This window comes from Mauremys mutica, chromosome 11 (genome assembly GCF_020497125.1).
Source record: "Mauremys mutica isolate MM-2020 ecotype Southern chromosome 11, ASM2049712v1, whole genome shotgun sequence".
In the NCBI taxonomy this organism is placed as follows: domain Eukaryota; kingdom Metazoa; phylum Chordata; order Testudines; family Geoemydidae; genus Mauremys; species Mauremys mutica.
Genome location: NC_059082.1, coordinates 71,113,001 through 71,401,358, shown reverse-complemented (window position 1 = coordinate 71,401,358; position 288,358 = coordinate 71,113,001). Strand labels below are relative to the sequence as shown.

At 41.7% G+C, this 288,358-nt stretch overlaps 9 protein-coding genes and 1 pseudogene across 26 annotated transcripts; 7 read left to right on the top strand and 3 right to left on the bottom strand.

Moving 5' to 3' along the window:
- Positions 1–28,812: 28,812 nt before the first annotated feature.
- LOC123343946 (parvalbumin beta) lies at positions 28,813–53,733 on the top strand. Of its 3 annotated transcripts, XM_044979559.1 has the most exons (6): positions 37,989–38,250; positions 44,408–44,479; positions 50,765–50,832; positions 51,585–51,717; positions 52,095–52,204; positions 53,521–53,733. In XM_044979559.1, exons 3-6 carry the CDS (start codon positions 50,772–50,774, stop codon positions 53,544–53,546), a joined length of 330 nt encoding a protein of 109 aa, XP_044835494.1. In that variant the 5' UTR covers positions 37,989–38,250; positions 44,408–44,479; positions 50,765–50,771; the 3' UTR covers positions 53,547–53,733. The 3 variants fall into 3 exon arrangements, with proteins under 3 accessions (XP_044835493.1, XP_044835494.1, XP_044835495.1); XM_044979558.1 differs by lacking the exons at positions 37,989–38,250; positions 44,408–44,479 and adding an exon at positions 28,813–28,888; XM_044979560.1 differs by lacking the exon at positions 44,408–44,479.
- An 8,495-nt stretch (positions 53,734–62,228) lies between these two features.
- LOC123344654 lies at positions 62,229–65,449 on the top strand (annotated as a pseudogene).
- Positions 65,450–76,689: 11,240 nt separating this feature from the next.
- Positions 76,690–82,257, top strand: LOC123343948 (parvalbumin, thymic CPV3). Its single transcript, XM_044979561.1, has 5 exons — positions 76,690–76,806; positions 77,483–77,550; positions 77,997–78,129; positions 78,592–78,701; positions 82,145–82,257. The coding sequence occupies exons 2-5, from the start codon at positions 77,490–77,492 to the stop codon at positions 82,168–82,170; spliced, it is 330 nt and encodes a 109-aa protein (XP_044835496.1). The 5' UTR covers positions 76,690–76,806; positions 77,483–77,489; the 3' UTR covers positions 82,171–82,257.
- An 11,743-nt stretch (positions 82,258–94,000) lies between these two features.
- CCZ1 (CCZ1 homolog, vacuolar protein trafficking and biogenesis associated) lies at positions 94,001–122,389 on the top strand. The gene is made up of 15 exons (XM_044979624.1): positions 94,001–94,241; positions 96,899–96,996; positions 97,087–97,180; positions 97,273–97,350; positions 98,568–98,615; positions 99,096–99,179; positions 100,139–100,314; positions 103,685–103,766; positions 108,167–108,228; positions 109,462–109,573; positions 110,351–110,384; positions 110,841–110,958; positions 118,426–118,584; positions 119,969–120,096; positions 122,033–122,389. Exons 1-15 carry the CDS (start codon positions 94,140–94,142, stop codon positions 122,086–122,088), a joined length of 1,431 nt encoding a protein of 476 aa, XP_044835559.1. The 5' UTR covers positions 94,001–94,139; the 3' UTR covers positions 122,089–122,389.
- On the bottom strand, positions 101,772–162,424 carry LOC123343967 (radial spoke head 10 homolog B2-like). 5 transcript variants are annotated; one of them, XR_006572420.1, is made up of 23 exons: positions 162,009–162,165; positions 160,717–161,079; positions 159,799–159,874; positions 159,139–159,207; positions 158,466–158,639; positions 153,994–154,079; positions 152,713–152,833; positions 150,963–151,139; positions 150,070–150,211; positions 148,514–148,635; positions 147,136–147,325; positions 146,152–146,263; positions 144,634–144,713; positions 144,380–144,528; positions 143,267–143,374; positions 139,134–139,307; positions 137,659–137,790; positions 135,538–135,610; positions 134,762–134,824; positions 131,508–131,645; positions 128,242–128,431; positions 113,682–113,865; positions 101,772–101,980 (listed from the first exon to the last, which is right to left on the bottom strand). XR_006572420.1 is itself a non-coding variant. In XM_044979620.1 (22 exons), the coding sequence occupies exons 2-22, from the start codon at positions 160,971–160,973 to the stop codon at positions 123,783–123,785; spliced, it is 2,835 nt and encodes a 944-aa protein (XP_044835555.1). In that variant the 5' UTR covers positions 160,974–161,079; positions 162,211–162,424; the 3' UTR covers positions 123,416–123,782. The 5 variants fall into 5 exon arrangements, 4 of the variants coding, with proteins under 4 accessions (XP_044835555.1, XP_044835556.1, XP_044835554.1 ...); XM_044979620.1 differs by lacking the exons at positions 101,772–101,980; positions 113,682–113,865; positions 162,009–162,165 and adding exons at positions 123,416–123,984; positions 162,211–162,424; XM_044979621.1 differs by lacking the exons at positions 101,772–101,980; positions 113,682–113,865; positions 162,009–162,165 and adding exons at positions 123,416–123,984; positions 162,230–162,424.
- A 1,496-nt stretch (positions 162,425–163,920) lies between these two features.
- PMS2 (PMS1 homolog 2, mismatch repair system component) lies at positions 163,921–183,207 on the bottom strand. The gene is made up of 15 exons (XM_044979922.1): positions 183,044–183,207; positions 181,529–181,668; positions 180,577–180,663; positions 179,595–179,697; positions 176,968–177,151; positions 176,071–176,238; positions 174,406–174,503; positions 173,620–173,719; positions 172,561–172,645; positions 171,908–172,060; positions 170,221–171,127; positions 169,439–169,606; positions 166,397–166,497; positions 164,879–165,048; positions 163,921–164,515 (listed from the first exon to the last, which is right to left on the bottom strand). The coding sequence occupies exons 1-15, from the start codon at positions 183,061–183,063 to the stop codon at positions 164,372–164,374; spliced, it is 2,628 nt and encodes an 875-aa protein (XP_044835857.1). The 5' UTR covers positions 183,064–183,207; the 3' UTR covers positions 163,921–164,371.
- A 176-nt stretch (positions 183,208–183,383) lies between these two features.
- Positions 183,384–191,579, top strand: AIMP2 (aminoacyl tRNA synthetase complex interacting multifunctional protein 2). 3 transcript variants are annotated; one of them, XM_044979925.1, is made up of 4 exons: positions 183,384–183,513; positions 186,031–186,237; positions 186,821–187,052; positions 191,034–191,579. In XM_044979925.1, exons 1-4 carry the CDS (start codon positions 183,499–183,501, stop codon positions 191,417–191,419), a joined length of 840 nt encoding a protein of 279 aa, XP_044835860.1. In that variant the 5' UTR covers positions 183,384–183,498; the 3' UTR covers positions 191,420–191,579. The 3 variants fall into 3 exon arrangements, with proteins under 3 accessions (XP_044835860.1, XP_044835859.1, XP_044835861.1); XM_044979924.1 differs by having other exon boundaries at positions 183,433–183,627; XM_044979926.1 differs by lacking the exon at positions 183,384–183,513 and adding an exon at positions 183,980–184,194.
- A 1,030-nt stretch (positions 191,580–192,609) lies between these two features.
- On the bottom strand, positions 192,610–245,078 carry EIF2AK1 (eukaryotic translation initiation factor 2 alpha kinase 1). Of its 9 annotated transcripts, none has more exons than XM_044979004.1 (16): positions 245,002–245,078; positions 234,685–234,749; positions 222,085–222,240; positions 216,548–216,681; positions 216,086–216,117; positions 215,475–215,574; positions 214,044–214,124; positions 213,524–213,623; positions 211,792–211,849; positions 210,628–211,000; positions 207,871–207,982; positions 205,465–205,571; positions 195,159–195,279; positions 194,949–195,028; positions 193,993–194,226; positions 192,610–192,829 (listed from the first exon to the last, which is right to left on the bottom strand). In XM_044979004.1, the coding sequence occupies exons 4-16, from the start codon at positions 216,656–216,658 to the stop codon at positions 192,695–192,697; spliced, it is 1,644 nt and encodes a 547-aa protein (XP_044834939.1). In that variant the 5' UTR covers positions 216,659–216,681; positions 222,085–222,240; positions 234,685–234,749; positions 245,002–245,078; the 3' UTR covers positions 192,610–192,694. The 9 variants fall into 9 exon arrangements, with proteins under 9 accessions (XP_044834939.1, XP_044834938.1, XP_044834943.1 ...); XM_044979003.1 differs by having other exon boundaries at positions 234,647–234,749; positions 245,002–245,072; XM_044979008.1 differs by lacking the exons at positions 234,685–234,749; positions 245,002–245,078 and adding an exon at positions 243,979–244,051.
- Positions 196,477–203,479, top strand: ANKRD61 (ankyrin repeat domain 61). Of its 2 annotated transcripts, XM_044979011.1 has the most exons (4): positions 196,479–196,803; positions 201,432–201,526; positions 202,518–202,848; positions 203,169–203,336. In XM_044979011.1, the coding sequence occupies exons 1-4, from the start codon at positions 196,573–196,575 to the stop codon at positions 203,199–203,201; spliced, it is 690 nt and encodes a 229-aa protein (XP_044834946.1). In that variant the 5' UTR covers positions 196,479–196,572; the 3' UTR covers positions 203,202–203,336. The 2 variants fall into 2 exon arrangements, with proteins under 2 accessions (XP_044834945.1, XP_044834946.1); XM_044979010.1 differs by having other exon boundaries at positions 196,477–196,803; positions 202,518–203,479.
- On the top strand, positions 244,188–286,331 carry USP42 (ubiquitin specific peptidase 42). Its single transcript, XM_044978999.1, has 19 exons — positions 244,188–244,492; positions 250,923–251,169; positions 253,582–253,782; positions 254,207–254,317; positions 254,523–254,625; positions 254,778–254,845; positions 255,180–255,250; positions 256,150–256,232; positions 259,201–259,312; positions 260,111–260,251; positions 266,231–266,331; positions 266,913–267,066; positions 267,791–268,537; positions 269,646–269,737; positions 270,528–272,054; positions 275,452–275,783; positions 279,762–279,853; positions 281,360–281,403; positions 284,845–286,331. The coding sequence occupies exons 2-18, from the start codon at positions 250,932–250,934 to the stop codon at positions 281,372–281,374; spliced, it is 4,188 nt and encodes a 1,395-aa protein (XP_044834934.1). The 5' UTR covers positions 244,188–244,492; positions 250,923–250,931; the 3' UTR covers positions 281,375–281,403; positions 284,845–286,331.
- The last annotated feature ends 2,027 nt before the right edge of the window (positions 286,332–288,358 follow it).

The following is a 288,358-nucleotide window of genomic DNA, read 5'->3' as shown; positions in this document are numbered from 1 at the left end:
GAAAATTAGCTGAGAGGAAAAGTGACATTACCAGTTTTATATCCAAAGCAAGTACTGATAATGAAAATGCACTTGAAGTATCATACCGCGTGAGCTACCGAGTAGCAAAAGCATCAGAAGCCCATACCATAGCAGAGAGCTTGATTGGTCCATGTATAAAAGACGTAGTTCACTGCATGCTCGGAGAAAAGGCTGCAAAAAGGATTGACATGGTACCTTTGTCCAATAATATGTTGTCACAAAGAATTAATGATGTCAAATAATGTAGAGACCACAATTGTACAGAGAGTGAAAAATAGTCCATATTATGCTATACAGTTGGATGAATCAACTGATGTAGCTAATGCAGTGAAAATGGTGAATTTCATAAAATCACGGCCAACAAATTCCAGAATATTTCAAGTATTTTGTGAAGAAATGGGTAGTATACACAATTGTCTGTTGACCCATACTGAAGTTAGATGGCTCTCACGGGGCAAAATCCTTGTGCGCTTGTTTGAGCTTAGAACGGAAATCCTAGTTTTTTTCAACAGCCACCCTTTCCACCTTGCCAGCTGTATGGAAAATAATGTCTGGCTCCAGAGCCTACCTTATTTAGCAGATATTTTCTCAAGAATTAATGACCTAAATTTATCTCTTCAAGGTCTCAATATAACAGTTTTCAATGTGCAAGAGTGAGTTGAATCCATGATGGGAAAGTTGTTTGGAAAACAACCAAACTGAGTGTTTCAGTAATCTTCATGACTTCCTAGCAGAACATAAACTTCAGTTGGATCAGTGCACTAAAACCAATATAAATGCACACCTAAAAGGACTTAATGCTCTGCTCTTCGCAACCCTTTTGATGATACCAGTTTCTCAACACAGATATTGAACACTGAGGAAAAAGAGAAATTGATTGAGATCTGTGATTATGAACTGAAAAGGAGTTTCAAAGAAATCTGTCATTGATCAACTTTTGGATGAGTTTAAGAAACGAGTATCCCTTCTGGCAGAAAAAGCTGCTGCAGTTTTGTTACCATTTTCAACAACATACTCATGCAAGAAAGCATTTTCCTCGTATGTACATCTGAAAACCAAATACAGAAACAGACTTGATGCTGAACCAGACCTGAGACTTTAGCTTTCTCCAGAGGTTCCGGACTTCCAAGAGCTATGCAGAACAAAGCAAGTGCATCCATCACACTGAGGAAATTTAAACTTAAAACCCTGGAAATACTCATTTTTAGGAGGTGGTTCATGAGATTTCACAATTCAGAGAAAGGGGTTCGCGGGCTGTTAAAGTTTGGGAACCACTGGTATATTTGAAAATGTAGAAAACACCCAAAAATATTTAAATAAATGGTATTCTATTATTGTTTAACAGCATGATTAATCGTGCGATTAATCACAATTATTTTTTTAATTGCTTGACAGCCCTAATATAGACCAAATAATGCTTTAAAAAGAATGCAAAGAAACTATTACCATGTTGTAGGCCAGATCCTGAGACCTAACTCACACTAATAGACCCAGTGATGTCAATGGATCAGACAATGAAGTTTTTATTCAGTACTTACACAAGCAATACTCTCACTGAAGGCAATGGTTGTAGCATGTGGTCACGGGGTCTGTAGGAACTGGGTCACTGGGTCTGCTTAACTGAATAAGCATGACTGCATCAGGCCCTATGAATTTTTATCTGAATACACAGACTCAGCTGGGGTTTCCACCTTTCTAATGGCTGGTAACTGGACCCCCGAAGCTCCGCCCCCTGCTCTGCCTCTTCCCTCCAAGGCCATGCTTTGCTCCACCTCTTCCCTTGAGGCCCTGCCCCATTCTCCACCTCTTCCCCCAATGCCAGGCCCCTGCTCCACCTCTTCCTCTCCAGATTAAAAAAACCTGAACATCAACGGTTGTCAAATGGCACCCAGACACACAAGCTGAAAACTGGACTGTCCAGGTGAAAAGTGAACAGGTGGCAACCCTAGACTCAGCAGACTCCTCAATAGATTGCAGGATTAACCCATTCCAGGAAAAAGAAAGATCTATCTGCAAATTGCCATGGGTGGATTGCAATGTTAAATGCTAGTGGAACCAATTTTATATAAATTAACACCTTGTTGGTGTAAGCAAGTATCCAAGTAAGCAAGAGCTTCCAGCAAAGACAGCCTCTCAAGCTGTAATCCTGCAAGGAGGTCCATGTGAGTCCAGCTGTGCCTGAGACGTGGGTCTCTTGATCACAGAACTCACAAATCCAATCAACAGAGGAAGGCAAACTTTGAAAAGAGGGTATAATATGATTTGCAGATATTCTAACAAACTAATGCTATTGATATAAGTCGATAATAAACACACAGATCATAACCCGAATGTCTTGGCTGTTTGAAAGAGAGCAACAGTAAGAAGTAAGAAGTGTCTTACAAAAACATTGCTGCACCTGGGCCCTATCCAGCAGTACTTTCTTAATTGAAACTCCCACTGACTAACTATTTTCCATTTCTATATATCACCTTCAATCCACTGATCTCAACTTACTTGATAAACATTAAGGTTCATAACAGTATTATTATCTTCATTTTACAGGTAAGGAATCTGAAGCACAAAGACATTAAGGGACTTTCCCAAGGCTAAGCCAGAAATTGAGCCCAAATCACCTGAGTTCCAGGCCAGTGCCTTAACCATAAGACTATCCTTCTATCCCTCAAATTTCAATGAGAGTTTAGTATGAATAAAGGATTCAGGCTTAGACCCATTGCATATACTGTGCGTTCACATGGAAAATGGTCTCAAATTCAGAGGAGACCCAGAGGGAACAGTGAGTCAGAAGTTGAGAACAGCAGGCTGAGTTGCAGCAACACAGATGATTGCTGCCCACAAGCTATCTGAGCTTAGCTGCCACACTTGGGATTCAAGATTGGAAGGAATTCATTTGGGAGGAAAAGTGTTGTGGGAGATGGGTGAAGCCTTGAATTACTGGTGCCTTTGGATCTTGTTTATCCTTTCCCCACCCCTGAATGTTGCTCTCCATAGCATTCAAATTCCTGCATTGCCAACTAGCCAAGAGTATGAAGCAGAGGTGAATCAAGACAAAGGCAAACTATGCAGGACCAGAAGGAAATTTGCCAACTGTGGGGTTACATGGAAGTGGCAGGAAGGTGACCTCAGAATGAAGAGGACAGCAGACTACAAGCTGATATGTCCAAGGAGTGCATATCTAGGAGTGTATACCTTTGGGGGCTAGAGGCTTGTTTTATTTTGTTTTTTTTTTAAATAGTGTGAGTTTAAGCCACAAAATTCAGATCAGGACCCAGATTTTTAAAACCTCAAAGATGTGAAAGCATTTGGATTCAGGATTCTTGTTTGGGTTCATCTCTGAAGTCTTTAAATATCAATGCATAACACAGATGTATCTATCTAAGGTACCAATAGGGCACTATAATATCTCAAATGATGGCAGAAAATTAAAGCAGAATAAAAAAAGCCACGGGGATTTGTTAGTATAGACATAAAAAACAAGGAGCAAAGTCTAATGCCCTACCCAAAAAACAACTCTCTAGAGACAAGCTGCTGACTCCTTTAAAAGTCAGCTTGGCAATGATAGAAAATTTCTTATTTTAAAGGTTTATTTATTAATTTTAACTAGTTACTTTAAAAAAAATCCAAAACAAACAATGGTTCCTTTCCATCACCACAGCAGCCTTCAGAGTCTAAAGATCATCCAGGATCAAAAGACCTCCCTTCATGTATAGCCTCTTCACGTCCTTTTTAGTAATAATTAACTCTCTGAATGGGGCAGAAACAGTTCGCGGAGCAATCAAAATGTTTGAAGACTCTTTTGGATTAAGGTGCTCTGATACCATGGTGATGAGAAAGAAAGATCATGAGCAGGGCCGCCCAGAGGATTCCGGGGGCCTGGGGTCTTCGGCGGCGGGGGGCCCTTCCGTTCCGGGACCCGCCGCCGAAGTGCCCCGAAGACCCGCGGCGGCCCCCCCCACCGTCGAATTACCGCTGAAGCCGGACCCGCCGCCGAAGTGCAGCCCGGTCTTCGGTGGTAATTCGGCAGAGGGGGGTCCCCGCCGCGGGTCTTCAGGACACTTCGGCGGCGGGTCCCGGAAGGGAAGGGCCCCCCGCCGCCGAATTACCGCCGAAGACCGAGCTGAACTTCGGCGGCGGGTCCCACTCCGTCTTCGGCGGTAATTCGCCAGCGGAGGGTCCTTCCACCCCGGAGCGGAAGGACCCCCCGCCGGCAAAGACCGGGAGCAGAAGAAGCTCCTGCGCCCGGCCCCTCAAGAGTTTTCCAGGCCCCCCGGAGGGAGTGAAGGACCCCGCTCCGGGGGCCCCGAAAAACTCTGGTGGGGGCCCCTGTGGGGCTCGGGGCCTGGGGCAAATTGCCCCTCTTGCCCCCCCCCTGGGCGGCCCTGATCATGAGCACTGAAGACAGAACTATATTTGTGCAAGTGGCAGGGGCGGCTCTAGGAATTGCGCCGCCCCAAGCAGGGCGGCACACCGTGGGGGGCGCTCTGGCGGTCGCCGGTCCCGCGGCTCCAGTGGACCTCCTGCAGACGTGCCTGCGGAGGGTCCGCTGGTCCTGCGGCTCCGGTGGACCTCCCGCAGGCGTGCCTGCGGATGCTCCACCGGAGCCACGGGACCAGCGGACCCTCCGCAGGCACGCCTGTGGGAGGTCTACCGGAGCCGCCTGCCGCCCTCGCGTGGCACGCCGCCCCAAGCGTGCACTTGGCACGCTGGGGTCTGGAGCCAGCCCTGGCAAGTGGGTGCTGACACACACACTCCTGACATTTAGAGCTAACACAGTTCAGCACAACCTCACTGCAATTTTTTTTCCTGCCACAACGGAACTGCAATGGTATTTGCATGCCCACATATACCTGTCACAGGGCTGGCCCTTTAAAGGAGTCAGATGCCCAACCGACTTGAAGGGAATGAGCCAACCCAGGTCCACCAGGAAACAGTGAACTGCTTAAGTAGCTGGAAGACAGGTAATTAAAGAAGGGGCATCTGGGCCTAATAAAAGGCTTAGGAGAGCTCAGTTGAAAAAAAGAAAAAAGCCCCTATGGAGTAAAGAACAGCTCTAGAAAAGAAAGAAAGCTTTTCAGCCATGTCTATATTACCATCTCTGCCACTCAGGGATGTAAAAAAACCACACCCCTGAGCGATATAAGTTACACTGGCATAAGTGGAAATGTGCACAGCGCTATGTGGGTGGGAGAGCTTCTCCCGCTGATGTAGCTACCGCCACTCATAGGAGGAGATTTAATTATGTTGATGGAAGCGATCTCTCCTGTCAGCACAGAGTGGCTACGTGAGAGATCTTACAGCAGCGCAACGCCACCAGTACAGCTGTGCCACTGTAAGGTCTCCAGTGTAGACGTAGCCTTAGTGAGCTGAACTAGGCAAAAGTTTTCCAGGTGGGGAAGCCTGGGCGAGACTCTGAACAAGCAGGAGAAAGATTGCAAAAAGCTCTTCAGGTAGGGAGATGTGGCAGGGTGGCTTTACGCAGTGAGCAGTGGCAAGTCTCAGAGCCTGGGTCTGCAGACTCAGGCTTGTGGTATGGTGCTAAAAATAGCTGTGCAGACGTGGTTCAGCCTGGAGCTGCGAGCTGAGCTCCAACCCAACCTGCAACATTTACACAGCTATTTGCAGTGCCATAGTGCGAGCCTGACTCTGTTAACCCAGGCTATGAGACTTGCTACTGCTCACTGCACAGGTGCACCCAGAGAGACCCTGAACAAACAGGAGAAAGACTCCAGAGCTCTCCAGACAGCTGAGAAGCCTGAGGCCTTACAGCAGAAGCAGCGGGTCCTGGAAGCTCAAGACTTCTTTGGGGACTGTTATGTGGGCCTTATGTGTTAAAGGTAAGCAGGGCCAGCTCTAGGCCCAGCGTTCCAAGCATGTCCTTGGGGCGGCCGTTTCAAGGGGAGGCATTCCGGCTCTTTGGGGGCGGCACTTTTCAAGGGGCAGCACTCCGGCCTTTTTTTTTTTTTTTTTTTAGCTTGGGGCAGCAAAAAACCTGAAGGTAAGAGCCTTTAAACCAGTGATGGGCAACCGGTGGGCTGCATGCGGCCCATCAGGGTAATCTGATTTCGGGCCATGCCACATTTTGCTGATGTTGACCGTCCGCAGGCACGGCCCCCCGCAGCTCCCAGTGGCCCGGGCGGCCTCTGGGAGCTGCAGGGGGCCATGCCTGCGGACGGTCAATGTCAGCAAAATGTCTCATGGCCCTCAGATTACCCTGATGGGCCACATGTGGTCTGCGAGCTGCAGGTTGCTCACCACTGCTTTAAACCCATGTGAGTGCTCTTTTCAGAAGGCTTTGTTAAAGGGAGATACACAGCTGTAAAGTAGAGAGTTTTGCATCTCCTTGAGCAGGCTGCGTAAGTGACCTCATTGATACTTCATTCAGGAGAGGAAACTAAGCAGGGGTGCTGGAACAATTTGTATAGTGGCAGTGCTGAGAGCCATTGAACCAAACTGTAAACCCTGTATATGAGGGAAACCACTTCAAGCCAGGGGATGTGGCAGCACCCCCAGGACTTCTAGTTCCAGGCCCTATGCTGCACTGTCATGCAAACAGCCATGTAAGTGGGACTGCTCACATGATTTAAGTTACTCATATGTCCCACGTCTGCATCAGTGCATTCTGTGAAAATCTGGGCAATGAGCCCATGCTGCTTGAGCAGCTGCTCCTCAAGCGCAAGAAATTGAAGGTGTTTTTCAAGATGCTTATCTTTGCTCCCCTTGGTGGAGCCTGATTAGAAAGATCTGATTTTATTCAGTAAATATTGGTAACTGTCAATTTCCCTCCATTCAAGAACACACAAAAAATTGTCTATCACTAAAACTATGTGATGCACTTATAGAGAATTGCCGTCTTCTTTTGCTGTCAATTAGAACTGTCAGTTAATAAATGTATCTATCAAAGGAATGTATAGGATACCAATCACCATAGAATCTAAACACTAGTATGAACAGTATAGTATGTTATGATTATCAACTATTCTGATTTTATTTGAGTCTTAAGAATCTTAATTTCTACAGACAATAAATACGGAATTAGGAACAACAACTAGTTGACAAGTTATGTTTTTAAATCACACACACACACTTTGGAAAGAAATACCAGTCTAAAACCCCTGACCAAAACCCCACACTTCTTGGAGTATTCAGAAACTGGCTCCAACATTGAATCTTATGGCTCAAGTCCCTAATGTTATCTACTGAAATCCATTTTAAAAAAAATCAAACCCTTCCAACCCTAACTATACTCCTGTCCTTTGTAACTATCTGCCTTACCTGGCTGATTTTATTACGTTTCCTCTCCTGCCCCCCATTTCTGTAAATATTGGGAGAAAGAAGTGCTGTCAGAATTTAAAAATAAAGCCTTTTTACTTATAAGACAGATGGAGTGTCATCTTCAACCATGGTAGAGTTGCCAACCCTCCAGAATTGTCCTGGAGTCTCCAGGAATTAAAGATTAATTTTGGATGAAAGATTATATCAAGGGTGGCCAACCTGAGCCTGAGAATGAGCCAGAATTTACACACATTGCCAAAGAGAATGTACATTGCCAAGGAGCCACAGTAATATGTAATGATTATATATGTATATGTGTGTATCTATATGCACACACATAATCATTATGTATGTTGATAATGTATATTTATTATACATTTAAAATGTATATTTAACAATAACAACTTAATCTTTTACTTAGTGGGACTTCTGGCAATCCTTGCTTTCAACAATTCCCTTAAAGTTTGGTTTGTGTTCAGTTGTGCTCACGCGCAGCAGTTCTCTTAAGTGTCTGTCTGTCAAAATGGATCGGTGCTTGGATTTGACATGTTTGAGTGTTGAGAAAACAGACTGACAAAGATAAGTTGAGGCAAACATTGAGATTAATTTTAGAGCTGCACCTCTAATGTTGGGGTATTTATCCTTTGGTACAGATTTCCAGAAAGTAAGGGTCCACCTCTGTCTTCTGAACAGATTTTAATCTTTCATCTTCCAGAAGTTCTATTATTTCCATCTGGGATGTTGCTTCATCAGTGACTAAAGGGGGTTCAGACAATTGGCTTCAGCACTAAAATGATCAGATATCTGATCTGAGGTCTTTTCTGCTGTAAATCTTGGAATCTTTCCTCAAAACTGTCCTTAAGATCTTTAATCACGCTTGCATACATAGTTGTGCTCCATTTTAGGGGTTCTACTGCATCTTCTTTTGATCTGGCTTGAAGTTGTGACATTGAGGGAAAGGGGGTCAGCTCTCCCTCAAGCATTTGTCTGTGAAACAACTGCAGTTTGTTCATGAACGCAAATATGCCTTGCACTAGATCAGACAGACAGCGGAATTTTCCTTGTAAGTCCACGTTTAGTTTATCCAATGCAGCAGCACGTCTGCAAGAAATGCCAAGTCTAGAACCCACCCAGAATCTGTAAGTTCCGGGTGTATTCTGTGCTTCTCCTCCATAAACAATGTTGCTGGTTCCAGGAGCTCGAAAAAACAGGAAATAACTTTACCTCTCAAGAGCCGTTGAACTGCGCAGTGAAATGGCAAATCGGCAGGGTAGTCATCTTCATCCCGTTCTTCAATTAGATTTTGAAATTGTCTGTGATTGAGTGCATTTGAGAGAATAAAATTGAAAATGTGCAAGACAGGTTTCATGACATGATCAAATTTGAGATTTTTAGATACCAGTTGCTCCCGATAAATAATACAGTGAAATGTCCAAAATTCGGGAAAGCTCTCGTCAGACTTACAAAGCCCTATTAATCCATTCACAGATCCCCACATGGACGAAGCCCGTCCGTTGCAATGGCAGTGAGCTTCTGTAAAGGCAAGTAGCTTTTTGCAACTACAAAAATCAACGCCTCCTTTAGATGTGGTCCACAAGTTCTGTCCTTTAGCAACACGATATCGATGAGTTCTTCCCTTACAACACAGTCATCAAACACAGCACATGGTTATAAGCTCTCCTTCGGAGTAGAGCGTTTTCGCACGGGCTATGTGCCAGGCCACATAATAGGAGGCTAATGTTACAGTCTGCGATTGGTTGGCAAATCTGGTGAAGAACTGGGCTTCTACACCTGTTTGTTTTTTCAAAGTTTTCAGTTTTAAAGCGCGGAATTCAGAACCTTGTGGGAATTCTTGGTCCATATGTGCATGGCTAGAAGCGAAATGACGCTGCAAGTTTGAAGATTTGAACTGAGATACACACATCTGGAAAGAAGACACATGGCCTTACCATTATGTTCAACGAAGAAGTACTTATTCTCCCACTCCTGTTGGAAGCCTCGATTTTCATCTGTGTATTTTCTTTTCTTTTTGCAGTTGCCTTCCATTATTAGATAGTGTAAGAAAAATTTTGATTAAAAATTTCCACACCAGCTAGTCACCGTGTGCTTTATTCAAGGAGACAGTGGTGCCAGTCAGGGGGTGCTGGACCCCTGGCTCTGTTCCAGGCCTTGTCCCCCACTCCATCTCTTTTCCCAAGTCCCCACCCCCCCCGCCTCTTCCTGCTCCCTTCCCCAAGTGAGCTGTGTCCTCGCTCCCCCCCACCAGCAGCCAAGCTCCCCTCACTCCTCGCCCCACCTCCTCTTCCCCCTCCCCTGAGCATGCCGCATCCCTGCTCCTTCGCCTACCTCCCAGCACTTCCCTCCTGGCCGCTGCCAAACAGCTGTTTGGACACTCCCGGGGGGCGGGGGAGGAGCAGGAACGTGGCACGCTCAGGGGAGGAGGCGGGGCCGGGACGGGATTTGGGGAAGGAGTTGGAAGAGGGGCAGGGAGGGGGCAGAGTTGGGGCAGGGACTTTGGGGAAGGGGTTGGAATGGGGGCGGGGAAGGGGTGGGATGAGATGGGGCAGGGGTGGGGCCTCATGGAAGGGGTGGAGTGGGGGTGGAGGGTAGCGGGCCAGAGAGCACCCATGGAAAAGAGGGGAAGTTGGTGCCTATGCAATATATTCTACATGACAATCATTCTAAACTGACTACAAATTATCACAAGAGATTATACTGGATGAACACACTGTTAACAGTAACTTTGCTGAAATATTCATTCCCTGCCAAGTGCACATGAGCAGATACAAGTGATTTTGTACATCCAAACATTTTTTGCATTTAAGGATTCCCTGTAACTGGAGAAAGATGACCTATATATGCCAAGAAGTTGTATCAGAAAGGGTAAAAACACTTCCTCTTGAAACTTCCCTTTAGGCTAAATAAAGCAGAGGTGGATTAAGAGTGTCACCAGTAATTAAAAGCTGTTTTCAGTCTATTAAACCCTTGTGATGAAGTCATATCAAAATACGATATGATTTTTTGCTTGTGCTATGTATACATGCCTTCAGCAGGTGGCTCGAAACCTGCCCAATAAAATGACAACTTCTAACTCGACCTTGTGTAAAGAGGGGAGTGCTTATCTTAACAGTTTATAAAGTTATATCACAAGTGCAATCTATAGTGTGATGTTACAGGAAGCAGTTCGTAAAGAAAGACATTCTCATTTTAAGGCAACCAAGGTGCTCAATTGTGCCGGATCAGTCTTTTCAGCCATTGTTGTCAATTAGAAATCCAGGTACTCGGTTCTGGCACAGAGAGTGAATGGCAATTAACATTCCCATTTCCCAATGGCCACCGATGTATGGATTAAACATGGCTGGCTTCTGCTGCCCAGTTTACTGCTGAGCTGCTATTTTAGAAACAGGGATAACACCTGTCCCCTCTGCTTAGTAGAATCGTAGGTCTTAGCCATCCCACACATTGATGGCTGCCTTTTATTTTAGATCCAAATATAGTCTCCATCCCTCACAAACCTCCACACACTTTATTTTAGTCCGTGATGTGTCTCGGAAATGCTGAATCATTAAACGTACACTAACAGAAAATGTTATTTATGCCAAGGAAATTAACACTTCACTTCATGTTAAATTCCCATGTAGCTGTTAGCCTCGCAGCCTTCACCGATCTCCCACACTGACCTCTGTGCACAAGCAAGGCCACAGTGAATCTTGTTTTGAGTTCCCTCTGCCTGGCATTTGGACGTAGATGTTGCAGCTGTACCTGTGAGAATGGTTGCTAGAGCTGCCCTCCCTGTCGACAGTGCTCAACAGTAGCTGGTCCCATAACAGGGGGTGGGTTTATACAGATGTTCTCTGTTCAAAGTGCTTTACTCCAGCTGGTAAACACAGACCTGGCGGTAAGGAACCTGCATTCTGACCTATGCTGCACTCCAACCCAGATTCCTGGGATGGGCAGATCCACTGAGGAGGAAACAGACACAATAAGGGCCCCAGTTACTTGATCCCTCACCACAGCAGATGAGGATTCTGAGGCAGAGGCCATGGTAACATAGGGAGCCCTCCAGAACATCACAGATGAATGCCAAGGGCAGGAGGCGTAGGGGTCGACTCCGTGAGTACTCCAGGGCTGAAGCAGCCATGGAAAAAAAACAGTGGGTACTCAGCACCCACCAGCCACAGCTCTTTGGCGGCACCCCTGATCAGCTAATCTGGGTGCCACCAAACAGCGGATAGGTGGCTTGGAGGTGGGAAGAAGTGAAGTGAGAGTTGGGCCGTGGCAGAGGGGGCAGAGCAGGGGCAGGAAGAGGCAAAGCAAAGGCGGGGCCTTGGGGGAAGGGGCGGAGTGTGGGCGTGGCCTTGGGGCAGAGCGGGGGTGGAGCACCACCAGGGGAAAGTAAAAGTCGGCGCCTGTGACAGGAGGCACTGTCTGTACCCTACTGACTCCTGCCAAAGGCTGCCACAGAGCCCTGAGCTGCCTCAGCCAAAGACTGGTTCCATGTTTCCCATTTCCACAGGCTAGCTGGGGTGGAGGCTGCACAGAGGGTCCAGATAAACTGGACACTGCTGCTTGTGGCTGGAATAAGTGATGAGCGATGAGCATCTAGGAGTTCTGACATTTTGAGTGCTCAGCATGCAAAACTCTGGCTAATGGGCATGACATACCCACATTTCCTGTAACCAACCATGTCCTTTTTCTGTTCTATTTACCACTCCACTCCCTTCTGACTCATGGTTTTGTCCACCTCTGAGAACTGGAGCATGTCCCCAAAGAGTCATGGTTCTGAACATTTGCTCCTTTTACACACAGCTTCCCCCATTCCTTCTCCCATCCTCCCATTCCCCATTCCTTCTCCCATAAGCCAGAATGTGGGGGAGAAAGAATAGTGAGCATCTTGAACATGTTCAGTGTTGTACAAGTATAGGGGAAGACATAGTCCAGGCCCCGAAGATCTTAGACGCTAACTCAAACATAGAAATGAGGATCCGCATTTGAAATAGATTAGGTATATTATTGCATACCTAACTTATAGATGTATTTACTGACCCTGTATTACATGAGTTATGTATAAAAGACACAGCTGTAGGTATGTGAACACAAGTAGATAATATAAAAGGTTCAATATACTGGCACATAAAAATATATAATCTTGTTGATAAATTAGTAGGACCAATAAAGTTATTGATGTTATGCATAACAAATAGCTCCTGGATTACACAGCTCTTCACATAATGCCAGAAGTGAAAAAAGGTTTTGTATTTACTGCTATTGCACATGCTCACCAATTAAGGGGTGGAAGGCCTGGGGCTAGCCAACCTTGCTTACTAAAGAGGCATAGCTGTTTTTCTATTGAGAGCAGTAGGAAGAAACATACCATCAGATTAGGCCTGAATAAAGACTGGGAGTGGTTGGGTCATTACAAAACCTAAATTTAATTTCCCCAGTACTAATTTCTCCCTACTGTTACTCACACCTTTTTGTCAACTGTCTGTAATGGGCCATTCTCTTACCACTTCCAAAGTTATTTTTCCTCGCTTGGTATCCTGCTGTTAATTGATTTATCTCATTAGCCTGACCTCACACTTGGTAAAGCAATCCCCATCCTTTCATGTATTTATAACTGCTCCTGTATTTTTCACTTCATGCATCTGATGAAGTGGGTTCTAGCCCATGAAAGCTTATGCCCAAATAAATTTGTTAGTATCTAAGGTGCCAGAAGGACTCCTCATTGTTTTAGTTAGAGACTAAAATCCTGTCTCTGCAACACAGGCATCAAAATTATAAGATTTGCCACACCATTCCCTCACCCCTGCCAATGAGCCTCAAGCCAGACCTGGAATGAGGGCTGGAAAGGGTAGATCATTCACCATTCAGTCCTTGTTCTTTCTCTTAAGGCTTCCAGCAAGTGCTAGTTAGTGCCAATTGTGCTGGTGGGTTTTGAGGTGGAGACATTTTTCCACTAGAAACTAAACTGAAGCCCCAGTTTACACAACTCAGGTCTATCAATAATAATCAGAGCATAACAGAACTTGATCACGACTGACCTGAAAAAGTGCTGTAAATATCCAGTGAAAGCAGAAAATAATGCTGAGTGGGAAACGTTTTAATAACAAAATCCATATTGTAATGTTCACCCATTAAATAGATGAGGTGCACGAATATCCAAGATGTGGGTATTTAGAAGGTTTTTCAGGGTAATTTTAATCTGTGAGTTAAACCAATATTTTTTATCCACACCTCCAAAGAGCTAGGGTTTTAACAAACTGGCTCAGCAAGCCCAACTTTTAAGTACTTTTTCAAAGACTACCAGCTTTTCTTGATTTATGTTCTTTAACACAATGGACCCAATTGACTGCTTCCCTGCACCTAATGTAGTCAAGTACATGAACACAAAGCAACAGCAAAGAGGATGTAAAATGCCACTATTCTGATTAGATAGCACTTTAGATTGTAAGCTCTTTGGAACAAGGGCTGTCTCTTTGTTCTGTCTTTGTACAGCACCTAGCACACCAGCACACCAACATATCCTATCAGTCTTTTTGGAGGATGTGTACTAATGATCCACCCGTCTGATTCAGACATCTAAAAGTAATTTTGAGAAGGCCAAAAGCCCTCTTCACAGATCAGTCTTGTGAATCTAAGGACCCTGTTGTATTTGTGCTGTGCCTCTAAACCATACCCCTGACCACCTTCTTGCAGCGTTCAGTCCTCTGAGTGCTCAGAGGATGTGACTTTGACTAAACACCTGCTCTGAATTTCCTAGGCAGGCAGCCACACAGTAAGACCCAGACAGAGTGCACAAAAAGCCAGCTGAGACTTGAAAATCCCAGTACTAACCTTGCTGCCCCAGCTCCTCCCTTTGAGAAGTGGGAGGGTTGCCAATTTTCTACTGGCACAAAACTGAACACCCTTGCCCCGCCCTCTGCCTTGCCCCTCCTGCACCCCAACCCCCTCATTCCTGGCCTCACCCCTGCACCGCCCCTTCTTAGAGGCCCCACCCCGCTCACTCCATTCCCCCTCCCTCTGTCGCTCCCTCTCCCCACCCTCACTCACTTGCTCATTTTCATCAGGCTGGCTCAGAGGGTTGGGGTGCAGGAGGGGGTGAGGGCTTCAGCTGGGGTGCAGTCTCTGGGGTGAGGCCAGGAATGAGGGGTTTGGGGTGCAGGAGGGTGCTCCTGGCTGGGACCAAGGGGTTTGGAGAGTGGGAGGGGGATCAGGGCTGGAGCAGGGAGTTGGGGCATGTGGGGGGTGCGGGCTCTGGGGTGGGGCTGGAGATGAGGGGTTTGAGGTACAGGAGGATGCTCTGAGCTGGAGTTGAGGGGTTCAGAGGGCAGGAGAGGGATCAGGGCTGGGGCAGGGGGTTGGGGTGTGGGAGGGGATCAGGGGTGCAGGCTCCGGATGGCGCTTATCTCAGGCAGCTCCCAGAAGCAGTGGCCTGTCCCCACTCCGGCTCCTACACGGAGGCATGGCCAGGCAGCTCTGCGCGCTGCCCCGTCCATAGGTGCCACCCCCACAGCTCTCACTGGCCGCAGTTCCCAGCCAATGGGAGTTGCAGAGCTGGCACTTTGGGTGGGGGCAGTGGGCAAAGCCCCCTGGCTGCTCCTACGCCTAGGAGCCAGAGAGGGGACATGCTGCTACTTCTGGGAGCAGAGCATGGCCATGGCAGGCAGGGAGCCTGCCTTAGCTCCGCTGCACAGCTGACTGGACTTTTAATGGCCCAGCAACCCTAAGAAGTGGGGATAGTAATGATGTTTACAGGCCTCACCAGGGTGTTGTGAGATTTTATTCACTAGTTAACATAAAGCTTCTTATAGGTGTAAAGTGATAGATCAGGGCTAATCATTCTTGTAAATAACACACTAAAATGAAGAATGTGAGCACAGAGGCAGTAGAACACAGTCAACAATATGTATCAGCCAAACATTAGGAGCATCATCATCTCAGTCACACCTAATAATGTAGTCGCTTTCACACCACAAGCCTAAGCCCTTGCTATATGGAGAAATACAAAGCCTGGGGGATGCAGCGACTGCAAGTGAGCTGCTAAGTTGTAAACAACGTGAAATGGCTGAGGCACGTGTTGCTGGGAATATTATCTTCAGAGAGGAGTTGAGCTATTTTTGATGTGGTCGGGTGGGTCTGAAGATTAATCAGATACAAATGATCCTGCCTTTGAAAGCTAGGGCTGATTCACCAAACCTTCCCCTGCTCTCACCCTTCTGTCTAATGTAATTTTACATCCCTGAGAAACAGGGCACAATGCATTGCAGCCAGTGGTAAAAGACAAAGGAGAGAGTGTATTACCAGAGCAGCATGGCAGGAGTCTCATCCTGAATCAGGAAGAGACAAACATAACCCCTTCCTGTCGCCGCAGAACTCCTTCTCTGGGCTCCAGCCACACTATGTGGTCCCCTTCGCTAGCATAGAAAAGCATACTGTGAAATCAGTTTTTCCTGCAGCCCCCTCCCCCTGGGAGGCAGTCTTTCACTGTATAAACATTTGAAAATGTTTAGCACTATGCAGCTCGGTATGCAGAGCTGCTGTCTGCCAGTGGCAGCCGGGTGTGTTTGGCCAGGCCTGCCCAGGGGGAGTAGAACAATCAACTAGGTCATTTCTAAGGGCTTGGCTACACTTACAAGTTGCAGCGCTGGGAGTTACAGCGCTGGTCATGCAGCTGTGGAAGGGCCAGCGCTGGAGTGTGGCCACACTGACAGCTACCAGCGCTGCAGTGTGGCCACACTTGCAGCACTTTCCAGCGCTGTATTGAGAGGTGCATTGTGGGCAGCTATCCCACAGAGCACCTCGTCCCGTTTTGGCGCCGTTTTGGCGCTGAGTATTGTGGGAAGGGGAAGGAAGTGTGCGGGTCATTCCCGATTTCTGTGGCTGGAGTCCAGACAGCTAAGTTTGCAAGGCAATTAATCGCATCCTGCTAAGAAAGACCGTGACTCTGGGGAGCGTGCAGGACATTGTGGATGGCTTTGCACACATGGGTTTCCCTAACTGTGGAGGGGCGATAGATGGGACGCATATTCCTATTCTGGCCCCCCCCCACCTGGCATCAGAGTACGTTAATCGGAAGGGGTATTTCTCTATGGTTCTCCAGGCGCTTGTGGATCACCGCTGAGGGAAGAATTTGAGGCTGAAAGCCAACAATAATGTTTGCTGCCTTGCATTGCATAATAATAATATGATTTGTAGTGCCTCTTTCTTTACTGGGCTAAGGTATCTTTCACTATCTGCTATAATAAAGACTGTTTTCAAAGCCAAGAATTGTTTTATTGAAAAGAAAAAAACTTCCTTGACAGACAGACAGACACACAACATTTCATGAACACAAGAGGGCAGGGGTGGGTTGGTGAACTGTACAGTCACAAGTTTGCATATGCCCTGTCTGGATTGCTGTTTAATGAATCCTGCACTTCAGGGTTCATATACTGCATGGTGATGGGGGTTGAATGCAGAGGGTAAGGGTGGTGGTAGGTATCAGGGCTGGTTGGGGAACATACAGGTGTTGGAGGCAGCTGGTGGTAAGAACCTGGATGCTGGGGAAAGGTGGTTTGAGCTGACATTGGGGCACAAGGCACAAAGGACGGGGCGGGTGGGGGAGTAGCACGGTAGTGCTCTGCTTGCATGGCAACGAGTGACTCTATAGACTCCGCTTGGCGCTCCAGGATGCTTAGCAGCCGCTCCGTGGTTTTCCTCTTGGCCACTGCATTTCTCTTGCGTGTCCTGCTTTCTTTCTCTCGCCAATCCTTCAAGTCCTTACTCTCTCGAGCAGACTGATTAAGAACAGTTTTCAGCATGTCTTCTTTGCTCTTTCGGGGATTTTTTCTCAAATTTTGAAGCCTCTGTGATGTTGAACATCTGGGCAGTCCAGTAGTCAAGGTCACTGTAGAAACAGAAATGACAACATTTAACACGGGCAGCATTGTATCCACTATCTCCAGACATGAATTGTTACACTGAGGGAGTGAGTTCTTATTTAAGCATTCTTTTACCCACACGCATAACACTACAGAAGCCACGACATGGTGAGTGAGCAGTGCTTATATGGGGAGAAGTGGGGCTTGGGTGTAAGAGGGAGCTGGTTGCTTCGGGTAATCTGGAGTGCTAGAGGGGTTGAGTGAAATGCAGATGCAGGGGTGATCTTATCTCCCTATCTCTTCACTAAAGAGTCTCCCAACATTTTTCACAGGACTTAATCCTGGAAGATGTTTCCCTACTGCGAGTCACTAGGAACAGCGGGGGCTCTTTTAGAGCAATGTGGATTCCGCCCGGGACCCTATGCGGCTTGCCTGTGTTCAGAAATGGTCCCCCCACCACTGGCAGAAGAGTGGCGCGGACGCGTCACCGTCACTGGGACAAGGGACACAGTGGCTCTGCCTATAAACCTGCGCAGGCATATTGGCCACGCTCTGGATGAAGCTTTTGCTGAGATAACTGAGGCAGATTACCGCGACGTGATAGACCACATCAACGGGCTATTCCACATCTAGAGGCTGGCATGCATGCATCCATAACCCCCCCTCCTCTCCAGAAACATTTCACCCAGAAAATAAAAGCCGCTTACCGGTAACACGCTCCTCTGCTTGTCCTTCTGCAACTGCTGGCTGCTGCGATTGGGTGCTTTCCTCCTGGCTTGAGAAGAGCTCCTGGCTGCATGCCTCCAGGGAATCTGCGGTTTCTTCCCCCATGCCAGGAGCTTCACTCGCGGTTTCCTCCCCCCCCCACGCCTCCGCCGCCTCCTCCGCCTCCTCCTCCTGTCCCCCAGCCTGCTCAGAAGTGTCCATCGTTATCCTGGGATTGGCAGTGGGGTCACCCCCAAGTATCTCATCCATCTCCCTGTAAAAACGGCAGGTCGTGGGAGCAGCTCCGGATCGTCGATTCCCCTCTCGGGCTTTGTAATAGGCACTCCGCAGCTCTTTAATTTTCACCCTGCATTGTACTGCGTCCCGATCATGGCCCCGATCCAGCATGGCCCTTGATATCTGCTCAAAGATATCGTAATTCCTACGGCCGGAGCGCAGCTGTGCCTGAACAGATGCCTCACCCCAAACACTGATGAGGTCCTGCAATTCACCAGTGCTCCATGCTGGGGCTCGTTTGCCGCGTGGAGGCATGGTCACCTGTAACTGATTAAAACTGATTGCACTCCACACCTGGCTGCAGCAAACAGGAAGGAGATTTTTAAATTTCCCGGGGCATTTACAGGGCGGGTCACCTGAGCCAAGAGCAGTAGAGTGCAAACTGATGTGCAGAGTGGCTGAACAGGAATTCTGGGATACCTCCTTATTCCCTGGAGGACAGGTAAAGCGCTGGTGAGTGTCCACACCTGCTGGGCAGCGCTGGATCACCAGCGCTGCACTCCTTATACCCCTGCCGGGATGGGTTTTCAGCCAGCGCTGCAACCAGGGAGTTGCAGCGCTGGTTGTGCCCTGCAAGTGTGGACGGGGTGTTGTTGCAGCGCTGGAAAGCCTCCACCAGCGCTGCAACTTGTAAGTGTAGCCAAGCCCTAAGGCTTTGGCTACACTTGCATTTCAAAGCGCTGCCGCAGCAGCGCTTTGAAGCGCTAAGTGTAGTCAAAGCGCCAGCGCTGGGAGAGAGCTCTCCCAGCGCTGTCCGTACTTCACCTCCCTGTGGGGAATAACGGACAGCGCTGGGAGCGTGGCTCCCAGCGCTGGGGCTTTGACTACACTGGCGCTTTGTAGCGCCGCAATTTGCAGCGCTGCAGAGGGTGTGTTTTCACACCCTGCTGCAGCGCTGCAAATTTGTAAGTGTAGCCAAGCCCTAAGCAAATTATTTATTTTCCACCTGACATTTGCCCAGTACTAATTGTTGAAAAGCAAATTTCTGGTAATGGGACAGGTGACCCGGTGTCTGGTTTTCGACTAGAACACCCAGTCGAAAAGGGACCCCGGCGGCTCCGGTCAGCACTGCTGACCAGGCCGTTCAAAGTCCAGTCGGCGGTGCTGCAGAGCTGAGGCAGGCTAGTCCCTACCCATCCTGGCACCGCGCTGTGCCCCGGAAGTGGCCAGCAGGTCCTGCTCCTAGGCCGGGGGGGCCACAGGGCTCTGTGCACTGCCCCCACCCTGAGCACTGGCTCTGCACTCCCATAGACAGAGCTGCAGGGGCGGTGCCCGCGGGTGAGAGCAGCCTGCAGAGCCACCTGCCATGCCTCCGCCTAGGAGCTAGACCTGCTGGCTGCTTCCGGGACGCAGTGTGGAGTCAGGACAGGCAGGAACCCTGCTTTAGGCCCTCTGTTGCGCTGCTGATCGGGAGCCGCCGGAGGTAAGCCCATGCCCCAACCCCAGAGCCCCCTCCCGCACCCCAAACCTCTCATCCCCGGCCCCACCCCAGAGCCTGAACCCCCAGCCCAGAGTCCATACCCCCTCCTGCATCCCAACCCCCTGCCCCAGCCCAGAGCCCCTCCCACACCCTGTACCCCTCCACCCCACCCCTCAGTCTGGAGCCCTCTCCTGCACCTCAAACCCCTCATCCCTGGCCCCACCCTCGAGCCCGCACCCCCAAATGGAGCCCTCACCCCCTCCCGCACACTCACAGTGGAGAGGAACAGTTCTTTGCTGAGAGACTGTGAAATCCAGCGGGGTTGCCCATTGACTGCTGGCCCTACAGGGCCCTTGTTTGTATGTGTAGGAGTGAATCTACAATTCTATCTTCTGTGTACTGCACACTGACCTATGGAGAGGCTCTGCTTGTCTTCTAAGGGTGGTGCTGTGAGGCAACCTGAGATGGGTTTAGAAAATAACATACTGTGTTCTCTCTATCGTTTATTCTTTCATCGTTGCGTTCCTTGATCTCCAATAGAAGTTGATCAGACTAAAAATACATAATTTTGCTTTTTTGCCACTAGAAAGCTGAAAGGCCTCACCTTCTGCGTGCTCTGCCAGGACTCAAACCTCTCCCTCTATTGTTATTATAATGTGGTAGCAATGTATGTCTACATTGCAATAAAGTATCTGGCTGGCCTGAGCTCACTGGGGTTCATGCTGCAGGGCTCTAAAATTGCAGGGTAGACAGTAGGACTCAGGCTGGAGCCTGGGTCTCAGATCCTGTGGTCTGAGAGCAATTGTATAGCCCTGTAGCTTGAGCCCAGGTCTGCTGACCCAGGCCTGCTGTGAGTATTTTATTGCAGTATAGGCATACCCTAAGAGCCCCAGTCATGAACCTGGCCACCATTGTGCTAGGTGCTGTACAAACAGAGAACAAAAAGACAGCTTCTGTCCCAAGGAGCTTATAATTTAAGTATAAGACAGGAGACAACAGGTAGATACCACAGAGAGATGGGTGGGGATATCACAACAGGGACTTTGCCAGACTGACTTCACCGAGTTTGCTGCTGACATTTTCCTCTCCTGCTGATTTTTCCACTGCAAAGCAGGATGGGGTGGCCAGTCAGTACATGCTGATGAGCCTGCCCTTCTCCTTTGCTCCCATAAAACAGCTTAGTACAGTAGCAGACATAAGTTTTCCCAAATTATTTGATAGCAAGTGTGATGCAGATAGGAAGTGTGAAATATTGGGACGGGGCCTGGGGGGTAATAGGCGCCTATATCAGACAAAGCCCCGAATATTGGGACATCTGGTCACCCTATATGAAGGGGAATGTTATTATAGGCAGATAAAGTGCTGGAGCTCTCTTCTTGCCAGTTACACTCGTGTGCTGAGCCCCAGCAGCACCTTGCTAGGGTATTATGTTTTCATACACAAACGGAATCCACCTTTTTCACTGGGTTGCTGCAGAGAACGCCCACCACCCCCAAGCAACCACAGAAGCCACATCCAAAGAAGCCACATCCAAAGAAGCCACAAGGTGGCACTCACTAGCCTTCTTTGAAGCCTCTCTAACACAGAGAGCCTGTACACACAAATGGCAAGAGGTTGCGCAGGGATACAGATGGTTTGGTGGCTGGAAGCCAAGCTGGGTGAATGTTTCACAGAACTACATCTTAGTCCTTAGGCAAGTGTTTTCTAAATCAAAGTTGACAAATCACCTAGGTTTAGAGGGCTTGCATCTTAACAAGTCTTACTAAGCAAAACAATGTAATTGAAACTGAGGCACAGGAAAATATCAGCAAGGAGACACCATTACACATAGGTGTCAAGTCTATAAGAGCTTGTGGCTCAAGATTCCTTATATTTACAGACCTGCCACCCTTCAACTGTGCTCACTGGCGAAAGAGCCGAGATGATGGCTGTGAAGACAGGGCTATCCCAAAAGTGCAGTCCGATGTGCAGGCTCTTGTTTATTTTTTTCGCTCTCATTTTATATCTATATTCTGAAACATTTCATATTTCCCATACTTTTTTTCTTCATATTTTTCACTAGTTTCTCTTCAGTTATGATACAGTTCCCCAGGAATCACAGAAAGCAAGGCCAGGGGATAGTGTTAGGTCATGGAGTCCGATACCTTGCATTTACCAGGATCCCTCCCTACATTGTTTCCACTAGCGCCTCATCTATAGATCCCCATGCAGATAAAAAATTTGTGTCTGCATCTGATCCGTGTTCTGCAAACGTGGTCCACAGATATCAAGCAGATACCTGCAGCTTCGCAGGGCTCTATTTATCTAACTTTTTTTGAAGGTCAGCAGTGATTGTGCCTCATCACTCTGTCTGCCTTACTGGCTTTCAGTGGGCAAATGGAGTCAGCTATTGTTTAAGTTTGAGCATTGGCCTGCTAAACCCAGGGTTGTGAGTTCAATCCTTGAGGGGGCCACTTAGAGATCTGGGGCAAAAAAATTGGTCCTGCTAGTGAAGGCAGGGGGCTGGACTCAATGACCTTTCAAGGTCCCTTCCAGCTCTAGGAGATTGGTATATCTCCAATTCTTCTTCTTCTTCTACTGCCACTGCACTGGGAGGTGGATCTAGCCCTAAGGTAGGAGGAATATTACTCCTTGAGAACATGCATCTGTGCACTGCATTAGTCTAGCTAAAGCATCTAATTCCCTATTGTCTAAAATATGAATATGAGGTCACTCTCAGGAGTAAATGGATTGAGACTGTTTGAAAAGGCTCTGTTGTGGCTCAGAAGCAGTGCACTGGGGGAGAAGCAGAGCCACACTATACTGGGCAAGTCAGGGAGGGGAGGGTGACCAGATGTCCTGATTTTATAGGGACAGTCCCGATTTTGGGGTCTTTTTCTTATATAGGCTCCTATTACCTCCCACCCCCTGTCCCAATTTTTCACACTTGCTGTCTGGTCACCCTAAGGGAGGGACAGGCTGCTTTTATTGTAATGTCAAGTATTGGCATCTCCTTGATGAACAGATATTTCATTTCAACCTCCACAGGGAAAGCCAGCCAATTAAACACCGCTGATCTCTCCCTGAACATTTATTTTCTCAATTTCTGACCACTGCTCCTTGTCCAGCTGTCCGTTGAGAGGGTGAATTTGTATTGTTATCGTCAAAGGATGTGGGACCTGTTTCAAAGCCTATTGAAGTCAATAGAAAGGCTCTCATCAACTTCAATGGGATTTTAAATATATTGTGACCATGCCCACTGTGCGGTGTCTCTTGTCTCTAGAGCTGGCCAAGTTATAACTTGCTTTACTTACATAATCGAGTCAATTCCCCTAGAAGTCAATAGAACTACTTGGATGAGTATTAGATGAGCAGAATTAGGCCCTTTGCATTAACTTAGATTGCATTTTACCTCACAGCATGTGTCTCACATCTTATTGTTTAATTCTGTCCTCCTGCATTCATGCTACCATTCTGATCAACAGAACGTATGGAGCCTGGTCCTGCTCCCACTGAAGTCAATGGTTGCTGTACAGTAGCATTTCAGTCATCATGTGCCTTATCTTTATGTAATGCCAGCTAAAAATCAGATTGTGTTTATACATAAGAACCTCGCCTTATTTTGCATGCATCTAGCCTTTGTTCAGACAGCTCAGAAATGCTCTCTTCTTTCCTCCTTAATGCCTTGTCAGAATTTGATTAGTTGCATTTTTTTTAATCTTTCACAGTCATGCCCTTAGCAACTCGATTCACTCTCCTCTATTACAGTCTAGTTTTATGGCATTTGCTGTTAGGGGTACATCTTGCCTTCTCTATGACCACAGAGGGCCCTAGACACAGTCTAACCTGTGAGATTCCACTATCAGGTATGTCAGGATTTAAGGAATCCAAACGGTGCGGTCAGCACACCCTTGCAGAGCCCACTTCCATGGTCAGTGTCCTGCATGGACCCACGCAGTGGGAAGGGGTTTGAGAGTGAATCAAGGTTGCCCCACTGTGCAAATCCACTCCCTGTGGAGTGAGCCTGCAGGAGCAGCAGGTGTTACGGCAACTTCCAAGGTGCCCAAGGGGCTCTGGAGTGGCTCTGCTGAAATTCTATAGATGGGGAGGATTCTTTGCCTTGTAGCTTCTGTGGAACAGCTCTGTGCCAAGGCTGGCTACTTGTGCTTGGTCAGGGGGATGGGATTTATAGATTCCTCTTTACTTCACAGCCATCCTTGCCAACCTAGTTTATCACCTAGGTGAGTTCCTCTACTGTTCTAGCAGAGATTGCCTGATCTGCATCACTCCCTTTAATGATATTAAGAGGATCTTAATTCCAGCCAATCTCCAAGCTCATGTAACGCACCCCACCCATGAAGAAGTGCAATTTAAGCAAGGTGCTGAATGCTCTCAATCCCCCACTATGGGGAATGGAAGTTGCAGTTACTCAGGATCAGGCTTTAAATCATTAAATGCCATTCAGATATCATACAGATGCATTTCTAAATCTGTCATACAAGGAATTGCCAGTTAGTCTGTTCCATTCCCCATCTGTAAATGAAGTTAATGCAAGTAAGTAAGAAAACCCAAGGGTTTGTTGTAGGACAAAGCTACACACTGCATATCTGAGTAGCAATCAGTATGTACCACAACAGTTAAAGATCTGTTAGCTTTTCCATTACAAGCTCCATTTTTGATAGGTTTGTAACTCAGCCATAAAAAAAAGTTATTCTGAGCCAACATTTGGTATCAAAATCTTCACTCGAGGAGATTAAATGAATCAGCTGCATTTTTTTTTAAGGTTAGAGCACAGACATTTTAAAAAGTTTACAGAATTTTGATGTTTTCAGTGCATGATTTTAGCTTACTTTTCCAATAGGTTAGTCGGTGAGGTCACCTGCCCCCCACCTCGTTCTCCTGGAATAAACTGATTATCGTGTCCTAAATATACTATTGCACTGCTGCGTGTGGCAGTATCACTGCTACCTCAAGGATCACATGGTCTTAGGGAGAACTGGCCCCAAACAAACAGGAAATCCATTCGGGAATCTTAGCTCTCTCTCAATTACTGCTGTGTTTTTCCTTCATCCAAGCAATTGGTGGGCAAGTGTCTGCTAAAGCAAGATAGACCATCATTTTTTATCCAATGCATGATTTTTAAAAAAAAATATTTAAAAAACATAATTTCTTAGAAACTGCAGGGGCTAATTTCTTTCCACAAGAAAGGATCCTATTTCACTTCATTGATCCCTGGTATTTTGGTTTATTTTTAGAGTGCTTCAGGGTGAAAGGTGCAAGAGGAATATAAGGGATGATGCTTTTAAACTTAAAATAGTGGAAAGATAAATTTGCTACGGGCCAAGCCCTGCTCCTATTGAAGGCCATGGCAAAATTACTATTGGTTTTATTGGACATTTTGCCTGCATAAGAACTGCCATCATTTGTTCTTGACTATCTTCTCTTGGGGTGTGATTTGTTCCAACTCTCACTTTCCTGCTTGCCAGCAGCACTGCTGTGAACTTGAATTTCTAGTGGGCATATTTGGTGAACAGAACTCTATAGGATCACAGACCAAAACTCAGGCCCCCAGGTCCCAGCCTCTGGAAAAAGAGTGACTGAACTGGATGCTGAGTTTTGGTCATATGGTCATCTGAGGATCCAAATGGTAAAACAAAAGCAAGGCAGCTTTGCAGGCATCAAAGTCTAGTCAATTGAGTTTGGGAGAAAGTGTTAAGAGACCTGAGTTCTAATCCTGTATCTGGCATAGACTTGCTGGCTAGAATACTATGTTGGGTCACCCCTACTTTAACCACAGCTCCTGCTCAGCCAGCACTTGTACTACAGTGATGAGAGCCGTATCAGTACATAGACAGAAGTCAGTAAAGATCCTGGGTTAATCAAGCTCAGTGTCAGCATGTGGCTTGTTAACTTCAGTAAGCTCAGTATCTTGTGTCTGCATTAAAGAATGATTCATTTTAAAAGAATGTGGGTATCAAAGTGCATGCAGATCTCCAACTACTCACAAGTAGTACTGGAATATCTGTTTCCTGCTGATACAGATTTCCACCCACTGGGGGTGAAAGTGCCTATTTCATGCGTCGCTTTGCACTGGATTGTATCCAGTTACTTTACTTACCATTATGCAACTTAACCCAATGCAACCCAACACCATAAGACAAAATTAGAATTGCATAAATATATTTGTGCAGTTTCTTCACCATCCATAACAATATTCTTTTCACTCTCCAACCCAAGATGAACCTGAGGACATTAATTAAGTTACTGATGAAGACTAACAACGTTTATTTTTCTGAATTAAACCTAAACTCTTTGTTATCCTTATGGACTCAATTACTGGCTCAGAAGGGAGTGCTGCATTTCAAAATGCAGCATGTGTCATGCTGATAACTGGGAGAATCCACGATCTATACACACTGGGCCTAAGGTCATTAATCAGTCCTTACTCAGGTGTCACAGAGTTCACTCACTGCTGGTGGTGCCTCCTGCTGGCTGTCCTGGGGATTAACTCCAGCCAGGCATTGCGCTCTCCCCTGGGGGTGCCTCTGCCATTGTCCTCTCACCCTGTGGACCCCTCTCACTCGACGCCCTGCAGCCTCCTCTTCATGACTCAGCCCTCCAGCCGGGTCATCATACATGCTCCCCCATTCCAGGGTATTGAAGTCCTTTTTGACAAAAGGACTCAGGGAGTCTTCCTGCTCACTGCCTTGCCAGTGCCACTTTGTCAGCAACTGGCAGGGGGACCTGGGCCTGCTCTCTACTCCAGATCCCAGGTCAGGGGCCCTTTCATCAGCAGCCAAGGTTGGACCTACCCCATACCTCATTGCTTTTCCCCTGAGTCTTGCCTACCGCTCTGGCTCTCCTGCTTCTCTGGGCTTGCCAAGCCACAAGCCTTCCTCCCAGGGAGTAACTGTAGACTACTTGCCTCTAGTCCCCCACTTCTCCCAGGGAGACTGAAGACTCCTTCCCTCCAGCCACCTTCTGTTGCCAGCTTCTGGGCTTATATAGGGCCTGTTTCTATCCAGCTGAGACCGTTCTTCTTAAATTCCTGCTCCCTGTCTTTTTCTCCAGGTGCATTCTGGGCAGCTAACTGGCCCACTTAACTCTTCTAGCCTTGTGTGGGGTGAACACCCCCATCACATCAGGCAAAAGTCCAGTTAACTTCCACTGGGAGCTCTGCCTACCTAAAGAATGAGTAAAGACTTCCTTCAGGATTCATCCCAGTATTAATATGTGGCCAAATTCTGCCTTCATTGGGAATTACAGTTGAGTTAAAACAGAAGAATTTGGCTTATACTTAGCAATTACATAGCACTTTCATTTAATATTAACTAACAAATCCTTATAATAATATCTCTGTAATTAAGTACTGTTATCCTGATTTTACAAATGAGCAGCCAGAGCAGAGAGGTTAAATAACTTACGTGCGGCCAGACTGTGATATGCTTATTTGCACTGAACAATACCATACTCCATGAGTCCCATGAAAGTAAATAGGACTATTCTCTGTAGAGTAAGACTCTGTCTAACCTGAATGAGTATCACACAATCTGGCCCTTAGGTTGTAAGCTCCTTGGGCCACAGACTATCATTTTATTATGTGTGTGTGTTCAGCAACTAGCAAAACGCCAGCACTGACCTCCTGACAGGGACCTCATGCAGCTATCACAATACAAATAAATTATAATAATTGCCCAGGGCCATAGAAAGAGTTAGGGTCAGAGCCAAGGTTAGAACTCGGAATCTCCTATCCTCTGTTTAGCACTTGCCTTTCTCATTAGTATAAATAATCTGAATGCTTGTTAACTATGCTGGATAAAGATACATTGCAAGCTCTCTGGGGGCAAGGACTGGCTCTGTAACTGTCTGTACAGAGCCTAGCATAATGGGGCCCAAAGGCTGATGTGGGGTCTTTTGGCACAATCACAATATACACTTTCACTAATAACAATAATAAGATGGCTAATGTCATGGGAAGTGGGTAGGGTGAGTAGTTTGTAGAGCCTAAAAATAATGCAGACACCATTTAACCTTTAACTAGAAGCATGGACGGGATGACAGGGGATGAATAACTTGATAAATGGCCCTGTTCACTCCTCCTGAAGCATCTGGCAGTGGCCACTGTTGGAAGACAGGATACTGGGCTAGATGGACCATTGGTCTGACTCAGTATGGCCATTCTTGTGTTCATGTAAGTTAAATTAGTAGAGGAACAGGGAAGGATTGATGTTAATGATCGGCACCTTATGTTACTCTTGGATCCAGCTTCTCAAGCAGTTGCACAGCCCTAATTAGACCATATTATTAATAGGAAACATATCCATCAAGGATTATGGTCCAGATCCTGCTGCACTGAAGTCAACGGGAGTTTTGCTATTGACTTGAATGGAAATAAGAACAGTCTCTGTAGAGCAGGTATCTATAAATGTCATATGTTTGTGCCTATAAATCAGGAGTGGCCAAACTATGGCTCGCAAGCAAAAATGCAACTCGTTTACCATTAAAGTGTGGCTTGCAAGCCCCCCCTGCACACCCATTCTCCGCCTACCAGACTGGGGGGGAGGGAGCTCAGGCCCCCTGCCTTGCAATGGGGTGATGGGTATGAGCTTCTGTCCAGTGGAGATGGGGGTCTCGGAGCTTCAGCCCTGCAGAGCACACCTGCCGGGGCTCAGGGCTTCAGCAGGAGTGGGGCTGAAGCCCCGAGGCCGAGCTCCCGGCAGGTGTGCCCTAGCTCTTGAACTTCTAAAGATTGTCATATGTGGCTTGGAGGGCCAGTAAGTTTGGCCACCTCTGTTATAAATCCTAAATGTTTTCCCTGCTGGAAGATTAAATCTTGCTGCAGCCAGGGCTCTCTGCAAGTAGCAATGGAATTTCCCTGGCTCAGGTCTGGGAACACTCCAGACATTCCATAGGGGAAACACCATTTCACTCTGCAGTCTCATCTATTCTTTGGCCAATCCAGAAGTGATGGTCACTATGCCACATGATCCTGGAGGCGAGGGAATAAAGAGGGGTGAAAAAGGTGTACCAGGGAATCTCAGTTGGGCTATGGAGCTGCCCAGGGGTAAGCTCCATTTACACAGAGACGCCATGTCTGGTAAGATGGAGTAATTAATGTCAATGACAAATGACTGATTACTATAATTATACATTGCACTTCTATAGCAGCTTAAGTTTGGGGATCTCAGAGTACTTTATAAACATTAATTAACCCTTGTCACTAAGTATTACTGTGGATGCTTTCAGATGATTGCAGTGATGCACGAAGTGGGTACTGTGAAGAACTGCCCGTGGTTTCAGTGTAAATGGCTGAGGCAAAAACAGAATCCAGGTATGCTGACACTCGGCCCCCTGCTCTAACCATTCTTGTCCCCCGCCCCTCCATCTAAAAAAACAAAAGCCAAAATGAAAGATTTGACATGGCTATCAGATACCACTGAGCCTATCTGCCTTTCAGTGTACAAGGAGAAAATCCTTTCTAAGTGTCACTGACTTTAGAGGATAATATTTTGCATGTAGTTCAGCTAGGGGGATTTACATTTTAATATCTAATTAGAAGGCCACATTCTCAATGCAGAGCAACTAAAAAGCTTTACAAGACTAGAAAGTAAGAAGAATATTCTAATAAGGAACAGATTAGCTGTATGAGGATTCTAAATTCATTCTTGATAAGACATGTTTTTGCCTCACATATACATACTATGCTTCAGTGCTATGACAAATTAAGTGTCTAAAAAACCCAAAACACTAAAAGAATTTTGGAGCTATTTTTGTTTAAAAAATGGAAATTAAGAGATTGGTTCTACAGACCGTAGTGTTGCTAATGCAGACCTCATATTTTCTGCTCATATGGCTGCAGAACTGACAGATTCACTCCAGTGCAGAACTTGCCTGCAGAAGTTAAACTTTCATTTACAAAAATAAGTTCTGTCCCCATTGAAGTAAATGGCAAAACTCCTACTTACTTCAATGGGACCAGGGTTTCACCCTAAGTTGGCAGTCAGTCATGAATGTGGAGAAAGCTTTCTGAATGTGCACCCGCAGAACTGCCTTTCTGTGCCTGCAGCCTGAAATAAGAGCCCTATATTTCACCATTTTCAAAAGCAGCTACTGATTGGGTGCCCAACTTGAGACATGTTGGGCCTGATTTTCAGGAGAACTGAGCAACTCCAGCATGAACTAAAGTCAAAGATGGTGTGACGTTGCAGTCTATATGGTTTTATAAAAATATGCTAATGAGTGAATATAATGTAACTGGAATATGCTTCATGCAAAAGGTCTCTTGTAAGGTATCATTACAAAGCTTATAATCTACTGAGTGTGATCATCCTATATGTATAAATGTATCACTCTTGTATCTGAACCTAGAAATATGAAATATAACTCTGAGGACCTATTGTAATTATGCAAAGTGTGGGCCATTAATGGTGGTTTGGAATCTTGATGACTCCCATTATCCAGGACAATTGTCTGCAGCTGGCTGTGTTTACCTGTAAGTCTTCCTGTATACCTGTGTGCTGGCAAGTGGGCAATGAAGTCTTGCAGTGACATGTGATCATGTCACCTGAACTGGAATCCATCTTTAACCTGGTGTCTTTCCATTGAGAAAGAGGGTGTGGGAACCCAGAGAGGGACAAAGAATTCCCGCCTTATGCAAAAGATATATAAAGGGGTGGAACAGAACAAAGGGGAGAGAGGAGCCATCATGAAGACCCCCATAGCTACCACCTGAGCTGGAACAAGAGCTATACCAGGGGAAAGAATTGGGCCCACGCCTGGAAGGTGTCCAGTCTCAGGAAAAAACTTACTGAAGCATCTCTGAGGGTGAGATTGTCTGTATTCAGTTTGATTAGACATAGATTTGCATATTTTATTTTATTTTGTTTGGTGACTTACTTTGTTCTGTTACTACTTGGAACCATTTAAATCCTACTTTCTGTATTTAATAAAATCACTTTTTACTTATGAATTAACTTGGAGTATGTATTAAGACCTGGAGGAGCAAACAGCTGTGCATATCTCTCTATCAGTGTTATAGAGGGCGAACAATTTATACAGGGTAAAACAGATTTATTTGGGTTTAGACCCCATTGGGAGTTGGACATCTGAGTGTTAAAGACAGGAACACTTCTGTGAGCTGCTTTCAGGTAAACCTGCAGTTTTGGGGCAAGTAATTCAGCCCCTGGGTCTTTGTTGGAGCAGACGGGAGTGTCTGGCTCAGCAAGACAGGGTGCTGGGGCCACGAGCTGGCAGGGAAGGCAGGGGTAGAAGTAGTCTTGGCACATCGGGTGGCAGCTCCCAAGGGGGGTTCTGTGATCCAACCCATCACAGATGGGTACTGGGCTACCTATACTCATGGTCGTCTGTTAGGATGGCAGATTGCTCAATCAGAACAGGCAACCAGCAAAACAAGACTGAAATATGAAAAACATAGGTTGTGGTCCACTTGGTGCCTGCACATCTATGAAAACTATGTGGGGTGTCAAACCATTTTCACATCAGTGTATAGCCCGCGGGTGCTCAATATGAATGCAAGCCCATTGGACAAGCCCAGTCATAAAGGAGTCAACGTGATGGAGTCTAAGGTATCAATTGCGTATGCTTGGAAGTGGGCAAAATGCAGAGGATACATAATCCTATGATAGGAGAGTGGGCAGATTTTCAAGTGCTCAGAACCCATAATTCAGGCTGGGTTTTCCAAAGTGCTCAGCATGAAGTCACACTCATTGTGACACTTATGCACAGATTTTTAGAAGAGCTCAGCACTAAATACACTGAGGTCTTCTGAAAATCTGGACCCTGTTGTGTAATGCTACTTATCATGAGATAAAGACAAAAATAGGGTCTTGGTATCTATCAGGTCTGCATAAGAAACACCCTTCGTTGCATCTTGCATAGATGGGGTTAAAAATGCTGCTGATACATCACTCACTGTTAGACCACAGAAATGGGTGTGGCCTGTTTATATGGTTATAACACTTATATGCTGATCCGGCACTGCCTGGTAGCAGAGCTCAGACAGAAATGTGTGTGTTTCCCTTTAAGGGTAACTGACAGTGGAAAGGTTGCCATTTTGCCTTTTACCACGCCTTCCATCTGGTGTCAACATCATTTTTCTCTTGGCACTCGCTCAGTTGGTCATTTTAGTGCTACTTCATTACAGGCCAACTGCCCTATATGGACCAAATTTTGATGTCATCCTTGGAGGAGAGACAAGAAGTTGTAATGACCCCATGCCCCCCTTCCATAACTTGTGGCACTGTACCTGCAGAGTAAGCCCTGCCCTACACATGCTCATTCCTCTGAGGAGAAAGGAAATGCTGCTGCATTCATTGTCCGGACTAAGACGAGAGAATGAAGGCACTCTCTCCTGCTACCTGGAGGCTTAACAATTGGCTGTGATTAAATAAAATACCTTCAACGGGTTCACCTTGAGGCCACATCCCTTGCCTCAAACAAGTACAATCTGATGAAACAGCAGTCCTACTCAGAGCAACTCATGAGAAAGTGAAGCTACCGAGAATTTGTCAGTCTCAGGTTCTTAGACACACAGGCAAAAGCACATCACCAAAGCGCAGAACTCAGAGTTTTTGTTAAATATAGCCCTAAACTCTCACTATGCTTGAAAGCATGTGTCAGCCTTAACTGCACTGAGATGTTTGTAACATTACACCCCTGTCAGGGATCTATGAAGGCGTTCTAACATGAACTAGGTTTACTTAGCTTGCCTGAAAGTCTGTGCTTTCTGAAAGCCTCCACTGCTGTGGCAACATTCAGTTTTTTTGTCAAATTTTCCCACCATAGCAATAGCACCAAGGCAGGTCCCCTTCGATGCTAGCAGCAGCACAAGCTGGCACTGGAGTTTTTACCACTGTGTCATTCAACTCTGCTCAGAACCAGTACAGTGTAAATGAGGCATGTAATCCCCACAGCCTAAAAAGCCGATACGGCCATTTCAGAGATCCACACTGATTTCCTCTCATCAATGTGGTCCCATTTTTGTGAGTTAATTCTGAAAGTGTCCCAGAAACTGAAAGGGGGCCATTAATCTCCTTGTGATTTCTGCTCATTTCAATGCTATTAAAAAAATCACACTGGACAATAATGAGAAATATAAATGTTAACGTCTCCGTCCCTTTGAAATCCTCTGAGGTTTCTAATCCCTGTTACCTTTTTTAATGAAAGCTTGTGCTGTGAGCAGGTAAACAAGCATATTAGCCACCAAGTCTGCAAAGTTCCCTAGTGGTGCTAAAGCCAGCATGGGGGATTTGGGTCAACTGAGATGTAAGACATTTGATCCAGCAGATCCTGACTGGAATTTCCTTAGTAGCTGAAACAGTAGAGGACCAGCTGAATTGTCAAATTCATCAGACAACTTAAAATGGTCCTAAATTAAGAGGTAGAATGAAACCTACTGATTTGGGGGATGGGGGGAGAGGAGAGGGGCGAGGGGGAATCATGTCAGAAAAGCATCAGTTGACTCAAATCCATTTAATTCTAAATGGAGTCAGCAGCCCTTATGTAACCCATGCTCATTCCCCTCCCTGAAATAGCCTCTCAGAGAAAAATAAATCAGTAAGTTACATACATGCAAATTCCTTTTATAGCTTTAATAGTGAACATTTGCAATCATTTCTCAGCTGCACTACACGTACACTTTCTAAACCTTCCACATCTGCTCTACAGCGTAGGTGCGGTGCTGTTTGGTTTCATGATATAGATAATTACAGGGGAGCAAATATATTAGCTTACTTCTGAATTTCTTTCATCAATCCCGTGTGATTAGAGGCATTAAGTGGGAGCATTCAGCTGGCTAATGGATTGGTCAAGTACCATAGTAGGTTGGGTATTTAGTTTTATTCCTAATCTCCATTAGTGGGGCCTTAAAAAAAATAGTAGTATCAGTTGACCTACAATACACTGCTCTCCCTTAGTGGTCCACAAGATAAGGTCACTTGAGGAGAAACAAAACAGTGCTCTGTTTAAATTGTGCTTTCTCATTATTTTACGTAACTAAGAAAAAAAAAGTCAAACTTTCCTCAATGTTATTTAATGAGATGGTATCTCAGTAAAAAACAGATTCTGCTCTTTTGGGAAAGAAAAAAATAGAGAGCCAGAACCTCAGTGGTATCTGGGGAGCACGCAACACAGCTGAATTAACCAGCATAAAGATGCCCTTTGTGCTGCCCTGATCCTGAGCCAGCGCCAACCTGCACCATCTGGGTATGCTATGGCAGCTGGGGATCCCCAGGAAATTCTGGGGAGCCCAGGCCACACCTCCTTTGTCAGCATCTGCAGCTCTGTGTCACCTGAGGAATCCTCTATGCACAGGAGATCCTTGAGGGACCATATCCATCTGGTTTAAGGCTGCTTTGCAACAGTGGGGTGGTGCCAAGCAATGGGAGGATTGGTGCCAGACAGGGGCGGCGAGTTATATGGGCCCATGGGGCCCAGGCCCCACCAATAATCCAGGAGCTGGGCTCAGCCCCACCAATGTTTGGGCCCCAGGCCCTGTGCTGGGGGTCCCCGCTTTGCAACACCCGGCGCTCTCACTCACCGCAGCAGCAGCGGCAGCTCCCGGGAGGGGCCTCAGGAGCGACTGGACTCCCAGCCCATTGGCCGGGAACCCCAGCCAATGGGAGCTGCCGGGGGCGGTGCCGAGCTGCCTGGCCACGCCTCCACAGCAGGGAGGGGGAGCGAGCCACAGGCAGCGGCTGAGCCCTGGGCATTGTGAGCAGCAGACAGACACAGACGGTGAGCTGTGGGCAGCCAGACACACACAGCCGGGGAGGGGGGGTTGGTGGGGACAAACACACACAGCCAGGGGGTTGTGGGACAGACACACACGGGGGGGATGGACAGACAGACAGACAGACACAGCCTGTGAGCTGTGGGGGCAGCCAGACACACACACACAACTGGGGAGGGGGGGTTGGTGGGGACAAACACACACAGCTTGGGGGTTGTGGGACAGACACACACAGCGGGGAGCAGACAGACAGACACAGCCGGGGGGGGGGGTTGGTGGGGACAAACAGACACAGCCAGGGGGTTGTGGGACAGACACACACAGTGGGGGGCAGACAGACAGACAGACACAGCCGGGGGTTGTGGGACAGACAGACACAAGGACACAGCCAGGGGGTTGTGGGACAGACAGACGGACACAGCCGGGGGAGATGTGGGGACAGACAGATGGAGTCGTGGGTGGGGAAAGGAGCAGCAATGGGCACCCCGGGGCTGGTATAAAATACACAGGATGGGGGGGGCTTCCTGAGGGGACTATAGCAACACCCCCCGCAGAGCAGACCCAGGTTGCAGCTGGCTCCGCCCATCACAGCCCCCTGCCCCACAGAGACCCACACAACCCTCTGCTCCCTCGAGAGACTCCCAATGACCCCTGTGCCCCTGTCACTCCTCTCCAAAGAGCCCTCCCCTTTGTGCCAGCCCACTCCCCTCCCCTCCTCCAAAGCTCCCTACAATCTCCCCCTTTGCCTTCCGCCCCCCAGCCCAGCCCATTCCATTGGCCGGGAGGCTCCCAGTCTAGTAGCTAGCAGGGCCCATGGGAGCTGCACCTGAGGCAGGGTGCTTGCCTGCAGATGCAGACCTGCCTGGCTGTGCCTCCACAGCACAGGGAGGGGGAGCCACAGGTGAGCAAGCCCTGGTCATCATCATCATCACAGGCCCAGTAATTCTCTGGATATTTAATTTCACTGAGGCAAAATGTGTGCAATTTTATGGGTTGAATGATTGAATGACATAATACCCACCTGCCTGCATTGTCCGTCACTAAGTCCAGTAATTTTGTCAAGTGTTTGTTGCACGACATGGTGGTGCCTACCCCTACCTTGTGCTTCAGGGGTGATGGGGTCAGGGCAGCCAACATATCCAATTACTAATCAGGTAGTTCTATATGTTGGCTGGCATCTTTTTTTACGTGTTTGCTCCCCCTGATGTTAGAACCTGGCTACACCACTGGGGAGGGGAGCTTCCTAGACCTGTGCAGCTGGGGCTTAGGTGAATTTTGTGATACTGTGCCCCTTCCCAGCTACCACCCTGCAGTCCCCACTCCTGCACAATGCTGGGCCCAGTGAGGCTATCGTGAGGGGTGGCAGGGGAGCATGTGCAGTGAACTGGGAGAGGAGGGGTCCCTTGCCAGGGAGGGTGGAGGGGAGTCCTCTTTGGCCCTAGCCCTGGAGCAGCCTGTCTGCACCCCAAGTTCCTTATCCCCAGCCCTGCCCCAGAGTCCTCACCTGACGTGGTCAGTTTAGAGTATCATAGAATATCAGGGTTGGAAGGGGCCTCAGGAGGTCATAAGGTCCAATGGTGCCAGAGTGTTTAAAGGTGAGCTCCAAAGGGGTGAGAAATTGGGTATGTGCCTTGGGGTTTGAATCTGTGTGTGCGCATGTCTGTGGGTGTCTCTCTGTGTATGGGTGTGAGCTACTTTATTAGGTATGAAGTGGGTTTGAAAGATTTGTTGTTAAAGGTTCATCTCTGCTGTTTTTCCTGGAAGACTCCATGGAGACTGGAGAACCAGTGCTTAATTTGTGCCAGGGCTTGCCAGGGCTGAGCCCCGGCACGTCTAGGCTTGGCAGTTCATAGCCCCGACGCTTTGGGCTTGGCTGCCTCAGTTATGAACATAAAAAACTGCTTGAGCCCCGGCACCTCATTGCGTGAGCCCCCAGCACCTCTTTCATTACGAATTAAGCACTGTGGAGAACTGATACCTTATAACATAAGGATACCATGCAAGTGAAACCTGCTTGTCAACCTTAATTGACAAGGGAAGTTATTCTTATTCCAACTGTTAAAAACTGTGGGTGAAATCCTCCCCCCAAATCTAGTCAGTAGGAGTTTTATCACAGTTATCAGTGGGACCAGGATTTTACCCTCTGTGCTTTTTGGTTGCTTTTGTTAATGCCACTTAACTAAATGCTGGACCTTAACTGAGAAACACTTGGAAGAAAGGAAGTCTTTGCTAAAGACTTAATACCCCTGCCCCTTCAAATAAAGGCTGAGAAAATTCACAGTCTATATTTGAAACCTCCAGCAAAACCAGGAAAGGTAACATCCCTGATATTTACATGGTAAAAATGAGCAGAAAAAAAATGGTCACAATCTTTCAGGCCTTCTTTATGCAACATAAATCTGCAAAAGATGGCACTCACCCAACTGGTTTTTTTTTTTCCTTTTTGCAGGTCACTTTGAAGACATATTAAAGGATTTCTGTGCACACAAGAAGTCCTTTCCAGCACTCATTACACCACAGAATTCCCAGAGAAGTCAGTGGGAGTTTGTGTATAAAAGGAGTGTCAAGTAGGCTAATAAGAGGCTAAAGAACAGCCACCAGATTCTGCCGTCTGCAGAATTATATGTATGGATCATTCTGTTGGTGAGAATTTCAGATTCCATCCATTTTTTAATACATGCCTTGATCTGGCAGAGGCATCAAGAATGATCTGTATTGGGAATTGTGCAGTCCAAAGGTAAACTGAAGAAATCTTCCATGAGATATGAATGGGTATGTCCAGCACCTCGTCCGCATGCAAAATTTGCATCAGTTTAAATAACTAGTTTAAATAAATTGCTATAAGACATTCTTAAACCGATTTAAGAGTGTTCAGACAAGGCGAAAGCATCAATTTAATAGTATCCACACAACAGTTTACAGCATTTTAACTAAACCAATTTAGTTAAATCAGTGCAGCTTTTGTGGGAAGTCAAGGCCTCAGTAGGCATCCTGCTCATCCTGTTGATGACAGAAAACCCCCTCTGTTGACTGCAGCCAGAGTGGATTTGAATAGCTCCATCTTGAATTTGGATTCCTTCAAACGATTGTTATTCCTGCATGATGTGAACATGCCTTAACCGAGTATCCTGATGATCTTCTTGCTGATACACCTTTCTTTTTCCCCTTCCTCCTTTGACACCCATAGTGATGCATCAGGAATTTAAGATTTTCAGGGCAGGCCCCATGTCCTTTTAGTTCTACGGCAAAGTGCCCAGAACAGTTTGGAGCATCACAGAATGATAACAACTACAGATAATTCATACAGCATATGGTCAGTTTCCAGATTTATAAACAGCCGCTTGAGATTTTGGAAGACGTTTACCCAAAAAAAGCGGGGGGGGGGGGTGGTGGTATGCTTTTTACTGTGGCCATCAATGTCCGAATGACATTTCTACCACACTCAGTCCCTTGGTTGTTGAGGGCTTATTAACTTCATCTCAGTAGGCTCACTTTCCTGGCAGACAGAACAATATTTTTTGACCTATGCTTCTTTAGCTACTTTGTGGTATCCAGTTGTTTGCTTAATCCCAAAATATCTGACTGCCCAAGTATTCATGAACTTTAGACCTTCTCTAACATTTCTCCCAAGCGTGACTTGAGATGCTCATCCTGGTAGGTTTAACTTCTAATAACACACAGTTTCCTAGGTGAAAGAATTCTATTGTTCATAATCAGATCCATCGCATAACTGAAACTGCTGTCTGAACTGTCAACTACTCCATCCATTCTAAAGGCATATGATCCTCACCCTTGGAGAAAATTTTTGCACTGACAAGCAAGCATTTTTCAACATGACTATTCATTAAAGCGCTAAGTATTAGATCTTTCAGGAAATAGCTCAGATTTGGTATTCTGAAATTACCTTTTCCACAGCATTTTGAGATATTAGATCTGGAAAAATGGTTAGTACAGGCTTAATATGATAATCTAATTTCTGTAACCTCATATATTGTACAGAGGTAATTAACATTTGAGTAAAAATGTCAGGATAAATCCTACCCTGAATTACATCCTGTGCAACTCAGTCAAGATTCTAGGAATCCCATGGGAATTTTTATACAAAAGAGTTCAGAAAGCATGCTCAGTGCATCTCAGCTTCATGATGTTCACATCTAGGTGCTGCTACCCAGTATTATCAACTCCAAATATCCAAACATCATAAGATTGTATTGTTTTTTGAACTCTACCACCATGTCTGTGGCAGTTATTGTTGCCAGCTCTTGCAAATGTACAGACTAGGTTGATTCTGGACCCCGCTGCTGGAATTCTTGCTGGCTGCCTGATGGTGGCGAGATTCTAGCTTCTCTTCAGATCGCACGATTCTACTTAATTATGTGCCCAACCAACCCCAATCTGCCTGTCATAAGACAGATCCTCCTCAGAACACCCTTTTTTTCACAGGTCACAAAACAACAGGTGCACTTGCCTCAGTTTCCCCCCTTCCTCCATCCACAAAAAGAACATAGTTTCTCAAAATGTCCACTTGAAAAGCCCTCCTCTAGGCATAATTTATTCCTGTACATGTTCAATATTCCATACAATGCATATGATAAAACCGTTCTCCGTAAATCCCCAAAGTGCAACAGCTTCACAGCAGTTTTCCAGGCCCCTTCCCAGGATGTCATTTGCAGCATCCCCTTTCCAAAGTCCATCTCCAGTCTGTTTCAAGACTCTTTCTGCCATACTTCCAGGGTTCCACTCCTCAGGCCATCTGCCTGAGAGCTCCAAGATTCATTTCTCTCCCATGACCCTCATCTGGCAGCCCCAAGGCAGGGTTCCGAGTCCTGTGACATAGCTCCATGCAATGTTCCACTCAGCCAGGTCTCCCTGCCTGTAAGTCCTATCCTTGCCCAGGGAACGTCCCTCCTGGACCAACCCCTTGTCATGGGCTTGGCTCACTGCAGCCCTCCACTCAGGCGCTGACTAAAAAACAGTGGGTGCTCAAGACCCACCGGTGACCCCGCTGATCAGCTCCTTCCCCCACCCAGTGCCTCCCACCTGCTGGTGGGCCCCTCCCATTAGCACCTCCCCCTCCCTCCCAGCACCTCCTGCCCATAGCAATCAGCTGTTCAGTGTGCTGGGGGGAGGGGGCAGAGCGAGGGCAGGGCCCACTTGGGGCAGAGGGTGGAGCGGGCGGTGGGAAGAAGAAGGGCGGGAAGAGGCTGGGCAGGGGTGGGGCCTTGGGGGAAGGGGTGGAGTGGGGGTGGGGCCTGGAGTGGAGCAGGGAGTCGAGCACCCCCCTGGCAAATCACAAAGTGGCACCTATGGGCCTGCTACTAGGGGGTTTCTCTGCATATTCCACTGACCTAGGCCTCCTTGCCTATGAGTCTTTCCCCTGCTCCTGGGAGCCACCCTCCTGCATCAACTCTCTTGTTTTGGGCTCAGTTTCTCCTAACCAGGCTGGCCCTTCCCCTTCTTCCGAGGGGGCCTCAGCATGCGCTCTCCTTTAACTCAGCAGGGCTTCCCAAGGTCTGGCCACTCCTCACCATCAATGTTTGCTCTTCCCAATGGTTTCCTGTGCCAGCTCTCCTGTGCTGGGATTCTCCTTTTCCCCACAGACAGTTCTCACCTGCCCCTTTTCCTGACTGACTCTCAGGCTGCTCTCCCGGTCTACAACTTTCCCAGTCTCTTCCCTTGCCCCCTTGAGCTCAGGATCCCACTTATAAGCCAAATTGGGAGGCCGGTAATGAGTCACAAGGGCACTGGCCTCTTCCTTCTTAAAGTGCACTGGCCTCTTCCCTCTTGCCCATCCCAGCAATTAATTAAGTACCCCCTCCTCTCCCACATCAATTTTGCCCCCTGTCCCACAACTGCTTCCTGCCCCTCAGCATACCACTGCTCCTTCTGCAGTTCCAGGGGTTCTTACTCGCTCCCAGGCCTGGAGGGCGGGGGGCGGGGTGCTGCATTATGGTCTCCCTCTTCCCAGGCCTCAGACGGACAGTTTCAGGCATTCTTCACTCCCTCTCATTCTTCTCAGGCATGGTGTTGCAGGAATGGGCAGGGTGTGAGGTACACCTTATACATGGTAGGTTGCAGGGCTGCTAAAAGCAGGTCAGGCTTCTGTACCAGATATGGACTGGCTATAGAGTGTCCTTCTTTGAGAATACATCAGAGATGTGTTTACATTGAGACATTTAATGTATCATCAGAAATGGTTGTTGTGAGCTCGTTAAAGTATGTTGCACATGGTGCACTCTACTGGTTGAAAAGTATCATACATTTTAGCATTCCATTACCTCTCCCCCTTTAAATTTTACCTTCCTACCATTTACAAAATTTACGCTATCACACTACCTTTAAAGTTCAGTATTGCTCATTCTGCAAAGTGTCTCCGAATAATACTGGTTTTCTAATTACAAGCCCCGAACATGTAACAACTTGGTCATCTGGCTGACCATTAATTGCAACGACTGTCTTGGGTCAATTTGGAATCTTGGAGTCGTCTTCTTCTTGTTCTGCATCTGCCACCTGTAGAATTTGCACTGTTGATTGTTCTTTTTGAGGAACAAATGTAGATGTTGACAGTTTCTGTTGAACTCTTTTGGTCTTGAACACATATCAAGATGATTTTTTTTTTAAACAACAGCTGGAGTTCTCCATCCTATTTCTTTATCCAATTTGACACAAACACAGTCACTACGTCCTAGACCTGGCAGTTCTTTAGCTGAGTGATGTCTTTTATAAGAGTATTTGTAAGGTCTTTTTCCCTCTTTATCTGATTTGGCAACTTTTTTCATGCCTGGCCGCTTTGGAGATAGAACTACTGTTCCGATTTTGGAAAAGAACCTGAGTTGTCTTCCCATCAGGAGTTGTGCTGGACTATATCCAGTTGGTGCTATTGGTGTTGATCTGGGAAGGATGAAGAGCAGGGAGGAGCCAACCCATTTTTTTTCCACAGTAAGGAAGAGGAAAGAAGGGAACTGAGCTGCTGGACTCTTTCTATTCCTTCCTTCCCCTCCACTCCTGTGAAAATGGTGTCAGCTGCTCCCTCTCCCCTGTCTCTATCCAAAAACGTCTCTGGCTCCTGAGGGGCAGGGAGAGAGGTCTGCTTGGCCACTGCAGCAGCCTTGATTGATGCTGTTCCCCAGGAGGTGGGCAAATCGGGAATAGAGCCAATTAGTGGGGGTTCCTCTGGGGCAAGACTGGAAATCACCTAAGTGAGACTGGCTTTTGCAGCAGTCAAAATCACTAATGAGTTGGCAACACTGCCTGCCTTAAGCACCTTGGCTGTTCTCTTAGGAAAGAACACACAAAGTAGATGTTTTCTAGGAGAGTCAGGATCCAAAACCGGCAGGGCTTCACAGACTAAACCCAACATCTTACATTTCATCAAGAAATGGATTGGTGAGACTGTGGAGCACAAAAGTCACATGCTTTCTTCAAGAAACGTGGCAAAGTGTGTGGGCAGAGCATTCAGTATCAGCCCAGGCGTCCAAGTGGCCTTCAGACATGCCCTCATAAAGAATGAATTGCAGTAATCTAGTCAGATGGTGACAAAGGCACCCATTACTGTGTCAAGATCTGTACCTGTGTGATAACGTCAGAACTTCCTTGACAAGCACAGATTATAGGAAGTGCTTTTGGCTACATCTATTTCTTGACCCTTTAAAAGCAGATTAGTATACAGGAAAACCTCTAAGACCTCGTTAACAAAAGGTGAACCAATTCCCATTATAACAACATTATACTTCTGGACATTTCCTCCCAGTCATCCAGCAATGCCTTTGCCTTGGCAGGACTGAGATTTAGCCAGCCAATCTTCATCTAGTTAAAGCCTTCAGTAGACAACTGGAGACCAGAAAGACTCCAATGTCCAGATTTGATGGAAAGAAGAAGTCAAGCCGATGCTTGTCTGTAGCCTGATGGCTCTGTCACCCAACTTGCCTCACTATCTGCCCAAGCAGCCTCATTTAATCAGTGAATAGAAGGGGTGAAAGAACAGAACTTGGTGGCAACCCACAGAAGAGACCTCTCAGGGCAAAACAGTAATTGCCTCATGCTGCTCTCTGGATTATCTTAGAAAATAATAGAGCCACTCAAGCATCACTCCAATTTTACTTGCCAGTGTCTGCAGAAAGGGTAGCAAAACCTCATGGTCAATTTCCGGACATTTCATAGAAATTTCCTGTATAATACCTAGCCATTTATAGCCATGGTTGAAGTCTTAATAATGAGGGAGGTTTCACATCATAGAGTTTCAGTTAACCTTTTGCCCCCAAAAGTCCTAGCTTAAGAAAACTGCTCTTTTTAAAAAAACAATATTCTACCCTTTTAGATCTTGGAAATGTTAGCAAAATGCAGTCAGTGCTACTATCCAGCTGCATCTACAGCAATCACCATTTGTGTAAATGAATCTTTCTGTGAATTAATTTATCACCTGAACACTATACATCCATTTCATCAATCAACAAAACAACATATTTGAAAAGAAATACGTTCCCTTCAAACAGAGTAAGCCGTTTTACTTTATTCCCACTGAGTAGAGCAATTTGCTGGTAGAAGCCACTGTAAAAGTCACCTAGCTTGTCCACAACTGGGGCCGCATCATCTCTAAATAATAGGGACTCACATTTTCTGTTTACATTGTTCTGTAGTCTATAATAAAGCCTGAAATCACCAGGAGATCTGGACACAAGTGGTAATGCTCATGAGCTACAGTACAAATACAGTACTGTATAGAAAGGACAATACCCTTTTCTGTTTTTTCATCCCACTGATCCTTTAAATATTTGAACAACTGAATCATTATTATTGATGCACTATTTGATTAAACCAGGCTTAGCATTAAAATGCTGGATGAATTCTTGTTTCTAAAGACTTATCCGATACTATTACATCTGCAGTATCAGCTTCCATTTTAATTCATATTATTTTTCCATGGTCCTCATTCTGATTATTGTTAGTGCTTTGGTAGTTTTTGTGCACCGGAGACAGCATCTGTAAGGTTCATTTTTATGGCAGGGAACATTTTTATTATAGCAATCATGGTTTCAGTAAGCTAGAAATGTATAGGCTTGACAGATAACTCAGTTATAGGAAAAACAAATGAATTGCATTACAGCAGTAATATCAGCATCAGATGAGGGCACTGTTGAAATAATGGGCCTGATTCTGATTTCATACAGTTCTAACCACACTGGCTTCCGTGGAGTAACCCCTGATTTACACTGTGATACGGCCCAAAAAATAAACCTGGATTCATTTCAAATATTGGTATGTCTGACAGTCACCTGTGACTGACTAATAATTTTCTGCTGAGGCAGTCATCTGCAGGCCTTTTCAATGACAGCAAACCTTTTCCAATGCAGTTGCCCTGATCCCAGGAATTGTTATTTATAACAATTATACTGATGTGGGACAAAATCTGGCCATAGCCTATTGGATCAGATTGTCAATTGCACTGAGGCCCCTTTACATTGCTCTGGTAGCATAAAAGGGCATTAAAGTGAGTGTAAATGTAATTTAGTCCCATGTTAAGGCCTCTTTACACTGCCAGAGTAGTCTAAGCAGCCTTGTATAACTGAGAATCAGGCCCTCTATGTCTGGAAGGGTTTGCTGACAACTATGCCACATCCATCTTTGTAATTCTCTGGTAACTTTCTAAATCTGACATACAATCACATTATTATTTATTACTGTAGTTCCTGGGAGCCCTTGTCATGGGCCAGGCCCCCAGGGTGCTAGGTGCTGTACAAACACAGAATCAGAAACGGTCCCTGCCCCAAAAAGCTTCCTTACTGTTGTGGTCAATATTATGCTGATTTCTGCAACACTCATGCAAATAGTCCCAATATCTTCAGCTGATTACTACATAAGTAAAAGTTGCAGGTTCAGTGCACTTGTAATGACTTATGTTGAGTCTCTCTAGGCTATTAAATAAAACTTTGCTCTAAGCTGTGGGCACAGTACAAAGCTACAACCAGCTCTGTAGGTTGTCTATGCATGAATGATGGCCTCCTTTGATTATCCTATTGGTATTACACTTAGGAGGAAAGAACTGACCAGACAAACATCAAATAGCTCTTTTCTTTTAATCGTTAACTTTTGCTTATGACTTAGGTATAAAATATTTTCTTCATGTGTTGAAGATTGCTTTGGTGTAGCTGAAGTTATTTCCCCACACAACAAATGGTAAGATTATCCCTCGCCTAAATTTACATTGGCCATCCTGTTAGGACCCTTGCAGGTGGCATTCCACTAGGTAATGAAGTAGCTTTTGACTTTAGTATTATGGCAGGCAGGTTGCTCTATTTTTCTGATGTGATCTGTGTGGGTTTTCAAACCACAGAAACAATCACCCCAAAGTTTAAATGTTTTATTTATTAAATGGATTAATGAATGAATCCAACAGATGAAATGGATTAATGTATCCATCATCTAGGAAGTCTTTATCTGAAAAAGCCTTTTTCTTACTTCTTTCACATGTACACTCATTTAATAAGCATTAGAAATGGGAATGATCAACAGAGTGGATTCAGACACAAAAACCTCCACGTGCAGGTGCGATCAGATCTGAGGCGATTAGCATGATAGAGCCTAGATGTGAAATTCAGATCTGGATCCAAGTTTCCCTAAAGTTTTGGATCAAGGGTTGGCACTCATCGTTAGCAAATCACAGATGAGGGGCTAAATATAGATATTGCTTGTATTATGCAAGTAATCCCATCGTCTGACATAAATAAGGAGTAATCCCATTGACTCACATAAATAAGGAGAGTAAGATTTGACACTAGGTAGAAAGGTTTGTAATTAGTATATATATAGTTAGTTTGGTTGAAGTCAATGGGAAGTCTGAGTTCTCAGCACCTCTTAAAATCAGTCACATAAATTGTAAGTATGTGGCTTCAGACAGTAATGTCAGTTTATTACCATACAGTAAATTATTTAACAATTGTTATAGTTAAAGTCTGCACAAAATAAGCCAAATCTTATTTGATTTTTCATGCATTGCTTCCTGCCAGCAAGGCAGCTTCTCTTTCACTACCTTCTTCAGGGAAAATACTTTAATACAAATGTTCCCATGTACGATACAGTTACAGTCTGCTGCTAGAGTCCTTGGCAGTTACTGAAAGTTGTGACTCTACAGTCACCTTCACAGAAAGTAAAAACTTTTGCGTACAATGGCATACAATAGAAAATAGAACAACTGAGTGCTCTCAAACCTAGAATATCTGTTCAACAGACAGGATGGTGCACTGGCATAATAATAAATTTATGTAATTTACATAAGAAAGGACATACTGGGTCAGACCAAAGATCCATCTAGCCCAGTATCTTGTCTTCCGACATGGCCAATGCCAAGTACCCCAGAGGGAATGAACATTCACAGCTTCTGGCAGACAGAGGCTATAAACACCATCCCTGCCCATCCTGGCTAATAGCCATTAATAGACCTAGCCTCCATGAATTTATATAGCTCTTCTTGAACCCTATTATAGTCTTGACCTTAACAACATCCTCTGGCAAAGAGTTCCAAAGGTTGTTCCACAGTTCCTTTTGTTTGTTTTAAACCTGCTGCCTATTAAACAAAGAAGCTCTTCACTACAGATGGGATGGATGTGAACCCACAGCCTCAGGAGGCCAATGCCTTATCCATTAGGCCACTGGGACCAGTTTTGTTTTGTAGGATCCCAAAATGTTTTACAAGATGAATGAATAAACAAAGTATTTTGTTTTCACTATTCAAATAGTATTGGTTATATATGATTGGTGAAGTAAGTCACATGGTATGATTTTTATTCCCTGATTTGATGAGTGCACAGACATTTTCAATCCAGTGTTAAAAGCTGTATGTGTAACCCAGGCCTGCTAGGTGGGTTCTCTGTCGCCCTCTAGTGGCACCTACACCACTTAGAGATTAATGAGTCTGCTACAGCCTTAACTAAGAGCATGTAACTTTTAGCTCATGTAGTAAAGACTCGTGCATTTAGTTCCAGAGGTCCCAGGTTTTATCCTGCCTATCGACAACCAGGGTCTGTCCGCGTTTCATATGTGCAGCTATAAAATTAAAATGCAGCTTTAGAAAAAATCTCCACATAGGACTTTGAAATTCACTTTTCATGAACATGCATGGAAATGAAACACAAAAGAGATGCAAGGGAGAGCTAAGCAAATTAATTGAAAATTAGAGTGTATAGTCACAAAAAACACATTTGCAGTATTTGCCTAACTACAACATACAAGAATCACTGCACCAGTGAAATGCAGCCACCTCCGGCGTGAAGAGGGACACCAGAACTATATTATGCAGCTGCACAGCGCACTACACAGAGGTGGAGGAATGGGAAGGCAGACAGAGGGGAGGATTTTTGATGGCCCCACAGATCCTGATTTCCCAAGGACAGCAACTTAATGCCCTCTAGTTTAAAATGTGGCCTTTCGACCTGGGGGGAGAAGGTAATTTTGGCACTAGCAGAGTTAAAATCATAATCAAGACTGGTGGCCTAAAATGGAAAGAGAACAGTATTTATACCATTGCTGCTTCATGCATTAAACAAGAAATCCTATAGCAGGCAAACAGATGTAAGAGGATTGAAATGGTGCAGGTCCCTTGGTCTAAACTGTCCCTAAGAAGGAATCTGTCTGTCTGAAGGGGATCATCCTTTCCTTACTTCCTGCTGTTTCCTAATGCTACAGAGGTCTCCCTCCCCCTGCTAAATTGGGTGGCTGCTGGAAGGCTATTAACAGGCTTTGATGAAAAAAAGTAAAATCAGCCAGACAGACAGATGTGTTTTGCAGTCTCTAAGTAGCACTTGCTGCTAAAATGGCTGTTGGAGGCTGGCTGTAAATAGTGTTACATGATCTCTGTGCATTTCATCCTGCCAGCCACTGCACGTGTTTTGGATCTCTGCTGCCTCCAACTTCAGTGCAAACCAGGCTCCAAAATTTGCCAGAGTCTGACCACAGTTCAACTGTCTGGGGCTGTAAATCATTTGATTCAGGATCAGTCCTTAAAATTACAGCAAGCAAAAGGAATCCGGCTACTACAACCCATTGGAAAACAAAACCACATTTGTGTTCTCAAGTGATTCACACACTTAAGCACAGACTAATGGTTATGGGCCACAGGCACTAAAACAAATAATAGTAATCAATGCTATTTTTAAATAGAAGAATGGGGGTGAGGGGTTAACATATGCGGAATTAGCTCTGAGCAAGATGAGACGCTATTGCTTCAAAAATTGAAAGCATCCTCTGACATAGACACCCATGGTTCAAATTCTCATTTATACTCATGCCATCCCAGAGTTTTAGCAGATTTTGTCTTTCTCCTTAACTTAGTTTCATTAGCCAATATCATGCCATCCATTTTTATGCAAAACTCCCCCCTGATTTCATATCAGTTGCTGGCACAATGTGGGCCATTTTTCTGATTTAAAAGAAAAATGGGGGTAATTTTTCTAGCAGAAATTAACAGTTTCTGAAAGAAATCAACTAAACCTGGCCACTGCCGTATTTGTACATTACATCTCATGAAAGAAAATTCAGACAATTCAATTGTTTCTCGGTTATTTAATTTTTTGAAAAGTGTACCATAGCACAGAGCAACTTTGGAAAACAGCAATGGGGAAAAAAATTAAGAGGATTAGATACGTAAAAAAGATCTGAAAACAGCTTAAAAATTGTAAAGACATTCCTTTCATAGTGTCCTCTGCAGTGATGCTTCAGCAAATTTCCTCTCTTTTTTATTATAAATGCAAAGATCCCTCAAGCTGAAACTCAGGAGCTTTCATCTTTCAGAGACAGCTAAGTAGATCAGGCCCTTCCTATCACTTGGACATAACACAGCTAAACATGGGTACTGCTTCCTAACTTTAAAGAATTCTCAGGTTCTGATTAAGAACAAACCAAATTCCTCAACCATTACAGAAATAGATGCTTTTTGCTGTTCAGATGGACTGGCATAATATTATTTTACTATTGCAGCATCACAGTCACTGTTTTTGAAGTGACAACAGCCCCAAAATCTTTGTGAGAATATCACTATTATTCTCCTTAAACTGTATGCTACCCAAAATTCCAGTATGGCAGTATTCAGTACATGAGTAAACTTCAATTTCCATTTTTTCCTTTACCCCAAGCCTTGTCTACAAATAATATAAGTTATCATCACATCAAAATGTTTATCTAATACATCTCATCAAGATTTGGGCCAGCTTCAGGTCATCTGAGTACTGGGATCAAATGTATTAGATTGTTTGTTCGTGGCCTAGATCATATGAAGAAGTGGATATTTTCTGCTTAAATCAGAAGAAATTTAATACAACGCAGTCCTTTCCACATATCTCGCCACTTATCTTATTTCGTTTGCAAATATCATATGTATTCTCTTGAGATAAAAATAGTGTAAGATGATTAGTTAGGCAAGTTCATTCGACACCATTCCCCCTTCATGACGCTGAAATCTAAAATCTGTATATGGTATACAACTTAAAGTATATATAAGCAAGCTCAGCTCTGCTGGAGACACACAGCAAGTGCTTTCCTTCCAACTAGATTGCCTCCTTGCCCAGTCAAGAAGACCACAAAGGTAAGACCATTAGAACCTCTGCTTTTGGCAAAAGAAAAACAAACCGCTTCATAAACTGAAAGAACCTAGGCAATTAAAAAAAAACAACAAAATCTTATAATCCTTGCAGTCTGACATACAATCTTAGAGTAGAATGAAATCAGTGATCAGACTAGTGGGAGGGAAATGGCAGTATGGTGCACCTCTCAGAAATGACGGCATGCTCCAACTTTTTCCCCCCCCCTTTAACTTTTCCCCTTCATTTTTTCTACCATCAGCAGTGAGAAGTGGGATTGGCATAACTCCCTATTACCCTGAGTGCTGAGAGCAATGGTAGCAAGTATTCACAAGAAGTCACTGAGATAAATTCACTGCTAGCATAAGTGGAAGAAACGCCAGTGGAGAAACTTAATTGGAGATGCACCCATTGAAACCAGTGGGGAATTTGCCCTATTGTTTCTTTGCACCTTCTGAAGTACCTGCAAGCAAGGACTAGCCAGACCTACATGATTAACTGTTCATTTCCTCTCTCAGAAATCAGTTTGGATTGATGTAGCCAACTGATTGCCTGAGCAAGTTTCCAACTTATGTAGAGCTGATTAACAGGGCACATAAGTCATAACTGGTTAGCCACCCATCTTCCCTCACATCCGTGTGCCCAGAAGGGAAAATAAAAGGGGAAACATATTTAATTTTTCTACAAATATTTTATATGGGAAAGATAGTTTCTTGGAAAAGCACTGGGATGGGCTTGGGAGATCTTGATTCTATTCCTGGCTCTGCCACAGACATCTCTTTGACCCTCAGAAAGTCACTTCTCTGTGCCTCAGTTCCCCATCCATAAGTAATACGTACCTACCTCACAGAAATGTTGTGAATCTTAACTCTAATAATTGTGATATACTTTGAAAGCTTCAGTGGAGAATACTATAGCAGTGCAACTGTATTAATATTAAATTACATTCCCATGAACAGAATAGACTGGGATTTAGGGCCTCAGCAACTTTCTGGTAATCAGCTCACAGCTTTGTCAGACAGAGCCTCTGGAGGCATCTTTGCTTCAGTGAGGAGAAGGGGATCTTTGTTAAAAGCTGATGTTTCAGAAGAAACTGGCTTCCCGCCTCCAGTCTTCAAAGATTTACTCTCAGCACATCAATTTACCAAAATGAAAGCATTTGGGTAAAAATCCAGCTCATTCTACTCTGTGCCGAGGCAAGGCAGCCCAACTTGTTTAAGAAGAACAGGTGTCTAGACAGCTACCAGGAGAGTTAGTCTTCTATAGAAACAAATGCAAGAAGCCAAATTCATCTCTGGTGTAATTCAATTTACCTAGGCATGGGTTGTATTTGGTCCTGTGCATTTAGATTCCTTTAAAATTAAATTAGAATAAATAGACTAAATCTTCATCTTATAATTTTTTAAATTTTTTTTTAAATATCAGCCAATTCCCTGATAATCATGATTTGATTTTAAAATATTCTAGGCAAAATAGCTCCAAGAACTTTACCAGGGATAAAAATGGCCCTCTGTTTTACGTACTCTGTAGATACGTTTTGACTGTTTATATAATACCTTTTAAATGAGTAATAATCTACTTCTAGGGAAATCCTTGCAGAAGTCACACTTTTGGGGTGCTAGACACCTTTGACTTGCTCTCTTCCCATGCTCCCCAGACATCATATTTTACTCCGGCCCTACACCCTGTCATGTGGAATTCCTCACTCATTCCTCAGCTTCAAGTGGAAGCACCTGCTGCAGACATCTGTTACTGTATGCTCCATTTACAATTAGATGAATAATGTATCCTTTATCAGACGTTGTCACACCAGCAACTTCAAACAGAGCCTTTGCGTGAAAGAGATGGAGAAGTTATTTTAATGACTAAATAGCTCACATTTATTTTACAGTTCAGCAATGGCTATGACTGATATCCTTTCTGCTCAAGATATTGAAGCTGCTCTTACCAGCTGCAAGGGTAAGGAACGGTCCCTCTGCAACGAGGAGACATTAGTTTTATATCTTAATATGATATGGCTCTCGTTTTCTCTGTGGATCCCTTCCCTGTAAGATCTCTTTGTAGCTGCATTACAAGGTAGCCTCCTGAATTCAAAAAGATGTACAACAGGTTATTTTATGGGTACCATTCCCTTAAATGTGCAGCAGCAAACTGGAGTTAAAGGGCCACATCGCCAGCTGGTATACATTCGGTGTAGCTCCACTGACTTCTATTGCCCTACGCCAATTTTACACCAGTTGAGGATTTGTCTTCAGTATTCATTCACTGAGGTCCTGCTGTGCAGGATCATGGCTGCATTTATGTCTATTCCGTGAAACAGTTGAAGACCCTGGATGAAATTTATTTTCTCTTGAAGCCTTTGCCTGTGTAATGACTGAGTGAAGCTGGAGTAAAGGCTTCAGGGGTCGGCCGAAAGGCTTTATGTCAGACACACATACTCTAAATGTTTATTGTAACTGCCTGTGAGGTAGATTGAAATAAGTTTCAGGGGCTTTGCAGAATGTCCATTCTAATAGGAAACACGAATTTGGCCACAGGATATCCAACCATAGGCCAAAGTCGTTAGAAGGGGAAGCTCCATTTAGATTGTGTCTAGTGTGCTGCACTGAGGAACAAAAGCAGCAGGAGCTGAATTGGTGCCTTAGAAATACGTACAACAGTAATAACCTCAAGAGAAAAGGTTTTAAACAACAGGTTTTTGTTTCTTCCAGCTGCTGACTCTTTCAACTACAAGTCTTTCTTCTCCAAGGTTGGTCTAAAAGGCAAGTCTACTGACCAGGTAAAGAAAATTTTTGGAATCCTTGACCAGGACAAGAGCGGCTTCATTGAGGAAGATGAGCTTCAGTGAGTATAGCTTAGCTGCTGTTACTTGTTAGAAAACGTCGGCTTCCGGGTGTTCTCTGCGTCCTGTGATCTGCTGCTGCTTTTAAAGGAACTCCAGCATCTTGGCTGTCTCTGAATGTGGTCTTAATATCAGCTTGTGAAATAAGTTTAGGAATTTCCACATATGTTAAGATTAGACCATATTCATTTGTGGGGGTTTAGGCTGTTGAATTAGGTGAGAAAGACAGAAATGCTGAACTACCAAAGCCATCTCAGAGAACAGTGTGTCACAGAACTCTGTGTATGGCACCCAGAAAGATGGGTCCCCCTCCTGACTTTGGGCTCTATGCACTTCCATAATACAAATAACATTTAGTAATGTCTCTGTTTTATTTCAGGCTGTTCCTGCAGAATTTCTCCTCAAGTGCCAGAGCTCTAACTGCTGCTGAGACCAAGGCTTTCATGGCTGCAGGTGACACTGACGGTGATGGCAAAATTGGAGTGGATGGTAAGTTTTTCAATGTGGTCTTCAATAAGCTTTGGTTTCTTCAAATATGTATTTTCAGGCTGAAAGTAAATTTACAGCAGTAATAATTACGTGGAGTAATAGGGCCCAATTTCCCTCTGAAACAGGTTTTACACAAGCGTAGCTTCACTGAGTTCAATCAATTTACTCCTATTGTCACTAGTATCCATGACAGCAGAATTAGGCCCTATATGGAGCCTGATCCTGCACCCATTGAAGTAAATGAGAGCTTTGCCAATGCTTTCAGTGGAGGGAAGATCAGGCCCATCGACTCTAGGGGTCTGATTTTTCAGAGGTGCTGAGGACCAGTAGCTCCTATGGACTTTAATTACAGTTCTGAGTGCTCTGCACATCAGAACACAGGTGAACACTCACCCTATACTCAGTTATACAGTAAAAAGATTGAGTGTGCTTTTTTTTTTAAAGGATGCTACAATTGCTGTAATGCATTTAAACACGCAGCACTCATTCAGAGTTTGTCTGACGATATTTGTGCTAGAGAATAATCTGATCAGTGCAAGTTTCACTGGACAGCACTTCTATGGGAAACTAGACCAAATTACTTTAAAAAACCCAAGAGGAAAGATATGGGCTGGCTGGGCAATTTCTTTTTGAACTCGCAAGGAAGCAAATAGGGCATCATGGATCATGTACTGGAGATAAAGTTGCTGAAAACTGGGCCAGACTAGGACAGGTGGCAACAACCCTAACAGACACACGTGCTAATCTTAGCTGGAGTTCGGGAGGAGAAGCAGGAATGTGCTTCAGCAGCAGCTCTTGTAGCTTCTACTTATAAACCCCAAATAGGACATCATCTTATACAGATCTCAGGCAGCTCCATAGCGATAACACTTCTGACTCTGAAACTATGTCACTGCTAACATTCAGTGCCTCATTTGGAAGCTAAAAAAGCAAGAAAATTCAGACTGAAGGTGACAACCCTGTCCTAATCCACCCTCTTTCATTTTGGCTATTGCAGCACATTCAGTGTGCATGGTAAACTCACACTCCAGCTGGTAACCCTGGTACAGTGGATTAAATAAAATTCAGTTTTAACTCAGGATTTCCTAAGAATATGAATTTATAGGTCCATTCCTCATCTCAGCATACAATCTGTTTTAAGAAGTGAAGAGCTGCTACACCCCTGTGTTTCAATTTAGCAGTAGCTTCAAGTAGTTTGTTACAACAACATGGTGAGCTCTCGTCTAGGACTTTTGGACAGTATTCGTTCCAAAGGCTCTAATAACCACTTTCATCTAGTTTTATTCCCTGCTTTTCTCATTTTCTTTTGCTAACAGAATTCCAGGCTCTGGTGAAGGCATAAAGAGCATTAGACCAAAAGCAACAATGGACAGTCTCTTCAAATTCCCTCCTCCAACAAGCACCTCACACTCAGCACATATTTGTACATTTTTATATTGTCTCATGGCATTAGTAAAATGCCTGTATGTTAACTCCACATATGGGACTGTTAAGAGATCTTGCAATGTACAGGTATTTTGGTCATGTGGCATTGTTTTCAGTGTCAAAGCAGGCACTTTGTGATTTTTCGACCACTCACAATGTTGAAGTTGTGGCTGGAAGAAGGAAAAAAATTATTAAAAAATTCTGCAAAAAAACCTGTTGTCTTTTATTCTCTCTGCTCAAATCTTCCTTTCCCAGTTCCCCAGCCCCACTTTCCAGCCCACCCACCCCAGACACACTTTGATGATCTTAAACAATATGACATCTTTTAGTGTTTAATTGCTCTGATTTGGTTGAGTTTTGTTTCTGCTTAATTCTATGATCCCTGAGGAAAAGGGATGCTAACAAGGTATCTAAAAATAATCTATATTCAGTCCCAGCTGTGAGACTTTTCGAGAAAAAATGTAAGAGGAGTTGACACATAGCTCATAGCAGGGAATAAATTCCTGGTTAATTTAAAAAGCAAGTGGTAGGCTATCGTCTATATTGTCAGAAAGTGCTAATGGCCTAAAATGTAACTCTCTCAAGAGGAATTATCTTCCTTTATCTTTATATTAACAACTACTGTGTGGTAGCTGCATTCTAGTGGAACTGGGGAGCAGGAAACCTAGGTATTAATCCCAACCCTGCCAGTATCAAAGGCCATGATCCTGCAACGAGCTACATGTGGGTGGGCTCTGCTGTGTAACCATGAGCATGTCACTTAATCTCTCTGTGCCTGTCACCCAGCTGTAAAACAGCTATATTAACCATTTCCTGCCTTGTAAAAATGCTAGGCTTGCTACAGATGAAAAAGTGCTCAGCATCATTCCTCAAGTCTGTTATCCAATGCCACAGTGTAAAAATATCACCAATAACACACTAATATAGAGTGGCTATTACCCAGCTTCTTCATTTATCAGAATGAAAGCTGACTGATGCTCATTACTATTAATATCCTTAATAGTATATCCTTAATATTAGCAGTTTAGCTTATGTCTGAAAATGACTGAAGCTACTCATTCCTTTTATAAATGTCTTACAGCACAAGTAGTGGGATGTTGCTAAGTCTCAATTATTTATTTAGTCCATTGATAAAGTGTTATGGCTAAACACAAGAAGAGTAGCATTTTTATATTTGCAGAGGGATGGGTTAAAAATTTCCCCACCAACATTTAATTACTTATTTTGCCATGACTTGGTTCCAGACCAAAAGTACACCGTGGCTTTAATATTCCTTGCTGAAATCAGATCATAACTGTCACCTATTTTTGGCAGCTGTTTTGAAAAACTGCAGAAACAGAGCATGTTGGAAATTTTATGTAATTTTTGGTGCAGGCATGTCCATAAATTGTAAGCAGATCATGTAATGCATAGCACAGCTCACTTACACCCAGGCATGTAACTGAGCTTTTTGGCAGATGTTCAGACTGACTGCTGAAGAGGAATCTTAGCAATCAGTCTTGCTGATGCCTTGGCAGTCGAGCATAACACAAAGTTATCCTGAATATAAATCCTAATTCTATCCCCAGTTGCTTTGATGTTAAATCTTGGTTTAAATTATTGCGGGTGTTAATTGCTAGATGGCAATATTGCAAATAGTGAAGAGACTACATTGACTCCTACCTTTATTCATTCGCCTGTTTATGGAAGACAAAGATAAAGTGCACATCCATATCTGTAGCAGTCCATAGACACAAAACTGGCATTACTGTTAATCAGTACAAATTAATGTCTGTTTTTCATAAGCATAATAGACATATATAACCAGCATACACAGATCAAGGGCCTGCTAATGCATTCCTTGCCTGCCAGATCTCCCAATGGGTACACAAGAAATGCAAGTTTTGGCCTTGAGCTAACCTCAGTTTCAGGGATACTGAGCAACGACAGCTCTCATTGAATTCAGTGGCAATTAGGGGTGTGCAGCACCTCTGTGAATCAGGCCACTCATGTATATGCTCCCACTCCATGTCAAAATTTCTGCCAAAGTAATTGTTTTCAAGAGAAATTCTGCTGCAGTTATACAGTCGTTTTTAAACATTTAAAAAATGTTAAGAAGCCATGCCACCACTTTATTGGTGAGAAATCAAAACAAAACGCCAAAATGTCATAGACACTGTGCAGGCAGGATCTATGCAAAATTAGTGCTTTTTTTCTCTACTGACTGGTGCTGGGATTGGTATTCTCAGGGTTATCTTAATAATTCAGGTCATGATGTCTGTTACCTATCTCTCTATAGCTAGAAAAGAATAATTTCACTGAAATATATGGATAGACAATTACTGATTGATGGAAGCATTAACAACTCACAGTGATGCACTCAGATTGCATATTCCCAAGTACCTACCAATTTGGCACTAGAGAGACCTGGGAATGTACCAGCAGCAACGAAATAAATAGAAATTAGAGGCAAATACAACCGAGCCTTAGGTTTTATGCCTTGCAGTGCACTCAAAGCATGTACTAATAACTTATTCCTACATGAAAAAGCTAACTGCAGGATCTGAAGGGAGGGATCATGTCTTCTTTCATATCACAATGGAAATGAATAAAAGATAAAGTAAAATAGTCTTAAATGGCCCCTTCCAGTGAGTTTCAGTTCAGCCCGTGACAAACTCTAATTTCCTTAACGGGCGCAGGAGGCAACGCTTTCCAAATTGTGATGACCCAACATCTCTGGGGAAATCACATGGATGGCAGGGCATCTAAGCAGAGGGTCTTCCCCTCTGAACTGCTTCCTGAGCCCTTTTCAATGCTGGAAGTATGAGTTCCACAGAAGTCCTTACAAAGAGATTTTCTTAAATTGTAACAGGTTGCAGAGGCTCTGCCTGACAACCAGTGAGGATTAAACTCCCTGCTCAGAACTCACCGAGGTGCAGGAGATAGGGAAACGAAGTAGGGCTAAGCCCTCAGAGGGAACCCAGAAAACTATGAGCAGAGGGAGAGGAAATCCAGAGGAGACAGAGTCCCCCCAGTTGTTAGACAGCTGGGCTGTAGCACAAGATGAACTCTTTCTATGTGATTCTATCCTTATGCAGTTCCAGGGTAGTTCAGTGTTGGGGTAGAATTGTACATTAGGTAGAGTAACCAGAGCAGCTCTGTGTTCTTGCTATTCTTCGCCACTGAAGTGGTCGATAGTAGCTATTGTATCAAAAGCACAATTTAGGGCTGCCCTAACCTGTGCTGGGGCACTGCACCAGCCCCACAACTCCTGCAGAGGTGAAGTGAAAGCCACCTCCTCTCTGTCTCAGCACCAATGACTGCACCAGTATAGGGAGTAATCTGGTCCAAGGCCTTAAAGCAACGGTGCCTGAGAAAAGACCTGCTCCATCGGCTAGACCAGCTGTCCCACTCACCAGCTTCCAAAAAAAAAATGTTTCTTATCTTCTTAAACAACATACTCAACATTTCCCTTATAAAACTTATTCCTTCTGAAATATAAAACAGTTCCCCAGTCCTGAAAGCCTTCCTCAGCCAGGGCTCATTGGACAGCAGACTGCTGCTGGAAGGACAATTGGGGAGAAAGGAAGAAGGACCTGGTGTCTCCAACTCAATGGCAATTTTGTCTGAGTAAAAACTGCAGGTTCAGGTCCTATGTTTATTCATTTGGGAGGAACACAGAAGTGAACCTTATTGAAAAGAATATGCATTAAATATATAGCATAATAAATTGAGATTTTTTAATTCTTAGATACATTTTTAGCAGTGCCTTTTCTCAGTCTATTTTTAATTGTTTATCTGTCACAAAACCAGAAAGGATCAATCCACATGCTGCATAACACACTGGTAGCCTGTTCTCAGCCTTTGGAATCAGGCCATACCACTGCCTAAGACACCTTTCTGTGAGTTCCAGGATAAAGGAAATAAAACCATGGCCTTTATATTTTATCAAATAAGAAGCAAAAGTGGGCCGCAAGATAGAGATGACAGATCTGGATTTCACACACCTCAAAGTACAGGATCTAGTCTGGAGATGTGAATTCCAGCTTGAGGAGGCATACTCACACTAACTCTGACTGAACCAGCATGCTAAAATAAAGCGGAGCTCCAGCAGTGAGAGAGCAGAAGGGGCTAGCTATCCTGAGTATGTCCCTAGTGTCTTGGACGGCATCATATTTGGGGCAGCTAGCTCCTCCCACTGCTAGGTCTACACTCTATTTTTACTGCACTGGATCAATCAGAGATATCACAGGTGTGTCTCCCTGAGCTGGAAATTACACCTCCAGCTCCAGTATAGACATACCCCTAGGTACTTATGTGGTCCCTGTTGTTACCATGCTAGCTGAGCACCTTCATCTGTAATCCCTCACCACACCTCTGGGAAGTACGGAAGTGCTATTATCCCTAGTTTACAGATGGGGAACAGAAGCACAGGGAGACTAAGTGACTTGCCCAAGGTCACACAGGAAGTCTGTGGTGGAGAAGGGATTTGAACCCAGGGCTCCAGCTAATGTCCACTGAACTGTTCTTCCTCTCAATCCACAATTTGGGGGCCAGGCTTTTCAAATAAGTGTAAGGGAGCTAGGGGTCCAAGTCCCATTGAAATTCAGTGGGAGTTGGGTGTCCAACTCCCTCAGGCTCCTTGGAAAATCCCAGCCAGGGGCTGTTTGAAAAAGTCAGATCCAGGTTTGGATCTCCAGTACCCATAACATTTGGTGGCATTTTGCCTGGGGCTCATCTCAAATAAGAAGAGAGGGGAAATAATGCTAAAGTGTTGAGCTGAGGAGAAGAGAAGAAGAGAAATAGAAAGAGGATCTGAGAACATCCATTCCACACTCACACCCAGAGTGGTACAGTTTCTTCTTTGCATCATCAGCCTGACCATGTGAAAAAGTGATGATGTAGCAGTGTCACAGAGGCCTGGATCTCTTCATACAAACAGAGAGGGGGAAGAAGTATCAGAGGGTTGGATTCATTTCCTGAAATGAGCTACTGAAATAGATACATCTTGTTTGAATATTAATTCTTTGAATGGAGACAGACCTTACAGAAGTGTTTTCATGCTTGTTTACATATGTTAAACATTTTAATAAGCAGAACCTGTGGAATTGGGACTAATTTAATGTTTCAAATTTTATAAAACCCTCTGTATTTCTAATTCCAAATTATTTTACTTGCAAGCACACAGAGGTTGCATAAGAACAATTTAGGGTTACTGGTAGCCTATTTGTAATCAATGGGAAATGGCTACTCCACACAGCTCAGGATTTTCTTCTCGCGGTGTACCACACCCTGGGTAGCAGGAAAAGGAGGAGTTGCTGTAGGTACAGAAGGACTGTATCAAGGCCCAGTGGAGATAATCCACACATCATGGCAGTTACATTACCACTTGGGAGCCCAGTAGATGCCCTTAGACAGTTACTCCTATTAGGAGTCTGAAGGTATTGCTGCTCCCGTGGCCTTTCAGGCTGGTTATGACAACCCTGACAGCATCCATGGGGGAACCCAGGCCAGATTCAGGGGGTAGGAATGTCTGCCTTCTGAAGGGAGAACACTGTTTAATCAGATAGAAGCCTTCTGAAGACCTCCCAGGAGGCACTAGAACTGCTGGTACTAACTAATGGGCTTCTAAAACGAATCAGCCTCCTGCTTCCAGTGATCTCCTTCGGACTGACCTGTACACCTCCTAGAGCATCTTCAGTATCTTGAAGAAAGGAGACTGGCTGGTCATTTTGTAAACTTGTGGGGGGGAGGAAGATGGGACTTTTTTCTTTTCAATCTAAATCCTCTAGTCCACTTTGTATTCTCAATGCTGAATTATTACAATTTGAAAACTATGCATCCCCTGTGTACTTAGGGCTTAATTTGCAATGAAAGAGGTGCAATTTTTTTACTTTCATAACAGACATGGCAAACCCAGAGGTGCTGGGGCTATGAACTAACAAGCCTAGAGGTGCCAGGGCTCAGCCCTGGCAAACCCCGGCACAAATTAAGCTCTGTATGTACTGCCCAAATCATACAAAATGGTTTTATTTTGTTTACTCTCATATTATTTTTTCTAGACACTTTTGGCATATTTTAGAAATGCAGTTCTGAGGTTCTTCAGCTCTTATTTAGCACAAATGTTCTCCAGAGAGTTTGTGTGACAGTTGGACTTGACTGCCTCTGGTGCCACCTACAGGACAACTGGAGTTAATCACCAACCTTGTCTCATCAAACATCATTACACGTTTTATTAGCAAATACTTCTTTTTTAAAAAACAAACAAAGCCAGTGGGAGTCAAGAAAAATTTGCAGATTTACATCACATTTGGCTTTTAGTTTCATTTACAATCCCTAAATAACAAAGGTTCTAGTGCTGACAGGGGTTCTCAACTTTTTTCTTTCTGAAGTCCCCTCAATATACTATACAAATTTCATGGCCCACCCGTGCCACAACAACTGTTTTTCTGCATATCCAGTAGATTAAAAGCCAGGGCAGGCTTCAGGGGGTAGCAATCAGGGCAACTGCCCAGGGCCCCACGCCACAGGGGGCACCGCAAAGCTAAGTTGCTCCAGCTTCGGCTTCAGTCCCGGTAGGTGGGACTCGGGAGCCCAGGCTTCTGCCCCACATGGTGGGGCTTCAACTTTCCACCCTGGGCTCAAGCAAGTCTAATGCCAATCCTGCTTGGTGGCCCCCCCTGAAACCTTCTCGCAGCCCCCCAGGGGACCCCGGACTCCTGGTTGAGAATTGTTGGACTAGAACTCAGCTGCCAGATCTAGGGGTACTCACAGCTCCTGCGTAGCGTGAATTCCAGACAGAAGTGGTACAGTGAGTTCCTTCTTGAATGATAACCAACACCTGCCATTACCCCAGCTCTTCCCTGAGCACATGTGTAATTCCAATTACTGTTAACAGGAGCTGCAAATAGACAATACTAGGATTATGGAAGTTAGAGACAGGGAAGACTGATTCGTTCATCAAATTCATCCCTCCTGCCAGTTCAGGACAAGATACCTGAGAAAGGGCATATTCAGTATTAAACTGATACTACAGAGCCCCCATATCTTTGTTTCTAGGATGCTTAGTTTGCCACATAACACGGTTTTAGAATTATACAATTAGCTCCTCTTTTAAATTTAAACAGCACTGCAGAGGTAACCAACACAAGCTGATAAATGTAAGGTGAAGTTTCTGTCTCTGTCTTTGATGCATGCTATTTTAGAAAGAGGTTGAGGGGGCAACTTCATGGGATAACAGATAACTGTCAGTCTTTATTTTACCGGCTCTTCCCAAGCATCAAATTATTGTCACTCCCTTTCTTAAACTGCTGTATATTCCTGCGCGCCATTAAATAACTGACACATGCCACCCCCAGCAGGGGTTACATTTATCATACTTCTTATTATTTAAAGTGTATATGATGCAATGAGTTTGCACTGAGCTTTACAGAAATGAAAAAGCAAAGTTTCTTCCCCCGAAGAACTTACAATCAAAATGACATTTCAGTAGCAGATTAACTGAACTCTGTAGCTAGCTTGTTAAAAAGCACTTTGGGATTCTTTAGAAGGAAAAATGCTATATGCACTTTACACACAAACTTTACTCGCATGAGCAGCCTCGCTTAAGTCAGTAGGACTACTAACAGGAGAACCATTCCATACATAAAGGCTAGTGGGATGAGGCCCTAAGACTTCAAAGTCTAGCGGTGCAGGCATATATTTCAGTAACTGTAGCCTAAGCAATATCAAGTTGTTAAAACCTTTTTCATCCATAACTAAAAAAAAAATCACTTACTTTGCTAACATTAGGTACCAATAACTTGAGTGGGTTTACCTTGTATGGCTCTAAACCTTATCATATTGTCTAAAACACCATGTACAATCCTCTATGATATAAATATCAATCTGATTAGCTAGCAGCTATAGTATCTCCTCCCCTTTGACATCTGAGCCCTGGCACGGTTCTACGACTTCTATGAAAGGTCTGACAGTCTAAACTAAAGCCTATATATGTCAAGGTCTCTGCCAAGCAAAAAATCAAGCAAAGAGCACTACTATTTTTCTGCCTCCTTCTCCTCTCAGCTTGGGAAAAATCCAACAACAGGGTGAGCTGAGCTTTTTGCTTGTTGTTTTGGGGTTTTGGTTTTTGTTGGTGGTGGTGGAGATTTTCCCCCCAGGCCTCACACCCACCCATTCAAAAAAACCTACTTGGATATAACTGTGTATCTCAAACTGAACCTCCAAAGCTGTAGTTTTTACAGGGTGTTTGGTTTTGTGCTGGCATCATCAACCTGAAGGATCAACTGAAGAGAATCCACTATAACCTATGATGAAAAACATGTGGCCAAATGAAAGAACTTGCTAAAGGAAAGAACCACATTCAGTGCTTCAGAGGAACACCTCCCCCAGGCAAGACTGTGGCCTGTGTTGCTGTTGCCTCCTGCAGCTCTAAGGACATGTCCCCATCTGGCAGTGGCAGTGGCCAATATGCCAAGATCACCATTCAATGGCTCGGTTGGCCATTGCTGGACCTGCAGACATCTCTCATACTAAGCTCTCCAACAGCCTGTACTTGCCCATCATCATCGTTTATATTAGCACCGGCTTAGTTTGTTTTCCTCTTCCCTGTCACTTTGACATGGCTCTCACTGGTATCCTGAACGATGCTGAAATTGCTGCTGGCCTACCGAGCTGCCGCAGTAATGCCTGCCTTTTAAAAGCCTCCTGCCTTTTCTCTTTGCCTTTCAAATTCCCCTTTCCCTGCCATCCAATCACTCAGTTCCAGTAGAAACAGAAAAGGCAACCGGATAGCCTGAAATAACCTAACATGCTTTACCATTTCTAGTGTCCATGACAAGGTTATCGCTCCACATTTGTTTACATTTCTACCTGTATTCTCCCCCCAGTAAGGCAAGGAGGTAGAATACACGTGAGTTTTAACCTGTACTCGGCCTAGGGTCTGATTCCCCCAACACTTATGCATGTGAGTCACTTTTAGCAGAAAAATAGTCCCAAGGGAGGAAATTCTGGCCTCGGTGAAGTTGGTGATAAAACTCCCATTGACTTCAACTGGGTCAGGATTTCACCCACTGGGTTCAGTGAAAATTACTTATATGAGTGATTTAAATACTCACACATGTAAATCTCTGCAGGAATGAGCCCAGAGTCATTAGCTTTTCTCCCTAGGCTTAAGAGAGATCAATGACTGAAATGTTCAGCTCATCTGAAATAGACTAAGAAAATCAAAGAGTTATTGAGAGGAGCTTCATTGTGCTGAGGAGCAAAACAGCCTCTTTGCAGTTTGGTGAATATAACAAATGGAAAAAACTGAGGCGTCTTTTCAGGTTTCTAATCTCTAACCTCTCTTCTCTATCCTCTCTCGCTGACCTCCCTCAACCGTAGATTCCTTTGATTACAAAACCTTTGTCATCAAAGTGGGTCTGAACTCCAAGTCCAAGAACAGCTGGCCAGAGTCTTTGGAATCCTTGCCCTTGATAGGAGTGGCTTCATTGAGGAAGATGAGCTGAAGTAAGTGGATCAAAACACTACAAACAAGTTCAGCCTTCACCTTCACAAAATGCACTGCAGCATGGGATTAGAAATAGACTTATTCTGATCTGTGTTTTTGAAACCTAGGTTGTAATTACTCACTTTTTGCCATTTGTGTTTGGGCTGAAAACCACAAGAAAAATATTTAAGAAAAAACACTTGGGTTCCTGGCTTATTTTATTGCCTAGTGTCCACTGCAAGAAGAGAACAATAGGAAGTTCCAAAAGCGTGGAGCACAAGGACAAGTCAGTTACATGGCACGCCTGCGGGAGGTCCACCGGAGCCGCCTGCCGCCCTCCCGGCGACTGGCAGAGCGCCCCGCACGGCATGCTGCCCCAAGCACGCGCTTGGCGTGCTGGGGCCTGGAGCCGCCCCTGTTTGTATGAGGCTAACTAACAGGCTTTGAAAAGATTGAAAAACAGCAAGTTCTGCTGGAGTTTGGCTTTTGTGCTCTAAATTCTAATGGCTATAGACTTCTTACATCCCTAATCTTAAAGAAGCTAATCATATGAATCTCATTTTGAAATAAAAGTTAGGATGGCCAAATTGTTACTGGTCATATCATCAGTCTACATTTCCAGGGATGATAACCTGACCCCCTGAAGTCAATGGGAATTTTGCCATTGAATTCAATGGAGCCAGGATTTCAGCTGAGGACTTTTCATACTTCGATGCAAATAGCCTCTTCCTCCCCTAAAACACATTTGTAATTAAGTTTCACTTCTTTTTTTATCATTGCATGGTAATCTTCTCAGCCAGACATGTAAAATCCTGTTCCAACTGAATTCAATGGGAATTTTGCTATAGACTTCAATAGGGCCAGGTTTTCAGGCATGGTGTTTTCCTCTATGTTTTGTACAATCCTGAGCACAGGGTTAGAGGTCCACAAACAATAACACATATTAAGTCCGTTCTGCTCTGTGCACATCTCACTGGTTTGTCCTCTCATTTTTTGACAGGCTCTTCCTGCAGAATTTCTCCACAAGTATCAGAACTTTGACTGCTGCCAAGACCAAGGCTTCCCTGGCAGCAGTTGACAGTGATGGAGATGATAAAATTGAAGTGTATGGTAAGGATCTCATTATAAAATGGTCACCCTGGATTAGGCAATGGGAGTGTTAAATGTGTTCACACCACTTACTTCATTACCATTACAGGGGTCAAACCTTAACCACTATCCCCTCCCTGATATTAAACTTCTAAAAAAAACACGTCTCAGTTTCTCAGTTATTATGGTTTTAATTATGAGAAAATAATCCCCTTTGAATAGTGCTACATCTTGAAAATAATCTATATAGGGAGATGGGGAAAACCCCATTCCTTAATTTCAATTTGTCCAGATATAACAATTTCCTGAAAGATACAATGGGCTCCATTATTGGGTAAGCCACTGACTTAATCCTAAATCCTGGAGAAAAATTTGATTTAGTTTTAAAAAATTAACTGAATGTAAATATGAAAAAGCAGTAAAGAGAAAATATTAAAATTATTTCCTCCTACAGTTGAATTTTTCTGCATGTAATTATTAATCATGGTTGGGGACAGCAGCTTGAAAGAATTTATTTATTTAATAAAAAATGTAGAGGTACTTTATAGCAACAAATCACATATGATACTTGGTGTGTAAGAGCTAGAGTGATGAAAGTATCTAAGGATGCCTCACAGTGTCACAGTGCAATTCAAAGACTTTGCTGAGTGGCATGGTTGAGAGTAGATCCTTGAGCACATATGCAGACCCCCATTTACTTCAATGTGGCTTAATGCAATTGCAGGGATCCATGTGAGCAGATCTTCTTACTGGACTGGGGCTCTATAATATAGACAACTAAGATTAGTAATGTACATTTTTGCATCCTGCACACACTTATGTATGAAAGTAACTTTATGTCCATGATTAGTCCCATTCAACTCAGGAAGACTTCTCACGTGCATAAAGTTAAAGTTACTCATGTGCATATATTTTTTCCAGGATTGGGACCCTAATTTATACCCGTGCAAAAACAACCGCACTATTTTGTCACAGTGATTTTGGCTTCTGAAATGTAGAGACAAGGACACTTCTAATACTTCTCTTTGGTTTAAGCCATCAGCTTTATCAATGTATCACAGGGTCAGTTTAGCACTGATATTTCAGAGGAAATATAATTAAGTTCTCATGTAATTATTTAAACATTGGCAAGACACTTTTATGACACCAACCTAATAAACCCCAGTTGTTGTTTTTTCCCTTGAATTACAGGCCCTTTGAGACAGAGTGTGCTGAGCCAAGAGCTGACTCAGCATCCTATCCCTCAATCACCACCAGTATAGGTTAATTGAGACCTAACTGGGAAGTCAATTAACAGAGTACAGCTACAGCTCAGGGGCTAATTAGATGGGGAAGCCATTCCAGCAGTTGGGAATAGGAAGGAAGACCCTGGAAGGGAGCACTGAGAGCCTTAAGGAAGGCAGAGATAGACAGGGCTGGCTGCTGCTGCTAGCTGTGTTCACTTCCCCAAAAGCAAATGGGGGAGCTGGCTGGGGCTTGTAAATAGCACTACAGGCGGAGGCCTGCTGGAACAAAACAATAAAACACAGTGGTGATGAAGGAGACCTGAAGTGGTGTGGTCTCTGAGTAAGGCCTGAAAGGACAGCCCCATGACCCCTGGTTAAACCTTAACAAGCATTCAAGATTAAGACCAGGCTAATTGTACTGTACACAATCTTTCTTATTGCAAGTCCACTATTGGTTTATACATTTTTCCCATGAAATGGCACCAACAGTTGCTAATATATTGTTTCTCGTTGCTGGAAAATGTGTAACCCACAACGCCCTACTTGAACTTTAGTGTCTCATGTCATAATTAAAAGACTCTACATCACTGGGAGACTCAGATGGAACTCATTATGCTAATCAAAATAACTTTGAACTCTGTGCTTTGTTTTCAGTAGGTGCCTTTAAAAATATTAAACAACTGTGAAATATTGAATGTCTCTGGGGGCAATTTATCTTCAATATTCACAAATGCCAATCTAATTTTTAATGAATGTCCATGAAGTCAAAAAGGCAGGTGCCACTTGTATACCTAACTAGCATTTGCCTTAAGTGGTTTGATAAAAAGCCCCGGCTACCCAATCTAGATAATGTAAGTGGCAGTGATAGAATTTATACATAAATAAGTAAAAGGTGGATTAATGATCAATGAGTTTAGAGCCCTACCAAATGCAGGGTCCATTTTGGTCAATTTCATGGTCATAGGATTTTTAAAGTCGTAAATTTCATGATTTCACATATTTAAATCTGAAATTTCATGGTGTTGTAACTGTAGGGGTCATGATCCAAAAGGGAGTTGTGGGAGGGTTGCAAGGTTATTGTAGGGAGGTTGCAGAATTGCCACCCTTACTTCTGCGCTGCTGTTAGCAGCAGCGCTGTCTTCAGAGCTGGGTGGCCAGAAAGCAGCAGCTGCTGGCCAGGAGCCCAGCTGGAAAGGCATTGCTGCCGCCAGCAGCAGCACAGAAGTAAGGATGCATGATATGGTATTGCCACTCTTATTTCTGTGCTGCTGTTGGTGGGACGCTGCCTTCCTTGGTGCCTGGTCAGCAGCCACCACTCTCTGGCTACCCAGCTAGAAGGGAGTGCAGAACTAAGGGTGGCAATACTGTTACCCCCTTACAATAACCTTGCAACCCTCCCCCACAACTCCCTTTTGTTTTGGGACCCCCAGTTTGAGAAATGCTGGTCTCCCCCCTAAAATCTGTACAGTACAGGGTAAAGTACACAAAAGACCAGATTTCACAGGGGAGACCAGATTTCACGATCCATGATATGTTTTTCATGGCCAAGAATTTGGTAGGGCCTTACTCAGATGATTACATTTTTCAGTTATTTTACACACTGAATAAGATTACAAGCAAACAGAGGTCTCTACATCTTATAGAGGTGCATCTTATAGAGTCTACAGCGATGGTAGGATCTGGCCCTAAACAAGTTATTCATTTCTTTTAACATAAGATTAACTGAATCCAGTCTGAATTATGATTACCCCTTCTATAGCAATAAACATAAACCATGAGATGCCTTGTGGGTTCTCTGGGAAATAACCCACCTGCATGCCCACCTGATGGCACTCTTGTTTCACTTAACAGAAGTTAAAACATTTTTTGGCTTGTTTGACGCACTCTGAATAAGAATCACACTAGTATCCTACACGTCCATCTCTGCTTATTAATTGCTTTTTCTGGGTGAAATTCAGTCTTCTACAGACAGAGAGCACAAGGCCTATGCACCACTTAAGCCACCCAGGTCTCCCTACAGGTATTATCTACTTTAATACAAATTCTTCCAGGATGAGTGTTGTAGAATATGCTATTTTGCCATGGTCGTAGCCGAGATGTCATATACTGACATCCTAAATTCCCTGTAAGCTGTGCAGTTGCGCAGCAACCTTCTTACCGCTGCGCAGGCGCTCAGAGAACCTGCCCGGGGATGGGGTGCCCCTCCCCTGGCCCCAACTCTGCTGCAGTGCCCGGACCATCTGGGGTGCCCCTACCCTGGCCTGAACTCAGCTGTGGCTGGAGCAGCCTAGCCCCGACCGGCCCTAGACCCAGCTGCGGCCAAGGCAGCCAAGCCCGATCCAATCCGGACCTGGTGCATATTGGTGCACATAACAAAATTCATTCCGCACATGGGTGGGAAAAATTAGAGGGAGGACTGTTGATGACTACTATGTATTGACTCCCCTCAGGTAACAAACCACCCTCCCAAGTATGCTAAGGGGAATTGTCTTCAGAACTGGTTACTGTGATTAATAGAATCAAATGATACGTGCATCTTCTAGCCTAATACGAAAACTCTCAGAGCCACGTTACTTGTCACAGGAAATTAGAAGGGGCAATAATACCTTCATTTTCTCTCTCTCTCTCTGGGCTACGGGGGCTAGTAGCTGTAGCACCACCTATTTTAAGGTTGTCCAACACTTCCACTTATAAGACCCTGTGTTCAGTTGCTTTTAACTTATTGTTTGGGCTGAAATTTTCCGTGCCAGGTGTCTGCTTCAGGCTGAATTTTTCTGAAAAATTTCAGCCGAAACAGTTCAGCTGTTTCCAAGAATGAGGGTAGGAAAAAATACATTGTTTTGCCCTTGTTAAAAAATTCTGGTGACCTTTTCTTTGAGAAGCCCTGCCGCCCCCGTACTTTTGAGCAGGGACTTGAAATTTGGCAGGAGGTGGCCCTCAAGTCAAGACTATGTCTTTTGCTATAACTATTAAAATCTACCCAAATTTGGCCAAATTATAAGCCTTTGAAAAATTGTGCAGTTCACACATGTGCAGCAAGGCCGCAGGGGGGTGAGCAGGACTTTCCTTGCAATTGAACTCTGGTCTGCTGTGGACCATGCTAGGTCCAAGCACCAGAACTGAACGGAGAGAGACTTTCCTTCCTGTGCTTTCAAAACTCCTTTTGTTGAGCCCATGCAGCTGCTGCATTCAAATACAGAGAGGACAAGAGCTGAACCTGGGGTAGAGAAGATTGGGACAAGGTGTCTCGGGCCGGGGGCAGGGACTGAACCTGGAGGCTAGCAGGAGGGAGAAGGAAACTGGAGGGGAGACTGACCCTGGGAGCTGGATTGGGGCAGACAACCTGGCTGGGCAAGGAGACTGGGACTGGAAACCAGGGAAAGAAACAGACAGAGGGGGGCGGGGGAGTCGTAGGGACTGGGAACCATTAGGTAGGAAGGGACTGAGAACGGACAGTGAGCCAGGGAGGAAGAAAGGGAATAGCTGGGCAAGGAGACCGGGACTGGGAACAAGTTGGGTGGGGAAAGAAGAAGAGGGGAGGGAAAACAGAAATGACAAGAAGCTAGGGTGTGGGTGTAAAGTGTGGATAATAATATCTCACAGGGATGTTGTGAAAATAAATGTATTAATATTTGTGAAGCACTCAGATGCTATAGTGGTGAATGCTACAGAAAAGACCATGAGGAAATTAATAATTCTGTCTTCAGAGCAGAGTTGGACTCGTGCAGTAAATACGGCATGGGCCACACATTGAACATCAAGGAGAAAACAAAATATTGAATAGCTTCTCATTAATTGAGCACCATCCTGCCTGTGAACTGAATGAGGCAGGGATCCTGTGGGGGAAAAATAGTATGTGGTTATATAATTAATCGTACGCACAAGGGGGCCAAATTAAGGTTGCACAGGCAAGAGGAAAAAAAATCAAGCCTGCTCTTTACCATGAGGCAAGAAAGAGAGATACCATTGTGGCTGTTCTTCTTCATGAGAGACACTCAGATGCTAGGGTGATGGTGGCCATATACAAACCCTGATGGATAGCTAATTCAAACATAATAGATCTTTTGCTGAATTTGTATACAGTGTTTATTTGGAACCACTTTTTTCTTTTACCGTACCCGTTGACCATATGGATCATTACATTTCAGCATGATGGTTACTTCTAAATACATCTTTTCACTTCAAAAAGTCATTTCACATTTGCACTCTCTTTACTTAGGCACTGTTTCTGCAAACACTTATGCACATGCTTTACTTTACCACTGTGATCAGTCCCATTGTGGGAATATTCACGGTAACAAAGTTGTCTACTTATGCTAAACAATCAGTTCCACCTTGTATTGTGCTGTGACACTATCAGTATCTTTCCAAGACCATCTCTGTGTAGCTCAAAAATGTGTCTCTTTCACCAACAGAAGTTGGTCCAATAAAATATATTACCTCACCCACCTTGCCTCGGCAACAAAGTTAGACATGTGCAGAAGTGTTTGCGGAATCAGGGCTTTAATATCAAAAATATGTTGCTGATAAAGAGGGCATTGGAGCATCACAAGAGCTTATCATCATACATTGTGGAGAAAGAGGAAAATGATTAGAAATAATAGAATGTTGGGAGATCATCATCTGATTGGCTAATGTATAAGGCATTAAATGGGTGATCCAATGCCCATAAAAGTCAATGGGCGTCCTTCCATTGATTTCAGTGGACACTGGATCAGACCCTAATATTTTAGAATTTTCCTGTACATTGAAACAGCATCTCTGTCACAAATTTATGTGCATTATTCCATTGCACCTCAGCAGAGTAATATAACTGAAGTGTTGGTATCTCCTAGGGATCAAAGGCTATAGACAAATCACAGGGCCAACAGCTCTTTCCATGCTATCATTAATCTCCAGGATATGCCCTATATCTCAGTCATTATTATAATTTATGCCTCTAGTACCCAGCAGTTATTCTCTGAAGATCTCACAGAGCTTTACCAACATTTGAACACCTCACAATGCTCCTGTATTACAACCCCCATTCTACAGCCAGGGTAACTAAGGCACAGACACATGACGTAACCTGTAAAAGGGCCACACAGTGAAACAGCAACAGAACTGGGAGTAGAACTCCTGACTTCCAATCCTGTGCTATCACTTCTAGGCAGACAGTTCCATTGCTTAACTATTTACATTTATTTCCACACAGATTATCCTGCTAGCTATATAACAATCTGAGACAGTTTCATCACTTACAATTTTCAGTTCTTAATGGAATGGGATGACGACAGGTCCAATATCAGCTTTAGTGATCATTCCAGAAAGTTAAGAAGAGCAAAGAAGAGCTATAGAGCAGTGTTCAGACCTTTCCTTATTTTAACCATATTGCTGAGCAGTTAGTAGAGAAAACATTTGATTTGTTTTTTTACAAAGATGATCTTGCTGTCTCTCTTTGTTCTGAAAGCTGCCAATTGCTGCCTTAAGAGTGCATCTCAAATTAGCCCCATAGGCCCCACACCTGAAAGGAATTCTGCATGAGCAGGCTCCTACATACACAAGGAGGCCCATTAAAATTAAGGGGGCTCTGCATGGGTGCTGGGGTCTATGTGGACAGAATAAATTGTAATATTGGGGCCAGAGGCCCTGATTCAGCAAAGCACTTAAAACATGTGTAAATGCATTCCTATTCAGCAAAGAACTTAAGCATGTACTTAACTTTAATTTCACTGGCACTTCAGCACATGCTTAAAGTTAAGCAAGTGCTTAAGTGCTTTGCTGAATTGGAGCCATAACTGAGCACTGTTTTGCTCCACATTTATTAGGAGACCACATCTGTTAGCCAAGCGATTTTTGTCAGTGCTCTGGGTGATTACTTATGACATTGGTCACTATATAAATACAAGGTATTTTTTTACATTATACATCATTTAGGATCTGAGCCTGGTCTCACTGCAGACAACAGGATTTTTGCCAGTTATTTCAGTGGGAGCAGGACTGATCAGTTAATAAGGAAATAGCTGGAACTACTGCAGCGGCATTTCTTTTATTTACCACTGCTCTTTATATTGTTGATCATTGTGAGATGGAACTATTTGGTCCCCTGCAGAAGCAACTAGAAACAATGTACTGTAGTTCTCTTCATATTTATTACATATACTAAAAGGCAGCGACCAGGCTCTTAAACATCTTTTAATCTTTATGGCAAAATTATGGTTGAAGTACAGGGAAAACATGAATAATGCAGGAATGCAAAGATCACACTACCTGATTGTGTAGCTGACAGCAACCACAACATCTTAAACCATCATGCGTAGTGTCAGGGTCAGAAGATAGTATTACTAGGTCACGGTGACACTAGACAATTTGTTTAATGATAATCATAGAACATATCAAATGTTAGCATAGACGTAGAGATGGTTTCTTATATTGCTTCAGCTTTTTAAATGAAAAAGCACTTTGGACTAAAATATTTAGGAAATAATTCTGCTGAAGTTCATGACAGTATTTATTCTGCTATTGTATTTTATACAAAAATTTCTTCTTTTCTAGGAATGGGAAAGTACATAACCCTCATTCTTACCAGAGGACAGTAGGAGAGAAATAAACTTCATTCTTTAGCTCCAGACATTTCAACTCTTCAGGGTATATCCTCCATTTGTCACACACCCTGAACTCCCACCCAAAACTCTGGCTGATATCCTGACCACATTCTAGTCAATAGAAGTTTTGCTATTGACACCTGTAGGACTAAGATTTCACCTGTTTGATTTTTCAGCGCATTGTCATAGTGGTCATAGCAGAAAAAAAAAATCGAACATAAAATAGTTTATTCCCAAAACATCTCTGCACTATTTCCTTGAGGGTCCATGCCAAGTACCAAATCCCACCTGATGTAGAGGCTTTTGGAAACTGCCTGGATGGGACTGCGTATTTATTTCCTTATAATGGAAATGGATGCCCAGGGAGAGCACTAGAAGTGACATATAATGACTTGGTTCATTGTAGGGCATGAGTCTCATTTACACTATGGACCCTTCACACTATAAGTTACAGTTACATCCACTATTAGTTACACTGCCAGAGTTGTGTATAAGGCTTTAGTGTAAATGAGGACCAGGCCCTATGGACTGTTCAGCTGCTAACTCCTCGTGACAAAAGGGAGAGCCTCTTATTGAGGATGATGATACCACAGCACCTCCTCTGACATGAGTGGAGTTGGAAGATGGAGTTGTCTGGTTTTTAGAACGGATGTTAGCGCATCCATTTACACTATTGTAGTCGGTCTCAAATTAACACTTCTCTAGTCTCACCTGAGACTGCTGTTGAAGCTTCTCTTGCATCTGCTGGTGTTAATGTCCTAGCTGGCTGTCACTTGTTAATTAATTCTATGTAGCTTATAACAAACAGAAGACAAAGAGTAAAGGAACAGCCTGCAGAGTGTCAGTGTTTTAGTGTAATGCAAGTTCCCCTATGCTTATGGAAGAAGTTAGTGGAATTAGATTAGGAACTAGCTCTGTAAATATTTTATCTAGATATGCTTTAATACTTTCATTTAGTCTATACTGCAAGCAGATTCATTTCATGGTTAGAACTTCACAATATGAATTGCTTCGTATTTGTCTGAATTGCACTTTTCAATTTAATTCTGAAATTTTGAAGCCAAAAAAGCAGTGTCTTCCCAAAAGCACTGTGTTTAAATGGGTGCAGACAGTAAAACAAATGTGGAGGGAAAGTTATGTACCAGGTAACTCTCCAGAAAAACAATCCAATGGGGGTTTGAAATATTCCTATTAAGCAAAAGGAAACAACTAACATTTCTTTAGTCGTTTTCTGGACTTAATAAGAAAACTGGCAAAGCACTTTTGAAAACAGAATTCACTGCTCTAGGGCCAGATCCTTAGCTAATGTAAATTGCTGATTGCTCAGAGATGGTTTCATTATTGAAAGTGTCATATGTCCACTCTATACTTGTATACTGACTGCACCATTATTTTTATAAAATATCTCCCTTTGTCCTCTGGGTTTAGTTCATTTTTATAAACACCTTACACTACTAAAATGTAAGCAGTTGGGTGAAGAGAAAGAGATATCAGATCATCTGAAAAACAACATATTCAGGTATTGTAGAGTAACTTATTTAACTAAAATCTCTCTTCATATGATACACTCCTCCATGATGATTTCATTCTAACTGTAATGGAGGGGAAGCAAATGAAGAGTGTCATTAATAAATAAATAAATACCAGTAACTCTAGATTTCTGCCTGTATCACTATACAGTGACATCAACTTCATTCTGAAATTCAGCTCTTTTAGATGTTTGTAACCCATCTTTCAGCCAGGATTAGCATCACATTTGGTCTCAGTGTTGAATTTCAGACTTCACAGAACCCCATCTTTAATTGTTGAAGTCACTCTATGTTAGCCATTGCCCTACTTTTATATTTTTTACTGTACTGTGCACTCATTTCAATTACTTTACTGCTTATGAATATTTTGCTGGGGGTGAATGGTTTTTAAATGTTGTGTTCTCTAAGTGGCAGAGTTTACGAGACAGTCAGGCACAGTCCTTTGAATTTTTTGTCCTTAAATGTGGAGTTGAACATGGATGTTGTACAAGCAAATGTCTATGTGGTGGTCTCCCTAAGAAATTTAATCCACCAGTGTAGTGTTTTTGCTAACTGCAGCATTAAAATAGATTTGGTTGATTTTTTACACTAGTTACATGACATAATTCAGTGTAAAGGTGGGGAGGGGAGAATGTTTGATTTGGTAGCTGGCAGAACACAGGCAGTCTTCCAGATGTTGTCAGGTCTTCCATAATAGCCTTGGTCTTGATGTTGTCTTCAATACAATTTATATTTTCTTTTCCTTGCAAATTAGTATCAACTGGCAAACCAAATGCTTAAGAATAAAAGAGTTCAGCAAGCAGCATACAAGGAATCCAAGTGGAAACAAAGGAAGCCCACAATAAAGTCCAGGGATCAAATACTGGCCCCACTGGAGTCAATGGCAACACCCTAGAAGATTAAAACATACAGTGTAAATTCTAGCAAGAAAATGCTGGGTGCTGAAATAGATCCAAACAAGACTTCAGAAGCAACCCATTAGTACATGAAGAGAAGGAAACTCAGCAAGGAAGTTATAATGTGAGACTTCACATGATCTTGAAAAGACATAAGAGGATCTAAAATACAACATTTAGAAGAGGATGCAAAACCTCCTGAAAGGGAAAGGGACAATTTATGGGTAAAAAGCTGCACAAAATACATAGTACATCAGTCCCAGCTTCCTTTGATTGACTGACTATAACAAATTTTAAATGGAAGACGAACATGAGTATGAAATACTGAGCTGAAAGGATGGATAGGAGGACCATGAAAAGCCATGGGACCAGATCTCCAAATGGTGCAAATCAGCACAACTCCGTTAAAATCATTTGAAATACACTGATTTGAACCAACTGAGGATCTGGCCCATGTTTCAAAGTGTGAGCCATGATTACTATGAATAGCTTTCCAGCTGACCAGAGACAGGAAAAGAGCCTGCTGACAGCATTCAGTATTTGGTATAGTTCATATGAGACCCTGTTTATGGAGATGAATCCTGAAGTCTATATTCAGTTTTACTTAGTCCTTATTGAGGCAATATTCTCACTGACCTCAAGGGGAATTTTCGCTGAATATGGATTGAGTAAAGCTTTCAGGATTTAGCCTACAGTGCAATTGTTCATATTCTAGCCATGGTGTATAGAATTGATCCTGTTTGTGAAAACAATGCAATTAATCCCTATCCAACAATATTTGAGTAGCTACTTTGGGCCAGATCTCTCAGCTGGTGGAAATGGGACTTAGGTCATTTCACATCAACTGCCCCTATTCAAGCCGATAGATCTTATTTTGTTACTAATTGTGCAAAATCAAAGAGGCATTTAAAGCAAGTGTCTAATTATTAGTGATTTAAGACTTCTTACAAAATGTGTGGCAATAAATAAAGGAAATGACTATTAAATTATTATTACTTTTTTATATTGAGAACACTTTAGGTTTCTTGATTCCAAATTGAGGTACACAAAAATTATGGTGCAATTACTCTGGCCTGATACTCCTCTGACTAATACTATGTAGATCACTAGTAAATCCACTGACATTTACACAAATATAAGATGAGAATCAAGCCTAGACTTATATGTAATTATATATAATGTATGATTTTTGTCTCCTGTGAGATATTCTCTGCTCAGCATGTTAAGCAATTCCTACCAATACTAACAAGAGCAATGCATGCACTTCAAGAGGATAATATATGCATAAATGAATTACTGTACTAAAACCTGACACATCTGTACATACAAACTAACAGTTCAAGTGCTTTTACTGTGGTCTTCATCCTGCAACCCTTGCTCACATGAATAATCCTTAATCACATGAGCAGAATCTTGCTTGAGAAGTGTAACCTGAACTCTGCAGTTCCAGGTTTTCTAACATTCGAGAGATTTCTTTTCAACTCTAATGTTCTTGAAAGTTAATATGGACTCAAACCACCACTATGTGCCTGCAATTCTAATTTCACTTTAAGGAAATCCCTTGTGTTGTTTTTTCTATAGGTCTATAACCACACTAAATTCCAATCTGTCATTTGTAAAATACTTCTGTTATCTATTCCATGTATTTAAAATGACTTACATATGGACATCCTGTCTTGCAAGGAAGAAATGGATAACAAAACTAACCTGTTTACTTTTACCCTCATTTAGCTGGCTTTTGCTCTCATGGATGGTTTCAGTCTCCCCTCTGTCCCGTTCCAGGGATAGCACTGTAATTTAGGAAATGGCTCAGACATGTGAAAAATCAAGCTTGCTGTAGAAAGATCATCCCAAAGGACGTCTTCCTTTCCCCTATCTTAATAACAAGTTATCTTTGTCAGACTGACACATCACTTCAGATCTTTCATCTCTCACTTCCTCTGAGCCTCCCCAGAGTCAACAGACTTAGAGAAACCAAACTGGCTTTTCTTTTCTAAGCATCTGACTGTTGGAGTCACCCTCCAGCGTGCGACTTTAAAATCTGGATGCTATTTGGAAACCCCAAGTCCTTGGAGTTTATAGACTATGTCTTGATAGCAGAGTTGAAAATTTAATTAAGCACATATGTGGATTTATTAAAAATTTGCTGCTCTTGTTTGTATTCTCTTACAATATAAATAGAAAAAAAAAGGTTATTTAGTTAGGCAGGAAATTTGAGCTCAGTCTCAAGTCGAGTATTTGATCCATGACAAGGTAACCTAAGTAGTGGTTATTGTCACCTTTTGAATCCTATATAAGACAGGCTGGCAAGCCAAACAACACTACTGTTTTGTCTCATATCTCTTCAGCTATTTTTTCTTCACCTACTTGGGAAAATCAAAAAGGTGAGCAGCCAGCTAGAGATTAAAGAGCAGATCTGTGCAAGGATGAGCAGTAGCAAGTACAGTAGCTCATAGTGTAAGATGTTCAGTTTTATCTCTGGAGGTTGTATACAGATGGAGCTTATGTAGATAAGTTCCAGTTTTTGTTTTCTTTTTCAGGCTTGCTGGTGGAGGAAAAAAAACTTCTTTCCTTTTTCTTCTGCATGCCCTATTACTGTGTATTGCTAAATGCCACACATTCCAACAAACTAGTGGTTAGGTTACTTTAACTATTACATGGAGAGTTTAAATCTGTCTGACCCGCCTAAATATTGAGTAGGTAACAGATAAAAATGTGTCACCAACTTAAAATGATGTTCATGCAAGCAAATTGATTAAAATAGGGATATAAAAAAAATTAAGTAACAGTAGTTTCAGTAAAAAAAACAGGAGTACTTGTGGCACCTTAAAGACTAACAAATTTATTTTAGCATGAGCTTTCGTGAGCTAAAGCTCACTTCTCAGTGTTTACCAGTTAGCGTCTCTTCCCTTAAAATACTCCTGTTACAATATTTAATTAAAAAATGGTCTATTATAAAACTCTAAACAAACAAGTTTACTGGAGGCACATGTTTACTTGTGTATGTGTTTGCAATTCACTTGTACCTGTCTGCAATACATTTTAATTTTTTTTAACCAGGTTTAAAATGAGCATCACTGACATCCTCAGCCCTTCTGATATTGCTGCTGCCCTTAGGGACTGCCAAGGTAAGAAAATCTATAGGGAAACATAAATCTGTTATTCAGTAAAATATGTAACAAATTTAATTCAGGCTTCAAGGAATACTAAAAATATGTTTCCAGAGAGTTCACCATGGAAAAGAGATTGTTTGTTGTCTGACTTAGTGGCTGGCTGAGTTAATTTGTTACTGTTCACAACTAAGGCTGATGGTGGGCTGAGTTTATACGTTATCCACATATGATTTTTTTTAATGTTTCCAGATGCTCATTTATTATGTTGTAAGATTAATTAAATTGTCAGGGCACCTAGAGCTTCTTGTATTGGCAGCCCTTTCTATTTTACTACTGTTTACTCTAAACAATAAAATTAAAATCTCAAAGTAACATGATCAGACTGTTCAGGATTTGAAGCTAAGACAGGAGTGCTAACTGAAGTGACTTGGGTCATCCTGGCTTTTATTGTTTGTCTCCAGCCCCCGATTCCTTCAGCCACAAAAAATTCTTTCAGATCAGCGGAATGTCCAAAAAGAGCAGCAGTCAGATCAAGGATATCTTCCGGCTCTTAGACAATGATCAAAGCGACTTTATTGAGGAAGATGAGCTCAAGTAAGAGTTTTTGTTGTTTCTTTGACTAGTAAGAGACTTTCACAGAGGTCAGCATTACTCTGTGTCCTAAACCTTCCTCTGTTGAAGCTGAGGGCAGGTCATGCTGAATGTAAGTATGGTAAATCCTTGTACTGATTTTGAATGATGTCCTATGGGAATCTTTAGAGAGAAAGCAATACAGTCTAAAAACTAGCAATAAAGGAGAGAGTAGGTACAGAAAAATGTCATTCCCTAGGGCTGTGCTTTGGCAAAGTGTACAGTCAGACATGCCCGGACTGCACTTATCAAGCAGGAATGTATGAAATAAAGCTTTAACTCCCAAAACAATGCACACTCTGTTTGGATGACTTGGCAAAAAGGTGTAGATAATCTGTTTATAGAAACTGATCAGCTTGATAATGCACCTGGCATAAAAAGAATTGTCTTCCATGATAATCACACCCAAAGTATATTTTCCTCTAGGTATTTCCTCCAGCGGTTTGAGTGTGGAGCCAGAGTATTAACTTCTTCAGAAACCAAGACTTTTTTGGCAGCTGCAGATCATGATGGGGATGGCAAAATTGGGGTTGAAGGTATGAAGTTATTTACATATTGAATAATGTGCAGGAGAATGTGATTATGGGGCCTCGTTCTTCTCTCACTTATACTGGTTTCACATCAGTGTGATTCCACTGACTTCTGTGAAGTCACCCTTGATTTACAACATGTGTGAGGGGAGAATCAGGCCATGATGTTGGAGACCCATCTTTGAAATCCCTTGAGCAGGAGCAGACTGAAAATATCAGACCACACATCCTATGGAACCTAATAATTACTGATCACTCAAAACTCCTGTTTACTTCAATGGGAATTCTATGTTCAGAATAGTGGGATGATTCTCTTCTCATTTAAACTGGTGTAAATCAGGAGTGACAGTATTAGTGGAGTTACACTAATGTAAAACCTATGAGAGGAAGACTCAGACAATGGCAGGATCACCACAGTATCACATACAAGTGGGCTCATTTACACTAGCATACACCAGCAATAACTCCATTAATGTCAGTGAAATTATTCCAGATTTGCAAAAGTTTAACTGAGAAAAGTATTTGAACCATTGTCTGCTTTGCACAGAAGCAATGCAGGGTGAGTGTAATAGGAGGGCAGAGATGATCAAGTAGCATCATCTCCCTTCCCCAGATCCCACAAAAGGTCCTCTATGTGTGGGGTTTGGATGCTGTGGATTTCAGGTAGTGTCTGGGTGAGGATGGGGTCCGACCTGGGGGAATGATCACCCTAGACCAGGCGTTCTCAAACTGCATTGCACCGTGACCCCTTCTGACAACAGAAATTACTACATGACCCCAGGAGCGGGGACCAAAACCTGAGCCCACCCAAGTCCTGCCAAAGCCCAAGCCTCACCACCCCGGGCAGGGGGACCAAAGCCCAAGCCCCAGGGCTTCAGCCCCAGGTCAGGGGCCTGTAACCTAAGCCCCACCACCCACGCTGAGGCTCTCAGGCTTTGGCTTTGGCCCCAGCAAGTCTAATGCCAGCCTTGGCGACCCCACTAAAATGGAGTCATGACCCACCTGGTGTCCCAACCCACAGTCTGAGAATCGCTGCCCTAGGCAGTAGCATCTTGCCCCAACACCTGGAGATTCCAGTCTGATTTAATGCCCAGTGCAGCAGTAACTTCCACATGTCCAGGTTCTGTGTCTTCTAGTCCCCTTCTGGGACAGGTGGTGCACAAAGTGGACAGGCAGCCAATGGCAGCTTGGCTGAAGAAGGGGCCAGGCTGTCATAGAGAAGGGGCCCTAGAGAGCAACATGAAAGGAATATCCCTGTGTGCAGGTTCCCCAGGCTGCTGCATGATGGGAGGGCCACAACTCTCCTGTTCCTTCCCCTAGAGCAGGGGTGGACAAACTATGGCCTGCGGGCCAGATCTGGCCCACAAGCCATTTTAAGCCATCCCACGAGCTCCCGCTAGGGAGTGGGGTAGGGGGCTTGCCCTGCTCCGGCGCTTCCGCCAGGGTGCTGGGTCGGGGGCTGCATCACATGGCTCGGCCCTGCTCCGGTGCTGCAGCCAGGGCGCAAGGTCAGGGACTGCACCACGTGGCTCAGACCCACTCCGGCGCTCCAGCCAGGACACAGGGTCAGGGGCCACACCACGCGGCTCCCAGAAGCAGCAGCAAGGTCCCAGTGTGGCTCCTACCCTCTCCAATGGCCCCCTCCGGCACTCCAATGGAAGCTGCAAGGGCGGTGCCTGCGGATGGGGCATCGTGCAGAGCCACCTGGCCACACCTTCCTGAGAAGGAGCCGGAGAAGGGACACGCCACTGCTTCCAGGAGCTGCTTGAGGTAAGCATCACTGGGAGCCTGCACCCCTGAGCCTCTCCCCACACCCCAACCTCTTGCCTCAGCTCTCTAAACCCCTCAATCTCAGCCTGGAGGACCCTCCTGCACCCCAAACCTCTCATCTCGAGCCCCACCCCAGAGCCCACACCCCCAGCTGGAACCTGCACCCCTTCCCACACCCCTGCCCAGCCATGATCCCCCTCCTGTCCTCCAAAACCCTCGGTCCCAGCCCAGAGGACCCTCCTACACCCCAAAATCCTCATCCTTACCCTACCCCAGAGCCCACACCCCCAACCAAAGCTCTCATCCCCTCCCATGCCCCAACACCAATGTTGTGAGCATTCATGGCCTGACATACAATTTCTATTTCCCAATGTGGCCCTCAGGCCCTAAGTTTGCCCACCCCTGCCCTAGAGGGAATGAAAGCTAGTACCACAGAAAATGTGCACGGGTAAACTCATGGGATTTCATGAATAATTTATCTACTCCCATGTGGGTAGGATTGAGGGAATATTCTGTCCCACAGAATCTAAGGGCCTGCAAGGTTCTAAAAGCTGCCATGTTTCTATGTAGGCCCAATATCTTGCTCTAAATAAACTAAAAAAGTCAATTAAAAAATAGGAGATGGCTGAACTTATTTTGCTTTATTTAAAACCCACTCAAACATCATGGCTTCAGATGTTAATTCAAACTAACATATTATTGGGTTCCTTCTTCATTTAGAAGAGATTATGAAAAAGAGGGGCAGTGGGAATTGGGAACAATATTAACATAATATAAACACCACAAAGAAGACATTCAGTTGTTCCAGCCTAGCTCTTGGTGGCTCTAATACATAACACACATTTTCCTTGAGGTAGGAAAATGTGTGTTTCTTTTAAAAATGAAATCAACCTTGGGAAAAAGATGTGGGTTTAAACTACAGGAAAATGGGGTCGGGGCGGCTCTAGGATTTGCGCCGCCCCAAGCAGGGCGGCACGCCGCAGGGGGCACTCTGGCAGTCGCCGGTCCCGCGGCTCCGGTGGACCTCCTGCAGACGTGCCTGCGGAGGGTCCGCTGGTCCCGCAGCTCCGGTGGACCTCCCGCAGGCATGCCTGCGGATGCTCCACCGGAGCTGCAGGACCAGCGGACCCTCCGCAGGCATGCCTGCGGGAGGTGCACCGAAGCTGCCTGCCGCCCTCCCGTGGGACACCGCCCCAAGCGCACGCTTGGCACGCTGGGGTCTGGAGCCGGCCCTGAATGGGGTTGTGAAATTAGTCTGGTGAACCCCCCAAGTAGTCCAAAAGGCCCATAAAATAGTGAACCTCATGAGGTTCTATAATAAGCAGCAAACAATAGAGGGAAAATTTTCATGACTGTTTTCTTGGACACGTTAATCTGAGAGAAATAATTTAGGTAATAAACCCCAGTACTGGTGACTATGGTCCCAAAATTGCATGACTCAGGATGATGCTTGTCAGTTAGTCTGAGATGGAGGAGAAACCTACTTTATAACAATCAGGAGGCTTGTCCAAAAACTTATATATTTCTTCTATATTTTTACTTCCCGTCTAGGCTTCTTTCACTTGATTGTTTTATGCTCTTTTCAGTTGCAAAGCTCGTGATAAGGCTGTAGTGTCCAGTTTTTTTCAATGTATTGTTTTTATTAATGCTACTGTTACTTCTCCATTGTTCTTTGGTAGAATTCCAGGAAATGGTGCACTCCTGAAGGACTGAAGGCAACAGAGAAAGAAACAGAAAGGGAAGGGGGGATGAATCTGCAGGAGATGATACGCTAAAACTCTGTAAATCATGGAGTCCCCTTGTTTATTTATTAATCTTCACAGTGTCTGTTATTTGTTTGCTGCTCTAATGAGGTACCAAAGCACCAGTTAATAATGATTTTTGATAATGTGGACCATTTTACCATGTTCTAGGAACACATTTCAGCAGATACTGCCCTTAAAATTATCCAATAAATTTCTCATCACATGCTGCTGCCTGTGCTTGATCTTTCTGACCACCACACTGAAACGTGTGTGAATTCTTAAACTAAAAGAGTTAATCTCTGAAAGATACTGATTCCCACTCCCCCACCAGTCCTCCATGGGCAGCCCTTCTGTTGAAGTCAATGGAAGTTCTCTTGTTGTGTCAAGCCCAAATTTTCAACCAAACTGTTGACTGTCAAAGACTAAGTCCTGCAGCTTTTACTCAGGAGGACATGGGGGAAAGAAATCTCTGCCTGACTTCCAATTAAAAAACATTCATGGACTTTTGCCTAAGAAAGAGCTTCAGAATGGGGGTGTCACAATACCATGTAAACCCTTGATAAGGACAATAAACTATCCAAATAGGAGATAACAGCTTGATTTTGTCTTAGTAATTTAGGCTCAGGACTATGCTCTCCTGAGGAAGGGACAAAATCAGAAGAAAACCTACACATACTTGAAGCTGCAGAGAAGTTGTCATATCATGGAGTCTTCAAAATCGTAGAGAAGGCAAATGGCCCTCCTCTAACCACAGATTTGTGAGAAAATCCCTCAGGTATAGCCCTGGTGTATACTACAAACTTATGTTGGCATAACTACGTCGCTCAGGGCTGTGGAAAGTCAAGTGTTATGTCAATGGGAGGTCTTGAGGAGGTGGAGTACCTATGCCAACAGAATAAGCTCTCCTGTCAGCATAGGCAGCGCTGTAAGTGTAGACAAGCTCATAGAAGCCCAGATTGAACTCCCTAGACCCTTTTACTCTAAGGACGTAGTGCTCCTGTGCCTCCCCACTGGTGGCTGGCCTTTAGCTTTCTTCGGGGAGGATGTCTGAATGTGTGGAGGAATCTATGGGGAATTACTGCTGACATGGCTCAGGGCTCCTGCATACCAATCACAAGAGACTTCCAGTCTGTGCCTGCAGTGTCAGAAAAATGCCCTCCCCCAAGCCTGTTATTTTATGCACTGCTGGAGAAATACTTTTATGAACAAATAATCATCCATTCATTAGGAAAACAGGCCAGATGCATTAGATGGAGTATATCTGATGACTCATTGACTTTCACAACTCATCTGGCTGGGCATGGCACCTTTTTCTTCAAACTGTAAACCTTTGTCTTGTCTACTCAAAATGCCTAACATTCAAAATGAGTAATAGACTAGGAACCAAATTCTATCCACAGTCATATCTCTGAAGCCTCACTGGAGGCTGACCTCAGCAACTTAAAAGGGGATGTATGAGTGGGGCTGACGAAAGAATCCATTTTAAAATTACGTATTTGTTTATATTTTAGAACCAGCTACTGTATTTGCAAATCTGTTCTCTCCTTTACTGCGAAGACTTGAGTTCAGGATTCCACCCCCAGCCCCCAATGTCTGCAATGGTTGATGACATTACCAATACCAAATATAGTGCAGGAAATGCTGGTTGGAGCGTAATCAGTTGTTGCAGAGGAAGGAAATACAGAATCTTTGAAGGAGAGGGAGCTATATACATCTTACGGCAGCAAAATCTCAGAAACTGTATTCAATTAATCCAATTTACAAGCACTTCTACTTACTATTATTGCGATGTTGTTTTGGGCCACACACATACTATCTTCCCTCCAAGCAGTATGTTGCCAATCTAAAGTAATATACTGGAAAAAATCCCAATGGTTTCAATGCATTTCACACTGAAACACAAACTTTTACACAAATTAAGCTTTTCCTTGTACCGCATGAAGGTTTTTTTCTGGAGTCATCTCATTCACAATGTCCTAAACCAGCAGTACTAATACAAATTCAAATATAATGTAGTTTTCCAGTGTCCCTCTTTCTCCCACCCATCTAATCTCTTCTTCCTTTGGGAGCACAGTATCGTACAAGCAAAGTCATCTTATCCTTTCTAAACAGACACACAAATTCAAGGTGCTGCTTATATGGTTGGTTGAACAGCAGAATTATTATTCCATGTCTGAATGTTTTGTACAGCTTCATTTAATTGTTTGAGCACCTGGACACTGTGTACACATGTGGAGGGAGAATAAGGTTGTCATGTTTTCCCCTTTATTGTTAATAAATTGTACTAACACATTTAATAAGAAATGGCCATTTATTTAACTAAAGCACTAGCATGACAATGTTAAGAAATGTGGGACCAGATCCTTACCCGGCCACTACAGCTTCATTGACTTCAACTGAGCTACTCATTTTTATACCAGCTGAGGATCTGGTCCATGGAGTTTTTGATAGCATATGATAAATGCCACATGACAATCACAAGAAAAAGAAATGTGTCTTGGCAGTGGAATCAGTCTGATGACAAAAGAACCCTGGAATAGTTCACATGTAAGTAACAAAAACAAAACCATTCTCCATTTTACTGGCAATAAAGTAAAGTGCTCTGATGTTGAATAATCATATTACTCTGGCCCAAGAAATAGATGTAAAATAAAGAACATACCCTGCTGCCATTGCAGGCTCAGCTCTGGGCCATCTCAACCTGTGGGATATGCGTTACAGACCCAGAGCAGAAGCACCTGAGGGCACAATAGCAAATCTATTATTCCCCTCCAAACCCAAAGCAGGAAAGGATCCCTCGGAACTAAATGCTTTGAGTATGTCCACATAATATTTGAGACAAGACCAACCTAGTCCATCTACAGTCATTCAGACACCAAAGGCTTCCCAGAAGAGCTGATCAAGACAGTGTCTGAATGATGACAGTTTACCAGGCTTGTGGTCTTTGGAGACTTTAACATCCATGCAGGCAGTATCTTTAACTCAGTGTCACGAAATCTACTATGTGAGCTCCCCAGTTTAGGTTTCTGACATGCAATTTCCAGATCCTCACACACATAGCTGACCATATTCCAGACCAGCTGTTTCCAAACTTTATTGGCTCAAGTAGTACAACCTGAAAACTTCTCCTTTTTGTGCACATTTATTTAGGCCTTAATAGGCTTAGCTTAAGTATTTCCAGATTTTACAGTAAAATAAATGCCTAAGGAACTAAAATGTTCAGTGATAACATCCTTTTTAAACACCTCAGGCTTTTAGACAGTGCATCAAAAGGAAACACAATGGATCACCCGCTATTATTATTTAGGTCTTGGGTGTTATCACAAGGCACAATTACATGTTATAAATGACATCTTGTTATATTTTGATATGCCACTGAACTACATTCAATGGCTTGACTCTTTAAATGTGTCTAATTTAACTTCAACATTCCTGCTAATTCACCCTCTGGTTTATTGTGGCAGATGAGCGAAAGTGCCCTTAGCACAAAACTGAAATCAAGAAAAATAAAAAACATTTTGAGTAGCCCTTGAAGAAAATTTTTAAAAAGTGCTCTTAGGGAGAAGTAGGTGCCTGTGTCAAACGGCGGGGGTCTGGGGTGACTGAGTGAAGGAGAAAGAGGACCTCAAAAGGAGGGGTGCAAGTGGGGAAGTCTTGGCTGAAAGTGAGACTTTACCTGGGCATCAGGCAGCTGCAGCTCCAGGCCTCTTTCTCCTCAGCTGGTCCAGTCCAGCCCCATCCCAAGCTTGGCCCCTGGAGGCCTGCACTGCTAGGCAAGCTGCACATGGGAGGGCTAGGCAAACTGCTGGGACACGGCTCAAATGGCATCCAGCCAGCTACTCTGTGGCTGTAGCCAGACTTTTACGGTACTGCCAACCTGAGTGATTTTTTGAGATTGACAGGATTTCAGAGGGTGCTGGAGCCCCTCTGGTGATGATGCAAGGGGCACCAGCCCCCTGGCAAAGTCCAGCCCTGGTAGAAGCTGTCAGTCTCTCCTCTCTGCCTTTTCCTCAGCAGAGAGCAAAGAGCCCAGCTCGGCTCCCTCCTTCCCAACTGAAACATGGACGGGACAGCGAATCTGCTCCTCCCCTTTCCAGCACCTCACCTAGGAAGGGAGCAGAGTAGGAGTGAAGAGCAGCTGGAGCTGCTCACCAGCTTGGGATGTAGGAGGGGCCAAAGGCCTGAGGGGGCAAAAACACTCCAGAAGGAAGAGAGATGAGACCAATGGGGGCTAAACAGAGGAGGGGGGCTGATGGAAGCTTGAACTGATGGGAGCTGAATTGAGGGACATAGGGGATGGCAGGGTGGGGAGGGGTGAACTGATGGGGGGGGACTGAGGGACAGGATTAATTGCTGGGCAGGGACCAGGCAGATGTGTGGATGAGAGCTCCTGCAGCAGGGGCCAAAATCAGTTTACCCAACACACTTGGGAGAGTGGGCAACATTAATTGCCACACAGCCCTATAGGGAACAGACTACAGCCTCTGCAGAACAGAAAGCTCAGATGGAGCTCTTACTTTGGCAGCAGCTTCCTGTGTGAGGGCCTTCTGATATCAGGGCTCCCTACTTAGTAGAAAGCCAGACAGCTGAGTGCATCCATTTGCACTGCCACAGTGCATCACTAAACATGACTTCTATGGAAGAATGGTCAATGAGACTTATTCATTATGTCTGAAAGCAGCCATTAAAGAGTCTTTTACATCTTGGCCATTTTTTGGCGCTCTGAAACCTGTGTGACAACTGTTCATTTGAAACAGGAAGGATTTTGTTTTTGTCTATTTTTCAAGAGTTTGGGGTATACCACTTCCACCAAACGTACCACACTTTGGGAACCCCTTCTCTACACTAGATCCTTAGCTGTACATGCATTTAAGACACACAAGCTACCCAGGGTCCCGGTCAGACTGCTGCCTTCTTCAGGTGGGAATCAGAACTGTCTGTACCTCCAGGTAAGAAGCAGCTATTACCATGGTCCACACCAAAAGCTCACTGATGCAGTCAAATTTCTAAATGTACTTGTGCCTAATGAGAGGCCAAGGAGTAGAAAAATCAGTGAAGCACTGCAAGTTCTGCAACCACTGAAATTTATCCTCCCCTTGTACCAATCGACCAGGACTGTGAAATGTCTTAAAGTGTATAGTCTCGCTCGGAATTACCAAATGAAAACATACTTTTTAATTTGATCATATGCTTCTTAGTAGTTCTAATTGGATATGGCTCGCAGGACATTAGGACATCAAATGAGGGAGGATACAATACAATCTCCAAACTCCAGTGTTCAAGGCATCAGCATTCAAAGTAACCTTTGTATAGCATTTCTTTGAAAAATCTCTATAGTACAGTGGTTGCACTAAACAGTGTCTTCCATTTTGAGAAACATTACTGGTTCCAGTGGGTGCCTCCATTTGAGTAAACTGAATTTTTGAAATGGAGGAAACTTTTAAAGTCAGATCTCTCTATCACACTTTTACATCCTCTCCAAAACGTGCTATTTATTGCTGTAACTTCATAGGGAAGGGATGATCTTGTGACTAAAACGGGTTCAGTATCCAGCAGTACCACAGACTCACTGTGTGACTCTTAAACAAGTCACTTAATCATTCTGAGACTGTCTCCCATCTGTAAAACAGAAACAATACTATTTCCTTACCTCACAGCAGCATTGTGAGGATAAATTGATGGCTATAAGGTGTCTGAATTTTTGTTTACCTGTTTGTATTATAAGATTACTTCTTTTATTTATATAGGTTCTTGATTCAGCAACGTATTTAAGCACATGCTACACCCCCGGTCAGGACCATATTGTGCATTCTCTCATTGGATATTGCTGGCATTCTATTTAATGGGAAAAAATTAATGCAATATACCAAAGGAGAGCGGAGAAGTCTTTGCCTTAATATTAGTAGACAATCTGAGAGAATCAAAATGTTGATTTACAAGCAACAGTTTATAAGCTTACTGGATTTTCTTCTTATCATGCAAACATGGATTTCAGTTGTCTTCAGACATACGCTGGCTGAATATTTTCACTTCTCCTGAATATATCAGACGGTTAGTATTACTGATCAGTTGTCATTTAGAAAGGGACAAATTTGGGTTTCAGATCCGCATATGCAACTCTCACTGAAGTCCACTCCACAGGAGATATGTGCAGGTGTAGGGGGTAAGTATTTGGTGCTGCAATCATGCATGATATTACAGGAGTGGACAAACTACAGCCCAGGGGCTGTATCCAGCCCTCCAGACATTTTAATCCGGCCCTCAAGCTCCCGCCGGAGAGCAGAGTCCCTCTCCGGCACTCCAGCTGGGGAGCAAAGTCAGGGGCTTGCCCTGCTCCATGCAGCTCCCAGAAGCAGTGGCATGTTGTCTCCCCTGCGGCTCCTACGTGTAGGGGCAGCCAGGGGGCTCCACATGCTGCACCCACCCCAGGCACCATCCCCGCAGCTCCCATTGGCCGGAAACCACGGACAATGGGAGATACACGGACAATGCCTGTGGACAGGGCAGTGTGAAGAGTTGCCTGGCTGATCCTCCGCATAGGAGCCAGAGGGGGGACATGCTGCTGCTGCTTCTGGGAGCTGCTTGAGGCAAGCACTGCCCGGAGCCTGCACCCGACTCCTTCCCATGCCCCATGCCCCAAGCCCCTGCTCCAGCCCTGATCTGCCTCCCACCCTCCGAACCCCTCTGTCCCAGCCCGGAGCAACCTCCTGCACATGCAATCCCTCACTCTCAGCCCCACCCCAGAACCTGCACCCCCCAGCTGGAGCCCTCCTCATTCCCCCCCGCATCCCAACCTGTTGCCCCAGCCTGGAGCCCCCTCCCACACTCTGAACTCCTCATTTCTGGCCCCACCCCAGAGCCCACACCCGCAGCCAGAACCCTCCTGCATCCCAACTCCCAATTTTGTGAGCATTCATGGCCCACCATACAATTTCCATACCCAGATGTGGCCCTCAGGCCAAATATTTTGCCCACCCCCTGTATCTTGCATGTGTACCAGATTAAAACTTCATGCAGATTTTTTTTAGATTTCATGTATAATTATTACCAATAAATTGCAAATCTGTCTTAAAAGTAACTAGTGTCAGATAAACATCAAAAATATATAGATTTGGATTCCTTAGATACAGAAAATGGGATATAGGGATTTACAGTCAGTAAGTAATTTGTTAACCTTCTGAACACACTGCAAAGCTCATCTTTATTTCCTCTTTGTTAAGGCTGATGAGGAGGGTGTGGGCTGAGGTGGATATATTGAAGTTTATATTGTAATTTTTAATCTACTACATAGGGACCCAGTGTACAGGATGGACACCAAGAAGGGATTTTAACATTTTGAAGAGATAATTAGTAAATATGAATAGCAGTTATATAATTTATTAAACAGCGAGTCATCAAATTAGAATGATAAACATGTATTGAAGATGTTATACAGAACAAATCGGTATACCACAAACACATTACACTGTTTAATAACTAAATTTCACTGCCTGAGACTGGATTCTTACATTTGGGTCTTCTGCCTCAATACTAAGCATTTATATAATCATGACAAAGTTCCGGCGTTAACTCACTGATAAGCTTAAAGGGAAACATATAATGGTTTTACCCTCTAGGGACTGCAGACTTGTAAAGAGATTATATAATATGTGTATTATTATGAGCAATACCTAGTAAAGACCTTTCCTCATGTGATATAGTCAAATTGTTTTTTTTAATCTAACAACCCCTAATTCAAGATCAGTCAGCCACAATAGATTTCATACAAATTCAAGCTTTTTTCCCCCCATTAACATGGCAGCAATTCATTGATTTTCACAGTGAAGGGTATTTTTGTAGTATAAGCCAAAAACTAAATTAAAAAAAATATAAAGGGAGGGTTTTGGAGAATGAAGCAAAATTTGTTGGAAGACTAACACTGTGAAAGCCCACATATTTCTACACCTGAAGATTTCTGTTTCTCATTATTTTTATCTGTTAATTTCAGAACAAATGTCATACAAAATTCATTCACAGAAATCAACAGAAAGGGTTGGAATGATAGATCAGCCCCATATTGGTCTTTACAAGGGAAACTGGAAGGTTTCTGAATGTTTCTTTTCATTATCAGTATTTTTCTTTTTCTTTAATTTTACCAAGATGGGAGTGGCAAGCTGTAAAAATAAAATCACACTTATGCAAAATGTTGGGGAGGCATGTTACATACATGAAATTTCAGAAAAAGGAGATAGAGCCCAACTATTCCTTCTATAATGTATTATCTTCTCATTCAGAGCTAAAATGTCTTGAGCCCCAGTGTTATAAAGAGCAATATGTGGGTTCAGGTTTCCACCCGCTTTGAGCTCACTCCAGGATCAGGGCCTTATTTTGTAACTACTTGCTATAGCAATACCAAACTGCTGACTCACCCACTTTTGGTTACACTTTTAGCCCACAGACTGTCAATGAAATAACTATTTGACCTGTCAGCTGTATTTATTTACAGCTGTCATCTCCAACACCCAGAGTGATTTATAGGATTCTTTTTGTTAAGTCTGCTATTATGCAGCTGACAGAGATGCTCAAAATAGTAGCAAGAATCAGGCAACAACTCTAAAAGTATCAGAGGGGTAGCCGTGTTAGTGCTAACTCTAAAAGTATGACATGATAAAAAAGATTCCTATTTTCTATATCAGACTAAAGTTTTTGGTTTTTTATGTATGGTAAAACACAGATAAAGTTTTTAAGTATTTGCCCATGGTTGCTGGGCAACTGTCACATTTAACTGCAAATGCATTTGTACAATAGTTTAATTTTATGTAATGAAGGGGTAGGAATCAGATTTCAAACTCACAGCTATCTAATGACACTCTGCAAATGCCAAGGTGTGGTGTTACTGTGCGTACAATTAAGAAGATAGGATGAAACTGGAACAATAATAATAATTTCCATTTGCCTTGTTAATGTGTACACTAGGACTGTAGTAATTTACATTATGTTTTAACCACTATAACAGATTCAACATATATTTTGATAAATCCCTCACAAAAAACTTTGTTGAGTTATAGTTAAGACTGAGGAAGTGCATTTCCCGTCAATACAATCACTAGACATCTAGAAAATCACTAGTTAAGGAAACATTAGTATCCATACCACTCACATGCTACCTATCTTAGAAATCAAACATAGCCATAAATACCCACATTCCTATCCTATATGCTTCTACAACATAGTTCCTTCCAGTATTTGTATTGCCATATTGGTTAGGAGCCCCCATCATGAAACTGATCCCCATTGTGCTACATGCCGTACAAATGCAGAACAAAAACACAGTACCTATCCACAATCTACACATCACTAAACTTTTAATAATTGCACCGGTGGGAAATGGACTTGATCATACGGTACTTAAATATGAGTTACCAAACATATCAGCATTGGAATCTCCATTTTTGTTTTTAAACAAGCAATAAAGAGAAACGTTTGTCCCATCTGACTTACTGTTCCAATCTCTGTAAAAATGGCATTGTGGGGTACCATGTTTATTTTTATGGACTCCAGATCTGTCTACAAGCAACAAAGTGTTTTTTCTAAATGCCTGACTCCTGAACACAGCTTAAGTAACTGAAGCTGGGATTTTGCCGTCTCAGGCATCATCACATGTAATAAACTGGAAAAATTCTACTTTTAGTTACACCTTATGCAGTTTCATAGATCTAAAGACCAGAAAGGACAATATGATTATCTATTCTAACCTTCTGCAACTGCAGAGACTGTAGAATACTGCCAAGAAATTTCTGCATCAATCTTAATAATCTGTAATTGAATGGAGGCATCTCTTAGAATAACATCCAGTCTTGATTTAAAGACTTTAAATAATGGAGAATCCACCACATCTCTTCTAAATTGTTTGAGTAGTTAATTATCGTCACTGTCAAAATAGTCCCTTTATTTGCAGTTGAAACCTGTCTAGCGTCAACTTCCAGCCACTAGATCTAGTTCTGCTAGATTAACACCCCCCCCCCCCCAGCTTCAGATATCTTCTTCTTATACTAACACACAGTGGTCAAGTCATCTCAGTCTTCTCTATAAAATATATAGATTGAAATCCTTAGTCTGACATTGTAAAGCATGTGTTCTAGACCTCAATCATTCCTGCGGTTCTTTGCTGAACACTCTCTAATTTCCAACATACTTTTTTAAAGTATGAACATCACAACAGGACACGGTATTCCACTTGTGATCTCATCAATATTGTATACAGAGGTAATATCACTTCCCTGCTCCAACCTGATATTCCCCTCAAAGATGGGCCAGTGTGGAAACAACAGGGTTCCAGAAATTTACTTGAGGACAGGATTTGGCTTAGCAGTTTCAGACCTTACTGACTAATCACATTAATGTGTGAGGACAATATTGCAAGTGCCTGACTGGAGGCTGTTTGGGACAAGGACAGTGTCTACCTGTACATCTAGTGCGGAGCTCAGTGGTCTTAATAGGGGCCTTTGGCCACTCCCACAATACAAATAATAAATAATTAAAAGAGGAGGAGGAGGAATAAACCACAAAGACCTTTTTCAAATGTTCAAGTTAATGAAATCCTGGTCCTGCTAAATAATGGCAAAAATCCCATTGACTTCATTGGGGCCAAGATTTCACCCTCTAGCCTTATCAAAGGTTAACCCAGGGGTACGCAACCTATGGCATGGGTGCCGACAGCGGCACGCGAGCTGATTTTCAGTGGCACTCACACTGCCCGGGTCCTGGTCATTGGTGGGGGGGGGGGCTCTGCATTTTAATGTAATTGTAAATGAAGCTTCTTAAACATTTTTAAAACCTTATTCACTTTACATACAACAATAGTTTAGTTATATATTAAAGACTTATAGAAAGAGACCTTCTAAAAACGTTAAAATGTCTGACTGGCACCAAAAGCTTAAATGAGGGTGAATAAATGAAGACTCAGCACATCACTGCTGAAAGGTTGCCGACCCCTGGCTTAACCAGACTCGACTCTAGAGCTACCCGACCCTGCAGCTCTGGATACTTTTAAACTTCCTTAGTCCACACAAAGCACGTCAAACGCCCTGCTACCCCTGAAAGCGCCGTAAAGAAATGCTCGTCACCCAGAGTATCACCATCCCACTACCACACGAGACGCCGCTATTCAGCGAGGCTGCTCAGGCCAGTCCCCCACCTGAACCACCCTCACCCGTTACCAAAGCCACAGCGAGAGAATCGCTCCTCCCGGCAAAGCCACTTGCCAAGAGGAGCACAACTAAGGAGGCAAACGAGACCGCCCGGCCGGGGAGCGCTAGGGTTAGCGCCCCCCATCAGGGTGTCTCTCTCCCCCCCCCCAGCTCTGTAGTGCCCGAGCGCCCCCCAAGTCGGCGATATTCCTCTTCCTGGGCGGCCTGGGAGGGAGGCAGCTCAGCTCGGGCTTTCCGTGCTCCCCTCCTCAGGGCGTCGTCAAAGCCAAGGGAACGGACAACAGGCGCCTCCGGGACCCTCCGGCTTCCGCTGAGCTGCGCTTGGAAACGGGGCCTGCCCCCCGCAGCCGCCTTCAGCTCCCTGGGGATCCCGCCCTCCCTCGCCGGGGCCCTACAGGATGCTCGGCTTCCGCGGGGCCGGGGGAGGGGTCCCCACTGAGCAGCCCCGGGCCGGGGGAGACGCCGGCTGCTGCGGAGGGGGCAGGGACGGGGAGGCCTCCAGCAAGTACCTCAGCGCGGAGGGGGCGGCGCAGCTCTGAGGGGGTCGGCCCGGCTCTTCCCGCCTGTGCCGCCCGCGGGCGCAGAGAGCGCGGATCCGGGTCGGCGCCGTTCCCTTCCGGGGCAGGGGGAAGGCGGAAGTGCCGTGTGAGGTTGGGGTTGGTGCCGGCTGAGGGCCCCCGGCTGCTCCCCAATGGTGTGTGGCGGCTTCCCGCCCCAGACTCTCTCGCTTCAGGCCCAGTATGGCGGCGGCGGCGGGGGGAGCCGGGCAGGAGAAGCAGCTCGCTCCGGCCCTGCTTAGCTTCTTCATCTACAACCCCAAGCTGGGGCCCAGAGAGGGAGAGGTACGTGGGGCAGCCTGGGCTCGCCCCCGCTGGTCTGGCTGGCGGGGGAGGGGTCTGTCGCCGCAAGGGAGCGTGTGGGGGTGGCTGTTCCTCTTCACCTGAGCCGGGGGCGGCGGCACAGAGGTTTTGTGTGAGGGGAGAGGAGTGGGCCGCATCCGTGTGTCTGTCTGAGGGGTTCCCGGGGCGGTCCCCCACCCATTGTTCCTTCATCTTTCTAACATTCACGGGGTGATTCCGAGCCCGACTTTGCGCCGTTCTGGGACCCCTGTGAAACACCAGGGATGTTGCCTTGAGATGCTGCTGCACCACCAAGACTCTCACGTTTGCACTGTCTGACAGGCTAACGCAAAGCAGCTGTCGGGCTTCTGCTCCAGCCATTCTGTTTTTAATTAAATACTGGAAAACAAAATGTCCTGTAGTATTAATATAGTTATTTATAGCGCACCCATGGAGAAGGGCTGTTCTTCAGTGCCTCTCAAGCTATAAACGGATGCTTTCAGCTTAAAAGTATGAGCTAAAAGTTTCCAGTATTACAACTGTCCTTGAATCACCTTACCAATATTTGTGGTTTTACAATGACATACTTCTGTTTTTTAAATTATTCTTCTCTCTTTTGTTGTCCTGTAAAAGTCCCACACAAAAGATGGGGGAAACTGAAACTGACTAAGCAGGTGCAGCAATGAAACTGACTGGACATAAAGTATTGTTTCAAAGCATAAAGTAAACTGAAAAATAGAGAAAATGTAGCTATAGTTATCTTAAGTATTTACTCTAACAATATGTTAAAATATTCAGGAAAAAGTATGATTTTCAGATGAGGGTGTACCTATAACTAAAACTTTAGCATTTAGAAACAGAGTTGCTTGGCCCATTAAATTCCTGCAGCAACAAGGTTAAAAGAGAGACTGGTGGAAAAGAGTTGTGAAAAAAAGCTCACATTTCCAACATAAAATAAATGCATGCACATAAATGTATATGCAGATAAGTGAGTTGGGATCCATGGGATAGAAGTTGTTCTGAGCACCTGAGCTTGCAGGATCAGGGCTTTAGAATTTTAGGGTTTTAAAAAAATCCTTCAGAAGTCTTTCATCTGTTTAGATGTTCCAGGTGCATACAATAATGCTAAATGCTTATACAGCACATTTTATTTACAACATGCTTTGTAAACCTTAACTCATTAACAAACATCCCTGAGAGTAGGTATGCACATGATGAATCCTTTCTGTTTTCAGGAAAGGTATCTGTTAACAGTGTTTATGTACTTCTGAGTGAGTCAAATTGTTATCAAGATGTAAATATACATACTGAGCGTTTGAGCAGCTAGATGAAGCTAGTAAGTTAATTGGCAACAGTAATGGAAGACTGATCTGCCAAGCTATCACAGATAAATACAGATGACATACTATCTTGAAAACAGTCATTGATACATTATAGTTTATCTACCTAATCTTCCTGTAGTTTCATTTGTTAGATTTAGGATACTGATTTAATCAATGTAGTACTTGTATGGCCCCAATCACTATATCTGATAAACTATTTTGGTGCAACTGCGACATATCTCCAGATTTGTCACTACTTCAACAGTAAATGAAGTAATGTCTTAGTATATTTTGTGCATAGGTTATAAAGTGCTGTGGGGTGTAAGATGCTATATTAGTAGTAGCAGTTAGTTTTGTCAATGCAATGATTTGTTATTAAGTATTTTTCCAAATATTTACAACAAAAAAAGTGGAGCATTTAACTTTATTAAAACAAAAACACTTTTTTGTTTTAATAGTGTCCACCTCTAAAATCATGTTTCTAGAATGTACTTGTTTACTAGAATCTATTTGAAATGCCTACAATTTTCAATTTTAGATAACAGCAAATTGCATGGCTAACATCATAGTACTAGTATCAGAGGGGTAGCCGTATTAGTCTGGATCTGTAAAAAGCAACAGAGTCCTGTGGCACCTTAAAGACTAACAGATGTATTGGAGCATAAGCTTTTGTGGATACCCACTGCATCTGACGAAGTGGGTATTCATCCACGAAAGCTTATGCTCCAATACATCTGTTAGTCTTTAAGGTGCCACAGGACTCTTTGTTGCTTATCAGAGTACTAGTTTTTTGTGTATAAATTCTACTGAATTCTGAGGCTAACAATTTAAAATAAGTGTGCTTAACTTTTGTAATGTACCTGAATTCTTTGATAGCTAATGAGAAAAATAAAAAGCTTTCTTTTGAGAAACAAGGCAAACTTTAATGTTTGAAGGGGTCTATTTTCTTCTCATTGTGTGTCTGAGTTAAATATACACATTGGGAAACAAACTTATTTTTGTCTTCCTGGCTTAACTAAGTGGTGTTCCTGTGCACAGCTATACAGTTGCATTTCACTTCAGATATTTTCCAAAGGAAAATGAAGTGATTCTTCTGTGTAACTTGTGTAGGGTACTGCATTTGTAAAGAAGTTTGAGATCTTTTTTGATGGCAGGCCTTGTTAATGTGCACTATATTACTTTTATTTATTATTATATAAGCCTATTTGGTTATAAGGCAATTTTTAAACTGTTCAGTGAATTTAAGGAGCTAAAGTTTATTTGGAAAAATTACTTTATTTTGGATCTCTGCTATTCTGTTTAAAATTTAGTCATCTTTATTCTTATTTCAAATTTTAGGAGGAAAAGAAGATTCTCTTTTATCACCCAAATGAAGTAGAAAAGAATGAAAAAATTAGAAATGTTGGATTATGTGAAGCTATAGTACAGTTCACAAGGTAGTAAAGTATTACTGTTTGCATAGTTTATTACAGTATAACAAATTGTATGTTTGCTAAAATTTTGTTCCAAATATATTATTTTTCCAGGACCTTTAGTCCATCAAAACCCGCAAAATCTTTGCATACTCAGAAGAATAGACAGTTCTTCAATGAACCTGAAGAAAATTTCTGGATGGTCATGGTATTTATATGCATGATATATACCTTCCTAAAATGTTAAAAATTGCTAAATACATTCTGCATTGCCTGATGCCAGTTTGTTCCACTTTCTAGGTAGTACGGAATCCTGTAATAGAAAAATACCACAAAGATGGAAAACCAGTCATTGAGTATCAAGAAGAAGAGTTACTGGTAATGTTCAGTTATTCTTTCTAATTTGCCTTTACTTTTCTAATTAAATATTTTCATTGTAATTGTTCTAAAAATATAGCTAGTGATGTCTTTTAGTTTAGCTTATATCTATAACTTTTGGCTGTTGTAGAACTGATTTAAGAATATGACTGCAAACTGGAAATAAAGTAGAGCATTTTGCAACAAACTCTAAAAGGGAAGAAAGAGACAAAGATATAGGAAAAAATATCCAAAAAGGAATTTAAAACCACACAATAAGAACAGCAGTGAAATTATGTAATGACATGAAATGTCACTAAAAATAACAAAAACAGAGAGATATATTGAAATTTCAAGGAACAGGCCAATACAATTAATGATCCAACATTGACTTAATTTGAAGAGATTATAAAGAAATCTTCCTTACTAAATTTAACTATAGCAGCTTCTGTTACGATCTTAAGACTATTTGATCATCTTTGTTGGAAAATCAAACATATAATGTCTGTCAGGAGGCTTCATTTCAGCATTGCAATATCATCAATTCACTTTAACTGTAAGCAGGCAGAGTAATTGACCGGATGGAATAATTTTAAAAAATGTTTGTTCAGGCTTCCTGTGTTCTTTAAAGTTTGTGCGTCATGTTTTTATTCCTCATTGTGTTCTTAAAGAAATCATTCCAACAAAACAAACCAGTCTTGCTCCTCTTGCCAGAAAACAAATTAAAAACCCAGTCTGGGTCATCATGTCAGACCAGTGATGACTAGGTGTGGAGTCCTCCCCTACTCTAAGTCCTCACCTGCCCTGAACTCCTACGAGGAGCAAGGGGGAAGCTGATTTGGAACTAACTACTCTTGACTAATGACCAGCTAGTTCCCAGCACTTATCACAGTTATAAGTTGTTACTTCAGTCATATTCTTTTTTCAGTACATGTTATGGTTTAATAATAGTAATACTGTTAGGTTTACATTTGACAAGGAAAGAGGAATAGAAAATAATTCATATGTATACTGAGAAAATACTTCATAGGTGTACTGTCTATAGTTACTTTTTCCAGCAGTAGCCAGTAACTGTTGGGAGTTTTTGTTTTTGATTTGTGTAAGAGACATTCTAGTGTTTCTATATTCTGGCTTACATGTGGTAGTTAAAAGAATGTGCATGACATTTGTAGGTCAGTCATAATATTTGGAGCTGTGCCTATTCTTGTAATGATGACCTATTATTGGCTGTTTTACAGGACAAGGTTTACAGTTCAGTCGTACAGCAGTGCTATAGCATGTACAAGGTAAGGGTAATAGATTTATAACAAGATTTTCCTTCGAGAGAAGGAGATAGACCACCCTCTGCACCCTACTATCTGAGCATGAACAAATTACTCCTTATGGGGTGCCAGTCTGAGCCATGCTGTCCATTTCTTCCTGAAGATGTTGTAGTGGCAGTGGGAAGGATATAACAGAGTGCTTTTGTGGTCCTCCGTGCTGTTCTTGAGTTCACTGTAATAGGACTAGTAAAACGAGTCCCAATTTCTGTGAAGACTTAAATTAATTCCTTCACATAGTTACAGATCTTGATTGACAGGCGGTTATCCCAAATCTGCTGAGACTACACATCATCTAGGTCAGTTAGTTTGTATGGAATTAGGAAACGGGAATTATGTGGGTAGCAGTTTAGTTCTTATTTTTCTGATTTTAATCAAGTTATGAGTAACTATTGTACTGTATTTACACAGTTGCCCAACTAATATTGCTTTTTTTTAACCTATTAGCTTTTTAATGGAACATTCCTTAAAGCCATAGAAGATGGAGGTGTAAGGGTTCTAAAAGAGCGATTAGAGAAATTCTTCCATCGGGTAAGTTCTTATGTTTATTATTAGAGTATGGACAATGTGTTTGATACTGAAGGGGGAACAAAATGTACAAGTGCCTGCACAGAAGAGCTTACATGGGGTGTGTGTGCGTGTCTCTCTCTCTTCGTCTCAGCAATGGGAAGACTAGACTGAATGACTAGGAATGTTTGAAAAATGTTTTGTTTCATATTATTATTGTCTTGCATGCATCATGGAAGAGTCTTTAGAAGGAATTTGAATAAACAGAGTGATAGCTTGATGGACTAGAATAGGATGATCATCTGTTACAGATAAAATCGTCTTAATATCCATGTTTAGAAAACTGTTAAAACCTTAATTATTCTAATCAAGTATGATTGAAATTTTTCTTTAATAGAGTTATTTGCAAGACATAATTACAAAGCCTTTGGCAAATCACATCCATTTAGTTTTGTTGGACAGTGGCAAAGCGTGTCTCAAATCCCCAGGTGGAAATGAACACCATACTACTGTTACCAGTTAGTTCTCTAGCTCCATCCTTGCTGATAATCCGTGCAATGGATCCATGCCACAGACTTCTTACATGATGTTGGGCAGGGCTGTCTTAACACATGGATAGAAGAGTGGGGGCCTATGTACAATCTGTCTTTTTATTTGTCTGCAAGACATTAATCATATCTTTGCGCCTCGCTAATGATACTAGTTATCATTGATCATATTGAATGTGTATAAATGAGATTTACCTAGGCTCTATTTTCTCCATGCCCCCAAAATGGATTTGTGAACTAACATCACAGATAATTATGTCAACATGCAGTATGATATATAGGCTGTCACTTAAGGATCTGGTACAGAGCAAAAGCGCCCAAAAATAAATGCGGAAAAGGTTAAGTTGAAATGTTAATTTTAAAGGCTTTATTATACCTTTTAAATATTCAGAAAACCATTAACTACGCTCCTTTCCTTTATATTTGTTCCTTTAGTACTTGCAAACACTGCATTTACAGTCATGTGACCTGATGGATGTTTTTTGTGGAATCAGCTTCTTTCCATTGGATAAAATGACTTATTTGAAAATCCAATCATTTATTAATAGGATGGAGGAAAGCCTGAACATAGTCAAATATACTGCCTTTCTCTACAATGATCAGCTCATCTGGTAGGTATCAGACTAACGGGTAGAAGGGAGGAAAAATAACATGCATCTTAAAATAAATAAAATTACTGTATTTATTATTAGTAGTATTTTTGTAGGGTGCCTAGGAGTCTTCGTCATGGCTCAGGACCCCATTGTGCTAGATGCTATATAGACACACGCCAAAAAGACTGTCTCTGCCTCCAAGGAGCTTCTGTAGGGCAGACCTTTCATATTGTGGGAAAAGGTAGAACTAAGATTGCTAGAGATAAATGAAACTAGATTCTCCACATATGGGGGAGTGATAAATAATGAAGAGGACAGGTCACTGACTGAAAGCAATCTTGATTGCTTGGTAAACTGGGTGCAAGCAAACAATATGCATTTGAATACAGCTAAATGTAAATGTATACATCTAGGAACAAAGAATGTAAGCCATACTTACACGATGGAGAACTCTATCCCAGGAAGCAGTGACTCTGAAAAAGATTTGAGGGTTGTGGAAGGTAATCAGCTGAATACGAGCTCCCAGTGTGATGTTGTGACCAAAAGAGCTAATGGAAGCTGGGATGCATAAACAGGGGAATCTTGAGTAGGTGTAGAGACGTTATTCTACCTCTGTATTTGACACTAGTGTGTCTGCTGCTGGAATACAGTGTCTAGTTCTGAGGGACACAATTCAAGAAGGATATCGATACATTGGAGAGGGTTCAGAGACGAACCACGAGAATGATTAAAGAATTAAAAAACATGCCTTACAGTGATAGACTCAAGGAGCTCAGCCTGTTTAGCTTAACGAAGAGAAGGTAACAGGTGACTTGATTAGTTTATTAGTATCTACATGGGGAGCAAATATTTAATAATGGGCTCTTCAGTCAAGCCAAGAAAGGTATAACACAATCCAGTCTCTGGAAATTGAAGTTAAACAAATTCAGATTGGAAATAAGGCATACATTTTTAATGGTGAGAGTAATTAATCATTGGAATAGTTTACAAAGGTTGATGGTGGATTCTCCATCACTGACAATTTTGAAATCAAGACTGGATGTTTTTCTAAAAGAACAGCTCTAGGAATTATTTTGGGAAGTTATGTGGCCTGTGCTATTGTGCTAGGTGATCACAATGATCCCTTCTGGTCTTAGAATCTTCGAATATAGAACAGTTGAGTATAAAGCCTTTCCTAGTAGTTATGGATGGTTTCCATTGTGAGAAACATGCACATTGAAATTGGAAGAGCTGGCCACCCATGGAAAGATCTTTCATTTACAAAGTGATCTGGAGAATAAAAACTGTGGCAATAACTCAAACAATGTGAAAATATTTGGAAAGGACAAACAAGTTTTTACTTCTCAAGCAATGTTTTCTGCAGAATTATTGAGACAGAGACACAGTTTTAACACAGTTCAAGCTCAATGTGTAACTTTGTAGGAATATTTTCTTTTCTTTTTTCCTCCAAGAAAACTACACAAGTCTTAAAGATGATTTTAAAAAAATAATCAGATGGTTAGATGTTTGCATTTATTCACTTGTCAGGAATGTCACAGTGCACAATTTGAGTGTCAGCAACAGAGAGAAGATGAGTTGCTTTAAGGATGCTGGAGATTATACTTGAGAAGTGAAGAGACATGGAATTAATATTTTGAATGGTTTTCCCTTTTTTTCTTAAATATTTAGGCCCAGGCAATCTTTCCTGAAAAAGAAGGATTTTTTGTAGGTTAGAATGACCAGTTACGATTTTCATCCACACACAGTGTATAAACAATGCATCATCCCTTTTAACAGTACCTTATCCCGAATCTGCAGGACCGGTGGACCTCCCACAGGCAAGCCGCCGAAGGCTGCCTGATTGCCGCCCCAAGGGGACCGGCAGGGCAGCCCCTGCGGCTCGCCGCCCCAGGCACACGCTTGGAGCGCTGGCGTCTGGAGCCAGAGGGACATGCTGGCCACTTTCGGGAGCTGCGCGGAGCCAGACGCTTCAGCAAACTGGACTTTTAGCAGTCCAGTCAGCTATGCTCACCAGAACCACCAGGGTCCCTTTTCAATCGGACGTTCTTGTCAAAAACTGGATGCTTGGCAACCCTAACAACATGGCTGAGGGAAAACGCTATGAATAATATGAGTTTTAAATGAAGGGAAGGAAAGTTTTGAGAAGTAATGCATAAACCTCATAAATGTGATAATCTGACATTAGTATTTGACACAAATACACACATCATGTTAAACTGTGTGGGGCCATATTCTGTGCTGACTCACTATTTGTAGAACTCTTCTGACTTCTGTGGAGTTGTAAATCAGAGCAAAATTTGGCCACATGCTCTTAATGGTGGGTGGGTGGGTGGGTGGGTGTGTGTGTGTGGGTGTGTTCCAAACAACAGAGCTGGCTATCAATTTCTAATGGATGGTTTCTTTGTAATAGTGTGAACCAATATACTACGTTAATAATTGCTGAAGATTTGAAACTGATACTTTTCATATCAAAAGTGAAACATATAACAAGGAAAAGGACCTAGTCTGAACAAGATATTACCATAATCTCTGAATTAATTTTTAACGAATCTTATTAATCATTAGGGTTCTTGGTAATTATTCACATCATTAACAGCAATTAGCAGCTTTTAAAAGTACTTTTTAAAACTAAAAACAATTTACGAATCCGTATTTGATTTTACAGGCAAGTTATGTACAACCAAAAAGTAATATTGAACAGCAGTACATTTTCAGCTAATCAGAACTACTTTTGATCCATCCTGACTTAGTTTGTACAAAATATTACAACAGATTGCATTTTTAGCAGAAACAAAGATGTTTATGGAGTTTGCTGCATCAATGTAATTTAAAACGGACAACTCCTCTTCAGCTATGTTTGATTTTATGGCGTTTATTGACATGGCACAGCTGCTTTTGGCATACTATCTCACTTAGGAGTAGCTAGGAAAGGTGCTCCTAACCAAAGTGAGGAGAGAATGTGCACAATGTTTAGATGAGACATAATTTATAAACTATTATTTTAAAAAATCATAGTCTTCCTATATTTGTCTAGATTCCAGTATTTACTGCACATAATTTGCTTGTGAAATCAAATACGGATTCATAAATTAGGAAAAGCCTTTTTATAGGTTATGATTTTATCTCTTTGTTAACCCGGATCTGTTATTAGTACTGTAGAGGAATGAGCATTCTATTAAAAATTAAACATACACTTGGACTGTCTGTACAAAAGAAATTGGTGTGTTGTCATGTAAGAAAACTGAGTTAATTCTCCCAGAAGGCTCTAAATTGCAGTCTGTCCAGCTCTTGGTTAGAAAGATATTGGCCATGAAGTAAGGCCATTAGAGAAATTGTTTTTCCTGCTTTGTGATCTACATTTTAACTTTTTTCCCCTCTCATATTCCAGGAGTGGATTAGAACAAGATGATATGAGAATTTTATACAAATATCTCACAACATCCCTCTTTCCAAGGCATATAGAGCCAGAGGTATGGATATGTGTTTTTTGTGTGTGTGTTTTTTTTTTTTCAACAGCACATATACTTTGCACAGATTTCTTGTGGTGTATACATTATAGCAATATAAATAAGTTATACAAGTACTTGAGCTGGAGCTCCGTTGATATAGAAGAGGGGAAGTTTCTGAAAGTGCTTTCTTCAATTTGGGAATTAATTCTTTATGCGTACACGCCAGTCCAAAAAAGCCCAAATTGTTGGCTTTTAGGGCACACTACAAAGTCTTACTTTTTGAGCAGATATTTTTTGCGAGTGCTTTTTTTGTAATTGAACAATGTAGTAAGATATTGATTTGTTTTGTAATGACTTGCTGCCTGGTGGTTGCATGTAGCCAGGTGAGGTCTGCTGCTGCTCAGATTCTCTAATAGTTTTGTAATATATATTTAGCAGATGGTAAGTGTACTTAGAGGCCAGGATAGGTAGTTCTTCAGGCTGTCTATTTAAATCTGAATAAATATTGTCATAGCACTGTCAGTACAGTTCAGTTGGTAACTCTCTAGCTTCTAAGCCAGAACATCATGGATTCTAATCCTATACCAAAGCTTGGGAATCATATGAAATGCTAACCATACAGTGAGCTGATATAATGCAGTACTGTATTCTGTATTCATATAAACTTCCTTTATATGAGGCCTTAATTTTGCCACTTTTGGTGACTGGCCAGGTGAATGTTAAAGATCTCATAAAACCCTTTTTAAAAAAAATAAATGTTAAAGTGCAGAGGTTGGACTCAGAAAATCTGAGTTCGCTTCCTGTGTGACACTGGGTAACTCATACCACCTCTGTGTCTCGGTGTTCCTGTCCATCAGATAAAGAAGGTTTATTTACTGTATAGCTGTTGGAAAGCTTAATCCATTAATATTTTCATGGTGTTCTAGCTCTTCAAATGGAAGGTGCTATGGAAATGCAAAGTGCTGTGATAAAATTGTGATCCTTGCTCACATTCCCTTTCTCAGTGAAGTTCATTCCAAGACTGAGCGGTGATGGAGTGTATATATATAGTATATTTGCCTGTCCAGTTGATGCACTCCAAGTATTTAATTGCTTTCTAGTAAAGTGCTTTGGTATATAGATGGAGTATAGACGGTACTATATTAAATCAAGTTCAGTTCTAAATCTAGTCATGATAATTGGTTAGTAGCAAAAATACAGTAAACAAATGAGCTTTTACTTTTTTTAGACTAGGTCTGAACAGAGGCATTCTTAACTAGCAAAATAGAGAGCGGCACATGATGGTTGCCAGTGATCCAAGCCTTTGTCACCTCCAGAATGGCTGTGTCTGAAGACCATTTAGAAACTTCAGCTAATGCAGAGTGTGGCTGCCTGCTTAATAAGTAGTATCCTACAGGGAATTGCTCATGCTCTGTAGTGTACAATAGTTTCCAATTGGCTTCTATGAAACTAAATATTTATGTTGAGACCTGGCTCCCTCAAAAAGACTGCCTTTCTTCTCATATGATGTCATCTCAGTTACGATTAACAGATGCATTTGTTCTAACAGTCCCCTGCTTTTGATAAGAAGGTACTGGTGTTTTCAGTGAAGTGTCTTTGATCTTGGACTTGCTTCTCCCCTTTGTCCAGGTTTGCTGACATTCAATATTTCTATTCAACAACAATTAACTGTGTTATAAAATTGTATACGTGCCTAGGTGTTAGATTCAATGAGAAAATATCCAAACGGACAACGCAAGTCTGTAGATTCCTTAGAGCAGAACAGCAGGTCACTTTGTCTGCCAAGTGGAAATCAATCTTTTTGATTTTCATTTGTAAATCATTCTGCCGGGTCGTCATATGTTACTACCACCTGAATTGAAAAACCATTAAACTAATCAGATTTGAATTTTCTATATAGAGAGCAGAAAATACTCCTTTTGTACTGTTATAATATGAGTTGCTGCTAGTAACTACTGTGGCTCAGTTTGGCAAACCCATCTCCATTCTGTAATCCCCTTGTTTTCACACACTTGTAATTTTCCAAAACATTCATCTTTGGAGACAGAGTTTTCTATCCTTGGCATCACCATTAAGATGACTTGTTTTAACATTTTAGTGAAATCCATTCACTTGATTTTGATTAATTAGAGGATGAAAAATATTAAAATTTTCAAATACATTTGAAAGGCCAGCCTTAACTCTACCCCTTTGTGCTTAAAATGTGTTTTCTTTATGGGCCAAGTTATACTCCCACTGCATCCAGTGAAAGGAGGAACAGTCCCAAATCATTTATAAATGATCAGTTAGTACAGGATGCAGTTTACCTTATACAGATTTTCATGCAGTAACTTTAAATATACTATGTGTAGTTTGCATACTTTGCATGATATTTAAGTTTCAGTGAGATGCACAAAATAAATCTGCAAAGATTTCTTATTTTTCATGCATCCGACGAAGTGGGTATTCACCCACGAAAGCTCATGCTCCAATACGTCTGTTGGTCTATAAGGTGCCACAGGACTCTTTGCTGCTTTTATTTTTCTTGGACTTTAGCTATGAATGATGAGTTGTTCATTTCTCTCCCTGAGAAGCAGGGGAAAAAGGTGGCCAGGGTTTAAGTTTTGTCAAATGAAAATGAATTTGATGATCTTAAACCTCTGTTCATACACATGGTAAAACCACCACACTTATGTGCAATCTGCTGAAGGCCCACGCATTGTGGAAGGTAGTGTTGTGCAGGGATCTTGCACAACACAAACCTGCATGCTCCATAACTATCTCTTACCTTTTTATGAATACTAAAGTCACTCACATATAAACAAATAAAGCAAATCCTTATTAACAGTGGCTAATGGGACTGAAATAATTTGCATTTCTACTGATCTTTTTGTATAATGCAATTACATGTGAAAACAGCATGTCATTGAGCATTATTTTCATGTGGAGTTATTAGCAAACAATATGTGCTTAGAGTTAATGCTGCTACAGATTAATCTGATGTTATTGTTTTCAGCCACCTCTGAGATTTTAATAGGCGTAATGGTTATATACAAAAAAGTAATATGTGATTATATGGGTACATCGACAGGGTATAGTGAAGAGAGTATAATTTAAATAATATTTTGCATTTGTATAACATGAAAAATATATAGCCTCCTACGAACTCAATACACCACACAAATATTAATTGACTTTAGTAGAACCTTGCCCAAAGTCTGTGGCAGGGCCATGCTAGCACACAGGTCTCCAGACTCCAGTTCTTGTACCTTCACCACAAGACCATCCTTTTCCTCTTTAATAACTGAATTAAATGAGCTCTTGTAAGGTTTTAGAAATTACAGAAGTGAACGTTTCAGAAAACTACAGATTCTGCTTCATTTAGGTTCATTGTGAGTCTGCACTACTGGCATCATATTAAGAAAGCGGGAGCTGGGATAGCCCAGTACATTCCCTAGGGAGTTTCAGAAAGGCTGCTTAACTGGGCCTTGGATGTCACTGTTGGTGTTCACAAGGAAAAAAGGAACAGTATTCCCTTAGCAGTAGAAAACCTGTATGTTAGAAAGCTGTAAGGATTCAAATTGTGAAGCAGGTTACAACAGGTACCCCAAAAGGGAGCCAACTCCCCTGCAGTCAACAGAAATGTTGCAAATATGTAGACTTGACTATAAACAACAAATAGGAAAATAATGTAGAATATTCAATAACTGAAAATTAGAGATTGATAAACATTTTGTGGATATTGAACTACAGCTATATTAAGACCACATCTCTATTAAAACTGCAGTTTTGATATCATTTGAGGGTTTCCCTTAAGGGCTTTAGTTAGGATGGTTGACTAGTGACCAACGTATTACCTAGATAAAATGCAGTTCAGCCATGCACAGCTTTACCAGTGTGAGTTGTAGCCTGTGCTGCTGTTAATATACAGAAATGTGAAGATTTTAATGAGGCAGCAAGGATGGTCTTGTAGTTATGGCACTAGACTAGGACCTAGTAAGTGTGGGTTCCGTTTCTGGCAATTCCACAGACTTCTTGTGTGACCATGAGCAACTCACTTAATCTTCTGCCTCAGTTTCCCACCTGCACAATGAAAATACTTATCAACCTGACAATGGTGGTATGAGGATAAGTTCATTAGAGTTTGCTCAGATACCATGATGATGGGAGCCATAAAATTACATAAAAAGATCTATATATCAAAGTTAAAACTTAACTTGTGGAACTTTTTTCAGATTAATAAATGTAAAACCAAAATGCTTAATTTTTTAAATATTGTTGCCATATAGTCTTGCCCCTCCCATTCTGAATTAATGGTGTATTTCCTAGCAAGAGAGGTATAGTCTGGGGTCTGTCGATTGTGGACAGTTTCTTTAGCTACTGCAGAACAAAGAGAAATGGAAAGAAATGTCCCAAGCTGTTTATTTCCTGTTTGTTTTCAGTTAGCAGGAAGAGATTCCCCAATACGTGCAGAAATGCCAGGAAATCTACAACACTACGGAAGGTAGTTCTTATCATCTGTCATACTCTATACTTTTTCTTCCCTTCAGAAGGAAAGCTAGGCTTTTGGCACATAGAATGAAAACTGAATGGTTTGTTTAGGTAGGAGTGTAAATGAATTCCTGGGACTAATTTCTACACCCAGATAATCCCATAGGCTTCAGTGGGGTTTCACAGAGGATAAATCAGTGTAGATTTTGGCCTGTGATGTGAAAAACCTGCTTTAGAGCTTGTGCATGTTGTACAGAAAGTATTTTAGTATTTCTCCAATTCCTTTTCCCCAAGCAATAAGATCTGTCATACAGGAGCAAAACAATGGTCTGTCCAGTGACCACTGCATATCAAAATGGCCTATATATTAAGTGCATCAGTGGGAGACTTTTTGCATTTGGCCAGTGTGTGACCATATTCTGAATGAAGGGTTGGGTCCTTCTTGGCCCCCTGTTTCCAGAGCACGAAATGTGCTTTCTTCAATAAAAAAAACCCCGGTTTAGTGTTTTCCACTTCTTTAGTGTGAGCGTAAAATCAGGGTGGGTTCTAGCTCACTTCAGTCTTGCAAAATTCTGATGTTTTTCACATGTGTATACGTTGTTTGGAAGCAGAAGAGTGAGATGTACCAGAAAGTGAATTCTGTAGTCATCACTGAGAAGGTGTTCCTTTTAAAAGCTACTGGAGGATTTATTGGGTTTCCCTGATCATCTACATATTTTTTACCTTTATTTCCCTAACTCGGAGTTATTTTGGTGCTAACATATTAACTTTTTTGAGGTTTTTTTTGAGGGCCTGTTGGTAAATACAGTTGGTTCCCTGAGCAATAGTCACCTTTGATCAAGAAAAGGCTGTTGAAATGCCACTGATCACTTGCAACTCAGTCTTGAATCACTACATTCTGTTTATCTTGATCTAAAAGAACCATCTTTCTGTGCATTCTGACAAAGTTTACTCTAGACTAAGGCCCTGATGCTTACTCACATGCTTCGTTTTAAAGAGAGTAGACGCTTTGTTGGGACCTAAGTCTTTCTGTTAGTTTGAAATTAGTAATTTGACATGGACACGTGTTCAGATACTATGGTAATAGGGAGTTATATAAGTAACTGTGTAGAAAGAAATTCTGTGTGTTCAAATGGATGTATGTATTGAAAAAGTTGTTTAAAAAAATTGTTCATGTGCTTATAAATTGTTTTTCTGTCGAATATAAAAATGAATTATATCTGTCCTGTTTAATTCTGGTTTTTAGGTTTCTTACTGGACCTTTAAATGTTAATGATCCAGAAGCAAAATGCAGATTCCCCAAAATATTTGTAAACACAGATGGCACTTATGAAGAACTTCATTTAATTGTTTATAAGGTACCAAACTCTCTCTATTCCAGTGTATTATGAATCCACCCAGGAGGAAATCATTGCTGTGTTTTATTTCTGAATCCATGCAGGAAAGTGCATATGGCAGGACCAGATTAGAACAGTGAGATAGGGAGCTGACTGAAGGTTCAAATTTAAAACTTCAAATAATCTTTTTCTGAATTCTTTGGGTTTCTTTTGGAGGTTCTGGTTTAATTCAAATGATGCAAACTTGGCAAAGGTCTGTCTGTATTCCTTCCATGTTGCTTTACCAGCAGTGAACTCAAAAAGCACAGTATGCTAGCCATGTGTAATATTTTCTCAGAGCTCCTTACCCTGGCTTCTGGCCAGTGCCAGCCCTAAGCTAGAAAGGTTATATATGTGTTCTAAAAAGTTTTACATGTGGGTTAGGACTGGTTTAACTAAATGGATTTTAAAACTGATTTTAGTTAAAGATTTAGTAGGCTAAAGTGCAAATTTTGTGTGTAGACAATGCCCTAGCAGGGTTACATTTGAGTTCCTGCAGAGCAGCACACTACTTCTCAAAGCCCCCATGAATAGCTGATTTAAAAACCTTGTCCAGGACTGAAGTAATACGGAAAATTGGATATCCTATATAGGCTCATGGGAGCAAAGGTTTTACTGTTAACACTCTAGCTTTACTGTGACTTAAGGAATTTTCAAAATTTAACTGGTATACAATAAATGACTTCTACAGTGAATGTACTGGTGAAGCTGAGGGACAAAAATTTATTTTGTAAATGTTTTTGTTTTGGTTTGTTTCAGGCCATGAGTGCAGCTGTCTGTTTTATGATTGATGGTAGGTATATATTTGTATGATTTGAAATAAACCATGGAGATTAAATGCTTTTCTTTTGACAACTTAGTACAGAAAAACAATCTCCTTACCAAAACATTATGAAACATAAATCTAGCCTGATTTTGCTATTGCAAAGTATTCATTCATTATAGTCTTGTATGTTAATTTGTTCTGTGTGGATGCTTTCACCAACTTCTTAGTCAATTAGATTATTTGTACTGTGTTTTGCTTGATGGTACAAAAGGGACACAATTTTGCCCTCAGTTACTCCATGGAAGCCACCTGAATGTTGATGAGATTTCTTGGGTGTAACTGACAGCAGAATATGGTCCAAGAGTCTTATAAATGTTTAAAGTTAGCTACAAAAGAACATGTTTGCCTTTTTGGCACAAAATAGTATAGACCTCATGTACTGTTAGGAAAAAAACTCATTATCTTTTTAAAACTGCTTCATAGCCTCAATGCAACCTACACTGGATTTTTGCCGTAAACTGGACAGCATTGTTGGGCCTCAACTCACAGTATTAGCATCAGACATATGTGAACAATACAACATCAACAAAAGGATATCAGGGTTTGTACTATCTTTATGTTCCTATTGCAAACCTTCCCCAGGTAGCTCAAAGTCTATTTTAATGACTGCTTCAATAAGGGTAACAATATGAGTACATATTTTAAGAGCATTCTCTTTGAATTAACATGTATATGTATCTTTAGACATTTATAGAGAACCCATTGTCACATATTTAAGTGCTCTGGGGGAACTGCTCTAGTTTTTATACAAGTAACAATTTTATTTAGGTCGTTGTGTGGTTAAGGTTCATTTTGCCTTTGGCAAGGCCTTTTGGCACATGTTTATTCTTACAATCTTATAATTGCTACTCTTTTCCTACCCAGCTAATTATCAAAGTATTAACCGTTTTAAAGGAAACCTGCAAATAGTTAGAAGGAAAAGTCCAACAACTGTAGAATATGCTGCCTACCCCAAATAGCTAGGGCAGAGGGGCATTCAGACTCAGTGGCCAGGCAATTCCTGTGGGGTTTGGTGGTCATTTTTCATGTGCAAACAGAAATTACCTGATCCCAATAGTCCATTTTTAGTCTGAAATGAGGGTTCTGTTGGGGTGTGCAACATTAGCAGCATAATGGACATTGATGTATCCTCTAGAGTGGGAGCAGGAGAACTAGGACTTATTTTTCCCCCTTCCCATGTCTCTCAAATTTTAAATTGAGTGTACATCTCCCCATTGCCCTTAGTGGAAGTATCTAGTATTTAATTCTAAGGTCCTATCCACACTGGATCAGAACCAGGACTCTGGTTGTACCTATCATTGTTCTGAAGCGAATGTGGACAGGACCTAAAGTAGTTAAAAGTTCTTCAGATCATTTTTATCAAGGAGTTTAAATAAAAGTAGATTCTGTAACTTCAGAGAAAATCCAATTACTCTGAAGGAATTCCTGTCTCTGACTCTTGGCAATAGAGCCAGTGGAATGTAGGAAGAGGGGGGGGCCTTTTTAACTTTGATTTCCTAGAAGGTTGGAAAAAATAAAATTGCTGAGGTTTAGATGCTACCTAATCTTTTAAGGTCTTAGATATACAAAATAAGCAGTTTATTGGCACCTTTTCCTGGAAAATATACTTGCCCAAAGGCTTCTTCAGCAGTGGGGTCCCATCATTGTTTGGGCAGACAACAGGAGCTTTTATTTAAAAGGTCAAGGCATTATCACTGTTACAATCTTATTTCTTGAGGCTCCCTATTCATGGGCTTGCTAAGAGAGAGTATTGCCCCTGGCTCCTATCCTTGTATCCAGCCAAGTTGTGTTCAGTGTAGGGCCCAGCTGGGAGCAGGATAGAGGCATTTTTAGGCCACTTTTGTATTCCTCTGATCCCTTGGGGGCTGGGTAACATTTGACTCCTGGTGTAAATTACAGTAACCATGGTACCATTACACCAGCCAGAGTGCAGCAATGTTCTGGCCATCCCTGTGGCTGAAGGGGATAGAGTGTGTCATAGAGCAGCTAACGCCATCTCTGTGCTTCCAGGGGAATCCCGACTGCCTATACTTACTCATTTTCCTCTACTCCTGCAAAAAAATGGAACTGCTAGAGAAGATGTTCTGATGTGGCGGCATGTTTTCTTGCAAGACTAGAATTCTAAATGGATCATACAAATAGAGATAAGCGTAGACGATAATCCTCTGCTCCCTCAGTGCTCTGCATAATGCTAGGGTCACTTGTAGCAATTTACAGACAAAGAGTGAGAGGATTTTCTTGCAGTGGCCACATGCTGTACATGTATTGTCTTGTTCCTCCACTTTGTGAACATTTTTGGCTGACTTCAATGAAAACTTAGTTTGCCACTGAAACATTGTGTGAGGATGGCTTGTTCTTGAACATCTTCCCAAACGCTAATCCCATAACCGGAAAGGAGCCTTTCTGAGTACCTACCTTCATCCCACTGCCAGTGTGACTGGTCCCTTTAAGTGGGAGCAGTTTCCAGTGCACCTGAGGCTGATTAGCTGCTGCCCAGCTGGGCTGAAGGGCAGGCACCTGAGCCTTATAATGGAGGAGAGAGCAGCAGGGGAAAAGCTGCTACCAGTGAACTTCTTTCAGCCCAGGGAGGTAGAGAGGAGAACAGCTGCTGCTGTCTCTTCCTTTGTAAGCCCTTCCCTTCCTTTCGCTCAACCAGGGGCCTTCCGTAAGCCCAACTGGGCAGCGGATAATTAGTCACTGGTGCACTGGACAGCCCTCTCCCCCCCACACACACACACTCTCTGCATCTTAAAGGGCCAGCCTACTTTGTGACACACGCATTAGTTGCCCAAAGGCAGTAACTATAGACAATGTAGCAAGCTTTGTGGTGACCTTCCTCTTGACTTTCTGAGACTTTGTTTTTCCCAAACTGTGATGGTGTATAGCGTAAAAAAAAAAAAAAATACACTGGGATGATATTTTTCATTTAGGTAAATAAGGGCTGTGACATTTATATTTTTGAGTAGACAAGGTGAGGCGCTTTCAGTTTAGATAAAATATATTGGCTATGTAATTTAATTTATTATAAATCTATGGATATGCACATGCAGACAATGTAGTATCCAGTGCCAAGATCAGAACCTGGAACGTTCCTATCTACAGAGAGGAAGCATAGCCTTGGGAATAAGGTACTAGGCTGGGACTCAGGAGACCTCAGTTCAATTCCCAGGGCTGCCACAGGCTGTCTTGACACTTTAGACATATAATTTTTTTTTTTTTTGGTACCTCAGTTCCTCATCTGTAAAATGAGATCATTATACGTACCTACTTCCAAGAGCTGTTACGAGGAAAATTCCTTATATGCCTCAAATGCTCAGATATTCTGATGTGGACCATATTGATACTAGAAGGACCACTACCACTTGAGCTCCAGAAGAATGTTATCTCTGAGTAGTATTAGGCATTATCCTATGCAGTACAGTCTCTCAGGGGTGGCAGCTGCAGATATCTGACATTGTATCAAGCAGAAAAGAGCAGCATTAGCCAGTGCATTATATAACCTCTCCCAGTATATTGTATATTATGTAGACACAAAAAGGCTATGTTAAAAGATTATTTAGGTGGCAAGTCAAGCACTCAAAACTTAGGAGATGCCAGAATTAAGGTTGCCTGTGCAACCTTAATGCTGCCCCTTGTGCTTATGCATTATGCTACTGTCTTTAATTACATGATCACATACTGTTTTTTCTACAGGCCCTCTACCTCATTTCCTAATTGTTTAGTGCTTGACTTTGCAACCTTTAATGTTCTTTTAGCATTTACTAGGTCTTTAAAAAAATTTCCTAGGTCTTTGAAAAAAGAAATTCTATCATGTAGCATCCTATTGAAAACTACCCGGATGATTGGCATGATTGGAATGTTTAGAACCACCACACAGACCATGTGAGCTAACAGAGTAACGGATAGCAACAGTAGGTTGTCATCTTGTATGTGGACCAGCATTAGAGGGAGATAGTAAGCTTTGCCAGTGTGTTTCATGTACTTACTGCCAGCAGAGGAATGGTGAGACTGAGGACTCTTAGGTTCCATTCCAAGCTCTGGATGGAGTGTGTCTAGTGGGTTCATACTCTCTTCTGCCTGTTCGTCCCTCCCCACTCCTCAAGCTTGAACTCTTCTACTCCATCCCCTCCAACTTGTCCCAGTCCTGTCTTTTCCCTGCCTGTGGCTCCTTATCCCAGTCCCATTTTTCTCACTTAGCCAGTCCCAGTCTCCTCTCCTCAGGCTTCTCATCCCAGACCTAGTCTCCTTGCCCAACCAGTCTTTGTCTTACCGTTCCAGGCTCCCATTCCAGTCTCCCCCACTCCCAATCTGTCCCCTTGCCCAGTCATTCCCAATTCTCTCCCCCAGCTCCTTGTCCTGAATCGCCTTATGCAACCAATAACAGTTCCCCTGCTCCCGCTCTTCATCCAATTTCTCTCTCGTCCCCATTCACTGACCTCTTATTGCTGCTGCCACCTCCCACATCCACACTTGGCTCCAAGTCCCAATCTCTCCCCCTAGACTCCTTCTCCAATCTATGCCCCGTTCTCTACCCGCAGCCCCTTGTCCCAGTCGCTTTGCTCTGCCAATCTCATTTCTTCTCCCCCCACCACCCTGACTCCACATTAGATACGTCTCCCTTGCCCCCTCACCTCCTTCCCTCCACCTACTGGCTCCAGGTTCTAGTCCCCTTGCCCAGCCAGTTTGTCTCCCCCTCCCAGTCCCAGACCCAGTCCTGTGGTCTTCTCCAGCTAGTCCCAAACTTTCCCCTCCAACCCTGCCAGCCTTCTGTCCCAATCTTCCCTTCATCCCACTGCGGGCCCAGCTCTTATCTACCCTGCATTCGAGTCAGACGGCTTCCTCCTCCATGCTCCTGGAGTCCAGTAGGGGTGGTCACTGAGAGCACAGGAGGGACAGTCTCCTTGCTCTCTGTTCATGTGCTCAGACCCAGCATGGCCCAGAGCTCCAATCATATGGCAAGTCCAGCTTCGCTCCTTCAGCCCTGGACTGGAGCATGCCCAGTGCTCAACTGACTCATCAGGGAATTTAAGCCTGAATCTAAGCCTCTATTGAGCATATGCAAACCACAGTTTTTCAAAGGCTTATAACTTGGTCAAATTTGGACAGACCTTCATGGGGTTGGTAAAAGGTACATCACTAACACAAAGACCATTCCCTGCCAAATTTCAATAATTTTTCAAAGAAAAGGTTTCCAGAATTATTTTAATATGGGCAGAACATTTTTTCCATACCCTCTTTCCTGGAAACAGCTGAACCCAAATTTTCCAGTGCAATTCAGATTCAGGCAGACACCTGACATAAAATTTCAGCCCAAATGGTTAAAGTTTGGCAAAGTTATAAGCAACTTAAAACAGCATGTTATAATGGGAAGTGTCAGGCAACCGTAACATGCAGCTCTATCAGCCCCATCTATAACAACATGCACAGTAGCTCAGAAAATGTACATAGCAAAATACAGCTGCAAGCCTTATACTTTATCAAGAGTACTGTGCCATCTTGCAAGAAACTATAGAGGTGTGGGACTCTGTTACTGAAATCTTTATTCCTTTTGTCTAACTCTTAAAAGCCCAGGATCAATCATGGCTGGATTTTACATAGTGGGTTTGTTATTTCTCTAGTTCCTTTTGTGTTTTATGTTAAAAGAAAAGTGCCATTTTATACAATAGAACCATTCTAATCGTTGTGATAGCATAGGTGTCAGCCTTAATCTAAGCACATACTGTATATTGGCCAGCAGAGAGAAGCTGTGGGTCATTTACACGATAGAGTTTTAAGGAAGCAGCCTAGTTAGTGTATAGTTCATGCTGGTTTAAACCAACAGACACATTACATTGAAGGATTATAAACTTTAAAGAGTTTAAATTCCCTACAGCAAGTGGCATTTGTCTGCTGCTGTCAAGCTAATATAAGTGAAGGTGTGTATTTAGGATGATAATGTTGTCACTTAGAATGTTTGAAACAATGAATCAGTTGTACCACACAAATGGTTTGTTTGGTAGCACTGTATAAGAATAGGGGAAAATTCCCAGGCAAGATTTATGTAGTACACACTTGACTGGGGGGAAGAGTTGAGGTGCTTAGTAGCTTCTCCCACAATCCTAAATATTTTCTTCAAAAGGCTTATTTGTCATGTGGAGTATTTGTTGGTTTCCTACAGTATTGCTGTTCTAAGGATGACTCAATCATACCAAAGATACATGCACACCTACTTTGGTGTGTGGTGACTGTACTAAACTGGCAGAATTGCAGTGAGTCAAATAAAATAAGTTTGCAATGGTGCCAACCTATTAAATCATTAAATACTTGGTTTTTTATGTCATTGAGGGATTAAAGCAAAGGAAGATCATCTTATTAACTCTCCCTTAAAATTTTAATGCAGCAGTGCCCTGATAACCTTATATGGTTTCTTTTTACACTAATGCAGTTGGGTGACATAATAGGGAGCAAGATATCCAGACGTTTGAGCCATTTGCTGGTCCGCTAAGGTGATAGTGAGTAAACTGCCATATGACGTCTAGCATAGATGAGACCGCTCCAAACAACTGAATATGTAACCTGAAGTGCCAACTGCTCCAGCAAACCTTCACTGATTGTAATTGTTGAAGCCATCACCAAAACCAATATCAATGACTGAAACTTAAGTCTTGACTTACCAAACTGAGAAAGGGAGATCATCTCATGCCCAAATCCACCAAGGAGGGTGAAAAACTCTCGTTGGCTTGGCCATTCTGGGAAAGAGGGGAAGTTTTCCTGATCTCAAATATGATAGTCAATGAAAAACTGGAACAGTTCTAGGGAAATCCCTTATGAAGCAAATTAGTAACACAACACCCAACTAAGCCAACCGCTGACTCTTCTTTAGGGAGGCAGCAAGGATCCCCACTCCCAGGCAGCCAGCACCTATATGCTCTCTCCCCAGAGTAGCTAACCAATCCAGCAACCAGCTGTGGTTCAAACCCACCAATGGTGTGAGATCACGGGCCCAGTGGGAGAACTCAAAGAGCTAGTGAAGGAGAAAGGGAGATGTTCTGATGTCCCTCGCTGGTGGGTGGGTCCTGGTAAGAGCAGGAAATGCCATTAGGCAGACATAATTTTATTCTCTTTCCTGTACTAGGAATTCATGCAGCTCTCTTATGGTGTCAGTGTTTTGGAGGTCTAAATGTTTTTCATTTCAATGGCTATCCAAAAACAGTCTGTCAACCCTGCCACAGGTCTTGAAAAGTAGTTAGGCATGGCAGGATTCAATTTAAATTAATAGATGTTGGTAAATCAACTAAAAAAATATTGATCACTAAAAGTTGGCAGGATTGCAGCCTTGCCCCCTTTGCCTCTGTCACCAGCACTGTGGCAGCTCAAGGGACCCTCTGCAGCTCTGTTGTCATGTGTCCGCAGGGCTGCAGGGACCTCCCTGAGCTGCCAGAGCTGGTGAGGCGCAATCCCTGGGGGCACAAGGTGTGGGGAAAAGTGCAGTTCTGGTGGGGCAGAGCAGAGACCCCCCTGTCAGGACTGTCGTGAGGAAGAGGCAAAGACCCTAGCCATGGGGGAGATCACCCTGCTGCTGAATGGCTCCATCCCTAGTCTGGAACTGTTCAGCAGCACCCTGTGGCCAGGGTTTTGTCATCCTCATCGCAGCCCTGGCCTGAGGTCTCAGCTCCCCCAAGTCAGGGCTGCAGCCTCCGCCTCACCTTGCACCCTAGTGGCATGAGCCTCTCAGTTGTGCAGGGAGCCCCCTGCCAAGATACCCTAATCCCAACCCTTCGTACATGCTCTCTCAATTCCAGCAACAGTTTAAAAAAATCTTTAAAATAAATTATATAAATGGTCAAAATTAGAACAAAAAAAAAACCAAATTCTGCCAAGCCTAATAGTAATGTATGCACAGTGTCTCAGTATGATAAGGTACCTGATCATGGATTTTATGTTGTGCATGGATTAGTGATCTGTGACTTACATATACACATTTCACAAAGACCACTTAGTCACCATTTTCTTTAACTTGTTTTCCTAGGTCTGAGAAGGAACCTCAGTTTAAGTTTATCTATTTCAATCATATGAACTTGGCAGAGAAAAGTACAATTCACATGAGGAAAACACCCAGTGTATCACTCACGTCTGTTCACCCTGACCTCATGAAGATTCTAGGTGATATCAACAGTGATTTTACTAGGTAATCTTACTTACATTTTTCCTTCTGTCAAATAGGCCTCAGCTTTTAGCAGTGTTCAACTATTGAATTATCCTGTTTTTTCATTTATGTATATAACATAAGAACGGCCATACTGGGTCAGACCAATTGTCCATCTAGCCCAGTATCCTGTCTACCTATAGTGGCCAATGCCAGGTGCACCAGAGGGAGTGAACCTAACAGGTAATGATCAAGTGATCTCTCTCCTGCCATCCATATATACATACAATTACTGAATATATAAAATTGTGGAATAAGTAATAGAACAGATTTTTCTTTTATCTGTATCACTGTAGCCAGTTTGATACATTGAAATGTCTGTCCTGTCCCACCCTTCTGGTCTGTTTTCTTTTATGAATTTTCATGTCCCTGAGATGTTGGGCTAGATTTCAAAAAGGGATTGGACCCTTCTGTGGATATCAGGAACGTCCACAGTTGTTAGTTAATAACCAATTTTGGAAGGGTTTTAAACCTTATGTTTCAGGGCTTAAGTCAATCTCTGACTATTAGAGATCAGGATGAAACCTAATTTTGAGGGTACATAATCCCATATTTGCCTACTAATTAACATACTAAACTCTTTAAAATATGCTTATAATAAAACACTAAATCCAAGTACTTATTTGGAAAAAAAAGTCTTAGTTTCTCTTATGATGGTGGAATCAAAGCTTGTCATGCCAAACCCATGAAAAAAATGCAGAAATTGGGCTTCTTTTTGGCTTAATTGGCTTGTGAGTTGCTTGTTGGCTAGTTTTTGACTTGCAGCTTGTTGCTTCTTTTTTTTTTTTATTGGCTCCTGGCAAGCAGGGGCCGGGGGGAGAGAGGGGTGCACAGTGGGCCCACCACAGTCCCAGACTGCACGCCAGGAGGATCTAGTCATATAGAGTGTTAGGGTTCTTAGGGATTGGCTTGTTTTGGCCTAGTCAGGGTGCTACCACGTGAAAGTTGGCAACTGTGGATACCAAGCAGCTTCTTTCAAAGCACTGATGTTTGGTTGACTAGTAGACTAAATAAGTGGTTGGCTTACTTCCTCGTGATTAAATTCTCCCAAATGGAGATTGTGCAGGCTACGCTGGCACTTGCTCGCTGTATTTGTCTCCTGAGTTGAACACACCTGCTCATTTTTGATTTTCTGTCAATTATGCAATGTCACAGCAATCTGCGAGATCAGTTCACATCTAGTTTATTCATAACCCTTAGGGCAGTTAAACAATTACTAAAACTGCTCTATTTGCTGGTTATTTCTTGAGATCTTTACTTCAATATTGTTGCTTGTAATGTAAGTTATTTATTTTGCTTTTCGAGTCCCTTATTTTTGATGTTGGTACAAATTTTTCTAAGGTTTGTTTTATCCAATTTCTTTCAGAGTTGATGAGGATGAAGAAATCATTGTGAAGGCAATGAGTGACTACTGGGTGGTTGGGAAAAAGTCTGATCAACGGGAACTGTATGTTATTTTGAATCAAAAAAATGCAAACCTGATTGAAGTTAATGGTAAGGATTTTTTTTATTTTTGCTATTTGTTAAATACTGTTGGTGTTACTAAAATGCTTATCAGTGGATTTTTAGTTCTCTATTTTATATAAGATGCACTTAATGTGGGATTTTTTCTGTGCTACACCAGATCAGCTTGCCTAAGGCTTTAAGTCTCTCCTCCCTGTTTTGAAACTAAATCATCATAAATTGTCGATGTTCTTAACAATGAATCAATGATCATTATCTTACTCCTTGATTTTAATGGGAATATTTAATAAATGAAGTGCATTATTATATTTCCAGGAGGTTAAAATGCCTACTTTTCTGGATTTTGTCTTTTATAAATCAAGGCAATATATTTTCACAAAGGGCCTTAGTCATTAAGATTATTAGTATTAAAATACTGTTTTTCTCCCAAAGTGCTTTTCTACTTCAGTTTTACACTGCAATTTAAGACATACCAAGTACATGAAGAAACATGCATCAATATTACCTTTAGCCCAATTCATTTGGATAAAAAATGAGAACATTATGGGGCAATATCAACTTGAAAACTAGACAGGTTTTTTTACGAGATAAAAGTAGTTTGTTTCTACATCTGCCCCTGACCTTCCTGCTAATTATTCTGGTTTTACAGTCCTACTTCTCTATGATTGTTTTTTTCTCTCTCCTTGCTTCTGTGCGGAAGATGCACAGAAATGGGGGAGACAGATTTGCTGTACCTAAAGTGCTGTCAAATGCACAAAGTGTATAAATGATCTGGATGGAAAAAGGGGTAAACAGTGAGGTGGCAAAATTTGCAGATGATGCAAAATTATTAAAGATAGTTAAAACCCAGGCAGACTGCAAAGAGCTACAAAAGGATCTCTCAAAACTGGGTGACTGTGCAACAAAATGGCAGATGAAATGTTAATAAATGCAAAGTAATGCAGCTTGGAAAGCATAATCCCAAATATACATATAAAATGATGGGGTCTAAATTAGCCGCTACCACTCAAGAAAGAGATCTTGGAGTCATTGTGGATAATTCTCTGAAAACATCCACTCAGTGTGCAGCAGCAGTCAAAAAAGTGAACAGAATGCTGGGAATAATTAAGAAAGGGGTAGATAATAGGACAGAAAATATGTTGCCTCTATATAAATCCATGGTACACCCACATCTTGAATACTGTGTGCAGATGTGGTCGCCCCATCTCAAAAAAGATGTATTGGAATTGGAAAGGGTTCAAAAAAGGGCAACAAAAATTATTAGGGATATGGAACAGCTTCTATATGAGGAGAGATTAATGAGACTGGGACTTTTCAGCTTGGAAAAGAGATGGTTAAGGGGAGATGTGACCCCAGAAGTGGGGACAGAAACCTGAGCGTTCCCCAGCCCCGCCGCCCTGGGCCAGGAGGGAAGGCAAAGCCGAAGCCTGAGCCCCACCACTCAGTGCTGAAGCCCTTGGGCTTTGGCTTTGGCCTTGGGCCCCAGCATGTCTAACGCCAGCCCAGGCCACCCCATTAAAACAGGGTCACAACCCACTGTCGGATCACGACCCACAGTCTGAGAATCCCTGTTCTAATCATTAAGCAAGACTTGTTTAACAAGAAAAGTTTTTCTTTCTGTGAAAACAGGATAAAAGCTAAGTCCATATTTCACATGAAAAGACTGATATGTGAATTTTCAGATTGGACCTGCTGAACGAAATTGACCCACCTTTCTCTTACTAAAAATAGAAATAAGGAGTTGATATGCACCAGGACACACTTTTTTTTTAAAAAATATATAAAAAAAGTGAGAACATGTTTTAAAAGCAGAAAACCCTAACATGTATTTTTTCCCCTAGATACAGTTACAGTTCTGTCAAGTCTTCTTTTTAAAAGCAGGGTGTTTATATAATAAGTTGTGATACTATGTGCAGTTTCTGAACTCTCTCTCTCTCTCCCCCTCCTTTTTTTTTTTTTTAAACAGAAGAAGTAAAGAAACTTTGTGCAACACAGTTCAATAATATTTTCTTCCTGGATTGATCTGCAAAGGGCTGATTTAGTGAAAAAGAATCTACAAATGTCAGAAACATTTTTGTTTAACATGAAAGGTTATTAGTCATATTATTGACTGGAATAATGACAATAGTAAAGCAATACTTGCTTTGTAAGAATCAAATTTCTACTGAAGCTGTAAACTCTGATCATAAGATTTTTAGATTTTAAAATATTTATGTGCAAACCAATTAAAATCAATCTGATAATTCAACTGTACCATTCCATTTCTCTAATATTGTTATGTTAATATTTTACTGAATAAAATTAATAATTGTTACAATTTTAAGGGCCCTTTTGTTCCCTTTCTGTGCTCACCTGCATAAGAGTGGACTGGAGTGTGGGGATTTAAATTGTTTTTCTACACATTAGCATGTAAAAGGGAGGGGGAAGTACTTGATGTTAACCCTGTCATCTGAGTCTGAAGTGGCACCCACAGTAAAGGATATTGAGTTAACCTAAAATTGTCTCAGAATCATCAGCATGTAAAAGCTACACTGCACCAGTTCTTCAATACTAAATAAGTAAACTAACCTGTTCCTCTCCTGTATAAGTTGACAGAGGCTGCTGCTTTAACAATAAAAGAAGTGAAAAGGATAAGGGCCTGATCTTCCTATTCATACTTAGTAGTCATCCCATTGAAATCACATGATGCAGGATTAAGCCCAAAGATTTACTTTACATGAGTGAAATACCTGGGTTCCTTACATGCCAGTGTACATAAAATAGGTATACAGACGCTCCCTGACTTATGCAAGTGTTCTGTTCCGGAATGCCTTGCATGAGTCGAATTTTGCAAAGTCAGGAACGTATCTCCAACAATTATCCAAAAAAACCCACCTTACGGAACTTTTTACTTAAGTGCGGATTTCCGTAAATTGGGTTTGCGTAACCTGGGGAGCGGCTGTATAAGCAAAAACTTGATGCAGGTTGTATAGTTTTAAATTCCATTCAGACTATGCAGTCTCATGGTTACAAGAGTCAGCCAACAAACAAACCTGAAACGCTAATGATCTTTTAACTTTTAATGGAAAAATGTCTCCTAATATGGCATATAGTACATGTACGGAATGGCTTTGTATGTTCAAAGGTTTACACAAGTTTTATGTAACAGTTATATTGGGGTAGGCAACCTATGGCACATGTGCCGAAGGCGGCACGCGAGCTGATTTTCAGTGGCATTCACGCTGCCTGGGTCCTGGCCACCAGTCTCGGGGCTCTTCATTTTAATTTAATTTTAAATGAAGCTTCTTAAACGCTTTAAAAACCTTATTTGACTTTACATACACCAATAGTTTAGTTATACATTATAGACTTATAGAAAGAGACCTTCTAAAAACGTTAAAATGTATTACCGGCACGCAAAACCTTAAATCAGAGTGAATAAATGAAGACTCAGCACACCACTTCTGAAAGGTTGCCAACCCCTGAATTATATAATCACACTCCACAATTTCTAGGGGGCTCAAGATATCAGTAGATGGAGGTGTGGGGGAAGACTCTGGAGAGTTAAATTTCCCTCTCATATAAACAAATACAAATAATTTTATTGGCATTCATTTCCTAGAACCTACATTGCAATGTTTAGATTTTACAGACCTAGAAAGTAAATCTCATACCTTAAAAATGTTAACAAGCGCAGACTTTACTCACAACTTTATTATTGCAACAGTCAGCCTAATTTACTTTTTCTTTTTCTTCACACCTGCAGAAACCTTGCTAATGACTGGCTGGGGCAGAATCACTACTTCTTCCTTTGCAGGAAGTGGCAGCTGTGTAGCTGAATCCTCTGGCTCTTTAACCAGTGTATTATCTGTCTCTGCTTTTTCTGCTGCAGCTTCTTCTTGTATTTTGGCCTCTTCGGCTTTCCTTAGGGCAATAAGCCTATGCTCGCACAAACAAACAAAGTTTACACTTGCTTACCACTGCGACAAATTCATGCAAACTTATCATAGGCTAAAATGATTTTGTTTTGCTTAAGTAAATAGAGCCATACTGCAATTACATGCAGAATGAATTGCCTAATGAAAAATGTGATCCTTTTAATCCTTTCCTAAAATGTGTGTTCTGTGTAGTTGCTACTTCGCAATCAACTATTGTTAAGCTTCATGTATCATTGCATAATCCAAGCACATTTTTAAAAGGAAAAATTATTTACCTGCGATCCTGGTTCTCTGAACATATCATCTCGTTAGCACAAGACTGCTCCCCTAGCTCTCAAGTTGCTTTTTGACCCCTGAAGGTAGTGGTAGCAGTGCAACATGTGAGGTAAGCTTTCCTAATAGCAAATCTGTGCAGCGCATAAATACTACTCTCTGAATGTTCCAGTCAATTCTTTTGATTATGCAGAAGGCAAAGCTCCCATAAAAGAAAGTAATGCCAGAACAGTATAAGGACCTATCTCCACTCCAAGTTGCATTTGTTTAATTAAATTGTTTGATTAAACTAGTGTAACTATGTGGAGACAGTGTTCTGTGGTTTTAACTTGCACCTCTAAATGTACAGTTGCAAGCTAAACCAATATAAACAGTTTTAAACTAAGTGTCCACCTGGTTATGCTGGTTTAACTAAATCCCCATAAAAAATCACAATAGTTATCTCCATGTGTAGCCCAGGCATACTTTTTTTTTTAAGTACTTCAGTAAAGAAAATGAAAAAGGTACAAGGGAAAAAATGTCAATAAGTAACCACCAAGTTCTGAGAGGAAGTGGGCAGAGGAATGACAATCCTGCAAGATATTTTCAGGGAAGCAGAATTACAGGCAAATAATTTTCCCTTCTGTACAGGAGTCGCGCTCCTTCAGAGAGTCTCACTCCTTCAGAGCTCAGCTGCAGCAAGGACAAGGAGGGCTTTTTGGGAGAGAGGACTAATACTTCTCATCAGACACAGAATACAAAGCTGTAGAATGAGCCCACACCACAGAAGCAAATGCCACGCAAAAATATTTGACCAACTGAAAACGAGGGATGTCCTGAAATTAAAAAAATATTTATTTGTATGAAGGTGAGAGAGTTTGGTCTTTCCTACCTTGGAAACAAGTGCTGGAGCGCAGAGAACCTCAAAAGGGAATCCCTTTTGGAGCCTGAATTCAACCAATAATGCTTTGCAAACGTATGAAGAAAGGAAAGTGTAGTTGCTTTGCATGTCTGTGATAGTAACAGCCATTAGGCAGGTAGTGGTGGGCACAGACTCTAGGTCATGCCAAGGCTCACTCAGTTTCACACCAGTTACGTCATAGCAATGCAAAGCACAGAAGACATTGGGTAAAATTTTTGTAAGTGCCTAAGTTCCATTTTCAAAAGAGACTTTGGTATCAAATTGAAAGTAAATGGGACTTAGTGACTTAGGAGCTTTAGGCACTTATGAAAATTTTACCCATAGTCATTTCCCACTTAGCTGGTGTAAAAGGAAAAAGTTGTGTGGTCTTTCTCAGTACTTTATAGAATCGTAGGGCTGTAAGGGACCTTGAAGTCACCTCGTCCAGCCCCCTGTGCTGAGACAGGACGAAATAAACCTAGACCATCCCTGACAGGTATTTGTCCAACCTTTTCTTAAAAACCTCCAATGACGTGGATTCCATAACATCCCTTGGAAACCTATTCCAGAGCTTAACAACTCTTATAGTTAGAAAGCTTTCCTAATATCTAACCTAAATCTTTCCTTGCTGGACATTAATTCTTATCCTACCTTTAGCGGAGACAGAGAATTGATCATAGTCCTCTTTATAATAGCTTTGAAGATTGATTTGAAGATTTATCAGGTCCCCTCAGTCTTCTTTTTTCAAGACTAAACATACCCAGTTTTTTTAACCTCTCCTCATAGATCAGGTTTTCTAAACCTTTTATCATTTTTGTTGTTCTTCTCTGCACAATTCGTCCACATTGTTCCTGAAGTGTGGTGCCCAGAACTGGACTCAGTACTCTAGCTGAGGCCTCACCAGTGCCAAGCAGAGTGGGACAATTACCTCTTTTCTTGTATTGGACACATCTGTTAATACAGTGTGTTTTGCAGCTGTGTCACATTGACTGATATTCAATTTGTGATCCTTTTCAGCAGTACTTTGCCTAGCCCATTATTCCTCATTTTGTAGTTGTCCATTTGATTTTTCCTTCCTAAGTGAAGTACTTTTCATTTGTCTCTATTGAATTTCAGCTTGTTGAATTCAGACTGATTGTCCAAAGTGCTTGCAACCATTCCCAGTTTAGTGTCATCTGCAAATTTGATAAGCATACTCTCCATTATCCAAGTCACTAATGAAAATATTGACTAGTGCTGGACCCAGGACTGACTCCGTGTAAGACCCTCCTAGATACACCCTCCCAGTTTGAAAGAGTAGTTATCAAAGGTTTGCTGTCAATCAGTTGTGTACTAATTTATAGTAATTTAATCTAGCCCACACTTCCCTAGTTTGCTTATGAGAATGTCATAATCAGTGGTTTGAGCATTGGCCTGCTAAACACAGTGTTGTGAGCTCAATCCTTGAGGGGGTCATTTGGGGATTTAGTCAGGGATTGGTCCGCTTTAAGCAGGGGGTTGGACTAGATGACCTCCTGCAGTCCCTTCCAACTCTGATATTCTATGCCACTATAACACAAAGATTTTTTGGCTCCCAAGGACAGCATAATATCAGGGTAGAGGTGTATTAAACACCTCAGCTTTCTTGATGTCATCAGTTATTAGCACTCTTTCCCCACTAAGCAAAGGACCTACGCTTTCCTTTGTCACTCTCTTGCTTCTAATATATTTAAATAACCTCTTCTTATTGCCTTTTATGTCCCTTGCTAGAGGCAACTCATTTTGTGCCTTAGCTTTTCTGATTTTATGTGCTTGTGCTATTCTTTTGTACTCCTTAGCAATCTGTTCACATTTTCACTTCTTGTAGGATTCCTTTTTGATTTTCAGGTCATTAAAGAGCTCCTGAGGGAGCTCTATTGACTTCCTAGAAATGTCCTCTCTTTCCTTCCCCTCAGGATAGCGTACATTTAATACTGTCTCCCTGAGAAACTGCCAGCTCTCCTGAGCTACTTTTTGTCTTAGATTTTCTTCCCGTGGGACCTTACCTTCAAGTTCTGAGTTTGGTAAAGTTTGTTTAGACCTGTTCTACACAAAGTTTTTGAACGGGCCTAATAACTATTTTGGCTAGGGGTCTGATCTTTTTACCAATGTCATGTAGGCCCTAGTGTAGACAGTTATATTTGTGTACAGGTCCTTGATACCAGTAGAGGTAGAATATACCAGTACAGATATGGACTCTTAAGAACTATGTCCACACATAGGGGTTATATCACCTTAACTGTACCTGTATAAAGTGGTATAACTTGTATGTGTAGACAAGCACCTAGTCTGCTCTAATTAGAACACCAATGACCTTTCAGCATAGAACAGGGCCTCATCATGATCTATGTGGGACGAACACTGGCAGGACAAAAGGTTCGTTAAAGTGAAATGTTGACATGGCCATGGAAGGAAAGTCAGCTGGATCTGCAATACCCCCTTATCCTTGGAAGATATGATACAATGTGGATCAGTTGCTAGGGCTTGAACTCATTCCTTCTGTAAACTGAAATCACTGCCATTGGGAAAATGATCATTCATGAACAAAACCTAAGCCCTGAGGAACTGACTGATTTCAAAAGTAGCTGAGTGTTCTATGGAGGGGTTTGAAAAATATTAAACCCCATGTGAACCCCTGGTGACAAGGGGTTGGCGTGATATATTCAGATTGCAATGAGCTAGGATAACTGAGACTAGCTCCTGATAGACAGAAATAGCTGCCAAATGTGCTTCAGAAAAGAAGACAGTAATCACACAGTTCCTACACAGGGCCTTTCCCCTAAGTGCCAGGGGTAGTAGTGTGTTGTATGTAAACATTTTCTTTTTCATCTCAATTTCTTTCTGAGAAAACCTGGGTAACATTCTATGACAAATGAAAATAAATTGATTACTGTAGTCTAATGGTTGCACTATATAAATCAGTCATCCAATAGAGTATTTTGAAAGTAGCTAGTGGCTATGATTTATCAAAGAGCAGAGTGACAAATTTCCCAAATCTTAAATCTTCAAGAACATGGTATCCGTGTAGGACCTTACTCTAGATGTCTCTAGGTGTAAAATGAAGCTTTTAAATTAATTAAGACTCACTTTGCTTCCTCTTCAGTTTTCAACTGCATGGCTAATTCAGCATCCCGTTTCCTATTTTCTTCTACATTTTCTTTCACCACTTGAGCATGCTTGTAGGCAGGAAAGAACTTGTTCACAAAAAAGATGTACATCTGATTCAGCCACAGACTGAGTTTTTCCTTCTGTTCGTTTTTTGCTTTTTCTAGTTTATCTGTAACAGAACCATTTACGTTTTAATTGTAGTTTAACCTACTTAAGAATATATTTGGCTCATTCTAAGTTGTAATCAGTACAACCAACTCCTCCCCATCCAGGATGTTCCAGAATTCTGACGGCAACCAAAATAAAAGTGTGTCCTGTGAAGCTGCTAGGCTACTATCTAGGTCTCCAGGCTCATAAGAGGCATATGCTTTGTTCCTCTGCATGGTGTGGAAGGGAGCCACGTTGGAGGAAATGTTCAAAAACAACACATGGGGTAGACTGTGGCAGCTATATGGTAGCATCATTCCCTTTGCTGCATAGCTGCCACTTGCTGACCTCTGTGCTGGAAGGCTATGAATAGAGTCAGAATCTATTGTTTTCGCTTGAACTCCAGCATAAATGTGTTCATTTAGTATTAAATTACTGCTACAGCAATTCCATATCTACAGCTGTTTTACGCAGGAGAGGTGGGGAGGAAAATGATTGTGTGAAGATGCCAGGTAGGACAAAGTGTGGTGGGTTAGAAGTGCTGCAAAACCATGGACATAACTGTCTCCAGCTGATCCTATAGAGCCCAGCCTCTGCTCCTTTAAGATGCAAATCCCCATCCCTTTCTGCATATTCTTTTGTGAGAAGGAGATAGCATAGTCCAGGATATGGTGAAAATCCTGGTGGCTTGGTGAGGTCAGTTTTTCTCCTGCTGGCACTTGCCCCTCTAACAGCAGTGCCCTTCCCTTAAAAGAATGTATATGAATAAAAACATACAAAGAATTCAAAAACACCTAAAGCAAAAGTAAAATTAATGGACCTTAGTTCCTATGGCACAACACAAAATGCATCATGCTTGAAGGGCATCCCAATTTGGGATTCTGGTATCCATTCTCAAGTCCAACTTGAGTTGCTCCTACATACATATGCAATAAAATTCTACAGTTGTATTCTTTTTATAACAATAAAGATGGTTGCTGAACACCTTGTCTGCTTGTACTCTTGTGTTTGTGACACCCCCCCCCCCCCGCCCATTCGTATAAGACTTTTATAGCTATGAAGAACAACAGAGCTAGGATTCCCTAAGCAGGCAAGAGGGAGTCAATGTAGGCAAATGAGAGATGCAAGGATCAAGAGAAGCTAATGAGAAGTGCCATGTGGTGCACTAACAGGAACCCCACATACAAATTATTCTTTTCTGGCTGACACATTATGTAAATACTGTGATACAGAGACCCCCTGGCAAAAAGTCCCCCGTTCTTTGTAAACAGCTCTCACCTCAGCTCTGACACACTCATTACACCCAACACATATCTTGAAGGGTTTTCATCTATATATGATATCATGTGAGGTATCTACAGAAAGCTCGTAACTTGTCAAGACAATCATTGTGCAATATATGTACTGGTAATATTTAAGGAATAGTATATTTCTATTGAAAGTATGCCTTATGGACTTGGTCATAAAAATGAAATAACAAAAGGGGTAATGTGCCTGAGGCCAGGCCTACACTAGTTATAGCAGTATAACTATGTCATTCAGGGATGTGAATAATCCACATCCCTGAGCAACATAGTTATACCAGCCTAACCTCCAATGTAGACAGCACTATGTCGACAGGAGAGCTTCTCCCGTCAATATAGCTACCACCTCTCCTGTCAGTGTAGGAGTGTCTTCACTAAGGGCTTGTCTACACTTACATTTTATAGCGCTCTAATTTTTTGGCTCAGGGGGGTGAAAAATCTGCAAGTCTGAGCGCTTTAAAGTGCTAGTGTAGATGGGCTCCGAGCACTTGGAGCTACTCCCCTCGTGGAGCATTCCCACAACAGCGCTTTGAAGTTTCCAGTGTAGACATACCCTTAAGCACTACAGCTGCAAAGCTGAGCTGATTTAGTGTTTTAAGTGTAGACTTGCCCTCGGTGGTGGTGCATTCAAGCAAGAGGGAGTTGTCACTCTTCCTTAATCAGCTGGCAAGGTAATGAAAGGTTCAATTCACTACCCTTGCTCCCTCCTACAATTATCAATGGAAAATCATTAGCGGCACCACCAAACAATCAAAACCTGTTGGAGGTGATAAAGGAACATTACAACGGACAGAGCTTGGCCCAGACCTTGAACAGAAACAAAAGGCTGTTTTCAGTATAACACAGAGAGGGAGAAGTACTCTGGATCCAACACTGAAGAAACACCTGGGGAGCAAGGCTGTTTTCATGAATGTTTGGGTCCTGGTTCCTGTGAAATCAGCCACCTCTGCAGAAAACTGAACTTTTTGGGGAAAATCTACTTTATCAGCTAGGAAAAGTAACTATCGATACATGTAGACCCAGGCTCGCGTTTTATGATTCTTTTGTATTGTAAACACTTGTTTTCACCACACTCTTGTTTCTAGTTAAATATTTATTCTCTCTCAAATAAGCCGCCTTCTATTTTATTATATGTGCTCACAAGTGCTATGTAGTTTACAGGAGGGGTGGCTTAAGGTAAAACTGGTGAACAACACTGCACCTTTGGGTGCAGAGGATCTGTAATTTCTGTGGGTAGCCAGTGTCAGGGGCTGGATAATACAGGGGTAACACTTCAAAGGGACTCAAGGATTAGGGTGCACTTATTTTTAACCTGCAAGGTGAACTTAGCCCAGAGGAGAGTGCGTGAAGGGCTGGTGGTGTCAGGGAGCTGACAGCCAGCTACCACAAGAAAGACACCCTTTTGCTAGAGGCAGGGGGTGACTCTCGGTCCTGGGTACTCTGAGAACCACCAAAAACGTCCTCTGGTTTGTTATATGGATTTTCTTTCTCTAGTCAATGACGATGGAACAGTCCTACACCTGTAAATAACAATATGTGCCTTCAGTGAGAATTGAAATGTTTTTTTTAAGTTTAGAGTACTCTTCTTTAAAATAAAAACTAGGATTTTTTAATTGTGGAAACAAACATGGAAAGAGAATCTTAAACATCTTATTTCATTTTTTTTTAACAGTGAAACTCACTCTATTGTGCTGGATGTTCTTTTACTGCCCTCTTGTGACAACAACCTAAAGGATTAGGAGCTATTCAATTACATTTTTTTTCATTGGTACCAGATCTTCAAAACTACTTTACCTGCAAATTCTTTCAAGGGGTTGCTGAGCACTTGGCCTTGTTCTGCATCCAAATCTGTCAAAGACTGAACTAACATTTCATCTTTGTCATCAGGAGACAGCTGGTACACTGTGTTTGAGGAGAATGTGACATTTGGAACTGCAAAGGAAGAAAATAAAATTACATACAGTGACCCAAGAACCTGTGCTGCCAACTGGCAGAGGGCACTGGGATACAAAGGGGTACAGAGATCCCCTGGATTCACCAAAAGCCTGTCAATGCAAGGTCTTTAATGGAAGCCTGTGTCACAGTGGTCATCATAACTATTGCAAGATCTATGTAATAGAAAATATGTGAGGAGTTGTGTATATACTAAAAATGTTCTCTAAATCTGTAGTTAAAAGCAGATCACTCAAAGGCAGCATGTCTTCAGACAAACTTCTCCAGATGGACGGTGGGAAACATTTATCTCCATCGTGGACTATTGTACAATAGGAGTCTATTAACAATCTATGTTAAATGCTAATGAAGAGCTAGCTGAGACTTGAGAGAGAAATTAAGAGGAAGAGGTAAACAGCAGAGGGAGGTGGGGGGACTCTATTTGGAGATGAACATCAAAGGTCTGTTCTGGTATATTTCGGGGGAGGGAAGGGTGCAGAAAGACAGCCTGGCATTCCTTCAATCTGTGAGGTGCCAGCACACTTCGTCTTGTGAGAAGGGATTTCAACCAAACTGCTTGAAAACGCTGGGGAAAGAACTTGGGGTAGGTTATCTTGTAGGAGATAGAGGAATGCCATGCGAGTTCAGTTTCAGCTCTAAAAATGGTATTATGCTTTATTTGTAACCATTTGTTCCCATCTCTCACATTGATTTTTATTTGAATCTCTATTTTTTTTAAATCAATTCCCATTTGTTTTATAATTGAACACAAGCACTTTGTGTAATACAGGAACGGTGATCTTGGGTAAAACTAGTAAACTGTGGTACACTGCTCCTTTGGGAACAGAGGATCTGGGATTTCTGTGGGTATCCCGTGATCGTTTAGGGACTGGATACCACAGGGGGACACAGTGAAGGGACTCAGGGACTGGGGTGCATCTGTTGTCAACCTGCAAGGCAAAGAAAGGGCTGCTGTAGTCCACAGAAGACGGCTTGAGTGGCTGACAAGCTGGTTGTCTTAGGCCTAGTCTACGCGGTGGGGGGGAGGAGAGAATCAATCTAAGTTACACAACTTCGACGTACTTAAATCTACTTACTGCGGTAAGTCGACTGCTGACACTCCCCCGTTGACTCCACCTACACTTCTCGTTCTGGTGGAGTACAAGAGTTTACGGGAGAGCGCTCGGCGGTCAATTTATCGCATCTTCACTAGATGTGATAAATCAACCCCCGCTGGATTGATCACTCCGGAGGTAAGTGTAGACATGCCCTTAGGGAGCTAACACCCAGCTAGTACAGGCAAGATTCCCCCACACTGGAGGCAGCTGGTAACAAGATGACACTCAGCCCTGGGTGCCCCGAGAAGCATCACACATACTAATAAGTACTAATGAACACTTTAAGAACCTTTTATGTCTCTGTATTAGGTAAATATAAACTGACACCTATCAGTCCAGCTAATGCTGGAGTTCGCATAGAATTTTGCACTGGAGAAAAGCTCATTTCCCTCAGAAAACAACTGGGCTGGTTTTACACTTCTGTTTTCATCTCAAAGTGGCTGGGACAGAGAAGGGAAAGTTGAAAAAAACTTTTTTTTAAGCTTGAAAAGTATATTATTTTACTATGCTATTTTATCCTTAATCATGAACCTTACAATATAATTCATGAACACAAGCTTCAGCTGTGTGATGCTCAAAAGCTGAACTGACAACAGAGTGGTACAGAAGGCAGTCTCAGACTCAAGAAACACTTTGAGGACATTTAGCTGTAGTATTGGAACAAACTCTTGGAAAGTATCCAGATGTGCTCTTTCAAAAGGCCTTACTACTACTCATTCCAGGAGGTCAGTTGGTGATGTAAACTGTAGAGTAAAGCAAGTCCTGTTTATATTAGGGATCTGTGTGGTTTTTGATGGAAACAAAAGCACTGTAAACATTTCTACACAGACAAATTCATGCAACATTAACATTGCTCTAGTGAATTTCCTACCAACACAATCCCTAAAAGTCAAGGAAACCACCAGGTAAGCCAATGTTACCATTCAGACCAGCCCTTTGTTCATAGAGCTTACCACCCCATCATCAAACAGATTCAAACATAGGCACTTGGACTTGTCACCTCCGTAATATGTTCTCTTGCCCTTCAGACAACCACGCACGATGCACACATCCATCCCTCAGTCACACTGAAAATCTTAACTCTGACCCCAACCAGATAAATATATTTGATCAATACTGAAAAATGCTGAAGTCTTGAGTTAAGGGCATGCATGCAAGCATGATTCTGAGGACGTGTGCAGTACAGGTGGCTATTTGTTGCAAGCGAAAGGGTGGGGGAACATATCAGTTCAGCTTGCTGATTAAGATATGTCTAGCCTGGTCTAGATGTTAATGGTGCCATTAACTGCCTATTTCCTGGATTTTTAGTGTTTTGGTAGAAAAAAATGGTAAACGTGTGTTGGGTAAGAAAAATCTGGGAGAGAGGGGAATTCAAGAGTGCTGGCAGGGCTAAGGGGGAAGAGCAGCACCTCCAGGCACCAGAGATGATCTCTATTGGCTTGCTGGAGTGAGGTGGGGCAGGGGTGGAAATGCCCCATGCTGTGAACCATAGCAAGCAGTGGAGGGGCATTTTAACCTCCAGAAGCTAACGATTCTCAGGCTCCTCAGACAGCTCAAGCTGCAGCCCTCAAGCACTACCTAGTTCATGGACTGGCTGGTGCATGAGGAGCCAGGGACTTGCTAGTTCTGCAGGAAGAGTACCCACTGTCACCCACCGTGCCTGGCTCACATCATCAGGACTCCATGGGATTCCATTCCAAGTCCCTCAGGTGGAGAAGGCAGGGAAATGTTAGTGTTTCCCTGCAGCACAGAAATGCTCCTCAGCCCCACCTCCACTTGCCGCCTCCTCCTCCTCCTCCCTGCACACTCTGTGCATTTGCCCTGGCACCTAGCTGTACCTGGCTCCACGCCCTGTTCCCTTAGGTGGTCTGGTCTCTCTCCCTAGATCAACTCTCCAGACAAGCCATTGACCAGCAGTAGACCTGGGGAAACTTCCCCAGCCATCCACCAGCACCTGCCCCCCACCCCCATGCTGCCCACAGCGAGCCTCCCTCTCACCTGTTCCAGCTCCTTCCTTTGGTGCCCGGCAGCCTATGACGGAAGCATGTTCCACAATGGCTTCTAGGGTGAATATGAAAACAGTAAGTGTGGTCATTTTGTCTAGACAAAGGCACATTGAGTTGGTGCAGGATTAGCTAGTGTGGGGAACGAGCAGCCTGGGGTTATTCAGACAGACTCTAGGGAATCTGAAAGAAACATTAGACCAGGGACAGGCAACCTGCAGCCAAAGGCGGCACATGAGCTGATTTTCAGTGGCACTCACACTGCCCGGGTCCTGACCACCGGTCCGGGGAGCTCTGCATTTTAATTTAAAAAACTTTATTTACTTTACATACAACAATAGTTTAGTTATATATTATAGACTTATAGAAAGAGATCTTCTAAAAACGTTAAAATGTATTACTGGCATGTGAAACCTTAAATTAGAGTGAATAAATTAAGACTCAGCACACCACTTCTGAAAGGTTCAATAAGGAGGGATAGGATTCTAAAACCACAACTGAATGTTGTGTGAAAAGGAGCTTGGAAATTCAAGCTTGTCCTCCTGATTGAAATGGTACAAATGTGTGAAATTAAATGTTAGATTAAAGGATTTAAACCCTGCTTTAAATGTAAAACTAAATGCAGCCTTCACTCCATAATAAAATACACCCCACTATACGAAGTCTAAGATACATTTTTAATTAACTTGGGAGCGGGGGGTCCTGTGAGAGCAATATTCTCTTTCTCCCACTACCGGTAATAGATGCTAACAGCTATTCTGTAGTACTCACCTCTCTCTTTTTCAGTAGATTTAAAAGTCTGTCTGGAAGTTCTGTATTCTACTGCAGAGTCCTTGGATTTAAGCTTGTGTTGGAATGAAAACAGAAATCACAAATATAATCTTTGAATTTCTACATTTTTCTCGCACGTGTTTCCATCCACAAAGCATTTGGAATAGCAGCACCTACTACATTAAGACACAGGAAGCCCCCAATACAGCCAATTCTGCAACCTTGCCTGCTGTAGTCAATATTTAATAATACTTGGAACTATACATGTAGTGTTTTACATTTTCAAATTCTTGTACAAATATTAGCTAATCAAACCTAACCATATCCTTGTAATATCTTGCAAGGAAATAGGATTATATCTGTTTTACAGAGGGGGAAACAGACAGAGGGATCAAGGCCTCAATCCTGAAATTGGCTCCATGTGGGCATACTCCAGTGGCCATAGGAGTCCCGCTTAAATTGCGGGGATGTGTCTGTGCTGAGCCAATTGCCAGATCAGAGCTTAAGTGACTTGTCCAAGGCCACACAGTAAACCAGTGGCAGAGTTACGACTAGCCCACAGAAGTACCTGATTTCCAGCTGTATCCTCAGTGCACTAGACCATGCTACCTACCAAAGCTGCCATCTACAGTAGCTTTTTAATAAGCTTTTTAGCTGGATCTTCTTGAACTACAGGCTCACAGAAGATGGCTGCCATGTTCCTTAGAGCCTTGTTGAAAATAGAGGTCCTGTCCTTACACATGTCCTTCTGAGGTAACTGTTTGATACCATTAGTTGTCCTGTCCTGTTGAAGTAAAGTAATGAAACTCCTCTACTGATTATATTACTTAGTAGGAGAAACTGCTGTCTCCAGAAACTCTTTACAAGTGCAGCTAAAGAAAGAGAGAGATTAATGGAGGATGTGAAGAAAAATAGAGAGAGAGAGAAAATATGATCTTCCTCCTTCCAAATTTCATATCATGCAGCTTCTTTGTCTTGCAGCCTTACATTATTGTCCTTCCCTCTGACAAGCAACTGTAAAATAGCAATGAGGAGTTCCACCTCTATTGTCTCTCTGTGACTCTCAATGAAGTTTAGTCTGCTCACTAAATGCCAGAGCTGCTTACTAAATGCCAAACATATCCTAGGATCTGAGAGTCAAATGGAAAATTTTCCACCTCATAATATGGAGGGGGGTATTATTATTACTAAAACTCATTCATACATCTTTACATCAACAGTAATAACAATTCTGCAAGCCAAATTCTGCCCACAGTTACAGCTGCACAACCGCATTGGAGACACAGCTTTGTGCAGTAGCAACAGAGTTGCAGAGATTTTCTGGGGGCAGAATTTGACCCTGCCATTTTGGAACATAGTTTTGGAATTCCTTCTTTGAGAGAATGAATATACTCCTGCTTGTGCACCTTTATTGACTCCGTAGCGTTAACAGGAGGAAAGAATAGTAAAAGCTTATTCTTTAATCATTAAATAAGCAGCTGAGACCCAAAATATACACAGGAAACAGATGTGGTGAGTAAGAAGGTCCCATTTTCAGAAATTAAACATTGAAAATGTAGTATGTGCTATCAGAAATACCAACAGATTAAAATTGGGGTGATCTTACTCGATGCCTCCAAGTCTCTTTGACCAGTTCCCAGCTCCCTGCGTGCAACTGAATCCACAGCTTGGCTCCCCTGTGCCCACTAGTCCCAGCTATAACTTCTGTGCCCCATGAAGGGTTATCTATAATTTAACTCTTCAATGCTTTCTTCCTGCTCTAGTTATTAATTATGTCATCAGCTGCCCTAGAGGAGACAGTATTCTAAACACAGGTCTTTGCAGGTAGTAATGGAAGCAAGCATTTACATTTGCTAAACAAAATATATCTATTTTAGATCTACACATGCATGCAGGCACACACCTGTATTCTATTAACAACAGATGAAATCCTGGCCCCATTAAAGTAAAGGGCAAACTCACTTTGACTTCAATGGGGCCAGATTTTCTTCAAAAGTATTTTAGATCTCAAACTACTTACAACTTTAAAAAAAAAAAAAGTCATGCCTGTCTGCCCCCTGCCTGAAAAAGCAAAAATGATGGTCCTTTCACTTTCCTTTTCAGAGCACCTGTTTTACCGACCTCAGGTTTCTTTATTCTATTATCAGGTGACTGTGCTAGCTTGCTTGAAGACCTTGTAGTAATGTAGTAGTGATTTGTCTCAGAGGGTTCATGGCTTACCTCAGCACTGATCATACTTCTGCTATGAATGGACTAATACAAAATAAACACAAAAGAGATGGTGTTTTCAGCATAATCCAGTACAGTTTTGAAAACAGTATTGTAACTTTATCATGTTAGAAATCAAACTCAAGCATGCAATTACATGAGCAAATGGTTTACACCCTCTGAAGCTAGAAATAGCTAGGCCAACAAAGCATCAAAATGGCTAATGGAAGCAATAAACATTCTGTGCGTCTAATGTAGCTATTGTGTTTGGGTATTACATACAGTGGAACCTATGGGTGCTGGAACAATTTGTATAGTGAGGGTGCTGAGAGCCATTGAACCAAACTGTAAGCCCTGTATATAATGGAACCCACTTAAAGCCAGGGGTTGTGGCAGCCCCCACAGCACCCATAGTTCCAGCACCTATGGTGGAACCCTATTCTGGTGAAGTAATTTTTCACAACACTCTCTAAAAATGTTATTGTGGATTCCATATTCATTGTCTCCCACTAATTTCCAGGTAGAAATTGCTCACTTTGCAAGTAAAGATATATATTTTTTCTAACTGATAGCATTGCAAATTCAGCATAGGCTCTGAGAATCAAGCTGGGTTCCTTCTGTATTGTGCATCATTGCTAGTAATAAAAGATTCTACAGAGCAAATTATGCCCTCTACCAAATTATATAAACCAAATTATGCCCAGCTACCCCAGGCCATCTCCACTGCTGTCAGTATTTTTGCACAGGTGTCACTGAAAGCATCATTTGATCTGTAGAATCTTTAACTGTTTTTAAAGAAAAAACTATCAAGCTGTCTGTGAAACAGTGAGACTAATTGAAAATAGAATCTACAATGCCATTTTTACAGGGTCACTTTTTAGAACAGAGCTGCACTTTATGGAAAATAGGCACTTGTCTCTTATCATGTGAACTTCACTCTTCAACAATGTCCACCCATTTGTCAGCTTCTCACACAAATATCTGTGCCTTTTTCCATGCTGCCAATTACGCCCTCTCTGAACTGATCTGAAAAGCCACTTTCCTCTGCCAAAATGCTTATAGGAAATCAGCCAATTAATAGTGGATTAAGGGGCAGATGGGCTGCACATACTTTATATATGCAGAATTTATCAGGAAAAAAGTCTAAGTGTATATAAAAATTTTATACATTTGCTTGGATCCCTTTCCTCCCAGTGTGTCACTTATTTTCTTGAACTGTAACCTCCTTGGGGCAGGAACTATATGTTTGCATGGAATAGAGGGATCTAATTCATACATGTTTGCATGGAACCCAGAACTATTTGGTCCATTATTGAGACCTCTAGATGGGTACTGTAATATAAATATTAAATTATAACATAGCATACGAAGTGCAACATCATTAGTACCTGAAATGAGTATTCTGGGTGCTGCAGAATATGCCGTGCCCCTTCTGTGTAATCTTCAGTTCTATAACCATTTCCTTCTTGATTTACAAGATCTACTTGCTGCTTAATCATATCATTGGTAACATATAACAGGGCGCAATCAAGGAGAGCTTCAAAGAATTCAAGAAAAACCAACTAGAGTAAAATAATAATAATAATAATTACTTCATCTCTGTAGAATCTCATCTTTGAGGACTAAGCATCTAATCCAGCAAAGCATTTCAGCAGATGCTTAATTTTAAGCACATAAGCAGTCCCATTGACTTAGCCCTGGTCTACAATACGAGTTTAGGTCGAATTTAGCAGCGTTAGATTGATTTAACCCTGCACCCGTCCACACAACGAAGCCGTTATTTTCAACTTAAAGGACTGTTAAAATCGATTTCTGTACTCCTCCCCCGTCGAGGAGATTAGCACTGAAATCGACCTTGCTGGGTTGAATTTGAGGTAGTGTGGACGCAATTCGACAGTATTGGCCTCCGGGAGCTATCCCAGAGTGCTCCATTGTGACCACTCTGGACAGCACTCTCAACTCAGATGCACTGGCCAGGTAGACAGGAAAAGGCCCGCGAACTTTTGAATCTCATTTCTTGTTTGGCCAGCGTGGCGATCTGCAGGTGAGTGCAGATCTCATCAGCAGAGGTGACCATGATGGAGTCCCAGAATCGCAAAAGAGCCCCAGCATGGACCGTACGGGAGGTACGGGATCTGATCGCTGTATGGGGAGACGAAGCCGTGCTATCAGAACTCCATTCAAAAAGACGAAATGCCCAAACATTTGAAAAAAATCTCAAAGGGCATGAAGGACAGAGGCTATAACAGGGACCCGCAGCAGTGCCGCATGAAACTTAAGGAGCTGAGGCAAGTCTACCAAAAAGCCAGAGGCGCAAACGGTGGCTCCGGGTCAGAGCCCCAGACATGCCACTTCTATGATGAGCTGCATGCCATTCTAGGTCGTGCAGCCACCACTACCCCACCCCTGTGCTTTGACTCCGTCAATGGAGTAGTACGCAACAGGGATGTGGGTTTTGGGGACGAGGAAGATGATGAGGAGGAGGTTGAAGATCGCTTCCTTGCTGTGAGCTGAGAAACCGTTTTCCCCGACAGCCAGGAACTGTTTCTCACCCTGGACCTGGAGTCAGTACCACCCCCCGAACCCAGCCAAGGCTGCCTCCTGGACCTGCCAGGCGGTGAAGGGACCTCTGGTGAGTGTACCTTTGTAAATATTATACATGGATTAAAAGCAAGCATATCTAATGATTAATTTGCCCTGGCATTCGCAGCCAGTACAGCTACTGGAAAAGTCTGCTAACGTGTCTGGGGATGGAGCGGAAATCCTCCAGGGACATCTCCATAAAGCTCTCCTGGATGTACTCCCAAAGCCTTTGCAAAAGGTTTCTGGGGAGGGCAGCCTTATTCCATCCTCTATGGTAGGACACTTTACCACGCTGGGCCAGTAGCACTTAGTCTGGAATCATTGAATAACAAAGCCTGGCAGCGTATAGTCCCGGTGTTTGCTGGCATTCAAACAACATCCATTCTTTATCTCTCTGTGTTATCCTCAGGAGAGTGATATCATTCCTGGTCACCTGGTTGAAACAGGGTGATTTTATAAGGGGACATTCAGAGGTGCCCGTTCCTGCTTGGCTGTTTGCCTGTGGCGGAACAGAAATGTTCTCCGCTGTTAGCCACGCAGTGGGGGAAGGGGTGAAGCGATCATCCCAGAGAATTGGGTGTGTGTGGGTGGGGGTTTAGTTGGGTTTGTGCTGCATGTTAACCCGAAAACCTCAGCCCTTCCTCCTTTTAAATGGCCAACCCATTTTAAATGGCCAATCCAATGGTTTCTTGGTATGGGAAATGAGGGCAGTGCTGTTTGAAACCATTCCCACATGTTACGAAGGTTAAAGAAGCCAAAGATTGCTTCTTACCATGGCTGCCTGCAAGCCAAATTCTGTTGCCTGGCCCTGTGTGAAAGATCTCTCACACCAAACCGGCATACCTCAGTAAGAGGCAAAATGCAACCTTCTACCGATAATGCGCGTGGTGTTTACAGTGCTCATAATTGCGGCGGTGATCTGAGCGGGCTCCATGCTTGCTTTGCTATGGCGTCTGTGCTGAAAAAAGTCACAAAACAATTGTCTGCTGTTGCTCTGATGGAGGGAGGGGCGACTGACGACATGGCTTACAGGGTCGTCACACAGAATGGCCCCCTCAAGGACTGAACTCAAAACCCTGGGTTTAGCAGGCCAATCCTCAAACCACTGAGCTATCCCTCCCCGCACTATTCATGGAGGGAGGGAGGCGGGGGGAGCAAATGAATACAGAACAAATCTGGTCTCTTTATTGTTTTGATCCACTCCATCTCTCTTATACATCTTAGGCTGGCAGCAGATAGTGCATTATGAGTGGTACTGCACTGTCTGCTGCCAAAAGGCAACGAGCTGCTGCTGTGTAGCGCTGCAGTACTGTGTCTGCCAGCAGCACCCAGGAGACGTACGGTGACAGTGAGCTGAGCGGGCTCCATGCTTGCTGTGGTATGTCGTCTGCACGGGTAACCCAGGAAAAAAGGCGAGAAGCCATTTATTACCGTTGCTTTCACCGGGGGGGGGGGGCGGGAGGGGAGCCTGACGACATTTACCCAGAACCACCCGCAACAATGTTTTTGCCCTATCAGGCATTGGAAGCTCAACCCAGAATTCCAATGGGCAGCGGAGACTGCGGGAACTGTGGAATAGCTATCCACAGTGCAATGCTCCAAAAGTCGATGCTAGCCTCGGTACTATGGACGCACTCTGCTGATTTAATGGTCTTAAGTGGGGACACACACAATCGACTGTATAAAATCGATTTCTAAAAAATTGACTTCTATAAATTCGACCTAATTTTGTAGTGTAGACATACCCTTAAATTGGATTGTTCATGTGCACAATGCTTAAAGAGCTTACCGAATCAGGGCCTAATAATCAATAATGATCATGACCCTTCTTCTCTGTGGAAAACTGATCAGAACCAAAGTCCTATTACATTACTATATGCTATTATGACATTAGCAGGTAATATACAGTATTACACATTGCATACAATTGAATGACAATGCAGTACTGCATCATCCTCCTGGCTAAGTTTTTGCTACACTTGGCGTTAAGGCTCAGGGATATTTCTCTATCTGGCGGACAAGGGAATGGTTATACTGTTGTCTGGAATGGACAGTGTTTTGTTGTATGCATTGTGCCTAGTGTCTACAGTAAAGGGCATGTAATGGATTATTTAATAACAAAACAAACTACGTCCATCCAAGCTACCACAAACAGGTATTTATAACAAATTCAATAATGTAGATTGCAGTAGACTGCAGTTGGGTGAAAACTAATTCCTTAGGGGTGAAATTCACCCATCCTGCACAACGCTTGAGTGCAAAAAGATTTCTACAGGGACTGAGGGGATGAAAGTCTCAACCTGCAGGCTGGCTGAGAGACTGCAATAAAGTTCCTCCACAGCCACTGCTCCTGCCTTGCAGGCTGGAAGTGCAGGCACTGCTGCTCACACCCCATGTTCAGGGTTCCTGAGCCAGCAGATCTGCACGATTGACGATCTCACTAATCAGCTGATGATCCAGCCTAAAGGCTCCTAAGTAGCAAGAAGTGCAGAGATCTCCCAGTGCAGCCATTTCATCTGTGCACTCCTGTGCAATTCCCCCATGGAAAATAAGTGGTGCAAAGAGTCCTGCACAACTATGCACTGTTGTACTCTCAGAACATATCCCAGACATCCAGTGTGCAGTCACAGGGCATAGAGAACACATTTGCAGTTAACTGTCCAGTAATGGGAAGGGCATGATAATGAGCAAACCATGTAACAATGAGAAGTATGTGGGATAAAATAACCCAGATGATATATGATGAACAAAGGAATATCAAGATGGAACGCTTAATGATCAGCTCCATTTCTTGAATATAAACAACACTATTTTTCTTCTTTTCTGGAAGATATGATGGTACAATTCTATTTGCTGACATCTTCTAAAAATAATTGTAATTGATTCTGTAGCAATTACCTGCTGACGATTTGCATCATGAACTTTTTTCCTTACATACCTCATGCTGTAAGTTGCTGTCATCTCCATCGCGTACAAAAGGATTGTCCTTTACCAGTATTTCCACAATTTTTGTAGCAGTTAATTGTTTGCTTAACATATTTAAATCCTGTATGTCAAAAAGGTCAAAAGTTACTAGTACTTGAGACATTTATAAATATGGACCTGATCTGGCTCCCTTTGAAGTCAATGTCAAAATTCCCCTTGATTTTAGTGGAAGCAGGATTGGTCTCTCACAAAATAATTCATGCTATATAGGATAAAATCAGGGCCTCACTGAAGTCAATAGGAGTTTTGCCATTGACTTCAACAGAACTAGTATTCACTTATATCATATGTTAAACCCAAAGTTCAGGAAAGTTCATCAATTAACTATCCCCCTGGATCCTGCTGACTTAGATACACCCAACAGTTACCCATTTCTCTGTCTGCCAGTTTTATTTTTTTTAATTCCACTCTGCATAAAAGAAGGGGTGAATCAGTAAGTGTTTCCCATAGGAATGCAGAGGAGTCTTGCAAACAGGCAGCTGATTTCCAGAGGTGTAAGCAGGCTTGATTTTTAATCATTAAGGGCCTGATCCAAAACCTACTGATATCAATGGGAGAACTTCAATGTGATTTGGATCAGGCCCTAAATTTCAGGGGCTCTGGGAAATAATCCTGTATCCACAATGCTTTACCATACTTCAAATGACATAAATACTGCATTTAAAAATATTGTTTATTGAATGTTATTTTATTTCTGAATCTGTCAGCCTTGGACTTCGGCAGACATTAATTTTTAATCAGTAACAATTAGTATCTACCTTTAAAAAAGCGTTAGTGAAAATATTTAAATTGAATAAAAACATTAAAGACTCAAAATGGAGTCTAAGGCATAGAGGAATCAAAGAATTTGGAATTGGATCCTCCATACAGTTAAGCATGTGAGCAACTTTATTCTTGTGAACCATATCTTTGAGGCCAATAAGATAACTTATGTGAATACAGTTACTCAAGTTCTTAAGTGTTTTCAATAGCAGGCCTTTAGTGAAAAGAGTTTTAAAATGTCACTGTGAACTAGACAAATAAATTAGTACCTAGACACACAAATCAAAGTATATAAGATTGTTACTTTCAACATCCAGAGGAAATGTCTCATTTTCATTGTGGGTTCATAAGGAGGTATGGTGCTTGGTCTACAATAAGCCCTGTATATCTCCCAGCATTTATCAATGTAATTAATTGCACAGACAGTTTGTTGTTGTTCACAAAATAAAATGCCTGTAGAATTGAAGTGGGAAAATACATAAGTTCAAATAAAACTTGTTTAATAACTACTAACAGCAATTGATTCTGCTTAGCACAGAAAAGTGTTGCATTACTTACCTTGTATATGACAAGCATTGGGAATAATGTTTTTCATCATCATTTCTGAGAAACACTTAAACAGATATGGACCTTTATCTCTATGGTTAAAACAAAGTTTTATATTACATCTTCCTTTTTTGCACACCAGGTATTATCAATCATTATTTGATTCACAAGTGCAACACTGGATATTTATCCTGTAAAAGTTATACTGTGGATTTTTCCTTGACAAATTTTTCCGTGAACTATGTTCTATCCCTAAGGACTATTTGCAATGCTATCACATTGTGAAGCTCCAGAAGATTTATTTATTTTCCTGAAGCCCAAAGCAATGGATGTATTTTATACAATTTATAGGCATATTGGATGGGATTTTCAAAAATGACTAAGTACCTTAGTAGCACAAGTCCAACTGAAAGTCAGTATTTTCTTTTTCCTCCCTTCCTCTGAACAGATTATCTACTATATTTTACATAAAGCAATACAAGTCAATTTTTTTTATAATTACCCATTATAAAGTATACTGACCAGCCAAAGGCACTCATATGTCAATAAAAACAGGAGTACTTGTGGCACCTTAAAGACTAACAAATTTATTATATGTCAATGACATTCTGGAACTTATACTATATCTGTATGAAGCCTGTGCTCCACCACCCTTGGGAGTAAGAATTTTAAGGTAAGCTGGGAATTTTTTTTTATTTTATTTTTTTGAGGGGAGTGTTGCATGGCAGTGCCACAAACTGAAGCCAAATCACAAGGCCAGACTCCACTATTCAACTGAAACTGATGTATGCATGCCATGTACATTCCCTAAATAACTGAATACTAGTTTCAAAAAAAAAAAAAAAAAAAGTCAGAAGGAGGAGGAGAGAACTTTCTCCTGAGATCTGAATCCAACCACTCACCCCAGGGAGCTGTGGACAGGGCATTAGCAGATGAAGGAGAGAGAGAAAGAAGGAGCAGAAGAAAGGTCAGAAAAAGGAGAGGGGGCAGAGGAAGAATAAGATTGATCATGCTTATTCTGAGACTGGAATTACTGTACTAGATGATAGCCAAACAGCTGTTTGGCAGCGCTTAGGACTTTTTTGGGGGGGGGGGGATGAAGAGGGGTTGTGGCGTGCCCCAGAGAGGAGGTGGAGTGGGGGTGGGAAGAGGTGGGCCTGGAGCATTCCCAGCAAAATGCGAGCCTGTTCTCTGGGGAAGCTGCTGCTGCAAAGGTGCTTCCTAGTGTGCTTGCCTGCAGCGGGCTGTGCCTGTGTGGGGTAAGCCAAGGGCACTTCCCAACCACAGTACAATACTGTACAGCATACAGTATAATGCCTTTTGTCTGCCCCAAAAAAATTTAATTGGAACCTAACCCCCCGCATTTACATTAAATCTTATGGGACAATTGGATTCGTTTAACATTGTTTCACTTAAAATTGCATTTTTCAGGAACATAACTACAGCGTTAAGTGAGCAGTTACTGTAATTATATAATAGTCAACACTGAAACTCAGGGAACTCTCACTAAAAGTAAGTAAAAGCACTTACTTGTGCTCTTTGTGATAGATATGGACTGCTAGATGAATAAGGTAAGTCAAAAATGTTCTTAGCAGTAAAGTTTCATATGGAGAATGCACCTCCTCAGGTGTTGTTTTATCTTCTAAAACAAGAAGATAGAAAAGAATCTCCATTATCAATACTAACTGAAGCAGTTTGATCTACAAATAACAAAAAGCTTATCACCACATCTGCCAATAGGCCTCTCTCATCTTCCTATGATCTCTCACATTGATCCAACATTCACAGAAGAAACAGACTAGAGGTAGCACTACTTCCAAGTCAGTAAGCCAACAGGGCATCACCTACCTGGGTCATGAGGGTAGGGGAGAATTCAAAATGCCCCTGTAGTCTTGGGCAAATCACTCAGGACCTGGTCAGGCAAAGCCCCATTGACTTCTGCCTTTTCAGGAACCCTTCTTAGAGCTCTTCCGCTAGGCACACAAGCATAGGGCAGGGAAAGCAAAGCTAGAGCTAATCCCTTGTGTAGCAAGGATCAGGTTGTGCCTCTGCAACTTGTCACAAAGACTCACAACAGCAACAGGTGAAGCTGACCGATTAACTGGCTATGCAGGAGAACAGTGACACATACTATACACAAATTGGTGTTGAACACACAAAGTAAACAAACTGGGGGAAAAAAACCTCTTTCCTCTTTAATCTCTTTCAGTTATAGTCACCTTAAGTGTTACTTGTAACAATAATAAGGAATATAATTCAGACAGAAGTATGATTTTTAAAATAACACTTTAAAACATTTTTGATGAGTGTTATTATTTTTTGCTTATTTTTGCCTGAGGATCCCAAAGCACATGAGTGAATCTTCTTATGCCCATTTCACAGATAACAGGTAAATTGCCCATGGGCACTGAACAAGTCAGTCACAGCGTTGTGTATAGAACCCAATTCTCAGACTCCTAGTCCCCAACTCTAACCATTATATGCTTCTGATAGTCAATCTATAATCATACAAACCATTCAGTATCCTGTCCATATCAGCAAGGGTTACATTATAATGATGAAACCTGCAATCCTTTAGAAATCTCCAGAACTGGAGCTTAGTCATCAGGAAGGTGTTGTCAAGAGACTGATCACAGCCTAAGCTGCTATAAAAACTGTAGATTCTTCTCAGTTCTGTAATATGTCTCAATACCGCATATTCTACCTACACAAAACAGTAAACGGCATGCCTTAGTTTTAATCTCATGACAAGTAGTAACCGCAGCTGATGTATTTACTAAATCCAGCCAATCTCATGACAAGTAGTAACCGCAGCTGATGTATTTACTAAATCCAGCCAGGGACAGTACCGCCAGAAGTTGTTAACATAGGATTGTCCTTTGCTGTCCTATGAGAAAGGAGTTTGATCCTCTCAGTCCATTTCCCAGTGGAAAAGTATCCACATCCCAAAACCTACCACTGCTACCTCACTATCTTGCAACCTTTCTGGCAATTGCACCATAAAGACTACAAACAGGTAGGCATGGAGCCTGAACTATCCTCTCACCCCCATAGGTCAGGGACAAGAGACCTGGTCAGGGAATTGTGGGGAAACCTGCCCTGCTGTTGCCTGAACTGCACCAGTTTTGTGGATAGTTAAAGGACTGTGTGCTATTTGTATGTATTATAGAAGCCCCAACTAGGGACCAGGGTCTCACTGTACAAACACAGAATAAAAGACAGTCCCTAGACAAGAATTTAATCTTCAGATTTGTCAATCTGACATAACTTGGCTGACAGTGGGGAGTTTTATGCTCCTTTGGTACCATTATGGAATGTTACCACAAAGGCCCCAACTTAACCTCTCCCATGTCCTGGAGGGGAATCATAGAATCTCAGGGTTGGAAGGGACCTCAGGAGATCATCTAGTCCAACCCCCTGCTCAAAAGCAGGACCAAACCCAGCTAAATCATCCCAGCCAGGGCTTTGTCAAGCCTGACCTTAAAAACCTCTAAGGAAGGAGATTCCACCACCTCCCTAGGTAACCCATTCCAGTTCTTCACCACCCTACTAGTGAAAAAGTTTTTCCTAATGTCCAACCTAAACCTCCCCCTCTGCAACTTCAGACTATTATTCCTTGTTCTGTCATCTTCTACCAGTGAAGATATTGAATGCCTTTTCAGTAAAGTTAATGTGACCTGTTTAAATTGCTTTTTATGGAACATTCAACACACAGAACATCACCCTTTTGGTATTGCTGTCCATTTGCTTCTCTTGTTTTTTATTGCCTTCAGACTTTCAGATCATAGCTTAATACAAAGACTTGTATAGAACACACAAATAAAATAAAGTAAATAATGTGAAACATATCAGTAACAAAACTGAAAAACGTCAGCAGTGTGCAGGCTCTTACCTGTTTCATTTCTTCCTGTCTGTCTTTCTCTGGAAACAAGTTCAGCAATGAAGATATGTCTAGTTCAATGTTTGATCCCAACAGAGAGGTATTTCCTGGGCCATCAATTATTCTTATGGTTTCTACCAAGTAACAAAAGTAACAATTTATCTTTGGATAATAAGATAAAAATAAAATATTTATAATGATAAAATAATATCCTCAATTATCTTGTTCCAAGTTTCACTGACTTAAAGAAGAGAAGACTAGTACCCCCAGTTGGTAAAATTTATCTGTTTAACATTATTTTAACAGAATACATATTAAAGACTCACATCCAACTTCCATAAGTGCAACAAAACATGTTAACATCATGTCTTGTTAAATTTCCATGTGGTAGTGTTTCCAAGTGCATCTAGATGCATTAAGGATGAGGCTTGGATGAGAACTCACTCATTTTAAAGAGTCTTCCAAATGCCATGATATGGAGCAAAAAAGAAGCATGGAAGTAAAGAGGAATATGTAATTAAACAACGTATCTTCCTAGGTGTAAGGTGGGTGAAAGAAGTTGACCTTGTTAAAAAAATCTTTGTTAGGAAATCATATTTTAGAAAACGACTAAAAGGGGACTGCAAAATGTTATGACAAACAAAACACTGTTTACACTCCCATACCATTGAGAGAATATAGGCATAGACTCAAAAAATAAAAATTTATCTGAGTGGGACCCAGACATACACAGCTGCTGCCAAATCAGGTCAGTGCAAAGATGAGCTTTAAATCACCTTTGCACACACATAGCACTGACCTTTGCCCTATCCAGTTTGGCCACACCTCAGGATTTTTCTCCCCTAATTTTATGCATGTGTGTTATATCATTCTCTGTCTAGGCATTGCAAGGTCCAGAACAGAGTGAGAGCCTTCGGCCTGGTCTACACTTAAAATACTGGTGTACATGAAAAATTCACACCTCTAAGTGCCATAGTTATGCTAAGCTCTGGTGTAGACGGCGGCTAAGTCAATGGAAGAATGCTTTCACTGACAGTTGAGGAGGTAGATTAACTACAGCAACAGAAAAACCCCTACCAGCCCTGTGGGAAGCATTTACATGACAGAGCTACAGCGGCATAGCTACAGCGCCATAGCTGTGCTGCTGAAATGACCATATAGTGCAAAGAAGCCTTTCTTTTCTATTTCTAAACTGAGCAGCCAGCCAAGTAGCACTTTTATAGGAGGAATGATAACATAAGAGCTTTGCTTTTTCTTGTCACCACTGTCTGGGCTGGTGCAAAGGAACTTAGAGAAACTAAACCAACAGGAAATCAATTGCCATTTATGGTGTTAAATTTTAATTCTTTTATGAACAGATTATGATTTAAAACTGCAATTTCCTGTGAAACCTTGCATTAGCAATTACAAATTCTCATTTATCTATCAATGAACCTTCATAGGGAAATGTGTATGACTCTTCAGTGAATACAGAACAGTCTCACACAATAAATGTGTAATTTTTATAAAATGTGAACTATCTGACTAGAAATTATCTACTTTCCCCACCATCGCTTCAAACTGCTCACCAGTGCCAAAGGGACTTTGTGTACGAATGCCACTCAGATCCTGCGTATTCATTGCATCCACTTGAAAAGCTGGGTACTCTGCTATTTGATCATTTATAAACTCCCCTTCGTAAATACGCCCATTCTTGAAGACAAATCTTCCCTGGGGGGTGGGCAAGAGGGGGAGAGAGAGGGAGGGAGGGAGAGAGAGCGGCTCTTTTGTTTCATTTTGATGTAAATGTGCACATTTAGTAAAAGATCATTAGAAAAGAAATATGTTTGCAAGCACTTGGATTTCCTTTTGATCTAAATGAGGTTTAAACTGCAATATATGAGACAGTGCAAAGTGAAGGATGATACTTATCTGCATGTGTAAAGTACTTTGAGATCAAACAAAGAAAATCTGCTGCTGTGCTATAGAAGTGCTAAAATGTTTTACTCTGAAACATCTGAGGAATAAGGATTTTTTCACTATGCTTAAAATTGTTTACAACTTTTCAACATACTTTAACAGTCTGTCCCCATATCACCATAGCTGGAGATGGAAACAACCTATTAGCTAGAGTCCATCCCTGTGAGAAGGTGCATCAGACATTAAAAGTGACCTTAACCAGAAGGCCAACAGAAGGCAACAGTCATTTATCAGCCAAAAGGTTGATAATGTCAGACACACCTATTACACTGAAAAGCTTTATGTTAAAATACATTTCACCATATACAAGAGATGCTCCTCCACTTGGAACTTATCCAGTGAGGTCAGTGGAAGGGCTCCTATCAACTTCATTGGGCATGGACATCAATGTGTGCATTCCAATACACTAAGGAACAGATACCTAGACATTTGCTATACAGAGCAGACCGAGCCCTAATTGCATCTTTATCTCTTTTTTTCCCCATCTCTTGTCGATACTCACAATGCCATGTTTTTTATTGCAAACCCATTCTCCATCATACATTGCTCCACTGGCATAGAAGAACCTTCCACGTCCATGACGATCCCCATTTAAAAAATCCCCTACATATTCATTCCTCAAAGGATATTGAGACCCAGGTATTCTCTTCAGAAACCAGGAGTGGGTACCATACCCATGCTGAAAAAAAACAAGCATTTACAAGAACTTTCTAAAGAGCTACTATTGGTGCAGATCTAAATTCATACAAAGGAATGGAACTACCTAGACTTTTGTTGTTGTTTTGTTTTAGGGTTACCATTGCTAATTCAGCTAAATGGGCTTGATTTAGCCCCAGGTTACCTTAGCTCCTACCAGGTAACTCAGGACATAAAGTCCACCAGGAGGCATGGTAGCAGCACTCCAGAGATGAACTAATTCAACACATCGTCCAGGCAGCCTTCACTGGCTGGTCTCCTATAGAAAATGAGCCCCAGTTTAGAGATGTCATTCCCTGGTCTGTGTGCCCTGCCAAGCAGCCAAGAGCTGTGCTGCTCTTGAGGCCAAACTCCCTGCCCATTTTATGTGGGGGTGAAAAGGAAGCAGCTCACCCCCATGCTCACCCCAACAAAATGATGGGGGAAGACTCAGAGAGGGGAATCTAATGGAGTTTTACACCAACCCCAGCCTGCTTCCATGGGTTCTTTCACAGGAGGGGACACTGGGGAGCTAGATCTTCAGGTCACCACTCAGACCAGGTGATATTTTCACTTTTAACTGTCTTAAAATACTGAATGTATATACTAAGCTATAAGAATTAACTAAGTGAGGTCTACATTAGCAGAAATAAAATCAACTATGCAAATGACCTGTATATGTAAACAGTTTTATTTTCACTGAAGTTTATATGAAATATAAAACCTGTTTCTATATAATTAACTGGGGAGTGGGGAGAAACTGGCCCTGTAAGAGATTTAGGCTCAGACCCACCTTGCCAGTTGCCTCCCCAACATAATAGGCTTTAAGACTAATAAAAGGGAGTCTACTCAGCTCAGTTCAGGAAGGGAGACAGACCTGCAGGGAGTAAGAAGACCCCTGAAAGGGACTCAGGGTCAGGGGAAAGGACTTAGAAGGGTGAACTCCACACCAGCCAGATGGAGAGGCAGGAGCAGAAGTCTCCCAAGGAAGAGGTTTGAGGAAACATCAGGCAGCAGAAACTGGGTTTTGGGAAAGAAAGGTTGAGCCCAGCCTAAGGAAATGTAGAGTCAGGGAAAGATTTGTTTTGATTTAAGTTGATACTTTAACTATGATGTTGTTTTAATAAACCAGACCCCAAGAAGGGGTGTTATCTGACTTCTGAATGGCTGGATCCAGTTTTAGGGAAGCCCAAGAAGGGGGAACTGAGGTAGTGGCAGGGTCCAGTGCTGGACTGGGTAAGGTCCCCCCCTTACACCAACTCTAAGCTTTCACTCTAAAGCCTCTTTCTAAATATCCTAAAGCCAAAAAGATTTAATTTTTATTATGGGAAGGAATTATATTTTCCTTTGGTTGGTGTGTAAAATTAAGTTACCTTTTCATAAAAACAAGTCAGCAGCATGGTTTAATATTGGATTTTTGCTAGTTATAACTAATAACATAAAAAGCAATTTATGAGTAAAACACTCCTGCATCTACCATTAGCAGACTCATACTGAGCTTCTTTATTCCTGTATGAATCGATGCATCTAATCTTACCTGTGTAAGAGTCAAGTATTGAATTAAAGTGGGGTAGTACCTGTATGCCATTTACCCACTGTCCAGTATACTCCTGGTTAGTCGTCAGCCATCTCATCCTTCCTTCCCCATGGCGCACATTTTTTTCCCATTGACCTTCATAGATATTTCCAGATTTATAACTACAAGAAACCAAATCAATAAGGAAGTTAATTACTCAGCCATCATATACACTAACAAGGTACAATGGCAGTTAGGTGCCTAAATCCACCGATTTATAACAAGAGTCACATCTTGTTGCTGGGAAAAAAAAACAGTAATACTGGGATAGATTTTCAATGTTGACACTATTACATTCTGATTTTTCCTTTGTTTATGATTGCAATATATACTACCTAAAGGAAAACATTCCCAGTTGACTACACTTAATAATAAATATCAATTATAATATATTAGGACTCCAATAATTCAAAGGTCTCGGGGATATGCAAAACTTCAGGGCATCTGGCTTAGCAGACTTTGAAAACTGGGTTCAGCGTGTATCTTTTGAAGTCAAACTCCAACACACAAAAAACTAAGGACTAACATCCTGCTTTGTTGGCATGTCTTGAGAAAGCTAACCTGCTGTCTGTAACTGGAGAAGGTGTCCAGCAGGTTTAGAAGGCTGAGCTCTGGATCAGTTAACAGAGTACAGATGTAAAAAATGTAAACATTCCTGACCAACTTCCCCAATTATCAATTTATCCACATCAGCATTTGTGTGGTGAAGTCTGATGTCAGTGCATGAAGACTTCACATTCTGTCAAACCTCAGAAGATATTGCCAAAAATCTCAGTCATCCTAAAATTTGTCTGAGGATAGCATGCCATAAACAATCAACCAAAACACCCTCTCATGCACAATCCTACAAAAGAATTAATTTGTTTGTGAGGGGGGGAATAAGGAGTGTTACCACGCAATCAAGAAGAATTCTTTTAAAGGGATGTTTCAGTTTATTGCTACCAGTCTTTGATTGTTTCATCTTTAGTTGTTTTCTTTGTAGGAATGAAGAAGAAAACGGCTTACCCAAGTAAAAACTGAAGCCATACACTAGGCCTGGTTCTTCACTGTTCTTGCACTTTCCATAGTCATTTACTCCTGTGCAAAGGGCACAATAAATAAAAAATTCTACCATTCTGAGTTGGTAGCATTTTCACCCCTTTGTATATCTCTGAATGACTACACAAACTGCAAGGCAGTAGAGAATCAGGCCCAGTATATGGAACAAAGGATTAGACTGTGTGCGCCAAATAAAAATAAATTAATTCTGAAGATGTGCTGAACAAACATGTTATACACCTACCATCTTATCCCCCAGCCATCTTTGATGTTGTTTACCCAGTCGCCTTCATACCAGGAAGTACCTTCTCGATTATAATAAATGGTACCCTGAAACAAAGAGTATGATCGGTTTAATTAATCAATACTTAAATATTCACATAAATGTTTTCAGGTAAGATTATATACCATGGACGCAGACAAGTAGGAACTTGGGTGGACTTCAGCTCACCCCAAAATTTAAGGATTGGATAAAGAAAGAAAAAGCAGAGTTTGAAATAAGAAGCTTGTTTTTCCTCTCTTTATTAAAAGTGGACAAATTTAGTTATGGTACAAAACTACACAAAGTGATATTCAAGAGCTATAATTTTATTATTGTTTAATTCTAGTTCCCCCCAAATAAAAAGTTGTCACCACCCCTGTATATGCCAAATATACCAATTACAACTTGTATTCAAACATTCTCTCAGCAGTCGCTAAGAAAAGAAGACCCAATTTATGTTAAAAGCAACCCAGAGTCTAAAATTAAAAAAAAATTATATCCTGTTATTTTCACTAACATTAGCTACATGCTAAGAGAGCCCAAGCATTTAGGTGTTCAAAAATGTTAAAAATTACATTTAGTCAAACAATGCTAAGTGGCCTCAAACCCTTTGGAAATGCTTTCACTAATCTATTCTATTCTATATAGGTGCTTATACTGCCCTTATCACCATAGTATGTGAGCACCTTTCAGTAATGCATCAAGTGATATGAATGACATTGGTTATGTGTTTGTTCTTTCCTCTTCTCCCCAGCTGGAGAAGCATTTGCAGTGAAGTATTTTGTTTTGGTAGGGTTTTGGTTTTTTTTAAACATGTGTTGCTATGATTTATGTTAAAGAAGGCAAGGTCAAAGAAACGCATATACTTGGAGTGCAATGGTGATCCTTAGTTCCTGGGGGAGTTCATTCCACAGCTACCAAGAAAGTTCTGTCTCCCACACAGACAAGCTCTACTCTTACTGCAAAGAGTTCCACTGTGCTAGAAAAGACTGTGGCCTGCATCCCAGAGCTTTAGGCATTCTTTAAATATCCTGGGCCAAGGCCATGGAGCGACCTGAAGATAAGGACCAAGACCTTGAATTTAATTCAAAATTCTGTGGAAAGCCAATGTAGAAAGTGGAGGACAGGTCTGATGTGCTTGCAGTGACCTATGTTGTGGAGTTTCCTAGGTGCCGAAAACTTCATGCCCAGGTTTGTCACACTGCTGTAGTCCAGCCGAGAAGCAAGTAAGGCGTCAATAACTGAGGTCAGGTCATCATCTGCCAGTATGGGATGGAGTCTCTTAGCCATTGGAGATGATAGATAGCTGCTATCTGCAAGTAATGCTATGTGAGAGTGCAGCATCAGCAAGTAATCCAAGAGAATTCCTAGACTACAGACCAAATTGACTATTTGTGGGTGTGTATCTTCAACCAAAGGAGATTACACCCTGGCTACAGGCTCTTCCAAATGCTTTCCTCTACCCACCAGCATCACTTGTCTTGCTTGGGTTCAGCTTCAGCTGGCTGTTCTTCATGAGCTGAAGGCCATCTTGGTGGAGTGGTGTAGCTGTATGTGGTGAAGACTAGGTAGAGCTGTGTGTCATCTAGATATTGCTGGCACTTGAGTTCCTGACATCTGACCACTTCACCTAGTGATTGCATGTAGATGTTGAAAAGGACTGTAGAGAGAGAAATGATTCTTCTAGGACTCCACAAGTGAGTGGACTAATGTGTGGAGGTGCAGTTTCCCCATCACTACAAAGTTTGAGTCCTCCAGGGAAAACTCAAACCATATCAGCACATTACCCTGGACCCCTGCAACCTCTCTCAGGTGAAACAGCAGTACCTCATGGTCTGTTGATTGTTGCAGACAGGCCCAGGAGGATGAGAATGGACATCTGTCCTCTGACAGGAGGAGATCATTCATCAGTGCCACTAAAGCGGTTTGAGTTCCATGTCCTGGTCTGAATCCTGAATCTGCTATAGCTGTGACTTAACTAAGTCTGGAAATAAGGCATGAATTTTTAACACTGAGGGTAATTAACCACTGGAACAATTTATCAGGGTTGGGGTGGATTCTACATCACTGGCAATTTTTAAGTCAAGGTTGCATGTTTTTCTAAAAGATCTGCTCTAGTTCAAACAGGAATTATTTCAATGAAGTTGTATGGCCCGTGTTATGCAGGAGGTCAGACTAAATGATCATTGTGGTCCCTTCTGACCTCAGAATCTATTAACTACAGTAAGCAGACTAAGATAAAGCAGCAGTACTCTGACTCATCCAGAGTTCCACTTTAACTTCTAGAGCCAGTTCTGCAATGCCATCTTTCAGAAGGCATAGGACACAACTGGGATGCTGCCCTAATTGTTCTGTTCTCTTCCTCTGGACAGTTCTGTCAGTGTCATTTCTTCCTCCAGATGGTGTTTCTGGTCTGCTCAGTTGTCTGCAATAAGTACTTTTAACAACAGATCTCAAAATATACCCCAGAATCCTTTGTACCAGTTACAGACGTGCTTCAAATGAGGCAACATGACAAATGTCACAAAGGATTCTGAGACACATCTGATAAAGATTCCCACTGCTCATGACTGAGCAGAAACAAGGACAACATTCTGGAGGGCTGAATAAATATATAATAAAATGTAGTCCTTATAGAGCTTTACATATTTCAAACTCTTTACAAACATCCACTAATACTGTACTTCCTGAGGGTGTTACAACAGTGTAACTCCTCACTTAAAGTCATCCTGGTTAACATTGTTTCGTTGTTACATTGCTGATCAATTAGGAAACATGCTCGTTTAAAGTTGTGCAATGCTCCCTTCTAATGTCGTTTCGCAGCCGCCTGCTTTTTCCACTGCTTGCAGGAAGAGCAATCCATTTCAGCTAGCTGGTGGGGGCTTGGAACCAGGGTGGACCAGTAGCCTCCCTATCAGCTCCCCGCTCCCCTAAGATCTCTCTGCAGCAGCTGCCCAGCAGGCTAGCAAATGCAGCTATCCCTCCTCCCACTGCCATGTGCTGCTCCTGCCCTCTGCCTTGGAGCTGCTCCCTGAGACTCCTGCTTGTTGTGGGGCTGTCAGGGTGTCCCCCTGCACCACACTTACCCCATCTTCCATAGAGCAGGGGGGGACACATGACAGGGCTCAGGATAGAGGGAGCTTGCTGGCAGCAGCAGCTGCGGTCTCAGCAAGCTGATCTAATTAACAAGGCAGTGTACTTAAAGGGGAAGCGTGCATCTCTCTCATACACACCGTGTGTCTCTCTGTCTGCGATGCTCTCTCCCCTTCCTCCATTCCTGCTGCCTTGTAGAGTGTGAGAGTTAACCCTTGAGGTCTCAGCCAATTGCTAGTTCATCATTTAGCAGTAAGGCATTCCCTGGAAAATATCCCACCCTCTGACTCCTCCACCTCAACCAAGCTTCACAATTATCATCACTGTGTACCAGTATTAAATTGTTTAAAATGTATACTGTGTGTGTGTGTGTGTGTGTGTGTGTGTGTGTATTATATATGTCTTTTGTCTGGTGAAAAAAAATTCCCTGGAATCTAACCCCCTCATTTACATTAATTCTTATGGGGAAATTGGATTCACTTGACATTGTTTTGCTTGAAGTCGCATTTTTCAGGAACATAACTACAACATTAAGTGAAGAGTTACTATATGATTATGATAGAGCAAAAACTCCATGACCATACAGAAGTGAGCGTCCAGATTGGCCTGTTGGTGAACATCTAGAGCAGCCTGTACTATTCAAGTGCCTCTTGGAGATGATGCACAAGGGCCTACATTTTCAAAAGTGACCCGTGATTTTGGGTACCTCAATTTATTGGTGTCCAACTTGAAACATCTTAAAGAGGCCTGATTTTCAGAAAATGCTGAGAACCCACCTCTTATAATAAGCCCCAGTTTAAGTTGGGCACACAAAATCACTAGCTTTTTTTGAAAATTTAGGCCTGCATGCTAATCCCACAGTACTTAGACTAAAGACTTAGCTATTGTCATAATTATTATCAGCATACTTAAGCTACTATCTTCAGCACATTTGGGGAGCGGGATTTGGCTAACTGCTCTTTCAGCAAAGTATTTTGTGCCATTATTGCCAATATTTACGAAACAGCCTCTGGTTCTTTGCCTCTTGATCAGCTTGGTCACCATCTAATTAGAGCTTCCTAAAAGGGCAGGTAACATATATATTTACTAGTTAATATTAAAGCAGAAAGTTGGGGTGTTCCCACAATGCATCCCTTTTAACAGAAAAGAAGGCCTTACCCCACCAGGACCACTCATTTTAATTAACATATGCTACATTAGATATATTTCATTAGGATAATTCAAAGCTTATGTACCAGTTGAGTCCCACTTAAGTCCCCCACATAAGTGATGCAGAAGACCTGTGCTAACCCTCTGTATTGACTTTCATCCCAGATGTCACTGGTCTAGATGATACTTTCATCAGTGCGTTTCTTATTTACCTTTCCATGTCTTTTGCCTTCACACCATTGGCCAATGTATGAAACTGGATGGGTGCCACACTTGTACATGCCAAAGCCATGCCTGACTCCATTCTTCACCTCTCCTTCATACATGCTGCCATCAGGCCATGTGTAACTGCCATTATACATCTGCACATTCTTAACAAAGTTCCCCTAAGAGATTAAATTATAAATTGATTACTCTCTCAAGTGAGACAGCAATATACTCATTACTCCTTCTGGCTGTAAGGGAGATGAGAGTAAACGTTTGCGGGAGACAGTATCTAGGGTATGGGCTAAGCTGTCCTGAAGGAAGGGCCCTAGGAGCAGCCAAGCCCAGGGAGAAGTTCTGAGTCGCACCGTATGTTATCTTATTGTTGATTTGTTTGTAAAAAAGCCAAACCGCAGGAAGGAGGCAAGTTTGGACTTCACAGTGCATGCATCGTCTTTGTAGAGCAAGCTGGGAAAGGCACCTGTTAATGGTGCACAAACAGGAAAAAACACAACTAACTCTAGATACATTTTGTGTGTTCTTTAAATTTAATACACAGCCACTACAATAAGTTTGCTATTGCCATCTGCAATCATCTAATCTACATGCTTTCCTATAATTTGCATGTATAGATTGTAATCAGCTGTATGATACTTTAAAATTATTTACATTGCACTTTACCTCATACTTCACTCCATCAGCCCATGTATAAGTCCCGTGTCCATGCATGAGTCCTTCGGAAAACATGCCCTTCAAAATAATAAACATACTATTGTTTTTATTCCTTTATCACAACTTAGATCTATAGCTATTAAAGTAGTTTGAGGAGAAGTAACATGTTCTAATTAAACCCCCTCAAACCATCAGCACTAAAAGAACTAAGTTTTGAATATCAGCAGCCCTTAGAAACTACAGAATCCACTATTCAATACACATAAAATTTAGATGTGCAGTTCCCAATGAAATCAAAGGGAGTAGCAGCATGTCCTCCTCCAGGGGAAGAATTTTCCCTTTACATTTTGGGTACATTTACACAGCAAGCAGCAGCAAGCCTCCAATCCTGAGTCAACAGATTCAGGCTCACAGGGCTTGCGCTACCACACTAAAAATAGCTGTGTAGACTTGTAGCTCAGGCTGGAACTCAGGCACTGAAGCCCATGCAAACCCCCCTCCTTAGGCTTCAGGGCATGGGCAGCAATGCCTATGCAGCTACTTTTAGCACCGTAGCACGAGCCCAAGCCTGTTGACCCAGGCTTGGAGCCTTGCTGTCACAGGCTGTGAAGTCGTACCCTTAGTGCCTTGCCAAAGATGTACCCATAAACAGAATGCTGATCTACTCACTCTGTATATATTTCCTCCCTGAAAATATGCTACACCTTCTCCATCATATAATCCATGGACTTTTTCTCCTTCATAACTACAAAGAAAACAAACTAACGATGAAATAATCAAATCAGTACAAGTAAACCAGAAACAACAGAAGTTAAAAAATAATGACTATTACTTTCCGACAAAAGCCAAATTACATTGTTAGCATCTGTTAACTCCCATTCTGGAAGAGGTGGGGTGAAAGCATATACTGTATTTTGCTACTGGGTAGAACATCAGGCTTGCTCCCATTTCAAGACCAAAGTACTGGCAGGAAGTGCGCACCCCCATGCACATTATGTACCTCACTCTAAATGTTAAGCAGCACCAAGTATTATGTAATTATACTAGTGTATTCACTTTATATAGAAAACTACATGTATACTTATAGTGAAATTTATTTTACACAAATAAAGCAAGAAGAATCAGGCTTTATGCAAGTGAAGTGTGAATGAGGTGGGGAAGCAAGATTCTAGAGCCAGGGCACAGGGCTGCAATACAGCTCTCCATCCATAATGAGCACTGCTTTTATGGGGTATGAAGGCCACTTGAACTCTGATCATATGGGCCCATCCCCATTGGCACCCTCTTTTCAGTAACTTATACCAAACACCCCTTGCAGCGCCAGTTTGCTGGTGTTCTACCACACAGTGGGTCTTAAATGGAGCAGACAACTTTGTGCATACACACACATTCTAGTTACCACTATCCTTTGTCTTGCAGTGCATTTGTGTCTGATGTCTATCTGCCTTTTAGACTGTAAACTCCACAAGGCAGGAGCCATGTCCATGAGTATGTTTTGTACAATACCAAGCACACCACAGGTACTTAAATAGTAAATCCTTAGCTAGTGGATGTGTTTTTAACTAAGCTGACATGTTTTGAACATACTTTTCTACAATAAGTTGAGTTAGAATAGGCTCCTCATAATACTGAGCTGCTTCTTGGATCCGAGGTTCTTCCGTCTCTTTTGATTCTTCTTGGGATTCTAAAGGGCTTGCTTGTGCTTCCTCTGCTTGATTCAATGATGTCTGGACATATGACAGCTGCACTGAAGAAATACCTTCAAATGAAGTGTCAGGTGGAGGTGGAGGGGCAGGTGCCAACTTTTCTGTTTTTTTGCCATCTTTCTTCTTATCTTTAGCCATTGCCACTGAATTGCCTCAAAGCTACGTTTTTCTGAACAAAGGGCTTTAGCTTCTTTCCCTATTTTTTACATCAGAGGTTTAGTTTTCAAAATCTGAACTCATTTAACTGAAAAACATAAAAAGCAAACATGATAAAAATCTGATTTCTCTCCCTTCATTGCCCCTAAAAACAATATTTTTTAAAAAGTTTTATTGCTGTACGGTAATTGCAACCGTTTCCTAAAAGTATTTAAAGTAGAAGCGTTAGATGTTTCATGAGCTTCTAGGGCAGTGGTTCTCAACCAGGGGTATACGTACCCCTAGTGGTACACAGAGGTCTTCCAGGCAGCACATCAACTCACCTAGATATTTGCCTAGTTTTACAACAGGCTGCATAAGAAGCACTAGCAAAGTCAGTACAAACTAAAATTTCATACAATTACTTTGCTCTACATACTATACACTGACATGTAAGTGCAATATTTATATTCCAATTGATTTTTTTTTATAATTATATGGTAAAAATAAGAAAGTAAGCATTTTTTAATAACAGTGTGCTGTGACACGTTTGTATTTTTATGACTGATTGTGTAACCAAGTGAAGTGTAACTTGGGGTACACAAGACAAATCACAACAGGGATACAGTAGTGCAGACAGGTTGAGAACCACTGTTCTAGGGAAATGAGGGTGGCAGGAATGCACTACATTCCACTAATACTTTTTGGGAAAATAATGGGTTACAGATTCACCTGATACCTGTAACACACAACATGACAGTTTATGGAAATAAGATAATGCCACATATTTGTGACCCCAAAGGATTATGTGAAAAATCACAGAACAATGTGGTTGTCTAGAATCATGACTCCCACTGTTTTGTGGTTAAATCTTCCTGGCTTAGTATTCCTGACTCTGTAAGGCAGTGATATTAAATGCTCTATTAGGTAGGAATGATTATGGGGCAATTAAAAACACACTCATTAAACCCCCAGGGGTATTTGGTTAAAGCAAGTGTAAAATTATATTAGTTCAAAAGATGGTGGACAATTACAAACCTCCTGCAAACCCAAGCTGCGGTTCTGTTGCAGCTAGCAGGGTGTGGAGATTCCTGAGACTAATTTCTCCAAGCTAGAAAACTTCTCTAGAAGGAGATGGCAATTTACCCCCGACTCCTCGGCTACATTTGCAAAGACACCTGAGGCGATTGTATCATCACTGGATTCTCTGTCCCCCCCCCCCCCCGCACCCACAACAAACCGGGAATAAAAATCAATACGGGAAGCCTAGGAACCGCTGCGCCCGAGGGTCTCCGGCGGGTGCGCTCAGTCTACAGCAGCCCCCAGGGCGGCTGGCCGGCAGCACGAAGCTCCCGGCTCCTCTCCACGCTGGCTCGGTCGCCCACCACGCAGCGGGAAGCCAGGGCCCCCCTGCTCGGTCCCCAGGGTCCCGCGCCAGGCGGAGGGTGGCGAGGACGAGCTGTTTCGGGGCCCGTCCCTCCGGCTCCGGCCACAGCGTCCTACGACCGGCGCCAGTAACCATAGTAACCGCCGGCAGGGCAGAAAGCCACTCACTCGTCTTCTTAAAGGGACCGCCGCCAATTTCCCTCTCCCCAAGTAGCGGGATAGTACAACCCCCTCCGGCGGGCGGGGCGCGGCGCGGCTCCGGCTTTGCTGTGCGCGCCTACTACAGGGGCCCCGGCCTGCAGCTGCCCCACCGCCTCTGGCTCCCAGCGGGCAGCAATGCCCATGTCGGATTCGGAGACACGTTTTTCTACCCCAGGGACTGCAGCACAGCTGGTGCCAGGTAGATGGGAGGGGAGGTATTTTTCTTCTAGTGGTCCCGACCCAGACCCAGTGTTTCCTTTTGGTTTCTTTGCACCACCATGATGGCTTTCAATTATTTCTGCAATACATGAGGTTCTACAGTAGAGGAAGCTGGCGCTAGCCCCCAGCCTGCCTTTTAGAAGACGTTTGGATACTTAGCAGCTGTTCAGCACTTACCCTAATAAGCTCAGAGTACTTTATTCATGGGACAGCATCATGGTCACATCCCATACAGGGAAACTAAGGAACAGAGGTAGATTTAAGTAGCTTCTGCCCAACTTCACACAATTCAATAACACAGCCAGGAAGAGAATGCACATCTATATCTTGCATTTCCACATGCTATCCCAGGGGTAGGCAACCGATGGCACGGCTGCCGTGCCAAAGGCAGCACGCGAGCTGATTTTCAGTGGCACTCACACTGCCTGGGTCCTGGCTACTGGTCCAAGGGGCTCAGTATTTTAATTTAGTTTTAAATGAAGCTTCTTAAACATTTTAAAAACCTTATTTACTTTACATACAACAATAGTTTAGTTATATATTATAGACTTACAGAAAGAGACCTACAAATGTTAAAATGTATTACTGGCACGCGAAACCTTAAATCAGAGTGAATAAATGAAGACTCGGCACACCGCTTCTGAAAGGTTGCCGACCCCCGTGCTATCCATTAGCAAGGACAAAAGCAAGTTGCAAACATCCTCCTCAAAAAACAGCATGTAACACAGGGATGTAAACAAAAACACACTTTTCTTGGTCCCACCAAGGTCAGAGTTTTGTCACTGACTTTCAGTAAACCCAGGATTTGGCCTCCTGGTGCCAAAGTAACCAATATAATAACTGTTTTGTTTCTACAGTGAAAGAAGTTCCCAATTTGAGGATGGCCTTCCTTATTCCTTACCACGGGGAGGGGGTCAGATGGTTGCTTGCTTTCATTCTCAGAAAAGGAATCTTTTCTTGAAAGAATGTTTATGGAGTAAGGCTCAGTAAGATGCTGTTTAAGAGGCAGAGGTGAGTGTCAGAGGTACACAATTCTATTCCATCCTCTCCTTAACACCAGTGTTTAATGTTTCTCATTACTAAGCATTAAACTGAACATCAGAAAAACCTTGACACAGAATTGCAATAGTGAAAAGAGAAAATATTTTCACCTATACAAATATGATTTATTTCAAACGTTACACAAGAGGCACTACAGCCTACGATATATAATTTTACTTTGTCATACCATAATACAGTCGCTATAAAAAACATGTTCACCTAAAGTCTTGAACTTCCATATAAAAGTTTATTTTTTAAATATATCTCAGCTGTCAAAAAAAAAGATGTAATATGCAAGGCCAGCCATGACAAAAGGAATGTATTTACAAGTAAATTCTGATATGTCTTTATAGAGGACTAATAAAGAAAGATTACAGGATGCCTGTGTTGTTCAGGTAATATTTAAATATGCAAAATGGAGGCTAAAACTATCACTTCTTTGACAAAATAAAAAAGTTTCATGATAAAATCTGTAATTCAAAGAGAAGTGGATTAATAACATTGCCAATGAATTAAAAGTAAAAAAACACTAATAAAATACACACAAGGGTCTGCTATTCTTGAGAAATTATATCTAAATTGACTATGTGCCTCATAGTTGGCCTTCCATGGGGACAGTTCCAAGGATGCTCAATCTCACCCATGTGGGTGATCAATTTCTTCATCTCATTTACAGTAAGTGCAGTTCCAATCATCACCTGTGAACAAAAACATAAACAAAGTTTAACAATATTTTCTTTCTCCCGTATGGTAAATTGCTGCACAAAAGCTGTACTTCTCCAATTACAACAGCAGACAAGATACTGTGCAAGACATTAAAATAAAGAGACCTACAGGACAATCAAAATCTAATTTAAGACCATGTACAAAGGGCCCAATTCTGCCCTTAGCTGTACTAGAACTGGTATAATTAGAGACTTCAGTGAAGTTACTCTTGATGTACACTGGGACAAAAGAGCAGGATCAGGACCAAGGATGTTAGGTGCCAAAATCCACTAGCAACAGAGTCCAATTAAATATACAGTGTATACTAATAAATATACATAAAATGCAGCACTTACAGATTTTCTACAAGCTCGAGAAGCAAACATCTGTCTGACCCTGGAGGGCCTACACATGACTCCTGGGCAATCACTTAACATGAAAATCAACTCCTCTATGTCCTGTGGACCAAAAGTCCAATTTTTGCTTGTTGGCAAGGAAATCAACTTAACCCTTTCAGTTACAGGAGCTGAAAGATTTTTTTAAAAAAGGCAAAATATTTAATAGAGAAACAGTTTATCAATGCAAGTGAACATTTCATTTTGTTTATTGTTTGACAAATAAGTATAAATTTAAATGTGCTCCTTCCATAAGTCAATCCATAATGATCCCTACATGAGTACTAAAATTTAAATTAGCAAGTCGTCTTTTGAGAGATGTTCTAATTTTACAAAAATTCTAACATTTTAAAAACTGGACAGCTTGAAAGAGCTGACTATCTAAAGTTATTTTTGAAGTTGTGTAACTAAAAATAATTAGATTGTAAAAGTTTGATAATTAGCATTGCTATTTTAGGCAAAAAAAACCCCACACCCTTGAAATTTAAAAATGCATAATGGTGCCTGGCCTGGCCTGTATATTCTTGAAAAATGCCAGAAGGAATAACAGACATTTTCCTCTATGGCACACAATACTTTACACTACATAGTGATTTTTGCTCTGAGACTCTGACATAAACGAGTATTATCCCCATTTTACAGGTGAAAAAATAATGATGCACTTAGCTGTTAAGTGATTTGCCGAAAACCACAGAGCAAGTTCGTACTAGGGCCAAAAAGAGAACCCAATAATCCCAGATGTTAGTTCCCTTCTCTATCATTTGTGTGCCTATATGTAACCCTGTTATTCCAACAAGGGTTTTATTAATGCAATGCAAGAAGAATAAACTCAATATCTCTTGGAGTGGCAATTGGGTCTATTAGATCACTACCACATGCTAAGAAGAATTACTGTAGGAGTCATAGAATCATAGACTTTAAGGTCAGAAGAGACCATTATGATTATCTAATCTGACCTCCTGCACGACGCAGGCCACAGAATCTCACCCACCCAACTCCTGTATCAAACCTATGTCTGAGCCATTGAATACTTCAAGGTGCAGAGAATCTTCCAGCAAGTGACCCATGCCCCACACTGCAGAGGAAGGCAAAAAACCCCCAGGGCCTCTGCCAATCTGCCCTGGAGGAAAATTCCTTCCTGACCCCAAATATGGCGATCAGCTAAACCCTGAGCATGTGGGCAAGACTCACCAGCCAGACACCCAGGACAGAATTCTCTGTAGTAACTCAGATCCCACCCCATCTAACATCCCATCACAGGCCATTGGGTATATTTACCACTATATAACTCTTTATCAATCCAGTTTCTTAAATTAAATATTTTCAGGAATCAGAAGAAAAACAGTATGCATTGAATATGGCACATCAGTATTTAAGACCATATTTTGCAATACTACTGACAACTTAATCTTATTTACGGAGCAAGAAGAGGAAAACTGTAAACTTTTCTAGTTCTAGTGATTCTGGATCCAAACTTACCATCTTCATCAATGACAAAATCAAACCCATTTTTTCTAAATATCTCCAGGTTTTCAATCAATACAGTTTCATTTACAGCAGTTAAATTAAGATTTTGTGGCCTATGAGAGAGGAAAAAATTAAATATATATCTTAAGCCAAATTACAAAATTGTGTGATATGACAACAATTAAATCCTGGCTCTGACACTTAGGCACTAACCATGTCCCCAAAGTTTCTCTGGGTTTTACCCAGGCTTATGTTCAGCACATCTAAGAGTAAGCCTGACCTATCTTAAAGGGTGTTGTAGGAATTAATATTGATAACACATTTTGAATATGTAAGGTGCTACATAAGTATGATTATTAAAATTCCTGTGAAACATTGCATTAAGCTTATAAAATTCCAAAATTCTAATAGAGTGACCAAGGCTGAAATTCAGCAGAAATTTAGTTCTACAACTGCCAAGCCATAACAACAGCTATAAAGGAGAATTTAAATTTTTAGAGAACTGCAGAAACACAGTACTAGCATTTGGCTTGCCTTTTCCTCTCTAAGGAGTTCAATGGACAGACTCTGACTTTGAATCTGTTCCTGTAATTCCAATTCACCGAAGTGCTTAAGTGCTTTAATATACCTAAGCCTAAAACTCTCCTTTCCTCATGCACGCTTCTCTTCTGTCAGATTCCAGCTAGACTTTTCTATAAAATGCTCATACCAAATGTTTCCTTTCCTGACATATTTACTTAAGATTCTGCACTAATCTTCAGCTAAACTTGTCCCTTAAGCTTCAAGGCATTTCTCAAGTTATTTACAACATTTTGATACCCACCAGACAACCGGCCATCACAGCCTTGATGGGCCATTAGGAAGAAATAATAAGACTGTGAAGATACTAATCTCTCTGTGACAGTGCCCCCCATAAGGCTTTATGGAATATGCTTATGATTGTATATGTGACATAACTAGAATATGTTTTATGTTACGTATGCCATGTAACATATCTCTGTAAAGGTTATGATCTACTGAATCTATTAATCCTATTTGTATGCATGAATCATTTTTGTACTTGAAGTTAAGAATATTGGCTGTATACTTGCTTGATTTTAACTAGCTTAGTAGAGCATTTGGTCAGCTTCTTAAGAGAAGTGCAAATTAAGTGCCCAATCAAAAACCACTTAAGCCAACAATGAACTTGAAGATGCCAATCCACATCTGAGTTTTCACAGGAATGTGGCTTGGCTGGTAAAAACTGAGTCATGCATGGACATGTGGCTTGCCCATGTGACTCCAAAACTTCATCTTGGAGCTGGACTTTGCATAGGAGAGAGGAGGGGGGTCTCCACCCACAAGAGAAAGTCTATTTAAAGCCCTGGGAGACCCCTCCATTGGGTCTTCAGCTGGCTAAAGAGAGCCTCTCCACCCCTAAGGATACCTGAAAGAAGCTAGAACAAAGGACAGTAACTACAGGGGGTGAGAGTGATTGCTGGACTCAGACTAGAAGGAGACTAGTCTGTAAAAGGAAGCTTACTGGGTGAGGTTATCATCTGTATTCAGTTTCTTAGATACAGACTTGTGTGTTCTATTTTATTTTGCTTGGTAATTCACTTTGTTCTGTGTGTTACTACTTGGAACCACTTAAATCCTACTTTCTGTATTTAATGAAAAATCACTTTTTACTTATTAATTAATCCAAAGTATGTATTAATACCTGGGAGGGCAAACAGCTGTGCATCTCTCTACCAGTGTTATAGAGGGCGAACAATTTATGAGTTTACCCTGTATAAGTTTTATACAGGGTAAAATGGATTTATTTGGGGTTTGGACCCCATTGGGAGTTGGGCATCTGGGTGTTAAAGACAAGAACACTTCTGTAAGGTGCGTTCAGTTAAGCCTACAGCTGTTAGGGGATGTGGTTCAGACCCTGGGTTTGCAGCAGGCTAGCGGGTGTGGCTCAAACCAGGCAGGGCACTGAAGTCCTAAGCTGCCAGGGCAGGAAAGCAGGAGCAGAAGTAGTCTTGGCACATCAGTTGGCAACCCCAAGGGGGTTTCTGTGATCCAACCCGTCACCCTCTCTCCTTCCTGAGACACTACCAGGTCAGGTGATAAGAACATCTGATACAAAATACCATTTTGGACACTGCCGGTACTTTTCCTCTGTAGGGGGATGGGGATCAAACAAAGGTTTCCTGCCTTAGGAAAATCCCTTTTAAGGCTGGGGAGGGGGTTAATCTGGACTCTCCTCCATTGCCTACCCAAGAAGGACTGCTGAAAGAACCTGAAGGGACAAAGGAACTAACCTGAAGGGAAAGGCAGGGGTCCAGTCTGTAAAAAGAAATAACTGGAATTTTAAGCTATTGGAACTCTGCAACTTACCTAAAACAACATTTAGGGTGAGAAATTACTTCTTGAAACCAGTCTCTGTAAGATCTTAAACTTAGTATGTGTCTTTTGTTTTATTTGCTCAGTAATCTGCCTTGTTCTGTTTGCTATCCCTTATAATCACTTAAAATCTGCCTTCTGTAGTTCATAAATTTGTTTTGTTTATTATTAAACCAGCTTGTGCAATTTCTAACTGAGGGTGGAGGGTAAGAAGTTGTGCATCTCTCTTCATATTGAGGGTGAATTTTTATGAGCTTTTTATACAGTGCAAGACAGTATTATTTTGGGTTTATTCCCCAAAAGGGGTGTGCACATGAGTGATGGGTGAATCCTCTCACACACAGCTGACTTCAATCTGTGTCTGCAGCTGGGTGTGGCCCTACCTGCGTGTGTGTGCTGCAAGAGGCCGTAGAGCCTAATTCAGCAAAGCAGAGAGGGGGAATCCAGGCTGGTGGAACAGGAGGGGCTCATGAAACCCCAGTACATCAGGTGGTATCCCAGAAGGGGGGTCTAACCCATCATACAGAAGTTCAACATGACTAAAACTGCACTTGGCACACTGAAAGTTCCAGAGCATTACAATCTACTTCACTGGAAGTGGAGTTTCACTACATCCATTTATTATACTAGGTTCCAGCTATTTCAAACCAATGTTAATAGTAACACACTAAAGACACTTACGCTATCAGCTTCTGACCTTGGAGAACGTTGTGCTGTTGTAACATCTCAAAGTTGTATTTTTCATCAGTAGCATGTTGGTCAATTATGAAGAGATCAGAGTTCAGCTTGGCTACTATAAACCCTAAATTGAACTGACCTATGATTTCCATTTTTGCAAACATCTCTTTACTGTATATAGAAAAACAAACAGATTATAAACCATGATAACTCATATGTAAAGATTTAAGAGCTCTCTGCCTCCTTTTCAATAGGAAAGGGTAGGCCTCTCCACACCACTGACAACCAAAGTATTTACTGTCAAGAATATGTGTCTCAGACCCTCACTGTCCAGTCCCCATCTGAGTCAGTCCATCTCCAAAGCTGCTCTACCGCAAAATTTTACAGTATTGTAGAAGAGGCAACATGAAAATTGGGCTCCACACAGTAGAATACCACCAGAAAAATACCTCAATAATTATAAATGTGGTGTTTCTTTGAATACACCACTCAACATACTACAGATTCTAACTAAAGGAGTAGTTTATAAAATGTGTGGCACTGACTGTTTATTATGCACATTTCCATATTCTACATGGACCTATATGTTTGCAGAAGCTTGAGTTACCTGATGAAACAAATTGCCAAAAAGGTGCTAACACCGTAATGTAGGTTTATCATTCATATATAAACCTACATCTCCAACATTAACAGATCAAAGCTTTCTTGTAAATACTATAACGTATATTTTGCATCCACTGTGTTTATCATTTGGTTAATATAAGTTAACAAGAAGGTGCAAATACCTGATTTCTTTTCTTAATTCATCCTCTGCTGTTTTATTGTCTCCAGGGCTAATCTTTGCTCTAAATCTTCTATAATTCTGTGTTTCTGCCTTTTTCTGTTGCTGCTGTATTAGCCTTTTAACTCTTTCTGCTAAAGAGCTCATAGAGAATTCAAGTGGCAGAGTTTTCTTTTTAATTTCAATTGGTACATCAACATGTGGCGCTGATGCACAGTTCTCAGCATTTCTCAGTTCTGGACAGATGGCTGCCTTTAAATTAACTTGCTCACTTTTAAAACGCTTCACATTTGGGGGAAAACTATTGGCTTGATGAGGTAACTCACTCCGTCCATTCTGTTCACCCATTTGGGTCAATTCATGTTCAGCCCCTGAAAATTTGGCATCACATTCCAATGATTCCTCACTAAGTTTGAAAGTTTCAAGACATTCACTTTGAGGCTCCTCTTTGGAAATAAGGAACTCTTCTTCAGGTGAGCTGCCTGCACTTTCATTGCTGAGGCAGCTACCAACTTCTGGTGTACTAAAGCCAACATTTGACTCTGCAGAGGTGCTACCACATCCAGAATCTGTGTCATTTTCTAACTTCCTCAAATCTCTGCTAGTAACTGAGTATGTATTTGAGTCCATCTGCCTCCAGTGTTCAGACTCCTTACTGGAGATGGACTTTTGACTCTTTACAGGACTTGAAGTATTAAGTTCTCTCTTCCCCAGGGAGTTGTGTTGCTTTCCGACATTGCTAGGGCTCTGAAAACTGCTCTCTATCATTTGATGGAGAGAGAATGACTCTCTTAATTTGACAATTGTCATTGCTCTTTTCTCTTCTCCCCTTGGATTCCGGGCTGCAGAATCAAGCAGCACTCCTGTCTTGGGCTTTTCTGTTTCTTCTGCTAGTATCTTTTTGAAGTTACCTAATAAAATATGGAGAAAATTGTAGATTTTCATTAAATGCAATTAAAAAACAAAAACAAACATCAAACATTTGGGGGACTGAATGACTTATTTGGGGGAATGGACAAAGAACGGGGGGAGGGAGAGATTGGTAACAAGCCACTATAGATGTCACCAGGTTGAACGTAACCCTGGTTAGCAATGCTGAAAGCTGTTACAATTTGATGGCTGTTCAGTAGCTTTTTTTTTTTTTTTAAATAAATCTCATATCCCAACGCAGGGCAGTGAGGAACCTGGTACCACAAATGCTTGTGCTACACCTGATCAGTGGATAATTAGGGGACTTCATCATCTCCTGAGATGCAAATAGGCCAGCACCAAATTTACTTAAAGGCAACTAAAGGAAAATATAAAGAAGAAACTAGGTTTGCCTAAGCAAGCAACCCAAAGTTGCTTTTTTATGATGTATAAAGGAAGCCTGAAAAGCTTTTGTGTGTGTGTGTGTGTGTGTGTGTGTGTGTGTGTGTGTGTGTGTGTGTGTGTGTGTGTGTGTGTGTGTGTGTGTGGTCGGTTTTTTTGTTTGTTTTTAACTAAGTTCAGATTTTCTTGACAACATACTCTGCATTGCTGGAGTCTGACTACAAACTGTGGACTAGAAATCTGGTAATAAGCTGATCAGTTTCATTAGCAAATATGCCTGCTATCAGAAAGTTAATTTTAAAAATACATCTTTTTCATCGTTCTGAGCTCTCCAACATTGGCCACACCCACAGTGATTTTCACAGTTAACATTAATGTACCTGTAATATCCAGCAGTTTTTGATTGATGTTAAGTTTGTTAACATTGCTACCAAACATTCCCACAAGAGAGGTCTTTAAAATTGCTAGCAAAACTTTCTCCTGTTGCAGTAAAATTTGCCTCTTGTCAGGAGTTACATTGATGTCAACACACTCTAAAAATAAAGGAAAGCTATTAATTATATTTCAGATTAAATTATAGAAATTTTTGTTTCTTCCATCCTTGGACTGAATTTCCCTTAATTTTCCCCTTTTTATTTCCCAGAGTAAAACAAAAGCCACTGGTAATATGGATAATATGGCTGCAAACACAACACTGCTAAACCACCTGCAGATCCAGCAACGGTGGTGAAAAATACTGCTTCTGCATTGAAAGACATTTTAAGTTCCCCAATATTTAATTCTACACAGCAGACTGCCTTTTTCACCCTGGTCTAGACTGGCATAGAAAGTTACTTCTGGTTAGTGTACAAACAATAATAGAACATGTTCCGATTACAGATCAGAAGCATCTTCACAACAACAACAACTCATTTAGTAAAAAGCTGATTAAAACCCCAATGATTCTAAAGCGATGCAATTGCATATATATGTTACATACTTATTATTTCTAGCATTTTACAAAGGTTAATGGAGATTGATTAGAAGAACTCACCAGAATCTACACAAATGTTAAGAACGATAAATGGATATTGGTGCTTATTGTACATGTGGTAAACTTCATTCACAACTTTGGAAATCTGCACAAACACAAAACAAGTGATATCATTACTTACTTCTATTCTTTACTGATACATGTTATCTAATACAGTAATAAACAGACTTCAAGTGTGATCTAGCAAATCCTTATTCACATGATTAGACCTTTACTCACTCAAATAGTCCCACTGTAGATAAAGAGGCTAAAGTGAGTAAGTATTTGCAGGATAAGACCTATATGTACAAGTTTCTAATCTGGTCATTTCCTGGGACTCTTTTGACCTACCACCAGCCATTTATACCTTTCCTTTTCTAGATCAATACAAAGGAAGAAGTAGTAACAACAATTACTAGGTCTAGACTGGAAAAGAGGAATGAGGAAATCAAGCAACTGTAAGCAGGGTTGGCAGAAATTGCTTTTTTAAAATAATTTTGACACAATATTATTTATATTTATTAAGTATTTTTTTAATACTAAAATATGGAGCTATACCTATCTCATAAAACTGAAAGGGACCCTGAAAGGTCATCGAGTTCAGCCCCCTGCCTTCAATAGCAGGGCCAAGTACTAATTTTACCCCAGATCCCTAAGTGGCCCCCTCAAGGAATGAACTCACAACCCTGGGTTAATTTTTAAATCGATTAAAATTTTCACAGTTATACAAAATTATTGGTCTTAAGCATTTCTTTAGATATTGATCTACTTAAATTTTCACAGTTGCAGAAAGTTATGGGGCGGATCAGACAATTATTTAATGAGAGTGGAGGCTGAGATTCAAAAAGTTAAAGCTTTATAACTGTTAAAATACGAACTGTCAAAATATATGAAGTAAATAATTTATTAGAGCATGATTTAAAGATATCAAGCAATATTTTTCTATCTGTAAATTCTCATTATTTTCTATGGATTTTTTTTTATTGGTTTGTGTATGATGGAATCAATGTTAACAGCTTCTACTGATAAAAATCTAATCCTTCCAAGCCTAACTATAAGCGATATTATTAAGAATTGTACCTTTGATTGGTCACATGGTCGCTGATTGACAAAGAAAAACTGTCTATCTGTTGTACTCCTTCCAACACCATGATCACAATGGGAAACGAAGCCTGTAATACTGTTTAATATTAATATTGTAAGGGTAGGGCTCAATAAAAGAAAGGAAGAATAGAAACTTTTAAGAGTCAATGCTAGTTCTACAGAGGAACATTTCTGATGAGGTTAAAAGCCAAAATTATTACGTTTTCAGTAAATACCTACATGTGGCTTTGCTTCTCATCCGAGCTTAGCAAAGGCTAATAGTTCACCGCTAGCAAGCTCTCCAGCCAACTGAAAGAGCAGCATTCGCTGACTTTGGAAAAAGATGCATTCATGCTTTCTCTGCCTCAAAGACAGTCAACTGTGACACTGATTGAGGACATGGTAAACCCAAACATTTATATGGCTGTTCACAAATCTGTTCTATATTAACCACTATAAATTCTAAGAAAGTTAGCACTTTTTAATTTAAAAGAACTTCTTTACTCAAGGTGGACCATATTCTACCTTGTCTTACACCCAGGCATTCACACTGACTTCAGTGAGGATGTCCAGTATAACTGAGGGCACAATTTGACCCATAATGTATAATTATTGAGAACACTAAATGTGGTGACAAATTCAGCAGAATATTAGATTAAGCCAAAATTAGAGTAAACCAAGAAATATTAGCCCCATCCCTCCCTCTCCACATACATTTAACTGGTTACATCATAGTCCTGAGTTATAACATGGAAATACTGACAGCAGTGGCTTCCTACTTACGTATAAAGATTCTGTAGCATATCAGTGGAGTGGAGGCCATATTCTTCACAAACAGCTTCACTAGGAGGCAGCTGAACAAAGGGAATGAGGCTTTGCAACTGAAAGAAAATTTAAATTCATAGCTATTCCTTGGTGCAAGAACATCAAAGATCATTTTAGTGATTTAAAGTCAGCGGGTTTTTCATTCATTTTTGCCTCTGTTAAAGTTGAACTCAGTCACAAGGATGATAATTGATTAAACAATTATAGCTATGGCCTTCTTTTCAGTTCCTTGTTTTATTATTGTCAGGATCACAACCAACTTGGCACGTGGTAATTATTTTTTAAAAGTTGGCTGGCCAGGTTGAATGTAGGAAATACCCTCAAACACACAGCAGGTTATAGTTATACTGTTAAAGTGCATATGCAAAAGTATAAATCTCTAACAAACTCTTCCTCTTAACCTGTATTTGACACACAATTCCAATGTTAAGTGTTCTGCTCTCCCTTTCATGCCAACACTCACTCACTAAACCTATTCAAGACAGAAAAAAAAATAGCATTTATTCAGCTTCAGACTTCCCAGCCATAAATGATCCAATCAAGATTCACGCCATATCAGAAGAAGTCATCAGATAAATTCATATGTTTTGAATGAATGATAATACAATTGATAAGACATCCCATTTGAAACAGAAGTTACCTGAAACACAGATATAATTTTCTTCAATAATAAATCTTCATGTAGTTTTTCAGTTAGGACACACTTACTTTTTTTCTGTTTTTGATTCTGCATTCAGCACTTTGGTCTAAAGGTTCAGTAGTATATAAATAGATACATGTAACTTAACATTTTAGTTGACTGATCCATGGAGGATATCCAATTAAATTTTGGTCTGGACTCTCAGGAGGAACAGGGGTTGGGAGCATTGCAGGGATAGCACAAAGGGGCCCCTGAACAGGAGGAGATACTTAGTACAATACCACAGATTAGCAACCCCACCAGCCAATGTAGTAAAAATGCTTGGTAGCTATGACATAGGGCTGGGGCAAGAGTGCATTTACTGCTTTTGTCTTCCTTTTGCTGCTACATTCCACCGGACAGTTATAACATATATTATGCATTAAGCTGCAAATGTCTACATCTGCTGACTGCTATTCCAATTTGGAAGATAGACTACAACTTTAAAGAATAAGCTTCTGAATTTCATAGTGAAGGGTTGCAAAAACTCAGACATCTTTCTCCTTTCCACACTGCAAAGTGAGTCTTCCACACCACACCATTTTTATAATTATGCTTTTGGGGATTGGAGATGATACTTATGGTCCACATATCATAAAAATGAACAGATGACAAACCTTAATCTCTCTCAAACACTTCTTAGAATACTAATGTAACCAGTCTGAACTGAGGTATTAAGATTTACGCTCGTTCCAGTCTGTATTTCTCTTTCTGCAAAGCAGGTAAAACCGTGACAAGAAAAAAAAAAGTCTGTGGAAACTGCATTCTCTTGCCTTATTCAACCTATAGGGTGTGCTAGAGCACAATGATTATTACATCCTTCCTTCTATACCTTAAGACAGCTTCCTGCATAATGGTTTATACGGCATCTTTACTCATACTGTATTTAATTAGATTTTAACATATTCTTGCAACTGCTTTTTCTTCCTTTACTACAGTATTACCTGTTTTTGGCCAAATATTGCTCCAATGTTTTCCTTTAGACTACAGCTTCCAGTGGTATACATCACTGAGTGTTTTTTCCCTTGGCCAACCTGATTGGTGCAGTTAATTCGAACTCCTGTTGAAATGATACAGTATGCTTGTAATATTTGGACCATTTTTGCATATTCCTGTCAAAGAAACAAAAAAGTTTGAATATTTTTATGAAACACATTAATAGATTTTTTAAAATGTCTAAATAGGATAGCCTATCACATTTTTTTCCTCACTTCCAAACTGGTTTGTATAGCTTTATTCTGAGATTCAGCTGCAACTTCCAGGAACCCTGCAAACAGTTTGATCTTACATGCAAAAAATACAAGGAAGATTAAACCATATTTACTAGAGATATGTTAAGTAGGTAGTTTAAAACACTACATTTTCAAATTTTAATTATGCAATGCTCATTCCTATCTTGCTTGCTTTCTCAAATCTGAAAGTTTTGTCACTGTAGTTCTACATAAAATCTGTGCAAAATATGTAAGGAAGGCAAAAGGGAGAGTCCATTTTATTATTTCACAAAGATCTGCATAATATTATAATGTAAATATAGAGTCAACAGATGAAAAAGTATGCAAGATTTAGAAGCATCAATCCAACACTTAACATAAATGTTAGTACCACTAATGAGAAGTTAGACCGAAAAGAGAAGAACCTTACTTGGACCACATCTTATTATTTCTGTTGAAAGAGAAAGTTCTAGAATAAAAATGTCTGAGCTAATCAACTCTCTCTAGCACTATGGTATACCAAGATATAAAGGAAAGAATTATGATTTAAATTATATGTATTTATTTTTTACAAAGTTTAGATTTGCAGGTTATCACAATTTTAAAAGCAGAATTTCCAGTTCACTACACCTTTTTAATATTTCGTTGAAATTCCTTGTGCCGCACTGGCAGGGTATAAAACAATTGCTGCACGCTAACAGTTGTTCCCTGCTGTCGTGGATATGGAGTTTTCTGAGTAATTTTTCCATTGTGATCAAATACCAGACGAGTTCCAACCTTTGCAGATTTGTGACAAGTAAAAATGGTAACATCACTGGAAGAAGGAAAAAGAACCAATAGAATTATTAACTAAACAGCAGCTTTTCTTTATCCAGTCTACAGTACCGAAAACTTCAGGTATTCCTATCCACCTGATGCCTATTATATCAATATCATCCTTTAACACGAGGCATTCTAGTTCACCCATCTTATTATTTAGACTTCTAGCATTTGTGTACAAGCACTTTAAAAACTTGTCACTATTTATTTGTCTGCCTTTTTCTTATGTGTCGGATTCTTTTTTATGTTAATGTTTCTTGTCTGATCTGGTGCCTACTTTATCCTCTTCCATCCTCTCCTCCTGACTAAAACCTAGAGAATCTCTATCAATAGACTCTCCTCTAAGAGAAGTCTCTATCCGATCCATGTGCTCCTCTGCAGCAGTCAGCTTTCCCCCATCTCTTAGTTTAAAAACTGCTCTGCAACCTTTTTAATGTTAAGTGCCAGGAGTCTGGTTCCACTTTGGTTTAGGTGGAGCTCATCCCAAAAGTTTCCCCAGTTCCTACTAAATCTAAACCCCTCCTCTCTACACCATTGTCTCATCCATGCATTGAGACTCTAAAGCTCTGCCTGCCTACCTGGCCCTGCGTGTGGAACTGGAAGCATTTCTGAGAATGCCACCATAGATGTCCTGGATTTCAGTCTCTTCCCTAGCAGCCTAAATTTGGCCTCCAGGATGTTCTCTCCTACCCTTCCCTATGTCACTGGTACCTACATGTACCACGACCACCGGCTCCTCCCCAGCACTACACATAAGCCTATCTAGATGCCTCGAGAGATCCCCAACCTTCGCACCAGGCAGGCAAGTCACCATATGGTTCTCCCAGTCATCACAAACCCAGCTATCTATGTTTCTAATGATCGAATCTCCCACTACTAACACCTGCCTTTTCCTAGTGACTGGAGTTCCCTTCCCGGAGAGGTAATATGTAGAATAGAATATTTATACAGTAACTCCTCACTTAAAGTCGTCCCGGTTAACATTGTTACGTTGCTGATCAATTAGGGAACATGCTCATTTAAAGTTGCGTAACTCTCCCTTATAATGTTGTTTGGCAGCCGCCTGCTTTGTCCACTGCTTGCAGAAAGAGCAGCCCATTGCAGCTAGCTGGTAGGGGCTTGGAACCAGGGTGGACCGGCAGCCCCCCCATCAGCTCCCCACTGCCTTAAGTTCCCTGTGCAGCAGCCGCCCTAGGCAAGCTATCAACTGACAGCAGTTCAGCTGTCCCTCTCCCCACAGCCATGTGCTGCTCCTGCCCTCTGCCTTGGAGCTGCTCCCGGGAGCCTCCTGCTTGTTGGGCGGGGGGGAAAGGGAGGTTAATGTCAGGGTGTATCCCTCTCCCCTGCTCCTGCCTCCCACTTATCCTATCTCTAGTGCAGGTGGGGACAGGACAGGGCTCAGGATGGAGAGAGTTTCCTGGCAGCAGCTGCTGTCTCAACTTGCTGATCTACTTTAAAAGGCAATGTACTTAGAATGGGGTCAACGTACTTAAAGGGACAATGCGCAGCTCGCTCGCTCTCACACACACAGGGTGTGTGTCTCTGTCTGCCATGCTGTCTCCCCTCCCTCCATTTGTGCTGCCTTGTAGAGTCTGAGGCTACATTAAAAACAATGTGTTAACCTCTTGACGGCTCAGCCAAGTGCTAGTTCATCACTTCCCAGGGAATGCCTTACTGCTAAATATCCCACCCTCTTCCACCCTCTGACTTCACCACCTCAACCAAGCTTCACAATCATCACTGCAGTGTACAGTATTAAACTGTTTGTTTAAAACTGATAGTGTGTGTGTGTGTTTGTTTTTCTTTTGTCTGGTGAAAAAAATTTCCCTGAAACCTAACCCCCCGCCCACCCCCCATTTACATTAATTCTTATGGGGAAATTGGATTTGCTTAACATTGTTTCACTTAAAGTCGCATTTTTCAGGAACATGACTACAACGTTAAGTGAGGAGTTACTGTACAAAACAATACATTTTAACAATTGTAATTGGTTGCAGTTCAACTGAATAACATGAGACCCAGCAGAGTTTGGTCTCATCCACGTGGATTGTAACTGGGTTACAAAAATATTCTTTAAAATAGGCAAATTACTAGATCAAAGTAAACTTGTTTTTAACCCAGTTATAACACAATTAAATCCAGTCCAGACTTGCTGGGTCTGGATAATTAATGAATTAATTTATTTAATTTATTAATTTAATAACTATTTTAATTTAACTGTTATTTTTGTATTGCAGAGAGGTCTTAACTGCAACAAATCTACCCAGTTAAAAATGATGATAAAGGAGAAAAACAAATAATTGGGTTATTTTTTAGCTGCGAAATAACCCATTTACAAGTTTCCAAAGCCTTGTTTCATTAATCACTGAAGTCATATTTTTGCATTCATGTGGAATCTTTACGTGGAGCTTTCAACTAATGAAGCACAATATTATTACCTTAACGCACACAGTGAACTCAGAGCTTCGCCTCGAAATCCAAATGTTCCAACATGCATTAGATCAGAGAAATCTTGTATCTTGGAAGTATAATATTTCAGAGCTGAAAAAATTTATTTAAAATATGTGTAATTGCATCAAATCTTTCCAAAATTACATTGATCTATGAAGGTATATTTTGTATCTTCCCAAAGAAACAGAAAACTTTGATGCTTATACCATATTTTATGTAACTATAGTAGAGTCAAGTAAATAATTAACCAACTATTCACTATTTTTCCCTGTTTTCTGCTTGCAAATAATCTGTGAAATTCTCCAATGTAATTCCAAATTATGTATTCCTTCAGTGAATACATTTTGGTCTGCAGATCCTTTACAAACAGTTTGTTGAGAATATTTACCATTTTTGAAATGTTCGTTAGTTACATACATCACATACTATTGTTTCTGCTTCCTGTTTGGATGACTTAAAATCTATAAATTGCAAATTTTACAATCAAATATACAATTTCAAGCTCGCTTTCAGCAAATATTCAAGCTTAAAATTCATTTTTCATTAATAGTTATACTTGTAAAATGTGACTGCTTGAACATTTAAAGAGAGTGAACATAGAAGAGTAATGAACACAGCTGAATCAAAATTTCCTTGAGACTTTGAATAAGCATATGCAACAATTTCTCCCCGCCCCCACTATTCATTCCACTTGAAGACACGCATAATTAGGTCCAGGTCTTCTCACGTGTACTAACTATAACGACACCAGGGTGGACAATAAAACTAGTTTTACCGCAACTCTGGCAGGAACATGTCATTCTAGAAGCGTTAAGTAATCTCTTAAAGAGACTAAACTTGGGAATTTTATAAGAAAGAAGTAGTTTTCTCACTGCAGTTATCAGTTTGACAGATAAATCACAGTTTATATATAATATAAATATTCTCAAACATTTAGAGCAAACATAAATTGTGAAGAATTCAACTTACTCAAGCCCTCAAAGTTTTCTTCTTCTACTCCACAACCATTATCTGAAACTTCTATAAGATCTGCTCCATAATCTTTAAGCTTTAGGTCTAAAAATTGTAAAAGATTGTTTTCATTCAGTGTTCACAAGCAGTATTTAGAATGTATAGCATCACAAAGTCAATATGCATTGTAAAGTCTTCAATAGCCATTTGTTTTCTGAATCAAATTAAAAGATTCACAGCTTTCAAGAGTTAAGTTATCCAATTCCAAATCAATTTATGCTTTCTGCTAGATTAGCTCAATTTTTTAAATTTGCATGCACGTATTGGAGTTTTCTGCTCATAAAAGTTGCCAGCCTGAAGACTAAAATCCTCTATTCCTTGGAAGAGTTTAAGCATAAGCAGCAGCACAAGCTTCCTCACACTGCTTTGTTAATATGTCTGAACTCTGACATGGAGGAAGCACTTCACACATGACACACTAATAGTTGAGTCTCCATCTCCATTCAGATCCCTGGTCTCCTTGCAGAGGCTCGAAGAAGAGTTCTGTGTAGCTTGTCTCTTTCGCCAGCAGAAGTTGGTCCATAAAAGATATTATTTCACCAACCTTGTCTCTCTAATAAGAGTATCAGTTAATGTTAATTATGGCTGTAGTTTTTGTGATGTGGAGAATTGTCCAACTGCTTAATTTACACAACAGTAATCCCATTAATTTTATATAATATCAGGCAAGTCCACTTTGGACCCAGGCATAGAAATAAAGTAGTATAGCCTCCACAGATCCAATTGTAGAACTGGGACCCCAAGTGCTCTATGCCTTAGTTTTCCCATCTGTAAAATGGCTATAAATATACCTGGTCAAATGCAAAGCATTTGTCCTAAACTGTTTGCAGGTGCGGAGCACTTAGAAGTTACAAAGCAGTATATGAGTACTAAGTGCTAGTTTCACATGAAACTAAAATAACAAGTTTACCAATATTAGTAGCTCCAGCATCTACACTGTTTTCCACCAACTCCTTCACAGCAGTGCCTAGATTCAGTACAACCTGTCCTGAACAGATCTGGTGAACTGATTTATGGTCTATAGGCTTGATGGCTTTAGCAGGCTGTGCACTAAAAGAAAAAAAGCAATTAAGGATTAGATATGAAAAAGGTTGCTATCGTTCTGTACTACTTCCCTCACCGCAATTATCGCAATTAAAAACAGAGACTTAAGAACCAAGTAAGTAGAGGCTGCCAGCTACAGTGCAGAGTCTCGTGAGTGTTAGGGCTTGTCTGTGCAAACATTTAGTTTGCAGCAAGCTGGAGTGTGAATGAACCCTGCACTAACCTACCACATATATGTCTATATTTAAAATATTTACAGCAGCACAACTTCAGCATAGACACTACCTACACCAACAGGAAGGCTTCTCCCATCCATATAGGTAAACCGCCTCCCTGAGAGGTGATAGCTAGATCCACAGAAGAATTCTTCTATCAACCTAGCACTGTCTACGTTGGGTGTCAGGTCAGTATAGCTATGTCTCTCAGGGGTGTGGATTTTTCATACCCTGAGAGATGTAGCTATACTGATGTTTCTTCTGTAGACCAGTGCTAAATAATTAGACTGACCTACCTATATGACTCAGGGCTGTGAAAAATTTCACCCTATGATCACCATAGTTAGGTCAACCTAACCCCCAAGTAGAAACACGTGTCAATGGAAAAATTCTTATACTGATCTATCTACTGCCACTAATGGAGGTGGATTAACGACATTGACAGAAAAGGCACTTCCGTAGACAAACCACGCGAAGCATCTACATAAAAAATGGCCATACTGGGTCAGACCAAAGGTCCATCTAGCCCAGTATCCTGTCTTCTGATGGTGGCCAATGCCAGGTGCTCCAGAGGGAATGAACAGAACAAGTGATCCATCCCCTGTTGCCCATTCCCAGCTTCTGGCAAACAGAGGCTAAGGACACCATCCCTGCCCAGCCTGGGTAATAGTCATTGATGGACCTATCCTCTATGAACTTACCTAGTTCTTTTTTGAACCCTGTTATAGTCTTGGCCCTCACAACATCCTCTAGCAAGGAGTTCCACCGGTTGACTGTGTGTTGTGTGAAGAAATACTTCCTTTTGTTTTAAACCTGCTACCTACTAATTTCATCTGGTGGCCCCTAGTACTTGTGTTATGAGAGGGAGTAAATAACAACACTTCCTTATCTACCTTCTCCACACCAGTGGTGATTTTATAGACCCCCATCAAACCCCCTTAGTGTATTGGTTTGACTGGATGATGCAGGTTTGGGGTGGCAGAAGGGCATAGTGGGGGCATGACACGGACCTACGCGCCAGCGCCTCAGGGCCGCGCGCCGCTAGAGGAAGAACCCGCGCGCGCCTCCCCCGGGGGAAGATGAAGCCACCTCCGGGCGCAGGGAGAGGAGCCCTCAGACGCCTCCATGTCACCAGCACCTCCCGCACCTCGGGGAACGGGCCTCACCAGGGTGCCGTCGCCTCCATAGAGCCCCAGCTCCCGGCACGCAGGCGGCCGGGCTGGCTCGGCAGGACTCCCGGACACAGCCCAGCAACGCGCCCACGTTAGGCCTCCTCGGCCAGAGCACACCGCAGCCCAACTCCATGTTCCCGCATACTGATTGGCTGAGCGGTCTGCCCAATCGGCAGAGGGCTCTCTGCTCTTCGCCCTATCGAGATCCACCTGGTTGCATCAGTCACTCATTCTGACCAGTGGGAGGAGGGTAATGGAGCTGGGAGGGGAGAGGGTTCTAGGTGGACCAATAACGTGTGCTTTGGCGTGAGGGACTTATCCATGGACCAATGGGAGACAGGTTGCGGTGGGCGGGGCAGCTTCTGGGCTGGTGCCTGCTGCGCGGGCAGCGCACTGTGATTGACTCAGTCAGCCGGGGTCAGCAGTAGGCGCGGGGCCGCTGCGGCGCGATGCCCATGTACAAGGTGAGGTCCTTTCACGGGGCGCCCGGCGCGGTGCGGGCCGAGCAGCTCCCCACCTGCATGTACCGGCTGCAGAACCTGCACGGCGGCCCGGCGGCCGCTGCGCCACCGCACCAGGTAGGAGCGGAGCGGGGGGGGGAGGAGGAGGAGGGCTCCTGAGGAGCGGGACGGAGGCCTGCCTGGGGGCTCGGCTGGGAGCGGTGGGGGTTGGGCTGCTTCTGGGCCAGCCCGCTTCCTCGCGGGAAGGGTCTAAGCGGCCCCGGAGCTGGGCCCTGTGGACTCTTCCGCGCAGGGAGGGACCTGGCGCCGTCCCCGCGTGGCCGAGGAGCCCGGACCCGGGTATTCACCCCAAAGGGGGGCGGGGGGAGAAGTCAGGCAGCTCGCGGAACCCCCAAGCCCGGCGCGGGGAGCGGGGAGAGGATTCCTCAGTTCCTGCACTGGGGGAAGCCAACCGTTGGTTTGTGTGGCCACTTCCGGGAAACCCTGGTCTGGTGGAGCTCTGCCCCGGCCTACCCGGCTGCTTGCTCTCGATAGCGCTGAGCCTCCTTTGTCGGCAGTGAGGTTTGCCTGCCCATAGTTGCACGGGGTCTGACTGTGGTGGAACCTGCACTCTCGGAGCCCTCTGCGGATCGTACTAGTCCCTTAGCATCTCTGTTTTACGAGTGGGGAAACTGAGACAGGAAGGTACAACGTCTTTCCTGGGGCCATAGAGAGTCATAGGCAAAGCCTTCGGCATGCCCTGGACTCCATCTCTCTTTGTGGAAGGGTGTGCCAGAATCTGTTCTATTTTTTGAGAGTAAGATGTTGTGTCTTGCCTTTGTGGCTGTGAAGGTAACCATAGACTGTGAATCAAGTGTAAGGTGATAGAATTGTTGTCCTGAGTTTGCTACCACTCTGCAACAATATGACTGAGATATGTTAATTCCCTATGCATCTTAATAGGTTATCTACTCAAAACCTAAATATGGCAGTACAAATGTCAACATTGTCAACTATTTGCTGATTATGTTAGCAGACATCAATTTTACGTTCTTTACCCACAGCCACAAACCAGTTTGCATACCCAGGTGCCAAAAGTTCCAACGCTTCCTTTCCAGCTGCCTGACCCTTCAGTTTCCCTGACATCTACAAAGCAGTTACCAATTGTCAATACAAAAATCTGTGGCATAGCAAAAATGGGACAGTGTAAAATAAATGTAGTGGTCTGTAGATTAAATACTTTGATAGCCAAACCTGGGAAGTCATGGGTGGTGTGTGCGCGAAGGAGCAGATAGTTCATGAGGGAATATTTCAGTGTTCTGCAGAGCAAGAAAAAGTTGGTGAATTATTAGTCTATTTACTGTACCTCACCCTCTCTGTTTACATGTCCTCTACAGAAATGCAGTATTACTACACATACTTGAAATAGCTATTTTTGTGAAAATTAGATCTAATTGTAAGGTTTGGTACCCATTTGCACAAAAATACCACCAGGTGTGAATTAAAATCAATGTAGGTGTTTTGGTGCAAGGGTATGCAGACCAGCCCGTACAGTGTAGTTCATACTGTTCTTGGTGAAACCTCACTTTTAGTACTAAATAGTAGCTTTTTCTTTCCTCATACTTTGAAGAATTAAGGGCCACACCTAAGATAAGGCACAAGGATATACATTAGGTGTTTGCCTTTAGCACCAAAGTACTTTCATTTTGCATTGTATAGGCTGCCTGTTGCCATTTTTTTTTTTTAAATCAGTAATCTTGATTTAAAATTATCATGAAACAATCTTGCATATCTTGCCCGGTAATAACTAAAACTTTCACTGCCACTTTTTTTAAGGATCTCCAAAGTACTTCACAAAGATATTATCCAACTACCACAGATGGGTAAAATACTTTGCTCGGGTTTGTATAACAGTTCTGGGAAGAACCAGATCTGACTCCAAGCCTTATGTTTGAGCGCTAGAATTCACTTTTATTTAAAGCTGTTTGATATTGCAACATCAGCATGAGTTTCATCACTATGAAAGTCACTGGTTGAAGTAAGTGGTTGGCAAGTCATTCTTGGTTCTTTAGGCTTCTGTATTCTTGAAGTTCTTAAACTCTTCAAGGTTTAATTTTGAATTCTTATGTATGTAGATTTGCAGTTTTTATCTGGTTTTGATTATGTCTTGGAATCACTGTTCTGTAGATAGAGCTGTAACACGTGGATCAAAAATTGTTTAATAAACTACTTAAGATATTTGAACCAATAAGATTTCAGTAAACCATTTAAATAAGGGGCATATTTACAATCCATCATTTTGCAGTCATCTGTTCATGTAAAGTCAGTGGAAGTGACATGGGATACTAATAAGCTTAAGAATTTCCTTTAGGATATTTTTAAAATATTTCCATAGTGTGTTAAAATGAGAGGTGTGATGCGACTAGTGTCAGAATAAATTCCTATAGAGACTTATGCACAATTCATACATCAATACAATTATTGTATATCATTGAATTGGGTATGAGTGAAAATTAATTTAATTTAATTCTTTCCCTCTAGGAAGAGGTTGACCCATCACTTCTAGCACTTGAATCCCGCCAAGAAGAGATCTTAAAACGCTTGTATGAACTTAAAACTGCTGTCGATGGGCTCTCAAAGATGATACAAACACCAGATGCTGACTTTGATGTAACTAATATAATCCAAGCTGATGAATATGCTCCTTTGACTGCAAGTGCAGCAGACTTAGATTCAATGCTTGGGAAGGCAAGTCCAGACTGGTATATTATCAATATACATGTGTCCAGTGAATGAATTACCTTTTGTGCAGAGGTCTCTCTGATCAGTAGTTAATTTGCTTTGCATCCAAATTTGAATAAGAAGGGTAAAAAACTGCAGGCTGAGTAAAATTTGGGATATTCAAAAGTGATATGTACAAAAGACCTACTACTGCTCTTTAAAACAAAATCTGCTCAGTTTGGGTTATTTGAAACCTCCAGATCACAGAACTCTAAGATGGACTAGTTGATATTGAAATTATGGCCATGGCACTAAACCTTAGTTCTGCTGAAGTTAATGGACTCTTTCTTTACCTTGGACTTCAGCTAGAACCAGGTTTTGACTCATAATGAGCACTGTGTTTTTTATCTTAGAAATATTACTGCTTGGTAAGGAAGTTGCTTGAGCAGATATTGTAAATGTTAAAAATAAACTGAATGCTATAGGATATACAACTATATGGCTTGATAAATTCCTTGTTCCATACCAAAATGTACTTATTGAATGTCTCTGCAGTGCAATGAGTTGTTACACATTAATGTCTACTAAATATTATTTACTTTTGATGCAGGATTATGGTGCTCTGAAAGATATTGTGATCAATGCAAACCCTTCTCAACCTCCATTGTCACTGCTAGTACTGCACAGTCTGCTATGTGAGCGTTATAAGATTTTATCAGCTGTTCATACACACTCATCAGTGAAATGTGTGCCAGAAAACCTCTTGAAATGCTTCGGTGAGCAGACTAGGAAACAGTCACGTCACGAGTATCAGTTGGGCTTCACTCTCATTTGGAAGAATGGTAAGAATGGCATCTAACTTACAGAAGGGGAGTGTTGGTTTGCAAATGGTTAAATAGTTCTGATTTCAGGCATTTGCTTTAGATGAACACAACATTTAAAGGGTCATTCAATTTGAAAAATCACACTTCCATGTGAATTTTGTATCTGCTGTTGCTACAAGTAATTCCTAAGGTTACTAAACAACAACAAAAAATCAGAGCTTTTTTTCTTAGTTTCCTTTGGACAGCAGTTTGTGTACACTCAAATGTGTCTTGTTCAGGTGTATCCCTCATCTGCTGCTCTAGAAGGAGCTTGCAAGAGCATGCTCTTCCTCAGCTAGGCCAGAAATGTGGGGACGCCAACCCTCCCGGTTTTGCAGGCAGTCTCCTGGAATCACGCTCAATCTCCCGGAGGCTACTTCAGCCAAACCGGGAGATTTTGGGTGCTAACAGTCTGGCACGGCAGCAGGACTAAGGTAGGCTCCCTACCTGCCCTTGCTGCGTACCACTTCTGGAAGAGGCCGGCACCCTCCCTGCGCCCCTGGGGTAGGGGGAGGGCAGGGGGGTCTCTGCGCACTGCCCCCGCCCTGAGTGCCAACTCCGCAGCTCCCACTGCCCAGGAACTGCAGCCAATGGGAGCTGTAGAGGCGGAGCTTGCAGGCAGTGGTGCACGGAGACCTGCTGCCCCCCCCCATCTAGGAGCCGCTGCTAGAGGGATGTGCCAGCCGCTTTCGGGAGCCGCCCGAGGTAAACGCTGATCCCCTGACTTCCTCCTGCACCCCAATAGAGCCCGCAACCAAATTCCCTCCCAGAGCCTGACCCCACACCCCCTCCCGCACCCAAACTCCATAGGTGCTAGTATGTGCTGGGGGTGCTGTAGCACCCCCGGCTTGAAGTAGTTTCCATTATGTACAGGGCTTACAGTTTGGTTCAATGGCTCTCAGCACCACCACTATGCAAATTGTTTCAGCAGCCCTGCCAAACTCCCTCCCAGAGCCTGACATCACACCTCCTCCCGCACCCCAACTCCTTCCCAGAGCCCAGCCCCCTTCCCGCAGCCTAGCCTGGTGACAGTGAGTGAGGGTGGGGGAGAGCGAGTGACGGAGGGGGGATGGAGTGAGTGGGGATGGGGCTCAGAGAAGGGGTGGGACAAGGGTATTTGGGTTTGCACAATTAGATAGTTGGCACCCCTATATACCAGTAACAGCAGCAACAAAGATGAAACAGCAGAGGCAGGTGTGTACACACAGAAAAGTGGGTAAGGAGTAGGCTTGAGTTGAGTGCTCCTTTTGAGCATTCATGAAAGACCCTTTAATAGAGCAGGTGAGCAGAATATGTTCTGAAACATGCTGTTTAAAGAGTGATTGAGCTCATAAAATACATTTTGCCATCACTGTTACGGATCTTATCCATTGATGGACTAGTCAAAGGAAATGAATTCCACTGGTTGGCGCCTCAATATGTGGTCTGACACTGGCTACGTATAGCTAAAAGTTAGCTTCTAACAGCATTTGCCCCACTCTTGTTGGGGCAACAAGGAACCTCTCAAGTGGGTCCTAGACTATCCTAAGTTAGATGACAGCAGGTGTAATTGCATCTGCAAGTGAACAGGAAACTATCCAGAATGAGCACAGGTTCTGTTCATCCTAGCCCATGCCTCTCAGCCATTTCTGCTCTAGCTGGAGGATTCCAGAAGTAGTTCAGTAATCAAATCTGGGAGTAAAGTTGTATGGGGTTTACCAATGCCTGGGAATCCAGAAGAAATTAATCTAAGAGGAGCCAAAGACTGCAAGCCCTTATTAGTGACATTATTTTATACCTTCAGTAAATTAGGCATAAAGGCCTACTCCTGTTGTCCTCTTCCACCACGAATTTCCATTTTAGCCAGGCTGAGTTCGAGCTATCTCCCTTTCAATTCATATCCCTATCAATTTTATAAAAAGTTATTAAACTAATTTAATATCATTTTCTTGTTGTTCTGAAAGTCTTTTCTGTAGTGAACTGCATTCTCATTTGATGATTCTCTAAATATGAATAAGGGAAAACCCTACTACAATAGTAGCACTATCCAGTTAGGGAGATAGTGAAACAATGACAGACATTCCTAAACTTATTTCATACTACACAGAAACTACATTTAAAAGAACATTATTAAAATTGCAAAGTCAAGCCCTTATAAGTTAGGAACTTTGCATAGGCAGCCTTAATTTTCAATCTTAATTTGGCCTCCTTGTGTGTATGCATTTGATGGTCTTTAATTGCATAATCACATACTACTTTTTCACAGGACCTGCTGTGGGGATGAATGAGGGGTGTGTAGTAGAGACTTGTCGGTAGGACCTCTGCCTCATTTGTTGCAGAAGTAGGAAGGTGTGTAGTGAATGAGTTGGGATTGCAGGAAGAGAAAGGACAGTCTCATGGTTATGGCAGTTGAATGCTGCCTTTGGAGTCCATGCAAACATTTCATAGGTTATTAATTTTGTGTTCTTCATTTTCTGGGTGCCTGTCTTAAGTCCTTGGGTTCTGATTTGTAGAAATGCTAAGCATTCAGATGCAACTGAAGTCAGTGGCAACTGTTTTGAATATATAAAAGTGCTATATATGATATGGAGTACACCAGAAACTCAGGTCCTAGGCATCTCAAATTGAACACCTGAAATTAGTAGATACTTTTGATCTTAATTTCTTGTTGTTAGTTTCTCTATCTGTAAAATACACCCTGGGTCACAGGGTTAAGATAAATTCATTATTTGGGAAGGCCCTCCAATAATATAGTGGTAAGCAACATGGAAAAGCTTATAAGGAAATTAATCATTCTGTTTTTAAGAACAGGTCTTGAATAGTATGCAGTAAGGCAGGCATGGGGCTATGCATTGAGCAATAAGAAAACAATATTGAATAGCTGCTCATTGAGTACTGAATGAAGCAGGGATCCTGTGGGGAAAAGTGTGATCGTATAATTAAAGACTATCATAATATATATGTTCAAGGGGGCTGGATTAAGATTGCAGTATTCAAAAAGCAAGAGAGGTATACACAAATAACTCCTGAAAACAAATTCTGTTGGAGAGCATCATCTTGAATGCATGCATTATTCATCAGTAGAACTGGAATATTTACATTTGTCTTACAGACCTCTGCCCCTGGAGTTTATGGAGTAGTAAGTAGTTATCCTCTGTGTACCAGCTTGAGAGTGCGGTGGGATGGGACACTTCGCCTGTGAGTTTCACTTATATTGGTGACACTCAAGCATGCTGGGTTTCATTCCAGGCTCTGTGGAGTGTAGTCTAGTGGACAAAGACTCCTCTACCCCTTTCCCAGCCATTGGCATTCTTCATTGGAATCAACCGTCACCTCCACATTGCCTAGGCCCAATGAATTATGGAGAGCATGAGAGAGTGTTAGGTACCTGCCCTTAGGCAGGTTCCCGGACCTAGCAGAGTCCAGAATTCACTGCAGGGAAAGTTCTGCTTAGTCTCAAACTGCAGCATGGCCACTGAGGACAGACTCTTCAAGGAATTTAGCTGTTAAAATCTAAGTCCCCAATGAGCATGTGGAAACTGACTTTTCAAAGGCTTAGAACTTGGCCAAATTGGGATTTATTATCACAGCAAAAGCCCTCCTCTTTCCCAAACTTCAGGGCCCTGCTCCATAGTATTGGGCAGTGGGGGAAAGAGGTGGTGCTAGAACGTCTCACTGAAATGATAGGCTGAACTTAACAGAAGCAAAAGGTATTTTCCTAGACTCATTCTTGGAAAAAGCTGAAATTTAAAAAAAAAAAAAACCCAAAAAACCCCCCACCCTTGAGACTGAAGCAGACATCTAACATAGAAAACTTCAACCCAACAGGGCAAGTTATAACTAACTGAAAACAGGATCTTCTAGGGAAAACTTCAATAGGCAGCACTAGCAGCCCTGCCTCTACTACTAATGAACCTTTTTTCCTATATGTACTGTAAACAGTTGTGGTGCCAAGTGTTCTTATTTTTGTCTTAATTTCAGTTCCCAAGCCCCAGATGAAGTTCAGCATTCAAACCATGTGTCCCATTGAAGGAGAAGGAAATATTGCTAGATTTTTGTTCTCCTTATGTGGCCAGAAGCATAATGCAGTCACTTCAACTCTGATAGACAGTTGGGTGGATACAGCCATCTTCCAGCTGAAGGAAGGTAGCAATAAAGAAAAAGCAGCAGTCTTACGCTCCATGAACACCACCCTTGGCAAGACACCCTGGCTGGGGGGAAATGAACTCACTGTAGCAGACATCGTGGCGTGGTGTGCACTTCAGCAGACAAGTTGCTCTAATGCTGTTCCAGCCAATGTACAGAAATGGATGAAGTCTTGTGAGAATTTGGCACCTTTCAACAGTGCCCTTAAACTATTAAAATGAGTATGCACTCTTCCAAGGGGGATTCTGTAGCTTTATTCCACCTTATGCCTGTTGTGGTGGTTGTGAAAGTCTCTTCTAAAATGTCTTTTAATGAGATTGTGGACTGAAGTCTTTTAACATCAATTGTAAAGTCTTATACCAATAAAGACATCACAGTTGCCTTTTGCTTGTAATTTTATTTGTATGAGATTAAAGTAACCCCTAATAGCCTGTGGTGCCATAGCTGTATGTCAGACCAGTGGTTGTAAGTGTTGAGGGCATGTTTTGGCCCCAAGCTATCCCCCATAGCGATCCAGGAAGAGGCTTAGAGCTAAAATGTTAGATGTAAACATTAGGCACTCCCCTGCACTGGCAACCTCGGAGAGAGGGGTGTGAGCAGACACTACTAAAAAAACAGCTCCAGACACACACTGCCTATGGGGGGCAGGGGATAAAGGAGTGGGGGAGTGCAGTGAGGATGAGCCCATCTGGAGATCGGAGTAGGGGGAGCTCGGAGCCTGCCCCTCAGAGGGTCAGGTGGTGACCAGGAAGTATAAAGGCTTACCCTCAGAGCGCACTAGGGAGCCAGCCACCAAGTGGGCCAGATATCTCCTGCCTGGGCCAGATATCTCCTGCCTAGCCCACAACTGGGAAACCCCTGTGGCCCAAGGTACACACCAGGACTGGGCTGACTTGCCCTGTGCTTGCTACCCTGAGGAGTTGCTGGGCCTGCTGCTTGCCCACTACCCTGAGGAACCCAGGGTGGTGGACCCCCCTGGAGGACAACCCTGACCCAGGTACTACCTGAGGGGGAGTTTTGAAGTAGCCCAGGGGCAGCTGATCCTCGTCTGGCTGCAGCACTGCCAGAGCCCATGTCTGTGTTGTGGCTAGGATCCCCACTGACGCAGCAGCAGGTCTTCTGCTGTTGCTAGGGCCCTGGGCTGGGATGCAGTGGAGTGGGAGGGCCTGCGCCCCCCCTGCCACCCAACTCATGGGTGGCAGTCTTCCCCCTCTCCCAGGCCCTGGAGGCTTGGGCCTACTGTTGTTGCCCAGCCATGCCTTGACCTAGGGCCTAGGCTTGATACTATTTGTACTGTTACTGCTCATCTCCAGTAGTGACCTTATAGGAACAGGTGAAATGAGAGACAGAGCATAACTAAATCATGCCTGAAAGACAAATACCATTAAAGTACAGACACAAGAAAGGTATTTTGAAATATTTATATAAGAAACTTTACATAATTTTATAGGTTATATTGACCTACTCATGTATACACAGTCTGACTGATGCTCTACTTAAACTGGAGAACCAAGCCTCTTGTGCTGATCTTCTCTATCCTCTTTTTCTCTTGAAAGCAATTTTATTTTCTCCTTAAGCTTTTCAATTTCTTCCTCTTGCTGCATCACCTTCTGCTGTAGACTACAAATAACCTGAAAGTAAAAGTCAGTTTAAGAAAAGTCATGTATTGTAAGGATTCCTCTTAAATTTGCTTGCCACTAGCTAATACACCAAGCCAACTAAATGTTTCCCCCCTTGAAAAGTTAACTTACTCTACCGCCAGAAGAAATGCAAGTTTCACTGATGATAGGGATGGCAGTAGCAGACATTTGTTAGCTGCAGTACTAGGGGATGGACTTTTCCTTCTGCTACAGTACCAAGTGGCTTTTATTTTGCAGTGGTGCCCAAACTTTTCCTGTCACATGCCACCTGCTCTCTCTAATGGAATCTGTCCACGTTCCTCCTCCATTACTGCACAGTTGGCATAGGTGCTGCACCCCTAGCTTGAAGTGGTTTCCATTAGATACTGGGTTTACAGTTTGGTTTAATGGCTCAGCACTCTACAAATTGTTCCAGCACCCCTGACAGTTGGCTGAACTGGGCAGGGGGAGAGGGAGCAGCTGGAGCTAGAGCCAGAGCTGGTTTGGGGGTGGAGCTGGGCAGGGGGGTGGATCTAGAGTAGGGGTGAGTGGTGCTCCCTCCCCACCCCCAGGGGGGCTAGCTTGGGCCCTACCACATGCCCTCCCAACCTCTGCATGCCCCTGGGGGATCGGGGTGGGGATACATCCCATGGTTTGGGGACCACTGTTTTAAAGGGAGATGACTGAAATGTTCTGGGGCTTCTGAGGTTAGAGCACAGCCCTTGAACTAGCATATAGGTGAATCAGAAGATCAAAATTCTAAAAAGTGGTAAGGGAACCCCTGGTAGGTTTTGTGGTAGAAGCACAGGAGTGAGAATCCTGCAAAATTATGTCTTCAGAGAAGCAGATAAAACTGACACAACAATGAAAATAAGTTATCTATATTTTGAGACCAATATTTCTCAACCACCCAAGATTAGAAACACTGGTGCAACAGCCCATTCTCATGCAGTGGTCCTAAGCACAGTAATCAGAAAAGCACTACATTTGCTCCATCATTCAAACCATCCTCTAAGTTGTAAAAATAGCAATGAGGGCATGCAAACAGGCAGAGGGAGAACACAGCTCTGCAACACAATGCAATTTTTTATGTTCCTCTTGCATAAATGCATTTTTTCAGCTGTATGTTTTCTTTATGCTGTACTAAAATGGAGGCTGTTAGAGTAATAACTTACATTTTCTGTATTATGAAACAGTTCACTTTCAAGAAGCTGAGCAGCAGTTGGTCTCTGTGATGATACCTCACTGGTTAGCAACTTAACATACTTGGTTTGTACTGGCCATTTGTTGCTAAAAGAACTAGGAACATAGCCATTTCTTAAACTTGTCAAAATTTTGCTTCTTTCCATTTCTGTTCCAAATGGCTGAAAAAGTTCTAAAAGAATTACACCCACACTGTACATGTCTGACTGGAAGAGGGAAAAAAGTAAAAAGGTCTAGTTACATTTATTTTCAAAATAAAATTTTCAATGTTGTACACAGGTTCTAGGAAACAATATCAGGTGTTGAACACGGCATCCTAAAGGCTAACAGACTGTTTGGCACTTTGCTAAAGAAAGTTTTAGCATACACATGAACTACCTCATCACAAGAGGTGCACAAGAAAAAGGCAGAACTGAAACTTATGCCAGAGCCAGTAGTGAGGAAACTTTACTAGTTACAGTGTAACTGCCCAGCAGGAGACTTAAAGTTTTGTTCCTACTAACTGTAACAAGCATTTCTTTTAAAAACAAGTATACATTTGTTTCATTATATTTAATCATAGAATATCAGGGTTGGAAGGGACCTCAGGAGGTCATCTAGTCCAACCCCCTGCTCAAAGCAGGACCAATCCCCAGACAGATTTTTGCCCCAGATCCCTAAATGGCCCCCCTCGTGGATTGAACTCACAACCCTGGGTTTAGCAGGCCAATGCTCAAACCACTGAGCTATCCCTCCCCCCAAGTCTCATTCATTTTTAACCTTTTCTTTTTAGAGAAATGTTGCTCTTAAAGATTTATTTAAGGAGTAAAGACAAAGGTAATCACTATCTTAACCTAAAGAAAGTACATCAGAATAACAAATGCTGGGCAGATAATACTTTGCACCAAAGTATTTTTAAAACTATAGGGGAAAAAACAATTGTCACTACCTTGAAATCATAGTGAGATCCTTGCAACTGTTCTGGTGAAGCATACAGACAAGTACCGACTCCTGAAGTATGTTTTAGTCCTACAAAAAAGAAACTTAATTTAAAATTGCTTCAGTGACTCCAAGTTCATTTATAAAAATTGATAATGATTTAAACATCTCAATAATGCACTGCTAATTTTTTAATTGAAAACTGTGTTTTTCCAATTACCATTTATCTTCTCTGTCTTTAACCAGTGGTTTGGGTTTTCCTGTATAATATCTCTGCAAGCCAGTCCGAAATCTCCTATTTTCACACGGTGGTCTGATCCATATAGAAAGACATTTCTGGGCTACAAAAATAAACTGCATCAATCTCTTACTTTAAAAAAAAATCAGAATTTTTTAAAAAGTATTCTGAAGTAACATTTCTCTATTTGTTTCACAAATTGTAATATTCCTTATAGTCTTCAGAAGGATAAAACCAAACAACACCTATAATAGTTAATTACTAATTATTTAACATGTGCATTAATGACCTTGTAAAAGAGAGCATAAATGAAATTCACAGGTGTTATATCAGAAGATGATGCAAACACCAGTGGAGGCAGACATGCAACACCAGAAGCGCTAGATAAAAAAGAAACATGGGCAAACAGTAACAAAACAAGAATTAACATTGGAAAAAATACAAGCTTATAGACTTGGGGGGAAATATTAAACTGATCTTCAGCAGGAGGGGGAAACCTGAGAAACAGTAATGACAAGAGAGACCTAGCATGATAGTGCACAGCAAATTTAGATCATTTAATGTCTAATGACAACAAACAAAAAACGGGACTCTCTATACTGAAGCATAACAAACAGTCCCTCTTCTCCAAATGGCTCTAGTGACCACATCTCAAATAGTACATTCAATTCTGGGTAACTCATTATCAGAAATACACTGAAACTGGGAAGAGTCTAGCAAAGAGCACAAGGGATTTAGGAGGCAGAAAGCATTGACGTATGAAAAAAGATTAAAATATCTTAATATGTTAAATTTAAATTTGGCTATATGACCATTAAGATAGAAAATGCTAAAAAAATTAAAAAATACCTGCAAACTGTAAACCAAGAAAGGAGAATTATTTAGTGTGTTAAGAAGAGTACGGTATGAAATTAAATAGAACATTTAGGCTGCATACCAGAAAATCATCTCCACAGTGAAATGTATTAGGATGCAATACAATTCCTCAAAAGGGAAGTAAAAACCCTATTGCTTGGTAAATTAACTGTACAGAATAATCCTGCCCTGGCTTGGGGGTGGAGGAGGTGGAACCCTGAATGATTTAAATGCACTGTCCATATTTAATACCTTGATTATTTTATAGCAACTCTAAAATGTTACACAAGCACTGAGGTAATATTATATACTTAGAAATACATCACAATAATTAAGTCTGACAAACATATGAAGCAAGATGCAGGCAAATATCAGTTAGTATTCTACTGATAGTTGTAACTTTAAAACCCGACTTCAAATCTGTTCTAGAACCCGACATCTTGCAACATCACAAAGAGTGATACAGTTCCCATGACAGAGTCCAAAATTCTGCCTTTCCTTTGGGCCATGTATTCGCACTACAAACTAAATTTATCTTACCATGGGTAACATAACCAAGGGAGCCAGCACATCCACAACTGAGTCTGACCCTTTCACTTACTCCTTTTCTTCCTGTAGGCAGAAGGGATTTAAGCCACTTCAGGCAAAACTATATGAAGCAATAATGAAAGATGACAGCACCAGCATTAAAGCTTTACTAGCACACCAGCCTGTCAATGAACCACTGATTGTCTGGGATAAGTGTGCATGCAGAAGATCACTGTCAATCCAGGTAACCATTTGACCTAAGTTATCATCATTTTTAAATCCACAGAGTAAAGATGCTATTTAAAATTCACAAAAAAAATTCCTCAACTAAGTCATTAAAAACATCAAAAGGTTAATATTAAAAAATGGGGGCTTTTAAATCTATATTTGACTGGTTAGATCTTACTGGGTGTTCAGCTCTTGATGACCAAGACTATTTATTTTGGGACTTAATATATGGATTTATGAGTGCCTGAAATTAGGCTCCTTTTTTAAAAAATTCCTGGCCAAAACAATAAAGCTACCTGACATTCACTTTTCATGCATATAAAGCTCCCATTCATAAATATATGAGGCAGAATAAATCCCACAAGCTCCACAATCCCAGAAAGTAGTTTACTATGACCCAGTGATTTGACTCAATTGCATGGTCAAGTAATTAACAGACTAGCTACAAGACATCTGTGAAATTCAATACTGTACCTTCTAAAAAGATGACTGATCATAAAAACAAAACATCCTAGGTTTACTGGTAGAGATCCCACTTACAAATGGGAATTTTATCATTGTAACTGGTTTGTGTTATATTTTTCAGAATCAAGAAATGTATTAAAAATGGTATTTCTAAGATATATTAAGTTTTGGTGCCTGTCCAACTCAAGGGCTACTTGATAAGTGTTCATCCAAACTAATAGCAGTGAAATTCAGAGTTAAAGCTGCCACTCACTCCATCGTTAAGTAATTCTGTTGGAAGTGTTGCAAAAGTCACAGACCAGCAGAAACCTTACACATAGTACCTGTTTGCTCAAGCTTTCTGGGGCAGGCTATATTCTGGCCCTCTTTTTTCCCTCCCTACTGCTGCAGTATAAGAAGCCAATTGAGTACTAGGACTGTGATATTAGAAGAAATCAGCCAATAAATACTCTCCTTTCCTTCCCTCCCCTTTTTCTTTAATTAATTTGTATTCTGCAATCCTACTGATTAAAATATTAAGTATGAGTTTTAATTTAAAACCAAACAATAGACAAGAACATCTACACAAACCTCTCAATCTCAGCTGCTAGGAGGAAGGGTCAGGGAGCTTTGCCTTTCTCTCAACATTCTGGCTGCACCCACATTGCCAAATGGTTCATTTCACTAGCAAACCTTCCAGTTTGCCTGATGCACATGACCAGCCCAAAGCATAAATTAGAGATATCACTCCAACAGCAAGGAAGCTGTGGTACAAATTTCCCACATGAAAAGCCAGATAAACATGGGGGAGACTGGACTAGGGTGTCAGAAACCACATATGTGGTAACCATACCTATGTTGAACAGTGGGGAAAAAACTCTTAAGCTTCCAAGAGTAAGATGAATGGGTTACAAATATGGGTGTTACATAGTATGGAATTAGTGATAACCATCAGTAGAGCTCCAGTGTTTCTAGGCTTACTAATCCTGTCCCCTTCCTTTTCATCATTTAACATAAGAACATAAGAATGGCCATACTGGGTCAGACCAAAGGTCCATCCAGCCCAGTATCCTGTCTGCCAACAGTGGCCAATGCCAGCTGTCCCAGAGGGGCTGAACCTAACAGGTAATGATCAAGTGATCTCTTTCCTGCCATCCATCTCCACTCTCTGACAAACAGAGGCTAGGGACACTGTTCCTTACCCATCCTGGCTAATAGCCATTAATGGACTTAACCTCCATGAATTTATCTAATTCTCTTTTAAACCCTGTTATAGTCCTAGCCTTCACAACCTCCTCAGGCAACAAGTTCCACAGGTTGACTGTGCGCTGTGTGAAGAAGAACTTCCTTTTATTTGTTTTAAACCTGCTGCCCACTAATTTCACCTAGTTCTTATATTATGGGAACAAGTAAATAACTTTTCCTTATTCACTTTCTCCACACCACTCATCATTTTATATACCTCTATCATATCCCCCCTTAGTCTCCTCTTTTCCAAGCTGAAAAGTCCTAGCCTCTAATTTCTCCTCATATGGGACCCGTTCCAAACCCCTAATCATTTTAGTTCCCTTCTCTGAACCTTTTCTAATGCCGGTATATCTTTTTTGAGATGAGGAGACCACATCTGTACGCAGTATTCAAGATGTGGGCGTACCATGGAATTATATAAGGGCAATAAAATATTCTCCATCTTATTCTCTATCCCTTTTTTAATGATTCCTAACATCCTATTTGCTTTTTTGACTGCCGCTGCACACTGCGTGGACGTCTTCAGAGAACTATCCACTATGACTTCAAGATCTCTTTCCCGATTAGTTGTAGCTAAACTAGCCCCCATCATATTGTATGTATAGTTGGGGTTATTTTTTCCAGTGTGCATTACTTTACATTTATCCATATTAAATTTCATTTGGCTAGTTTACCTAGCCAAAACTCTATCCTGAGTCATCATTTAAGCCTGTGCATACTGTCATTAGATTAGTGTGTATCCCTGTGCAGTAAGGCATCTCCTCTCCAAAAAGATATGGGTATCATGAAAAGGAAATTGCGTAACTGTGTAATTTTCCCTCTAATTATGAACTGTTCGTAGAGAGGATTCCCAGTTAGCGCAGTGTGTTTGTAACAGGAGGTGCTGACTCAGGAGTTAGCTCTGTCATTTATATTAATTGAGCCCTAATTGAAAGACAGGCACTTGGCAGTGGCTAACAGGGTGAAAGTAACCCCAGCAGTTAGGCTTATATAAACACACAGGAAGGAAGTATAGGAGGAAGAGTTGGGAGCCTGAAAGAAGGCAGAAGTAGGCAGGACTAGCTGCTGCTACTATACCCTTCCCTAGAACCAAATGGAGCTAGTGACTCATTGTCAATATAAAATATGGTGGTAGTGATGGAGACCTGGATTGGTTGGGGCCTGTGATTAAGGCATAAGGGGACTCTCAGGGGATCACCCCAAGACAGTGTTTTATGCATTTTTACAATAAATTCCAATTAAACAGAAGTTAACCATTTTCCATGGAATATCTTCATTAGGAAGGGATGTCAGAACATACCAGATACATACAGGAACATTGCACAAATGCATTACTATAGTCAGCCTGGCACTCATTAACTGTACTACCCGTAAGAAATGTATGAACTGTACCATTCATATTAAAAATAGGGTATTATTTATGTAGCAATTTACCATCATGCCAAATAAGTAACAAATTCTGCCCATGGAAAACTTACTATCTGAGAATACAAGTGAATACAGTAGATAGAATTAGTACAAAGCATGGTGGGGGCATTTCAAATGATATGCATCAATCTAAGTGGCTTTCTAAGGGTATGTCTACACTACCTGCTGGATCAGCAGGCAGCGATCGATCCAGCGGGGATCGATTTATCGCATCTAGTCTAGTCGACCCCCAAGCCCGCACCCGTCGACTCCTGTACTCCAGCGCCATGAGAGGCACAGGCAGAGTCGACAGGGGAGCGGCAGCAGTCGACTCACCATGGTGAAGACACCACGGTAAGTGGATCTAAGTATGTCGACTTCAGCTACTTAACGTAGCTGAAGCTGCGTAACTTAGATCGATTCCCCGCCCCCAGTGTAGACCAGGGCTTAGTGTTGCCAAGAAGGTTTTGGCCAATATTGATTGGACGGTTGTCCCAAGCATATTGGGGAGCTTGAAAGAAAGCAAGAAGTCAGAAGCAAACACAGGGAACAAACATTGTTGGGTGATGGTTTCTCTGCCTTCCTAGAAACACACAAATGCTGTTATTTCAGTCTGTATCAGTATAGTGTACACTACCAAGAAAGCTACAAGACTATCAGAAAGAATTGGGGTGAAGACAACTACTATTAAGAACAAGAAAGGTGAATAGCTTAAATCCTTATTCGAGAAGAAATGGACAGACATGGGATATTTCTTCCTAATCTTTTTTAATTACAATGTTGTTACAGTTATTGCTTTATAATAAGAAAAGCAGAAGCGTAAGATGTAAGTCAATATACTTCTAAATCTGTAGGAAACACAAATCCACATATAGCTCCCGGAACCAGCTTGATTGAAATCCCAGGAAGGCAGTCTGTCTTCGACAGTTTCAGGACTGTATTTGTTTACCCCATCTGCAAAGTATGCTCACTAGAATCGGACAGATGCACATGCACAGCTTTATATCTAACACACACACTAGGTGACCCAAATTTCTTGATTTTATTTTTTTCAAAGAATGAATGGTTAGAAATCTTAAAAGCCCAACTATAAAAGAAAAATCAAATTTCTAATATTCAATGCTTAACTACTATAATTATGGACACACTTGACTACGCTCTTTCAATTAAATTAATATTAAAATTCAAATGTTCAATAGGCAGACAAATCAGAGTTCTTTTTTTTTTTTTTAAATACAAGGTTCTTAAGTTTTATTTGCAACTAAATTCTGCAGAACATATTCTGCTATTGGTCTGATGCTTTAGTGGAACAAATTCTGCAATCTGTGATGTAGACAGCAAGTATGCCATTATTCAGTCAAATGCCTCTGTCTGCTCTCGTTTATCAAGGGGCTAAGGAAGATTGGTTAAACCTAACCTTATCCAGCTAAAATGTGCTTCTCACAAATTGTACTAGATAAACTAATTCACCTTCAAGCAAAGTCAGACTATAGATTACAAAACTCAGAAGTACATTAACAAATACGTATTTTTGGTTTCATACAGGATCGGTCTATTCTTCCAATTCACTTAGCTGCCAAACACAGAAGAGAGAAGAGTTTGCGTTGTTTGCTAGAATCTGGTGCTGACCCAAAACTAAGGTAGGGCATTTGTAGTCACTCACGTTGCACTCCATCAAGAATATGCACAATTGCATACTGAAGTGGAATATAACTTTAGGGGTCCCTTAGTGATTAAGATCTTATATTTTCTACAGGTGTTGATGTGCAAGATTTCCCACACTATGTGGCAAGATCTCTGGAGGTCATAATTTTGAATGTGGAGTTTTTTTATTTTTAGTTCACTTAACATATGCAGAAATACATAACTGAAGGAACACAGGATAACATGGACACAGTATACAAATTAGGGTAGAAAACGTGAATATGCTCACTATACTGCCAGCTACTGTGGCTACAAATAAATGAAGGAGAAAAGATACATCTCAAACTGAAAACAAAAGCAGGAAAGACAAAGGACTGGACAAAAATAGGCTACTCCCGAAAAATAAATAATGTAAAACAGTGGTTCCCAACCTTTTTTGATCTGCCACCCATAAAAGCGGCCAAAGAATCATTCCATCCCACAGTCTTTTGATCACAAAGGGTTGTGGAATTTACGTCATGAGTATGGTAGGAGCTTCTGCCTGCCTCCCCACATACTCTTCTTTGTGCCTGCATTTTGCTCAGCTCTGGGGTAGCAAAGCTCCTAGGTGCTGTGAAGTCTCCTACCTTCCCAAGCACCAGAGTTGAGCATAATTAAGGCAGGGAAGAGAAGCGGAGGAGCAGCTCTGTGACTGGCTGCCAGTCTGGAGGGGGGCGGAGGCATCAGCCACAACAACAAATTAGGGGTCAGTAGGGAGTTGTTCTGCCTCTCACCAACCCCAGCTACTGGGTTTTAGTGACCCATAGATTTTGCTGTTCTCTCAACTGATGGCATGGAACCCACTGCTAGGTGATGTCCTACTAGTTTAGCAATGCTAGTCTAAACTCTTTTTTGCTGTTTAAAATATTTTACTTTGCTATCTTTATGTAAGCCACTTGATGTTTACTGAAGTAAAAAGAATTAACTTATTAAATTTGTATATTTTAGAGATAACAGAGGTTACACAGCACTTCACCTCCTCCTGCTACACTGGCCAAATATTTATCTAACTGGGACAGACATTTTGACCAGATTTCAGAGAAACCTGGGAATTACACAGAGTAATGCAGAAGAATGTCTTCGTATCTTGTGTGAGAAGGAAGTTCAAACAGATCCTGAAATGGATAGTAACTACAAACACAGCTCCTTACATTTAGCCCTACACTCTGGAGCCTCTCGAGCTATATCTATTCTAATTGAGAATGGTGCCAACATAGATGACAGAGATGAGTTTGGCAAAACAGCGCTTCACACTGCTGCAGAGCATTTGAACAAGGAGGTAACAGAAACTTTAATCACCTGTGGAGCAAACATTAATTGTACTCTTCCAATTTATGGAAAAACTGCTCTTCAGCTTGCAGTGTGCACTGCATCATCTAAAGCAGGCAGAGTTTTAGCTGCCGATATAGATTGCATCCATTTACTGTTAATGAATGGAGCCAAAGTAAATACTCAAGATTGTGACGGACGAGCAGCTATTCATGATGCTTGCTTGGGAGGCAGAAAAGAAATAGTTGATCTCCTCGTAGATTACCATGCAGATGTTAACATTTTAACAAGACAAGGGCAATCTCCCCTTTTTCTGTTTCTTCAACACAGGTCAAATCTAAGATGTACATCACTGTTAAATAAGTTGTTAAACCTCTCATACCCATTGAAGCTAACCAATAATCAAGGCGATCTACCCACTGGACTTCTGCTCCAAGAATTTCAAATACAAAAAGACTTTCTTGTAAGATTATCACATAACATATTGTCTCTGCAAGATATCTGCAAAATCACTGTCAGAAGAATATATGGGGAAAAACACAAACAATGCTTGAAAAAACAACTTCCTGTAACTGTGTGGAATTCTTTATACAACTACCAGGACTACTCACAACTTTGGTAAATAAATCTCATGACTTAAACAGTCAAATTTGATTAATGTGTGTCACATATGCAGTCACACACTCCTACATGGGAAAGTGAATTGAGAAACTGTTGATCCTGAAACTGTGTAATGAAAAATTAAACATGAATCAGGATGCATATTAATACTGTATGTGTATTTTGAAGCAGCTCTTAACATTTCTCAAATGTAATTTTAATACTCAAGGGTTTTTTTTAAACACAATACTTTTCATGTGTAATCACGATTTTAAGTACAGTATCTAGAAAGACAGTCAGTGAACCTCCAAAAGAAAGGGATGGGGAAATTACACATTTGGTCTATTTCTATATGCTTTCAGTTTAACTAGTAAACAAAACAAGCAAGATATTCTACAAATTCTCATAATTAAAGCCAATTAGTCAACAATAATCTTATAACTATATCTATTGTCATCAATCAAGGTTACTCAGGAGGACGTAAAGACAAAGTTCTAATTCGTTGGATTTTTTAAAAAATTTGGTTCTCATTGTTCTTAATGGGAATGAAGTCAAGGTGCCCTCTGGGAAGATGGTGAACCCTCATGCTGTCTGGAGGCAGAGAGGTGCACTGTGAAAAGAAGGTGAATAGAACCAGGGGCCATCTTGGTTAAGGGCAGCATGTGGCCTCAGAGCCATTGAGAACAATAGCAGATAACCATTTTGAAAGAGAGCCATTTTTTGAGAGTTCCTCTGAAGACAATAATTTTCTCCCTTAACTCTGAAGGAAAAGAAACAGAAAAAAAAAATGACCATTAATACTAAAATGTAGTTTCAAAAGATACCCATCGCATCAGGTCTATTCAAGATTCATACGTCTGCTGGAGTTTATGTAGATAGATAAGGCTGCAAGTTTGTCACGGAGGTCACAGACTCCGTGACTTTCCAGGACCTCTGGGTCTTCTGCAGAGGCCAGTGCAGCTGCTGGGGCAGTCTCGGGCCACTGCCCCCAGCAGCAGCAGGAGTTTGGGTGTAGGAGGGGGTTCAGGGCTGGGACACAGGAGGGGGTGAGAGCTCTGGGCGGCACTTACCTCAGGGGGCTGCCCAGAAGTGACAACATTCCTCGGCTCCTAGGCAGAGGCACAGCCAGGGGACTCTGCGCGCTGCCTGCACCTGAAGGCACTGACCTCGCAGGTCCCATTGGCCACAGTTCCCTGCCAATGGGAGCTGCAGAGCTGGCACTGGGGGCAGAGGCAGCGCACAGAGTTGCTTGGCTGCACCTCTGCCTAGGAGCTGAGGGAGGGGGATGTCGCTGCTTCCAGGGAGGCACAGAGACAGTTAGGGAGCCTGCCAGCCTCGCCAAACCCCCATCCTCCCCCCACCCAAGATTTAGTCAGGGACATATAGTACAAGTCATGGACAGGTCACAGGCCATGAATGTTTGTTTACTGCCCGTGACCTGTCCATTACTTTTACTAAAAAATACCCATGACTAAAACATAGCCTTATAGTTAGAAAATGCCTAACCTGAGCTCATTTGGGACATATAACAGTCTGACAAACGGTGCTAAATTTCTTAAAGGAACCTATTTTAATTAATTTTAACTCGAATTAATTAATAGGTTTACTTGTAAATTTTCAGCAAATTCATTCTGTCACGAAGTGCTGTAATTTTGCGGAAGGTGCAGTATATTCTTCATACATTAAGTGATTGAATCTTTAAGTGCAAAACTCAGCTCAGCCTTAGCTATGGAGCCACTATCAGCAACTCCATCACACAAATGGTCTTTCCTATCTTTAATAGTAATACCTAGTTCCTATAAGGCATTTTTTATCAGTAGATCTCAAAGCACTTTTCAAAGGAAGTCAGAATCATTATCCCATTTTACAGATGGGAAAACTGAGGCACAGAGAGATGAAACAACTTGCCCAAGGTCACCCAACATGCTAGTGGCAAAGCTGATAGCAGAACCCAGGTCTTTTGAATACAAGTCCAGTGCTCTATCCATTAGGCCACACTGCATCCTCTAATGATTTTTCAACTTACTTTAATGTCTCGATGTACGACTCCCTTGCTGTGGATATAGTATACTCCTTCCAGTAACTCTTGAAAAATTTTTGATGTCCAGCTGACATCCACAAGGTGATAAGGACCTTAAAACAATTTAAATTTTTTAATTATTTCAGCTGATTTTGCTAAAACTAAAATGTTTTGTAAATCTATGTTAAAATGGTGTGTCAGTTTATCTGCAAACATGAAGACAGTCTATATAAAATTAGCATAGGTTAAAAGTGATTTCCCATGGTGTAAATAGGAAATTTCCTATTTAAGATAGTGGTTGGTGTATGAGCTCTAAAGAAAGAGTTTATATCCTTTTGCTCTAATCTAATTGTGAATGTGCTCATTACACATATGTCTAATTCGCTTCTGAATCTTACTAAGCATCAATGATAATTAGCTTATGAAAACTGTTGCCACAAGTTATGTCTTTTGTAAAAAAAAGTATTTACTTTTATCGGTGTTAAATTTGTTGCTTTTCGATTTGATTGAAATGTCCTGTGGAGTTAAAAATCACAGAAGTTCCTGGTCCTCTGGTTCCTAAAGAGGATCCAAAAATGTTGTATGAAAGAATAAAAGTGAAAAACTTCCAGGTAAGAGGTTATTCTCTCTCCTAGAATCATGGGTTGAGAGTTTCAAAGTAATGCAAGAGATTTAACCTCACATCCGCTATTATTCATGGAGAAGATATGGCTAAATCCCTTTCACTGCTTTGAAATTCTCAACACTGATGTGCCTGTCTTATTGATCTCTGCTCCAACAAGATGGTGTTGAAAATGGCTGACATCTTTATACCATTCATCATTCTTTATACCTCTATCATGTTTCTTCGTACTTGTCTCGTCTCTGAACTACATAATCTGTCTTTTCAGTCGCTCCTCATTCAGAAGTCTTTCTGTACCTTCAATCATTTTCACTGTCCTTCACTGAGCCCTTTTTATTTCTGCTATATCTCTGAGATCAAGTGACCAGAACTGAACACAGTATTCCAGGTAAGGGCATGCCAATTTAATATAATGGCATATTTTCTGTATTATTTTATACTCTATTCTTTACAGAGCCTAACCCATCTATGATCATACTGCCTATTCATGTATCATTTTTAGGTCTTCAGATTTCTTTAGCCTTGACTAACCTAAACAGTCATCTACAAATTTTGCCACCTCATTTTGTTCTACTCTTTTTCCAGATTATAAATATATTAAACACTGCTCCTAGTACAGAACCCTGAGGCTCACCAATGTTAACCTTTTGCTACACTCAAAACTGATAATTTATTCCTACTCTGTTTCTTAGTTTCTAATCAATGGTAGTAGTTTACCTTTCACCCCATAACCGCTTGGGGTCACTTAAATCCTCTTGTGTGAGTCTTTGTCAATGTTTTTTTCAAAGTAAGAACAAATTATACTGGAGTTCTTCTATCCAATTCTCAACCAGGCCCAATCTTGCTTAATTTAAGAGACCAAAAAGACTAGTTGTAGGTAGGAAAAGGAGGGAGGGAAGGGGAAACAAATAAAAACCAAGCAGCTAGGAAATCTCACTCCATGCAAAGAATATAACAAAAAAACTGATCTCAAAAGTGATGTGATAAGTCATCAAATTAAAGCCACATTTTTTCATTTCAAGATTTATAGCTCTATAGAACAGTCTGTGTTAAGCAGATTTCTTTTCACACTATGAAAGGGGTAGAGCATATATTTAAAGCTCTGTCCTTAAAAGACCTGTCCCTTTAGATATCAACAGTTAATGAAGCCTGCTGACATCACCATCTAAGAACTGCTCCAATAGGAACTAGATGTTAAATTCACTATGGTCAATCAAAATAATGCTGTAGGATGTTTTTTGTTTCTCCAAGAATAAATTTTAAAGCTTTCAATTGCGTTGTAACGCACTGCATTAGAGAAAATGAATAAACTATAAAGCTATCTCCTTGTCGTTGAAAACTAATGTTTAATAGACCAAGTAACCACAATTAAGAATTATTACACCTGCTTTTGGAACATAGCTCATTCTGATCAACTGAAATTGTTCTGGAAAAGGAACAAAATCTACATAATCTAAACTGCTCATTGAAAAGGGACAGGCCTTCTCAACAGCAGCTCTACTTCTCCAGATCAGTCCTACTTCTCATGCATAGTTTTTCACCCATCACTTTTGGGTGAATTTTAAGTCTCTTCTACAAACACCTCATCTGTATAGACTACACACATTTTACTAAATTACTATTATTCTGATTGAATGAAAAGGGGAAAGGACCTAATAACCAAGGTCCATGTTTTTAACTGCTGTCAATAAAGTATAAAATCAAACTTATTGACTTCCAAATAGAAAATCAAAATATATTTGTTTTTTAAATATAAATACAGGGCAAAAAACAAACAGTATAAATCTTACTGGAAGATTCCTCTGTTCGCTCACCACATCTTTTGTTTCTGTCAACAATCCAGTCCCACAAGGAGATTTCACACAGTTGCATCTGTATATGAAGCATCAGACAATACTCCATCTAACAGGAAAATATTGGTACATATTTTTTCACTGTAATATAAGGGATGATCACTTATACAAGTTTACTTTTTTTCAAGACAAATGATCTGCAGTTTTAAACTAAGATTGAGTACGCAGTAGATGGCAGATACAGTGGTATTAAATTAATTGTGTTTTAGGTGAGAAAAGAGAATGTACAATTATTTTGCTTTCCTTATTCCTCAAATGTTACTAAGTAATAACTGTTTAAAAAGCATACGAGCTGTATGCAATGTTGTTCTAGCCATGTTGGTCCCAGAATGATGATAAAATAATAAAAAAGCTAACACAACAACAGGACATATATTCTTAAGATATCAAGGAGTATCTGGGTAAGTCTATGGAAAGATTTTAGTGGTGTGTTTTTTTCTTTTTCAGATGGGTTATGTAGGGAAGCATTCTGATCAAGGAAAATAATTTACAAGAATATCAATATTGGAAAATATACTTGTTTTGATAAATATAATACCAGAATCAACAAAACACTGGATCTCACTGCCTTTACAGCAAAATGCATTCAGACCGGACTAGTCAATTTATTTTTTCCCTTATAGTCAGTTTCATTTTCTGATGATGATGCACTAACACGACCCTGCAGTGGCTGGGTGCAATCACTGTTGAGATGAAATGCTATTTTCAATTTAGGATCATATTTATCAATTTCATATCCCCACAGGAAAACCCTAAAATTGGACCTCAACTACCCAACAATGTCCCTTTAAGATATTATATCAAATTTGATAGCTACCCAGCTGCAGTCCATACCCCAACTGATAAGGCAAGACACTGTAGTTGGTTCCATACAGGTGTTGTATCATATTATTACACAGTTTCTCCGTCTTTTAGCAGTTTGATCCTGCACCACTGAACTCAACGGGGGCTCTGCCAATGATTTCAATAGGAGCAGAAACAGGAGAAGAGCTTGTATTATATATTAGCACATTGAGTATGTAATTACATAGTCAATTTCTCAAAGTGTGTTGGTTCATTTTATAATTAGATGCCTGTAGCAAACATCTTTAAAAAACTTATACAACAGATATTTTGAGAAGCAAGACATATCTCTGGTTTAAAAGGTAAAATGATCAGCTTTAAATAGCATTTTATTTTATTTTTTAAATTAAGTTTTGTTATTAACACCACTTTGGAAACTCAAAACAGAAATCTACTTTCAAAACTTTATTTATTTATTTATTTTATTTTGTTAAGAAAGTGGGGATAGAATTTATATTTCCTGATGTTTATGGATTCACTTGCAGCCCACATGGCATATGTTCATCTAGCTGGATCTGCTTGGAAAGCCTATCTGCACTTTTGAAGGGTGGAACAAAAAAGAGCAGCATTTTGTACAACTGAACACATGCTAAGTCCTCAGAAGTATGAATATTAAATATACAATTAATGTGTTAATACAGTATCTTCTATCTGGTTTCTTTTACATATGTAAAGCTTCTGCTTCCTGTCCTGCAACTGCTTCCCTGATAATCCTCCAAAAACACAGCCCATGTCGGATTCCTTCTCTTCAACTTCCTACTCCCTCCTCTCCACCTCACTTCCTAAAAGTCAAAATTTCACCCATGTATCTCCCAGCACCTTTAATTAAGTCATTTTATACACATCAATGTCATGCCTCACCCAACTCTCTTGCTTTCTATGCTTCCTGTCCCCTGAAGATTACTTCCCACTAACACAAGCCCTGATCTCTCCTTGCCCTCTCACTCAATTCCCCTATTTATACTCCCTTTTCACCATTTGCAGCACAATCTAAACCCAGCCCCACTAAATCCTAACCAGCTAATTTCTACACACATAACACCCTCTCTCCTAGAACTCTTGGCTCCTGACCCAGCCTATCATCACTAGCTAGTAAATTCTGACACTCTCCCACAAGCACTGCCCCATATCTTCTCTTTCCTTGCATCTCCCTTCAGAAACTCCAGAGGACACTTCCATAAAAGCTGCAGATCTTTGGAAGCAACCCTCCCATGCCAAAATGAGCATTTCATTATGTGGGAACTCTGACAGCAGCAGGGTCTGGAGACCTTCCTGACATGGCTACGCAGCTCCACCCCCACCCCAGACGCTCAGTTGTCTCTTTCTCCTCAGTATTTACACTTCACCAAGTGGTTCCCACTTCCACTTGCTTCTGCTTCCCTCTTCCTCTCCATAAGTGACACTGCCTGACTGGAAGATAACTGAAAATGTGCACACTCCACATTTAGGTGCATTCGTCAGCAATGTTTGGATTGGTCACTAGTGCAGAATGCTGGAGGTTTTTTGGCTTATTTGGGTTTTTGGGGTTTTCGGTTTTGTTTTTTACAAGAATAGCATTTCTGATTTTTAAAATTATATGTATAATTTTAACTGAAGAGAGCCAAAGCTACAAATACTATAGACTTTTCTTTAATGCTAAATTTTGGCAACTCTTGTGGTGAGCATCCCTGTAATTATGTTATCCACTCAAAAAAACAATTGAGATAAAATTACTAGACTTTGGCTCCAATCCCAGTCATACCATTTATAGAATTCACTGTTATAATTCATGGGCACACTTACTTAAGACTACTCTGCACATATCATTACATCAGACATCAGTTAAATGTATTTAAAGAGGGGTTTATTTACCTCACACTGCCTGTGCACAGACATATGTTTCTCGGAGCATTCGTCTTCAGTGCAAGAATCACTTGAAATGATACTCTCTTTATTCATACTAGAATGAAGTCCATGTGATAGATGATTTTTTAAATAAACTGGTCCATTGGCAGTACTATTTATGCAACTTTCTTGTGAGTCAGTGAGTGGTTCACATTTATTCATTTTTATTCTTTCTTCACCATCTCCATTGGTAAAATCTTTCGTTATATCCATATGCTGCACTGATTTATTATCTTGATTCTCAAGAAAGGTATTTCCAAAGGATTTAATTTCTTCTGAGGTAAGGTCAGCAAAGATAATGGAACTGCTGCTTTCCATATTTTGAATATGACACTGGTCTCTGAAGAGAAGGAATCAATAAGTATATACAGTTTGTATGTTATCTACTAAACACAACAAGAGGCAGACGTCAGAATTGCACTTCAGCTTTTATTCTGGAAATGTTATAAAAAGAGATATGGCTATTTCAAACCCTGGGAAAACTGGGATAATATCCAATATTTGTTTTACCCTTAGAAGCAGGAGTTCTGCCCCTTCCCTACAGAAACCTTACAACTGCTCAATTGCCATTGTAGGGTCACCCTTTAAAATATTCTTCCGAGGGCTTATTTCTGATAGTTGACCTTTTCAGTTTGGCAGAGACAAGCAGTTACAGCCCCACGTGATCATTTGACAGATGTCTGTTGCATCTATGTCCCTTCCAGCTGGTAAGTGTTGCTATTACATTTCCTCCCTTCCCACCCTCTCATCTTTGAGATGGCAAATCCTCACATTTTTCTCTTGAATAGAAACCCTCTACCTCCCTAATGATGCCAAATCTGAACTGAATCTTGTTGTTGAATAGTAAACAATTTGTGAAGTCTGTATGTCTAATAATAATGTTAGATATTATTGTGATAGACCCTATTAACTCCCAAGGTGGAGGAATGTTAGACAAATTTTCTCACCCTCAGACATCTGATGAAAAGGGGAACAAATACAAGAATAACTGATGCCTAATAGTTCACTACTTGATACAAGGAAGTAATATTGCTGTAATATAAGTTTAACACTACAACATTTAATGTTACATGGAGAAAGACCCTACGTTAAACCCAGATTAATATTATCATTTAACACTGCAATACTTACTCGCCACTCTCTTGGTCGGAAGACTTTTTGAGTGACTGCAGCTTCAGGACTGTCTTATCTATTAGATGAACAGAAAAAGTCACATTTTACAAAACAAAACAAGCACACATTTCATTGCATATTAACATTACAGCTATAGTTAATGATTAAACTAGTAAAAACTTACAACGAAGGGCAGGGGTTTTACCTATACATAACCTCATTCATCCTCATTATATTTTTACTCACTGGAAACAGTGATATAGGGCATTTCTCATTCAACCAACCAACAGCCCTCAAAAGTGCAATATTTTAAACTTCTCTTTTTTTTTTTAAATAAGAAAAACCAAGTGTTATAGGGAAAAGAAACTCTCACTGTAAGGGATGTATTGGGTTCTCTTTTATATGTTAATTTAGTTTTCATATTTAGGAAATCATTATTAGTATGTCAGCTAACACTGAAATAGGGTTTTTTTAATTAGTGAAAGAGATGGGAAGCAAATGAAATTTGTACACCAGCTAACCCTTTATTTTAGATGTAACATATTTTGGAAGTAACTTTAATCAAACACCATATTTATGAAAAACAGTAACTCAGTGGCTTATCATACATAGAGGTTTCTGAGACAAATGTGGGACATCTATTTTCTAAGCTGATGGAGACCATATAATTTATTAATCCATCTAGATATTTATATTGTCCACATCACTGTTGTAAGGTGCATCTCACAAGTATTTTAAATAGAAATAACAAGTGGTATTTTCCATCTCAATGAGTAAGTTGCCTGTGTGCATTCCTGTGGCACCACCTTCCTGATCATTCTTTCCTACTGACATTCTTCCCTCCATGCCTGTAATACACACAAACAGGAGTGCTGCTATGCCATAGAAACAGGATCAGCAAGAATGATGAGAGGGATTGTGAGGCTATGATGTAGGCATTCTAGAGGTAATGTGGTGAGAAGTGAGAAGGCAGGGAAAACTGAAGAAAAAGGAAAATAAGAGGAGATGCATAGTACAGAAGAAGTGGGGGAAAGAACAGAGAAACAGTGCCTCCCTGTCAGTGACAGAAGTTGATGTCTCAAAATCAGATTCTGCCAACAGAAAGCTCAGAAGCTACAGAGAAACCCCAATTTACCTCACCAAATATTTAAAAAACCCTAATATGGAAAACAAAGTAAGAGGCAGTTTACATTTTGCCATTAAACTATTTCTGGACTGAATCAATTTTTCTAAAGTTTTCTGGAGCAGTTAGGAAGATGGGAAAGTTGGAAAGAGATCTCCAGACACCACCACAGATCTGTGATTTCAAAATCTATTAGCAAATGGACTTCTCTCTCAACCTCCTTAATACAGTGCTTTTCCTCCAAAGGTCTCAAGTGGGTCCTTCCCCCAGGGTCCCTTCTACACCTAGCCACACTGCTATGCCTTGCCTGAGTTTTTTGTTGTTGTTTTTTTTAAACTGGATTCAACTGGACCCTATGCAGCATCCAAAATTCTACTCAAATATTTTAATAAGTAGATTTAGATGTCCTGCATTTCTAAATTAACCATTATACCCCCAAAAATCTCTTGATCAGGACAGTGCAACAGGTAAGGGCACTTGATAGCCATTGTCATGCTTCTTAGAAAAAAATGTTTGGAAAAATCTCTGGTTCCTTCATCAATTCTGAGAGTTGAGTGTTCTGTAAATTAATAGAACAGACATGCTTATGGGAAGTATGAAGTTACAATGATAACAAATAATACTCCCCTTTTGGACATGCTTGTTGAACATGTTCTATCCAAGCAGTGTGATAGCCTACAATATTAGGATGTTGCAGGCCAGCCAACACTTTAACTTCTCGCAATACCTGAAATAAAAAGACCAAAAAGCAACTTTATAATCATCCTTTAATTTGACTGTAAGATGAACCCAAAGGGGAAAAAAAACCAAAGGATTCTAAATATAGTTATTTTACCTCTTACTGGAATTTAAGAATTTGAGGACAGATTATTATTTTGCAGCATTAAGGATAATAAAATTCAGATCTTGCAGACTGATGTTTTATATTAGACTCAGATTGGGGCTAAATAAACATCACTAAAATATTATAAAACATTCTTCCTGTTTAGAAACATATGATAAGATACACAATTTATAAAATAGGAGATATGCCCACTTACTACTTTGCCATAACCAACATTAATGCCACTGCTAATTATATTAGGAACCACTTACAGTAAGCACAGAGTTAAACAGAGAATCTGAACATGGAAAAATAAATTCATACCTTCATGCAATCTCTTTTGGTTGCTTTCTTAATAAGATTTTTTTTAATTGCATAGAGCTGTCCATCTAATTTGTTTCTGACCTGAAAATAATTTTAAAAAGGGAAAAGTAAAAAAAAGCAAATTTCACAAATTTAGATCAGTGTGTCAAAAACTCATTTGAACAACAACAGTTTGTTTCCTAAGAGTCAAAATCTTACACTCTTTATTCAGATAACCTCTCAATGACATTAGAGGAGGTCTTCTGGATTTGGCCGTAAATGTCTAATGAAGAGGTGCCAAGTTTTGCACAAGAGTCAAAACCAACATAAAATGAAATGGACACCACTGCAGCCATCCTTCCCTTTAATATGGAGTGCTGCTCAACGAGACTACAGATCCAAGCCCACAAAGTTCCTTCTTGATCTGAATAGCCTCGCCAATGATACATTGACAAATTATTTGTATTTTTAACTACTGTCTTTCGGCTGTAACATTAGAGAGGTAACATTAGACAGAAAATGAGTTCTTTGCTTATTATTACAATGCAACTAAATATTTTTAAAATAACTTTGGCAAGTAGCACATGACTCAGAAAAACAAGGTGAATGAGGTAATATTTATTGGTTCAATTTCTGTTGGTGAGAGAGACAAGCTTTAGAGCTACAAACAGCTAATCCTCAGGTCTGGGAAAGGCATTCAGAGTGTCACAGCTAAATACCAAGTCGAACAGATAGTTTAGGCAGTTACATGACTTGAGTCTGAAACTAAATACCTTCATTTTCTAAAATATATTTTATTTTAGATTTATAAAATATCCACCCAACATAATAATATGATTGACAGAGGAAACGAGGCTAGTTACTTGGCACCTAATTTTCAGAAAAACTCAGCATCCGCTGAGAAGAGAAGCCATTATGAACAGTGGGGGCTCATCACTGCTGAAAATCAAGCCCTAAAACTGTAAGCTCTCGGGGGGAGGAATGGACTGTCTTTCTAGGCATTTATATAACACTCACTACAATGGTACCTCTGGGTGCTACTACAATAGAAATAGTTAGTAAAAATAATAGTTACTATTCACCAGTGTTTGGTACAACCCATATTCAAAATTAAAATAATTTTCTTTTTTAATCAACCACAGTTAAGATAAGTTTCCCTGCTTATTTTATATAGATAAATCCAAGTACTATGAGAAGTAAGGATTCTCTCATATTCAGGATATAAGAATAAGACTGTACACAAAGGTGAAATATACAATATATTCTGTTTTAGACAAAAATGCATTGGAGTCTTCAGAAAGCACCCTTCTGAAAGGAAGAATTAAAACCTCTTACACAGGTTCGGTTCGTATTTGTTTTATTGCATATTTCTAAGAACAAAAACAATCAGGTGAACTATTTTCCATCTCAAACAGTTATTAACAAAGCTGTTAAAATAGAGGATAAAAATACCTTGTATACTGTACCATATCCCCCTTTTCCTAGTCTTGCAATCTCATCAAATTCATTTAAGTAGCGTGAAGTTTGTGCTTCAAAGAGAACTTCTTTTTCACTAATTAAAAAAAAAAGTATATTTTATGACTGGTTAAACTAAATCATAAGGTACTATGTAAGCCACAGATAGAGATGACACAGAAACTTCATTTACATTGTGAAAAAATAGCTAAGTACTATGACACTATCTAGAAATTTACTTGTGAATCCCATATGGAGAACCAAGCATCATCAAAGGCCAAACACTAAGGGGGTGCTTTTGCTCCTGGCAATTGGCTATCATGTCACAACTACTTAAAAAAAATTAACTGTAATACAGCAGCCCATCAAGTAAAACCCAATGTCCTACATGAAGGAAATGCGATATGAAATCTGTCTCCATCTTTACCCTTTTAAAGAGTAAGCTTATGTTTTTGAATATACAGGTGTTTTACACTTTATCAAATTTCTGACACCCAAAATTTCAAGTGCAATATTTTCATGCTAAGCTGAATTCTATTATTTTTATAGTGCAAAACTTCAGACAGAAAGTTAATCTTAATACTTGGCACAGCACTTTGGACACATACCTGACTATGTGAGAATCTCCATTGTCAAGTTCCTATAAAACAACAAAATACAACTTTTAAAAGAAGCTATATACAGTGAGAAAACTGATGTGCAGTTAATGGTTAAGTATGAACTTCACTATGAGAAGGTAAATTAGCAGGACAGCAATTCCAATTATTCTCCTAAATGTTGTAAATAAGAAAAAATAGTAACAGATTTAAATCAATATGTCTAAATTTCGATCTGAACAAAAATAAAGCTTTGACCTGATAAAGCAAGAATACTGTAGACTTTAAGTTACTATTTGCATGTATACAAATACACCCACCCAAACTACCAAAGTGTAACCAAAGCACCATTTTGTATGACTTTTGAAAATACACAATCCAAATATAAAAATAGTTCCATAAAGAAAGTTGCTTCAGAAATCCTAACATGTAGGTTCAGTAATGTAAAGGTTATTAAAGAAACTTAAATCTTACCTCAAGTATTTGTTGATTAGCTGCTTTCATTAATTGAGTAATGGCTCTATTATGTTGCAATCTTAAAGTACTAAATTCATCACAGAAGGCAAAAGAGGAGAGCAAGCCCATTCTAGTAAATGTCCGACAGATTACTGTAAAAAGAAACAGGACAGAGGTTATTTAACAGGAAACCTAACTAAACAATTGCAACTTTAATTCTTATTATTTCTTAGCCAGGTCACAATTTATAGTGATCAACTGAATCAATAAACATGAACAGGAGCTAGGTACCCAACTGCATTTTAAGTCTCTTTCCCACCCAATATAAATAAATATGAGTAAAGTTCAGAGCAACAATTACTTGTATTTTAGCACAGAAGAGGGAACAAATGCCAACACTAACACCATATGTGGGTATTTATATAACCATCTTGACCTGTACTTTTTATTCAGAAGTAACTGCTTTATTATTGAAACTGAAGATAATTTATAATTCAGTCAACATGGAGCTTGGAATGCATGTGGTAATAGTGCATGAACAGTCACATAAGGAATTCTTTTTAAAACAATAACTGAAAGAGATTCTGAATCTGAAAAAACAAATGCATTCCATTACATGTACCCTAACACCTTTTTCCTCACTCCTGGTAAGGAACCAAACTAAAACTAATTACACCCCAACTACAGCTACCCTGTAGAAATCCCCTCCTACCCACCAAACTAATCCGCATTCGTTCACCTCCTATCTTCAGGGTGAAAGTCTCTTGTGCCCATCTCCTTCCTTTCCTAGCTGAACAAATTATCTGACCACCCCCCATCCATTTGGCTGTCACAAATAAAGCACCTTTGTTGTATTTTCAGAGTTCAGTGCTAACAGCATTCCAGTCTGTTCACAATTATGAGGACTCATATTACCATGGGCTATCAGCGCTATGCTATTAGTGAAGAGTGGCAGTATCAATGTTTTTGCTAATTCCCCTAGTGTGTATGCACATGTATATGCATGTACATGTAAATACACAAAGAATGCATTGGTCATAGCTCCACAATTAAGTTAAGACCAATTTCTCTTTCAAAATTGTTCATTTATGCAGTCCATTATGGGGAATAAAAAACTGGGCCTGATAAAATTATTACATACTGGAAGAGTGGAGATGGAATTTTGGTGACAGTTACAAAAAAAAAAAATACTTAGGACTGTTTAGGAAGTTCCAAGGAGTTATAACTGTTTAGGAGTCCTAATGAGTTAAAAGGGATTTTTTTTGGAAATATCTTGAGTCTCTTTCTTTGGATCATTGTAGCTCAAAAACAGCCTGTTATTAAACCCAGCAAACTATCCACATAGATACATTTCTTTGAAAATATGTACATAAGCCATATTTACAGAAATTACATTGTAATTAATGGAAGTTGTTGAACAATTGTTGAATTTAATATTATAGTTATAGGCATGACTCTGGGTCACTAAATGGTGCACTAATAAGGTAACCACCAATCACTGCCCTTCCTCTCCAGTTCATTTGTAAAACTTCACCTCTATTGGCTGAAATTAGTTAATGGAAACTTTCCACCTCTCAAGAGTTTTCAGGGGTCAAGTGCTGAATTATCAATACACAAAGAACACCTGATTGGGTCATAGTAGACACAGTGACAGAGTACTGGTTGTGTATATTTATCTTGACAAAGAGAAGGAGAGGTAGAGAACTTGTGGTTATTTACCTTGGGATAGACAGTAGAGACACTGGTATAGTACTGATAAACAGATCCTGAAATAGATATTAGAAGTAGTGGTAGAATATTTGTTTTTATTTGTCTTGACATAGAGAGTAAAGATAGTGGTGTAGGTTTAGGTACATTAGTCTTGAAATAGATAGAGGAAGTGATAGAATACTTGTATAAATTTTAATCTAAGAGGGAAAAAACGATAGTTGATAATTTGTAGACTATCACAGTGTTCTGCTTTGTCCAAACACACACATATAAAGTACAAAAATATATATCTAATCTTATTTCAACAGTTTATTTCAATAGTCTTGTATATGAAAAACATTTTAAAAAATGACATTTCTTAATTATGCTAGTCGTGTGTTTAATCAAAGAAAATATTCATGCACAAAAAAAGGAAGATTTAAATCAAAATGTCTTGCACCAAAATATGGGAAGCACTTTTATAGAGCTAAAATGCAAAGATTAGAAGGGCATATAATTAGATGTAGTCAGAAATGTAAAAAAGGAAAATATTCATCTTTTTGTTATTTTCTTACTATTTTAAGAATATGCTTAGGAAATGCATAGAAACATAAAATTCTATACCAAAAATATCAATAATCCATCAAGCCATATCAAGTAATAAAACACTTAAATTGCTACATACTAGTGCTGTAATCTTGAAAACATTTATGTATATGCTTACCTTTACTACCATGGGAATTCCTATAGGAACACCCCAAAAGAAATGGAATTTCAGCTCCAAATTTGAGTTTAATGATAACCTGTTTCCTATGTTTCTAATGCTGAGTGTGTTATTTGTAGTTAAATAAATAAATGTTATTGAAAAGCTTTTTTATGCTTAGGTTACTGTAATGTATTCTCAAAACTAATTTCTGAGCAGAGGTATGCCTAAGTGCTGCAGTAGGGGGACTGCGCTGTTTGATTTGGGAGTGCTTTGTTCCAGCTGGGCCTGACTGTTATAAAAAGGCAGTCAGCTGCGAACCAGTTGAGCAGCGAACAGCAGAGAGGCAAATAGAAGGACTTTGCCTGGGATCCCTCTGAGCAGAGGTACGCTAAGTGCTGCAGTAGGGGGACTGCGCTGGTGAGTATCTGAGTGTCTGTTGGGGGGGCAGTTTAAAAAAGGGAAGAAGGAAGATCCAGGGAACTACAGGCCAGTCAGTCTCACCTCAGTCCCTGGAAAAATCATGGAACAGGTCCTCAAGGAATCAATTCTGAACCACTTAAAGGAGGGGAAAGTGATCAGGAACAGTCAGCATGGATTCACCAAGGGCAAGTCATGCCTGACTAACCTAATTGCCTTCTATGATGAGATAACCGGCTCTGTGGATGAGGGGAAAGCAGTGGATGTGCTATTTCTGGACTTTAGCAAAGCTTTTGATACAGTTTCCCACAGTATTCTTGCCAGCAAGTTAAATAAGTATGGGCTGGATGAATGGACGGTAAGGTGGATAGAAAACTGGCTAGATGGTCGGGCTCAACGGGTAGTGATCAACGGTTCCATGTCTAGTTGGCAGCCGGTATCAAGTGGAGTGCCCCAAGGGTCGGTGCTGGGGCCGGTTTTATTCAATATCTTCATTAACGATCTGGAGGATGGTGTGGACTGCACCCGTAGCAAGTTTGCAGATGACACTAAACTGGGAGGAGTGGTTGATACGCTGGAGGGTAGGGATAGGATACAGAGGGACCTAGACAAATTAGAGGATTGGGCCAAAAGAAATATGATGAGGTTCAACAAGGACAAGTGCAGAGTCCTGCACTTAGGATGGAAGAATCCCATGCACTGCTACAGACTAGGGACCGAATGGCTGGGCAGCAGTTCTGCAGAAAAGGACCTAGGGGTTACGGTGGACGAAAAGCTAAATATGAGTCAACAGTGTGCCCTTGTTGCCAAGAAGGCTAATGGCATTTTGGGTTGTATAAGTAGGGGCATTTCCAGCAGATCGAGGGATGTGATCATTCCCCTCTACTCAGCACTGGTGAGGCCTCATTTGGAGTACTGTGTCCAGTTTTGGGCCCCACACTACAAGAAGGATGTGGATAAATTGGAGAAAGTCCAGCAGAGGGCAACAAAAATGATTAGGGGGCTGGAGCACATGACTTATGAGGAGAGGCTAAGGGAACTGGGATTGTTTAGTCCGCAGAAGAGAAGAATGAGGGGGGATTTGATAGTTGCTTTCAACTACCTGAAAGGGGGTTCCAAAGAGGATGGATCTAGACTGTTCTCAGTGGTAGAAGATGACAGAACAAGGAGTAATGGTCTCAAGTTGCAGAGGGGGAGGTTTAGGTTGGATATTAGGAAAAACTTTTTCACTAGTAGGGTGGTGAAGAACTGGAATGGGTTACCTAGGGAGGTGGTGGAATCGCCTTCCTTAGAGGTTTTTAAGGTCAGGCTTGACAAAGCCCTGGCTGGGATGATTTAGTTGGGTTTGGTCCTGCTTTGAGCAGGGGGTTGGACTAGATGACCTCCTGAGGTCCCTTCCAACCCTGAGATTCTATGATTCTATGATAGAGTTTTCACACTTTTTAATCAGGAATATTTTTGTATCACTCCCCTTGTAAAGCCAGGCATCTTAATTATCAAGTCAATTCTACAGTGAACTATTTAAAAGTTTTACAGTTGGCCTAAAATTGTTTTCCTATAACTATAAAAATGTCAGTTTTAGGTCTGATGTTTTGGATCCTGGAGTAGGAGCAAATGCTGAGACCCCACTTTTCCAACAACAATTCAAGCCATGTTGGGTCATCTGATATCAAACTTTAAATCTAGCACTAGTGCAGGTCTGAATATTGGTCATCCTGGGATTAAGGCACATAACATTTTGCTTGGAAATTTCCACATTGGAGAGGAAGGAGAAATACTACTTTGTTGGTTGTTTTTGTTTTAAATGATAGTTGTTTGAAAGCTGCTCGGAGATATGGAATATTAGAAGTAGTCCCAAATGAAATGGATTAATGGGAAGAGGGCAGGTGAGATGGTAAAAGGTTCATGATTGCATACCACGTGGATCCACCACGTGCATCACTTGGCTGTACAATTTAATCACCGTCACATATAGGGGGGTGCATATAGACACAAACAAAAACACTGTTCATGGGAAATCTAATTCATTTTTTTCAGTTCAGCACCTTCCAACAATAAGTAGAGCTGGTAAAGTAGAAAAGTTATCTGAATAGTCACCTTGGAGTAGTGTTAACTAAATCTAGTTGATAGAAATTGGAGAATAGAAATTAAGGGTATTTTCTTACTGCCCCCCCCCCTTTTTTTTTTTTTTTTTTTAAGATTCCTTTGATTTGAATCCTGTTTTGATTAGCATAATACAGGTACATTTGTTGCTTATGCATAATTTGTATTGCGAATTATACAATTTGTGTATGCTTATGAATATTTCTATTACATTATATTCCTTTCCTATAACTGTGTTTCCCTGTTTTTGTAGTTCAAATACCAGATTTTAATAAAGCCTGTGGAATGAGTTTAGAGTCATCTTAGTGATATCACCTGTTACCTCTCTTGCACTGTACTTTCCTAAGAGGCTGGTGAAACAGAATTGTTAGTAGAGTAGTAATAATTCTCTGCAACTTGATCCTGCATATTTTTGGAAGGTAGAGAATGCCCTCTACTCCTAGTCAAATTGAGGGTGCTCCCAACCTTCCAAGTGGCACTCAGCTACCCCCAGTATCAGATCCATAATTCTCCAATAGTCCAATGTAAACTGGCAAACGGATCTCATAACTCAGAAAACAAATGTAGCATTTTATGTTCAGGCACACATGACAATAAATCAATTTAAGGTAAAGTAAAAACTGTAGATATTCTCACTAACTTTGGAACAAACATCTTGATTGAACAGGATTTTGTGCATACAGGTGGCAAAGATGTTCTAGCAGAGAAACAAGCAGTAGCTGGTTTGCAATTGTAGAAGTGAAATAACGTTTTTCTGAACCATTCACAACTCGAAGTTCTTCTGGTACATCAGATTCTGAAAATAAAACAGAACAATTTAAGGGTCATAATATACTGACTTTGTGAAACACTATAAAAAGTGGTTACCAGCAGCAAACTTTTTTGTTGTGTAGACTGACCCCTAATTGTAACTGTGTAACCAGTTTGACCAGTTCTTCATTACAGTTTTCTGCAAAGGACAATGTCTCAGAGTGCACAGTGCAGATGCCACTCTCTGTGTATGGTCTTCTGCCACTCTGTCCTATTAAGACATGGATGCCTCTATACAAGTGAATTCAGACAGTATGGTGGGTTTAGACACAAACATGTTTTAAAAAAAAAAAAGTGGGCCTGTAAAACATGGCATAGACCATTCCTTATCATTGGAGCAGTAGTTCTGTGAACTGCTGGCAGTTACTAAAAGACAGAAAGAAAAAAAAGTTATATTATATATAGATATAGATAGGCATTTTAAATGTGCCTTTCACCATAATATTTAGGAAACAAATGTTCTCTGAGAAAAAAATTACTTTTTAAAAACCTTCAGAGATTACTCATTACTCTTAAATGAACAGGAACACTCGGTCCCTTTAAAAGGGAATTTATAACAGCACAGTAAAGTCAATTTAGGACCCACCCATACTGTAAGTCTAAACATACAGAGTTGTCTGCCCCATGGTTACAAATGTATTTTTAAAATAAATATAAAATATAACTACTTTACTGTAGCATATGTAACAACACAACCATCATAAGGCTTTCCTAATCTGAGTGGAGATACTAATTTAATTACAAAGCTTCCTTTTCTAATATTTGTTTAACATACCCTATAAAACTGAGTTTTCAAGAACAGCCTTTTTGACCAAGAGCCTTGTTTTCAAGTGAGACATGATGTAACAACTTCATTACAAATATAAACAAAATCCTCCTTCTTAAGATAAAAATTTACTACATTTGGAAATGGAAAAAGGTAAATTACAGTGTCCCCTAGGGATCTGTACAGAGACTAGTGCTGTTCAACATATTAATAAATGATCTGGAAAAAGAGTAAGCAGTGGGTGGCTAAGTTTGCAGATGATATAAAATTACTCAAGACAGTTAGGTCCAAAGCAGACTGCAAAGAGTTAAAAAGGGATCTTAACTAAACTGGGTGACTAGACAACAAAATGGCAGATGAAATTCAATATTGATAAATGCAAAGTAATGCACATTGGAAAAATCCCAACTCTACATACAAAATGATGGGGTTTAAATCAGTTGTTACCACTCAAGAATGAGATCATGAAGTCATGTGGGTAGTTCTCTGGAAACATCTGCTCAATGTGCAGGAGGAGAAGTCAAAAAGAAACGAACTAGCAGAATGTTAGGAACCAGGGTGGATAGAAATCAATGATTTAAAAAAAATAAATCTGTTTTTATTTCAATTGGATTTATTTGATAAAATGCTTTTTGAGGAAAAAACCTATCTAAAGATCGTTTTAATTAAGATACACTACAGCTCAAAGACATCTCATCATGGAATAGGGATTAGAAATTCTAATTCTATAGTATGAGACAATATATTCATGTTTAAAAAAAGTTTTGTAAATGAGTTCCAATAGTTCATGGATTAAGGACCCAATTTTATGGGGTTCCAAGGGCTTCTGTATAGATTATTTAGGTTAATCTACCCAATGAGACTCGGTATCCTCTACACTGAGCACTATCAGAGATGCTTAGTTTTGCTGTTCTCAAACTGTGGATTTGTGTCTCCAGAGATAATATGCTTGTTAACAGCAAAAATATTTTAAATAAATAAATAAATAATATATAGAGGTGAGAAATAACAGACTTCAACCCTATTGTTCCTCTGCAAATTTGTGTACACAGAATCAATCCCTTACCTCTCTCTAAAAGTGCAAAGTTTCAAAAAGTTCAGTGAAAATAAGATTGTTGGGGGCGGAATAGATATGGACAAGGAGAAGAAGTCAGGAGATAAATATGAGAAGGGAGGGACAGGCAGGAGAAAGAAAAGTGAAACTGTTTTGAGAAGCATATTCCAGAAGTCTTGAGGTCTTTCTGATGTAGCTTTCATTGATTTGAGATCTACCATAACATTCTCTCACTAGAAGGGAAAATCTATAATAGTAGTGGGCCATAAAAAGAGACCCGGTGTGGGAATATTTTAATGAAGTTCCTCTACCTGTGGGTAAGACAGGCATGCACGCAAAATGCAAACACTGCAACAAAGAAATGCAAGGCCTGGTTGCCCAAATGAAACAACATCATGAGAAGTGTTCCTTCTCAGGAGGAAGCTGCATTGAAGATGATGAAAGGAACATGTCTGAACATGCAGGATCTTCAGGTTGGTAAGCTTTTTTATTTCATATTTCTTTCTTAGGGACTGCCTGTCTTCCTTCTGGACTATTCTTGAATTCTCATGTTTGAGCAACAAATATAGTTGTTACTCTATGATACTATCATTTTAGATACAGTTGTGATAAAAAATAAAGAGCTGAAATAGGCAGATCTTCCTTTTAGAATTTCACCTTTAAAGTAGTACTCTGTGTCAGTGAATGTAATAAGTAATACCAAATAAGCAGTATGGTAATAATAATTAAATAACTACATTGACTTATTTTGTTTAGGAGAATCCATCCTCAACATACAGGATTCTGAAGACTATCCACCTTCAAGATCACCATCATTTTCCATAGTTTCAGAATTATCTGCAATGATAGTGTATCAGTCACATCATGTATGTCATAGAGCCACAGTATATCACCTGTAGCAAAAAGAAAAAAAAAATCTCCATCATCCAGAAACAACCATAGATAAATTTGTGATAAGAACCAGCAGATTACAAAAAAAGGTAATTGATTAAAAAATTGCCCGGTTTGTTTATACAACAAACTCCCTTTCCATATGATTGAGAACCCACACTTCATTAACATGGTTCAGTCATTAAGACCAGGATACAGTCCACCCAACAGAGCAGATGTTTCAGGCAAATTGCTGGATAAAGTGTATGGAAGAGAAATTGACCAGAGTGCAAAAGATCTAGAGGGTGAAATTGTTAACCTGAGTCTTGATGGGTGGAGCAATGTCCATAAAGATCCTGTTGTATGTGCTTGTGTGACAACAGAGAAAGGAATGTCTTCCTTACAGAAACAATTGATACATCAGGAAATGTACACATAGCAGAATATTTACAAGAAGTAACAGTAAAAGATGTAACAAACTGTGGAAAAAAAATTCAAATGTCTAGTGCGCAACTTGGTCACAGACAATGCTGCAAATGTACCCAAGATGAGAATAAATTATTTAGAAGAGAGTCCCAAGCTAACATATGGTTGCAGTGGTCATTTGATGCACCTCCTAGCCAAAGACTTCAGTGTTCCAGAAATAAAGGCTAATGTTGTTGAAATTGCAAAATACTTCCGTAACAACCACTTTGCAGCAGCTGCTCTGAAAAAAATGGGAGGAACCAAGCTAACTCTCCCACCAGATGTGCGATAGACCTCAGTAGTGGACTGTTTTGAGCACTATATCAAGAACTGGCCTAATCTGATGAGTTTGTGAACAAAATTGTGAAAAAATAGACGGCACTGTCACAGCCAAAGTTTTCAACACTGGGCTTAAGAGAAATGTTGAACACATGCTGAATACCCTGAAGCCTATTTCTGTAGGCTTGAACAAAATGCAAGGAAATAGCTGTTTTATTGCTGATGCTGTTGAAATCTGGAAGGAATTGAGTGAGATCTTAAAAAGAGAAATATGCAATGACAGAGTTAACTTACAAGCATTAAAAAAAAGAATGGGACAAGCATTATCTCCAGTTCATTTTCTTGCAAATATTCTCAGTACTCGGTACCATGGTCAAACCTTAACTGCTAAAGAAGAGGAGTTGGCTATGACATGGACATCCAGCAATCATCCCTCCATAATGTCAACTATAATAAACTTTAGAGCTAAGGGTGAACCATTCAAGAAATGTATGTATGTTGATGTTTTAAAGAAAGTCACACCAGTGAAAGTCACTTAAGCACTTGGATTCAGAGACTGTTGAAGTGATAATCTCACTTTTAACAGCAGTAGATTCTTCTGCCAGTGTAGAAAGAATATTTTCTTCCGTTGGACTAATTCATTCCAAAGTAAGAAATTGTTTGGGACCTGAAAAAGCAGGAAAGCTTGTTTTTCTTTTCCAGATTATGAACAAACAAGAAAATGAAGATGAAGACGACTGAGTTAGCTGCAGAAGCCAATATTTTAAGTTTCTCATGTTTACCTGGCTGACATAACCCACAAAAATTAAATGGGCTATTTTAAATATTTAATGTAACTATTTTAGTTAAAAATAATTTTAACAAAAACAAACCTGATTTTAAAAAACTTGAATGTTTAACTAAATTCAAAAATTCATATGCTTTTTTTGTTAAAATATTATGTTTTCTGTTGAAGAAAAAAAAATCGAGAATACATAATGTTGTTGTTTTAGTTAAATAAAACAATTTAAATGTCTGACTGGTGATGTTCTCCTCCTAATACAGCATGGCAAGAAAATCCTCCAAATATTAATGATTAACCTGTTGAATTGGAGAAAGTTCACTTCTCAGTGACTTCATAAATATCTGCTTCAATTACCTTTGGTAAATTAAATAACCAAACAATCATTCATTTTCTGATATAGCTGTAAAATTAATCTGAAAAGTTTTCAAAATAAATCTCTTTAAAAATGTATAGTGTGTATCTTCTAAAAATTAAACCTATAGCTATTTCTGAGTTGTGAAGAATATGTATTAAGATTATAACAATCAACAAGAATGCACTGTTATGTAGAAATCCATGAATAAAGAGTCTTCCTGACTAGTGATTTAAATCATAATTTAAATCAAATCCACCCTGTTAGGAACTATTAGGAAAAGGATATATACGGTAATAAGACAGTAAATATCATAATGCCACTATAAATCTATGGTATACACACATCTTGAATACTGCACACAGTTCTGGTCACCCTATCTAAAAAAAGATATACACCTCTACCTCGATATAACGCTGTCCTTGGGAGCCAAAAAATCTTACTGCGTTATAAGTGAAACTGTGTTATATTGAACTTGCTTTGATACACTGGAGTGCGCAGCTCTCCCCTCCCCCCCCCCCCCCCGGAGCACTGCTTTACCACATTATATCCAAATTTGCGTTATATCGAGGTAGCAGTGTATCAGAAATGGACAAAGTACAGAGAAGGGCAACAAACATAATTAGGGGTATAGAACAGCTCCCATATAAGAAGAGATTAAAATGACTGGGACTATTCATCTTGGAAAAGAGACAGCTAAGTGGGGAATATGATAAAGCTCTGTAAAATCATTAATGGTGTGGCAAAAGTGAATGCGGAAATGTTATTTATTTCTTCACATAATATAAAAGCTAGGCGTCACCCAATGAAATGAACAGGCATCAGGTTTAAAACAAACAAAAGGAAATACTTCTTCACCCAATGCAGTCACCTGTGGAATTCATTGCCAGGGGCTGTTGTATAACTGGGTCCAAAAAAGAACTAGATAAGTTCATGGAGGATAGATTCCTCAATGGCTATTACCGTATTGTCCCAAGTATAGGCCACACTTTTTTCCCCTAATTTAAGTCTTTAAATTAAAAAAAATTACTTCAAATCCCAGCCGCGGCGGGGACTAAGAGGGCTGAAAAAAAACAGTGCGGCTAGAGCAGGGGAATGGGGGGAGGCACGAAAAACTAACTAACTTCAGGTCAGCGATGCAAACCCATGCTCCGGGTGACCCTAAGGCTCATACTGGATAACAGAGGCTGGATCACTTGATAATTGCCCTGTTCTGTTCATTCCTTCAGACGTATCTGGCATTGGCCACTGCTGGAAGACACTATACTGGGCTAGATCTAGATGGACCATTAGTGTGACCCAGTATGGCCACTCTTATGTAGAAATATTTCAAAGCTCCCCCCCTACTGTTTTCTAGAAAAAATGTCTGCTTAATTAATAAATTAAACATTCACATGCAGCTCAGTAATACGGTCTCCACTGATCTGTAGAATTCACAGAAATCTTATCCTTCAAAAAGATCAGGATAATAATTTTGACAGAAGATTTAAATACTACCCAGGAGAGTCAAACAAACAAAAAACAAGCAGACACGACAGCAGCACCTTACACAAGCCAAGAGGAGAGTGGGAAGTAAAGGAGAATGGAGGAAAAACCAGAGACCCAAATAACCCTAAAAGAGATTAGAAATAATGATCTTCCACATTAAAAGTTTACATCAAACTTCCAGATTCCCTGAATCATCCCTACTCAGAGGAAAGACACAGCAAGGGGCCACGGAGACCCTATAGAAAACACACAGTCTCCAGGAATTCCTCACAAATACTTCAGGAGGGCAAAGTGGGCAGACAGCTAGTAAAAGTGGGGATTAGGAATTACTGACTGACAGCTGTGCTGCTCTTGCATCACCCTCCCTACCACCAGGCACCTGACGCCTTGCAAGAACTAGGCGCCAATTTCATCATCACCCCCCTCCCGCACCAGACAATCACGGGGTGGGGGGTTGTATCATCCCCCAGTGGGGCTGGATACCTCACTCTCCTCAGGGGAAGGGGCGCAATGTCGCCCCACCACTGTGCGGGAAGTTGGGGGATTTGCACTGCTCTCCCAGGAGCTGGAGGGGGGGGGACTTTAAGCCCCCGTTCCCTGCCCCCGCAACGACTATCCCTCTGGGGCGGGAGGGGGCAGTTGCAGTGCCCTTCCCCCTTCGGCAGCTGGGGGCACCTTTTCCCCCTGGGCCCTGCTAGAGTCGTGGACGAAGGCTCCCCTCACTCACCGTCGTACTGCGGCTCCGGCCCCTCCTCGGGAAACTCGATAGCGGGCGGCGGCAGGTTGGGCCCCGCGGCTCTAGGCCAGAGCGTGGGCCGCCGTTGCCCCGCAGCGCCCCCGCCACCTCTCCACATGGCCGGGACCTCTGGGACTCAACGACCCGCCGCTTCCCGCGGCCCAGCAGAGCGAACGGAGGCGAGGGGGGTGGAACGTACCAGCTCTTTCCAGGCCCGGCTCGCCCAGCTGCGCCCTCTACAGGGTCCCGCCATGGCGCGCCAGGAGTCTTCCTCGGTCGACCTCGTGCGGAATGGGGCTGCCGGCCGGCCAACCTCCCCGCACCCCTAGGGGGAGCTGAGGCACTGACCATTCCCCCCACACACACACACCCACACCCACACCAGGGGGCTGACCAGTCCCGTCCCCCCAGCACTATAGGTGCTGGAACTAGGAATGCTCCACACCCCCACTATACAAATTGTTCCAGACATCCCCTCTGCCCCCCCCCCCCACATCCCTGGGTGGTTTTCTGTTTGTTTTTCATATTAAAAATTCAAATTATGTCTACCCTATTTTTCCTGGAAACCTTGTAAATGACTGAAAAACTATTAGATGTATAATATTATGGACACCATCCAAGTGAAACTTGATTAACTGATAAGGAAAGTTATTTGTATCCATACTGTTTAAAATTATTTGGGTTTTTGTTTAACACCTGTTTAATTCAAACATCTAATAGACAATTGGGAGAAAAGGTCTTGTGGTAAAGATTTAACACATCTGCCCCTTCATTTCAAGGCTGAGAGTGTTAATCTTCCTCTCTGAGTCAGGCACTGCATTTTTTAGCAAAACCAAAGAAGACTTGAATTTAAATTCCTGAAATTTCAAAAGTAAAAAATTAAGCACAAAAACAAAAAGTTTTTTGAGGGTGAACAAAAAAAAATCCCTTTCAGATCTTTGTTCAGTATAAAAAAGCAAAGTAGGCACAAGCATTTTTTCCATTATAGGTCACCCTCAAGAGAAGACAAAGGTCATTAGAGCTATAGTAAAGAAAGACAAAACAGAAAATCAGAATCAGTCAGCGCTGATTCTTGACAAATGCACAATTTAGTGGAGAGGTTGGCAAGAGTAGGGAAAAGGTTAAAAGACACAGTTTTCACGTTATTTATATATATTTAATTTATATAAACATATTTAAGTTGTGCCCATCCAGAGTTCTGTACCAAGCTATACAATTTATATTTATTATGGAAAAGTGTGCTAGATGCCTCACAATACAAATACAAGACATGATCCCTGAAGATCTTGACTAATGCCCAAATCTAAATCCACAGAACAAAACCCTCCAAGGTCTCCTAAATCCCCCAGAATTTAAACTCATAGCCCAACCCCACTCCTACTCCTCCACTCAGCTGTCCTTTCATAAAAAGCCTGGGAGACCAGACTTTGCAGCATCCCCAGCTGTTTAACAAATTTGCCCAATGATGGAAGTAAATTCCACAAGGCTATTGCTATTCCATACAGGTTCCACAAGACTACAACTATAGCCTTAATCATAATATTTGGGTTAATATCTCACACAAACTGATAAAAGTAATGGGCTTGAACTTGCAACCTTTACTCAAAGATGTAATCACACTGAAATCAAAGGGACTATGACTCGCAGGATTGGTCCCATATAATTAACATTTCCTCATATGGGGGGAAGGGATAGCTCAGTGGTTTAAGGATTGGCCTGCTAAACCCAGGGTTGTGAGCTCAGTCCTTGAGGCAAAATCAGTACTTAGTCCTGCTAGTGAAGGCAGGGGGCTGGACTCAATGACCTTTCAGGGTCCCTTCCAGTTCTATGAGATAGGTATATCTCCATATATTTATTTTTATCTTTTTACATACACCTCTACCCCAATATAAAACAGTCCTCAGGAGACAAAAAATCTCACTGCGTTATAGGTGAGACCGCATTATATCAAACTTGCTTTGGCCCCCCTGTTCCTTGTTCCCTGACCACCCCCTCCAGAGACCCCCCTCCCTAATCACCCCCAGGACCCCATGCAACCCCCCGTCCCCTGACTGCTCCAACCTCTATCCACCCCCTCCACCTCTTGACAGGCACTCACCAGCAGCAGCGGGAAGCGGAGCAGCCCGGCCCCAGGCCGCTCCACTCCACCACCTCGCTCCACTTCCCACTGCCGGTGAGTGCAGGGAGGTTGGGGAAAAGATCCCCCCCGCACTCACCTGCAGCGGGAAGCAGAGCGACGCGGCCCCAGCCCGCTCCGCTTTCCTTGCCCCAGCCCCAGCTGTGTCGCTGGGGGGCGGATGGGGAAAAGTCCTGCACTCACCTGCGGCGGGAAGTGGAGTGCCACGGCTGGGAGCTGGCGGAGTGCAGCTGGCTGGGGCTGGGCTGCTCCACTTCCCACCACCGGTGAGTGCGGGGAGGTTGGGGAAAGGACGCCAACCGCACTCACCTGCGGCGGGAAGCGGAGCGACGCGGCCCCAGCCCGCTCCACTCTGCCACCTCCCAGCCACGGCGCTCTGCTTCCCGCCACAGATGAGTGCGGGGAGGTTGGGGAAAGGACACCCCCCATACTCACCTGCGGTGGGAAGCAGAGCACTACGGCTGGGAGCTGGCAGAGTGGAGTAGGCTGGGGCCGGGTTGCTCCACTTCCGCCGCTGCTGGTGAGTGAGGGGGGGATCCCTTCCCCCAAGCCTCCTCCCCCAAGCCACATGGCTGGGGCCGGGGCGAGGGAAGCAGAGCGGGGTGCTCCCGGCCCCCCCGCTAATCCCCCAGGCCACTCTGGGACTGCGGGGCCCAAAAAAGTGCCCTCCCACAGCTCCTGCCCCACAGACCCTGGGAGGGGAGCCCTTGACCGCCCCTGAGACACTCTGCCCCTTAACAAACCCCTCGGCCCCAGCCTGGCCCAGAACCTTAACAGCTGTTCAGAGCAGCATGTCAGAGCTTTACCGCTTTGTATGCGAACCTGCCTTATATCAGGTCACGTTATATCAGGGTAGAGGTGTACTAACCTTTCTCTGCTTCCTTTGTCCATGCCTATACCGTATTTCAGTTGAGATGTGAATGGTATTGTAATTCATTCTGGTAAGTGTTTTAAACTATAATGTACAGAGGTGCCGACTTTCCAAAGTGCCAGGGAGGGCTCAACCTCCAGCTCTGGAAGAGCTGCTGGAAGAAGTGGCCAGTACATCCCTCGGCCCGCACCACTTCCAGCAGCTCCCATTGGCCTGGAGCAGCGAACCGCGGCCAGTGGGAGCCGCAATCAGCCGAACCTGCGGACACAGCAGGTAAACAAACTGGCCCGGCCCGCCAGGGGCTTTCCCTACACAAGCGATGTCCCAAGTTTGGGAAACACTGATATAGAAGATACAGTAATAAGGTGATAAGTGACAGTCAGCATGGATTTGTCAAAAAGAAATCATGTCAAACCAACCTGATTGCTTTATTTGACAGGGTAACAAGACTTGTGGATGGGGGGAAGCAGTAGATGTAGTATATCTTGACTTTAGTAAAGCTTTTGATACTATCTTGCATGACCTTCTCATAAACAAACTAGGGAAATGCAACCTAGATGGAGCTACTATAAGGTGGATGCAAAACTGGTTGGAAAACCGTCCCCAGAGAATAGTTATCAGTGGTTCACAGTCATGCTGGAAGGGCATAGCAAGTGGGGTCCCGCAGGGATCAGTTCTGGGTCTGTTCAATACCTTCATCAGTGATTTAGATAATGGCATAGAGAGTACATTTATAAAGTTTGCGGACTATACCAATCTGGGAAGGGTTGCAAGTGCTTTGGAGGATAGGATTAAAATTCAAAATGATCTGGATAAACTGGAGAAATGGTCTGAAGTAAATAGGATGAAATTCAATAAAGACAAATGCAAAGTACTCCACGTAGGAAGGAATAATCAGTTGCACACATACAAAACGCTGTTGCAAAAAAAGGGAACAGCATTCTGGGATGTATTAGCAGGTGTGTTGTAAGCAAGACACAAGAAGTAATTCTTCCGCTCTACTCTGCACTGATTAGGCCTCAACTGGAGTATTCAGTTCTGGGCACCACATTTCAGGAAGGATGTGGACAAATTGGAGAGAATCCAGAGAAGAGCGACAAAAAATATTAAAATTCTAGAAAACATGACCTATGAGGAAGGTTGAAAAAATTGAGTTTGTTTAGTCTGGAAAAGAGAATACTGAGGGGGGACATGATAACAGTTTGCAAGTACGTAAAAGGTTGTTATAAGGAGGAGAGAGAAAATGTTTTTTTCTTAACCTCTGAAGCTAGGATAAGAAGCAATGGGCTTAAATTGCAGCAAGGGAGGTTTAGGTTGGACATTAGGAAAAACTTCCCGTCAGGGTGGTTAAGCACTGGAATAAATTGCCTAGGGAGGTTGTGGAATCTCCATCATTGGAGATTTTTAAGAGCAAGTTAGACAAATACCTGTCAGGGATGGTCTAGATAGTACTTAGTCCTGCCACGAGTGCAAGGGACTGGACTAGATGACCTCTTGAGGTCCCTTCCAGTCCTATGATTCTATGTATAATATCCCCCCATACTATCCCACTTATTCCCCACCCCTTTCACACACACGCACAATTAATTCTAGAAAATAAACCTTGGTCTTCACATTTTTGCTGTAGTTGTCTTTTAAAAGAATGGAAGCAAAATCATATATTTCTATAGCAAAACTTCTACCTGTGTTAATAATAATGATAGCACAATACTCTAATGTTTGGGTTGGAAATACTGATGAGGCATGTTTAATCAACACAATAACTGGTTTACGTCTATTAAAATCAGCAAGCAAATAATAAATATTAATAAATAATACTTTCCCAAAAACGTTTATAAAACCTAAATTTAACCTAAACTGCCTGATAGTTTAACTATGTATTTCTTAGGGTGTTTTCTTTAATTAAAAAAAGTGGCTAGTGATTTGTGTTTTTAGAAATCAGAGAGGAGCAGGAACCTTATGTAGTCCTCATCAGCCATCTGTATCAAGCTACACAAGCAGCTAATGGGACCACCATTTTCTCTGGGGACTATTCAACTTGAGAAATCAGCAGATAGCAAATTGAGAAAGTGACTAATTAGAACACTTTTGCAGGACCCTGTAATTGAACATTAGAACTAATGGCTTGTGTCTTTTCATGGAACATTATACAGGTTCAAAATGGGTACTCGGGTTCACTTTAATGTTCACACTCAACAGATTCTTTTTTTTTTTTGGTCTTCCCAAGGGAGCTTACTGTGCCCTGTCAAAAACCTTCATCCTTCAGTGTGCCTGCTCTGTGATATTGTAAGTCTTTGAAAATGCTGCAGTTTAAAAAATCTGAATTCTTCTGTCAGCCAAGAGCTGTCATTGCACAGATCAAAACAACCATTAGCTGTTTGAACTGTAAGGTTTCCATCTAGAGGTCATAGGTTTTGGGACCATCTGCAGAGTAGCATCAGCAGGATCCCATTTATCCATGCCAGCCATCAGATGTGTATGTCTCAATGTACTGGTGCATTCAAATTTTGGAAGCTGCCTGCTGAAATATTTTATAAAGTCCCCTTCAAAACTCTAAAATAACATTTACAGCTAAAAAGAAAATCCTTACTAAGAACATATGATTTTCTGCACCATCCCTCCACTCACTTCACTGAATTCGGGAATTCTCTTCAAATGGAAGAGCTTCTTCCTTCATGTCTATTGTTATATTGCTGTAAGAAGATAGTAACAGACAGATGTCATTGCTGTAAGTTAGTTTTGTAAAATAAATGCTTGTACATTAAAAGCCTGTTGTTTTGTATACAACTGGAGACTTCGGTGTAGCTGGACAATAGAGAGATACTTAAACTGGCTCTACCTCCACAATGTGAACAAATATCTTTGAAGAATGCTCCTCCATTTAAATTATCTTCAGAGAATACTGCTAATTTTTAGTAATAATTATTGTTGATATGTTGCAATATTCTGTGGAGTTTTAATCAAGGATAATATTACTGTCAGACTTCTAAAATCAATACTTTGCTGTAACAAATTGAAATGACCAAATCAACAACTAGTAGGCCTTTAAAATGGATCATATTACTTTGTAAAGCTGTAGCATTGTGAAATTACCATAGCTGTATGGACATACAACAAATTGCTGTTCACAACCTCCTGTTGCAGCTTGCCAAGTAAAAAACTTTTCTAACTGCCATTCAATGGGTCCAGATTGAATTCCAGTTTCCACAAAGTTGAGAGGATGAAAGTACTGTGGAAGCCATTTACTTGGCTCTCAAAAGAACAAAGATGTATGCTATGTCACTCAGCAGTGACTGCCAACCAACCAAATCCACCCTCCAAGAGGCAGTAACTAGGTCAATGGAAAAATTCTTCCATCGATTAGCACCATCTATGCTGGGACTCAGGGCCGCCCAGGGGGGGGGCCAAGTGGGGCAATTTGCCCCAGGCCCCGCAAGCCCTGGCCTGGCGGTGGTCCAGGTCTTTGGCGGCATTTTGGCAGCGGAGGGTCCTTCAGTGCTGCTGAAGACGTGAAGTGACTGAAGGGCCACTCACTGCCAAAATGCCGCCAAAGACCCGGACTGCCACCGGGTGAGTAAAAGCGCCGCAGCTCCCCGGCTTTTCCCCTGGCCCCCTGAATCCTCTGGGCGGCCCTGCTGGGACTTAGGTCGACTTAACTACATTTCTCAGGGGTGTGAATTTCTCAGGGGTGTGGGCTCTGGGGTGCGGCTGGGGATGAGGGATTTGGTGTGCAAGAGGGGGCTCAGGGCTGAGTCTGAGGGGTTCGAAGTGTGGGAGGAGGCTCTGGGCTGGGGCAGAGGTGTGGGAGGCGATGAGGGCTCAGGCTGGGGGTGCGGGCTCTGGGGTATGTTATGTCCTAGGGGCAGCCGGTGTAGGAAGCAATCACTTGAGGCCAGAGAGCAGACAGCTAACCAAAACCTCCATTTTATTTACAGAAACAGAGAGCTCACTCAGCCGGTTGAAACCGGCTGAGCTATCCCTTAATAGTCTAACTCAGTTGCCATAGTAACAAAACCCATGACAACCAAATACACAACATATTCCTCCCCCCCAATAAGAACATCCCCTAAATAAAACACACACTAAACTAGAGAAGGAGGGTAGACTGCCTCCATTCCCGGCTAAACCCTGGGGATTATTTTGCCCCATAACCGTGGGTTCGCCCTAACTAAAGATCCAGCCGATGAGGAGGCCTTCTGTCTCTAGGTGGATTACGGCGAACTTCTGGTGTTGTTGCACCCGAAAGTACTAGGGGCTCAGGGTCCGCAGCACAAATAGGTGAGGAGGTGGTATCAGCTCGTGCTGGGCAAAGGGGTATCTCAGCTGCCGGCAGTAATGGAGGAGAACAGTCAGGAACAGGTGACTCATAATTTGATCTCACCAGAGGGGTGAAGTCAAACCCCTCAACTGCAGATGGGTCCTGAAGACTGGCATGACCTGGCAACAGCTGATCTACATGTCTCCGCCAGGTAAGATTCTCTGCAGTCCGGACTGTGTAGGAAACAGGTCCTGTTTGAGTGATGACTGTGGCCGGGACCCATTTAGCTCTGGAAGTATAATTCCGAGCCAAAACTGGCTGTCCTGGGCTAAAGGTTTGGTCTTTTGCTCTGGGTGCCCGTCTGATTACTTGATATTGCTGCTGATGTTGCACAGTTTGTCTGGGTTCAGAAGGTTTCAGCAGTTCAAAGCAAGTGCGCAGCTGTCGTCCCATCATTAGAAAGGCTGGGGAAGCCTGGGTCGTAGCATGAGGTGTGTTTCTATAGGAAAGTAAGAAGGTATCCAGACGCTTTTGAATGGAGTGTTGTCCCTTTGCTGATTTCAAAGCGTTTTTCATTGTCTGCACAAATCTTTCAGCTAATCCGTTGGTGGACAGATGATATGGTGCTGACGTGATGTGGTGTATCCCATTTGCCTTCATAAAATTTTGAAACTCCTCAGAGACGAACTGCGGTCCGTTGTCGCTCACAAGTTGTTCTGGCAGACCAAAACGACTAAAGAGTCCTCGTAGTTTTTGGATAGTACTCTCTGCAGTAGTGGACTGCATTATAGAGACTTCTGGTCATTTAGAATGGGCATCTACTGCCACCAAGAACATGCTTCCTTCAAGGGGGCCAGCAAAGTCAACGTGAATACGTTGCCATGGGTTTTCAGGCCAGTCCCATGGGTGTAGGGGTGCCCACTGGGGTGCATTTCTTACACTCTGACATGACATACAAGCTTTTGCCTTCTCTTCAATAGCACTGTCCAATCTAGGCCACCAAAAATAGCTTCGTGCAATTTCCTTCATGCGCACTATTCCACAGTGACCGGAATGTAGCTGTTCTAACATCTGTGATCTCAGGGGTGGTGGAATAATGACACGCCTCCCCCACAACAAACAACCAGATTGGACCGATAACTCCGTCCGCCTGGACATGTAGGGAACAAGGTCGGGTGAGACCGGAGAGGTTTGTCGAGATTTTCCATGCATCACCAGGTCCATAACTTGGGATAATACTGGGTCAACGCGGGTTGCCTTCTTTATCTGAGTAGCAGTGATGGGTGTATTCTCTACCTGTTCAAAGTAGAAGATTTCCTTTTGGGCACTATCTTGATGTTTGACCGGTAAAGGCAACCTTGAGAGGCCATTTGCATTGCCGTGCAGAGTGGATTTCCGATATTTTGATTTCATATGTGTGTGCAGAAAGTATCAATGCCCAACGTTGCATACGACTAGCAGCTAATGGGGGAATGCCTGTGTTGGGTCCAAAAATTGATGTCAGAGGTCGATGGTCTGTAAGAAGAGTAAACTTTTGCCCAAACAGGTACTGATGAAACTTCCTAATTCCAAAAACAATTCCTAATGCCTCACGTTCGATTTGGGCGTAGTTAGTTTCTGCTTTGCTTAGAGTGCGTGAAGCAAAAGCAATAGGTCTTTCTTCTCCCGAAGGCATAATGTGTGACACGACCGCTCCCACTCCATAAGGGGAAGCATCGCAGGCCAATTGCAGGGGTAAGGATGGATCAAAGTGCGTTAGAACTTCAGAATTTAACAATGCATCCTTAGCTTTGTTAAATGCAACATCACAGGCTTCAGTCCACTTCCAGGCCTTGTTCTGTCCAAGGAGCTCATGAAGTGGTTTTAGCAGTGTGGCTAACTGTGAGATGAACTTTCCATAATAGTTCAGTAGTCCTAGAAATGAGCGTAGCTGGCTTACATTTCGAGGTGGGGGAGCCTCCACAATAGCTTTAACTTTTGCAGGGGCCTTTTGAAGTCCTGCAGAATCGATGATGTGTCCCAAATATTCAACAGAGGGCTTGAAAAATTCACACTTGTCTTTGCGAACTCGTAGGCCATACTCTTCCAGTCTTTGTAGGGTAGCCTCTAAATTCTTTAAGTGATCCTCTTCATTTCTTCCAGTGACCAGGATATCATCCAGATAGCACTGAACTCCTGACAAGCCACACAAGATCTGGTCCATAGCCCTCTGGAACAGGGCGGGAGCCGATGTGATTCCGAAGGGTAGGCGACAGTATCGATAAAGCCCCTTATGAGTCACAATAGTCAACAGCTCTTGGGACTTTTCATCGACGTGCATCTGTAAATATGCTTGACTCAGATCAATCTTACTGAACTTTTGTCCCCCAGCCAGGCCTGCGAAGAGGTCATCGATGCGGGGAAGCGGGTATTGCTCTGCACACAACACTGGGTTGACAGTGACTTTAAAATCACCGCAAATCCGGAGAGAGCCATCTTTCTTCACTATTGGAACGATAGGAGTGGCCCATGAGCTATGGGTAACTGGTATTAGGACTCCATTGGTGACCAGGCGCTCCAGGTCTGCTTCAACTTTTGGCCTGATGGCATATGGCACAGTTCGGGCTTTCAGATATTTTGGTGGACTGCCAGGTTTAATGTTCAATGTCACAGTGATTCCCTTCATACTTCCCAAATCATCTCCAAAAACAGCAGCATGTTTCCTTAGTATAGGGGTTAGACTGGTTTCTTCTTTAGTCATCCGGTGCACTTCTGCCCAGTTCAGCTGAATCTTCCCAAGCCAAGACCTACCCATTAAGGCTGGGTAGTCACCTCTCACCACAAACAGTGGCAATTTAGCCGCCTGTCCATTGAGCTCCACCTTAACATCAATAGTGCCCAACATGGGCACAGCTTCACCTGTATACGTCTTCAGAACAGTTTTTGTTGCCTTAAGCGGAAGATGCTGTAGCTTTTCCTTATACACAGTCTCAGGAACCAGCGAGACAGCTGCACCGGTGTCTAGTTCCATGCGTATAGGTTTGCCCTCCAATAAGGGGGTTACCCAGTATTCATGTGAGCCCGCTGCCAAAGACAAAACATGCAGTGGCACTTCCTCTTGTGAGGAGGTGTCACCTTGATCATCCTGGGTCTGCTCTAGGGTATGCAAGGTTCCTCTTTTTGTCGGCCAGACCACAGGCCTCTTTTTCTTTTGTTTACAGGCATACTCAATGTGTCCCTTTTTGCCACAGTGTCGACACACCAGGTCCTTACACCAGCATTCTGATGCCTGGTGACCCAGCTTACCACAGCGGTAACATTCTTGACTCTGCACCGTTTTGTGGGTCAGTTCTTGTGACACTTTTTGCACCCTAGGGGATGCACCGATGTATTGTGCCTCCCTTGTAGCCAGTTCCATGGAGACAGCAATATCAACAGCCTTCTGTAATGTAAGCTGAGCCTCTGTCAGTAGGCGCTTCCGTATAGCTTCACTGCAGAGGCCACACACTAACCTGTCACGCAGGGCATCATTTAACATCTCTTTAAATTCACAGTGTTCTGCTAGCTTTTTTAAAATGGCTACAAATTGTACAACTGTTTCATCTTCCTTTTGGTCTCTTTTGTGGAACCTATATCTTTCAGCAATTACCAGTGGTTTTGGGGAAAAATGAGACCCCAGGATTTCCACAATGTCACTGTAAGATTTAGTCTCAGGCTTAACAGGGTGTAGTAAGCTGCGTAGCAGAGAGTAGGTTTTAGCCCCTACAACAGTTAAGAATATTGGCACCTTCTTCGCTTCTGTAATGTCATTTGCAATACCAAAAAGCTCAAAACGCTCAGTATACACATGCCACTGCTCTGTATTCTCATCAAAAGACTCCAGGGGCCTGGTCAGAGTAGCCATGATTTTTAGTTTCACTTTCACAGTCAGTGCAAACAAGCAGCTTTTTTTCTTTGTTTGGTCTTTACCTTGACTTCTACTTCCTTCTGTTACTGGAGCAGCACCGGAATCTCACCCTCGTCGCCAGTGTTATGTCCTAGAGGCAGCCGGTGTAGGAAGCAATCACTTGAGGCCAGAGAGCAGACAGCTAACCAAAACCTCCATTTTATTTACAGAAACAGAGAGCTCACTCAGCCGGTTGAAACCGGCTGAGCTATCCCTTAATAGTCTAACTCAGTTGCCCTAGTAACAAAACCCATGACAACCAAATACACAACAGGGTAGGGCTGGGGCTGAGGGGTTTGGGATGTAGGAGGGGGCTTTGGGCTGGGGCCGAGGGGTTCACAGTGTGGGAGGGGGCTCTGGGCTGGGGTAGGGAGTTGGGATGTGGGAAGGGGTGTGCGGTGCGGGCTCTAGGAGGGAGTTTGGGTGCGGGCGGGGGTTCTGAACTGGGATGAAGGTTGGGGCACGGGACAGGGTTTGGGGTGCAGGCTCTGGCAGAGCTGACCTCAGGCGGCTCCCAGGAAGTGACGACATGTCCCTCAGGCTCCTAGGTTGAGGCATGCCCCCCCCAGCACTGCAGGCACTGCCCCCCACCAGCTCCCATTGGCCACATTTCCCGGCCAATGGGAGCTGCAGAGCTGGCGCTCGGAGCAGGGACAGTGCGCGGCGCCCTCATGGCTGCCCCTCTGCCTAGGAGATGAACATGCTGGCTGCTTCCCAGGAGCTGCATGGAGCTGGGCAGGAAGCCTATCAGCCCTCACTGTGCTGCCAGCTGGACTTTTAACTGCCCAGTCAGCAAGCTGTCACTCACAAAAGGCTGTGCAGATCTTTATAATGATCTCTTGCTCTTTTCCTACAGGTTCTGGTTAACAAACAGTTAACATTGATATTTAAATTATTGTAATTAATTTGAATTAAAACCCTATAGGCATGTCTACACTTTAGCTGGGAGGTGTAATTCCAGGTCAGGTAGACGTACACATGCTAGGTCTGCTTCTTGAGCTAGTGAGCTAAAAATAGCAGTGCCCCAAGCCACTGCAGCCACACTGCTATTTTTAGCATTCTAGCTCAAGTAGAGCTACCCTGTGTATGTCTAACCAAGCTGGGAATTACAGATCCCAGCCACAGTGTAGATGTACCCATAAAGAGGAACAGGACAGTTCTCCTCACTGCCTCTGAGCTATTGTTTCAGGCTCTCTGCAAATTCATACATATGTCACTGCATTGGTTACACAAAGACTAGAGACTGAAGAATGAAAGCTGAGAATACTATATTCTCAAACAAACAAAAAATATGTAGTTTTACACCCAGTATGATCCACCCTAGTTTAAGCCCCATTCTCCACTCTTTGTGAACCCCTCAGAACCCCATTATCTGCTTTGTGTGTGTGTGTGTGTGTGTGTGAGAGAGAATGAGAACTATGCCCCATTTTGTTCAGTGCATCTGTAAGTATGCTAAACTCAGAGACCCATTCTCTTCAGTAGCTGACATCTCTCATTGTTTTCAATGGGATTGAAGCCAGGATGCCATCAACAAAGGTCAGGAAACTTGACAGGAAACTGTGAGGGGGCAAGGGTATGCGAGGAGGAGGAGGGAGACTCAGGGGGCATAAGGGAATGTGGGGAGCAGGAGAGAGTCTGAGGAGCATGCAGGGGAATGTGAAGAAGGTAGAAAGGAGACTGTAGGGGTACCAAGGGAATGAGTGGACTAGCAAGAACATAGAAGAGGGATGTTGGGGAATGTGCAGCAAGAGAGAGACTGAGGGGATGCAGGAGAATAGGGTGGGTCAGAGAGGGAGAATGTAAGTTGTAGGAAACTGATGGAAAGGAAGGAAAAATATAGGGGCAAGTGAACATGAAGCGCAGGAGAGGAATAGGAGATTGTGAGGGAGCATGAAACAGTCAAATCTGAAAAAAAAAAAAGCTATTGGTGCTGTCTGCCTGCATTCACAGTAGTTAAGCGTATATATTCAAACTATCAAGATGCATGGTCTCTGTGTTCCTTGGGCTCAGCCTAAAGAACTGAGGCTTGGTCCTCAGTTATATCAGCATGGATACATTTGTCAGGGGTGTGAAAAAATACATACCCCTGACTGACCTAGCTAACCCAACAAAACCCCCAGCAAAGACACAGCTATGCTGATAGAAGGGGCTTCTGCTGACATACCTAATGCCATTTATGGAGGCAGTGTTTCTACAAAAAAACGCCTTGGTGGTGTATACATTAGTGAGCTATGCTGACATGGTTATGCCAACATAGTCTCTCCGTAGTGTAGACACAGCCTGAATAGCAGCCAAATACGCCAATGAGCTCTGCCTAGGCTGGCTTCTGAAGATTCTGTGCTCCACTGGGCTTTCTGAACTTGACCTGCTCTTATGGAGCACCAGTAAGGCTACAATTTAGTTATGGGTATTTTTAGTAAAAGTCATGGACAGGTCATGGGCAATAACCAAAAAGTCACGGGCTGGTAATCTGTCTATGACTTTTACTAAAAATACCCTAGTCCAGGGCCCCATGCCGCTGGGGGGAGGGTAGTCTGGGGTCCCCCCACTGCTGCTGCTGCTGCTCTGGGCAGGGGGCAGTGGCCTGGACCCTGCCACCGCTGCTGCTCTGTGTGGGGGTGGCCCAGGGCCCGTCCACCTCTGCTTCTGCTCTGGGCGGGTGGCCGCAGCCTAGGGCCCTGCTACTCCACGTGGGGGGAGGCCTGGGGCTCCACCACTGCTGCTGGGGGGCAGGGGGCACATCCCAGGGTGCCACTGCTGCTCCCAGAACGCTGCTCCAGGGCAATATCTGGGACCAACTGCCTGGGGCCGCCTGAGCAGCAGCCGGTGTGGCTGCCCATGGGGCCGCTCCAGCTGCTCTGGCTGCCCTGGGATCAGCCGCTGCAGAAGTCACAGAGGTCTCGGAAAGTCATGGAATCTGTGACTTCCATGACCTCCGTGGAAGACTCACAGCCTTAAGCATCAGATACCCTGATGGGCTCTGCTAAGGCTTGGTCTACACTACAGAGTTAAATAAACTAACTAGTTTATTGGGGTTGGCTACTCTTTTGGGGAAGATGGAGCTCACTCATTTTTGTGTCAAAAAGCTAATTAATTGTGGATTGTAGATATTCCTAATATGATCCTCCCTCTCTTTTCTTACATGCTTTGATGAGCAGTGAAATAGTTGACATTTAAATGTATTTTGACAATGTTGACATGTAAACAATTTTACTTGAGCATCTGTGTTAGAACCCTTTGAAATAAATGGTGCAGTTCACACATCTCAGAGCTATTGTCTCAGGTTCAGTTAACTTAAAAAATGTGACCTGAGCATATGGCATCAACTGTAAGCACTTGAAACTTCCTTTTAAAAGAAAATAAAAGCTTAGATTTTGGAGTACAAGATAGCAGCATGAAAAAGAGGCTGTTACATCTAGTCTGAGCCCTGAATGGAGGCAAAATGTGAGGTTAACTGGGAGGAAGGCAGGACAGAGATATAGAAGAAGGATAGAATGGTAGCTTCCCAGCTCAGCGTTTAGGAAAAACTAAGTGGAATCCTCATCCAAGTAGCCAGCAGGGAGCCCTGCGTGTATGTATGTGTATTTAAGGCTGAATTATAAACCTGAAATGATACAGTGTAAATTGGGGATAGATGGATCACTTCAAAGGCTTAAAAAACTGAACACAGATGTGAAAAGATGTGATTTCTTTTAAAATCTCATAGTTAATCGTTATTTTCAAGGCGTATTGGACTCACTTTTGTCTGGTTGGGGTTGGCAATAGCTTTTTTCCTTTGCACGTGTTTGTGGTTCCCTGCGGTTCACACAGTTCTCGTAGTTTAATCATGCCCTGTTAACGGCTCCATGATGACCATACAGCTTGGCGACGGTCCCTAGTGGCGTGTTTGCGGCCCAATGTTGCCTTTGTACTTTGGTAACGCTCCCTTAATTGGCGTTTGCGGCTCCCTGAAGCTCCGGCCCTTTGCGCTCCCTAGTCCCTGCCCTTTGAGGACAGGGCCTGCGCCGGGTCGCGGCAGCACCCCCTGGCGGTTCTCGCTGGAGGCGCAGGGGCGGTGCTGGTCCCTATGTGACCCGGAGGCGTTCTCCCCCCCACTCCCCGGCCGGCGCCGGGCCCCGGATGCAGGAGGCCGGCGGAGGGACGTCATTGTTCCCCGACGGGCTGGAACAGGAGGCGGAGCGGAGCGGCCGGGTTGAGGCGGGCGCTGCGGAGAAGGGGACCCGGCAGCGCCGAGCCGAGCGGGGCCGAGCTAGGTAACGGGGCTGGGGAGGGAGACGGGCCGCGCCGGGGCCTTGCGGAGCCCGGCAGTGCCGCATGCTGCCCCCTCCCTACAAATCAATGGGCCGGGGGAGGGGCCCGGGCGGGCTGGCGGGGGCCCGGCCCATCCCACCCCCGGAGCAGCGGGACCCGGCCCCTTCCCCCCTCCCTGCGGGCAGTATAGGGGGGAGGGACCCCTGGGCAGGGCAGGGCGCCGCCCCCAGGAGCGCGGCGGGATTTCGCTCCTTCGCCGCCGCCAGGCCCGGGGAGACCTGCCCCGGCGGGCGGCTACTCCCCTTTCCCGGCGGGAGCCGGGTGTCCCGCTGCTCGCCGCGCTCCTGCGGCTCCCGCGCCCAGCTCCCCGCCCCCGCTTCCCTAGTAATGAGGGACGCGCCCGAGGGCGGGGGTCATCGTCCCTGCCACACGGGGGTGGGGGATTCGGGTAACCGCCCCATCCTCCGCCAAGTCCAGCGTGGGGCTCCCTCCTCCCGTCCGGCCTTGTTACCTGCTGCTCCCCCCCCTCACGGGTGGGGGGGTCTCGTGGTACCGGCTCCCCCCGCTTCTGGCGTTACCCCCGGCTCCCCATCTTAGCGATGGGCGGATTCTCTCGTGACCCCCCCCCCCTATTCTTCCCGGGGGGGGGGGCGCGCTTCTCTTGTACTGTTACCGCCCCGCCTGGTTGCCATGGACACTGTCTCTCAAATGGGTGATTCCTTTACAGACGCTTCTCCTCCTTCCCTCGCTCAGTGTCTGGGCTTCAGGCCCTAACGTGGCGGGGAGAGGAACAAACTGAAGCCGGCGCTCGGTATTTGGTCCATCTGCTGTTACTAGGCCCAGAGCTTGTGCCACCCCGTTGCTACTCCTCCCTCAAAGTAGGTCCTGTGGCTGCTACTGAATTTGGAGAATGGGGGGGGGGGATTTTCCCCCATTTGACTCTCAGACACAGATGACATCTGGACTGCAGTGTTCAGGGTTTGGTGTGGATGATTTCATGGCACCAGCACAATAGGATCATGATGGGCAATAGAGTTGGAAAAGGCCCATTAAACCACCCAATCCGTTTCCCCAGCTGCTGCAGAGTATAGGCATCCCCCAGGGAGGCTGTATCTAATATTTTTGATATTAGGAATATATGACTGATACTGGGATTGTATATTGGGGGGGGGGGGGGCGAGAATTGTAGCTATGTTTTCTTTCCGAAATATTTTAGTGCAATGTCTAGTGTGCCAGCTGGCTGCCATCCTCTACCTCTAGAGGTGGCTTCATTTCACCGGTGCTTTATGTTCTATGTGTAATTGGGAAAGTACTTTGGGCTGCATCCTTCGTGCACATTCTGTCCTCCCCAAATACTTTTTACACAGTAGGACAATGGATGTAAAATGACCCAAAACCCTGATGTTATAAGTCTATGGTGTGAATAAATGAAAGTATTCAGGCCAGTAATGAAAGCATAAGGGGTTAGTCGGGGGAGAGAAATTGTAAGGGAAAAAGTGTGTTTAGATGAGAACTGAAGTCAGAATGGTGGTACAAACTGAGTCATTTTGGATCTGTTTGAAACAAGTTGTACGAGGTGGAGAGACTTAAATTTGTACCTTTTTTCAGATTTTCCCATTGTTTTAACTTGCACAGCCTTCATACAGGTGATGCTGTGAGACCATAATGCTTTCAAGTGAGGTATCTGCGTGCTTTATAAGACATAGAAAAATGTTTCTTTGAAGTAACTCTAAGGTTGTGACACATCCATTTAGGGATGGAATGATAGCCTTAATTTTGTATTTCTTAGCTTTGATGGTTTGTTGCTTCTTCCTTTACATTTCTTTATTTACTGTTTAAAAAAAATCCTGACTTTTAAAATGAGGCTGAGACTAGAATGCAACTTTATTTCCCCAGTTGTTAGATGGCTGTAATGTAAAGCTCTTTTTTGTACATCAGTCGTATGTGGTTCCACAATGTTAACATATGTATATTAAAAATCATGAAAAGGTGTGGTACATACCAATTTTCAGTCATTACCATTTTATGTTTGAATCTTTTAAGAGTGCAGTCTAAATTAGAAAAAGGTTCTTGTGTGGTAGGATATATAATTTAAATATCTGAAGTTAAAACACTTTCTATGTTGCATTATTTTAAACAGGGCCAAATAAAGTTTTGTAAATATTAGTTTTATGTATTTTATATATGTGTATACTGTATATAAGTAAATGTTCCTGAGTGCTGTGATTTGTGTCAAGTATGCAGCCAGACCAATGTTTACAGTCAGGTTAAACTGATAGTGGTTTCTAATGGAACTGCTGACATGATCTTAACAGTGATGCAAAACTCCACGCTGCTTCTAGTGGCACGTAATTACATCAGTTGTTACTTTCTTAATCCTATATTGGGGCAGATATTATAAGCCATTGCTTGTATAAGGAAATAAATTTACAATAGCAAGTGGTTTCAGGGATAGAAAAAATTGTAGATATGTGTGCAGGAGATAATATAAATATTTGTAGTCCTGTGCTGTTCAGTTCATTGACCTAAGAAGTTATCCTGAAATAACTCTTTTAATTTGGACAGTAGAAGTTAGACATTTGGAACAAGGAATGGATTTAATTTATTATTAGTAGTAATAGTACCTAGCACATCTGTAGTACTTTTCTCCTGGAAATTTCAAAGCATTTGTCAATCATTAATTTTCAAAAAAGCTTAAAAATAAGAAGTCTTGACTATAGTGTTCTTATTTTGTTTAAAATATTCAGTTTTTATTTGGTGGTATTCTTTTCTTTTTAATTTCCTTTCACTCTTGATTCCCCCCAGTGTATTGATGAATATTATTGAAGCATCTTTTCTTTTGACTGAGAACATGAAAAACTGACTTTTAAGGGGATGGCACTTACACATTGTGTATCAGGGCTTGCATCTGTAACTTTGTGATTTGAGAGAATCTCATCTGAGACACAGTGAGCCAGGGACCTTACATTGAGGTCCCTGGCTCACTTTGTCTCAGATGAGATTCTCTCAAATCACCAAGTTGCAGATGCAAGCCCTGATACACAATGTGAGTCATCTTTTAGTATCAGGATGGCTCCATTTCTCAATAAAATGATTCCATAAAGTCTACTTAGAATTCTTTCATTTCAGTTTTATGCATTTTCTTCTTAGTAATGGTGGATAGAAATGTCTAAATGTTGTGTGAATCCACTAGCATTCAGAGCCCACCCCCATCCCTCATGTAATTAAAATTTGAACCTATTTGAAATTGTTTCTCTCTATAATTCTGGTATATTACCAAGCATACTTGGTAATCTTCATGTAGAATGAGCCCTATAATTTAATTAGGACTTTTACTCAGAATTTGTGGTTTTGTGGACACTCTCTGTTAACTTAGTTTGCTTTATTTAACCTCCTCACTTTAATGAAACAACACTTCCATCACATATCTTAAAGCTGTTTAAGACATACCATCTCATTGACGTCACAAGAACAAATAAAAATACTGCCACCCTTACTTATGTTAAGCTAATGGGGCTGCTTGTGTGAGTAAAAGCTGCAGGATCAGATCCTTTATGTTGAAATAAGATAATGTACAATCTTGCTATAAAACTTGTGATAGAAAGTGGTAACATTTACTGCACATGCTCAATAGCACATATTTAAAGAGACAACATTGCAAAATTTAGTCAGTTTTTAAAATATTACTTTTCTAGTTAGTACTCCTGCACGCGAGTTTCCCTAACAATTTGTGGCTTGTCACATTTCTTTAATTTTTAAATAGGAATCTTCTGTTCTACAGAAAAATTAGCACAAACTACTGTCAAATGCGCAAAGTAAGCAAACTGGAAAAAGATCTGCCTTTTGGTCTGATCTTTCAATAATAGTTGTAACTGTGATATGTTAAATTGATGCAATTTTAATTTTATTTGTTACCAACATTATGTCCAAGCAAATATTTCTTTGAACGTCAGAAAAAATCCTGGAAGAAATACGTATATAAATCTTTCTTCCCCTACCTCACCCCCAGAGGGGATTCCTCTGGGGTATGTCCCACTCTAAGTCCTTGTGCTGTGTGGTTCTCATAAATGTTAAGTGGGTAAGACATAGCTTCTTCTGGAGCCCATCAGCAGTTTTGCAGCAGACTGACAAATAAAGTCATTTCTTTTCCCAGTGTCCGGGCTTGAGCATATTGTTTCTGTAGTGCTTCCAGATTTTGCCATCTTGAATAAAAGGAACCAAGCTCAAGATATAAATATTTGGACACTTCACCATTAAATAAAACTTAGTATAGTTTTTAAGTACCTTTTGTTTGTATGCAAGTTTGTTATGCTAAATATAAATGGCACAAGATACCACTAGATATATAGATCGTAAATCATCATTTGGAAAGGAGAGATTGGAGTGGTGACTGAGTGTTTTGATTGTGCAGGTAACTTAGCTAATCACAGGTTCATTTATATACATACGACAGAAACATTTTAATAAAAACACATTGGCTCTGTCTCTGAGTCAATATTGGCTATACCAAAACTCTTAATCTTCTTTAGGGATTAAAATTTCATGTTTTAAAATGCTCTTTATGCTAGAGCCTGGCAAAAGACATCTAAAACGATTTTTTTTTTTTTTGGGGTCTCAGCCTTTGTACAGTATTTCCTCTTCAATTGTTTTACAAAATTTTAATGTCATCAAATGCAAAAATGGTTGACCAGTTTACACTTTTGTGGGAAAAATACTGTTGCAGTCAAAGCTGAATGCAAAGTTTACCTAAGCGGTATTTTCACAAGGGTTTGCTATTAAACAATTCTGGTTACTGGAAAAAAAAACTCATGAAAGACAAAAGTGGTAGTGGTCTAGTGAGCAATAGTCAACATGGTTTCTGTAAAGGGAAATCGTGTCTTACTAATCTATTAGAGTTCTTTGAAGGGGTCAACAAACATGTGGACAAGGGGGATCCGGTGGGCATAGTGTACTTGGATTTCCAGAAAGCCTTTGACAAGGTCCCTCACCAAAGGCTCTTACGTAAATTAAGCTGTCATGGGATAAAAGGGAAGGTCCTTTCATGGATTGAGAACTGGTTAAAGGACAGGGAACAAAGGGTAGGAATTAATGGTAAATTCTCAGAATGGAGAGGGGTAACTAGTGGTGTTCCCCAAGGGTCAGTCCTAGGACCAATCCTATTCAATTTATTCATAAATGATCTGGAGAAAGGGGTAAACAGTGAGGTGGCCAAGTTTGCAGATGATACTAAACTTCTCAAGATAGTTAAGACCAAAGCAGATTGTGAAGAACTTCAAAAAGATCTCACAAAACTAAGTGATTGGGCAACAAAATGGCAAATGAAATTTAATGTGGATAAATGTAAAGTAATGCACATTGGAAAAAATAACCCCAACTATACATACAACATGATGGGGGCTAATTTAGCTACAACGAGTCAGGAAAAAGATCTTGGCGTCATCGTGGATAGTTCTCTGAAGATGTGCAGAGGCGATCAAAAAAGCAAACAGGATGTTAGGTATCATTAAAAAGGGGATAGAGAATAAGACTAAGAATATATTATTGCCCTTATATAAATCCATGTTACGCCCACATCTCGAATACTGTGTACAGATGTGGTCTCCTCACCTCAAAAAAGATATTCTAGCACTAGAAAAGGTTCAGAAAAGGACAACTAAAATGATTAGGGGTTTAGAGAGGGTCCCATACGAGGAAAGATTAAAGAGGCTAGGACTCTTCAGCTTGGAAAAGAGAAGACTAAGGGGGGACATGATAGAGGTATATAAAATCATGAGTGATGTTGAGAAAGTGGATAAGGAAAAGTTATTTACTTATTCCCATAATACAAGAACTAGGGGTCACCAAATGAAATTAATAGGCAGCAGGTTTAAAACAAATAAAAGGAAGTTCTTCTTCACGCAGTGCACAGTCAACTTGTGGAACTCCTTACCTGAGGAGGTTGTGAAGGCTAGGACTATAACAATGTTTAAAAGGGGACTGGATAAATTCATGGTGGCTAAGTCCATAAATGGCTATTAGCCAGAATGGGTAAAAATGGTGTCCCTAGCCTCTGTTCGTCAGAGGATGGAGATGGATGGCAGGAGAGAGATCACTTGATCATTGCCTGTTAGGTTCACTCCCTCTGGGGCACCTGGCATTGGCCACTGTCGGTAGACAGATACTGGGCTAGATGGACCTTTGGAATGACCCGGTACGGCCTTTCTTATGTTCTTATGTCTAATTCAGCTGGAAAACTTTGTTTAGTTTGTCTTGGTGCATTTTTTCAAACATTCACATGAAAGACTTAGTCCTCTAAATTATTTGTGTCTCATTGGTAAAGATAATTGGTTTCATTAAGGGGAAAGTGTAACCGTTACTATTCTCTTCCTTGTGGAGTGCTTTTTCATATAATATTAGTTGTCATATTAAACAGAACTTTCAACTCTGTTACAGAGATGAACAATGACCATAGTTGACAGAGTATCTGAGTCTTCAAACCCTGCAGCTTGTCAGAAGCAGCCTTGTAGCTCCGTGGTACCCTCTACTGGAGACATGGACTCAGCCTCTGCAAGTTGGGGTGCTGTATCATCTTTGGAAGTTCCAAAGCACAAGATCACTTTGGGACCAGTACCTGGTGCTGCAGTTTATTCTAGTTCATCTGTACCTGATAAATCCAAGCCTTCAGCTCAGAAAGATCAATGTAAGTATCTCCTGTCCCTGTCCCCCCATGCAAATTATGAAAAAATAAAACCAGCTGCCATTTAGTAGGGTCTGCTGTCCTCATCTTGCAGTTCTTACTCATTGGGGTAATTCTATTGATATAAAATGGGACTATTATGATTAAGGACTGCAGCAGCAGATTCTAATCTTGTGAACCATGTGTGAGAGCTCAAATGGCCAATGTTGTGAACTTAATTTGAACATGTTTACAAGCAATATAACAAACGTTTTGGGGGCAGAGGCGGTGTTTCTCCATTACTTATAGTATACTTATTTACTCAAGTGTTTATTTCTGTAGAGAAGGATGTGTTTTTATCAGTGTTGCTTTTTGTGGCCTATATTATTTAGAGTTCTATGAAATATAATATTCCTCCTAAAGTACTTGGTGTCAATATTCACATCACAGAAGGAAGGTGAAAAATTGTTCTTGTTAAACTCTGAGGATAAGACAAGAAACAATGGACTTAAATTGCAGCCAGTGAGGTATAGGAAAAACTTCCTGTCAGGGTAGTTAAGCACCGGAACAAATTGCCTAGAGTGGTTGTGGAATCTCTCATTGGAGGTTTTTAAGAACAAGTTAGACAGACACTGTCAGGAATGGTCTAGTTTAGGGGTTCTTGGACTTCATTGTACCGCAACCTCCTTTTGACAACAGAGGCGGGACCGAATCCTGAGCCCGCCTGAGACCTACTGCCCCAGGTGGGGAGACAGGGGCCAAAGCCTGAGCTCCACCGCCCTTGGCAGGGGGCCAAAGCTGAAGTCCAAGTGCTTCAGCCCCAGGCAGAGGGCCTGTAATCTGAGCCCTGCCACCCAGTGCTGATGCCCTCAGGCTTGGCTTCGGCCCTGGGCTGTGGGGCTCGGGCTTCAGCTTCGGCCGTGGGCCCCAGGAAGTCTTAAGCCAGCCTTGGTGACCCCATTAAAACAGAGTTGTGACCCACTTTGGAGTCTTAACCCACAGTTTGAGAACCCCTGGTCTAGTTATTACATAGTCCTACCTTGAGTGCAGGGAACTGGACTAGATCAGTGGTTTTCAAACCTTTTTTCTGGCAACCCAGTTGAAGAAAATTGTTGATATCTGCGACCCAACGGAGCTGGGGATGAGGGGTTCAGGGTGTGGGAGGGGGCTTTGGGCTGGGGCAGAGGATGGGGGTGTGGGGGTCAGGGCTGCAGGGTGAGTCCGGGAATGAGGGGTTCAGGGTGTGGGAGGGGGCTCTGGGCTGGGGCAGGGGGTTGGGGTGCAGGAGGGGGTCAGGGCTCTGGGCTGGGGGTGCAGGCTCTGGGAAGGGGCCGGGGATGAGGGGTTTGGGGTGCAGGAAGGGGCTCTGGGCGCGGCTTAGGGCTGGGGCAGGGGATTGGGGCACAGGCTTACCTCTGGCAGCTCCCGGTCAGCGGCGCAACTGGGGTGGAGAGGCAGGCTCCCCACCTGTCCTGGCACCACAGACCTCACTGCGCCCCGGAAGCGGCCAGCAGCAGGTCCAGCTCCTAGGCGGTGGCGTGCAAGCAGCTCTCGCCCACAGGCACTGCCCCCCAGCTCCCGTTGGCCAGGAACCGGTCAGTTGGAGTCCGGAGCCAGTGCACAGGATGGGGGCGGTGCGCGGTGCCCCATGGCCCCCCGTCTAGAAACTGGACCAGCTGCTGGCCGCTTCCGGGGTGCAGTGCGGTGTTGGAACAGGTAAGCACTAGCCTGCCTTAGCTGGGCAGCACCACCGACGGGACTTTTAACGTCCCGGTTGGCGGTGCTAACCAGAGCAACTAGAGTCCCTGGTTGCTGAGCAAGATGACCCAGTGCCTTACATGCTGTGACCCAGTACTGAGTCGCGACCCAAACTTTGAAAAACACTGGACTAGATGATCTTTCAAGGTCCCTTCCAGTCCCACACTTCTATGACTCTATGATTCTATCATCAAGGGTTACTTATTGTGCTTGTTACTTGCTTACTTTGGTATCCAGTCATACTTATAATTATTAAATCATAAAAAATGTAAGTTTTCCTTTGTAATTTACAATAAGGAAAAAAAGATTAATTTGAATTGAGTCAGATTGAGGAAGCTAGATAGAAAATGACTTGCTTAGTTAGGTTACTGAAATCTGGGCAATAATTAGTCTTTGTTGTATTGTCCCACATTAGTGCATTCTACTGTCTTAATTTTTTCCAATTGGCACACAAAACCTTATCTTTTTTACTGAGCTTGAGTTGACTTGAGAACTTGCTTTGTGGTACTGAGGCAGTCTTTAATACGTTACTCATCAAGTAACTACTAGAATGTAGATTATTATTAGTTCTGTTAAAGTTCTTCTAGATGCTCATGCATAAGGTAATATTACTTTAGCATGATTTTTACATTAAACGATTTAATATCTTTAAAATGTGTTGGTATTTTTTTTTGGCAGCTATTAGTGATGGCATTGCTCCGCCACAGAAGGTTCTTTTTCCAGCAGAGAAGATTTGTTTGAAATGGCAGCAAACGCATAGAGTTGGAGCTGGACTCCAAAATCTTGGCAATACATGTTTCCTCAACTCTGCTCTGCAGTGTTTGACTTATACACCCCCTCTTGCCAACTACATGCTTTCTCATGAACACTCCAAAACATGTGAGTACTTTTAAAAAATATATAGCACCCCAAAACATTACACACTTGATGTACGTATAAGATGACAGGTCCCTGCTATGAAGAGCTTATACTCTAAATAGGCTATATGCAGACAAAAGTGGGAGAGGGCAAGGGATGCAACATAAGATTGATTTTTTTGGTTTTGCATTTCAGATTTTTACTTTATTCTAAATTATTTCATTTTGTGTTTAACTCTTTCCTAACTTTACCTATTTCTCTGAACTGAACCCTTTTTAGTTTCCATTTTTTAACCTATCATTATAGGTTTTCCACCTGTTCTTAATTGTCCGCTGTTTTGAAATAATAATTTTTGTGAAGATTGTTCCTATAACCAAGATTTTTTGAGGTCTTCCGTAGATAAATATTTTATTAATTTGAGATGCAATGTTGCTTCACTCCTCAGGCCATGAACAAGGATTCTGCATGATGTGTACGATGCAAGCTCACATTAACCAGGCGCTCTCTAACTCTGGCAATGTCATCAAACCTATGGCTGTCATCAATGATCTTAGACGTAAGTAATTTCAAATAATCAATTTGTAAAATGTATACATTTTTGTGTATAGATATTTTATTGGCTTGTTTATTTGTCTGATTTTAATTGTTATACAACTTAGGGTTTTTTAATAACTTTATGAAGGAAAGTTTAAAAAAAATCTTTCTTTTCATCCATTTTCACATGTGAGACATACAATGTAACATTTATATTTATTTGTTAGGGATAGCAAAACATTTCCGGTTTGGAAATCAGGAAGATGCACATGAATTTCTACGCTACACTGTTGATGCTATGCAGAAAGCATGTTTGAATGGAAGCAACAAGTAAGTGTCAACAAAATAGTATTTGAATATGCTCTCATTCCTATTTCCCTATAAATAGAACAATACATGTTCTGGGTTTTCAAAAGAGGAAACATTCATAGAAAAAAATTAATTGACTTTAATCTTCTAATCACTGCATAATTTATTTTCAGATTGGACAGACATACCCAGGCTACCACACTCATCTATCAAATATTTGGAGGGTACTTAAGATCAAGAGGTACTTCTCTTTAAAAAATTTTTTTTTAGGAATGGTTTGGGCCTTATGACTGTATTATATGACTGAAACTAGGGTTAGTCAGTTATTTTTTTTTGTCTTGTTAATTTCTTGGTCAAGGTCCAGACTCCAGCGAAAATAATAAAAAAAAAATTATGATAATAATTAAATACAAAGATTTCAGGGTCTGTTCAAAAGCATCTAGCAGTCCGGATTTGGCCGGCAGTCTGCCTGTTGACTACCCTGACTTAAATGCTAATTACGGTAATGTGTGCTAATACCTTAGGCAATAGACTGACTATGCTTATTGTGTTAAGTATTTATATTTTGATTTCAGTAAAGTGTATGAACTGCAAAGGAGTCTCAGATACCTTCGATCCGTACCTTGATATTACATTGGAGATAAAGGTAAATTATTTTGTTACTCTGGCTGAATACGTTTTAAAAAGAAACCCCCTTAATTAACTGCATAGCTTTAAAAAATTTAAAATGCAGAATTTAAGTTGATTCTACCCACATAGTTCTGTGATGGATGTGACTTATACTGTACTTTCTCTTATCAATATAAATGGGCTGTGTATGGCTTACTTAATCTGGACAAGTATTAAAATAGAACATCATTCTGAAGTCTTGAATCCACAGGCATGGCAATGCTATCTCATACTTCCCAGTTCAACAAAGATTTAATTGCAGAATGTTATAACTGAGGGTCCATATTGTTAATACATTATTACTTTTACAATATATGTACCACAGATCAATTACTAGTGTACTCCTTTTACAGTATGTACCACAGACCCATTACTACTGTACTATGAAATATTATAAATAATTAAACCTCATCTATATTTGTCAGTCAACAGAATACATTTTGTGATGTAATATATTCTGCAGTCCGTGTCTCTTCCCCACCCCACCCCACCTTCACAAATTCAGTAGTCTGCAGTGGATTTCCATTAAAATCATGTTAGTTCATACTACTGTAAGCTGAAGTGAGCATGTGGTGTATTCTTATGATGTTTCTGATACTGATGGACTTATCCTCCATGAGTTGGCTATTAGCCAAGATGATCATGGATGTAACCTCATGCTCTGGTGTCGCTAGCCTCTGACTGCCAGAAGCTGGAAGTAGACAACAGGGAATGGATCACTCGATAGTTGCCTGTTATATTCATTCTCTCTGAAGCACCTGGTATTGGTCACTGTCGGAAAGCAGGATACTGGGCTAGATGGACCATTGGTCTGACCTAGTATGGCATTTAATATGTTATGTTCTAATGCATTGCACTGTTATCTTACTGTTTTAGACAGCTCAGAGTGTAAACAAAGCTCTGGAACAGTTTGTGAAGCCTGAACAACTGGATGGTGAAAATGCCTATAAATGTAGCAAGTAAGATGAATATTAATGACATCTTAATACTAGATGCTTGGTTCTATCGATTGATTATTGCATGTCATTTAAAAAAAAGTTGTTGATGTTTTGCTTAATTCAGAAACCCAGTGTAAGGTAAAATCTCATTTGTTGTACCCAAGCAAGTATAATACAAAACATATAAAACTTGGAAAATCTTTTTTTTTTGTGTTTGTTTTTGTTTTGAGAAGGCCAGTTGCCTAATTATTCTTCTGGGAGGGTTTGGTGTGGGGAGGTATTTGCCAAGAGATGCACTCATTTTGGCTCACCGAAGTGTTTATATACTATTATTGTCTATACACAGTACTTTGCTCATGTTACTGAATCACACCATTTTAAAAGTGAAAAAAGTTGACTATAAATTACTGCTATGTTAAATAAACCATCCTAAACCTAATCTGGTATCACTGAACACACAGCATGTCCTAGATAACATAGAAAGATAAATAAATTGATCAAACTTCCTTCTTGCATCTTAAAAATAGATTGCATGCTTAAAACATTTGGATAAGAACACAAAGGTACAAAGACAATATACAGTAAAAGTTGTTTTATCCAGCATGTTGTGGGAAATGGGGGGTGCTGGTAACTGAAAAATGCCAGTTAACTAAGAGGGAGGGAGTTTGGGTGCAAGAGGAGGGCGGGGCTGGGGATTGGGGCACGGGAGGGGGTGTGGAGTGCGGGCTCTGGGAGGGAGTTTGAGTGCGGGAGGGGGCTCGGGGCAGCAGATTGGGGTGCAGGAGAAGGAGAGGGGTGCTGGACCCGGGGGGCACTCACCTCGGGCGGCTCCCTGCAAGCGGCGACCTGTCTTGGCTGCTCCTAGCCAATGGGTGCTGTGCAGCTGGCACTGGTGTGTGTGTGGGGCGGGGGGGCAGCACGCAGAGCCACCACCGCCTAGGAGCAGCCAAAGCCTGGGCAGGTTGCCGCTCCCCAAGCCGCCTCTTGCACTCAAACTCCCTCCCAGAGCCTACACTCCACACCCCACTCCTGTGCCCCTACCCTCTGCCAGGCCCACGCCAACCGGATTATAAACCAGCATTTCAATGAAGATCAGAAATGCCAGTTTATAGAGTTTCCGGTTGGTGAAGTGCCAGATAAAACAGCTTTTACTGTAGTAGCAAAACAGGTCATAATTTTTACTCAGTGCAGCTAAGCAAAAAGATTAGAAGACAAAGTTTAGTAAATGTTCTTGCCTCATCTCTAAATTATTAATGTAACTAAGCCCATGTTCTGCCACTAGAGGTAGAATATTAATGGCTAATTAGTAAGGTCAAGATTTTGTCGTAGGTGTTTTTAGTAAAAGTCACAGACAATAAACTAAAATTCATGGAAGCCCACAACCTGTCCCAGACTTTTACTAAAAATACTCCCGGGGGGATGACTAACAGTTGGGAGCTCAAAGCTGGTGGTTGCTCTGGTCCCCCTGCTCCTCCCCGGGCAACTGGCTTCGCTGCTATGGCAGGGTCTGAAGTCACAGCGGTCCATTAATGTTACAGAATCCTTGACCTCTGTGGCAAAATCAGATCCTGACCCAACATTTTCCTCCAAATGCACTTAGTGTCTCTTTTCTTATGCTAAAATGAGGTATACAGTAGATGAAGTAAAAAGGTTCAAATCCAGGTTTTCCCTTGTTCACTAGGATTTGCAGACTACAAACATAAAATGAATTCTGATGGTGTAAAGATCACAGATGAGAAGCATATCTAACAACCATGGGCTTGAGTATCCCATTTCTGTGTTGTGTGGTCCTCCATATGTATAATCTGCAGGGGTCTATAGTCTGGTCAAACTTGAGGCCACAAGCTTCCCTCTTCTCAATGGGGTTTAAAAACAATTTTTTAAAAAAAAGCACACTGCTGACCTACAGGGATTTTTCCATTTCTGGGAACTCTTTCTTCTACTTAACTCCTATGAGGAAACTCAGATATCTTCTCAGCTTGTGCTGGGTAGGTTTATACTAATTTTAAAGCCCACAAACTACAGTTTGTTTGAGTATCTAACCTAAGTTTCACAGAATTATATACAAAACTTTCTTGACATTCTGGTCAGTAAATGCTCTTCATGGGTAGGAGTATTTTGGGGCATAAATCTAGAAAGATAGCCTTTTCTCTAATTCCCCACCCCTTGTTTGCTGCCAAGTCATATTATTACTATTCTCCCTTCCTTTGTGGTAGAAGCTGGATCTCACTGGTTAATCCTGCAGATCCTGTCATTGATGAGTAATGATCCATCACATTTACATCAGGCTGTTTAGGAGTCATTTTTCAAAGGAAATCAGATGCTTCACTCTCCTTCCTCTCCAGGTAGTCTCAGTACAGGAAGGTAGTGGTCACAGTCTTGATTGTCAACAATTCTCATAGTGTAGGACAATTGTTTGCCTGTTTTTATTGAAGATAGATTAAATCCATTTTGGAAATTCATATGTGCTCTTCCCAGCCCCAGATTGAAGCTGATGTTCCCTTCTTTCAGTTACGCTTTTGGTTTTCTGCACTCTGGCAGAAAGCTGAAAGGAGGTAGCCTGAAGTTTGATTTCACTTTTTGTAATATTAGAAGTGCTGTGCCTTCTTACGTTTTCCTAAGCTATTTCCAAAGACCTCAAATGGTGCAGTGAGAAGGCTGCTGCTTGCTGCATTGTGAGAGTTGCTGGCAAGCTTGATTTTTTTGTTGGCATCAGAGATCTACAGATATGTTTAAATATTAGTTTGGATGTCAAAAGATAAGTTTCTAGAGCCTATATTCTATTTATCCTAGAGAACTGTCCTCATGTTTTCTGCTGTCTCTTGTACTAGCTATGCTGAAATGTTGTATATGAACTTCTGAAAAGCAAAAACATTGCATGTAAAGAAATACTTAGATAATGTAGACAAGTGTCTGAGCCATGGAAAACATGATATAAATGCTTAAAAATCCACATAAGGTTAACCAATTGTCTGTGTTTGCTTTTAAGGTGTAAGAAGATGGTTCCTGCTTCAAAGAGGTTTACAATACATCGGTCTTCTAATGTTCTTACATTGTCTCTGAAACGGTTTGCAAATTTTAGTGGTGGAAAAATTACCAAGGTACATAAAATGGTGTTACAACTGCATCTTTTTAACATTTAGATCAGGGGTAGGCAACCTATGGCACAGGTGCTGAAGGCGGCACGCAGGCTAATTTTTCAGTGGCACTCTCGCTGCCCAAGTCCTGGCCACCAGTCCAGGGGCCTCTGCATTTTAGTTTAATTTTAAATTAAGTTTCTTAAACATTTTAAAAACCTTATATACTTTACATACAACAATAGTTTAGTTATATATTATAGACTTATAGAAAGAGACTGTAAACATTAAACATTAAAATGTATTGCTGGCACACGAAACCTTAAATTAGAGTGAATAAATGAAGACTCGGCACACCACTTATGAAAGGTTGCTGACTCCTGATTTAGATTTTCTAATACCAAGTGACCATACAAAGCCAATTAATGCATGCACACAGCAACTCTAAATTGTAGATGCCAGCTGTTAGGAAGAAAAATAAACCCAATAACGAAATCTTCTCCTTCCCTCTTCTGGTAATAGCAGAGTTCCATTTTAACAATAAACATGAAACCAACAATAAACATCCTCCTCTGCCCTTCGAGAGCTGCCTTTGTAGCAGACTGTTCTGCTATTCAGTGTTGGACATTTTTCAACCTGTCATTTTCCAAATGAAACTGAATCTTCACTTTTGTTTTATATGTATGCTTTTGATCCATTTTGTGTGTGTATATTTTAGAAATGTTTTCTACCTCAGCATCTGAAGTATTTTTTTCAAACTTTTTATAATAGTTCATAAAATATTTCAGCAAAATTTGAGCCTTCTCTTCTATCTCTATTTAGGAAGTGAAATATCCTGAGTATCTGGATGTTCGACCATATATGTCTCAACCAAATGGAGAACCAATCATTTATGTTCTATATGCAGTCCTGGTGCATACTGGTTTCAGCTGTCATGCAGGACACTACTACTGCTATATAAAGGTAAAGATAAACATCTTTTTCTTTTAATAAACAGATTTCAAAAAACCCCACAACCTTTCTAAAATAAGCATTGGGGACATTAATTTTTCATTCCTCTCTTCACCAGTACAGCCTATACTCTGAGGAAGGGAGCTGTTCTTGAAGGCAGGCTGTTTGGATGATCTGTCTTGGTAGGTTCCCATCCATATAAGGATGCAGAATCTTGCATATGTTTTTTGTCACCCTCCTAAAGAAAGTCCTTTATTCCTTTTTGGATGGGAATTCTCCCAGGGGAGTCTTTGCACGACCCAGATATTTCCATTAACCAAAACCAGTGAGTCTTCCCCACTCTGTGTTCTTTTTAAAGCTATCTCGATCATGCTAGTGCTACTGGAATGTCCTCCTGAACCCTTCTTGGTTTTCTGTGTAGTCTTTAGCACTACCAGGACACTTCTCCCTATCAGTTGGATCATCCCAGGAAGTCCTGTCTGTCTAGAAACATTCTTTGTTGCAGATGGCCTGTCCTGTTAGAAACCTTTCACCTCAATCCTGGTTGGAGATGAAATTCCTCCTTCGTTTAATTAACAAGGCCTGTTCTGTATTGTGCAAGTGTGGATTATCAGTTATACTGGCAAGTTTACAACGAGGTTCCCCCTCCTGTGATTTTCCTGTTGGAGGTTTTTCAGAGGCCCACAAATGCTTGTCTGCAAAATTCTGTGGACACTCTTGATGGATTTTCCTGTTGTTTAAAGAGGATTTTCTAAGTTAGCAAGATCCTCTGCCTGTGTTTGTGTCTATCCCAATTTAGATAGTAAACTCACTGGGACAGGGATGGTGGCTTCCTTTGTGTCTTATAGAGCACAGTCTGTGTGCTTAACAAATAGTAAATAATTACTGGTGGTCCTCTCACCATGGGACTTCAGAAGCATCCAGCAAGGACCATCTTAATGCCCTTCATTAAAATCAGACAAAGCTAAGTAGAAATTATAACAGGACAAATGAGAGAGAAAGCAGGGCTAGGTTACAGAGTAATCGGAATTCTCTGCATCTAATCCTGATTCCTTTTCTGAATTAGCAGAAAGAAAATAAAATATGAAATGCTGCCAGGATGGATTTAGGGGATCCTGGGAACATTGTGATATGGTTGGGTATCTCCTTCATTCTCTCTTTCCTCTTTCCTGGAGTCTCATCTACCATTGTATAATTATGTCTCTGTGGGTCCCCGCAGTCCTGGTGGCCCCTCAGATGGAGAGGGATTTTCTTCTTTTCGTCAGAATCTTTCAGCAGGATTAGTTTTAAGCCAGGGGTAGTCAATAGGTGGACCACAAGCCAAATTTACTAGTTGTTGTTGTTGTTTAAAATTTTCTCTGGCGTCTGGATCTTGACCAAGAAATATGGACCTTAACAAAAAAAAATTGATGATCCCTGGTTTAAGCTCTGGTTCTGCAGAGGGGGTAAAGAGTTACCTGATATTTCTGAGTTGGAGTGCCCTTTTTTGGAGTATTACCCAAACACAAGCTGCCAATTGAATTCTGAGTGCATGATGATGACTCTTAAACTGAACACCACTCCATCTACCTCTGTCAAACCACTGGGTGGGGATAGACCATGGGTAAGAGATTACTTTTTTTTTCCTTTTCTATACATGGCTTGATCGTTACTATGATATAGAACAATTGGGAGAAGTTTGATTGGCAATAAGGGCTCTGCCTTTTCAGGAAAAGTTTTATCCCAGTACATCTTTGCATACAGCCATGTCTGATGCTTTAAAGGTGGACTTTTCTTTAGTAGCTTTTGTTTATAATAGCCTTTCATCTGAGCAATTTTCCTTGCAAAACTAACTGGACAGCACCACAGAGGCTGGGGCTCTTCAGCTCTGAGTGGATGAAGTTATGGACTTAAAGGATACCAGGCTAATGCCCTGACTCAGGTAGGTATCAAAGCTGAAGCCAATAGCTTAGCTCATTAATTGGCCAACCTGAGCAATAAAGCCAATCTGGGCAGCATGTGGACGCATGATCCTTGAGGTCTCTGTATGAATCTTATGGCTTCCCCAGGGAGGTAAACCTGAAGTCTCAGCGTGCACATAGTGTAATGGCCTTATAGATTAAGTATGGAGCAGAAGAGTGGGCTTCACCCAAATAAGTCAGGCAACAGATGTGCTTGATTTGGGGAAATATAGAGGGGCATGTAAGAAACTTTACAAAAACTGAACGGGATACAGCCTAAGATTTGCTAAGGCAGATGACACAGCATGACCTTGTGCTGTAAGGCAGCAGAGAAAACACTGAGGTAGTTGTGGGGCTATGCTTCGTTATATAGTCTTGTGTGCTGAATGGGTGCCATTACAAGGAAGCAGTCCTGTAGCCCCATAAGACTCTGCTTTAAAGAGGATTCTGCATGCTTAAGGCATCATGACACCATCCCTCAAATGGGAATCATAGAGGCCCTCAAAGAATAAATTGTTCAAGTTCCATCAGGCTGCTGGTGCACTAACTTTCTCAGTGTACTTTCATTTCTACTGTCTTTGTGGTTTGACCGCGATTTTTTTTTTGACTGAAAAAAAATTTGTTAGGGTGTCTGTCCTTAATATCACTATATATGGCACTTATAGCCATGTAATGGGATAATTGATGTTGTCTCTCTAAATCTTATTCTCACTAACCTGCACTTTCCTGTTGATAGATTATTTGACTCCCATTCTCAATAAGACTATTAAGGAGGCTTCTGAATTGTGGAAGATGATTTTCCTCTGAAAATTCAACTCCTCTAGGTGCCATTGAGTTTCCTCCCTAAAATGGAAAAAGGCCTTTTTGTCCCTTTCTTTGGATAGAGTTTCCTGCTATTGCTTCAAGCATCAGCCCGAGAATCCAACATTTCTGCCAAACCAAATACCTTAAGAATCTAAGGTCAAGACCCCACCTCGTTCTCTCCCACTAGAGGGCAGGCTGTCCTGTTTGCAAGGCAGGGGGGAGGAAGGACCTCAGTCTGAAAATTTCAAGTTAACATAAAGCAGCCTTGCAGATAGTATCTTCAGTTTTACTTCCTGACCAGCATTACTAATTTAATGTCTATCCCATTTGGAACTCTTCGGTTTCATAGGTTGTCGTAAGTCTTGCTAGCCCTGTTAGTGAAATTTAGCAGGTTAGAGTATTTTGTTACTTTGCAGTTGATTGCATAGTTTGAGAAACCTGCAGTAATCAGCCAGTCACCCACCTTTATGGCAAAGACACTGAAACTATTTATAGTCTGTGGGTTTCTCATCATTGAGCATTTTTCTCTGGCACTCTAGCAAACTATAGAGCACCTGAAAGTGTTTGAAACCACCCAATGGAAAGTTACTAGGTTATAGACAATCTTCAGCAGCACAAGTTCTTTGACCATGGGATCATGGTCGCATTAGCTGCCAACAGGGAAGGTGTGTAGACCCCTTCTGGATGCTTTAGCCACAAACATATGGCAAGAAATTATTTCTGTTGTATTAAGTTAGAGTTCAAGGCTGTGTTTGGTCCTATAACACATGCCATCATGTGAGTGTAAATGAGACCTGCTTGAATGCACACTACCAACATCTGTCAGAGGAATCAGGACACTAGCTCTAAACCAGGAAACCATGAAATTGATGAGTTCTACAGATTGTTGTACTTTTATAGCTTACAGAAGATTTTTTTTTTTTTAAATCTGCCAATTTTATTTAATTTCCCCTTGTTTCTTGTTTGAGAGAGTTGTATGGATGGAAGTTGAATTAAGTTTTTTTTGGTTTTTTTTCCTCTTGCTTTACGTAGTGCTTGACTCACTCTTGGCTTGATGTCTTTTGCTTTCAGTATCCACCTCAATGCCATGCTATAGCACAGGGGTTCTCCAACGGGGTCACAAGGTTATTATTTGGGGGAGGTCACAAGCTGTCAGCCTCCACCCCAAACCCCGCTTCACCTCCAGCATTCATAATAGTGCTAAATATAAAAAAGTGTTTTTAATTTATAAGGGGGGGGTCACACTCAAAGGCTTGCTGTGTGAAAGGGGTCACCAATACAAATGTTTGAGAACCACTGCTATAGCACAAGTTATTTTCTGCTAAACTTCCTTTTATTCTCTGGGATGCCCAGAGTCCTTATGCCTGCTCATCCCAGACCCCTGAAAAAACTAAAACAACTCAGAGCTTACATATCTTTCTTGTACTGGTCTGGTCTCAGTTCAGAGAATGAAAATTAAAATGGCTAGAGGTCTGGGCTTTAGTATAGCAAATCGTGGACTAGCATTATTAAAAAAGGCAAGATGATACTTGGAGCAATCTGATTTTAAGGCATGTGTCACTTAACATTTTAGAACTTTTCTATTGTTTTAGCAAACTTAAGTGTTCATGTCATCACTGACTTCCTTTCCTGATGAGGTCCTAAACTGCTGCTGCCCTAAGCAGTTATATGCTCAAAAGGAGCTATAAAGTTTAAGAAATGGTCAAACTTTATCTTTGCATTTGTCTGATATTTTTTGCAGATAACTATTGAGAAGTAGAACTAATTAAAGGTTTTACACAGTTAACATTTAAGTAACAGATATTGAAAACATAATAAATTAAGAGTCATCCATGTTATAACATCCAGTATCTCAGATTTTGGTACAGAGAAATGCTCTGGTTGATGAGTAGACTTTCTGGACTAGAAAACTCTTCCACACACTAGTCCTGGACCAGTTATCCTGGTCCAACAGTGTCTTTTACTGTTTCGTTTTGAACTTTTGGCTCAGGATCCTGGCTCTAAATGACGGTTTCTTGTCCTTCCTTTCCGCTGGTGCCATTACTTTATCATACCACTGCTGTGTCTGTAGTTTTTGCATAAGATTAACAAAAGCAGTTTAAAGTAGAAGAGAACTCTCTCTTGCCTTCCTATAATACTGTAATATGCTGACATAAATTCGCCCCTTCAGTCTGCTTCATATATGGTTATACTTATGGTTAGACTCTCTGAGAATCTTCCTCTTACACTAATTTTTATAACAAACATTCTTGCAGAGTTTGAGTATTTGCTAAGTAAAAAATTTACCTAGTTTCACAGAATATTTATTCTTTTAGTTTTGTTTTATCACGTGTTCCTTTTCCCTTGAAGACATAACTGACTTTTATAATTCTGCTTTCCTTGATGAGGAACAAATGAATCTAAAACATCTAAAAACAAATGAATCTAAAACATAATTTCTCTCTCCATACAGCACAGAGCTTGCTTCAGTCCTCCATGGCTGGCAGTAAAAGGATTCTTCCATAGTCACACGCTCAACAAAAATCCCACTTGTATAGTGCAATCTTAATTCTGCCCCTTGACAGAACTAATAAGGTTGCAGTGTTCTTTTGGCTAACTACCCATAAAATGGTGTGATAGTTCATGTGGACATAAAGCAGACAACTGTGGAACAACTTGCCCATAAGGCCAGTCTCTTCCTAACCCCTGTCAGTGGGGTTGACTTATACTATGAAGCAAAGGGTTTATATCCCTTATAAAAATATTTATTCTGTCTGTTGTATCTGTAGGTATTCACATCGGTAGAAACCTTGATTTCTTTTTCAAATTCTCCTAAGCTCTTGGCCTCCATATCTTGTGAACATGAATTCCAGATTATAGTGTGCTTTTATTTGTTATGAATTTGTTGCCAGTTTTATTTAATGTCCCTTTATTCTTGTAGTATATGTGATTTATTGTGTGGATCCTTGATGGGACAGTGGTTTAGCATAACGGGTGCTCTGAACAATAAAACTGCTCCTGAGAACAGTTCCCTTGCTAGAGTAAAATCTGCACTGGTGAAGGGGAACATTCACTAACAAATATTAGTGGTAACAAATCTCTGTAGATAAAGGATTTAATTTAAAAAAATCAGTAGTGTACATTACTATAATGAAAACGGCTATATTTTGGAGTGCTCTTTATTCTTCTGCAGTTTATTAGTTTTCTGTGGTGTTTTTTCTAGCAGATGTTGTAACTGATTTAAAATATGTCATTGACTTATTTGCAGGCCAGTAATGGGCAGTGGTACCAGATGAATGATTCTATTGTGTCCAACAGTGACATCAGATCTGTGCTTAATCAGCAAGCTTATGTGCTCTTTTATATCAGGTAATATCAAGTACCAAAATGTGTTCAAGATTTAGTTACTTCCTTGTCCTTCATAATTTTTTTTCTTTTTCCCATTTGTGTTTTTTCCTCTCCTGGGAAAAATTCCAATTTGGTTAATTCATCTCTGTCTACCCGAAAACTCCACCTATAGTTTAAGCTATAGAAGTTGTCCTTCCCTGCCTGACTTAATTTTTTTTTTTTTTTTTTTTTGCTGGTGTAAGTTAAATGTCTGTCATCCTACACCCACCACTGAAAGAGTTATCTACAGAGGGAAGTGGTGCCTGTATAGGTGGAGCATTTTGAATCTTCTGGATCAAATACTGTGTAATTGGTTGACTTTGGGGGAGGGAGATTGAGGTGATTGGTGGTGTGAAGTTGAGTTGCCGCTTGGGGTTGGGAAATTATAATCGGAGGTCTGTTATCTAACTTACGATTTGTAGCCTTGGTTAAAGTTTGTTTATTTAAAAAAAAAAACAGTTTCTGTGAAGTATTAAACTGTGGGATGTGTCTAAAGCCTGGGCTAGGCAAAAGAACAAATCTGAATGAATGAATGAATGAATAATTATCTGTCACTTCTTCAGGTCCCATGATATGAAAAATGGAGGAGAACACCCCCATTCCATTCATACACCAGGACAGTCTTCTCCCCGTCCAGTTATCAGTCAGCGGGTGGTTAATAGCAGGCAGGGGGCATCAGGATTTATAGGACCACAGCTTCCTCCTCACATGATTAAGGTAATCTTCATATGTAGATAATGGCATCAACTTGATGGCCGGAGTTTTGTAAACAGCCTTTGTTTATTTGTTTTAAATGTTCAGGATCTCAGATTTCCTTTCCCCACAATACAGCTCTGTGCACAGTGCTCCTTCTGCAGCTTAAGCAGCTAGAAACACTTTAATAGAGATAAACACTGAACTGTGCAAATATTACTTCCCCATTGCTTTGAACTTCAAACTAGATGTCAAAAGTACTCAAAAAAGCACACTGTCAAAATATTTACTTTAAATAATACTTGAATTTATTAAAACTGAAAAAATTAAAAAAAATCCAACTTACTTGCTTTATTTATGCTGTTTCATCTTTTGCACTTCAGTTGAGATGGTGAAACCACACTGGCTTGTTCTCAGTTATTAGTACAAATATTCTAAGATTTGCAAAGAATAGGGTTTTTTTGGTTTGGATTTTTGTTTTTGTTTTGTATCTTACAAACCAGCAAAGGATTGCAATTGGTGTTAGCTTTTTAAAAAACAAAACAAAATGTGAACACTGAAAATCTGTAAATAAAATGTGAACACTAAACTACTGGCAAGATTTTATATATAACTCATATAGGGGTGTTTTCTGCTTAGCCACTGAGGCAGTTTGTAGAAATATGAAGTAAGCCCATTATGTCTTGTGATATTAAATGCTGTCTATCCACATGAACACGTTTTCATAGTGATTTCTTTGTAATTACAGAATTCCAGTCATTTAAATGGAACTGGATCACTAAAAGAAACTCCAAGCAGTTCTGTGGCAAGTGCTAGCAATGTTACCCTAAACAGACCAGCTTCAGCTCCACCTTCAACTTCCATTCAAAACTGGACAATTAACAGACCCACTATTCCTGATCCTTCGAAAAAACAGAAAATCACTATCAGTATTCACAATAACAAATTGCCTACTCGCCAAACTCTGTCTCAACCCAACCTTCATAATTCTTTGGAAAATCTCAGCAAGCCTGTTCCTTCATCCACGATTACAAATTCCTCTGCAGTAAAGTCTACCTCAAGTGCACCTACAATGTCAGTTGCTACTAAAGTATCTAAACAAACAACTCCTAGTGAATCTTGTTCTAAGCCATTAATGAATGGCAAGTCTAAACTAAACTCTAGTACGTTGGTCCCTTACGGTGCAGAATCTTCAGAAGAATCTGATGAGGAGTCGAAGGGATTAGTTAAGGAAAATGGCCACTCAAAATCTTTTAATGGAATTTTGATTGGAAATGTAGTTAGTACATTACAGAACTCTTGTTCTTCCTGTCAAGATGCTGAAGAGGTTGTATCCCAGCATGAACTGCCAAAAAATGTTACAGTTAATGGTGCTATTAGTATAGATAGTGATCCTGAAGAAAATGGATTGAAATTTGATGAATCTACTTGCCAAGTCAAGCCTGTTAAATCTACAGAAATTCCATTTTCTAAAGTGAATGGATTGCATGGAAAAGTGAGTTTTACATTTGTTTCTTCTAGACTGTCTCTTCATGGCAGATTATAAATATGACTGTGATGCGTTCAATATTAAAATGTTCCTCATTCAGGCAAAGTTCAGAGGAAAATATACAACACAGGCTGCCGTCATAGCACTTTGTGCTGCAATCCCTTAGATCTTGCATACTAATCAGGGTTAAGCTGAATCAATACTTGCTAATCTCATTTCCACATCTGTAAAATGGAGAGATCATGCATCTCTCAGTGGTGTCTTAATATTTAGCATTTATATAATGTTTTGCAAACACTAACTGTTCTTCTTAGGTGGGTACAGTAAGCATTATGTTGTGCTCAGGTACCATAGAGGTAGGTGTGCTAAATACTTGGCTATAATTCCATCTGGTAAAATGGGGAAACTGAAACATGGAGAGGTTAAGTGATTTACCTGAGGCTGTATAGCAAGTCAGGCTTAGGATCTGGGTCTACAAAACCACACTGCTTTTTTATGTAAAACTTTGAGGTAGTAAAGTGCCCAGTGGTGTTGTCCCAGTGCATGTTGGGAGGCATTGTGGTGTTAGGTGTGCAGTCTTTCCGATGAGACAAAAACTGTGGTGCTAACTATCAAAGAACTTACCTCACTCTTTATATGAGGGGTGCTGTGTCTGGTATGTTGTCCAGATTTCATCTGACAGTTGTATTCTGCCTGTCTTAATTCTCCTATAAAGTGTGTAGTACACCTCTACCCCCATATAACGCGAATTTGGATATAACGCGGTAAAGCAGTGCTCGGGGGGGGGGGCGCGCGCGCAGGGCTGTGCACTCTGGCGGATCAAATCAAGTTGGATATAACGTGGTTTCATCTATAACGCAGTAAGATTTTTTTTTTTTTTGGCTCCCGACTGTGTTATATCAAGGTAGAGGTGTATTGTACTTTTTTCTTTTTCTAAATTGTGATGTAGTATTGTGTGCTGTTAATGCTTGCAATATTGAATGTTAGGGTGCTGTGCCTACAGTGATCCATGTGTATAGTCTGTATGTCTGATTATGATTGGGCTGAGATGCTATGTAAGTTTGTATGATTGCTATCATTCCGTATGTTTTAACTCGTACCTTTTTAATTGTAGATAATACCTACAGCTTTGCCACCAGTTCCCGAAGATAGAATTTTAGAGTCTTTCCGATATAACCAGTTGAAAAGCTTGTCAGAGGAAATAAGGTAAAATACACTTTGTCCAAATTAATATTCCATACAAGTTTTATTATAGGTATACTAACTTATTAATAATACTTAAATGGAAAGATTTAGCTCACTGTAGGAATACCATACCAAAACTAATGGTAGTGAGAACAGAACGTATGTTTGGCATTGTGCCTATTCTTATCTTAAAAACCTGTTGATGCCTCATGGAAAACTTTGGAAAAACATTCTATGTAGAAACCATTCTGTCGTATTGTCTATATTTTCTATATTGCTCTTCCCCTTTTTTTCACTCCTAGGGATGCATGCATGAACACGGTATCTATTTATTAGTGTGGGTATAAGTATTTTTCGGTCTACCACACTTCTAAAATATGGGCAGCTCATTAGGAGTAATCCCAGCTGCTCTGCTAGGACACTGACCAGGTGAGTGTAAATTCCTGCCACCTGTCTTCCCTTGCCTCTGGGAGGGAGGGAGAGGGAAACCCACTATTACAACGGTTTTATTGTGGGTAAGGGCAAGCATAGTGAGCATGGGCATGAGTCAACGCAGCAAATAGATGGAGGGGAAGTAGGAGAACTGACAGGATAGGTGCTCCTGACGTGTTGCACATAGAAAAGCAAGCAAAAGAGCTTCCCTGTGCGAAGGGAATATATTATAAGTAAATGTGTTTCTAAACAGAATGTCTTTCAGAGTTTTCCAGGAGTCAGATGTTTACCGATGAAAAGGATTTTACTCTTAACAGTCATCATGTAGAGTATTTCTTGTTTCTGCTGAAAGTCACAAATACATTTCTATTTTGTGCAGTGCAACTGGACTTGAAAAAACTTCTGAAAATGATGGTCATATAGAAACTTTAGTGAGTGGCAACAATACTGTTTCCTATGAGAAGTCTAGTAAAGTTCCCGCTAACCTTAGCTGCAATGTCCAGAATCCCTTTACTACATCAGATGCTGAGACCATTTCTACCAAAGAAGAAATTGCCGAAAGTATTGTATCAAAAACTGATAATGCACATTCTGATATCAGTGGTCAGTGTAACACTAAGAAAATATCCCTGGGAATTGATGATGAATTCTCTAAACAGTGTGATCCCAAGGATTATGCAGATAAGATAAGAGGAACACAAGAGGTAAAAATGACTTTGAAGGAGAGTCCTCTGCACATCAGAGGGTCTGCTGAGACTGCAGAGAAATTGGGGCAAAGCCCCTTCCTAAAGTCTGACAGTGAATGTAGTTCTAAAAAACTTGCAGCTCTAAACATTATAGATGAATGCCAAGAAACAAAGGAAAGTGCTAATAGTTACACAGATGGACTACCTACTAATGACTCTTCTGCTACAAGGTTGGATAAAGTTTTAGAGAGTCATTATTCTAAAGAAAATGATGGACTGGATGGTAATGAAATATGTGAAGAAAATAAGGATAGGCAAAAATTTAAGTCTCATTCTCCAGTTAAAGAAAAAAATTGCACCCCCAAAAAAATTGACAAAGGGCATTACCGTACTAAAAGAGAGCGCTCTGAAAGTGAAGAGCAGGAGAAGCAAACCAAACGCAAACCAGATGAGGATTATTCCAGAAAAATGCAATCCTACAGCAAGGAGAGTATGAAGCAAGATCGCTATAAGCAGGAGCACTGCAATGGAAATAAGTACAAACTTATGCATAGTGAAAGAAACAGCCCTGATAATGGCAGGAGTTTAGGAAAATACACCTATTATAGATCCCGAAGTAGAGGGAAAACTGATCAGGAGAGAAGTAGATATTACCATTCTAAAAGGGAAAGATCTTGGAGTAGGGAAAGATATTACCAAGATATACCAAGGAGATGGGACAAGTGCAGATATTACAATGATTATCATCCTTCTTATGCAGCAAGAGATGGTAGAGAGAGAAAATTCTTTCATGGGGACAGAGACTACGACAAATCAAGTCAGGTTTACAACAGTAGGTCATACAGGGATTATTATTACACAGGCAGATGGAATCATGAACCAGTAGCTAAAGAGAGAGAGAAACATCATTTTGGCAGCTCCAAAATAGACTTATATAATTGCTCAGTTCCCTCTCAGCACTCTGAAAAATATTCCCATGAAAAATGTGCATCTATGTCTGAAGAAAACAATTCAAGTTTTGAGATGTCTTGCCACAAATATGCATATCTAAAAGACAGAAAAAGAAAATGTGCTAGTCTAGAAGGTAGTGACAGTGATATGGAAAAGAAACACAGAAGGAGTCTGGAAAGTGAGCCAACGGAAGAGCAAAAAGTGAAAAAACACAAGAAGTCAAAGAAAAAAAAGAAGTCCAAAGATAAACACCGAGAGAAAGATGAGAGGTAAGCAAGAGAAACTTTTATTTACAATGTTCTAAACAAACTCCTCTTCCTAATTTGTCTCTGGCTGTTTCCCTGGTCTTCCCCCTTTTTTCCATTGCTTCTGAGCCCATTGCACTGTAAAATCTGTCAGGGGAGATCATGTTAGTTTGATGTGTCTTGCATAGATGGGATCAAACTATGTTGTTGAGTTGTGTGAGAGCTTTGGAACAGGATCAAACAAATAATGTTCTAATAATCTGTAAACAGACCCTGACTAAGTTTATTGTACACTTTTCAAAACAGGCTATGGTCAGACTTGGGTAGGGAGGCCATGACACAACGTTTCCTCCCAAAGTAGGGATGGGCTAAATTTGTTTGCACCAAATGGTAGCCTGGAATAGAGAGGTGCAGTCATACAGCTTTTCTTTTAACTGAATGGAAGCTGCGTGTGTCGTGTCACAAGTCTAGATGGGTGTGGAGTGCACAGGACCAGTTCATGTGTATAGAAAATGGAGGTTTGGAGAGACACTAGTGCTTCTCTGCCTTCTCTATCCAACAAAATCAGCTGTATTTTTGTCAGAGGGGAGTGCAGGTACAGTGAAGTACAGCATGACTGTAAGGTAGAGCAGGCAGGGAAATACTAATGCTTTCTCTCTTCCGTCTTCTGAACCCTTGAGTTGATCCTGAAGCCCTCTGCCTGGACTCCACTACTCTTAGCAAACCCTGTCCAAGAAGAATCTCTTCCCCCTCCATTCGAAGGCTCATGGTTGCACTGGGATTCTTCCTTGCACAAGGCAGCAATCTCAGACAGTCAAGGGAGCCACCTTTATCTGACAGCCCCCCCAACTACACTCTCATCTGCAGGCCTGAAACCCCTTCTATCTCCCACAGAAACCAGTAATATCCTCTGTTGGTTTTTATTGCAGAAAAGGAAACTTATAGCAAGTCATAACTTTACTTAGGCCTTGTGAAATAAGAATCCTGAGAGTTTGTTCAGAGGCCCCCCAAAAAGTCAGAATCACAAGTGAAACTTCAAAAAGGTGGGATTTAAAATTGCTTAGAATTCCTACAATACAGAAGTATGTGTTAGGAAGAAAAACTAATTTTCTACCTTGTTTTCATAAGTGGTCTGTGTGAAGCTTATTGCTAATTTAAGGGAGTACAGTGCTAGTTTTCATGTGTTTGCAACTTAACTAAACTGTGGAGCCACTATGGCACCTCACTGCTCAGGAGTACTATGTGATAATGCTTTCCTGTCGTAGCAGAGAAATTACATCATGTTTTGACCCTTCTACTGATGGCCTCATGTTTTAGGTCCACTTTCATATTTATTCTTAATTGCTAGATTATTTATAATTTGATTTTAAATATTATGAAACACAAAGATGGACCAATTGGATCACTTGATGGACTGAAGTCCATGATTATGGCTGGGAGTGAAGAAAATGTTGTACTACTCTGTTATACAGTTCCTTATTTCGTCTTGTGTGAAAGTGAGCTATGGCTACCTTGGTTGCCAGTAACTAGTGTATTTTGAGTGTTCTATAACCACGGCCCTGTGTGCTCTATTGCACAATGGGACCAAATTCTATGGCAATAGTCACTACATTCCACAGCAGTGTTAATTTTTTGTGCTGTCATTAAATTCTTTTCATTCCCATCTCCCACCCACCCCACCCATAACTATGGTTCATTGCTAGAATCTATTAAGTTGACTTAAAATTGGTGGATGATTATGTTCAACAGTGATTACATTTGGGGGTAGTTTTTGCTTTGATCACCAAGTGGTTCCTCTCCAAACCCTGGGGCTTAGCTGCTGCACTTTTCTCCAGTCAGCCCAGTTAATCAATCTACACTTCTGATTCCTCCCATTCCCTTGCTGCAAATTGGGCTCTCGTTCTGACTGACTCTGTGGAACAATAGAGGGAGCAGGCACTGTAATCCAGTTATCTCCTCCTTTGGGGAAAGCTGGCCACAACTGGTAGCTTTTGGCAGGGTAGAGGGACAGAAAATAAATTATCAGGTATTTGGTTGTAGCAAAATGCTGAATTCCATGGCATCTTGGAATATTCTATAGCCATATAATTGCAAAGTCCAGAGGATCCTGACTGAGATGCATATGTTTTATGAGGTCTACGGACTCAGACAGGCATTGTTCTACATTGGCCTGCTGTCTGTTTACAATTTCAAAGTTATTTTCTTAGCCATAAGGATTAGAAATATTATTTATTTTAAAGGAAAACTCCGATTCTGGAGTCCATTTCTGCAGCAGGGTCTGAATTCTGTAGCCCTGGAATCACTGAATACATAGGCCTCTGTATATAATTCATTCTGTCTTCTAATGTTCCAAAACTGTTTTTCCACACTAAAAAAAAAAGGTAGTGAGCTGGCTACATGTAGCCTGTTCTCTTGTAATACCCTCTTAATTTAAGAACCCAATAAGTACTATTAGTCTCTTATTTTTAGATACTTGGTTCGTATTCTGATGTGGGTTCACTGTACTTATCCTGACTCTTCAGAAAAATGACTTAATTGACATTGTGTATATAGAGTGCGAAGGCATCTCATGAATACAGAACACTTTTCATTGTGTTGGAAATACAAAATAACATGTAATAAAGTATACCTGCATTAAACTAGAAAAGCAGTATCTTCCAGTGACAGTTTGAGTATTTCTCCTCTCCATCCCATTGCTCTCCCTTCTAATCAGAAATTTAAAAGCAAGTATGTAGTAGTCATGGAGAGGGAAGACATGCTAAGGTTCCCTTCATAATGAGCTGTGCTTTCCCTCAGGAGGCAAATGATGCAAATTGTGTCTGATGCATGCCGTGTGTGTGAGAGAGAGAAATAGACAAACTGAGAACTGATTTTTAAAAGAACTTCAATGTGTGATCATCTTGATAATTTAGTCTTACATCAGAGGGCTGACCTCTGTGTAGTGTTTGATAGGTATAGAGTTCAATATTTTGTGTTTAAAACACTCCCTTTTGAAAAAGAAACCCATGAGAGAAGGACAAAAGTGGCAAGCTAAATAAACTAACTTGGGGATGAAAATGGAGAATGCTTAACTGTTTCCTTGCTGCTGAACACAGCTGATCCGTTAGGGTTAGGCAAAGTGCATTACCTGATGTATTGAGTATTCCACTGTTTTCAGCAGAGCTGCACAGATGCTGGAGGAGAGGAACAGCAGCACAGCTGTTAAGAAAATAAAATGTGCTTTTTATTTTGAACTTTAGCCAGCCAGATTTTAGTAGATATGACCTGTAGCCAAATTTAGAACAATAATATATTTTCTATGCATGTGCCTAACTCCCTCAAAAATTAATAAGTTATATATGTATAAATAGTATAATATGTTTGTAACAATAGTGTAAGCATCACATTTGTTTTCATATTAACTTCTGTGTTTTTTTTTCAGACACCACCAGGATTCAGACTTGTCTGGGGCCTGCTCTGATTCTGACATCCACAAACATAAGAAAAAGAAGAAGAAAAAGAAGAAACATACAAAGAAATCTGAGGGCTTTATTGACTATTTAGATCCTAATATCCAGAAGGCTGCTGGCTCTGAGACTAAGACATGGGAGAAAAAAGAATTTAATTGTACAGATGACCCTCCATCTGAAGAATATAGTAAACATGGGAGTAAATGGCCTCATGAGGGAGGGGATGCTGATTCCTGTCATAAAACAAAATACATAGGAGGAGGCCAAGAAAATAGCTATCACGTATCTAAAGAGTATAGCAAAGGTAAGAGATCATTAGAAATTAATGGGATTTCTATTTTTTCAAATAGAGAAAAATATTTAAAGTAATTTTAAGTGCTTTGTAACACATATACAATGTCATATCTTCCAGACAGCAAGCAACACAATTATGTTGGATAATTTCTTCAGTTTTGTATATCTGTGAAATAAAGTAGATAAAATTAGTGATTTTTACTTACCCTGGGTTATTGACTAGATAGTTTCTGTCCTCAGCATGTTTATTACAAGAAATCCTGGGGCAGATCATATTGATGAGTTGTATGAGCTTACATCAGGTAGGGAGGGGAAGAATAGCATTGTTGCTATTTTCTATTCTGCCTGTGTCAAGTCTGCTTAATTTAAATATTTTTGCCTCTTGGGGTTTTTTTCCTGAGCACAGTAAATATTTTTATACTAATTTGTGTCCTTCTTTTTTATAATTTTATTTTTTTTTGCGAGGGGAGAAGGGGAAGTCCAAAAAATTTTGGAATCCAGTAATCCTTGACCAACAAAGTCTCTACACAAAACTATTCATCATATATAGGGCCCTACCAAATTCACAGTCCATTTTGGTCAATTTCATAGTCGTGGGATTTTAAAAATCATAAATTTCATGATTTCATCTATTTAAATCCTGAAATTTCAGAGTGTTGTAACTGTAGGAGTCCTGTCCCAAAAAGGAGTTGAGGGGGGTAGGGGAGGGGTTCGCAAGGTTATTGTAGGGGTGGTTGTGGTACTGCTACCCTTACTTCTGCATTGCTGCTTGTGGCGGTGCTGCCTTCAGAGCCAGGCAGCTGGAGAGTGGCGACTGTTGGCTGGGAGCCCAGCTCTGAAGGCAGAGCAGCAGCAGTGCAGAAGGATGGATGGCATGGTATGGTATTGCCACCCTTACTTCTGCGCTGCTGCCTGCAGAGCTGGGCCCTCAGTCAGCAGCCGCCACTCTCTGGCCACTCAGCTCTGAAGGCAACAGCGCAGAAGTAAGGGTGGCATGGTATGGTATTGCCACCCTTACCTCTGCGCTGCTGCTGGTGGGGCACTTCCTTCAGAGCTGGGTGCCCGGCCAACAACTGCCGCACTCCTGCTGCCCAGCTCTTAAGTCAGTGCAACCCTCCAAAATAACCTTGTAACCCCCCTGCAACTCCCTTTTGGGTCAGGACCCCCAGTTTGAGAAATGCTGGTCGTCGTCCCCCCCTTAAAATCTGTAGAGAGTAAAAGCACACAAGACCAGATTTCATGGTCCGTGATGCGTTTTTCATGTCCGTGAACTTGGTAGGGCCCTAATCCATGTAAAAAACTACCAATGGATGTGTTTACCTACATTACCATGTGGGAAATTGGATTCTAATTCATCCCTTCTTTTCTGAGCTGGGAAGTGGGAGGAAAACCTTACATTGTTCAGTAATAACTCCTCTGGCCATGTTGGAAGCATTGATGACTGGCTAATGGGTGACTGCATAAGGAAGTGGATAGCACAGTGTTGTTGTAATTAGTTATCTTGTGACTAAAGGAGATGAAGGAAATAAGGGTGGATGATTTAAATCAAAATAACAAATCACCAACTCTAATCTTGATTTAAATCAGCAAACAGGAAATCTTGACATAAATTTCAGATTTTAATTTTGTTTTGCATTTGGGAGTGGGCTTGGATTTGAGACCTGGGTTCTATTCCCAGCTCAGTCACTGGTCTGCTAGGTAACCTTGGGTACCTCATCTGTAAAATGGGGAGAATGATGGTTACATCCTTTGTCAAGTGCTTTGAGATCTACTGATAAATGCTGTATAAAACCTAGGTATTTGCACTTCTAAGTAACTTACCTAGAGAAAGGTTCAGTGTCATTGATTAGCATGTTTAAATGGTTATACTAATTTGCAATCAAATATCGCTTTTTACACTAAATTTTATACTTTTGCTAAACAGGAGGATACACTGCATCTATACACCTTTAAGAAATTATATAGCTTAATGTGTGTGTGTATATATATCTATATATATCTGATTCTTAATTATGTTTTGTTAGAAAATGAAAAGCTCATTTCTATATTCTTTGTATTAAAGTGCATTTGGATGGAATTTTAATGTAAAAAAATTACACTTTTTAGTTAAATAAAACTACTGTACATGTGCTGGATGTATAAAGTTTACCAAACTGTGTAAAAAAATTAAATAATTTAGAACTGATTTTATTAAACACAGGAAATATTTACTGTAGTTAGACTATTTCTAGTTACGGTGGGCCAGATTTTCAAAGGTATTTAGGGACCTAAAGATGCAGATCTGGGCCCAGTAGGATTTTCAGAAGTGCCTAAGGACAAGGTAGGAACATAATGCCTGTTGAAATTAACAGCCAATGAAATCAATGGGAGTTGCATGCCCAACCTTCTTAGGTACTTTTGAAATCCCATTAAGCCCCTATCTGCATCTTTAGGCCTAAATACCTTTGAAAATCTGGCCTATTGTCCAGGTTTTTACAATGAGTAGATCTCCTCTTTTCCCAGATAGCTTTTATTTATAGAGTGGAAGAGAAAAACAAGTTTTCCTACTTTGTCAGCTCCCACTCAGTTTCTCAACTTTGAATGAACTAGTCCAAATAAAGAAAATATTCTCTGCATTTGCCAGCTAAACTGAAAGTAATTAAGGCAAAAGCTTTTCTGCACAACAAACAAAGTACTGATATTTAGGAAAATGTGAATCACTCCATTGTAAAGACTGAAAATAATAGGTACTTAATGGAGTACATATTGTTACAAAGATTGAGTTGGCCCTAGAAGTTAGATATTTTCCTCCTGATTCTGTATATAATTAAAAAGGCAGCACTGTTTATCTCCTTTAAACTTGAGGAGGGCTCATAGATGCACCATATTTTTTATTTAAATTATATTAATAGATTATAGAAATGTGAGGCCTTAATTTAGATTTTCATAATTTCATATTTAATTTTAAATAGGTTTAATAATTATTTAAATTAAAAATCTGACTTTTCTTAAAAAAAAAAAATTACCCACCCTTTTGTAAATACAAGAAACCATGTAAGGCAGAAGCAAAAAGATGGTCAGCAATGCACCACGCAGAGAATCGCTGCTCCAAAGAGGTCAAGAATTAAGAAAGACTTAAGATTGGACACATTAGAAGTCTCCCTGTGCGGATGTATTAGTTGTTTTATTAATTGCTGTATAAACTCAATTAAGGTCCTTGAAGTAGTAGGTTTTTAATAATACTTTACTTTTATAATTCTTTTTATCTGACGATTTGAAATTACTTCATAAATCTGGATCAGTATCATGACCATATTGCAGATAGGGAAACTGAGGCATAGAGGTTAACTGATTTGCCCAAGGTCCTTGCAGAGCTGGGACTTGAATCCAAATCAGACTCCCAGTCCAATGTTCTATCAACTGGACTATACTTTCTTGGGATTGCATGAAGACAGAATGGTAGTTTGACAAATTAGGATTGGGGGAGTATTTCATGTAGAGGGGTGGCATGGTCAAATGCACATAGATGGAGGAGATTAACAAGGTATTGAAACTGGTATAGTTAGTTGGTGGAGGATTTGAGTTAGGGGATGAGGTCTGAAATGTAGATAAGGACAGAGTTGTGAAGGGCTTTGAAAGGTACGAATGAGTAGTTCAAACTTGATGTGGTGGTTAATTGGCAAACCAGTGAAGGAATTCAGAGAGGGCAGTAAATTCACTCTGATCAATCAGGAAGATAACTTGGAAGCTGCATTTTGGACAGATCGGGAAGGAGTGAAGTAAGGGAAGAAAATTTCAGTAATCAAGATGGGAGATGCTATGTGATGTCCAGATACAGATTAGCAGCATTCCAATAAAACATCTTATTAACAAAGGCTGCCAAAATGAGTCACTTCATTAGAAACACTGCCCCAGTAACAATTTGTTTATACTAAGAGTGCTGACTTGTTAATCAAAATAATGCTAGTTTGTGATAAGTGGGTTTTAACATTGACACTTTCTATTTCAGCTATAGACCTACTTTGTCATAAGGACCATGGACACACAGTCATTAAATCTTTGGATGGCAACTTTGCATACACAGATGAAACCAGATGGAAAGTATGTTAAATTCCTGTGATTCTATTTCATTTTGGGTATAGTAATACAGACAAATTGGCTGCTGCGGGCTTTTTCCCTATGTTTATTAACATAAGAGATCAATTTGACATCTCCCATATAGAACAAAAAATACAGTCCTAATTTGGATTCTAAACGTAATATGTGATGGACTCTCTCCTACTGCTCTTGCCTAACACCAATATACCAGATAGTTTTGAATTAATGTTTTTTAACCCTTCGGCATCAGCCGTAGACTTGACCCATACAGCTATCAGTGGCTGAAAATTAAGTTATTGACATTTTCTTGTTTAAAAACTTTTTCTTATGAAAATGTTCATAAACTATTTAGTACCATCTTTAGATCTGAGAAATGTAGATATTGTTCCAGGTATCCAAATACCAAATGTGTATAGTAACAGATTAATTTCAAAGTCTAATATTTAATTTTACTTGTATTGCTGTAGATGGGTATAGATTAAGAGTGGTTTCCAAAAACTAAGCACCAATTGCTAGACACTAAAAATCAGGGACTGAATAGAGACACTGGTTTATTATAGGCATGGCCTAACTGTGGCTCCTGATCTGCATACGGCTCTTTTACAGTTAGTGTGCCTTGTGGAGCCCCCTACTTCCCCCCATCTCTGCCTACCACACTGGGGGGGCGGGGGGGGGGGAGAGCTTGGCGTTCCTGCCCTGCGGCAGGGTGGCCGGGCTTGGGGCTTCTGCCCTGTGCAAGGCCCCAAGCCGCAGCAGCCACACCTGGCTCTCGTACTTCGGATAATTATTTTATGTGGCTGGGAGGGTCAGGCCGCCCCTGGCTTATTACAACAATCTGTAACCCACTAACACTCTATTTTTGTCCTATAACTGCAGAGGTGTTAACAGGCCCCTCTATTTTGAATGGTCCCTTAGAATAAACCCTAACTACTTATGCTAAACGGTCTGTTCCACCCTGCATTTAGCAGCGACACTGAGGGCATGTCTGCACTGACACTTTACAGCGCTGCAACTTACTTGTTCAGAGGTGTGAAAAAACACCCCCCCCCCGAGCGCTGCAAGTTTCAGCACTGTAAAGTGCCAGTGCAGACAGCGCACTAGTGCTGGGAGCTATTCCTCCCCCCTCCACGGAGGTGGGTTTTTTATAGCGCTGGGAGAGCTCTCTTCCAGTGCTATTCCGCAACTAAACAAGCGCTTTAACATTGGCGGTGAAGACAGGCCGTGAGTATCTTTCCCAAACCTGAAGAAGAGACTCTGTATGGTTGGAAAGCTAGTCTCTCTCGTCAATAGAAGTTGATCCAATAAAATATTACCTCACCTACCTTGTCTCCCTAATATCCTGGAACCAACAAGCTACAACTACACTGTATACACCAATTGATTGTAGTACTTACCCAGGATTTTGTTTTTTTCTCAACACTAGCACAGCAGTGCTCTGTAAAATAGCAACTGAATTACACTGGTTTTATAACAGCTGAGATCTTGCCAACCTGTTTTCCTCTCTTGTAGGTGAGTGAAAAGTAATCCTTGCAGAAAAAACTCACTAGCCACAGGCAAGTTCTATTTGTCAATCTTCGGGTTTTTTATGTCCTTGTCAATTGGGTGAGGGGAGCTCTGTTGCTAACAAATTGTGGCCTGAAGATGCATATAACTTTGAGGTGAAAAATCAGCATCTTACTGCCCACTCTAATGGTCAAAGAGTGTCAGCAGTGTCATTCTAGCATAGTTAACAAGTGAACTTCAGCATCTCAACAGTTGTAGCTGTATTGTGTGTTACTGCTGGATTAACAACACAGGGAGACATGCCTTTAAACTTGATTTAAATTGTGGTGATCTGCTAGTCTTCCTGTTGGAATGACTTTTCATTTATTTCAAGCAGCTGTTTCTATGGCTAATGTAAAACTGCAATTATACTAAGGCTTTGTCTACACTAGCACTTTTGTTGGTCGGGGGTATGAAAAAAACCCACACCTCTGACTGACCTAAGTTTCACCAACAAAAGCACTGGTGTGGACAGTTCTCTGATAGTGGGAGATGCTCTCCTGCTGACATAACTACCGCTGTTCATTGGAGATGGTTTAATTATGCCAGTGGGAGAGCTCTCCCGCCAGCATAGAGGGGCTACATGGGAGACCTTACAGGGGCGCAGCTGGGCCACTGTAAGGTCTGTAGTATAGACATAGCTTAAGAGTAGCGTTCTGCACTGAAAAGTCCCTTCAGGTCAAGAGATGGAGAAACTGCTAACAATGGAAAGGGGTATAAATGGGTTCATAGTATCTAGAAATATTTTGAGTATTTGTAGATCTCGGTATCCAGGGGCTGCCTTCAGATTCTTTAAATGTAGGTAGTTGCCATAGTTTCCCCTCTTCTTCAGTGTGAGAAGTTGATCGACTACAGATTTCTATTGCTACTCTCTAAATTCCAGCAAGCCATTTCTGTCCCTAGGAAGCAAAGCAGTCGCAATATAGCTCTTTATATTAATTTGATTGAAAAATCCATGTCTATATATACACTGGTAGTTACCACAGATAGGTAATATTTTAATGGTATCAGTTCCTCTTCTCAAGAACTAACAAGTATTTCAAATAGCACAGTTTGAGAAATGTGGACTTTTTAATGGGAAAAGTGTAGGTGCAGCCCTCGTTTCAAAGCCAATATCTTCCTGTTTTAGATAAGAAAATAGAAGGCAGAGCACAGAGGGAAATTATAATCAGATTTTAAAGGATTTTGTCTGTAATGAATGAGAGTTGGCCAGCAGGTGGCAAAATTGGTTCAGTACAGACAAGTAAAATATATGGTAAGGAAGCAAGTGTGTGTTAAATAAATCACCAAATGTGTTGTTTTTGTGTGTGTTGTGATTTATTGTGGTGTAGGGCAGAAATGTGTTACAGTAACAAAATCCAAAAATTACATTCCCTCTTCAAAATACTGCACTGCACAATAGGCAGAATGATACTGTTGTGGTGACAGTGCTGGGCAGAGTAACCTCCTAAGTCTGAGGAATCTTAACCTTTTCATATACTTAAGGAAGTCAGTTGGCTTCATTTAGACCAGGCGTGGGCAAACTTTTTGGCCTGAGGGCCACAGCTGGATATGGAAATTGTATGGTGGGCCATGAATGCTCATGAAATTAGGGGCTGGGGTGCAGGGGGGGGGAAGGGCTCCTGCTGGGGGTGCGGGCTCTGGGTTGGGGCCAGAAATGAGGAGTTCAGGGTGCAGGAGGGGCTCCGGGCTGGGGCAGCAGGTTGGGGTGTGTGGGGAGGGTGGGGTCTCCAGCTGGGAGGGTGGGCTCTGGGGTGGGGCTGAGGATGAGGGGTTGGGGGTGTAGGAGGGTGCTCTGGGCTGGGACCAAGGGCTTCAGAGGGTGGGAGGAGGATCAGGGCTGGGGTGTAGGAGGGGGTCAGGGTGCAGGCTCCAGGTGGCATTTACCTCAGGCAGCTCCTGGAAGCAGTGGCATATCCCTCCCTCTGGCTCCCACAAGGAGGTGTGGCCAGGTGGCTCTGCATGCTGCCCTGTCCACAGGCGCTGTCCCTGCTGTTCCTGGCCAATGGGAGCTGCGAGGGCGGCACTTGGGGCTGGGGCAAGGTGTGGAGCCCCCTGGCTGCCCCTACGCATAGGAGTCAAAGCAGTGACATGCCTCTGCTTCCGGGAGCCATGTGGTGCCATGGCACATGTAGAGCAGGGCAAGCCTCAGATCCCACTCCCCAGCCGGAGCTTGAGGGATGGATTAAAACATCTGAAGGGCTGGATGTGGACCCTGGGCCATAGTTTCCCCACCCCTGATTTAGACTGTAGAAAAGATGAGATAATACAAAGCATTAAGCAGTTTCTGAATGATGAGTTATTTCCAAAGGATGGAACAATGCTTGGAGAGGGTATGAAAATCAAACCAAGTTATAGGGCTAACTAGCTGATGGGACACACATATGAGTACAAGACGAGAGTGACAGTGGAATTGACGGAGCCATTATCTTGGGTTGGGAACTTGTCAGATTTCATAAACTAAATGGCTGAAGCTGGCTAGTGATTGGGCTGGAGGCTTAAAAAAATCCAGGTGCTGCATAAAACAGAACTTTTGACTTTGAGTGGCATTTTTCCCTCTGTCCTTCTTAAATCAGGACCCCAGCAAGTTGCTGGAGGTGTCATTTTTGGGGGACAGCTTGACCATGAGATAGATCATTAATGAAACCAGGGCGTTTAATGTTAGGAATGTCCTGGCCAGATTCCAACCAGGTTTGCCTACCTAGGATTAAACTCCTCATTCTTGTAAGTTGAGGACAGAGTTGGTTGCATTTCAGTTTTGAAATCCTTCTGCTTTAAGATATGTGGTTCAGAGCTGTAGCTACACATGATATGGAGCACCTGCAGCTTCAGGCCTTAACTGTTAAGAAACCAAAACAGGAATCTCGAAGTATTCGAGAGGTATTTACCTGTATAGCTGGCAGTGGTGCAACCACTGCTGGAATACTCTGTGCAGTTCTGGTGCCCACATTTCAAGAAGAATGTTGATAAATTGGAGAGGGTTCAAAGAAGAGCCATGAGAATGATCAAAGGATTAGAAACCTGCCTTCCAGTGATTTGAGCTCTTTCAGTCTATTTACTTAGATTAAAGAGAAGGTTAATGGGTGACTTGATTACAGTCTAAGTATCTACATGGGAAACATATTTAATAATGGGCTCTTCAATCTAGCAGCGATGGCATAACATGATCCAATAGCTGTCTGTTGAAACTAGATAAATTCCAACTGGAAATAAGGTGTACATTTTTAACCATGAGAGTAACTCCTGGAACAGCTTACCAAGGGTCATGGTGGATTCTCCATCACTGCAGTTTTAAATCAAGATTGGATGTTTTTCTAAAAGATATGCTTTAGGAATTATTTCAGGGAAGTTCTGTGGCCTATATTATATAGGTCAGATTAAATGGCCTTGGAATCTGATTTTGTGTTGAAATTTCATATCAGGAAATGACACTTCCTCCTCTTGTCTTTCAGATTCAAAGTGTGTTGATGGAAGCCATCCCTACAGTGTAAACTATATTTATAACAGAACAATTAACTCTTCAATCCATAACTGGTGCTTCAGAATACTGTACAGGATTTTACCATGGAAGAACTTTTTTTAGTTTTTACCTTGAGACTTTTTTTTAAAATTTACCCATAATCCAAAAGGATGGAAACTTTCTACAACTGCTGAACATTGTAAATATCACACTGAAAATAATGCCCTGGAATAGAACATCTCAAATGCTGCTTAATTACAGACTCAGGTTGATTATGTGTTATTCATGTAATATTACTCCACGTTAAACTTCTGGTGCAAGCGACTAGAAAACCACAACTGACAGTCTGTATATTTAATTTAAAGACTTATTTAAAATTTCACAAGCTTTCAGATAACTAGAATCTCTGATATCTGACACTAGAAACTAATTTACTTCACACTTTAGCTGTATTCAAGCTTTGAAGAAAAACTTACAGAAAAGTTCTGGTTTGGAACTTTGTGAAACATACCACTCAGCATACACAGTTCTGAATGTATCTCCGAGCCTATTTGTATACCCTCCATATGTTTTTGTTACTTTTTTATATAGTGTCACTTGTCCTGACTTACTGGTCTCAGTTGTCTGTTTTGTCCCTTTAAAGTTACAGACAAATTCATACTGTGATTTTATTTTTATTATGAAATGCTATCAAACTGTGATACTTATAATTCACTGGTCCTGCATCAGGAGATGGAGTGGGGAAGCTGTATTAAATACAGTTCATCTGTATAATCTGTCTGGTTTATACAAGCTGTGTTGTTCAGAGATGTCTAAAGTTTGATCTTTGTTTTTTTAAAGATAAAGCACTTGCTCCACTGTAAATACATAGCATGTAAAATTTATATAGTATATAAATACAGGAAAGTCAAAAGAGCTTTTTACACTGTTTACTTCTTGAGTTATTTATTCAACTTCTCCCCTTTAGAACAGTGCACTGAAGGGCTGAAAAGCTTAACTGTAGCTCTGCCTTAATGTCAGATGATAAAGGGGGTGTGGTCAATGCTCAATTAAACTTGTCCTTGAAATGATTGCATTGATTCATGTTAGCAGATGGGAATGACAATTCTTCTACCTGTTCTTAATACCATTCTATTTTCCACTAAGTTAGGACTGCCTAAGGTGCTCCTGCTGTCCCCTGTGGAAGGCCTTAAGACAGTGTGTGTCATAAATAAACTTCTGACTCTCCGCACCTTCCCTGTGGCAACAAATCATGTATTTACATGAAAAGTAATAGCTCTGTTGTGAGAAAGTAAACTTGTAGCTGCTTGGTTTTGTCCCCCAAGCCTCATATTTTGTACCTTACGCTCTTCTCCAGTAAAGAACTTCATCTTAGTACAGACTCTCCCCTTATTAGGAATGACCGCTACTGCTCATCTCTCCAGTCTCTGTTTTACCTGACTGTGTTTGCTGTGAATTCAGTTACTTGTTTGGTCAGAAAAGCTTGGAGTTTTAGCTGTTTTCTATCTTTCAACATCACTAAAACTGGTCCTTAGAGCGGCTGCTAAATACCACTAGCCTAGGGTAAAGTTTTTGCATTCAAGAATTTTTGGGAGAAAAAAAATTTAAATACAGAGTAAGTTTGTGATCAGGTTTCATAGGAAACTATGCATTTGCCTTTGACCAGCTTTGTAAAATAGCTTGCCAAAGGTAGCTTGTGAAGGAAAACTCAGTTTGAGCACTTTTATTCTTTTCATGTAAAAACAGACCTGTTTTTCCTGAAAGATTCTGGATGAGTGGAGAATTAGTAGGTTTAAACAGGCACTAAGCAACTGAAACCTGATAAAGGAAGTCATTTTTGTTCAGAGTAGTTAAAGTTTGTTTGGCAGGAATTTGAGTTTAATATAAACACTTAGGGAAAAGAAATGGCTATTACATCTTTAACATGTACTCTACCTTTTCAGTTGAGGGCTGACACCTCTCAGTCTGCATCTAAGATCAAGGAGGCTAAATCCCATGTCATGCCTTGCAATGTCTGATATTTCAAAGCAGCTGAAACTTTAATTCTCTGGCTTTTGGATACACCTACATTTTCCTTTTCAGTTTCTCTTATCTGATTAAAGGAAAAGAGAGAGGTCATTCATCTTTGCACCCTGTGTATCAAGAGAAGTGAGCAAGCACTTGCCCTATTTAAAGCCCCAAATGCGGCAAGTGTCTTCAGGATAGCACTTACATGCTTAAGTGGTTTACTGAATAATGCCTAGGTGGGATATTAACATGATGAAAGAAAATGTCTGGTTTGTAAGGCAGAATGAGCAGAAGTTAAGTAATTTAGAGTCACTGTAACCAGAGCTGAGACAGGGGAAGTTTTGGATTTGATAGTCACTTGCATAGTAACTGCTTTTGGAGTAAGCTAAATCTTAATCTGTATCAAAATCTTGAGCAGTTGGATCCCTTATTCTGTACTTTTATCCTTAGTAAATGAAAGGAGATGGATGGCTGTATAGTTTCATACTTTATTTTATTTTTCAAAATGAAATCTCACCACAGTTTAAACATGTCTTACTGGTAAACGAGCCTATTAATATTTGCAATGGATTTACAGAGTCATATTACCTCAGACTGACTTGATACATAATTTTCATGCAAATTGTGTACAATGCATAACAAATCAATACATAGCTGTACAGTATTTACATTAACTTTATACTGAACTGTAAATAGAAATGCTTTCCAAGAAAATATAGAAAAAAAACTGGTAAACCACAATTTGTAGTTTTCTCATCTACAAGAGATCTAACTTTTCCAGCAAGCATATCTAGATAGATGTGTATTAAAATTTAAAAATATGCATTGCTCTATATATGAAGCATTATAAATGCTGAGTTTAAAAAGGTTCAGTTTTGTACCATATGCTTCAAAAGGTTAAGTGACTTACTAAAAAGAGCTTTTTGTCAGGTTATGTAGCTTTTAAATCAGTCCAGCTGATCTTAAGTATTATATACACGTTCTTCCCTAGATAACACTAACTGAAGTTGAAATTAGTAGTGACCTGGGGCCAGAAAAGTAGCAGAAGCAGAGTCTATTGCCAGGATCTCTGCCTACTGTCCCCATGTTGCTTAATGGGTAGTATAAAAAAACCTAACCCTGCTATGACATGCGAACCTCTTAAGAACTGGAAAATAGGGAGATTTTTCAATACAAAGAGGACTGGGGAAGTAACTGCAATTAGATTGTTGTGTTTTTTTGCTGGCCTAGCCTCAGAAAAAGCAATGGTGCTATAGGTGGCTTGCCTTAAGCTCATCTTAACCTTAAACCCTCAAGAGAGGGCTTTTCATCCCCTCATGGACAGTACCTAATCTGGCCAAAATTTTCAAACCATTTTTCTTGGCAAATTAATTTTTTCCTAGACTTAACGCCAGTGGAAATTTTGGCTCAATTTTAATCCCTGCTAATACTGCTACAGAGAACATTTGAAATAAAATATTCTTACACAAGAATACTACTGGCACCTTTTGGTGGTAAAT

What these genes read in the sequence shown, in the direction of transcription:
- LOC123343946 (XM_044979558.1), top strand. Translation starts at nt 28,863, where the DNA reads ATGGCTGAGGCAAAAACAGAATCCAG. An exon ending in TGCTCTTACCAGCTGCAAGG is followed by an intron (nt 50,833 to 51,584) that starts GTAAGGAACGGT and finishes TGTTTCTTCCAG; the next exon opens with CTGCTGACTCTTTCAACTAC. An exon ending in ATTGAGGAAGATGAGCTTCA is followed by an intron (nt 51,718 to 52,094) that starts GTGAGTATAGCT and finishes GTTTTATTTCAG; the next exon opens with GCTGTTCCTGCAGAATTTCT.
- LOC123343948 (XM_044979561.1), top strand. Translation starts at nt 77,490, where the DNA reads ATGAGCATCACTGACATCCTCAGCCCTTCTGATATTGCTGCTGCCCTT. An exon ending in ATTGAGGAAGATGAGCTCAA is followed by an intron (nt 78,130 to 78,591) that starts GTAAGAGTTTTT and finishes ATTTTCCTCTAG; the next exon opens with GTATTTCCTCCAGCGGTTTG. An exon ending in TGGCAAAATTGGGGTTGAAG is followed by an intron (nt 78,702 to 82,144) that starts GTATGAAGTTAT and finishes GTTCTTTGGTAG; the next exon opens with AATTCCAGGAAATGGTGCAC.
- CCZ1 (XM_044979624.1), top strand. Translation starts at nt 94,140, where the DNA reads ATGGCGGCGGCGGCGGGGGGAGCCGGGCAGGAGAAGCAGCTCGCTCCG. An exon ending in AAAATTTCTGGATGGTCATG is followed by an intron (nt 97,181 to 97,272) that starts GTATTTATATGC and finishes TCCACTTTCTAG; the next exon opens with GTAGTACGGAATCCTGTAAT. An exon ending in AATCTACAACACTACGGAAG is followed by an intron (nt 108,229 to 109,461) that starts GTAGTTCTTATC and finishes TCTGGTTTTTAG; the next exon opens with GTTTCTTACTGGACCTTTAA.
- LOC123343967 (XM_044979620.1), bottom strand. Translation starts at nt 160,973, where the DNA reads ATGGCTAAAGATAAGAAGAAAGATGGCAAAAAAACAGAAAAGTTGGCA. An exon ending in GATGGCTGGGGGATAAGATG is followed by an intron (nt 152,834 to 153,993) that starts GTAGGTGTATAA and finishes GGTTTCTTGTAG; the next exon opens with TTATAAATCTGGAAATATCT. An exon ending in ATCTACTGAAAAAGAGAGAG is followed by an intron (nt 134,825 to 135,537) that starts GTGAGTACTACA and finishes TATTCACCCTAG; the next exon opens with AAGCCATTGTGGAACATGCT.
- PMS2 (XM_044979922.1), bottom strand. Translation starts at nt 183,063, where the DNA reads ATGGAGGCGACGGCACCCTG. An exon ending in CAAGGTCAGAAGCTGATAGC is followed by an intron (nt 166,498 to 169,438) that starts GTAAGTGTCTTT and finishes CCTCTCTCATAG; the next exon opens with GCCACAAAATCTTAATTTAA. An exon ending in CTCGAGCTTGTAGAAAATCT is followed by an intron (nt 164,516 to 164,878) that starts GTAAGTGCTGCA and finishes TTTTGTTCACAG; the next exon opens with GTGATGATTGGAACTGCACT.
- AIMP2 (XM_044979924.1), top strand. Translation starts at nt 183,499, where the DNA reads ATGCCCATGTACAAGGTGAGGTCCTTTCACGGGGCGCCCGGCGCGGTG. An exon ending in CCGCTGCGCCACCGCACCAG is followed by an intron (nt 183,628 to 186,030) that starts GTAGGAGCGGAG and finishes CTTTCCCTCTAG; the next exon opens with GAAGAGGTTGACCCATCACT. An exon ending in TAGATTCAATGCTTGGGAAG is followed by an intron (nt 186,238 to 186,820) that starts GCAAGTCCAGAC and finishes CTTTTGATGCAG; the next exon opens with GATTATGGTGCTCTGAAAGA.
- ANKRD61 (XM_044979010.1), top strand. Translation starts at nt 196,573, where the DNA reads ATGGGTAACATAACCAAGGGAGCCAGCACATCCACAACTGAGTCTGAC. An exon ending in GAAGATCACTGTCAATCCAG is followed by an intron (nt 196,804 to 201,431) that starts GTAACCATTTGA and finishes GGTTTCATACAG; the next exon opens with GATCGGTCTATTCTTCCAAT. An exon ending in GGTGCTGACCCAAAACTAAG is followed by an intron (nt 201,527 to 202,517) that starts GTAGGGCATTTG and finishes TGTATATTTTAG; the next exon opens with AGATAACAGAGGTTACACAG.
- EIF2AK1 (XM_044979001.1), bottom strand. Translation starts at nt 229,166, where the DNA reads ATGTGGAGAGGTGGCGGGGGCGCTGCGGGGCAACGGCGGCCCACGCTC. An exon ending in ATCAAGATGTTTGTTCCAAA is followed by an intron (nt 216,682 to 222,084) that starts GTTAGTGAGAAT and finishes TTCTTTTTACAG; the next exon opens with TAATCTGTCGGACATTTACT. An exon ending in CTGTGCACAGGCAGTGTGAG is followed by an intron (nt 207,983 to 210,627) that starts GTAAATAAACCC and finishes TTTTCCTGTTAG; the next exon opens with ATGGAGTATTGTCTGATGCT.
- USP42 (XM_044978999.1), top strand. Translation starts at nt 250,932, where the DNA reads ATGACCATAGTTGACAGAGTATCTGAGTCTTCAAACCCTGCAGCTTGT. An exon ending in ACTACTACTGCTATATAAAG is followed by an intron (nt 260,252 to 266,230) that starts GTAAAGATAAAC and finishes ACTTATTTGCAG; the next exon opens with GCCAGTAATGGGCAGTGGTA. An exon ending in AGCTTGTCAGAGGAAATAAG is followed by an intron (nt 269,738 to 270,527) that starts GTAAAATACACT and finishes TATTTTGTGCAG; the next exon opens with TGCAACTGGACTTGAAAAAA.